General features: G+C 38.3%; 4 protein-coding genes across 8 annotated transcripts; 1 reads left to right on the forward strand and 3 right to left on the reverse strand.

The window, feature by feature from the left end:
- Positions 1 to 875: 875 nt before the first annotated feature.
- MYLK (myosin light chain kinase) lies at positions 876 to 190,888 on the reverse strand. Of its 5 annotated transcripts, XM_083377923.1 has the most exons (32): positions 190,713 to 190,888; positions 145,021 to 145,190; positions 130,680 to 130,884; positions 128,807 to 128,855; positions 125,602 to 125,767; positions 121,603 to 121,768; positions 119,921 to 119,957; positions 117,474 to 118,051; positions 115,652 to 115,855; positions 112,186 to 112,320; positions 100,719 to 100,871; positions 82,238 to 82,375; positions 81,020 to 81,217; positions 74,706 to 74,952; positions 70,994 to 71,074; positions 69,595 to 70,631; positions 60,817 to 60,933; positions 56,574 to 56,645; positions 41,847 to 41,897; positions 39,778 to 39,905; positions 36,794 to 36,947; positions 27,956 to 28,258; positions 23,271 to 23,309; positions 23,095 to 23,188; positions 22,044 to 22,247; positions 18,769 to 18,986; positions 17,915 to 18,038; positions 12,453 to 12,605; positions 9,847 to 9,970; positions 8,344 to 8,470; positions 6,830 to 6,961; positions 876 to 3,971 (listed from the first exon to the last, which is right to left on the reverse strand). In XM_083377923.1, exons 2-32 carry the CDS (start codon positions 145,180 to 145,182, stop codon positions 3,739 to 3,741), a joined length of 5,829 nt encoding a protein of 1,942 aa, XP_083234049.1. In that variant the 5' UTR covers positions 145,183 to 145,190; positions 190,713 to 190,888; the 3' UTR covers positions 876 to 3,738. The 5 variants fall into 5 exon arrangements, with proteins under 5 accessions (XP_083234049.1, XP_083234045.1, XP_083234046.1 ...); XM_083377919.1 differs by lacking the exons at positions 74,706 to 74,952; positions 81,020 to 81,217; positions 82,238 to 82,375; ... (9 more) ...; positions 145,021 to 145,190; positions 190,713 to 190,888 and adding an exon at positions 71,313 to 71,435; XM_083377920.1 differs by lacking the exons at positions 39,778 to 39,905; positions 41,847 to 41,897; positions 56,574 to 56,645; ... (15 more) ...; positions 145,021 to 145,190; positions 190,713 to 190,888 and adding an exon at positions 39,022 to 39,131.
- Positions 190,889 to 194,430: 3,542 nt separating this feature from the next.
- LOC310638645 (CD63 antigen-like) lies at positions 194,431 to 216,843 on the forward strand. The gene is made up of 7 exons (XM_083359877.1): positions 194,431 to 194,507; positions 212,570 to 212,758; positions 213,621 to 213,695; positions 214,763 to 214,858; positions 215,799 to 215,948; positions 216,398 to 216,481; positions 216,723 to 216,843. Exons 2-7 carry the CDS (start codon positions 212,747 to 212,749, stop codon positions 216,795 to 216,797), a joined length of 492 nt encoding a protein of 163 aa, XP_083216003.1. The 5' UTR covers positions 194,431 to 194,507; positions 212,570 to 212,746; the 3' UTR covers positions 216,798 to 216,843.
- A 4,031-nt stretch (positions 216,844 to 220,874) lies between these two features.
- On the reverse strand, positions 220,875 to 242,154 carry CCDC14 (coiled-coil domain containing 14). The gene is made up of 13 exons (XM_083368710.1): positions 242,058 to 242,154; positions 233,777 to 233,832; positions 232,409 to 232,484; positions 231,349 to 231,421; positions 231,118 to 231,258; positions 230,316 to 230,561; positions 230,122 to 230,216; positions 228,610 to 229,192; positions 226,703 to 226,841; positions 225,275 to 225,354; positions 223,792 to 224,010; positions 223,574 to 223,706; positions 220,875 to 222,107 (listed from the first exon to the last, which is right to left on the reverse strand). The coding sequence occupies exons 1-13, from the start codon at positions 242,088 to 242,090 to the stop codon at positions 221,126 to 221,128; spliced, it is 2,856 nt and encodes a 951-aa protein (XP_083224836.1). The 5' UTR covers positions 242,091 to 242,154; the 3' UTR covers positions 220,875 to 221,125.
- Positions 242,155 to 248,845: 6,691 nt separating this feature from the next.
- Positions 248,846 to 256,792, reverse strand: ROPN1 (rhophilin associated tail protein 1; the record flags this gene model as incomplete). The annotated part of the gene is made up of 5 exons (XM_083349267.1): positions 248,846 to 248,912; positions 251,576 to 251,751; positions 253,038 to 253,199; positions 254,587 to 254,704; positions 256,677 to 256,792. The coding sequence occupies 5 exons, from the start codon at positions 256,790 to 256,792 to the stop codon at positions 248,846 to 248,848; spliced, it is 639 nt and encodes a 212-aa protein (XP_083205393.1).
- Positions 256,793 to 288,358: the final 31,566 nt, after the last annotated feature.

Here is a 288,358-nt window from a genome sequence, read left to right on the forward strand (position 1 = left end):
GGCGGGTTAAAGTGTATTATGTATTTGGTTATTTATATAGTTGATTAATGTTAGTTAGATTATGATTACTATATATTTGTAACCCTGTAACCAGCTTTGGGAAGTGGGGGAGGGGGGTTTGGGGGGAGTTTGGGGATGGGATAATATTGTAACTTTTATAAAACTTTTCAATAAAAAAAGAAAGAAAAGAAAATATATTGATTTGCCCAGGAGAAATGACTTTTTAAAAGCAACATGTGCACACAGCATGGGGAGACAAAATTGCAAACTGAATTCTTCTTAAAAATGTTTTTCCCCCTCCTTGGCACTTATTCCTTCACAGTGCTGAATACCAGGAAATAGCAGCCATGGAAGAGGAAGTAGAAACTTACCCTGACACACTATCCAGAGGCTGGTAGACGGCTCTTGTCATACTCCAGAAGCTAGTAATAGCAATAGCACTTAGATACAGCTTTGCAGTGCTTTACAGCTCTAAGCGATTTACAGAGTCAGCATATTGCCCCCCAACAATCTGGCTCCTTCATTTTAGTGACCTGGGAAGGATGGAAAGCCGAGTCAACCTTGAGCCGGTCAGGACTGAACTCCTGGCAGTAAGCAGAATCAGCCTGTAATACTGCATTCTAACCACTGCACCATATATCACAATAATATAGGCTGTATGGGAAAGAAAAGGGGGAATGGAGGAAAAAAAAGATAAAAAGTCTAGGAGGTGGAGGGGAAAAAAAGAGGTGCTGAAATGAATTAGAAGACAATGGGCAAAAAAGGAAAAAGAACCAAGGCAAAAAGACCAAGGAGAGAAGGCCATCATTTTCAGGCTAGAATAGTTCTATTTCCTCCAGCAGGTTGTGTCAGATGCAAGAAATCAGGAACCAGAATAGAGTTCAAAAGTACTACAAGTTTATTTCATGCTACCTATACACAAAGAATCTGATCTAACAACAGTCAAGATGAACTGGTGCCAGATAAGTCAACAGAAGAGGGGGATGGAGCTAAGTACCTTATGGGGGGGTGTAGAGACTCCAAACTGATGGTGCATTTGACCACCACCACCCAGGCTCAGCCTGGTCATCTCCTAAAGTTTGTCCCCTTTTCCCCCGCCTCTGCCATTTCTTCCCATTTCACCTTCCATCCTTTTTGGGGACCTGCAAATAGCTCCACAGGGTGCAAGGAAAGCTGACTAGAATGGGTTTCAAGGCAGGAGGTTCATATGTTATTTTTCTCTCCTGATTTTTACGATTTTTTTTAAAATTAAACGTTGAAAAAAAATCTTATTCTTTTCTCCAAAAATGTTAAAACAAAGTAAGAGTGCTTTGTTTGCCTTCAAGCAAACATTTCAATGCTTATAGATTTTTTAAAAAAAGAACTGTTAGTAGAACCATTTTGCAAACAAACACAACCACTTGTTCGAGTTTAAAAGATTCATGGGCCAAGAGGAATAATTTTAGTTTTCAGATGAATTCACCAAATTTATACGCTTTTACAACTCAATATCTATTATCTGGATAGAAAGTTATATTACCCTGGGTCATGCAAGCAGTATAATTTAGACATTTATCAGGGAGCGGTAAACTAAAACAAATGAAGAAAAGAGCTTAAATTGAACAAATGAACTAGTGGTAACATGCTTTGTGATATGTATTTATTGAGAAACTGTGAGTAACTACAGCTGTAGTGTTCTCAAATATTCCCTCTTTGTTTAAGACACCAGAAAACATTAGCATATATTTTTAATTAAGATATACAAAAATACACCCTATTGTTTTCTTAACACATTGAAAACATGTGAAAAAAAAATGCCTTGTATGCACTAAATATTAAAATTGCCTTATAACAATGTGTGGCAAACTGGCAATGACTGTGCTTTATTATAACAAAAGTTTCTCATCCACTTAAAAAGAGGACATGCTGATAACCTCAACTAAGAGACAGCGAAAGCAGTAATAAAAAAAACCCCACAGCAAATGTGAGCAAATATTATAAATGGAATTCTGAATATCTGCATTCCAACAGGCAGACAAGCAAATACAGAACATGTAAGACCACAGTAATAAAATCAAACGTTCTAAAGATACTGTATGTATCTATATTGAAGTATACTTAATCTTCCTCTTCTGCCTTGAGAAGCTAATGCAAAATTTGTTCTCTGTGTTCTTTAATGAAGCCAATGGTTACGCTGAAAATATTTGCATCTTGCACAAAGAAGTGGAGAAAAGCCTCACAGTTGGAATGATGCATTAGGTGTAGACAGGTAATGTTAGGTGTTCTGAATGACAGCTAACTGAAAGGAAAGCAACATGGAAAAATCTGAATGTGTTAATCAGTTTGGAAGAAGGTACATATTTTTTAGCCGTCAGGTGTCTCTTTGTATCTGTTTGTGTGTGTTTACCAGGAAGTCATCAGCTTCATAAATATTGAGTTGGTGTTTGTTAGAACTGGTAGAGAACCTTGTAATCTAACTCTCCTTTCTGACTATCCAGTTTCTAGCAACTATTTCTAGTAAGAGCAAATTTCTAGTAAGAGTAATGATACAAATAAACCTGAGTTGCAGAACACAGGCACTGATGTTTCATAATATCAAAGTCTACATGTCAAAACCACAACCTTTTACTTTTTCTGATAAATAAAGTGACATATTTTCCTTTTGGCATTCAGATTAGTGCTGCAAATAGAAATATGCAATGATTTCTTTCTGTCCTTCAAAAAAAAAGCCATTCAGTACCAAATGAGCTTATGGTGAGGCAATCTCGCATGACAAAGGATTCATCTTTCACCACAGCAGGGTTAATGTAGGATTTTAGCCAACACACCAAGTGTGTTAACCAACTTGGTTGCAAATTGTACCTGCAGCTTTTTCTTATTCTTTCATTCTTGCTCTTCTGTTACCATAATGATCACAATAGCATACAACCCACTAAGAAAATCCACTGCTACAAAGAAAAATAGGGAAATTGTCTTTCATTTTCTAAACAGGATAATTACATTTATCTGCTGAATTGTCAAGCTGTTGTGCCCAGACTCAAAACTCTATTAGTTTTATTTCAGGGAAAACTGTAATAATTTACTCTAAAATTGAGGTTTTCTGATCCGAATTTACAAATAACACTCAAGGGGAAAGACACAAAATACTTTTAATGGGATACCACTGGTCTGGAAAAAAACAAAAATTGAACATGGTAACTTGTTGCAAAGATGCCTTTGAGATAATTATAATTATCTATATTTAGTGTCTGTTTGACAAGAGAAGCCAATTAGACTCCAAGGGTACATCCCATCAGGAAACTTTGTGTGTGTGACTCTTGTACTTCCAGTAGGCCCCTTGCAGGTAAATCTTTACTGCTCCAAATGTACTTCATTCATACCTATATCAAGGGTGTCACAGAACACCAAAGATGCACTTTTGCTAGCTATATCGCTTGATGAAACAATTAGTATACTTATCCAGTTCCCCTCTCCTGATCATACGTTTACAAAAGAAATGGTTGATTCTAAAAGATTAGCTTCATATGGTATGTTCACATTCGTTGTTGGGCTATGCAACTGATGCTTTAACTTAAACTAAATCCAAGCACAACAGCCAACTAAAGTGCTTGTTAATTCAAGTTAATGCCCATAAATAAAACAAACAGGTGACAGTCACACTGCTGATGAAACAAATCAAGAAACTATGACCTAATGTCACACTACATGAACATTAAAGAGTCTTCAACTGAGTGATTTTTCTCCTCTTCTGTTGATTCATTATTCTTCTTCCTCTTCCTCTTGCCCCATTGTTTCCACAATAAGTTCTGCTGTACAAGTTGATTCTCCCAAACAGTTAATTGCCTTGCAAGTGTATTTGGCATCGTCATCCCCACAAACTTCAGAAATAGTCAAAGAGCAGTTGCCATCTTCGTCATAATCAATCTGGAAGTGTCGGGATTCCTTGATAGATTGCTCATCTTTGTACCAAATCACTTCTGGGTCAGGGTAACCTGAAAAATACCAGATATCAAAGTGAAGATATTTTATTTGTAAAAATGTTTTAACTTACTTTTAAGCAATAAGTGTTGAATATATATATATATATATTCAAGTGATTGTCTATTTTATATATATATATATATATATATATATATATATATATATATATATATATATATATATATATATATATATATATATATATCTTTGGTTATTCGGGTTTTTCCCCGCGTAGAACTAAAGGTGTAGGGGCGACGTTTCGACGGAATCCCATCCGTCATCATCAGGCTGGAGGCTTCTGCTTCCTTCTTCTGGGAGAAGCATGTGGCTGTTATATAAATATAAATATAAATATAAATATAAATAGACAATCACTTGAATTTGCCATTAAAAAAACAGACTATGGTGGCCTGGGGATGTAGATGTGCATCTAGCAACTAAGTTATTTTTAACACTGAATAGTGTACAAAAAGTGCAGTTCAAACGGAGGTTTTAGAGTAAGTCCAATTCTAAGAAATTGCAGGCCACGTAAGAGGATCCTGTGCAATCTTCTTTTTTTTAATATAAATATTTTATTAATTTTCTAATTTTACAATCATGAGTACTTAATAAACGTGTTGTCTTCGTCCATTGGTAATTCAGTGGTACTTATTAACTTTCTCAGTCTAGTTCAAATACTACACCATCCAGTGCTTTCTTGGTCCTCTCTTCTTCTGGTGAAATGTATTTTTCCACACTGGGCAAATACAATTCTTGTTACTGTTAATACATATACAATTAAAGATAGACATTTTCATTACATTTTTCTGGTCTTATACATAATATCAATAGTGTCAGTTTGTAATATCTTTTCTAGCCAGAACATATCTCAGTTGTATTTTCACTTAAAATCCATTTGTTCATTCAATATCCTGTTTTTCCCACTTTTTAAAAATTTTAATTTCCCATCAGTGTTCAAAATAGCTCTATCGCTTATAATTTTCTCATAATAAATTATATTTGATTGAAGTATTTTTGGAAGAACACTCAGCCCATTTATATTCATTAAACAGCCTCCATCCTTCTCCTTCAGTTTTTCTTTTCATTTCTTGTTTGTCAATATTCAGCATTTCTCCTAACAGTTGTATCATCCATCCGATCAGCTCTTCTTCCTTATCCTCAAATGTGTTTTCTGGGTTACTAATTCCTTCTTTCTAGTCATTGTCTGCATTTGTAAGTTTAGGTTAGAAAATGGTTCTTTTATCTTATATACGTCATTTTTAGTCCCATCACGAAATAAAACAATTGTATTTCAGATTGATTTCAACATAGAAAAAATTTCTTTCTGAGATTCATTAACATTTTCTTGCTGGTATATGAAGCTGGGGGCTTCGGAGACAAGTGTTAAAGATGGTTTTTTACCATTTGTGGCTAAGTATGGAACACACATTTTGTTTTTGTATGTAGTCTTTATAGTCCAATAGGGTCTCCAACACAGATAAGCAGCCCAAGAGTTTTTTCCCCCCTGCAGTCTGTAAAGTGAAAGTTTCCAAGAACAACGAAGAGTCTTATCTAAGTCCGGGCTTCAAGCCAAGTTTCCTTTAAGCATAATAAATTGTAGTGCCTTGATTCACCATTAGATGTCATTGACACCATCTTCCAAGCCTATTTTACAGACTTTCAAATATCTTTTCTAAAAAAAAGTCTCAAAGGTACTTTTAGTCCCCAAATTTCAAAGCTATATATCTGTATTAATTCCAAATTGACCTTGTAGTTTTCTCTATTTTCCCCCAAAGCAATTAACTTGCCACTTTTCTTTTCCTGAGGAAGCGGGGCAAAAACTACTGTATCGAATGTGGAACACTGAGCCCCATCTTCCTGCATCCGTTACGCCACGATGCCTAACCGGAGGTTCTCAGGATCCTGTGGAATCTTCATAATCCAGATGCCACACTTTAAAACTCGGCTCCCTTCAAATGCTGCATAGTTTATTAACAGATATGGGCATAAACTCAGTAAAAACAAGATAACTACCATGTGAAATGTAAAGTGGATAGATGTATGGTGGCTTTAGAGTGACTATATATGGTTTTAAAATGCTAACACTGCAATTTTATACTCACTTACCTGTTACATGTGTACTCAAGATTTCAGCCAGAGTCCAACAGTGACTATTCCATGATATGTCTTAGTTGTACAATTATAGTTAGAGACTCTAATGTCAATCAATGTATACATTTGTGGGTCTCCACTTCCTGTTAGTACACAATTAATTTGAAACGGGCAGATAAACACACAACATCTTCTTTACATGGCAGCCCTCTCAAGGTATGTCAAGGTAAACCAATAACTAAAAACCAGATTTGGTCTTTGCTATATGCGGTGGCTCAATGGGTTAGGACGCTGAGCTTGTCGATCAGAAGATCAGCAGTTTGGCAAGTCGAATCCCAAGTGCCGTGTAGTTACTCGTCCCAGCTTCTGCCAACCTAGCAGTTTGAAAGCACGTAAAAATGCAAGTAGAAAAATAGGGACCACGACACTGGGAAGGTAACAGCCTTTTGCGTCTAGTCATGCCGGCCACATGACCACAGAGACGTCCTCGGACAAACGCTGGCTCTTCGTCTTTGAAATGGAGATGAGCACCGGCCCCTAGAGTTGGAAACGACTAGCACGCATGTGCGAGGGAACCTTTACCTTTACCTTATACTGAATAAAACTGTGTTTAAAATGGAATTCTATCTTGTAGCTCATCCAGAAAATGAGAATTAGAATTGGCAGATAAAATAACTCAAATTGCAAGAGGACAAAAAATACTAAAACACTAACACCAAAAGGAATGTGATAGCTGAAGATAGCTGAAGAAGAAGTCTTCTAAAATAATGAATAATACCTTCAATTTTACAGTCAAATCTAGCAGCACTGCCTTCCACAACTTCTATATCTTGAATTGTTTTAGAGAAATAGGGCTTCACATGAGACCTTTCTTCATCAACTGCTTCTAAGAGAGAGCTGGCTGTTTCATCTAGGAAAAAAAACAAGAGTTTTGCTTTATCACAGAACAATTGTCTGATAATAATTCTCACAGCCTAATAAATGACAAAGCTTGTCTTTCAGCCACAACATAGCATTTCACGGACATCTACTTTATATTATTTCCATGGTAATCATTAATGGCTGCTAATTTAGAATTCAAATAGGAATATTTTATTTCTTTTGGGAGAATACATGTGAGAAAGCACCATGGATACTGTGTACTACATACATCCATGCAGTTCAAACATCAGTTGTGGTAATAGGACAACAGCAATAGTAATAGCACTTATATACTGTTTCACAGTGCTTTACAGCCCTCTCTAAGTGAATTACAGAGTCAGCCTATTGCCCCCCAACAATCTGGGCCCTCATTTTATTGACTTCGGAAGGATGGAAGAATGAGCCAACCCTGAGTCGGTGAGGATCAAACCCCTGACAGTCAGCAGATTAGCCTGCAATACTGCATTCCAACCACTGCATCACAATGCACATATATCATAGACTTGGAAGGAGCCAAATGTTTATTGAAATTAACTTCCTGCTCAAACCAGCCCCTTGCTTAAGCAGAACTTAAATTTAAAGTATCCCAGACAGATGATTATCCATTTTTGTTTGAAAACACTCAGAGAAAGAGGATGTATCAATTATCTGTGTTCTATTGTCAAATTACTCTATACTATCATAATTAACAACAAACAAAAATCAGAATTAGAATCTCATTTCCTAAAACTTTAAACCATTATCATATCTTACACCTTAAAGCAATGAAGGACAAATTGAAGCCTTCTATATGACACTTCTTATCATGATACTTTTAAAGCACTTTCACAGTATCTTCTCGAGGCTAAACATTCCCAGTTCTTTCCACTTTTTTCATAGACCTTAATTTCTATCCCCAGATCCCCCTTGCTGCCCTTATTTAAACTTGTTCCAATGTGTGGTATGGTTGCTCAGAAAGGAACAAAATACTCAAGATTGGATCTGACAAAAAGTTATATAATGTTAATTTATTATTTCCTATTATTTGAAAGTTATATAACTGTTGATACAATCTGTTAAACTGTTAAACAACTTTTCAAAGGCATACTATAGAGATGGTTTATATTCAGTATATAATCAACTAGCATTTTGGTATCTTTTTTACAGGTGCTGCTACCAAGCTGACACTCCCCCATTCTACATTTGCATTTTTCTATTGCTTTTATGTGTGTCTCCGTTAAATTTCTTTTCCAATCTAGCACATTGGCCATTTCACCCAATTCTGTTGCTTTGGACTTCAGTTTTCATAATCTTCTGCCATTGTGCTGAAAGATGGAAAGACTATGGTATACCACTATATAGTACCTCCACTTCATATCAGAATTTCCATACCTCCAACTTCAATCTCTGCATTAACAGGGCTGGTTGGTGAACTTGAAGAGGACTTCCGTCCACTGAGGCCAGAAATCATTGCCATAGAAGACAGCCTTCCTATGGCACGAACAGCATTTCCTGTTTTCTGTAACATAACCAAGAAATGCTGATGAATTTATTCTTACTATACCTTATTTTTGACACATTTGTAAAATACGAAGCAAAAGATTGGAAAAAAAAATACAGTGGTTCTTTTTAGTGCACTGAAAGCAGACTCTAGAGATGGGGGTCCAATAAAAGTTGACCCAGCGAATAGAGGGTAACAAGTGTCCAGTAAAGATTTCAACCATAGAACTCTTGGGCAAATTGCATTATGGGCTGGCAAGGAAATCTGTGAAGCAGCTGGATTTTTAGGAATTTCTTCTCTCACAGGAACAGAGGAAGGAATGAAAATCAAAAAGGGCAGATCAATATTGAATACCTGCACAAATGAAGGAAAAAGTTACAAGCCAAGTTTCAGAATGGTGTAATCACTATGCCTCGCTTTCCCCTTTGCTACAGCCATAATAGAATATAGAAAAAAAATCTTATTAATTTGTTTAAAATAACAACAAAAAAAACCTCTGAAGTATCTCAGGAGAATTTCTTATAAGAATTGCGAAGTATAAATTTGATCAAAGCCAACATGATCATTAATCTGTTACAATTAAATTACATATATCACTAGAAGAGAATATAAGTTACATGTATTTACTTTAAGGACAGGGATTGGAATATGGCAATTTAAGAATGTCCCTCCTTTATCCTGTACAGGTAGTCCTCAACTTATGACCACCACTGAGCCCAAAATTTATGTTGCTAAGTGTGACATCTAAGTGAATTTTGCCCCATTTTATGACTTGCCACATTTGTTAAGTGAATCACTGCAGTTTTTAAAATAGTAACACGGTTATTAAGTGAATCTGGTTCCCTCATTGACTTTGCTTGTCAGAAGGTTGCAAAATGTATCACAGGACACTGCAACTGTCATAAATATGAACCAGCTGTCAATCATCTGAATGTAAATCACATGACCATGGGGATGCTGCAACGGTCATAAATGTGTAAACTGGTCATAAGTCACTTTTTTCAGTGCCGTTGTAACTTTGAACAGTCACTAAATGAACTGCTGTAAGTTGAGGACTACCTGCAAAAGATACATTGTTTTCTTAAACAAAGGGCCTTTTATTTTCATCTGTCTTCCAAATTCATGCACTTGAAGATAGAATGTACAAAGAATTCATTTCATATGTTCTTCATCGCTGTGTTTACCTGCCCCAACGATGCTGTTTCAAAAGGCAAGTGGACTTTCTTCGTTTTTTCTTGAAGACATTTCACTTCAGTTCTGAATTGAAGAAGCTTCTTGGATGAGAAGTGAAACGTTTTCAAGGAAAAACAAAGGAAGTCCAGTTGCCTTTTGAAACAGCACCCTTGGGACAGCCATGACCTGGATGACTGAGAATCTCCATAGACATATGTTACCTGCCATTTTCTTCTAGCCATGTATTTTTTCATCCTATCTTTGGAGAGTTTTTTGGCTTCCATGTGTTTGGTGTCTTTTTGCAGCCATGGATGCTGTAAGCACTGAGTACAATTCAAGCGGTCCCTATGAGTAATAGAGATAATAGCTATTATACTTACACAAATAAATCTTGGATTTTATTTAGCTTTGTATTTGACAATATGGCTCATTAGACTACAATTTTATTCAGTTGCAGTCTGTTATAGTTTGTTTCAATGTTGGGCATGGGCCTTTATTTAATAAGTACATAAAAAGTGAAAGAAATAGATATAGTATAGTTTAATTTCAATTTTTTGGTTAAATTTTTGTATGTTTACTTTACGTTTTAATTACATTTTTAATACTTGACTCATCTTTTGAAGTGTAAGATTAAAACTATTCTCAATGTCTCAGATGTTTTATTTCTAGCACTCTGTTAGACTAGAAAGTTCCTTGCTTGCTTGAGGGACAATCTTTTTACATTGGGATATGGCCACCCAGAGCCATAAGGGCCTCCAACGAGGGCTTTAAGTAAGCCATGGGATGGGTTCCAGTGATATGAATGATAGATCATTAAAAAATTAATTTTAATTCACAGAGGGATAAAAGATTTATGCCTTTGGAATAGTATGATAAAAAAATCTAAATTTAGCTCTTAAAAACCTGCTTCAAACTATTTCAATATTTCATTATTGTATTTCTTATTTCTTATTCAGATGTATTTTATTACTTTTTCATATCTTTGGAGCAATAAAAATGGCAACTACCATCTTTTTCTTGGAAACAGTCTACTTTTGTTACCTATTAACACATTATTTGTCGCTACATTTTCTCATAACTGCTGTGCAGAAGCAAAGAAATCATGTAATGAGAAAAATATCTATTATTCATTCTGGGGGGGAAATCTTATGTTATAGATTACATCATATTTTTAAATTCCTATATCATGAGTGGAAATGCAGCATTTAGCATCTCTATGCAGCTTCCAAACTTCTTTTTGTAGGCCACCCAGATTCTCTGGATTATGCTGCCAAAATTAAAGTAGGATTCATTTTGAAGCTATTTTGTAATTCCACAAATCAACAACAACAACAACATGCGGAAAAGGTGTGAGTTTCAAACATGCACACAATTGTCCCTAGAGGTTTGAAGTTTTTTTAAAAAAAAATTTTTTAGATCAGTCAATGCAAGGTCCACATATAATATCACATTCACTGAACCCTACAATTGTAAAAGTCCTTGGAGGTCTTCTAGTCCTCTTTTACCGGTCTACCATAGAGAGCGTCCTCTCGTATGGTATTGTGGTTTGGTATGCTGGTCTGACAGCCGCGGACAGGAAAGTATTACAGAGGGTAGTGAGTACAGCACAAGGCATTGTGGGCTGTTCCCTGACACCACTGGATGACATCGTCAGGGCTCGTTGCCTTGGAAGAGTGAGGAAGATTCTCAGGGATGACTCACACCCTGGACGGTATCTCTTTACTCTCCTACCATCCGATAGGAGATACAGGAGTATAGCCAGCCGTACCAACAGGCTGAAAAATAGCTTTTATCCGTGGGCTGTTAGGCTTTTAAATGGGACATAATCTTATGCACAATTGACTTGGGAGGCCGGTGTGTGGTGTAGTTGGTTCACATAGTGTGGTGGGATGGAGGGTTTGTTGTCACTGCGTGTTGTGGGGAGGGAGCACGGGGGGAGGCTCAGCTAATCTCAATGTACACATGTTGTACTTTGACAATAAAGGTTTATTTATTTATTTATTTATTTATTTATTTATTTATTTATTTAGTTCAAACCCCTGCCTAGGACTGGGATCTAAATTAAACACATTAAACTACATTTCATATGTAGTCACCCATATTAGGAATAAAATAATTAAACTACACATTGAAATAAGCATTTTTGTGGGGATGCATCTATCTGCATATTTCTATGATTGCTCTCGGTAAAACAAAAAAAAGTTTAGTTGTCCTAAATAGGTATGCTCATCGCTTGACTGCTTGTGTGGAACAATGCCAATAAATTACTAATCTGAGCAAACCTGAAATATCCAAGAAATTCTTTTCTAAATCAACTTCCCTTGATTTACAAACTATGTGGGCATCAGTGTTCAGATGGAAGGCTTATGAGGCTAGCAACTATTTAAAGCAGTAATTTAAAACTACTGGAACATAACTCTTTCCTTGACCTGCTCCTTTGCAATTCCCACACAAGCCACTGTTAGCCAAGTTGAATGCTGATACATCTGGAAAGCAATGGACTAGAATAGGAAGTGTTAAAAATATTCATACCTTATGAATCATTACAAATTTATAGGGGAGAGTTGACTTTATTGATTGCATTTATTTATTAGGGTTTACAGGCCATAGTTTGGGATTATTAGATCAGTTCCGGAAAGGCAAAGTGAACATAGGCATGGGTCTAAATTCATCATGTACATTAAATCATTGCAGAAGTACCACAATAAAGATACCTGTTACGCAATTATGCTTGGGAAAAACAGTATAAGAGGTTTCTCCAGGAGGTCCGTCATTATGCATTCATATTATTGTATGCAAACATTGTATGAATGTAATTTATATTTACTTCATATCTTTCTTTAGAAGGTTGTCTATGAAGTCTTTAGCATCATCTGATATCTCATCAAAAGCTTCGTCATCAAAGTCCCAGGTGCCTGAGGTAACATTGGCTAAAGTTTCATTGTCATTATCACCCATGAAAGGGGAAAGTCCACTGACCCTGAAATTTAAGATGAAAACAGTGAATGTTAACATTTACTTGAGAGTGTTGATACCCCCTGAAGGAATAAATTATTTTTAAAAGCATACATGGTTTGCAAATATGCAGATTCAACGATTACGTGCAAAAAGGCACAAACTTAGAAATACGTTCTCAAAAGAGTTGGGCAGCTTGATAAACCAAATATTTGCTACACTTGAAGCAGAACTGATGTCATTCTCAATAAGATCTCAATATAACTCAATACTTTAAACCGAAGAAAAGATAAGGTGGGAATGTTTTTGAAATCTATAGAAGCAGTAAACAAAATGAACAGTTCCATTATTTAGTCATTAGAGGGAGCCAGTAATCTAAAGGTCTTTTAAAAGATAATCAGCAATTTTTGTTTTGTTTTAAAGGGTACAGTATATTAGTGGAAGGGAGCTTCTGATCTAAATGCAAAATAAAAACATTAATTTAGAATGTAGAATAAATGCATGTCATTACAAGCAACCCTTGACTGAACAATGTCTATATAATAAAAGTTTGTTTTATTTGCAGAATAGTAGTCCTACTCTTACAGAATATGCAATGCAAATTTAGTTCAAAATATTGGTGAAAAAGTATGCGTGCTCTAGAATTATATGTGAAAATGTTGTTGCACGGTTTGAAAAAAAATCCAAGTTCAGTTCTACAGTATACAGTTATCACAAATGCTATTAAGCAAAAAGTACTATAGATTTCACTATTTTATTGTGTAATGTGCTTTAGGAAACTTATTGAAACAATTAGGCTGGCAAAGTAGAAAAATGACATAGTAACGAACTCTCTCTCCAACCTCAGAAACACAACTGATCAGGAAATTAATTGGAAAAGGTATCTTCTGTGAACATGTTCAAGTTTAAAAAATCCCATCCTCTCCTTCATTGATTTCTCTTTGACACTGAACAGACTTTTTCCCTGATAAGCACTGAATCTCCAACTTGCTAAGCTCACTTCATTTTAATTGAGCGCACTGCTATATTAGCTTATTAATGCATTTTCCCTAAGCCATTTTGAGTCATTTCAAGATAGAAAAGCTGGAAAACATAATAACTGCTAAACTTCATTTCAGAATATGAGTCAAAGAATGTCCCATCAATTCACTCTGGATCTATAAGACCATAGCATAAGTTACAAAGAATAAAGCTTTCAATTAATTGCTTTGAAAATAATGGTAAGAAAAACAGTATTCCTTATCTATTTTGGGAAGGAATAGAGAGTTCAAGAATGGAATCTGCTGGCATGCCTCATGGAGTATCTTCATTTTTTCCACAGATCTCTGTAACCTTGATTTTATTCAATAGTGAAACTGTATCTAATAGCAAAACAGAGCAGTATTTGTTTATGGAAACTATTTCCTTTCTGCAGTCTCATTGTCAAAATGAAAATGAACAGTAACCTTTAAGGAAAAAGTAATTTGGAGATGAAGGTATGCAGTTACTTAGAGCTAATATTGAGCTGTATATTGGAAAGGTTTTTTCAGCTACTTAGACTCAGCATCTTCTTGGTATGGTATGCATAAACTCAGGCATACCTTAAAAGTCTCTGACAATTCTACTTTTACCGGGCAATTACAAAATGATGTGTTGCCCTTTCAATAATGCCAGAATGAAATCAAGGTAGCCTCAGCTCTTCTTCCAAGATGGTATATGGAGAAACTCAAGACCTAAGAAGTAGACATATTCCTGAGCTTTCAGCTTGGTACTCTACAGAGTCCACAACAGTTGTATGAGAAGGGTCTCAGAGAGTGTGGGTACTTTTTCCCCTGGACATTCTACTCTCGTGTCAAAAGATCACTGTGCAAAATGTGCATTCTATAAAAACTCTTGATATGTATAAGTTTGTATTAGCTCAATGCAAATTGAAAAATTACACTACTCTTATTTACCAAAAAAATAGTGCTGTTTGGGGATCAGCCTGTTTTTTGCCCCCAAAGGAAAGTATTTATAATCCCTTACCCCATCTTTTCACTTATGTTTTTAGGAAATCATCCACCTTTCCTTGCACAACATAAAGGATGTGGAAAAATTAGTATGCATACTTAACTACACAAAAACTCTGGATTTTTCCCAACTGAAATAGAGTAATGCAGTTTTACTTCTTTAACCTCCCTTACTATTTGCTGACCGATAATATTTGTTTCATTATGTTTTATCCTTGAGCTCATAAGCTTAAAGTGTAAGCTTCATTATTGTTCATCCAAAAAAGCATATAATGGCTCATTACATGCTAATGTAACATCTAGATGTGATTTTCTGCTAGAAAACTGTAATCTAAAAGTTCCTCTGGAGGTAGAAAACTAATATTGGCTTCAATCATTTTAATTCGTGAATGGAAGGTCATTTCATTTTCCCTGACTAGGATCTACATTTTAGAAAAGTTTTTAGTAAGATTTCCTTTCATTCGCTGGCTCCAGGAAGGAAGTTACTTCTTCCTTTTCCATAACAAGGCCAGTCTCCCCAAAAGTTGAGAGGGTAAAGAAACATGTTTATAAATTTTATCAAGACCCTGAGGAAAAGAGATCTATCTCAGTTCAAGGGCATTGGGAATAAAGTGGATATGTCATTTAAGTGGAAACAAAATGTCTCAAGATTCAATTACTTTGCAAACTTATCAACTAGCTCTAAAACTGGGGTGTCAAACTGCTGGCTCGTGGGCCGGATGTGTCATGCCAAAACCACGCCCACCCCATTGCCGGCAATGGAAAAAAAGTCGAGATACGTCGCGACACATCACGTGACATTGCGAGTTTGACACCCCGGCTCTAAAAGAAGCATTAATGAATCTGGGCTGCAAAATTCCATTCAATCACTAGCTGGCAGAAGTAGATGTTTCTGTACTGTATACTGTCATCTAATGGACATCTATATTACTGCAGCCCAAACTTACTACCCTGCAAGACACCAAATGACACCTGATGGAAACATTCAATGCAGAGAAAATAGGAAAAAACCCTAAAGCACAGGTAATTATGAAGGAACCAGAAAAAAAATAATTATATATAAGTATAAAAAGTACTGAAAAGCACATCTGTAAAGTTGGAACGAAATATTTGCTAAATATTATTCTACAAGTATTATTTATAATCCCAACAGCACACTAATGCATATTAAGAGCTAAAATAAACTTGAGGAGAGGGCAAAACAAATGAAAGCAAAAGTCAGAAAAATAGTTTAAAATTAACAGAGACCAGAAAGAAGGGAAGCAACTAATTCAACATTGGAAAATGATGAAATATGCTATGGAATATAAATAAATCTATATCTAGATCCGTACCAATCGGGTTTCAGACCAGGGCACAGCACGGAGACGGCATTGGTCGCGCTGGTGAATGATCTCTGGCGGGCCCGAGATAGAGGTTATTCTTCTGTCCAGGTCCTATTAGATCTATCAGCGGCTTTTGATACCATCGACCATGGTATCTTACTGCGTCGTCTTGAGGGGCTGGGAGTGGGAGGCACCGTTCTGCGTTGGTTCTCCTCCTACCTCTCGGACCGTTCGCAGACGGTGTTGGCAGGAGGGCAGAGGTCAAGCCCTAGGCCTCTTAATTGTGGAGTGCCTCAGGGTTCGGTGCTCTCGCCCCTCCTGTTCAACATCTATATGAAGCCGCTGGGAGAGATCATCCGTAGCTTCGGGGTGAAATATCATCAATATGCTGATGATACCCAGCTATTCATCTCCACCCCGAACCAACCCAGTGATGCCCTTGATGTGATGTCCCGTTGTCTGGAAGCGGTACAGATTTGGATGGGAGAAAACAGGCTTCGACTCAACCCGGCCAAGACTGAGTGGCTGTACATACCGTCATCTCGTTTAGTCCAAGAGGTTCCATCTCTGACCATAGGAGGAGAGATGTTACCTCCGATTGATAAAGCACGCAATCTGGGCGTCCTCCTAGATTCACGACTCAGTTTTGAAGATCACATTGGAACCGTGGCTAGGGGGGCATTTGCCCAGATTCGTCTTATATACCAATTGCGCCCCTTTTTGGACCGAGATGCCCTACGTACAGTCACCCACGCACTCGTTACCTCCCGTATTGATTACCAACCCTATGGAATCAGCTCCCCCCTGAGCTTCGGATAGCCCAAAACCTCCAATCCTTTCGCCGCGGCCTCAAAACACACCTGTTCCACCAAGCTGACCTAGACTGACAGGCATTTTAATTAATTTATATTTAGTATTTTTAATTCATTTTTAAATTCTCTAATTTTTTATTGCACTGATGTTCTCAATTTCATTTTATCTTGATTTATGTACTTATTATATGTTTTATTGTGAGCCGCCCTGAGTCCTTCAGGAGATAGGGCGGGATATAAATCCCATCAATAAATAAATAAATAAATACTTCAGCCTATAGTAATATGAGAAAACAAAACATTAGCGTAAACTGGAAAAGGCAGACGATTTGGAAGATGTTTTTATCTAGGCCTAAGAGCCATGGTCTCCTGGTTTCAAGGTCAGTGCCTTCATCACTAAGTCAAACTTGCTCTTTAATAAATGCATTAATGAACAATAGCTGATGTCCTGCTGTGATTTAACAACAAAATACAAATTTCATACATTCAGCTTGAGGAACTGCTTTGCAGATAACAAAAGGAAAACTTTAAAGGAAAAATTAAATTTTTAAATATGAAATTGTGAATCAGGAAAGAGACATTCTCATATACATGATAATCAACACAATAATTTTGTGTATGGATGATTATTTCTAATGTCTATTGTATTATGTCTCAACAATTTCACAGAGGTTAAATGAAAATCGAACTTTTGTATCCTTGAAGTCAATAGGATTCAGACTCAGTTTATAGGTAGTTTTAGGCAACTGTAAAATTCAATTAAGACTAAATGGAATAATTTACATATTATTTATTTATTTAATTTATTTAATTTAATTTTTATACCGCCCTTCTCCCGAAGGACTCAGGGCGGTGTACAGGGAAATACAATAAAATACAATATATAAAAATTAAAAAATATTAAATACAACAGCCCAATTCAATAAATTAATACAATATTATGACTAGGATAACAACATATATCCTTCCATAAGTCTTAAAAGGACATTAACATACTACTTACAAAATGTGACCTAATTAAGTTTTTATATTCTGGGAAGTTTTTATGTTTAAAGAGCATGAATGTACATTTAAGGGGAAATAATCTCAAATAAAACAGTTCTGCTGTATATAGATATGCTTAGATTGATGTTTTCAGAAAGGTAAGGATCTAGAATGTAAGCAAACAGAATGAGATATTTTAAGTGTTTGAATCAATAAATTACTTACAAGATGTAGCAGATGACTCCTATGCTCCACATGTCCGTAGCATAGCCAATAGGTTCATAATTTATAACTTCTGGAGCCACAAATTCTGGTGTTCCAAAGAGGACCTTCAGAGAACCTGCATTTTCTAAGGTTACAGAGAAGGTTAAGCAAATTTGTAACCTGAAATCTAAGCAAATTCTCCCCAAGTTTCAGAATTAACGTAGAAAAATAATGTTAAGGCAGTCTAGGTGGAATACAGAGGCAATTAGGAAAGTGATCCTTGGCTGACTACCCAAATTTACAACATTAGTCTCTACACTCCTCTACAGTTTTATATGGAGAGTGGAATGTCAAGAAAAGATTCCTTCCGTTTTTCATGCCCCTTCCCTATACAAAATGCTTCTAATCCATTATATGTACTATTCCTGCAGAGTGTGTGAGTATGCATATGTAAATTTATCTACCCACTCACCAATACGGTAATATGAATTTGTACATATTACAGATAAAGAAGCTACAGATGTTCAGATGTTGTACAATTCCCATTGTCACTGGCATAGGCCACGTAGGCTGAATATGGAAATGGAAGTAGAAATTAAAAAAAAATACTGGAAAGTCACAGTTCCTCCATTCTCTTACATGGCTGACATTCCCAGACAAAGTTAAGAACTGCAGAAGTTGGGTTACAAAACTCTACTAGTTTAAATTATAGCAAAATATGAGAGGTTAGCTGCATTTGTTTTCTAATGGCTATAAATAAAGTTTTGTGGTTAATAAGAAAAAGTGGTTCCAAGTACCAAATAGTGGTTACAATTATTATACATTATAAAAATACACCGTACCTGACAGTTTTTAAGATAACTTAGAAATTTTACCTAATCTTCGTGCAAGTCCAAAATCAATCAGTTTGATTCTTGTACCGGTTTTGTTGACACACATAATATTTTCAGGTTTCAAGTCCAAATGGACAATGCCTTGTTTATGAATGAATTGTACACCTTCTGAAATCTGTTTCATGTATTTAATGCATTCCCTCTCAGTCAGTTCAAAGTCCTCATCAATGATTCTTTCGAAGAGCTCTCCTCCAGAAACACTAAAGCAATATAACAAAGAAAAAACAGACTTTATGGACATTTTTTACATGAAGGAAAGTCAGATCATCTAACTGATTATTCTGGAGGACTAAGATGGTGTGGGGAATAGGAACAATGTAATGTATTTAATAAATATGCTTTATTAAATGGAAATGTTTTATTGCAAAGCTATTCACATTCAGTATAGGAATTTTTAATTTTCATCACACTCTGAACCTTACTGATTTGATGTTTCACAATATTTTTTGAATTAAATATTGTTTTTACATTCTAGAACAAGTGCACAACCAAAAAACAGTTTTCTCAAAATTAAATAAACTGTCCATCAGTGCTGATAAAAAGGCTTCATTTTTAAATAATGATCTCAAAAAGTGTATAATCCAAATATATAAATTAATCATACTTCACTCAACATTCGGTACACTTACAGATAAGAATCTTAATGTAACAGCACAACCAACATATTCACTGAATTGCTGGGGTATAATTCTTGCCAAGGGCGTTTCATTCTGTAGGATCAGTTATAGAGATATCAAAATATCGTTTTACTGGTTCTCAGTAAAACGAATGATGTTAAACTTCTATTGAGGTGGGAAAAACATTTTTCCCACATATGGTATTGAACTTAAAAGAAAACAACAGCAGTGAAAACTTGGATCTGCAAATCACTTTTGCAAAAAGGAAGAGTTAATGAATCTGGCTAAGTACTGTTTACACACATTTATTTATTTATTTATTTTGTTTAATGTTTATCACTCCTCTCTGTTTATAAAATATTCAAAGACGCTGACAGCAATTGAACAAGGAATGTTAAGACTTTGTATTGGTGGTGTTTTAGGTAACAGAAGCAAAGACATTTTGGAGTCCTACTCTGAAATAGTTGTGGCATTTGTGCTCTTGCCCAAACACAACCCAGAATTGAATCGCATCAAATGGTGCCTGAACAAAAAGTATGAAGAAATTACTTTTGGACAATTTCAGTGGACAATTTCAGTTCATAAGAAAGGATGAAGACTCATTTGCTCAAACAAAGGATGTGCTACAAGGGATGACAGAGAAAGCAATTCTACTTAAGACAGTCAAACAGAGCAAATTAAGCAGATGAAAATGACTACTACAGATTATGGATAAAGAAGATACTCAGCATCACAAGAATTCAGATCCTCACAATAGAAATAGGCTCTGAGTTTGCAAAGATGAAAAAAAATCATACTGCTAAATAAGAGATGGGAAGACGGATCCTAGAAGATGCAGCTTTGTAAGAAGGTGAAGAAACAAGGTAATTGGTGTCTGATTCTCCAAGAAAACAAATTTATATTGGCTGGAACCATTAAGTACCTGATCATGAATATTACAAATAAATCTCAAAGAGTACTGATACTTATCCCTTTCTGCTAGTCCAAATAGGGACAAGTAATGCTGCCCAGAGCAGCTATAATTATAACATCATGGACTATAAAGATTGGAAGAGGTTCAGAACAATGGTACTCAAGTGATGTTCTCATCCATCCTCTCTCCCCAGAGAACAGAGCCTTAAACATCCAATTGAAAGATAAATGGAAGATTTTTGTTTTCTTGGCACATAGACTGAGTTTCTGGATGATGATTACAGGCATGAAGTGGTCTCTACAAGACAGGTACTGGACAAATACTATTTGACTGAAGTATGGCAGGTTTAATTAGAGAGACTTAAAACTGAATCCAGGAGGCTGAAAACTAAAACTCTGGTGAAAAATTATTAGGTACAGAACTGTGCAATACAGAAGGATATTAAAGGGTTGCTTTAATTACATCTATTAAATCCTCCAATTAAAAAAAAACAGAAGAAACATTGGCTCATAAAAATCATGTATTTATTTCCCACGGTCTTGAATCACTAAAGCATAAAGGCAAATATGACCTAATATTAATAACAGATCTAGTGGAATGATTCCTGCAATTACAATACACCCACTCCTTGTTTAGCAACTTCTTCATTTAGCAACCATTTGCAAATATGACAACAGTAAAGAATCCATTAGTTGATCAATGTGTGCCTGACAAAAATGCATTCTAGAATGAGAGTAACACTGGCATAGTCCTACAAGAATTTAATTTGAATGAGACTGTATAACCAATGATCTTTGCAGCATCTCTCTCTCTCTCTCATTCACTCTCTCAGTCACTTAGTGCTCAATGACTTGGTTGTTAGAAAAGAGCTCGGTCACTAAATGAGGGGTGGATACAAAGGAACTGAAGGATACTTTTCATTCAAAAGGGCTGCAAAAACATTTTTCCAGATTTCTGAACTCTTAAGATACTATGTCATTATCCCTTAGACCATAATGCTTTAAAAGTCAAAATAAAACCAGGGGATTTTCCGGCTTGATACAGCTGGAATGTGCACGGAATTATTAGCATTCTTTTGTCCCCCAAGTTCTAAAGCTAGAACATAATTCTTACATTAAAGGGGGGGAGGGAAACGCATTAAAAACTTGCTAGATTCATATAATCTCAGATGAACTCGAATTATGATGGGATAAACCAAGCTTGAAATGCTATTTTAAGAGCTTTCATTTGCAGGGCCATTCTTTTTATTTCTGGGAAATACCAGATTGAAGTAAAAGACAAAACAGGAATATACAATTTAATAAAATTCATCCTCCACAGAAGTTGCCCCATATGGTTCAGTGTGAGTTCATTCCCGAATAACCCTGCAAACCAGGGAAGTGCTCATGTTGGATAAACACCTTGGGATTGGACAGCAATCACCATTTATTGGTATATTTAAAGGTAAATAATATTTAATTATTTAAAAACAGTGTGTTTTGTAGAGCTGAATGAAGTATTGCAAGATGCCACTTAAAGCAGTTACTGTATTCAAAATTGAGAATACAGAAAGTGACTGTACTGTTCCAATGTAATTCAGCAGCTTTCTATTACAAGTACAATCCAAGTGAAATTTCCCCTATTTTAAAAATAATAATAAACAAGTTCAGGCTTCTTAGGTAAGAAAACAAAGTTTATAAAAACATTAACACTGATATTATTCCTATTACAGTCAACGTTATACTTACAGTTCCAATACCATGACAATGTTAGCTTTCTCTTCAAAAGCATCTACCAATTGGACAAGCTTTGGATGGTGCAGACAGTTCATTATGCTGATCTCTTGCCTTATGTTTTCTTTATCCTTAGCTGAATATGCTTTAAAAAATTTTCCTGCCCAAACTTTTCCAGTTTTTTTCTCAACAAGCCGGAAAACCTGTCCAAATTTCCCTCTGAAAAATATAGAAAATAAAAATAAAAATATGTAACACAGGAAAACATGCTTTCTGGATACCCTAGATCAGAGATAAGTAATCTTGGCTCTTTTATGACTTGTTGACTTCAATATCCAGAATTCCTGAACCAGCCATGCTGACTCAGGAATTCTGGGAGTTGAAGACCACAAGTCATAAAAGAGCCAAGGTTGCCTACCCCTGCCATAGATTCTAGAGTTTAAGATGATTAATGTGATTCTTATGCTCAGCTGACAGGTACTTAGTCAGAACCAGTGTACTTGCATTCACAGATACAGACATGAAAAGGCAAAAGTTATTAGAATGTGGAAACTGCCCTACAACAACTCTGATTTTTTAAATTTTTTTACTTGCCTATATAGCACAGCTTTTTCTACAGCTGATTAGCAACAGCTCTCCATGTCCTTGTAGTACTTGATATCAGATGTCTTAAAATTAGAACACCACGTACTGAACTTGGAGTCCTTAAGGTCCAATTTTATTGTTCCCAATTAACTGTAATGTTATCAGCATTTGATGACTGCAAATAGTAAGATGATAAACTCATTTGGTAGAAAATTATTTGAGTATGAATAAGAAATCTGATATACCTTAGAGCAGTGTCAAACCGCCGGCCCATGGGCAGGATGCATCATAGCGAAACCACACCCACCCTATTGGCGGCAATGGAAAAACAAGTTGCGATACGTCGTGACATGTCACATGACGTTGCGAGTTTGACACCCCTGCCTTAGAGGCTTACTTAATATGCATTTAAAAAGCTGATGATAGATTTTTGAGACAATGTACTTTTTAGTAGAAAGGGGAAACATATTTTTATACTTACGATCCCAATCTTTCTTCAACATGGTAGAATTCTGAAACTTTTTGTTCTGTATTGATAGACACTGTCCGACAATCCATTTCTGTTTCTTTCTCTTCTAGAATTTAGTACAAAATATTTAATTAAAAAAATCCCTTATATACTATAAATCCCATATTTTGCAGTAGTCAAGATCTTACCATCATCAGATCCTTCAGCTTCTTCCTCTTCTTTAGGGCCTAAAAAAAAAACACAAACACATACCTCTTAGGAGTCATGACCCAGCTTGTCTATATCCCCCTTAGGAGCCATGATCCAGCTTGTCTACTTCCCCGTTCTTTATTTCATATGCCTTGTTGTGACTCCTTTCTGGAATAAGGCACTTAGGCACAATGAACTTGTTCTAAAGTTTGAGGTAAACAATATTATTGAACTGCTTTCCTATGCACTGTGATCTGCCCAATGACCAATTCATGGACATTTTCATGGTTTATTTATTTTATTTTATTTTATTTTTTTATTGGATTTGTATACCGCCCTATTCCCGTAGGACTCAGGGCGGTTTACAGGGCAGTTAAAACCATGAATACAAAAAATTAAAAACAATTAAAACAATTAAATTAAATTCAAGCCCCAAGAGTAAATCTAAAACAATCCCACAGTCTGGACCAAAATGGTTGCCAAGATGCTGGAAATAACTGAAAGGAAAAGTTCTAGCTCTTGATCATTTAATGGCAACACCTAACTCCTGGCTATTGTAGGCAATATAATTTGAATTTTTATTTGGGTACATCAGATTTGTAAGCTTGATCTTTTTTCTCTCAATATATGCTTTGCAAACAGGTTCCCAAACTGAGTTTTTCTTCTCCCTCATCTTATAAATTTTTGTGGTTTTATCAAAATAAAAAAAAATATTAATGCAAGATATATTCTTGCCCATTTATTATTCCTCCACTCTTAAGCAGAAACATTTTATGGTGGCTTTACTAACAATATATTGTTTACTTTTTTTTAGAAGAAAGCTTTTGGATTGACTTTCTGTAAGCACATAGCGTTTGTTTTTAAAACTTTTTGCTTCATTATTGCAACTCTCATCCTATTTACATTTCTTAAGGTACCATTTATGGGAAAGAGCTACAGCACAGAGATAGAATAATGTCTGATTTGTCTACAGTGGTTTTCAGGTTAGCAGTCACCAGTTATGAGGATCAGATGGCTATTCATGTTTGGGACAGTCAGCGCAGACAGTAAATATCTATCTTAAGACAGTATCTTGTGGAACGGCAGACCAAAACAAGCTTTCCAAATGCTTTTATGAGGTTTATAAATTAATATTTGGTATTATTTTACTAAGTGTTATAAATATAAAATTGTCACTATCTTGTAGAGGATGCCTGAAGCCCCTCCACTGCTCCAAAATTTATCTTATTGCCAGGTGTGGTCCATCTTCATGCCATTTGCATATATCTGGCAGTTTACCTGGGGTGTTTCACTTTTGAATGCAGGAACTAGTAAATGCTATGTAATCAGTATCTTCTCAATGTTCAAATGTTCATGTAATAAATTCTACATAAAACTTGTATCTTCTAACCCAGGGGTAGGCAACGCTGGCTCTTTTATGACTCGTGGACTTCAACTCCCAGAATTCCTAAGCCAGCATAGGTTGCCTACCCCTGTTCTAACCGAACATTTATTTTATTTCCTTATTACAGATGGTTGTACTGAATCAGAGCTATAATAATGCATGGCCTCCCAAGAAGGCTGGATTCAGATTAAACACATGCCTCAGGCTTGCAAACAAAGTATAATCACATTTATTATATTTCCTTTTATAACTTAAAAAGTTCACAATTATTTTTTTCCCACTGACAGGGTTATGGGGAAATTGCAGCATAGCAGAATCTTTCCTCTATATGGACTGTTCTTTAAAAATGTTGTTGTCCAGTTTTCTATTGCTTGCTTTCTTGAAGAGAACACGTTGTTAACAGTGCAATTATGTAGTAAGTATTTCAGTGAGATACCCTTGGTGTGGTGTACCTTTTAAAAGTTTCTTAAAAAAAAAACAACTTGTTTTTTCAAGTGCTTAAAGCTGGCTTTCTGGAACTCTTCAGATATATTGGATTTCAACATTTAACCTCTAAATTGGGCTCTGCTAGTTGGGATTTTTAGAAATTGCTGTCCAAAACAGGCTGAGGAAAGTTAATCTAAGATACTATTTAAGAAAGAGGTAGTCCCGTTTTCTTTTGTTACTATACAGAGCTGATTTTGGAAGTTGGAACCAATGCTGGAAAAAATATACATGCAACCTTTAAAAAATCAAATATAGTAGTCTAGAGTAACACTGTGTTATAGGTTGCAGCTGATTATTTTCTACTTTTTGTGGGATCTTAAAAACCATTAGGTTTGTTGTTGCATTTTATTCCTGGAGCAGAGGGATTAGAAACAGCGTGAATATATTCTCCTCCCATTCTATTCAAAATGGACAGTGTTTAATATTCATATGTTATGTGTATGTAGGGGTATAGGTCTATACATATGTTGCACATAGTATGTATATGTTGTATATAGTATGTTTAGGTGTGTGTCATGTATGTGTTCACTTTGAAAGTGGGCAACTAAATTTCATTTTTGATGTGTGTCGTTGTGCCAACGGTAAAAAATGACAATAAAGGTTATCTTATCTATCTTATCTTATCTTAATATGTTTTGGCCTTACCAAACTTTATACTGCAACAAGTCCTTTAAAGTGACAGTGCTTCAAGAAGACTTTCAGTAAAACAATATAAAGCTAAAAAGAAATTCAGAAGCAGGCTAGTATTCATCCCATCCTATTGAAGTCTAGCTAAAAGCTTCTCCATTAAGAGTAGAGAATCCTTCACTCACTGTTTCATTCTTTCTAAAATAAATGTGCAAGCTCAAGCATTTCAAATTCAAAATATATTCTACTGTAATTTGGAGCAAACAGTTTTGGATTGTAACAATCAAAGATTCTAGAGCAATTCATAGATTGAATTGGGGATGACAAAAATCTAAATCATATATAACATTCAATACATGCTACTGACAGATGAATAATATCAAATAATCAAATGGCAAAATGACAATATCAAAAGAAGGAATCGTTTCTTTTTTTTCCATTTTTCTCCAAGGTCCATTCTATTCTATTCTATTCTATTCTATTCTATTCTATTCTATTCTATTCTATTCTATTCTATTCTATTCTATTCTATTCTATTCTATTCTATTCTTGCACTTTTTGCTTTCTCTTTGCTTCTATCTTCCTTTCTCTATATTAGTTTGTGTCAGTTTTTATCTTCTTTTTGTGATTATTTGTCTCCTATGCCCTGTGCTAGGTTGTTTTCTAAATTAATAGTCTTTTTAAAAAAATCTGTTTTCCAATTGATCTGGAGAGTCATTCTTCATATACAGAATTATATTTTCAACTAAACTGCAATACCTTGCTCTCAAAAACAGCTATTATCTGTCAATTCATTGTTGATGTACATATAAGGAAATGGCAGAGTCTGTACCACATCCTGGTTATGATAATCTAAAAATACTGTACTGCAATTCATAAGTCTCCCTCCATTCCAACATTACAAAATAGTCCTTTTTGATTGATATGTATGTAGCCCTTTCCCTTAACTTAAAATGTTTGATGCTTATTATTTCAGTTATCATATAACAGACCTACGAAGTAATTTAGAACAGCATTTTAGAGATGGCAACTCAAGTTGCAAGGAAGAGTGGTTTGCTATTATAACATTCCTTATGGGCAACTGCTCCATAAAACTTTGATTTGTCTGTGCCAAATAGTAAAGGGCAATCCATATAACCTACTACTTAAGAATGGTTTACTTATTCCAAGCTCATAGACAGACTAATGTTTAAATAATGAATTCCCCAGAAGAAAGTGATGAACTGAATTTTTGTACTCTAACAGCAAAGTTCTTTATTTAAAGTAGAAAGACAGCAACAAAGATAAGACTAAAGCAAACGTATCTTTCCCAAGAAAAATAGCACTCATTTTCAAGTATTCATTATCAAACCCAAAAGTTTGGAACTTGCAACTAACTGGATCATAAGGTAAAGGTAAAAGGTAAAGGTTCCCCCGCACATGCGTGCTAGTCATTTCCAACTCTAGGGGCCGGTGCTCATCTCCGTTTCAAAGCCGAAGAGCCAGCGTTTGTCCGAGGACGTCTCTGTGGTCATGTGGCCGGCATGACTAGACGCCAAAGGCGCACGGAACGCTGTTACCTTCCCAGCGTAGTGGTCCCTATTTTTCTACTTGCATTTTTACGTGCTTTCGAACTGCTAGGTTGGCAGAAGCTGGGACGAGTAACAGGCGCTCACTCTGTTACGCGGCACTCGGGATTCAACCCGCCAAACTGCCAACCATCTGATCGACAAGCTCAGCGTCCTAACCCACTGAGCCACCACATCATATTGAAATACAAATACATAAAACCTCCACTTTATAATTTTATTGGATATAGAAGCTACATGACTCCCAAATGACTCTGGGCAGCTCACATCTCAAAAGCTAGAAACAACAAAGCGAAGGAAAAAACTTCATACTTCTGGGGGGAAAAAACCTTACCTCATTAAAAAAAAAAACCAGCCAAAACCAAACAGAGCATCAACAACCACCCTAACCCCAAGCTGGAAACAGTCAGGTTTTCAAAAGACTTACAGATCAATTGCAGGGTGGGAGCCAAATGGACCTCATGTGTGGGGGATGCTCTTCCAGAGGGCTTTCATAGGTGTTCACATAACCCACCCTCACTTCCTCATTTTGGGTAAGGGGATTGGATGCATTTATAGCCACTAGTATTCCAGTGATATAGAAATATTCCAAAACATAATCCCTTTATGGTAGACTTACCTTCTTCTTTCTTTCCTACTTTTACTAGCTCAGATTCCTGACTTGGCTCACTGATCCCATACACATTAGCTGCTCGCACCCTGAATTTGTACTCCCGGTCAGCTAGAAGATTTTGGACACTGTATGAAGTGCTGCGGCAAGTGGTGAGATCTGTCCATTTCTTGTCCACTGTGTCCCATATTTCCACACTGTAGGACTGCACTGCACTCCCACCATCATACGAGGAGCCATACCATGAAAGGGTGAGGGAAGAATTCCGAATGTCAGATGCACAGGGGGTTCCTGCTGGAGGATCAGGCTTATCTGCAGGTAGGGAAATGCATATGCAATGTGTTGTTGTTGTTATTGTTGTTGTTATTCATTTTTTGTTAAGTTTATTTACTGCCTATCTCGCTGTGGGGGTACTCTAGGTGGCTTACAATAATAAAAAAAGAAAAAAATGAAAGGAGTGCGAACAGAAAACAATTAAAATAATAGAACCATAAAATACACAATGAAAAAAGGAACACAACAAGAATGCATCAGCATGATAACCAAAAACAATCATTACATCAGCAAATCCACTTTCTTATTTCTCACACCAAGGAATGCCTACGCTTGAGGTAAATTTGGGAAATTTTGTTTTTCTCAAGTCAGCTAGTCATACTTTAAGGCTTTATCTACATGGTGTGGGACACAAACCTATAGTTAGATTTGAAGAGTCCTGAAGTGTTTCTGTAATCCTGCACTCATGAATCAAGGATTCAGCAATATTATTTGATACTCAACACTCCTTACTTTTCATTTATCATCCTGATTTAGAAGGCAGTAAGAGACAGAAGTGACTTGTCAGCAGGAAAATCTTTGGTCATGCAATTATTATCCATCATAGTAATCTATGCTCTATGCCAGGATTAGGTGGTCATTTTTGGCCAAGATACTGAACTGATATAAATCAACGTATTAAGGTCTGTGTTTCATGTGGGGACGTGCAACCAACCCCTGATGTCTGCATAAAAAAGAATAATCTATACTACATTAAAACGGATTTACTAAAACACATTTACATTCACAGCACACACACATATAGTTCCCTGCCACACCCTAAAATGAGGCCAAACATTTTCTTGTCCAGAGATAAGACAATCTTTCCCTCTTTCTCTGATGGCTAAATAGATGTTAGCACAATTAATACTATTAAAACCAATTCAGTGTACTGAAAATGAATGATTTGGTTCTATAGCAGATCTTGTATATTTCAAATACCTTGAATTGGTTAAGGCTTTCATAGACTCTTCATATCCCTCTGAACAGCCCATTTATTTTCTAGAGTACAAGCTTAAAATGGTTTTAGGTAAGTATTAGATGCAGTAGCCACAAATGATAGATGACATTTTGCAGTCAATGCATTAATTGTATATAACTCCCTTCTTTCCAACTTCCCTCTTAAAAGCTGCAAGCATTTTAGGGTTAAGAATTTTCTGTACATACTATTTAAGGCCTGGATACATTATTAACCTAGCTGCTTGTGGCATGAAAATATATTCTTTTTTCACGTATTACAATAAAATTTAAAATCAAATAATTTAAAATAAAAATTCAATTTCCAAGAGGGAAGATTAATGTTTGGAACCCAGCACAATATACAGTATAACTGTAAACATAAATCAATTTAAAAGAAGCCTAAAACTCCTGTTACTTGTATAGGTGCACTAACAGAAAAAGAGCAAACCAGTTTCAACCCTGAAGAATTATGATGTTTTTTTTTCAAAGAACTGAATAAAATGCTTCCACACATACATAAAAGCTATTTTAGTAAACAGTACTATCCTAAACATATTTACTAAGCTATGTAGATTTGTTATATAATTTGATTGCCCATTGATTGAACCCATCACCAATTGTAATAATATGAGCTATAATTGCTGGATCAAGGCTCACTGATCCTTATGCTACATACTATAACAACAGACAACAAGTCCATCATTCCCTAATTTACGGTCCAAGTTGGACAAAGTCAATCAGGGTGTAGATATCATGGGGTAGGGTAAGCCAGAAGCCTAAAAATGGCTACCATCGAAGGCAGTCTCCAGATTTAGAAGTATCCTGCCTTGAAAGCACATGTTGAGAGAAACAAAGAGAAGGTTTTCCCTTCATAATGTGCTTGCCGGCTTCCCAGAAGAACTGGTTGGCAGCTCTGGGAAGCAAGATGCTGTGTTTAATGAATCATCAACTAGAACCACTGCAAAGCTCTATTTTTAATGAATGAACTTTAAATACCACTAACTTCAATGGAATCCCGTTTCCAAGCAGCTTTATGACAAATGCTATTAATTGATATCAAAATTAATGGATTGTGTTCATGTTTATTCAGTAAGGAAGAAAAAGATTGGATAAGTATAAGAAGTGATATTTATGAATGGACTCTGTGTGTCATTGTGTATAAAGGTTTCAAACTTTCTTAAGTCACGGAAGAAATAATTACAGCTGGAAACACTGCAGATGAATAGATGTAAGATGTTTGATACAATTGTGTCAGAATTCATAGTGTAGTGTTAGTAAAAATCCATTGCTGGGTCTCTCCCTTGTGTTTTAAAACAAGGATGTTTGGTTTCCTTCGGGGCAGGAACTGATTAGTTGCAGCAATAGCATTCACAAGTTACGTTTGGGTTTTTATTTAGGAAGTTTTTCAGTGTTTAATCCTCAAGTGTCAATATGCTATTACTTTTAATCTTTTGTGCAATATCAGCAGTATTAGAAAACATTAGGAAAAGAAAAAATGCAGAGTAAGTTTCTCTCTCCACAAATTTTATTCAGCATTATTAGGGCATAGAGTAGCCTGAAAAACCTTTGATAAAGTGACTAAATTAGTGGATCAAGGAAATGCTGGTGATATAATACATTTAGACGTCAGTAAGGCATTTGATACAGTAAACCACGGTCTACCTCTTGATAAGGTGGAACGATGTGGGATAGACAATACCATCAGCTGATGGATTTGCAGTTGGCTCACCAAACACAATCGGCATGTGGCTGCCAATGGAACTACATCTACATGGAGGGAAGCATGCAATGGGGTACCTCAAGATTCTATCTTAGGCCCAACATCTTTCAACATCTTCATAAATGACCTAGATAAGAGAAATGAAGGGGTGCTCATCAAATTTGCAAATGACTCCAAGCTGGGGGAGAACTGCTAACACTTTGGAAGATAGACTCAAGATTCAGAAGGCTTTTGACAGACTTAAGCATTGGGCCCTATCCAACAAGATGCAATTCAATGGTGAGAAAAGTGAGTTTCTGCACTTGGGTAGGAAAAAAAAACCAAGTGCACAGGTATGGAACACCTGGCCCAACAGTGGTGCTTGTGAGGGGGATTTAGGTGTCTTGGTGGACCACCACTTAAATCTGAATCAACAGTGTGCTGTAGCTGCCGAAAAAGCCAGTGCAGTCCTAGGCTGCATCAACAAAGGGATAGCATCAAGATAATAAAAGTGATAGTACCTATCTATACTGAATTAGTGTTATATTATTGGAATACTGCATCCAGTTCTGATCGCCATGACATGAAAAATATGCTTGGGCCCTAGAAAAAGTGCAGAGAAGAGCAACAAAAAATGACAAGGGTCTGATGGCTAAATCATATGATGAACAGCTAAGGGAAGTAGATATGTTTAACCTAACAAAGAGAAGGCTTGGGATGACATGGTGAACATCTACCAGTACTTGAAGGGCAGTCATAGGAAAGAGGGGGTTGATTTATTCGCCATAGCATTTGAGAGCAGGAAAAGAAGCAATGGGTGGAAGCTGGTCCAAGGGAGATCAAACCTGGAAATAAGGAGGCATTTTCTGACTGTGAGAATAATTAATCAATGGAACATTTTGCTTCCCAGAGTTGTGGGTGCTCCCCTGCTGGAGGTTTTCAAGAAAAGACTGGACAACCATTTGACCAGGATGATATAAGGACATTGGGCAAGGGGTTGAACTAGAAGATCTTTAAGAGCCTTCTAGCCCTATGATTCTATGATTCCTTGTGTACAGGCAGTTCTCGACATACGACCACAATTGAGCCCAAAATTTCTGTTGCAAAGTGAGACATTTGTTAAGTGAGTTTTACAACCTTTCTTGCTGCACTTGTTAAGTGAATCACTGCAGTTGTAAAGTTAGTAACATGGTTAAGTGAATGTGGCTTCCCCATTCACGTTGCTTGTCAGAAGGACAAAAAAAGTGATCATATGACCCTGGTACAGTGCAACCGTCATAATCATGAGTCAGTTACCAAGCTTCTGAATTTTGAACACATGACCATGGGGATGCTGCAACAGTCATAAGCGTGAAAAAGGGTCATAATTCACTTTTTCAATACCGTTGTGACTTCAAATGGTCACTGAATGAACTGTTGTAAGTCGAGGACTATCTATGTATTTATTATACATGTGCAAGCTTGTTCTGGGTCACATTGTTTCTAAAAATAGACGCAAAATATTTCTGTGCATGATGAAAATCTATATATGGAGCCATATATACCTGCACGTAATTTTTCTCAGAGTTTGACAGCACAAGTCAAGGGTAGAATGTAACAGTTTTAGTTCCCTGCAACCAGGTCACCAATTGCAGTGCTTTAATTTTTTTCTCATGAGCAAATAAGGACAAAATTAAAAGAACATACATGGACATAACTGAAATAGGAATGTCTAAGCCCTTCCTTCTAAGGATGTTAATAGCCTTATTCTGTCTATCCTACACTAGACTCAGTTGTTTCCAGAAGGATGCGGAGTGATGTCTACATGAATTCTACAGCTTTCCAACCTCTTATCTGGTTCATCTCCTTGGAAGTACAAGAGCTAGCTTTGCTATGACATTCCTCATTCTATGTAATTACAACCTGTGTATTTTTATTACCACTTATGCATTTTTTTCTATTTATATCCCATGTTTTTTGACCACAGGAACACAATGTCCCATTATAGAAGCAGGGAGCACCCGGGGGCACATGAGTGAAGCCCAGGTCCAGACAAAAACGCTGTATTAGTCTACTAAGTATTGGAAATATTTAGATTATTGCCAGTAATTTCAACAATTTAAAACAGACACCACAGCCTAGAAAGGTTAAGCAAACATTCACCCTGGACTTCACACTTAGGTGCTCACATAATGCCAATCTTATGCTTCTTCCATTTCATATTTCTAAATAAGTATTTCCATGCTTTCACAATCTGCCATAATTAATTTCCTATGGTGGTGTCCAAGACACAGCCACAGTATGAAACAGAAGGGACCAACAATTAAGCTTATCCAGAAGTTTTAAAGCTAGTCATGGTCCAATAGGTCCATACGTATATTCATAAAAGGTGCAGTATGCCCTAACAAACATGCAGGAGGACAATTATGGATGCATCTTATCACTGAAATCTTGAATTACATCAAGAAGAAGAAGAAGCTTCAAAGCTTCCTTTTTAATATGCTAGCTTTGCAAAAGTGGTGTATTTAAGTTTATTAAAACTGGTTCAGATAAATGCAAATGCTGTTTATCTGGCTTTTATAGGGGAGGCTGAGATCTTTGAGAGAGTCCTTCTGTCATAATTAAAATGTGCAAGGGTGTCCGCTTTCAGATTCTGAAGTGCTATGCGAAGGATGGTCACACAAGTCTCCTTTCTTTTACTTTTGAATCAGTATGAAAAACATTGTTATTAGGGCAAGTCTCTGTTATCTAAGATAATTTGCTGGGTGGTGCTGTCTGTGTTGTAATTGTTTTCAATAATGTTTTCATTATTCCTTGAAACAGGAAGGGCTTTTTTTTTAAAAAAAAAAAGATCTTAATTTTTATCAAAAGCTTGAACACCAATTGCTGGTGTAAAGGCAGGCATAAATAAAATAAAGATCAAATAATTCTGGGCAGACAACAGTAATATGGGATGTGGTTCTTCCTTCTGCACATTCTCAAAATCAGCTAGCAGAGGCTGTCTGGCATTAGCATTCAGACAGCCAAAATTCTAGCTTCGGAGTCCCAACAGTTACTCGCTGACTGTTCTCCATTCGGGATGGAAGCAGAATCTTCTCAAGAAAGTTCTCTTTAGATACCTTGGCTTCTTTTTAATTTGAATGATCATATTACCATACCACACTATTATTAGCTATTGAGAAACTTGCCAGCCAGATAGAGAGCAGGCATAAAGCAACAATTAATTCTTTTCCATGGGCTCGTCTTGTTTAGCCAGAGAAGGTATTTAATATACTGCTAAAGCTGGCTGGATGATGTCCATGCCGACATTGCTGGCAAAGGCTGCACTTGAGATTCATTTGTGGGAGAAAAATGAAACCATAAAAGGCCATAACTGAACTCTAAGATACTGCTCTCAGGGCTTGGGGTCACTGTAAACCTCTCTGCTTTCATTGGGGGGGAAAAACATTGTGTAGCTTATATTTCCAAGGGAGGAAAGAACTGTAATTTAAACGCATTATTCTGTATAGATGTTAATGAATTCTATTTTTAGCAAAGATTTGGATTTGGACAAGAAATGGGTAAGTTTTATAAAAAACAATCTCCATGTAGTAAGCAAGTTCCACAATAAACAGAACTTTCTTCTCATAAAACTGTATTTTTTTCAACACTGAAGCTACAGTGAATTTTAATGCTATATGAGAGCTACTTTGCTTCCTGAAAGGTGTCAGTTGAGTAGACAAATTATCTAATGTGGTATCTTTGTATTATGTTATTTTACAGCATTTTCTCTAATTAAATCTTATAGCTAAAATTAAGAATTAATGAATGACAATATTGAATCCCAATGATTTCTTATGCATTTGTGAAAATCTTGGAAAGTGTCTTTTCATCTTCATACATTACCATACAACTTGCTTTGATAATATTTAGAAAATTTTAAACACTGAATTATAAAATATTTCCAATTTCATATGCAAAGTTGAGAGACAGACAGCATTTCATCAAGGCTCATAAGGGTAAAAAGGGATAAGGAAGTTGAGAGACAGACAGCATTTCATCCAGGCTCATAAGGAAGGTTTCTAAACATTTTGCTTTTCCCTTAAATGATCTAAATCACTCAACATCTTAAGCTTTGCTTCTCTGCCCTTGTAGTTCCTTCATATGTAACCTGAAATATCCCAACCCTTCTATTCTACTTGCTGATTTTTCCGTTTATATGGTTTTTTGGATCTGGAATAGCTGAAATATCCTCAACTATAGGGAACAAAAAGAGGAAGCTATCCAAAACTGTTAGTCAATCAATCAAGTCATCTAGCCTAGTATGGCTGCCATTAACACACACTGTGTTTTTCAATTTCACATTTGAAAAAAATATGATTGTAACTGACACCAATCGTTATTATAAACTGGCATTTATAGCTTGTACTGGTTCCTGAAATTTAACTATTTTGATAGTTCACACTAATTTTCCCAGTACAATGACAAAAAACAAACCTTCCTGCAACAATCTGCCCTAAGAAAATACATTCTACCATAAATTATAGCCATGTTTAAAATGATAGTAGATGGTAATTGGAAATAACAGATACAAATTTACACACTCTTATTAAAGAGATACAGATATAACAGAAAATTGTGGCTAAGGGAAGAAATGGTATCTGTTGCTGTGCTTCTTGCTAACCTTCTACCCTTAATGCTTTAAATATCTTGGCATTCTCATGAAAGTTGTTCCTCAACATCTCATATCTTCTTGGGTACCCTGTGCAAAGTGAGAAAGGTGATTCCCCTTTCTTGTCTAGGCATTGTCAGCCAACAGCTTTGCACACCATTCTAGCTATAAATAAGGTCCTCCTGTCAATCAAGACAAAGAAGTTCAGAAATAAACAGTGAGGTAGTTGGGCTTCCACTAATCCTGTTCTGTGTCATGGCATTAGCTGCTCACAATATATTTATCACTATGGGAGAGCCAAATGCAGGAGATATACCAAGTTAAATTTTTCTATGGTGCACTTCTAGAGATGAATGAAAATATTAAGTGGGGTGGATGTCAAATAACATGTAGGTGGACTAGGACAAGACATGACATTTTTGGAATACAGTGAGGGTTATAAAATAGATGAGTTTGCCTGATAGTGACTTTGCACTGTGAGGGTTCAGGTTTTAGGTTTGGGGTTTTCCATTCTGATATGCCAGTTATAGCACTTCCACTTCCACTTTCATCTGCTTCTCATAACAAAATAGTGCAAAGTTTTGATCATAGAAGTCATGATCAGAATGAACCACAAGAGGCAAAAGGGACTCTGAGGTCATTATGGTCCTGAATCTACAAGTTGTTCATTTCTGTTCTTGAGATACCTCCTTGAATCAGTAATACTTCACTGAAGTTGATCTCATTCATGTTTACTCAGTACAGGAGGAAGCTATTCAATGTGAATTGAGGGAAGATTGCCCAGAACAGAAGCTACTGTTAAAGACAAAAGAAAGATGAAAATGAAGGTGCAAACCTAATGCTGCTGAAAAGTATCTAGGTGTTTCTGAGGATTGGATCAGTACTAAAAAATTATAATAGCAGCCTAGGTTCACCATTCATACTTAAAGCATGTTGGAAACAAACAGTTTAACAACCTTACAGAAGTTAAAGTTAGTTAATACCAGGACAATTTCATTCTACAATATCAATCTGTATATAGTCAACAGAGGACAGTATTCCAACTTCTTATTGAAATCATTCTTATTTGTTATATATTAACAATTTTCCTTTGAATCTGCATTGCTTTTTAAAGTTAATTTGTAACATCTAATTATATATCTAATTATCTATAATTAGATAATCAGCTCAAGTACTCCAAATGAAAACACAACCTGATTCCAGAAACATGAAAAACAAAAATAAAACCATACTTTTTTGTACTTACCTACAACTGTAAGGTTAACTTGGGCTTGCTTACTACCCAGCTTATTTTCCACTACTAAGGTGTAACATCCACAATGTTCCTGCTTTGTGGAGGAGATGGTTAGCTTACTGCTATTCTCAGCATTCTCAATTTTGATGTGTTCATTTTCTTGGAGCTGCCAAATGAAACAGGTAGATTAACATATATATTCTAAAAATATAGTAAACTAGGACTTCATAGATTAAATTTATTAATAGGCGATGATAAAGAAGAATGTTTGGCTGATTATAACATTCTGTCTTGTCTTGAGACACCTCAGTATATACTCTCATGTGATATTAATCTCATTTTTGGTCAAGAAAAGCCTGTCATGCTGGTAGGATTTCAACCCAATCTCATCTAAGGAACCTTAGGATGAATAAATTATGAACATCACACCCAATAAATTCAAATTTTAAAACTGCACTTTTGGTGTGAAAGAGAGAAAAAAATGAAATTTTGAATTTGGGTTTTACCAGTTAAGTGGGTTACTAATATAGAAATGATTAGCAGTTCCTATTTGGTATGACTAAAAGTTGATACTATAACTATTACGTATCTTACTGTCTCCCCCCCAAAATGTTGGAAGTTACGGCTTTTTGTTTTTTATTTCTTTTTCCCCTCTCCCCTCACTTTATTTCCTCTATTGCTTTCCTTCTCATTTTTTCCATTATCTTTACTTCTATTTGCATTTTATACTAAGGAAACACGTTTAATAAAAATATATTTTTTAAAAATTAAAGCTATGACAGAGGAGATTTGTTTTGCTGTCAAAGTAAGTCATATCCTTAAACAAAACTTGTTAATAGTCCCAATCATAAATTTTCTTGGAGACAAGCAAATAAACATTGTTTTCCTTTGGTAGTAGTTCTACTAATTGGTTCAGTATCACAGTGCTTTGAAACCAATTAACTACACACAGCAAAAGCAAGAGTGGCTGTAAGTTCAAATTAAGAAACTCTACAGTATTGTAAACAGTCATTATTGACAGCTTAAACTCAAATAGCATTTACTTCGCCCATTATCTCTCAGATAGTGTTTCCTAGATTTGAAAATAAGCCCTTGGGTTTTCTCAGTTGGAACTGTTCAGGCTTCCCAAATCTTATACTGGATTCCTTTATTTCAGATGGAGAAGCATCAGTGAGAACTTGGTATGCATAAATGGGAGTCAGTGAAAAAATGTTATTTAATTATAAGCATACAAAGGAAAGCACAGTTTATTCTGGAAATACTTGGGTCAATGACTTTTATGTTATTCCATCAATTCTCTGTTAGAGAATTCCAGTTCATCATGGAGTTTCATTAAACGCTTTTCTTTCCATAATGTTTGAGATTTTTTTAAAAAAATCATGGTAAAAATCATTGTAAAGTCTGTTTTGGTGAAACACCCAAGTTAGTCCTATAGGCCAGGCATGTCAAACTGCCGGCCTGCAGGCTGCATGTGTCATGCTGAAACTGCACCCACCCCATTGCCAGCAATGGGGAAAAAGTCCTGATACACTGCGCGACATCACGTGACATTGCGAGTTTGACATGCCTGCTATAGGTCAAGTAGTAAAATCATAATTATCCTTAGAGAAGACAGTAGCATTTTCAATTTTCAATTGGCATTTTGTCTTTTCTTCATGTCCCTTCATTTCTTTTATTAATACTCAGCAAACATTCCAGATAGGGAATTCTGATGTTCTGTGCAACTAAAAAATTAAATACATTTATTAGGCAGTATTTCATTTACACCTCTGTATAAATACCATTCTTGTATTAGGGAACTTCTGATCAATGAACTTATTATTAGTGATAATGGTGTGGCATAATTATACTACCAAATCCTGGAAATGCTTGAAAAAGATATTGATAAAAATATTCAACTCTGCAAGTTTGGCAATAGCCGTTCTGTGCTGGTGTATGTAATAGTTTGATGTTATTGATACCACGTGTGTCCCTGAATTGAATTTCATGATCATTATACTGTAGTGCATTTTCCACTTATGATATTTTGGGTTACCCGAATCTGCAAGACCTCTTGTGTTATTTCTGTCAAGTGCAGAAACTATTTTGTGGTATCAATATACAACTGCCAAGAGTTAAAGGCAGATTCTGGATGCTGTGAGTGGGTCTCTGCTGTCCTTGACTTTCCTGGATTTTTTTTAGTCCACCAAAATAATCCATATCAAGCACAAACTAAGAACCAATCAGAGATAAGCCCTTACCTGCATCAACTGAAAATCAGCTTGGCTAAAGACCAATCAGAAGTCAGGTCACCTGGCTATAAAGTTGGGAGGTTTTGCTCAGTTGCTGTGGTCTGAATTGGAGGCTAGCTTGTCTCTGAAGATGCCAGCCAGAGTTGCTGGTGAAACATCAGGAAATGGTTTTCTAAACTACAGTCAGTAAATCCCTGAAGTTCAATATTACCCAACAGATGTTGGTCATGAAAGTTTACATCAGTATAATGAAGAATATAGCTTTCTTCACCTGAAGGCAATTTTAGTTAAAATATCTATCTTTATTAATATAACTTTGGCCCTAGGGAGTGGAGCAGTGAATATAAATTAATGATGCATGAGCCTTGATGTTCAGCAAACATATATTTGAGTTTGGGACTTATAACCTGAGACAATAATCAAATATCAGTAGTCTATCTTCTACTGTTTCCATAGCAGGCTAAGTTCAGGCAAAGTAATATACACTGTGCTCTGTGGGAGATATCAGAAGAAGTTGAGACAGGATGCTCACTTGTTATATATGGGCTGGGCTACAGAGTTATTAATTCCAGAATTTCACAACTTTAAAGTGTTTTGCATTTCCCAGTGCATATTTGTTTACATACCAGCTTCTGGTTATTTACATACCACAAGCAAGAAATTATTTTCAGTCTTGATGAAAATTCCATACATGTAAACTTTTATAGATTCCCTTTTCTCTCATGCAATTTATGATTAAAAGAATAGCAGCAAGAATTATATTACCTGCTTCCGAAATTTCATCCAAGTACACGTTAAAGGTAGGGTTCCTGCTACTTTGCACAGCAGCTCTACCGATTCACCAGACCTTACTTTCTGGTCTTCTGTGAACTGAACAATCTGAGGAGGAACAGCTGATAGAAGAGAAAACACTTTTTTTTATCCAGTCCAAAAGCTATATCTAACAAAAATCCTTCAACCTCTGCTTAATGGCTCAAGGCCTGCTAGCAAAATATATATCCAAACTAAGGAGTTGGTAAACCATTTTTGGGTCCAATTCATAAATGATCATTAATCAAACCTCAAAAGACAGAGGGAGCTTTATAAATCTGTGCTGATTAATCAGTCCTGGAAAAGAAACCTGCCAGTTTCCTTGGCATATAATTAACCATCCAGATCCTTCTTGCCTAACCAAAGCTCACATTTGACAGGCAAGGTGAGAATGCATCCATTATGAAATGCACTGACAACTGTGCCAGACTGTTTAGATCTAGAGAGCCTCTAATATTCCCTGCTTCAGATTTTAGGAGAACAAGTCTGCTTTAAATTAACCCAGGACTTGGAGGAGTTCATTTATTCCTTTTCCAGTTGTTTTGGTAGAATAATAGGAACAACCTCCCTCCCTTTTGTGAGTGTGTGTGTTTCTTATAAAATAGGCTGGTCATACTGGACAAGATGAGTGAATGATTTGACATGGGAAGTCATGAATTGTTCAGGTGTTTAACTTAAGGACATATAAGCAATAATTAAAATAGAAAATTCACAGCATTTTTTAAATAAAAATTTAAGAACTTGAATAATGTTTTAGTTTGTTATCCATTTTTCTGATTTTGATTAATCTAAAAAATTCTAGTAAGAAGATGCTTCAGCATTCCTTTTGTAGAGAGCAAAGTTTCTTTAAATGGTACATCAAAGTATACTATATATTAATCTGATAACATTAATAATCCTCAGGCATTTTTATTCTTTCACAGATAAATTAATTAAGACATTACAACAGGATGTGGACAAGGGAAGGATGGAAAAAAGGGCCATCGCTGCACATGTTCTGCCAAGTGATTAGCTTTTGTCACTGGAAGATCTAGTCACTGGAAGAATTATGATTAAACGTAAGAACTTTGGTATTTAAATTCTGGTTAAATTGTTTTTCTTATACTTTTTTTCCTTTTACTGACCTGTATGTATGTATATATGTATGTGTGCATGTATCACAATTATACAATGGAAACTTCAATATCAATACTAAGTAACTAGCTTAAGATCAGAACCTTGATACTTTGATGTGATGTGTGGCAATGTCTTTAGTTCTAATGTTGTAATCAATTTGGTATACTGTCAACGCTGCTAAACATTGGATGTTCCTGCTCTGACAACTGATGAAAATGCAGTCATTTTCTCTATTCCTTTAACATGCTTTTTCTTGCTTTTAGAAATCAGGTGCAGCAGGGGGTGGGTGGGATGTAAGCTCAGCTAGCCATAATAATAACGCTGCTGTGGGAACTCAAGGATGAGCTGATAACATTTTGGCAGGCTGAGGAGCTGAGGAGAAAGCCCATGCTTGAAGCTAATTGGGGAATGTGTTTTATGACAGTTTATTGGGGGTGTAAATTATACTTTGTTACTTTGTATCTGGGGGAAGGGAATTTAGTTTTTGGGTTCAACTATGTAGTGCCAATATTTTGTTTCCCAAATAAATGTTCTTTAAGGAAAAGTGTTGCCTCAAAGTTCTTTTGATGAGTTTCATCTGTCGGAACCATGACATTTGCAAGAGTCAAATAATTTTATGCTAAATATTCTAAATTGCAGTATCTAAATACAAGATATTCTTAATTGTAATTAATACTTAGATAAAAAACAATTATGATTATACTTGAGAAATGATCCTTGAGTTTGTTTTTTAATCTTTTCTTTCCAATTCCTTTGTCCTTTTGTTATCCAGACTGTAAGCCTCTGGGATCACATGCAAACCTTTCAGCAGAATACAGGGTTTAAACATTTTCACTAAACACATATTTTCCTGAACTACCTACTCATGGCTCACAGTCTTCTCTATACCAATGCTGAGCAATTAATACCTGCTTTGGGTGGAGTCTTTGGAGCTGGTTTCTTCTTTACAGTTGCCTCACCTAGTAAGGAAAAGAAGTGCAGCTAGTTCAGATGTGAAGTTCACATGTATGTTGAAACTCTTACTTATCCAACAAATCTTCTCATATCTTATCTTAGGCAACATCTGCTTATACAGTATATCAAGCTTTAAGGATGAGGACACTGGTAATCTCTACCCAAGAAGAGATTCCTAGTGAGAAATAAATGTGTATACAGGTCACTGTATGAGATAACAAAGGCAAACTACATAACAAAGCTTACGATGAAGCTCCCAAAAGCTTTCACAGCTTTCTAAGTTCTTTATTTGGGTAGGGTTTGTGGGAGAAGTATGCTCTAACATATCTCTTCTTACTGAGGACCTTTAAATCCACACTTTTTAACAAAAGGGTGAAGCACATAAAATATTCGGCTGCAACACTTTCCTCACCACATCTACACAGAAACATAAATTTTGACCATGGCCTTGGGGAATTAATAGAAATATTTCAATCCTTTTCCCTGAGCCTTGGAGATATATTTATTTTTTTTGCAAAAGCAAACAAAAAACAAAATAGGAATTTCGGATATGGAAATTTTCAGCTTAAGATAACTGGGAAAGATAACATGAATTCATAGAAACTGGAGCCATGACAATAAATGGTTTTCTGTACATAGTGTAATAAGGAAATAGGAAAAAAGATAATGCCCCACACAAATCTTGCTCTTAAATGCTGAAGAGTATTTCTGCAACCATCAGATTCAGCAGGCTGAGCAAAATACTCTAATTAAAAACTGAAAATTACTGAAATTCATTTACTTTTCTATGTTTTAAACTAATGTCCAGTGTAGCTGGAAGTTTATGAAAGCACAGGAAGGATGTAAAAATTGTGGAAAGCTGGACCACAGTCCAAGGGTCACATTGAATGTATCTTAGGCTTATGCAGTAGATATTCAAGGGTTATCATTAATTTGGTAAATATATTTTTCTTCCTGTCTCAGATATACGCACAATTCCTCCATCTCTTAAACGATCTGGGACTAGACATTTCCATTGATGTTGGTCTTTAGTGATCAAATACTCATGGGATATTGGGACAAGATTGAAAAAAGCTTTCTTTCTTTATTTAGCATGTTATTATATGGCCTCCCATTTCACAAAATGTGATTCTGGGCAGCATACATCAATCAAGAAAACAGCAAATATATAAATATATCATATAAACATATAAAAAGTCATTATTAAAAATGAAGAAAAAATATGGCATGGAACTAATCTGAGTTTAGGTGTGGGGGAGAATGTCCCATCCAGCAGGCACCATGGCAAGGAAGGGCCACTTCCTGGGACCCACCAAATGTAGATTCCCTAGCAACATGCCTTCTTTTCCAGAACTAATGGGATGGGCTAATATAATATTATATAGTTGAAGCAGTTCCTCAGATAACCAATCCAATGTCGTGAAGGGCTCAGGGTCATCTGTGTGTGTTTTATAACTGGCTCCATCACTAAGACTCACGTATCCAAATTTAAATGGCTGATTCAGGGTAGGCATTTACTTCCTGTTAAGAGCAAGTTTGGTGAAAAAAAAGACAAATATTCCAACTCTAACTCATTTAATGAATCAATTATATAAAACTTCATTTTAAAACTTCACGTCGTTAAAAGACTGTAGCTTTAGCCTGAAGGAAAGTGCATACCATGTGGGAGAAAAATGTACCTCCTGGGCTTGCAGCTATGAAACTTTTGTCATGACATTTGTTACAGTCCCATAAGAAGAGATGTTCAGAAGGGCTGTGTTTGTTCCTGTCCCAGTCTCCTTCTCCTGTTTCCCTTTTCAGGCATTTTACTAAAAATAGAAATGCAGAACTCCCAACTGCTCTAACTTCTCAATAAATAGCTCTCTGTGCAGTTCCAGTCAGAGCAAATCCACAAAAATGGGAAAAAAATTGCATGCAGCTGCACAGAGACCATCTCCATCCACATATCCTTAATGCTCTGTTCCACTAAGATTGCTTCACACAGACACAGGTTCACCAAGTTTTTTTTCTTGAAAAAGTTGTTCTGGAAAATTTATTGCCTCGCAAGAAAATGTAGCATTTATAAGCCAGATTGAAGTGAACATATAAACAACCCTCTTTAAAAGAATAATCATGCTGCTGACGCTTGGCTATCTATCATATTTTGCCAGGGAGTAAGAGAAACTATTCCACGAAGTGTCTGATTGAAAATCATAAAATCCTAATAATTGTATAATTCCTAATTTTCTATCAAGGCAATTCTTCCTAATACACACAAACATGCATATTTCAATTTGAATGTCTCTGTTTTTTAGTATGCTGATACACTATTACTCCTCTTCCCATTACATAAAGTGGAAATAGTTAAAACAAAATGAGAGTGAATACACAAACACAAACACACACATATCACACACACACACACACATTTTAAAATGCCCAGAATAATTTAATATTGTATTAGAAACTCTACTACAAAATACCAGATAAAGATTCCATTGGGTTAAGCTTTATTCCATGTGACCACATGATCATGTGCATGTACTTTACCAAGCAAAAATAAGGAAGTGTTTTTCCTTATTTCCTGCCATTTTCCAGGAAGGTTTTTTCAATTCTTCAGTTTAACTCTAGCTCCAGAGTTTTGTGGTAGTCTCCAGTATAATTACATTCTTATTAATAATGTGTTGGTGGTCCCTTCTGTCACTTGATGATAGTCTTCTACAATGAGCTCCTATCTCTGACTATTCAGATCTAATTCCTATTGTGTTCAGTAAGACTTAATGCCAAACAAACACTGGCCAGTGTAAATCTACCTCTGCCATAGAAATAAATAATAAAAATCCAAAATACATCTGCAATCTGCCTTCCATACCTCTTACTTTTCTATGTGTTTCTTTTTGCATTCAGGCACTTTTTCAAACAAAACCCTGGGATAGAAATACCTACTATTTTTATTTTTTAAGGCAGCCCATAGAGCTGTAGAAGCTTTCTTATACACTAAAAATATTAGATAGCATTAATTGTTCTGCAGCATATTAACTTCATTAAAAATAATTAGTTTAAAACATTTTTAAAACCATTAAATGTGATTCAAGGAACCTGGTAGAGCCAAAGGAATTATATTGTCCATTGTTGATTTCTTCCTGTCATATCTACTATTGCACAGCGGTGTAGTTTGTGTTTATGCTATTTTAAAAACAACATAGAGCCACTGGAAATCATACCACAATGGATATGTGGGGCAGAGGCCATGCTTAACCAATCGGCTTCAAGCCTCCCCCATTTACCTGCATGCTATCAAGAATTTCATTGAAATCAAGTGGGACCCAGAGCTGCTCCTCCAAATGAGATGTCCAAGCTGCTTCACTTGGTGGAATGTTTATCAGATTCAAAATTTTCAAAAAGCTCCCAAAGAATTGAGAGCAGAAGGGAATGGAGGAGTAAAAATAAGGGAAAAGCTAATTTTAGCATGAAAAAACAACTGCATTCAAGAATTTGATTAAATATTTTGTACCTTTACCAAAAATTTACTGTAGAAAGCATGTAAGGAACTATTTACTTAAGGGTTCCTTCAGTTTTCAGATGAAATTACTGCTGTTGCGGGAAGCTATGTCTCTGATTGAACTCTGATTTTAATATCCTTAACTATGATTAGCCAAGATTTGTGGCTTCCTAAGTCATTTGTCTTCTCCCTATGAACTGCTCCCCACACTCACATACAGAATATTATAGTCTCCACCTCCTAGAATACATGAATGTATTGCTGTGTTACATAAGTAAAGGAAGGGCAAAGTCTTCTGGTTAAATTAGCAAAAGAATTTTCATGAATCCTGCTTTGACATTTTTTTTCTTTCTGATCCCAACATGACAGCACAAAGCATACTCGCTAACCTTTGACACACACACCCCAACCTACTTGACAACTTGCCTTTTTGGACTGCCCTGTGAGTCCTCCTATTTCAGTATTCCAAGTTGAATGTAACTTGCTTCCATTACCTTGTTTTGCCTTAACATTATATAGGATGTAAGGAGGTATTAAAGGCAGCTCTTCAATTTTGTATGGGAAATGAGTTCTGAATAATGATTATGAATCTCTTTGCAGGAAAAAAGTCAGTATCATAAAGGAGAAAAACAGCTTTAATTAAAAACCAAGTAAGGAGGGATGGACAGACATTAGCCAAGATCCAGATTCCACTTCCCAACCTTGCATAAAAAGATGAGTGTGAGCTGGCAGAGAGGTTAAAAAGGAAAGGGAATTGGCTTATGCAGGCTGCTACTTCTACCACTGAAGATAGGCGTGTAGAATACTGTAGTGAAAGAGGAAATGGCATAAAAGCGCCCCATGTCTTTACCTTTTCTATTGTCAACCATATGTAGATCACTTATCAAGGTTTATGGTGGCATGATTCCTTAATGAAAAACCTACCATTCCTTAATGAAAGATCTAAATTCCAAGTTTAAAGCACAGGCTGGGACAACTAAAAAAATGACAGAGAAGAAAAAAGAATCCCTGCCCTACTCAGTTATTGCTGTTCCAATCGCCATAGCAGAGGCAGGGAATATTTACCTCACTACATTAAGGAAACCCATTTGCTCAAGTCACTTCAGTAGAGATTACAGAGGCCTTCCCTAAATCGAATTCGGGAATCTTTTGCTATTTGAAATTTGCCATAACGACGATGTCAGATATTCTGAAACCAAAATTAAATCAGACTAAGATGTACTAAAATTGTTGAAGGAGTATTTTTCCAATGGAAGAATATCACAGTTCATTTTATAAGGGTATACAGAATTATGAATAATTTGAAGATGATTTTTAAAGTAGCTGTTGCATCGCAAATGAAAAAAGAATAACGCTTGTTAGAGCCACAGCAAAAAAAGCCTATGTGTTTTCTGTAAAGCACAGATAAGCTTTCATGATCTACTTCTGTAGTGGCAATCAATAACAATCACGCTTTCCTTCTGTCTGCCCCCAGATAGCAATGCAGAAAATAAACTGTAAATAAAACCTTCATGGAAAATTCTTCTCTTTGCCAGTATTAACTAAGTCACAGCTTGTGTCCGGATGGCATAAACTATAAAGCATAATAATCTGGCTGAATCTCAATAGCATACTTCGCAGAAGCTTTAACTGGATGCCAAGAAGGAATGGTTTGTTCAACTAGAACATTCTCCCCATTGCTCTACATATAACAACTGGATTTCCACTTGTACAGCACTAGTCTGAAGAAAGTGCCTAGCTATAAGGAAAATTCATAAGTATACATTTTCCAGAATATAAAAAAGAAGGTGATTTATCTGCCAAAATCAGCTTATTCTCCATCGCCATGAAATTATTACACTGTAATGGATATTAATCTTCCCAGGCTGAGGGTAGTGTTGAAGTCAGACCTTCTTAGAGCTTCCCCTAGGCTCTTTTCCTCAGTGTGTGTTTGTGTGTGCCTGAATTAATAGCATTTTCCCCAAATATGTAAGCTTTACTATATCAGGTTTCAGAATTGTACCAGTGCCACTTTTTTCCTCCAAAAAAAGAAATGAAAAATAAATTTAAACACTTAATGCCTTGGTTGCATACTATCTAACAGAGTTTGTAATGTAAATATTTTTTTATAAAATATAAAATATTTATAATCCAATAATAGATAAACAATTTCCCTTTCCCTTCTTTTCCCTACTATATCTTTTCTACTCTGGAGGAGAAAAAAGATATAAAACACTGGTCATATTTATTTTGATGACAATCTATTAAACTATTGCTATAATATTCTAGTGAAAATGCTAAGATTTAAATTGGGCACGAAACCTCTCATTCTTTACAAATCAGGGGATATTAAGTTTTGGGGAATGAGTACATTCAAAAACAAACACAAAAGCATTTGGATGGGGACAGGTTTATTTCTAAATACAGTAAGTTTGGCTGTCCTCAAAAAACCTGATATTGTTCCATTTGATATTTTGAATAGAATGCTATGCCATAATATAATTTTCTTAGAGGTAACTCTGATTTGGAAATTCAGACACTGTGCAGGTTTCCACCTTCTTCTTTTCTGATGAATGGAAGTCAACACACTGTATCAGGAATGATATTTATTAACCTCTTTCTCTGGAAAAGTAGAATAATCAAGGAACACATTTGTTTGGCATAAAATCAAGACAGATTTTATGCAAACGCAGGTATGAGGATCTATTTCCTCAAGGATTCAGACATCACCAAAACATTGTTTTTAAAGAAGATGTTGGAAGAAAGACAGAAAGAAAACCACACCATAAACTTTGAAGGAGCTGAATTCTTCACCGAGCACAGAAGGGACACATTTTCTCTGGAATTTAATATTTGTGGATTTATGAAATGCTATTTTGGTGAAATCTTAGCAAAAGATGAGTGGAAGTATAATAGAACAATAAACAGAATAATGGGCAGCAAAGGAAATGGTATAGGGTTTCCTGCCTGAGCAGGGGGTTGGACTAGATGACCTCCAAGGTTCCTTCCAACTTATTATTATTATTATAAGGCAGTTTAATAAGCAGAGTTAGGGAATAACAGAAATAAAAGACTCATGACCAACAATGTTGCTAAACAGAGAATGATTCAGGCTACATTCTACTGTTGGATAAAATGTCTTAAAGGTATGAAGTGATTGCTTTGGTTAGTATGTTCCACAAATAAATGTGAGGGTTCTTTTTAGCTAACTTGGTTGATTTGTGGTTAGCACCCCTTATGTGTTGGTGTTAAAGGCCAGAGCTATATCAGTAATAGAGAGTGATACTGCTTTCCATGAGTTAAAAGTCACAGCAGCAGTTGTTCTGAGGAAGAGTGGGCTAGGAGTTGCCTGGAATTGCCAAGCTGGGTAACATCCCTAATGTTTTCTAGGGTCCCTTAGAAGTCTAAAGAAAAAAGGACATATATTAGCAATTTTAACACTGTGTTTAAGATAACTGGTTCAGAAAACACAAAAAAATCAGTAAAGAATTATTTAAGTGGCTGGCAATGTTTGAAAAGAACGTCAGAAAAACAACTTGTTTTATATTTTAAAAAATGATCTTTGCAAATTATTTGCAAAAGTTAAGGGTAGCAGCAAAACCCTTTAATGGAACAGAACTGATTTGCAAAAAGAAAAGGTACAAAAAATATCAAGTAACTCTAGCAAAACTTGCATTTTCTTTCCACGCTAATTTTCATTCTAAATTCTAAACGTCACTATCCTGTCCATACTTTTGAAGCTATTTCAATACTTTTTTTCCCCAGGAGAATCATAGGAAAAGGGGGAACATAAGTGAACAAGGATAATATGCTGATTTTTTCCATAAAATGTGAAAGAGGAACTTTACCTAAAGTATTTGGAGACAAAATTGGTCCTTTCATTTTTGCTAATTCCTTATAATGTTCAGGAGGTTATAAAGCAAATAACAATTTCAAGGATGAACTTGTTGAAGACACTCAGAAAATTATTTTGAAAGCAGCAAGAACAAAACATTAAATTCTGACAGCACCACTGCTGAAAATTATGTGTGAATGAACTTGCAATGATTTCATCAGGCTTTGGCCTAAGCATTCTAAGAAATATTCCATACAACAACCTGAAGCGCGTTAACAATTTTATTGAGAAAGTGAGCTGGAAAATGAGGTTTTATGTTTATACAAACTCCCGAAGACATATCTTCAAGAATATTATTAGCAAGATAGCATAAACATTATTGTCAGCATCAAATTCTTCACTATTACCAAACTGAAGAATAACATTTAATAACACTTCATTTGAGTGCATACAGCCCTTTTTAATCAGTAAATCCAGAGGTCACCGGTTCATTTTATTCATTTTCAGAAAAAAACCACAAAGAATTTTCAGTCTTTTATAAAAGTAGTTATTGCACCTTCCCTAATCAGTCAAATTTAAATGAACTTTAATCAGAACTATCAGTGAGAAGTTGATCAAGGTATTAGATTGATGGCTGTATCTTATATTTTCTGGGTATATTTTCTGCATTTATTTGGAATAGTAACCTAAAAGTCAGTAATTAGCAGGAGTGTACCGTATTTTCTGGCGTATAAGACGACTGGGCGTATAAGACGACCTCCTACATTTCCTGTTAAATTATAGGGTTTGGGCTATACTCGCCGTATAATACTACCCCTCTTCCAACGCACACCAAATAAAAATTAAAAAAACATCAGATTTGATTTTAATATGGTAATTTTAATTCAAATGCTTATGACATGCAGGTACTTAGTAGGAAAACTGTCACTTATAAACATAAGGCTGTTTGTCATCAAACATGTAAACATAAAACAGTGCAAGTGGATTAAACTTTTCCTAATTCACTCTAAAGCTTTCCCTGCACAGACCAAATGGGAGATCCTCTCCAGGTTTTTCAGCCAGCCCGCCCAGTTCCTGAGTCAAATGTGTCCTTAGAGCTAAGCAGCTGCTCTGGCTGCTGTATTCCCCACCTGCCTTTCAAGTTGGGATAGACTGCAGCTGCTCTTCAACTTTAGAAGGAAAGACGCCCAGAGCCCAGCCTGTAAAAAATCACAGACTGCAGCTTCTTCTCTAACTGGTCCCGCTTTCCCTGCGCAGACCAAATGGGAGATCCGCTCCAGGTTTTCCAGCCAGCCCTGTCCCTAAAGTTTCAGCACCCGGCGTATAAGACGACCCCTGACTTTTGAGAAGATTTTCATGGGTTAAAAAGTCATCTTATACACCAGAAAATACGGTAATTTTTGTAAGTATTACACTCATGACTATGAGCTCATTCTGCTTACTATGGCCCAAAGATGTGACAATAAACATTTTTAAAGGACAAGTCGTCATGGTGTCAATCTTGTTTCCTCCCTAACCTTCTACAGAAAGATTTCATCTTTAGTTGCTCTGGTGTGAAAAAAAAAGGTTTTTCTTTCTCCTTACAACACAAAACCTGTTATAAAGACAATATAGGATACTAACCACAAGTAAATGGTTAGTCCACTAGCAAGAAACAATGGCAAGGAGACGGGCAGCAGGGAGAAGGCAGAACTGCTTAATTCCTTTCTTACATCTGTCTTTTGCATCTGGAAAGATATTCAAGGAGTGGGTTTATGAGCACCTAGAAATACAAGGTTTTTCCTAGAAGCCAGCATGGATTTGTTAAGAACAGGTCATGCCAAACAAACCTTATTGCTTTTTTAAATAAAGTGGCTGAATTATTGAACCAAGGAAATGCTGTGGATGTAATATACTTGTTAGATTTCAGTTAGACATTTGATAAAGCAGACCACAGCCTACAGTACATCTTGGTAAGATAGAACAATGTGGGATTGATGCTATCACTACCAGATGGATTTGTAGTTGGTTGGCTAAGTACACTCAGCGTGTGGTCCTCAATGGAACTATATCTATGTGGCGAGAAGTATGCAATGGGGTTAATCAAGGTTTTGTCCTGGACTCGATGCTCTTCCAATATCTTCATAAATGACCTAGATGAGGGGACTGAAGAGGCGCTCATCAAATTTGCAGGAATTGCTAAGACTTTGGAAGATAAATTCAAGATTCAGAAGGTTCTTGACAGAGCTTTGGGTCCTATCCAACAAGATGTAGTTCAGTGGTGAGAAAAGTAAGGTTCTGCATGTAGGTAGGAAAAAACAAATGCACAAAATGTGGGAAGGATATAGGTGTCCTGATGGAACACTACTTAAATATGAGTCAGTGTGCTGCAGCTTGCCAAAAAAGCCAAGGCAGTTCTGGGTTGCATTAGTAGAGAGATAGTAGCAAGATCAAGGGAAGTGATAGTACTGCTCTATAACACACTGATGAGGCCCCATTTGGAATACCGCATCCAGGTCTCATCACCACAATATAAAAAAAGATGCTGATGCCCTAGAACAGGATTTCCCAACCAGCACTGCTTGCACCTCCTGGGGGTGCGAAAACTTGGCTTTTCAAAATTATAGTGTATACACATAATTCATTGCCGTTATTTTGAACTTTTGTAAGGGGTGCGAGGCTATATAGTAGTGCCCAAAATTGTGGAAACCTATTGTGTATTTTTGAGGTTTGATGGCTAATAACACTTTTTGTAGTAGTACCATAACATTTTATATCAATGGAAAGATAATTTAATCAAGAATGTAATGCAACAAAGTTTGTTCAATTATCTTCTACTGTATTCTATGAAAACCTATAGCCAAATAACCAGAAAAAGAAAGCACAACTTGCTTAGGTTGATATCAGGTAGCTTTCCTTCATCTAATTGTAGCCAATGAGCATGACTGTTTAGAGAGCCAATCAGGTGTCATCTTGTTTTGGCAATGAGCCAATCAGATCACAGTAGGATTCAGTTACTGATGTCATGTGCTGAAGCTGAGAGGAGGACATTTGTCAGTGTGTTATGTGATCGCTATCAAATTGGTTGGGTTTTTTTGTGTGCTTTCATTTAGTGAGCCTGTAAAATGTAATAAAATTAAAGTAATGGTGCAAAGAGTTGACTGGTTGCCCAGAAAGCGATGTAAAATAGTATTATGGCTACAGTTATAAAGAAATTAGAAGAAAAAATGGTGGGAACTTAACCAAAGGTGGCATTTCTACTGTACACTTTTCCCAAAAGGTTTCCACAATTTTGGCCAGTACTGTATCAGAAGCATTCTAGGGGCGTGGGGTATAGAAAAGGGTGGGAACCACTGCCCTAGAAAGTGTGAAGAGAAGAATGATAAAGATGATAAGGGGTCTGGAGGCTAAATCCTATGAAGAATGGCTAACGATATATTTACCTTAACAAAGCTGTTTAGCTTAATAAAGAGAAAAGTGAGAGGAGATATGATAGCAATTTTCCAATACTTGAAGGACTGCCACAGGGAAGAGACTGTTGATTTATCCTCCTTAGCACCTGAAGGTAAAATAAGAAGCAACGGGTGGAAGCTTTGCAGAGGGAGATCTAAGAAGGAAATTCCTGCCTGTGAAAATCATTAATCAATGAAACAGCTTGCTTCCCAGAGTTGTGGGTGCTCCACTGCTGGAGGTTTTCAAGAAAAGATTGGACAATCATTTGTCCAGGATGGTTTATTAAACAGCAGAATAGCTTGTCTCCTGGAGTTGTGGGTGCTCCACTGCTGGAGGTTTTCAAGAAAAAATTGGACAACCATTTGTCTGAGATGGTATGAAGACTCCTGCTTTGAGCAGCGGGAAGGGGGCATTGGACAAAAGACCACCCTATGATTCCAGGTATAATGAAGTTAGGTGGCTTAATGTCACAGTGTTTTAGCTATGAGAGGCTGAGAAATTTGCCTTCTCTCTTTCTCTCTCTCTCTCTTTGATTTCTTGGAGGGTCAATGCTTTACTAAAGGGATCACAATACTTGTGAAACTCCTGATTAACAATTTTATGCCACTACTAAATTCCTCCCCATGCAATCTTTTCTCAATTCTTATTTTAGGAATAGAGCTAGATATTTAATCAGCAAATGAGAAGATTGGTTTTTCTCAGCCAACTCCCAAACCCCAAACAAGCATTTACATTTTTGTAAAGAAGAAAAATAATCAGTCTGTAACATAATTGGAAATTGGAAAGAGAAAAAAAGCCATCACAGAAGTTAATTTGTATACCCCTGATTATATTACAGCAGCAAATTTATGTGGAATGGTTCATAATCAATTGGATTGTCCTCAAAAACATATATATGCTGAAGCTTGTTTGCCTCATAAATATCATAGCTAGTCAATGTCCTCAATGAAAGTCAGAAGAAACTGACAACACTGAAGTTGTTCAGAAAAGCAAGGATAAACAAGAACTAGTGCTACACGTACAACAATTCTATCCGTAGAAAACAAGAAGCAATTTTCATTTCCTTAAAGGTAAAGGTAAAGGTTCCCCCGCACATGCGTGCTAGTCGTTTCCAACTCTAGGGGCCGGTGCTCATCTCCGTTTCAAAGCCGAAGAGCCAGCGCTTGTCCAAGGATGTCTCCGTGGTCATGTGGCCGGCATGACTAGACGCCAAAGGTGCATGGAACGCTGTTACCTTCCCAGCGTAGTGGTCCCTATTTTTCTACTTGCATTTTTATGTGCTTTCGAACTGCTAGGTTGGCAGAAGCTGGGACGAGTAACAGGTGCTCACTCTGTTACGCGGCACTCGGGATTCGACTTGCCAAACTGCCGACCTACTGATCAACAAGCTCAGCGTCCTAACCCACTGAGCCACCGTGTCCCTTTCATTTCCTTTTTCCCACGTAGAATTGGAGGTATCAGGGCAACATTTCGACGAAATCTCATCCGTCGTCCTCAGGCTTCAGCTGAACGAATGAAGCTGAAGCCTGAGGATGACAGATGAGATTTTGTCGAAACGTTGCCCTGATACCTCCAATTCTACGTGGGAAAAAACCCGAATGACCAAAGATCTACATACAAACACCTGCGAAAACCTCAGAAAACATATATATATATATATATATATATATATATATATATATATATATATATATATATATATATATATATGTATGTATGTTAAATGTTTGTTAAGCATTCAGAATACACTTGCTTAGTCCCAGACACGGGACAAATCTTATTTCCTGTTTCAGCCTAGCCCAAGGCCATCTACAGGCAGTAGCCACAGCAGTGGCAGCTCATATTTGTGTAAATTTGTGTTAGCAAGCCAAAAGATTTACATATATATATATATGTGTGTGTGTGTGTAGATCTTTGGTCATTCGGGGTTTTTTCCCACGCAGAATTGGAGGTATCAGGGCAACGTTTCGACGAAATCTCATCCGTCATCTTCAGGCTGGGGATGACGGATGAGATTTCGTTGAAACGTTGCCCTGATACCTCCAATTCTACGTGGGGAAAAAAACCAATGACCAAAGATCTACATACAAACACCCGCGAAACCCTCAGAAAACATATATATATATGAATTTCAGATTGGATTTATATACCAACAACAACAACAGCAGCAACAACAACAAAATAAACACTAGTAATCCCTTCTGCCTCTCTAAAAGAATCTATCACATAAACTCTCCTTGCCCACTGGTACAATGTCAGGATATCACTGTCACCCTCCTCAAAAAAGAAGAGAAGCTCAAGTTGTCAAAAGGTTGTAGGATTAAGGTAAGATTAAAGGTAGAAGTAGGATTAGGGGCTGGTTATGAAGCTGCAAGGGGAATCATTTGCTATAATTAGAAGGTGTCATTTTTTTAATAGAAAGGACCCTCTGGATTGGTTGTTGTTGTTAGCTGCGAAGTCATGTCTGACCCATCGAAACCCCATGGACAATATTCCTCCAGGCCTTCCTGTCCTCTACCATCTTCTGGAGTCCATTTAAGCTCACGCCTACTACTTCAGTGACTCCATCCAGTCACCTCATTCTCTGTCGTCCCCTTCTTCTATTGCCCTCAATCTTTCCCAGCATTAGGCTCTTCTCCAGTGAGTCCTTCCTTCTCATTAGATGGCCAAAGTATTTAAGTTTCAACTTCAGGATCTGGCCTTCTAAAGAGCAGTCAGGGTTGATCTCCTCTAGGACTGACCAGTTTGATCGCCTTGCAGTCCAAGGGACTCGCAGGAGTCTTCTCCAGCACCAGAGTTCAAAGGCCTCAATTCTTTGGCGCTCAGCCTTTCTTATGGTCCAGCTTTCACTGCCATACATTGCAGCTGGGAAGACCATAGCCTTGACTATATGCACTTTTGTTGACAAGGTGATGTCTCTGCTTTTTAGTATGCTGTCTAGGTTTGTCATGGCTTTCCTCCCCAGGAGCAAGCATCTTTTAATTTCTTGGCTGCAGTCCCCATCTGCAGTGATCTCGGAGCCCAGAAAAATAAAATCTGTCACTACCTCCATTTCTTCCCCATCTATTTGCCAGGAATTGCGAGGGCCGGATGCCATGATCTTGGTTTTCTTGGATTGGTTACACTATGGCTTACCTTTGGATATTTGACAGAATGGGGAGAGGTAATGGAAGAAAAGGCTTTCTGGCAGAATAAAGGAATGGAATTCATTCATCACAGTATCTGATTTACATCTGAGTATCTCCAGTATTTTTAAACATATTTCCAGGTTCAGTACAGAAAAGTTGATACTGAGGCAACTTAACTAGGTGCAAAGTATTCTGTGAGATTTTTCTCAAGCTACCTGTTTACATAGTGAAAATGATTACATTGGTTGTTCGTCTGTTGGGGAAACGGAGGAACAACCACACGGGAGAAATCTAAGGCATTGGGATCCATGCAGCAGTGCCAGCCAACTTTTTTTGTCTTATTATAATCGGATGTTCCAAACTGACCATCTCAACCAGTTTGGGAACTCCTCAAATCCCCAGTCAGGATTTTTTAAAAGATTTAATTGCTATATACCTGAAAGAGACCATTTAAATCACAGTTATGGAAAATGACTTCAAAGCACCTACATATTTTTTTTATTATTACATTTATATCCCGCCCTTCTCAGGGCGGCTTACAAGCTTAGCAGTAGCCTTCATTCTATGTATATGCCTGCTTATTAGGGCTTTCACACACACACACACCCCAAGCGGCATTATTACAAAGTCAGCTTATTGCCCCCAACAATCTGGGTCCTCATTTTACCTACCTCGGAAGGATGGAAGGCTGAGTCAACCTTGAACCTGGTGGGATGCGAACCTGCACTAATTGCAGGCAGCTGGTGTTACTTAAGGAGGCATTAGCCCACTGCTCCACCAAGGCTCTTAATTTTAGAAACAATGAAGAAAAAGCAAAGATACCTACTTTCTGTTCCATGCACAGAACCCAGCGAAGTCTTTGGCTTTTTGGTCTTCTTTTCCGTTGACTTTGAAGACTCTAAAATTGGAAACAGGTTGCAGGGAGTGGGGGAGAGGAGGAGGTTACAATAATTAAGAACCACATCACCATTTTGAGTTAAAGAGCAATAACTGCAATGAAAAGAGAACTCTGATTTGTCTGCCATTTGATTCTAACTGGGTTAGAAAGCAAATGGAGATTGTCGGCTGTTGTGATATTTAAATAACGATGACTTGGGACAGGCTAAAAGTTTGAAAAACAGAATGAAAATAGTTTTCTTTGCTCCCCAGGAAATGTCACGATTAGAACTCTTTAAATCTCTAAATTTTTAAACATCCATCTTATTACTTTACTCAAAGCATGCATACAGGTTATTTGGGTCATGTCCCATGCGGAAGGTTTTTTGCTATAGAAACATATGAATCTGCTGAAGAGGGCTTTAAATGAAGGGAGTTAGGAAAAATAAGTCTATTGAGCTAATGCTGAAAGAACTGATCAAGTTTCAGTTTTGGAGTAGAGCCACAAGGGCTGATATCAGGGTTTTACGCTAAAGACTTCAAGAAAATCAAGACTGTTTCCACGAAGATCACTCACATTGTGTATGTTCTACTCACACACAAAGAAGATGTTTGTATCTCTGTATCATTGCAAAAACGTATTTAACCAGAAGCAATAGTGAAACCAACAGAGTATGTACATATACTATTGGAAGATATATTCAAGCATTACAACATTCTTTTGGCATCAGCTATGTATTCTGTCTTTTGTAGTAATCTTACACCTTTGATTGCTGTAAATAGTCACTGGTGTGCTTACTTGTGGCAAATAAAAATCAGTTCCAAGCATTTAAAACAAAACAATGCAAAGCAAACAACATAACACAATACTCTACTGCATGGAAACAACTAATCTAATGCATAGGTCTGGTTAAGCAAGTTACTAACAAGGGCATATACTACAATAATTTTGATGAACACGAACTGATCTAGATCTGATCAGTGCTGAATGGAAACACTATGTCTCTTACTTGAAATTCCATGGGGGGAAAAAGATATAATGTGATTTTAAATTTTGGTGCATCTTTGCAAAACAATAGCTGCCTTTATTTCCAGTACCAATTTACAATCAAAATCAGTAACAAATATTGATATTTCTAGTATAAATTTAAAGCAAAAATGGTGATTGTTCTGGATATGAGCTACCTCTCAAGTTTCTGTTTCAATTATTAAGGAATGATTGGACATGGCAGAATTTAATATGGTAGCAAAAAAACTCCTATTATTTAGCAGCACTTTATTATACTGGCTGCAGTGGTTTCCTACATATACAAATCTTTGCTTCTTTGTATGATAAGTGACTACCTAATAACTTTATAATAATCTAATGGAAACTGGAGAGCGAAATGCTATGGTACTGTTCTAATTTCATTGTGAGTAAAGGTGAGTTAAAGTTCAAAACAAATTTGCCTTAAACAACTACAAGAACTAACTTGTTCTAATGATGCAACATAACCTTATAAAGACACTGAGGATCTTGCAAGATATCTTGCAAAAAGCTTTGATCTACTGGGCTTTGATCTAATGCCAAGATTTTAAATTATCCTCAGATGGCTTAAAGAATTACATGTGAACAAAAAGATGCATTGGGGACATTAAAGAAGGAACAATGGAGATGACAAATATATCTGTGACTAATAACTGGATACTGAGAACCGACATTCTACTAATGTCTTTAGAATTTAGCACATGGCTGTTCACTGTCCAATAGTGAAGAAGATGAGAAGGCCAGTACCTGAAATAAAGCAATTGTGCAAATGATGAATGGAACAATTGATATTTTTTAAAAAAATCAGGGATTCATATCTGTCTTGAGTGTCATCTGCACAATTCATTGCAAATTAGTCAGCATGACTGAGGAAGGTATACAGCCAGAGGACCTTGGTGATGGAAATTTCAGTTGTATTGTTCTACACACAGAATGACCTCTGCTGACATGACAATTTTCCCCTCACTTACCCCTCAAGATTCTGCAGAAACCTGCAATCTATAAGGAACTTATTTTCAGAGCAGGTTTAGGAAGCCTACAAGGGTTGCAGCTAGAACTGGAAAACTATATGAAATCCCACTACTGTATATGAGCAAAAATCTACAGAATAGTCCTCCTTTAGCGAATGCTTTGTAAAATGTCACTTTGTAGTTATGACCAAGATGAAACAGTAACTTTATGACCAATCCTCACATTCACAACCTTTATAGGTCTGTAAAGCAAAGGAAAGCTGAAAAGGGATTGCAATGCAGTTGCAGCTTCACTTGCCAACTGGTTCACTTAGGGATCAAGTTGCTGGTTCCAACTGTGGATGAGGAGTACTTGTGTAATGTTTTTCTTCTTCCCGTATTCTAAAACTAAAACATCCAGTGATGTGTAACTAATTTGCAGAGTCCAGTGCCACTGCACGTGAGTAGTATAAGTACTTACTTATACTACTGACGTAATGGGTTTAAAAACTAATTAGACAATTAATTAATGAAATGCCTATCAGGGACTATTAGCTATGATGATGGATTATATGGAACAATCAGATTTGGAAAGAAGGAGTTACTAAGAACTAATTTGGAGTAGGATGTGTTATTGGGATGTAATTGGTTTTACATTAACTTGTTTTATCTTTTACTTTATAAGTGTTATATAACTTAGGGTGATATCTGAATCCTGCCAACTTCTCCCATTTGACAAACAATATCCTAGGGTGATGAATCAATAGAGTCCAAATATTAGTTCCGAAACTGACAGAGTAGCCATGTCGAAACAACTCAGTCTAATAGACCCCAAAGAGAAGATAGGTGAAAACGTCAGCCTTTTGAGCCAGACCAGGTCAGGAAACAGACACCAACTCTTTTATTGTTTTAAAGGTAAAGGTAAAGGTTCCCCCGCACATATGTGCTAGTCATTTCCGACTCTAGGGGCCAGTGCTCATCTCCGTTTCAAAGCCGAAGAGCCAGCGCTTGTCCGAGGACGTCTCTGTGGTCATGTGGCCGGCATGACTGGATGCCAAAGGCGCATGGAACACTGTTACCTTCCCACCATAGTGGTCCCTATTTTTCTACTTGCATTTTTACGTGCTTTCGAACTGCTAGGTTGGCAGAAGCTGGGACGAGTAACAGGTGCTCACTCTGTTACGTGGCACTCGGGATTCGATCTGCCAAACTGCTGACCTTCTGATTGACAAGCTCAGCATCCTAACCCACTGAGCCACCGTGTCCCTTTATTGTTTTAGGTATTAATAAAAGAATCTCAAAAACTGACATAAATTCTCTCTCTTCCCATTTACACTAAAGGGAATCAAGGGAAGGCAATCTTAAGTGTTTTTTCCACCACCCCCTCCTCGCCACCCCTTTTGCTTATCTGGGCTGCTGAGGTTTATATGAATTCCTTCCCCAAGGTCATCTCCAAATTCCTTTATGGAAAACAATAAATTGCTAAAAGGCAGGTTTTAAGTAAAATAAAATTAATATACTGACTAAATAAAAAGTCTTAGGGATAATCTATGTAGCCATGAAAGCCACATGCACTTTGATTTAAGCTTGAGTTGGTTTTGTCTGCTTGCATTAAGGGTTGTGGATGAAAACTAGCTAAGAAACAGGCATGTCCAGAAGAACAGAATAGCACAGGCTCTCTTCATTATTATCCTGGTTGACAAATTTGTATCACAGTTCCAATTCAACAACAAAGCACTAAAACAAGAAACATTTCACTTTTTTTCTCTCTTTACTTCACCTGTGCTATTAGTTTGTTACAATTAAATTTTATCTTATGTGCAGTAACTCATCATTTGATTAAAATGCTCCAAAGATAGCTGTTTCTTTGATACAGAAATAGTCTTGATAATTATATTCCATAATTGTATTAATAATACTGACAGGGTTTTAAAGCAAATTCAGATTTAACAAAATTGACAGCGTGGAGGGTCTTTAATTGAGACACAATATAGACACATGATTAGCTGGTTTAATGTCCCATTCAAAAGCCAATTTAATATGGAAAGAGTATGGAGCAGAAAGAAACTAATAGGAGTCCCCCCCCTTTTTTTGGCATAGTTTTAGGAATGGGAACCAAGATAGGAAGGAATTGGAATGTTGACATAAACAGAATCTGAATAGTACCACCTAAGGACTCTTAAGAACAGTACTGAGACTTGGGTCCATGTACTTACCTTCCACCAGCACGCTGCAAATGCATTCTGATTTTCCTGCAGTATTCTCAGCTATGCATTTGTATTGGCCCTCATCCTCAGGAAAGGCCTTGTCAATGGTCAGTGAGCACAGTGAGCCTAATGGAAAGCAAGAGACAAGTCACATAAGTGCAGTGATCTAAACTGAAATGAACTCTACTCAATGAAGAACTGATAAGACCAAAACCATCATCTTTTCCAAATTTGCATGAAAAAAAAAGTTCCTAACGTAAGAGAAACTTTGTAGTCCTTTTCTGTAGGCCAAACGTTTGGTCTTACTTTTGATTCATGAAAACAGGTTTTCAGAAATTAAAGATGATGTTATGATTAAGACATCAAAATCCTTAATGCCTGCCTTTATCTCTTCTTTTCCAGTGCAATTTCAAGTCAACAATTTGGGCATATTCAGCCAGAACACAGAAAGATATAAACAATTCAAACAGTATCCTTTGTTCTGGTTCTCTTAAATATGCTGGAATTACAGCATCCAGAAATTTCCAGATAATATGACTGATGACCATGAAACTATTCCTATAGATTTTGCTTCTGTCAACTTTATTCAAGATGTTGATTCAAAGAGAAAACATGTTTCCAAATCCAACTGTGTTTATAAACCTAGTAGCCTTCAGATTTGTGGGAGCATCCCTCAACATCAACTGTTCCTGGGGTTGCTAAGAATTATAGGTTAAGAAAATCTGAGGAACCATGTTTTGCATCCCTATTCTAGAAAAAAGTCACTTGAACAATACAACATACTATACCACCATGACCACTCAATCTAGTTTAGAACTTAATACAGTCAAGTCAATTCTGATTGCTCATCACAGTACAAACGCCAATCTCTCTCTTTCTCCAAATGTCAGGGCAGAGGATGTTCACTTTAGAATTAAAAATATTTGATGTCCCAGGCTTTAATCATGCACAAGGGTTTTCCTTAAAGTACTTCAAGTAAATGTACAAACAAAAAGCAAAGCTAGCTATGTTTACTAAGGACACAACATTTTCCAAAATTTCTATGACCTAGGTAATTGCTTCATTGCCTGGGTTGGGAGACCATATGTCTCTCAATGAAACATTTGGTATTTCCTCCACAAAAGCCCTTGTTGACCTCCAGAGATGAGATTCTTTTCTCATAGTTCTGAGAAAACTTTGTCTGGTGACTCCAGTCTGGAATTCTGAATTTTTTGGCACCATACAAAATAAAATCCCAGGAGAGAGAACAACAGCAGTGCTGCAAAAGCTGATCTACCCCTTCTCTGATTTGTTTATATAGCTGTCAACCAACTAATAGTGTGTTATGAAATTTGTATGTCTGAAATGAACACTGCAATGTTTTGAAGCAGCAAATTCAGTGCATTAGGCACAACATGGTCAAAATGTTTATAGCTGGGATTATAAGAGAACATGTTTCCCAACGCTGTGGGAAGGATCCAATCTTTCATAGACTTTATAGCATAGAGCTATAGGCTCAAACACTCTTAAGACACTCTTGAGTTTTGGACTTATTTGAAGGTGGTGTTTGATTTAACTGAAATAGTGCAAACTTGGCAAAAGATTTCCAGTTCTTGCCAGCTTGATAGTCAGTTGTCTTCAAAACAAATATGCAAAGCATCAAAACAGGGTAGCTCTTGTGTTTTATTTTCCTATCTTGGCCAGCAAAACATGTTCCCTTTTCCAGCTGTAATAACTCCTGCTATGTACCCCAAGGAATCTAAAAAAAGTGATTGAGATGCTGAAATCTGAAAAACAAGGCTGAGGCATACAAGTAACCAAAGTTGGGAATTTAAGTTCAGCTGTCTTCTTCCTCTTACAGTCACATTATGCATTCCTGCTGAAGTATGCTACTTCATTTTAGCACCTACTTATGGTAAGTATCTGATGCACTTATAGCCTAGTTTTACAATACCCATTTTGTATCCTGCAAAAACACATTAATGCATTAAGGCCCCTACAGTACACTGTTCCATGAATTAATAAAGAGCAATAGTTTTCACAAGTAAGGTTCCAGATCTGGACCATAAATATAGATATGTTTTTTAAAAAATCAAATGCTCCTTCTGTCACTTTCTTGACTTTTTGATGGTGTGTGCAGTAGATAAAGCATCAGAGTTCTACTTGTTACAAGAGACTGGGAAAAATCATATATAACAAAGGAAAAAGAACAGCAAATGAGCAGTCTCATTTTTCACATTACTGACGCACCAAGAGACAGTTCCCTAGTCTCCAAATTATAATTTGGTAATCTTAGTAGAAGATGTATCTTATACTTCTTCTGTACACTGATTTGTGCTATAACATGGGAATCGGCTGGGATATCTGTTTTCCACAGGGACTATTCCCAGATCTACTCAACTCTAAAGAAACTCTTATGCTTTTTTTCCCCTAATTCTAAAATACTTCAGATAAAGGACAGAAACATCTGTTCAGTAAAACTACAAACATCAAAGAATTTAGAAAATTATGGTCCCAGCTGGTCAGGAACCAGAGCTACCCTAACTCCCACTAAGAAAGCATCTGGCAATGCAAGCAACATCCTGAGAATGAGCAATTCATCATTATATGTGGCATCCAATGTTTCTAAAATAATTGTGTGTTTCCAAATATGTAAAAAAAAAATCTTGCTATTGGTATTCATTTGCTCTTTTACAATAAACCCTGGGATAAAATTGATGCAGAAATGCAGAACAAAGACTCCATACGCTATTTTTAAGGCTACTGGCCATTTCTTGTATGTGGTTTTAGAAAAAATGGGTGTACAGAATATACAGAATACAAAGTTCGCACATAGAATAGAGGCTATCAGTGTTGGAAATACAGGTATTGTACTGGAACATACACATACTGGGATTATTTCCCCCCCTCCCCCATCAAAAAAGCAAAGCAATGCAGGAGTATTCCCAGATCATTTTTGAATAAGAAACATCTCTCAGATAATCTTTACATTTACTAAATGGCATAATTTGTTTTCATTTCTTTAAAAGACTTGTATGGCTACACATCTTAAAACACAACTTTGGGTGGCTCACGACAATAAAATTCTCAAGCTATAAAATTTTTAATATACAAATAAAACCATAATATACAACCAAAACCTCAGCCATTACCTTGAGATACCCCAACGGCCAATACTAAACACTGTCCCTGTACCCCAGCCTTTTACCTGGGTAAAAAGCTAAGTCTTGATGACCTTCTAGAAAAGGAGTGTCAAACTTGCCACGTCACATTAGACTTGGTGGAGCAGTGGGCTAATGCCTCCTTAACACCAGCTGCCTGCAATTAGTGCAGGTTTGAGTCCCACCAGGCTCAAGGTTGACTCAGCCTTCCATCCTTCTGAGGTAGGTAAAATGAGGACCCAGATTGTTGGGGGCAACAAGCTGACTTTGTAATAATGCCACTTGGGGGCCCCCCGAAAGCCCTAATAAGTAGGCATATACATAGAATGAAGGCTATTGCTAAGCACATTGATTTGTGCTTTAGAATGTAAGTCGCCCTGAGTCTTCGGAGAAGGGCGGGATATAAATGGGATTAAAAAAAATGACCTTCTAGAATAGGAGTGTCAAACTTGCCGCGTCACATGATGTGTCATGAAGTATCACAATTTTTTCCCCTTGCCAGATCTGGGGTGGGCACGGCTTCCATGTGACGCATTCAGCCCATGGGCTGGCAGTTTGACACCCCTGTTCTAGAAGGTTAAGAGGGTAGGGGCCTGCCAGATCACCAGAGGGAGGATTTTCCATAAGGTAGAAGCAGCCACACAAAAAAAAGGGCACACTTCTCGGGTCCCACTCAATGGGAACATTTTAAAAAAGGTACTGGAGAATGCCTACCCTATCAATCTGCTACGATGGGTAGACACTCTCAGAAAAATTGAATAATCATGGCAGAATAGAAAATATAATTCTAATTCATCAATTATTTATTTTACCCAGCAATCATTCTGCAGTCACTGATTACTAGAACAGTTATTTATAGAAGAAATCTTGCTAAGGAAGGGCTGGCATATAAAAATTGATAGCAGAACCTTCTACATATAATTTGTGTTAAAGAAATTGGCATTATTATATGAATTGGATCATGTGACCTCCCGTTTGGACTACTGTAACGCTCTCTACATGGGGCTGCCCTTGAAGACCACTCGGAGGCTTCAACTGGTGCAGAATGCGGCCGCGCGAGTTGTAATGGGGGTCTCCCGATACTCCCATGTAACACCTCTACTCCGTGAGCTGCATTGGCTTCCGGTTGCCCTCCGGGTGAAATTCAAGGTGCTGGTTATTACCTATAAAGCCCTACATGGCCTGGGTCCGGGCTATTTGAGGGAACACCTGCTGCCGGCATCAAACACCCTTCGCCCAGTGCGCTCCCACAGGGAGGGTCTGCTCAGGGTTCCGCCGGTAAGAGATTGCCAGCGGGTGACACCCAGGGATAGGGCCTTCTCAGTGGGGGCGCCTGCCCTCTGGAACCAGCTGCCGGTGGAGCTGAGAACTGCCCCCGACCTCCGATCATTCCGCCGGGGCCTGAAGACCTGGCTCTTTGAGCTCTCGGGCCCAGGCTGAGGAGAAATTTTTAATTGGGGTTTTAAGTGTACAGGGTCAATTTAATATTTTTTTAATTTGGTTTTTTAACTTTTGTATGGTGGATTTTTTAATTCCCTGTAAACCGCCCTGAGTCCTCAGGGAAAGGGCGGTATATAAATGTAACTAAATAAATAAAAATAAATAAATAATATGGGTATGAAATATGGGCTTTGCTATAAATTGAATATCTGATTTAGTTAATGGAATATTCTCTTTTAGAAAGGAAGATAAGCTCTCTTTTAAAATCCATTTTAGGCTTCTGAATAAATTGGCAAAGCAGAATCCATGGCATTTCCATAAAGTTTCCCCTGAACAGGGGAAATGGATAGGACTTCGTATTTTGTAGCCTATACTGTATTCCAGAAATATAGTCAAGACTACTGTACTGAAAAATATGTATTTCTTTGAATATTAGTCACTGAGAAGTAGTACTTGTCTGATAATTTTAACTCATTTTGTGACAATCTTACTCTTTTTTCTCTCCTTCCCTTTCCTATGTAGTTCATGCAATTGCCATCTAGTCCCTCCCTCACCATTTCATGTTATATTTTTAGATCAATAGCCTAAGTAAGATCCTGAAGTTGAAACTCAAATACTTTGGCCACCTAATGAGAAGGAAGGACTCACTGGAGAAGAGCCTAATGCTGGGAAAGGTTGAGGGCAAGAGAAGAAGGGGACGAGAGAGAATGAGGTGGCTGGATGGAGTCACTGAAGCAGTAGGCGTGAGCTTAAATGGACTCCAGAAGATGGTAGAGGACAGGAAGGCCTGGAGAAACATCGTCCATAGGGTTGCGATGGGTCGGACACGACTTCGCAGCTAACAACAACAAGCCTAAGTACAGGGTTATCTGATTAATAATTTTTATAAGCTACCTTTTTTGGCTAAAGAAATGGATAACAATTATATAATTATGCATACACTCATTGCATTTAAACAGGATTCCTATGATTGATGTCTTAAAGTTACTAAATTATATTCTTGCTTTGGGCATAGTACTTATTTAAACTTCAAATGTCATCTATACTTTTTCTACTCTAATCTGTAACAGAGCAAAAACTAGAATAGCAGAGCCAAATGAATAACTCTGAGACAAGAAAAAAATATATATAGTGAGAATGAGGATATAGGCTGAGGGCTTAATATAGTTATTAAAACAAACTCAGTTACTGCCTTTTAAGTATGCACACATGCATATAGTAAGTAAATGGATAAAACCAATGAAAGAATTATGACTTCCTAGCTTGGTCAAATGAATATTTTACTGCTTATTTTCTAGTGTACCTACTGCATGAAGTGAATCCCTATTCATCCTAAGCAAATTTATGGTTTCTAAGAATAACATAGCTCAAACAGTAGGCAATGGTGATACATAGATTGCATCAAATATATATATATATATATATATATATGTCAGGTGCAATTCACAAACTGATTGTCTAGGGGCAGTAGATTGGGTTTTAATCACTGAAGACATCAAGCTAAGGAATGGAGATACAAACCAGGAGAAAATTTCCTCCACCCTCTTTGACTAGACTCTTCTAGGTTCTGCTGTATTTGCATTTTGATTTTAGAAAAGTTGGGTATTTAAGATGTTGGGATCCATGATTTCTATCAACTTCTCTGCAATGATTTTTGTAATACATTCAAAATACATTGAACGGTAGCCTAGAAATATCGTAGCCAATGGCTTGCTAATTTGGTGGGCATACTAAATGAAGCAGTATACTGTAGGTACAGAGCTACCTAGAGACAGCCCAAGGCCAAGTCCTCTCTATAACTTTGGCCTCACTTATATGATAGAATAACCCAAGGGAGGGGCAGTTGTGCACAGTGCTTTTTTTTTATAAAAGAAAAAGGTGCTGGAACTCACACATGTCATACAACCCGCCTTGCCTACCCTACAAGGTGCCATCCAAAAAAGGTGCCGGAACTCCGTTCTGAGCGTTCTATGAGGAAAAAAGCCCTGGTTGTGCATATAGTATTGTTTAAAGGCAGCAGGATAGAAACCAGGAGACTATGAATTCTAGTTCTTTTCCATTGCTAGGAATCAAGATTGACCTGAAGACATGCTTGGGAGCACAAAAATAAGGGAGCTGAGGACAATGTCAGAAAAGTAATTAGGCCCATTTCTAACATCTACAAGGAAAAATGTTTTTTATAGAGCAGCATTCCATCTTATGATACACAACACTGCAGTCTGAAGTATCAAATCCTAGATTTCACATGTATGTGAAAACTAGGTCAAGTGAATGTACAGATTTAGTAAAATAAAAAAATTAAAATACTATTACAGTTAAGAACACCATTAACACCATAATTCTCCTGAGTTGACATTGAATTTTATTGGAAATTAATATTTTTAGAGACTTGTTATCCCCAGACTATGCATAAATGAATGAGAAATAGCTTACTGCTATATGCCCCTGCCTCCTGTTAACTGATGGAAATGTAAGTACAGTAATGAGAAAATTGTTTGCTATAATATCAACAATTGAGTTCATCATGTCAAACTCCGTATCTAATTCATACCCTGTTCTAACACATGCCTTATTTAATTGTGAATTGTTGAAGTCAACACAGTGGTCTAAGTAGTCTTGAAGATTCATACCCTCTAAAGGCCCCACCTCTGATATGGCTGTGGCTCCATTTCTTCTCCTCAAGGTTTCTGCCCTTGTTCACCTGTGCTGTTGGTACTAAGAGTGGCAGTCAGGAAGATGAATCCAAGCCAGCGCTGCCGATTTGACTACAACTTCTCTCTCTGACAACCAGCTAACTTTGATGGTATTGGAAGGACAGACACCAATGGAAAAAGGAACATGCACACCCTTGATCTTACTTTTCCCCAAAATTACCCTGATCATTAAGTTGGAACTGTGGCTAGTATGGGGAATCTCTGATCATTCAATGGTACTGAAGTATAATTCCCAGCAGCCAGCATATCCAATGATGAGGGATGACAAAAGTGTTACAGCTCAGTGGAGTGCAACAGGCTCTTGGGAAGAAAAAGGGCTTTATTTAACTTCAAAAGCATGTATTTACTTTTTATTTTTGCTAAAATAATAGCAAAGTGATTATTACAATTTATCTCTTATACCTTTATTTGCCGAAAGCTCACATATACCAGTGGTAAGTGACAATTTTAAATATGGATTGCAGAATTCAAGTAAGATATTAAGATAAATCTTATCAAAAAATATCTTGTCATTAGTTCAAGTATTTCAGTATATTAAATCTCTTCAGGGTGCTCCAATGCCTTTTGAGGCAATACACAATCATTTCTTCCATAATCATTTCTTTCTCTCTTTCTCCCTGGACGTATACAAAGTCTTTATACTACTTTCTTTCAGTTGATCATGTTATATAAAGTCCAGAAAAAGAGTAAGATATAGTTAAATAAAAAAGTTAAAGAGAGAAGTAAAAGAAATACAACTAGAATTATTTTACATCAAGAGCATTCACTTTCATCTTACTTTGTATGTAAAATGTATATGTAAAAGGAGGTCTTAATTCAGCCTTCTTCAGCCTGGGCCTTTCAAATGGTTGGGACTATAACTTCCAAACTTCCCAGCCACCATGGTCTTTAGCAATCCTGGGATTTCCAGGGGTTTCCAGATAAGTAAAAGTTGCTCTAATATTTGGCAAAGAATGTTCTAACGTCTGCAATTAGAACTTGGTTGGATGACTTTTACATTATAATTTAATCTATAGGTTTGAGGGAATTAGCATATACTCATTGTTTAAATAATAATGATATTCTAACATCCTTGTAGAGTAGTAAAAGCTAAATTATCAAATAATATCAGTGTGAAGTAATATTTAACTTGAGCAAATTGGGAATTAATTTTCCTATATTTTGTCTCAGATAACCTTGGACCAAAGAACATGTTTAAACAATATAAATCCCAAAGCTATTAGTTATTGCTGTTCCAATTTCAGCACAAAAGCAAATTTTTCATTTAATATGGTAATTAAGCCAGGATTTAGATACTGAAATTGAAAGGCTCTAATTGCTATGAAGGAATTCCTCATCTGAAGTTGCATTTTAATTGTTAAAAGATTTAATTAAAAACATAAAACCATGTTTACATAAAACATAAACCTGAATTTAAAGGTTTTTATATATATAGTAAAAAAATCACGATATCAGAGAAGTAGGTTGTTGCCTTGCTGTTTACATCAATTTACCTTCTCGGGAGAGAACAATAAACTTTGATGATTTGATGACTTTGCCATCCAGGGTCCAGATGATAGTAGCAGGTGGATCTGAGGAAACCTGACATTGCAAGACCAATTTTTCACCTTCTACTACTTTGGTATCCTGTAGCTTTTCGGTAAAGGAAGGTGCTATTCCCTCAGGATCTATTTTGTTATCTTTTTCTTTATCTTCAGTTGTCCCTCCATCTACTGCTGGTGGGCAATCCCCTTTGCAATTACTGTCATTCTCACTCTCTTTCTCCCTTGAGCTGGAATTAGTCACTTGGTTTTCATTCTTGGTGCTAGCATTCGGTATTTTATATCTAGAGTTGGTATCCTGGGACTCTGGAACGGTGCTGGTCTCTGGTAGTTTCGAAGTAGCATTGACGGCGTTCAACGTCTCGGATGTCACAGGATTTTTAGAGGTGATGCTGATGTCTGGCACTTTATTGCTGGCACTCGATTTCTGCACTTCAGAGTTGGCATTCACATTCTGGACTTGAGTCCCAGGGCCACCATTCTCTGTTGGTGTTTTTTTCTTTGCAGCAAGCACAGATCTAAAATCTGGGGTGCTTGGCTTTGGCTTTGAACCTGCTGCCTTGTCTGGTAAGGAAGGTTTGGGAGTGCCCTTTTTTGCCAGTACTCCACGAAAGTCTACCTGTTGTGGAGCATGGACCTTCCTTTCTTCTTCTGACAAGGTTTTCGGCTTGACCTGCCGTTGCAGGGTACCACGGAAGTCCATTTGTTTGGTTGGGATTTCCTTCAACTCCTCCTCAGAAAAACGTTTGGTGTTAACTTTCTTTGCCAGAATGTCCCGGAAGTCAATCTGCTCAGCCTCCTGTTGCCTTAGCTTCTCCTCTGTGCTCTCTCGGGTTTCTACTCGTCTTTTAAGCACTCCACGTACACTCTCCTGCTCTTCCTCAACTTGCTGGCCTTGCCCAGTATTCCTCCTGAAGGAGCCACTGATGTTTCTGAATGTCAGTGCATCCTCTCCACAATCAGCCTCTTGTCGTACTTTCTGCCTCCCACTGTAAGCAGAGAAGGGTTTGAGAGGGAGAGGAAGGGGCGGGAAAAGAGAAATAGGGGGAGCAAAGAGCTGGTTTAACGAATTCAGGAATCACCCCCTCAGAGAAAGGACAAAATATGTTTATAGAAGGGAAGGCTGATTAGCAGAATAGTTTATTGCATCAATGATGACTTCAGGAACCATATAAGGGAACTAAATTTTTTTAAAAAGTGCTCCACATTGTCAGCTGTATGATAAAAACAGCTTGTTGGGTCACATTTGGGGATTAGATTGAACAGCAGCCAGCTCAAGTCTACAAGGAAAGAGAATTAGCCGAGCAAAAAATAAAACCCGCCCACATAAGTTCCTGGGAACTGTACTCACTTTTTTTGCATTCCTTCTTTGGAAAATGAACTTTCTCTCAGCATCAAAGATACCTGACAGTTGCATTCTCCAACTGGGTTTCTGAAAAAGTACAACAAACTGAGACTCGGCAAAAAAAAGGTTGCTCTCTGTTAGTACACAGAAGAGATCAATCCTTCACTATGCTGATTTTTTTTGTGTTCCCCAGCCAAGCATCACAGTAGCAGTTAGCTACTTCATCATTGGCTAGAAAGAAACATTATTCTTCATCCCACTCACCCCCACCCCAAATGTTTCTCATCAAAATAAAGCTATAGGTGGAGATCAGAAGAGAATATACCTCTAAACAAGTAACCTGAAGAAAGGTAGCAGAAAAGTAGGGGGGGGAAGAGCCGCTTTTACATCATCTACACTCTTTCCAATCCTTGTCCGAGTCTTTGTTTATACAAGACCAAGGGTTTAACTTTCCAAGTTAAAAGATATTAAAACCAGGGTCTCCTTTCCCTGCTCCTTCTTTTTCCCTCCCCCATCAAACAGTATAATCAACCCTCATGGATTGTTTCAGCCTGTGCATGTTTATATTTAAAATAATAATAATAATAAAAGTGTCACCATATATGGTGCTGAGCCCTTATTCTTCCTTTTGCAGAGGAATGCCAGAAATGCCTGAAGAAATTGACTCCCATTAAAGTCATTAAAATACTTTCCCCTCTTCCCAACCGCCCCCAGGGCCATGTTACGCTTCATAGCAGATACATCTTCAAATGGTTCATCTCCCCAAGAGATGTTAAAAAAAAAGGGGGGGGACATCACTCAGATTGTGTAAACATTGCTACCACATCCTAAGCAGCTTGCCGTTTTATGAAAAAGCGCTTTGTTTGCCAACTGCTGGAGAAGAGGTAGACATTATATCAGATGAATTTTCAAGATTTTGCTATCCCAAAACTAGATCTAAAAGTGCTTTTTTTTTTTAAAAAAAAATTGTTTTTACGAGAAATGCCTGTTCTACTTTCAGGCTTGCTGTACTTCAACAATGTTCTCAGAATAAAACACAAGGCTAAAAATAATATCTTAAAATAACTGAATAAACTATAGTGTGCTTGATCCATACAACTAGAGCAGACATGTCAAACACAAGGCCCAGGGGCCAGATCCGGCCCGCGAAGTGGTTTCATGTGGCCCGCGAAGCCATCCTGGAAACAGTGAGGGAACGGCCCCCACTGCCTTGGCCCTGGGCCAGAGACCCTCCTTCTGCCAGAGACCCTCAGATCTGTCCCACTCCTGCCCAGGCCCCCAGAGGCACCCTTGATGCGAACAATGCAGAGTTGGCCATGCCCACCCAGTACGCCATACGCACTCTAGCCACGCCCTCCCAGTAGGTCACACCCACCCAGGCCACACCCACCCAGCCCCGAGGGCAACCGCAATGCTGATGCGGCCCTCAATGAAATTGAGTTTGACACCCCTGAACTAGAGCATAATTTCTAAACTAGGAGTAAGAAATTTACTTCTATGGAGGTTCATATTTCCAACTGAATGCTATCAGAATTTGCATCCTGGAAGACAGATGGGGCAAGCTTATATAAATGTGATTGTGAATAAAAACATTAAAACTAAAAATATAACTTTTAGATTAACCTTAGCTTAATTTGAGAATGAAATCATCAATAGGATGATGAGAGACAGAAAGCAAGGAAAAAAGTATATTTTGCCTATTTGGCATTTGGGACAAAATTAAACTCCATCCAACTACTTCATTGTCCAAGAGAATTTAGCCTTTAGCCCTAAAAAAAGGATCCAATCCTAACATTACACTCTTAATAAAAAGACTTTTCATCATTTTGAACCCATAGGTTTTTATTGCAATATTTGGAAAAAAGTTGTTGTGAAACAAGTATTGATTGGCACTAGTTATATTAATTACTTTATTCTGAGAGGATTTAGCACAGCTGACACACACAGCTCCAATTTTTATTTTAAAAAAGAATTGTTTCATGTTATGAAGTTTTGAAAACATGAGATTCCAGCAATAAGTAATTATCAAGTTTAGTAATCAACAATTATCCCACAATTATCCTGCACACTGAAATTAAATTTTGAAGCAATTGCTCTTAACTTTGATTCAAGCTTGTATTAGTGATCAGCTGCCATGAAGAGGCATAGTGAGTTTAATCATGGTTTGAATAAACCACAACCAGCTTTGTACACGCCAGCACTCCAAATCGCTAATGGTGTTTTTGATTTTGAAAGCAAAGTCAAACAGTAATTCTGGCTCTTGGGTTTTTTGTTGTTTTTTTAAGTTTGGTGTCAGTCTTTATTCCTTCTCTGCCCATTCAGCCCCCTACATTCTCTCATGCCCTTTCTGTTTATGGAGACTTCAAAGTGCACTTAAGAATATAAAAATACTCTCTTCTGGTTGGCTATTTAGCTTAAATATGTATAAACTCAGCTGTGGCATGCTGTTGATGAAATCCACAGTATGGCTTATAAAAGCCAGTTTTAACTAGTTGAATTGACATGTTTGTTACAGTTTTGGCCTTTAGCACTTTAAGCGTAAAAAACAAGAGAGGTTTTGCTGAGCAAGGATATATGCATGAATTATGACTCCTAGTTATTCTTTTGCTCTGAATGCTACTGAGAATGTCCATTTCAGATGCAAATGAGAGCAGCCAAGGAGCGCTCTCTTTCTCTCTGTATGTATGTCTTGGGGGAGAAATCCCTCTTGTTTTTCTTTCACCAATGCTTGTTCTATCAGATTAAAACGTTTTGTTTTAATGTATCAAATTAAAAAGTTTTGTGTTTGCAATCAAATAGGGGAGAGGATCCCTTAAATACTGGGGAAGAGGGAGATAGTCAACATTCCTGATTATCTGCAAAACTTGGTAAGGCACTTCTGGGTTCCCATTCCTTTCAGTTTGAACACCTGCCAGTTCTGGGTAAGTGAGAGGTAAGGTTATCTTGCAGATCTCCAGCCAGTAAGTGAGGGGGTAGCAAACAGATTACCCCTATTATTATTATATGATATCTGGGTGGTCCAGATATTTGCAGTTCAAAGGGCTATCTCTGAATTCCATTGTCTCCCGTGGTAGAAATACCCAAAACTGTTCTAGCAAAAATGTGGAATAACCTAAAAAAATCCAATTTTTTCCCCTGAAAAATCAAAGCAAGTTGATGATACTTCCACCATGCAAAGTTTTGTTCCAATATGATGTTTTGTGCATCACAACTGTCTCCAGCGGACAATGTTTGGAAGCATTCTCCTGAGTGAAGGATTTCTTGATTGTGGGACCTTCACTCTAGAATCCTCAAGGTGTGCCTGTTTGCTTCAAGATTTGAGTTTCATCTATCACTGAAGGTATGCATTTTAATGCAAGCCTTTGATTCTCCTGAGTGCTAATTGACTGTTTTATGAGAAAAGGAAGAATAATCACATAGGATCACATGTGAATTGCAGACTGAATATTAAAAAAATTAGAGGTAAGCAAATTAATAAAAAAAACTAAGAATAGGCCAGGAGAGCAACTGCTTGTAATGTGAATATTGACTGTTTCAATAGTTTAATATGAAATCCACATGGCAACTAACCTAGGCACTGATATCCTAGGAACCCATAGCCAAAATATATAATGAATGCACTTGCTTGAAAGCAAAGACCAATAGAAATAAAATGCCTAATCATTTATGTTTTAGGTGACTGAAAGAGTTACTCCTCTTATATAAATATATACTTCACCTGAGTTGTATTTCATACTGGCCAGCCTGACAAGGTTCAATATTCCTTATAATCAAGGTAAAGATGTCTTCATTTTGTAGGAATTCATAGCCTGCTTCTGTTGTTATTTCCTCTCCATCTTTGAACCAATGAACTGTGGGGAATGGATCTCCAGCAATGGCACAAGAAATAATGACATTCTGTCCCACTACTGCTCTCACTGATTGTGGTTTGCTAATAAACCATGGCTGAATACCATCCTGAGGTTCTGCAACACAAACAAGAAATGTTAAGTCAGGCAGAGAGAAAGCACTGTTGGAATCACTTGTGCTGAATTTCATTTGGGACAGCATGACAAACCATTTTCTGGATACTTTGCTTTGGATGCTTTGGATGCATATGCATACTCACAATATTCTGGCTAGTGCAGCAGCAGGAGTAATGACAATTCCCTATATAGCAGAAGTAGTCAACATATACCCCAGATACTTCCCTCAATAGCCATGCCATTCACAGCAGCTATTTGTGAAAGTGCAAACAAACTTGTAAAGTGCAGTGTTCTAGAATATGCAGTAAGGGATCATGTCAATTCATTTTAAGTTTTCTTTCACTTTTTTTCATCATGAGTTAGTAGGTCACTCTTCAGAATACCGGAAGTTTAAATTCAGCCTTTATTGTAAGTCACTTTGCACAACATGCAGAAAACTTGCATGTTATGTACATATCCCTCCATCCCTTTTCCTGGGGAAGGTAACAATACCTCAGATAATCTCCATCTGAATTACAGTGCTTGCTGTAACAAAAGTTTCCATAATAGTTACAGCAACAGCATGTCTAATGTGATTACAACTGGTTCAAAGAAAAGGAAAAAAACAAACAAGGTGATCTAAAAATACAGAAGGAAAGATTTTGGAAAAAAAAGACAAGTGAAAACATTGTTATCTCTAGGGTAAAGAGATGGTACCTCAGTCATTTCAAATGTGTTTGACTTTAAAAAAAAAGTTTCCTGGAGGATTTCCATGTTTCTTTTGTTTCCAAAAATCTGAAGTCTTTAAAATAAAAATCAACAACCCAGATGGTACTCTGTGTACTTCTTTTTTTAAAAAAAACCCACTGATCTGTGTGCTGGAGAGAATGTTTAAGTAAATAAACTGAAGAAAAACAAATATAGTCCATGGTTGTTTTAAATATCTAGACCAGTGATTGTGAACCTTTTAGAGACCGAGTGCCCAAACTGCAACCCAAACCACACTTATTTATCATCGGATGCCAGATGGGCGCGGCCACTGGGTGGGTGTGGCGTACTGGGTGGGTATGGCTGGCATGGGTGTGGCCTACTGGGTGGGCGTGGCCAGCTCAACATCACTCGCATCAGGGGGGTGGGTGGGACCAGGGTGAGTGCCGGGGCATGGTCCAATGGAGAAGCCTCACTGAGCCTCAGGCCACACAGGGGGCCCCTGGACGAAGGCACGGACTGTCTGGAGCCCTGGGCAGTGGAGGCCAAGCACCCAGCCCTTCCCTTGAGCTCTCATGGCACCGGGACCCCACAGCCCTGCCTACCCTAGCCGCACTTCCCTGAGGGGATGCCCAGCTATGTTTAAATCCTCAAGGCTACTGCTTCTATGCTCACTCTCCTTGGCCAGGTTGCTCATGGTGGGGCTATCGGTAAAACAAAAAAAGTTCAATCAGACTAACTTCTTGAGATCTTGCGAGAAGTTAGAAAGTCTCATGGAACTTTTTTTTTGTCCCACAAACACGTGGCAAAGGCTGAGAAACGAATGGAGAAACGGAAAGCAGCTGAAAGGCAGGTTAGTAAAAAAAATGCTTGGGGGAGGTGGGGGCATCTGAGCGGGGGCGGGGGCAGCAACCTACCCTGTGTGGCTTCGGCAGGTGTCTGGCAGGGGGAGGGAAGAAACTGGACTACCACCATGCTAGCGCCGCCATGTTGCTTCTCCACCCCATGCACAGTCCTGCCCCACCCCTTGCATGGAGCGCCATGCTGTCATCGCTCCCCCCACCCCCATGCGGCATCTTCTTTCCAGCTCTGACGCCTAACTTCCTCCGCTGCTGTGTGGGACTAAAAGTTCAATCAAGCAATTCCAACTTTTTTTTTTGCACAGGGCGGAGGCCTAGGACTGGGGCCACAGCGCGCGTGCCCACAGAGAGGGCTTTGCATGCACCTGTAGCACACGTGCCATAGGTTCGCCACCACGGATCTAGACAAATGAAGAATTGGAAAATGAAGCCTTGAAATGTCCCCCCAAAATCAGCACCTGACATCCTAAAATTCTGATGTGAAACTTACATCAATACATTATTAAACAAAATTGAGACTGCTTCATATACTCTAGAGCAGAGGTCACCAACCTTTCTCAGTTGGCGGACCGGAGGAAAAGGGAAGGGGAAGCATTTTACCCACATGTGTGTGCACACATGTGCACAGGGCCGCAAGCACACACATGCTGCAAACAGGGTAGGGCTAGCACCCGTGTGATACTCGCTAACCTTGCCCCATTCTTGCGTGGTGCAGCACCTCATTTCTGCACCTTGTGGTGCAGTGGTGGCCATTTTTGCATCACCTTGCAGCGTGGCAGTGACCCATTTTTGTGCCCCGTGCTGTGGTGGCACCCTGTTTATGTGCCTTATGGCACGGCCGCAGCCTATTTTTGTGCCGTACAGTGCATTAGTGCCCATTTTTGCACCTGGCAGCATGTCGTCATCTGTTTTTGCACCTTGCAGCATGGCAATGGTCCATTTTTGTGGCCTGTGGCATGGTGGTGCCTATTTTTGCATCCTGTGGCACAGCGGTGGCCCGCTTTTGTGCCCTGAGATGCGGCGGCAGCATCATCCCATTTTTGTGTCCTGAGGCATGGCGGCGGCCCCTTTTTGCACCCCACAGCATAGCGTCCTGTTTTCATGGCTTGTGGCCACGGCACAAGCGCAAGTATGGGGGTGTGCGCACACACTGGCCAGTAGGCCACAGCCCACTACAGGGCTGCGGCCTAAAGGTGAGGGATCCCTGCTCTAGAGTGAAGATAAGATCAGATCTTAAGATAAGATCTTAACTGAGATTTACTCCTTGTATAGAACAATCTCAGGAGGAGACATTTGTGTCTACAGTTATCTTTGTAGTTGCTCACTTGCTATTTTTATAGTCTTAGTAATAAATAAATCCAAATGAATGCCTGACTTCTGTACAAGTTGCCCAAAACCCCGAAGCAGCGTTCTTCAACTTAGTGCCCTCCAGATGCATGGATTAGATTTCTATACATGTATGGGCTGAAGACTAGGATTTGTCTATCATATCTGAGGATAATAGATGGGGGGGAAGTGTACAATCTCATTATCAAGTTCTGAACCTTTACACAACATATTTAATCGCCACCAGATTTTCTAATTGCCAAAATCTAACAGCCCTGATCAGCTCCACACCACAATACCTTTGTGCATATAAGGATGTTTATGCAAGAGTTTAATTATTAACCCCTTCTCATCTACTGTGGATCTTGGGGAATGTTCCATAAACTGTCTTCACTGTTTCATTATTATTTACTCCATCAATATTCTCTAAAAGCTGACTGGGCAGCCAGAAGTAGAGAAAAACTGAGAAAAGGGTTATGGAAGAAAAGGGGAGAGGGAGAGTGGGAAGATAGCAAAGGGAGTGGCTTCATTCACTTTGCTTTGGACCTCCACTCCCATGCATGTGACCCCTGGTACAATCTGGACCTTGATAAATTAATAAAACAGAAGATTTCCATCCTGCCCTGATACATAATATACATGAATGCATATGCTCGAGTAAAGCATTTGAGTACACTTTTATCCTTTCCATATTCCCACAAGCATATTCATGCAGCTGGGTGACTTATTCTGGCCAGTGGCGTAGCGTGGGTTGTCAGCACCCGGGGCAAGGCAAGTAATTTGCGCCCCCTAACCCGTGGATCGAGTCTCTTCCACTAGCTCAGGAATTCTGGGAGTTGAAGTCCATGAGTCATAAAAGAGCCAAGGTTGCCTACCCTTGAGTTAGGTTCAAGGCAAAAAAGGGTCTCTGGAGAAGAGGGAAAATGCTAGTTTAAAACTGAAACAAGGCAACTTTAAGGTGCCTCAGCTGTGATTTAGGATGAGACAAAGAGAGGACATGGCGTTGAAAATGGTTAATGGGGCATGTTTGTTCCACTCTTAGTGGATGTCAAGATAAACCCCACGAGAGAATGACCTTACAACAGATGTGAATAGGCTTGGACTACGTTTGTAGATTGAGTGCATACATCACATGGAGCGATGATGGGCTTCATCAAGATTTATGATCCCACAATTGGCTAGTTTTCTCCATCTTGTCCTAAACCCTGGATACCAACCACGGTTTATGGCTTAGCATGTGGTGTGGGGTGACCCAACATGTTAGGCAACAAACAATGACTTCCAACTTACAATGCCTCAGCTTCCCAAGGTTATTCCAAATTGTCCATATTCCAGATTGTTGCCTCCTGCAGACCCACAGTCCAGGCTACTCCCTTCCTCCCCCTTTCCCCTCCCAACCCGGGCTCGCTCGATGTCCTGGATTTCAAGTCCCAGTCATCACCAATTCGTCCAGGGTCAATCAAGGATGAGGGATGCTGTAGTCGAACGTACTGGGAAGTCTCTGCTTACCTGGGAATGAATCTCACGGAACTTGCTTCGGCTACTTCTCAGCACGGAGGGGATTGGACTATAAAGTGACCTTATTAAATTCAACACGGATTCGAGAGTGGGTCTTGTCAATTTCTCGGACCTACCCCCCAAAGGGAAAACTCTGAAGTCCCGTTGACTAGTCAATTTCAGGCAGATTCCTCTTCCCAACTAGGACTAGGACAAGCGCCGTTCTCTTCCTTCCTTTTCTGGCAGAGATTTCAGGAACTTGGCGCTACCTGAACTTCCGTCCCTCTCCAGTCACCTTCCTCCTCTCCTCAATACCTTCCGGACAAGGTACATTGCCCCCCTCCCCCTCCTTACCCCACAATAGAAACCCAGTGAAACCAATTGCCCAAAGATAGCGGCTGTCTCAAAAGTGAACTTCCACGGCCGAGGGGAAGCTCCTCCGAATTCTCAACCTGGGAGCTCCTGTTTGTCTTGGTTAAGAGGAAGTTCAAGATCAGGGGCAGCCGCCGAGTGATTTTGAGAACCGCCTATCCGTTCCTCTTGCTTAAATGGAGGGTGATGCTTTCATTGTACGTTTTGCCTTACTCTTTTCACAAAAAGTAATTGGCATCATTCACTATACTCAGAATGGCTGAGCTGCGCTTCCTTTAGCTTTAGTACCATAGGCTTAGCTACTGTAACCTTAAGGCTCTTTTTGAAAGTGCTACTCCATGAATAGGCCAGTGCATTACTTCAGATCTGAAGATTAAAAATGGTGCTTCAGGGTCACCTGTACACAGTGCTTTTTTTGTAAAAGAAAAAGGTGCCGGAACTCACACGTATCATACAACCCGCCTTGCCTATCCTACAAGGTTCCATCCAAAAAAGTTGCCGGAACTCCGTTCTGAGCGTTCTATGAGAAAAAAAGCCCTGCCTGTACAGCACCCTCTGGTAACCCTTTAAAGTGGCAGCACTAGCAACTTTTCCCAGAACGACTACATTGCAATTCTGGGAAAAGACACATTTGGTTTCTGGAATTGCTGACAGATGTTATGTATCCATGCATGCAACATATAGGCTTCCTCCCTCTTTGCTTACTTAGATTACTCAAAGCCATTGTTTTATGGCCTGTAGTTATCTAAACACATGGAATGTCCAAATTAGGTCATTAAGCGCATGGCAGTATATTATTGCAATTTTTCTAATTAATACACATATTTTCTATCTTTAAATATTCCATTCCATCAGGTGCTTGAGCAAATAAATGTAACTGCTTATAATTATACATACATGCAAACATACATACATATACACCCATAAATAAGAAAACAATAGATAGAAATATAGATAGAAATATACTAATTGTAACTTGAACTTAAAGTGTTGTATTCATAACCAAGTTTCTGAACTATTCAGTCACATTCATACACTTCTATCCTTTACAGAAACACATCACAACCTTTTAGAAATCTATGTATTCTCATTTAATATTTTCTTTTCTGGTTATAGAAATTAGAGTACATTCTTCCTAGTGAAGCAGAATGAACTATAAGGCCAAATATCCATTAAACTTGTATATAAAGGGAAACTATGGAGTTTCAGAGACAGGGAAGTTCTCAATTTTTTGAATACTTTCCTGTGTAGCTGTTACACAATGCAGAAAATGTGTGTGTTCACGCGCATGCATACCTGTTGGCATATAGACATAAACACTTTACCTTGTACAGTCAGGGTTGCTTCCGTATGAATTCCTCCCAAGTCATTCCAGGCCTCACAGGTGTATTCTCCTGTGTCTTCAGGAAATACCTCTTGGATACAGAGGCGATACACATTGCCCTTCTTCTCAAAGTGAAAATCCTCTGTTTCCTGGATTTCTTTACCATTGTGAAGCCAAATTATTTCAGGAGGTGGATTAGCTGAGCCACAAAACAAAACAGAAGTGTTTGAGATAAAACAAAAGCAGCAGGGGAAGTCTATGAACTATTCTATTAGGCCAGCTGCAACTATAAGATAAGGCAGAACAAGAAACTCACATGGACTTCCTGCTGCCATAGCAATGTTAAAAAGCTCTATTCTGAGTAAAATACAGGGATATAATATAGAACGTGTATATGTTAGTGAATTCTTATCTGCACATGCATGCATGCACACAGACCAATTCTTTGGCTTTAGTAACATTAATGCACCTGTGTCTGAACAACTATTATTTTATGGGTTCCTACCAAAAGCCAAACATGTGTTCAAACATACATAATTATGTACCAGAATTAGTGGAACTATCCCCCGCTAATCCTTTTTTCTATCTTCTGAAAATGTCTTTTGCAAAGATAGGAGTAATAGTTTCTTCATAAGTGCTCTACGCACTTTTCTCATTGTGTTTTGCATCCCATTTAATCCCACTATTCAATAGAAAAACTGAGTTTTCACAAATCATTTCTCACTCTTCCATAGATTTAGATAAAGGGTTCTATTTTTTGTTTGTACTAGTTTTTATAGCCTAACCAAACAGGGTCTGGCCAAGCTACAAAGAAATGCACAAAAACATATAATTAACCTATTAAAGTTAACATACGCATATTCCATAAAAAGAAGGCCACCATTTTAAAAGTGCATGAAAATACCCTAGCTTTTTAGCCATACCAATCATGGATTGCTTTTAACTTCCTTTCTTCAAATTTCAAGCACTTTTTTATTCTACAGTGGCAGTAGAGCCACCTTAGACTCTGTTTGTTTCCCTGTCTTCTCTAATGATAAAAAGTTTAAAAAAAGAAAAAAGGGATAAAGAGATAATATTAATCAAAGGCAAAAAAACCCCTGCTTGATTACAAAGCATAACACCCCTGTTAAAATTCTGAATACTTTATTATTTTTTATTTAGTTCTATTTCTATACTGCCTTTTCTCCCAGGTAGCCCACTAGAAAACAGAAATATTTACCTGAAACTTCTACTGTCATAATCACTTGGCTTCCATCCATTACCTTGAGATCACTTAGGCCTTTCAGGAGGACTGGAGGAAAGGTTTTATTGGCTGCAACAGGATGTACACTTTCTACTTTAATTCTGCTTCTCTTTTCTGCTTAAATAAAAGACATAGTGGTTTCCCATAAGGAAATCTTGTAAAAGGATACAATTACATATTTACAAGAAGGAATACAGCAAAAGGAATAACCTGACCTACAAATTCCAGAATAAAACGTCATACAAATAAAAGCATCCATATAGTTATTTTATGGAATATTGTTCTCATTTTACACTTAATTAGCTAGCATTTAAAACAGACAAACATTTTACATGTTAGGCTGACTGGTATGTCTTCCTAGAATTTCCTGGCTGCTTCAGTCAAGACGGCTTACCTGGGCTCTTGGCCCACACTCAGCCTTTATGGCATGTCTAGCTAAGAATTTTTACTTGCATACTACAAGAAGCCACTTAAACAATTCATTGTCCTTTGTCAAGATGAAGGTAGAATTCTGTTTTTACATACACTATAATTTAATTCCAGTAATTCTTTCTTGTAACCTTCCTATTGTTTAATGGATTTTTTTCGCCCTGTACTACTTAGCTTTGAAGCTATATATTACTGATTGTTGACATAACTGCCATCTTTACCTTAGAAACTACGACTCTCAATATCCACAAACTATTAATAGAACTAATTGGGTTACAATCTTCATGTGATGTTTGGGAAGAAAAATTATGAGTACTTTACATTTATTTCACGAGCACGTAAAGACACTTAAGAAATGCCATACATTTTTAAAAAAGCTTTAGATATTCTATGGACATATAAATGTGCTGTAAGTGAATTGGGTGGCAATATAATTATTTTTGTGCGTATAGTCAAGGCTATGGTCTTCCCAGTTGCAATGTATGGCAGTGAAAGCTGGACCATAAGAAAGGCTGAGCGCCAAAGAATTGAAGCCTTTGAACTATGGTGCTGGAGAAGACTCTTGCGAGTCCCTTGGACTGCAAGGCGATGAAACCGGTCAGTCCTAGAGGAGATCAATCCTGACTGCTCTTTAGAAGGCCAGATCCTGAAGCTAAAACTCAAATACTTTGGCCACCTAATGAGAAGGAAGGACTCACTGGAGAAGAGCCTAATACTGGGAAAGATCGAGGGCAATAGAAGAAAGGGACGACAGAGAATGAGGTGGCTGGATGGAGTCACTGAAGCAGTAGGCATGAGCTTAAATGGACTCCAGAAGATGGTAGAGGACAGGAAGGCCTGGAGGAATGTTGTCCATAGGGTCGCGATGGGTCGGACACGGCTTGGCAGCTAACAACAACATAATTATTTTTAATAAATAATAAATCCAATGGACCATTAATAAATATGTTTTAAGATATCAAAGACTTTAACTTCTATTGGTCTGGTTAATAACAGACACGACTTCTTTCATATTTATATTGAGGCAGATTTTAATTAATAATTTCTATTATTACTTAGCCCATCTAAGTATATTAACTAAATGTTTTCTTCTTCTTCTTTGTAGGAAATTCTTTTGTTATTAAATCTCCTCTTTTGGTCAGTAGTTATTCTATATATTCTTACCACATTGAAATATGGCAATTATAAATGTGGCATGACAATAACCCAATCTTTATTCCAAAACCCATTGCTCAAGAATCAGTTGAGTAATACTCACCACTGGTCACTAAGAACTGACACTAAAATCTATATATTTTGCTTTTGAACAAGAGAACAGGAAAGATTAAAGAGAACTTTAACAAGAGAACAGGAACAATTAATCCCAATTCTTTTTTTTCTTTCTAATTCTATCTGTCATCTTACAATGTCCCTTGGCCCATTTATATCTCTTTCTTCCTTTCAGTTTTAATACTTTGCACTCCAACCTCAGGAAGCTATAACAACACAGGATGCAGATTCCAATGAGAAAACAAGAAGCAGCTTCTCCAATTACTTATCTAAAAATGGCCATGCTTAGTTTCAATGGTCAGAAATGGAAACTTCAAAATTATTATTACATATAAAGTTCACAAACAACTTTCCCACAGCACTCCTTCTTACTTAATACAGCAGCTTGTTCATGAATGAAAAGGGCCATCTTTTATTAGCATCCCAACTGTGAGTGGCATACAAGGCTTCTTGAGTCAGCTCCCCAGAGATTTAGGTTCAAGTGCTTCTTCCAGAGAATACTTTTTTCAGAACCTAGAAAGTGCCCTCTGCTTCTGCTTTACTTTCTTCTGCCCATATGACAGTTTCCCATGATCACAGCCAAAACTATCAGGAAATTGAAAGGATATTAATTCATGTGCCAATTTCAAGATTCTACATTCCCCCTTTTGGGGATTGATGTACTAAAATGGGAACGCACTAACGTACCTTCCTAATGTTTCTTCACTTGGTTACTTCAAGAACTCCGATTAGTATCTGACTGGCTGGCAGTCTGCAAACACGGGAAGCCAGTAATCATTGCTGCTAGCATTTCTTAGCCAATCCATGGACTTCTACTGCTCTTAACATTGCACAAACATTGCATCTCGTTGAAGAGTTAAGATCCCAAAGACCCATGGTTTGATTCACATTTTCTTTTATTCCCTTTCAACTCTCAGCAATCTTACATGGGTAGTTCATAGAAGTAATCTCTCGTTTATTTCTCATATGGCCATGTTAAGTGCCTCCAAATGTAATCAAAATATAGGGGAGAGGGGCAAAGGAGAGGAGAAACTGCTATATATAATATGTAGATAGATCTCTTTCCCCACAGTATTTATGGATAAACATATAACATAGTGTAAATGTGGAATGATTTCTCAGAATAGACTGAGAAAATGTCTCCTTTTTTTTTAGATTTAAGGAATTCCTTGTTGTGCCCAAGAGTGGCCAAATTTCTATTCTTAGTCTTCGAAAATCTCCTATGAATATTGCTGTCACAAGTCCTTCTGTTCTCAAAACTTTAGCAGGTCCTGAAAGCCTGAGAAATTGGGCCACATTTTTGGACATTTTTGTGGCAACCTTCGCAGATATTAAAAATACAAAAGGGGGAATATGCATTCATTTCTTAACACTTGTTCACTACTTTCAACATATTTTTTCTTCTTATCTTGGTTCTGCTGTTGACTGTGCTGAGCTGACTGTGTTACCTATTTCCTGTCCATCAAATGATTGGTTATCATTTCAGAGAATGTCAATACCTTTTCTCCCTTTATAACAGAAAACTCGCAAATTAAAAACTAATCAAATAGTGGCTTTATTTTCTCATCAGTAAATTCTAATAAAAATAAACTAAATCCAAATTTAGTACAACGGGAAAACATAATCCCTAATGTTTAGTTTCAGGAAAAGAGATTTAAATCGGCCAAAGGAGTCTGTTTGCCAGAGCTTTACAATAAGGCAGCCAAATAACGCCTAGCCTGAATCCTTTGCAGACATACATGCTCAGCAATACTGACCATTTATGGTGATTAAAATATTGTGTTGGCTCCCAGTCTCATAAATCAACTGAGCTGCAGAAAAACACTTAACTCTCAAAGTGCTAGTTTGCTAAGCATGCAGAGAAGTAGATATACAAATATCCACGAAGCCAAATCACTCAGCCAGCATGTTTCAAATAAAATGTTCAGCAATACAGAGTTCACCTCCATCCTGGTCTACATCTGGATCTCTCTTGCTTTAACACTGTTAATTCAAGGGGAAGAAACAGGTTGCTTAACAGGAACCCAAAACGTGAAGTCATTTGGTTTCTGTTTCTTGCTACAAGAAGTGTTTTTAAAATTGCAATCCCACAAACACAGCTTAAAATTAAAATGGTGTTACAATATTACAATCCACATAATATCTGTGAATTTGTTTTTTTTTAAATTTCCTTTTTCTTCATAGCTCAGCCTGGATTTTCCCATCAGGGAAAGCATCTACTTTTGCTATGTCTGGAATTGGACAAAAGGATGAGATTGAAAGAAAGCAAACCTTCTCAGCAATTTTGTATATACACACAATGACCCCTAAACACAACCCAGTCACAGCCTAATGGCTGTGAGATAACTTTTCCAGTCTAGCAATAAATAGATACATTGTTTATCTAAATAATTGGGCAATACACTCGTCATCCCATTGGCTTAAATGAAGAGAAATGCAATTAATCCCAGATATGGTCATGTCAGTTGCAACAACTCTATTAGACATAAATAAAGCAGCTTTTCTTTTGGCTGAACTACTTTCAAGACTTTGTGATAATATTTAATGATACAAATCATGCTATCCAGCAACAATTCCATCTCTTTAAATGCAAACCAATATTCTCCAGTGTTTTTTTCTTAACTGTAATCTAAGATATTCCAAGGTTGATAATAATTGTTTCCTGCAATAAGAACAGCTTCCTTGAAAGGTCTTCATAGTCAAAATCATAATCAAATCTTAATTTGGACAATAGAGACTAGGTCAGGGAGGTAGTTTGGCCTTCCCAGTAGGACACTATATAGAACAATAAACCAGACATGGTACATGGAACGGACAGCACTGACACTGGAAACCCTCAAAATTAGTGCTGATTGACTTCAACATTAACTCTGATGTGGCTTGACTGGGGCAACTCAGGAGGCAACTATGGTAATCCAGATTTGTCACAGGGCCAATATATGATGCACTACACATGGTCAATGTGGCGTATATTCTGATGTACAGGGATGTTCTGACTGTCAAGGGATGTTACTATCTTGCACTTCTGGTGGGGAAAATGGCAGTTTAGATGCTCTTTTTTATTGAAAAGTTTTAAAATACATTTTTTGAATACATAAACTCCCTCCCCCCAACCCTCTCCCTTGCCCTCCCTAGCCCTTCCCCCCCACCCGACTTCCCAGAGCTGAATACAGGGTATTAACAAACTTAAGCTAAACTATGCTACTTAACTAAAAAGAGACATGTTAAATTCTACTCCACTTTAACTCCCCTTAAACATAACTAAATTACTAACCAGTAATAAATAACTGATAATACATCGTATAAAACTAATACTTATTCAAACGCTAAATGAAACTTTTTAGTCCCATATTTGTTCTGAATATATTCAATCCATCTTGTCCATTCCACAATATATCTCTGTTGCGATTGTTCTTTCAAATATGCTGAAATCTTTGCCATTTCTGCCAAATTTGAAACTTTCAAAGTCCACTCTTCTATAGTAGGCAGTTCCTCAAAGATATGGAACGCTTCACGAATTTGCGTGTCATCCTTGTGCAGGGGCCATGCTAATCTTCTCTGTATCATTCCAATTTTAGTATATGTGCTGCCGAAGCGAGCACAGATGCTCTTGAAGATGATATCACAGCTTATTTTTCTCCCTGTATAGCAGGAGGCCTTTCTTTCTCCAGCTCAAAGGAGGACACAATAAATTTATTAACATGGCCCACACGCTGTTGCTTCTCATGAGTAAGTTTAGGGATGGGAGGGAAGAGAGATTTTCATCACGTTTACAGCTGTGATGTAGCCAAATCTATGGAACTAGAACTGACCTTCCTCGTTTCTAAACCAATTTTTGGATTTATTTATCTTTGCAGCTAAAGAGAGACTCTTTGGGACAAATAAACTTAAATTTGGAGTTTTTCTTCATTGGCTACATTACAATTAAAATGTTGGAAAATTTTACTGGTATTTGTTTGACTCTCAAAATTTGGAAACAAGAAAGACTAAAAGTACTTAAACAGAATTATTATTTATTTTTGAAGGACTGAAAATTGAAAATTTATTTCTTAATGAATCTGCATTGTGAGATTATAGCCTGAACTTCAATCAGGCTTTGGTTTTTTTAAATCTGCTTTGCCACCAATTGGTTGAATTTATAAATGAAGGGCTTCCTTCTTTGAATTAAAGGCTGCTATTTTGAAGGCTTGGACTGCAAGGCGTTCAAACCGGTCAGTCATAGAAGAGATCAACCCTGACTGCTCTTTAGAAGGCCAGATCCTGAAGTTGAAACTCAAATACTTTGGCCACCTAATGAGAAGGAAGGACTCACTGGAGAAGAGCATAATGCTGGGAAAAATTAAGGGCAATAGAAGAAGGGGACGACAGAGAATGAGGGTGGCTGGATGGAGTCACTGAAGCAGTAGGCGTGAGCTTAAATGGACTCCAGAAGATAATAATGATGATGATGATGATGTTGGAAGGGACCTTGGAGGTCATCTATTCCAGCCTCCTGCTCAGGCAGGAAACCCTATACCATTTCAGACAAATGGTTGTCCAGTTTCTTCTTAAAAATTTCCAGTGTTGGAGCATTCACCGCTTCTGGAGGCAGGTTGTTCCACTGGTTAATTGTTCTAACTGTCAGGAAGTTTCTCCTTAGTTCTAGGTTGCTTCTCTCCTTGACTAGTTTCCATCCGTTGCTTCTTGTCCTGCTTTCAGGTGCTTTGGAGAACAGCCTGGCTCCCTCTTCTTTGTGGCGGCCCCTGAGATATTGGAAGACTGCTATCATGTCACCCCTCACCCTTCTCTTCATTAAACTACACATATCCAATTCCAGCAACCATTCCTTATATGTTTTAGTCTCCAGTCCCCCAATCATCTTTGTTGCTCTTCTCTGTACCCTTTCTAGAGTCTCAACATTTTTACCTTGTGGTGACCAAAACTGAATGCAGTATTCCAAGTGTGGCCGTACCAAGGCATTGTAAAGTGGTATTAATACTTTACATGATCTTGATTCTATCCCTGTTAATGCAGCCTAGCACTGTGTTGGCTTTTTTGGCAGCTGCAGCACACTGCTGGCTCATATTTAAGGATTGTCCACTAGGACTCCCAACATTCCTCTCACAGTCACTACTATTGAGCAAGGTACCACCTATACTATACCTGTGCATTCAGTTTTTCCTGCCTAAATGTAGAACCTTACTTTTTCCAATATTGGATTTCATTTTGTTAGATAGCACCCAGTGTTCAAGTCTGTCCATATCCTCCTGTATCTTAAACCTATGTTCTGGAGTATTGGCTATTCCTGCCAGCTTGGTGTCATCTGCAAATTTGATGAGTTCCCCATCTATCCCCTCATCCAAATCATTGATGAAGATGTTGAAGAACACTGGGCCCAGAACAGAGCCCTGGTGCACCCCACTACACACTTCCTTCCATGTAGATGCAGTTCCACTAAGGACCACACGCTGAGTATGGCCGGTCAGCCAGCTACAAATCCATCTGGTGGTGATGCTGTCTAACCCACATTTTTCTATCTTATCAAGTAGTAGGTTGTGATCTACTTTATCAAATGCCTTATTGAAGTCCAAGTAAATTATATCCACAGCATTCCTCTGGTCCACTAATTTTGTCACTTGGTCAAAGAATGTAATAAGATTTGTCTGGCACAATCTGTTTTTGACAAACCCATGTTGACTTTGTTTGCATCTAGGTGTTCGCTGATTCATTGCTTGATTATCTTTTCCAGAATCTTTCCAGGTATTGAGGTAGGCTGATAGGTCTGTAGTTTCCTAGATCTATTTTTTCCCCTTTTTTGAAAATGGGAACTACATCAGCTCTTTTGCAGTCCTCTGGTAGTTCCCCAGTGCTCCAGTATCAGTGGTTCTGAGATCACATCTGCCAGTTCCTTGAGAACCTTGGGGTGTAATCCATCTGGTCCTGGTGATTTGAACTCGTCTAGGCTGGACAGGTGCTCACTTACCATTTTCTTGCCTATCTTAAGTTGTGTTTCTATTCTGATTTTTATGGCACTGTTTTTGATAGGTTGGACTGTTTTTCCCCTTTGTGTAAAGACAGATGCAAAAAACGAGTTAAATAGTTCTGCTTCTTCCCTGTTGCTTGTCACCCTTTGCCACTTTCCCCCACTAATGGACCAATCATTTCCTTAACTTTTTTCTTGTTTTTTACATGTTGAAAGAAGCTTTTTTTTTTTATTTTTACTTTGGTCGCAAGCCTTAGTTCATTTTGAGCCTTAGCTTTCCTCACTTCATCTTTGCAGGCACGGGCTATTTGCTGATATTCTGCCTTAGTTATGTGCCCCTCTTTCCACTTTTTATACCTGTCCTTTTTATCTTTCAATTTATCAAAGAGCTCTTTATGCAGCCATGCTGGTTTCTTTTGAGAGCTGTTATTTTTCTTCTTTGTTGGTATTGTGCTAGACTGCGGTTTTATTATCTCACTTTTCAAAATTTCACAAGCTTCTTGAGTTGTTTTCCCCTTGAGGATTCTCATCCATGGAATCCTTCCCAAGCTCTCTCTAAGTTTATTGAAATTATCTTTTTTAAAGTCTAAGACACAGGTCTGCAACCCGCGGCTCCGGAGCAGCATGCGGCTCTTTCAGCCGTCTCCTGCGGCTCCCGGTCCTCTGCCGTGTGCAGTCCAAAAAAACAACAACAGTGGGACTAAAAAAGTTCAACCAATCAATTCAAATATGCAGGGTAGTTGCATATCTCGCCTTGGCTCCACTCTTCAGTCAAACCCTGTTCTGTGCATGCGCGCATGTACGCACATGCGCACACATTTTTTGCGGCTCCCAGTTTTTCCTTTTGTGAGGGAACCAGTTCTGAGTGGCTCTTTCACTGTTTTAGGTTGCTGACCCCTGGTCTAAGACTTTAGTTTGACTGTGTTCTAAGATGGTAGTGGACAGGAAGGCCTGGAGGAAAGTTGTCCATGGGGTTGCACTGGGTCGGACACGACTTTGCAACTAACAATAATAATAACAACAACATTTTGAAGGCAATTCCTATTAGAATTTTCCATGAAAGAAAAAATTGAACTGAACTCTTTGGTAGCAAGTTAGATAAAGGAATGGACTAAAAGACCATTTGGGATGCCAGTAAAGCTTTTATGACAGGTTATTTTAATTCAACATAATCAAGAGTAAAAAAAAAGAAGTCTCAAGAAAAAATGCAGACCATTTTGGATGAAATTAAAAAGAAAGAAAATGATTTGCAAAAGTCATTGACAGATGCAGCTATTATATACCAAATTAAACTTCTACAACAATAATTATTTATGCTAATAGACATAAAGACAAAATTAAAATATTTGAAACAGAAGAATTTTTAGTTTGCAAATAAATCTGGGAAATGAATGGCATATAAATTGAGAAAGGAAAAAGAAAAGAAAATGATATTGAAAATTCAAGAAGGAAATAAAGCATTAGTGGATAATATGAGTACAGTGAAAATGCACACTGTTGTAAATGGATGAAACATCCCACAAGTTAAAAATTCAAGACAATACCATAACTTTACAGAAAAGGATTATACCAATTGGCACATGACAGGAACATAATTCCTTTTTTTCCAGATATAAAAGACTTTCCTACTCTATTTTAATGATCAGAAAAAAATGTTCATGGCAAATACAAATGTGTAATACAGCTTTAAATATATATACTGATATGTTAGAAATATACTTTAGAAACATACGGAGTGAACATCAATCCTAAACAGTCATACACTTTAGGAGGGAAAACTCCTGAGGGCTCCATTTTGGGTTTTGCGGGGAGGGCCAAGACATCTCTTAATCACAGTGTCTTATGCATTCTATTGCTATTATACACAAGGCAACCTCATCACTCTTCCTTATCATGTGGATTGATTCCATGATGTAGCACCTGCTGCCAAGGATATTCAGTCATGGCTTAGAAATGCTGTAAATAATGTGCAAGAACCATGTGAAGAACACATTGCATTTTGAAGTGGAAAATTTCAATTTTAAGGAGTAATTAAAGAATAGTAATACGGAAAGGCTATAGTTTTTATTTATCTGTACCTATATTTATAGCTAGTCTGCCCTCCAAAAGTCTTGAAAACTTGTAGTTTGTAAATGGTGCTGAGCTTGTCCTAAAACTCCTAATAAATGTTGAGCGAGCAATTATATGAACCATAACATAATGGTATTGTAATTTTGTTCCCTAGTCTAGCATTCTAAAATTGCTGAGTTGCAAATTTGATTATGCTGCTTGATAATTCTAAGAGTTTCAGCTCCAACATATCTATAGGATGTCAAATTATAAATGCTTTCATACTGGATGTACAGTATGCCTCTATATTCCTTAGTCATACAAATCTAAAGATTTGTATGACTAAACACTTAATTTTTAAAGATCTAAACACTTAATTTTTTTCCTAAATTAAACCTTTCAGAATATCAGTAGTTTACATAGTTTCCAGAAATGGAGAAATATCTGCAAAAATAACTGGTGATTTGGTATAGCCACTTTCTAAATCATCAAAAGTATTATCTATCCTGTCTTTAGCATCCTAAAAGTTTAGATATAAATTGATTAAACAATGCAATAAAATGGGGCTGCTATGGTAACAGTTCTATATTTATAGATGTTACAGCCTTGTGTTACTGTTAATTTTGGTTCTATTAGAACAATTTGCATACTAATGGGCAGGACCCAACTTGATTTGTATAAAGCAGACCTACTAAAATCAATATGCCAAGTTATGAAATAATACATGACTGTTGAAATGTTATTATTTTTCTAAAATAAGTTAATAATTTAGATAAAACAACTCATCCATCTCCTGGAAGTTTATGTATCAAGCAGAGTTATGCTTAAAGTTACCAACCAATAATTACTGTGTTACTATCACCTTTGCTTTAGCATGATTACTATCTATAAAGAGATATGTTTATGATTTATAAATTTATAGCCACAACAAATAAAGCCACCCAGAGTTTTTGGATATAAGATGGGTGGCAAATAAAATTTATATATAAATAAATAAATAGCCACAACAAATAAACATATTCCCTTTTATACTAACTGGAAGAGAATCTTACCTGGGACCCCCAAATTGTATTTTGCAGCCAGCATCTCTGGGTTGAGATAACCTGTTCAGAGCAGCTGTTCTAAAAAGATTTTAGATGACTCTAATCTGGTAGCCTGCTGATCAATGAATGGCTGTTATAAGCAGATTATGAGGACTATAGCTATCTAACAAAAACATTTAATGCTAAGGAGGTTATATGAATTATCCATAGACAAAGATAAAGATATTAAATTTCTGTCACAAGGAAAATTTTCTATCTAAAATTTTAACTCTAACTTTTAATATTTATATATTGTTTTATATTTTTATGTTTTATTGTACACCTCCCTTCTCCCTCCTTCTTTGCGGGAGAAGGGAAGTCTAGATATATGCTATCAGCTGGTTGTCTTTTCACCAAATAATTAAATGAACAGATTAATCAAAGTACTCTAAGCAAAATATTGCAAATAATAGGATGTCACATTAGTAAAAACTGGTGAATTCCAAAATATCTTGGTGGAGATAGGGAAATCCCTATGACAAATCATCCAGTTATTTATAAGATGAAGATAAAACTTCTGCTTGATACTAATAAAGTTTCTCATCAAACACTTTTGAGTTAATTTAGGAGACATGAGGAAAGGGAAGTTGTCTTTTTATGGTCTACTAATTGACTAAAAAAGCAAAGCAAAAAGATATCAAAAATAGAAATAAGTGGGACATTTTCTGAACAGAGAGATGAAGTGGAAGACTTTGAGCATCGATGTTAGGGCTGGTGCTTTTTAAGTTGTTCATAAATGATCCCGACTTAGACTGAGTTCTCAAAGTTTGCAGATGATTGTGAACTATTCTGGATGGTAAAAAAAAGGGGATTGTGACAAGCTCCAGAAAAATATTTTTAAACTGGCTGATTAGAGAATGTGATTGAATGGCAAATGTGATTGAATTTAAGAAAGTGAAGAGAGATGCACCCTGGGAAACCTGTCTGAATAGCTGCCTGAATAGACTAAGTGTAAACTGTAAAGTGAAGCAAAATAAAATGGATAGAACACAATACAACACAACTTGGCTCAATAGTGGTAACTGCTAGAGGGAGCTTGGAGTCCTAGTGGACAATCACTTAAATATGCTGCAGCTACCAAAAAGCCAATGCAATCCTAGGCTGCATTAACAGAAGGATAGAATCAAGATCATGTGAAATTTTAATACCAATTTATAATGCCTTCGTAGGACCACATTTGGAAAATTGCATCCTGTTTTGGTCACCACAATATAAAAAAGAGGTTGAGACTCTAGAAAAAGTGCAGAGAAGAGCAACAAAGATGATCAAGGGATCAGAGGCTAAAAGATATGAAGAACGGTTGCAGGAACTGGACATAGCTAGTTTAATGAAAAGAAGGGCTAGGAGTGACATGATAGCAGTATTCCAATATTTGAATTCCAATCTATTCTCGAAAGCTCTGAAGGCAGAAGAAGCAGCAATGGATGGAAACTAATCAAGGAAAGAACCAATCTAGAAGCAATGAGACATTTCCTGACTGTGAGAACAATTAATCAGGGGAACGATTTGTGCCAGAAGTTGTAGGTGCTCCAACTTTTAAGAGATCAGACAACCACTAGTTTGAAATGGTATGGGGTTTCCTGCCTGAGCAGGAGGTTCAACTAAAACCTTCAAGGTCCTTTCCAACTCTGTTGTAGATAATGCTGGACTAACCTGGCTTTCAGCTGATCAAACAAGGCTATTCTTATATTAAAAAGAAGAAATCCTGGGCTCCAAGTCACTTTAAAATATACATATAGCAAATGTAGTATAGATCAGGGGTCCCCAACCCCCGATCCATAGACCGGTACTGGTCTGCGGCATGCCAGAAACTGGTCTGCGCAAACCAGTGAAGCCCCATATGCAGGATGCAAGCAGCATGCAAATCTACGCCCCCTCCGGTCCGTGAAAAAACCTCTCTCCATGGAACTGGTCCCTGGTGCCCAAAAGGTTGGGGACTTCTGGTATAGATGACATACACATGGTTTTGCATTTTTGTTCAGCAGATAAATTCTAGGGATATGCAAAATGTTCCATGCATAGAATAGCCAGCTTGGGGCATAGCTTCGAAATAAGCATGTTTAGAAGTGTTGTGCAATAAGGAAGGAGAAAAATGCAAGGCCATGAGAAAAAAAGGTTAAAGAGAGGTAGAGAGAGGAAGATGAGAGTAAAACAGGAGGAGGAGCAGGCAAATTGTTTACAATTGCCAAGTTTGAATTCAAAAACAGCAGGTCTGGGAGAAAGAAAGATCCTGGAAAGATCAGCTGGTGTACAAGTCATGCAGAAGAGAAAGGGAATGAAGAGCAAGGTGTATTCTCCATGTCCTACTCATCCTGCAAGGCTTCTCTGGAGCTTGTTTCTGTCAAAACTCAGAATAACCAAACTGTTTCAGGTTTGCGCTGTATTAGATTGCAATCTGCCTAGAACAATATGGCCAAATACTAAGCCTCAGTGTGTTTGTTTCAGGCACAGAGACCAACACATTTTTCCTTTTCATTCATACAGCTAGTAGGCTTTTGAAAAATGAGTATCTCCTATTCAGTTCAGATCTGTGAAAGGAACATTCCTTACCCTGTGTAAGGGTAGGGAGGTGTCAATTCTACAATGAACTTGGCTGCAGCCACCTTTGTCGTTCTAGGTTGCCACAAGAGGGAGAGGGGGAAGGAGGTATTTTTGCTAGTCTAAACATGAATATATCCCATGGGAACCAAGGTCATTCCCACACCATAGTGGAGAAGGAGGGACGTCCTGCCAGAAAGCCCACCAAGTAGTTCTATTGGTGAACGTGACTTATGGCTAAATAGCAGGGTGGGAACTATTACTTTGAGAGACTCTGAACCTTTGTTGGGATTTTAGATTTGGTTTTATTTTTAACCGTGCCGACATCATGTATCTAATAAACATGTTCTTAGAGGAAATCTTGTGCCTCGGAGTTCTGGTTTATTTGGTTCCATCTGTTGGAATCTTGACAGGAGGACAATTATCTAAACTTGTCTGAACTGCCCAATGTCACCAAATGAAGGCATCCATTAATTCAGAAAGGCAAAACAAAAGAGCCTACTCTCTATACTTTGGATTAAAGACATGTATAAAGACTCTGATTTCTTTACACCTGCAAAGGGCAAAAAATCTGTATGTATACGGCATAATTCTTGACCACAACAGAGAGTTTAATCTAGTTGCACTATACCTGAGTGTCTTCTACCAAGTATACCTATTCCTGAATAAGGTTTTAAATATCTGAAGATCTGAGATTTACTGCCAAGCTGATACTAACCTTGACAGCTGGGGAACCACACAGTAGAAAACTTGAGGGGAGGGGTCTTCAGAAGGGACTCCCCTGCTAATCTAAGTAATGGAAAGATTAGTGGAAGAGGCAATCCTTCTGATAATAAGGCCCTAAAACTATTTACAGTGTTAAAGGTCAATGCCATCATCTTAAATTGAGCCCAAGAGTCAATAATCAGCTAGTACAGGTCTTTTAGTATAAGTGTCACATGATCCCTGTACTTCAGTAAGCAGCCTGGCTGCTGCATTTTCCCCTAATGGCAATTTCCAGGCCTAACCCCACATAAATTGCACTGCAGTAATAAAGATGGTATGCAATCATTGCTAAATTTGACCAACACAGAAAGGATTGCAGCTGGTACTTAACAAATATGATGCACTGTACTGGTACCTCTGCAAATCCAATGGCAGTTGGAGGTCAGGTAACAATCTTCAACTACAAACCTATCTTGTAGGAGAACAGCCTCTTGATTCAAGAGAAGCTTCACTTCTCTTCCTGAGAACTATTTTTCTCCTTACCAACAGCCCCTTCTTCTCTAGAAGGCAAGCTTAACAGACATGTAATGTAGGGAGGACTTTATTCCCAGGAGTAGCAAATCAGCAGCAGAGTATGTTCTACATTCAAGATGCTTCTATATCCAGTTGACAGAACATCTCCTTTGGGTTGGTAATATGCTTTCAGTTTTCAAATCTGATCACATAATCCAGTGGAATGTATAAAGACACACTTGTCCCTCTTTTTTAAAATGTAATTTTCCATTTGCTTTACAAGCTGCTTATATACAGTAATCCTTTTACGAGACCGTTAATGTCAAAATCTCTCGGTTGGGTTCAATATTTCTTGTTTTCTTCAATAATATATTTTTAAGGGAAAAGCTCAAAAGGAATTCTGGACTTGTATGGGAGTCCACTTTAAAGCCATTTAGTGCCAGGTAACTTTCTTGAAATTATTTGCTTCATTATAATGCATTTGTTAGGAGAAGACAACCTAGTGTTCTCCAGAACTGTTGGATTTCAATTCCTGTCAGCCCCAGCCAGCATGGCTGATGAAAGGGTTTATGCAAGTTGAAATCAAAAAATTATCTAGAGGACATTGAATTGTTTATCCATCCTATTTTGTATCATTAACAAGTTAAATAGGTAGTTGGTAGACTGGAGGGTTGAAGGTATTTTTGTTCTTCTACAACTTTTAGTAGCATGGAGTAGCACACCAAAGAAATGAAAGTTTGTTTTCTCTATGGAGAAATAGCAAATGATTGCCTAATGACATTTCCTAACAATTTTCTGTATTTTGAGAATTGCAGATCAAGATTAATAACATAGAGAATTTGCAAAGATGCATGCAAATGTTTTTTAAACAAAATACTATAACTCTTTTATTATTTTGGTAAAATAAACTCATGGTCCACTGTTTTCTTCTGTTTCTTCCCTGGAGCTATGTAGGGAAAGTACATTCATTCAAAACAGCAATGGATACTTGGAATCACTATTAAAATAGTTTGAGAGTATGTTACTTTGCATTACTGTTGAAGCTAAGCAGATTTCTGCCTAGACTGAGTCTGGGTGAAAGGTTGCTTGAAAATTAAGATAAATGTGAAATAAAAAACTTACTGTGTCAACCCACAGAGTATAGGAATTTTAAGAGTAGAGTAATGAAGGGGCTCATTAATGCAGTCTTCTCATTTGGAGGCAATTCATGGTTCCTCAAATTATTTCTGTCTTTGCAATATACATATGTATATGTATTTGATATACATACTGTATATCAAAAAAATAAAGGGAACACTTAAACAACACAATGTACTGTATTTAATAGTAGGATGTCTTATCCTGTGTTCCCTTTATTTTTTTGATATATATATATATATATATATATATATATGTGTGTGTGTATGTATGTATGTATGTGTGTGTGTGTATATATATATATATATGTGTGTGTGTGTATACAGTCATGCTCGAAATTGTTGGCACCCCAGAAATTTTTCCAGAAAATCAAGTATTTCTCACAGAAAAGTATTGCAGAAACACATGTTTTGCTATACACAGGTTTATTCCCTTTGTGTGTATTGGAACACAACAAAAAAGGGAGGGAAAAAAAGCAAATTGGACATAATGTCAAACAAAACTCCAAAAATGGGCCGGACAAAATTATTGGCACCCTTTCAAAATTGTGGGTAAATAAAATTGTTTCAAGCATGTGATGCTCCTTTAAACTCACCTTGGGCAAGTAACAGGTGTGGACAATATAAAAATCACACCTGAAAGCAGATAAAAAGAAGTTCACTTAGTCTTTGCATTGTGTGTCGGTGTGTGGCACACTAAGCATGGACAACAGAAAGAGAAGAGAACTGTCTGAGGACTTGAGAACCAAAATTGTGGACAAATATCAACAATCTCAAAGTTACAAGTCCATCTCCAGAGATCTAGATTTGCCTTTGTCCACAGTGCACAACATTATCAAGAAGTTTGCAACCCATGGCACTGTAGCGAATCTCCCTGGTCGTGGACAGAAGAGAAAAATTGATGAAAGGTTGCAACGCAGGATAGTCCGGATGGTGGATAAGCAGCCCCAAACAAGTTCCAAAGGAATGCAAGCTGTCCTGCAGGCTCAGGGAGCATCAGTGTCAGCGCGAACTATCCGTCGACATTTAAATGAAATGAAACACTATGGCAGGAGACCCAGGAGGACCCCACTGCTGACACAGAGACATAAAAAAGCAAGATTAGAGTTTGTTAAAATGTACTTGAGTAAGCCAAAATCCTTCTGGGAAAACGTCTTGTGGACAGATGACACCAAGATAGAGCTTTTTGGTAAAGCACATCATTCTACTGTTTACCGAAAGTGAAATGAGGCCCACAAAGAAAAGAACACAGTACCTACAGTGAAATGTGGTGGAGGTTCAATGATGTTTTGGGGTTGTTTTGCTGCCTCTGGCACTGGGTGCCTTGAATGTGTGCAAGGGATCATGAAATCTGAGGATTACCAAAGGATTTTGGGTCACACTGTAGAGCCCAGTGTCAGAAAGCTGGGTTTGCGTCCGAGATCTTGGGTCTTCCAGCAGGACAATGACCCCAAACATACGTCAAAAAGCACCCAGAAATGGATGGCAAGAAAGTGCTGGAGAGTTCTGAAGTGGGCAGCAATGAGTCCAGATCTGAATCCCATTGAACACCTGTGGAGAGATCTTAAAATTGCTGTTGGGAAAAGGCGCCCTTCCAATAAGAGAGACCTGGAGCAGTTTGCAAAGGAAGAGTGGTCCAAAATTCCGGGTGAGAGGTGTAAGAAGCTTATTGATGGTTATAGGAAGCGACTGATTTCAGTTATTTTTTTCCAAAGGGTGTGCAACCAAATATTAAGTTAAGAGTGCCAATAATTTTGTCCGGCCCATTTTTGGAGTTTTGTTTGACATTATGTCCAATTTGCTTTTTTTCCTCCCTTTTTTGTTGTGTTCCAATACACACAAAGGGAATAAACCTGTGTATAGCAAAACATGTGTTCCTGCAATACTTTTCTGTGAGAAATACTTGATTTTCTGGAAAAATTTCTGGGGTGCCAACAATTTCGAGCATGACTGTATGTAGGTGGCTCAGTGGGTTAGGACGCTGGCTTGTCAATCAGATAGTCGGCAGTTTGGCGGGTCGAATCCCGAGTGCCGCGTAACAGAGTGAGCGCCTGTTACTCGTCCCAGCTTCTGCCAACCTAGCAGTTCGAAGCACATCAAAATGCAAGTAGAAAAATAGGGACTACTACGGTGGGAAGGTAACAGCGTTCCATGCACCTTTGGTGTCTAGTCATGCCGGCCACATGACCATGGAGACGTTCTCGGACAAGCTTTGAAACAGAGATGAGCACCGGCTTTGAAACAGAGATGAGCACCGGCCCCTAGAGTTGGAAATGACTAGCACTTATGTGTGGGGGAACCTTTACCTTTATATATATATATTTGGAAATTTACAGTTTCAAAATAACTGAAGGACATCAGACTGAGGAAGTTGGCTAAAGAATTAATCAGTACTGGAATCAAAATAGTAGTACAGAAGGAAACAATTCCAATTGGAGACAACTGTGTTTTACTATAATTTACTGAAACATAACTCATTAATGTTTTTCAAATCGATTGAAAGATATGCTACTAAGTAAAGGTCAAACACATGGGCAGCAGGATGCATAAAACTCCTCACAAACTCAAATATGCCTCTTAGTGGATAAGTAGATTAAGACATAAGAAGATATATCTGTCAAAGATACAAGATCAGTTCATCAATGACCACTGATTGTATTTTTACTGAATAAAAGGCACAATAAAATAATTCTCATCAACAAAGAGAAAATAATTAAAGTTTTCAGTTCAGTCCTCAAAGGACAGATCAACTGGGCATTTACCTTCCTACTTACCTTTAACAGTAACCTGAGCACAACAGGAAGCTCTTCCAGCAGGATTTTCTGCCAAACAAGTATATACTCCGTCATCCTCTGGTAACGCATCTTGAACAGTCAATTTTGCAATTCCATCTTCAAAGTCAGAACATGCATACTGAATTGGTTGATCTACAGAAAAGAGAAGGAAAAACAAAAAAAATTGCTGAAGTTCCCAGTTTGCACCCACAAGTGTAATGGAAGACTTTTTCCTCAATATGGACCGTTTTAAACTAAATCTGTATTATGAACAATTGTTCACCATTTGATAAAGCATTTACAACAGCTCCAGCAATAGATTATTATGGACACTTAATAACTAGATTTTAAAACACAAAAGCACAGTGTTTTTATACATAGATCAGACTCTTTGGCAACTGCCTAAAACTGAAAGTGATTCTGAGAATGATTCTTATTGTCTCTTCAACACAATTTATTGTGGGGAAAAAGGATGACATTACCAGAACTCTAGCAAATGGCTACCTCCCCTTTAGAACCAATGTGACAGAACAGAGAATTTAAACACTGTCTGCCATCTGTCACATACTATAATCTCCCAGACATACTGTCAATATTTGCAGCTGGTAACTTGAGGATGGAAAAAGAAATGGGAAAATCAGATAAGGCTCTGATACAGAACAAGGACAAAAAATTAAAAGGCTAATAAGACAAAAACAAGGCTAATAAGAAAAAATGGAAATATGTAATTTTAGACTGAAGACAAGCAATTTTCTGGATGATTCAGAATCACTGAAGATGAATCAATCAGCATGGATGCCTGTATGCAGAGAGAGAGAGAGAGAGAGAGAGACAGACAGACAGACAGACAGACAGACAGACAGAGACAGAGACATGGCATGATGGTGAAAGAGATATTCTACCCAGCATAGATGCCCAGAGAGGGAGAAAAGATTCTGAAGTCCAAGACAAAGTTCAAAATGCCAGCTATGAGTGATTGCCAGCTAAGGTTTATCTGAAGCCCTTGATTAAGTCTATGGGGAATTTAGTAATGGCTGTATTGATAGCAACAGCCTAAAATAGGCACGTATAGTAATTTTAGGAGAAGCAATGCTATTCCGGGGATGAAAGAACTAATATTGGAATGGAAAAGCAAATAAACCAAATATCAATTTGATACATTCTACACTTCTAAAGTAAAAAGCAGCAAAAATTGAGGAATAGGTTTTTGGCTTTAGTTGAATACCACTTGTCTAAGTTAATCTAGAGAAAGTAATTTTTTTTACCTTTAAAGTAATATGAATATAGACAAATTTTGAACAGGATTACAAGTCCCTTGTATGCTTTGTTTTGTATAGGTAAAGGTAAAGGTTCCCCCGCACATGGATCTTAAAAACCTTCTCATATCCAGTATATATTTGGAGAGACCTGATTTTCTAATAGGCTTTCTGTAATATGATGGGAGCCAAGTCTCTTGAGTGATGGATAATTTTATAGCTGGCTGTTTACATAATGATCTCATGAATTTTTATCACTCTGGAAATCATTTATTTCAGCAGATATAGATATGATATGCTAATACAATTAAAATGTAATTTAATTTGAAAATTGGGGGGGGAATCCCTTTCCTTCATGTAGGGAGCCATCTTTGCTTCACAGGAACTTTGAAAAGTCAATTCATTAGATAATGAGCATAATACGTCTGCCTATTTTCACAAGGAAGGAAGGAAGGAAGGAAGGAAGGAAGGAAGGAAGGAAGGAAGGAAGGAAGGAAGGAAGGATGGATTAAAAGGCAAAATTAGGAGCGTTGGAAAAGAATAACTTCAGACTTTCTTTGCTACAGATACAAATATAAAATACATTAACCTCTTACTTTAAGATTAACAACAGTACACAGTATTTCTATAATCATGAATAGTTCTAATTGTCAAATCCAAAAATTAGATTTTCCTTTCAGTTTCAAGCAAAAAGTCCAAAAATGGTCCCCAAGTAGGAAAAAATATATCTTTTCTTTGATCAAAGTTGTCAGTTTCACCATCTCAGCCAGTTCCATTAACTACTTTGATAGAATTTTCCTAAGGAATTTCTTGAGCTGAAAACACTAAGGGATGATTCTTTCTTTCCATAAACCCTCAACTTGGTTAACAAATTATTCTTGACATTGTTTATCATGAGCTGCATGCTGTTTTTATTATTTGAAAATGTATATGGAATTATAAGCATAACTAACGACATAATGTAAAAATCAGTTTAAGTACAATGTCAACATAACTTTGAAAGAGTTTGAACAAGGAAGGTGCTTCTACCACAAGTCATTTAACATTTACAAGTCAATCTGGGATGTAAAATTGTTTCTTGAGATGTCAAGTTGTTGGTGGGTGAGTGGGGATGTGTGGTATGTTGGAGTGCCAATAATTTTGGTGTGGAATTTTTTTTTTACTGTTGTTGTGAACCACCCAGGGTTGTTTCATAAGATGGGGGTAGGGTGGGGATGAGGACTATATAAATAATTTAAATAAGTAAATAAATAATCTAAAAATTCTTATATGTGACTGAATAAAATTGAATATATAGGATTACATTAGCAATCTCATATATTTCTTTGAGTTTGACTATCCTTTTTTTGGTTCCTTCAAGTCATTCTTGACCTCTGGCAACTGCCTAGTGGTTTTCTTGCCAGCATTTTTGGAAGTGGTTTGCCATTGCTTTCTTACTATGGCTGAGAGACAGTGAAAGGTCAAAAGTCATTGAGATGGCTTCGAGCTGTAAGGGAGGACTAGAACTCGGAATGTCCTGCCTGATGTCTTTAGCCACTTCGCCAAATTGGGTCTCTGATTATATACAGGCCTCTACTAAAGTCTATTCCTTCTGTGGTGCCATGAATCTTGTCTTTGTTTACAAAATTCAAAGCTGTACAGGTATTTAGCATACCATTACCTTATATACTTTTAATCTTGTCTCCTAAACTAGAACGTCTAACAGACACTGCCTGGCATAAGTTCAAAGAGATAGTTAAGTACTATCTGTGTACTATGGAATCTTCTTTAAAAGCAACTCAAGGTTATTTGAGGCTTGAAAACCACTGGATTCATGTTTGACCCAATATGGAAGTATTCTAAATTGTAAATTCCCAACATCAAGCTACAGCCTTCTGACTGAACAATATCATTTTAACACAGTATTGTCCTGAGTTGCCACTTAGGTAATGTACCATCAAGAATGTTGGCTATTAGCAATCAGGAATCAGAAATGCAATTCTCGCCTTTACTGGGTAATAGGCAACTATTCTTTCCTGCAATGTAATCATCAATTACTGAACGTTAATAGATTGTTTGAATTCACAAGGATAGTGTAATTACCCAACTTGATTCTTAAATAAAATTGTCCTTCGTGAGAAGCTGCATGAATTCTCAGCATTTGGCTATAGTTTATAAGCTAAACCAAGCCAGTACCAAATGATGTATAAACAGCTCTGCATCATGATTAGAAGTGAGAGAGATGAAAGTTATTTGTGAGTGCTTTAACTTGGGAATGAAAGTAACATGTTTATGCCTTGCAGATAAAACACTATGTCCCCTTTATAATTACAAATTCCTAACACTTTTATTAGGCAAAACCATCTTCTCTTAGGTTAGAACTGAAGTTCAGCATTTTAAGTTCCAAAACCCAATGGATTGAAAGTTAATTTTTTTTTAGAAAAAAATATCTTGACTTTTCCTCCAGATCTTTTGAATGAACACAATTCTGAATATGCCATTAAAAAGACACATTAACATTGCATGAAAAAAACCTGAGATGCAATGAAGCATATACAGGTTGTCCTTGATTTACGACCATAATTGAGCCCCAAATTCCCGTTGCTAAGCAAGGCAGATAATGAGTTTTGTCCCATTTTACGTTCTTTCTTGCCACAGTTAAGTGAATCATTGCAGCTGTTAAGTTAGTAACATGGTTGTAAAGTATCTGGCTTTCCCACTGACTTTGCATACTGTTGGACATTGCAGCCATCATAAATATGAGTTAGTTGCCAAGCATCTGAATTTTGATCATGTGATTATGGGAATGCTGTAATCGTCATAAGTGTGAAAAATTGTCATAGGTCACTTTTTTCAATGCTGTTGTACAGGTAATTCCCAAGGTACGAACATTCATTTTCTGAGTTTTCACAAAAATGAATTTATTCAGAAAGGGTACTTACATTAGAAATTCAAAATTGCAACCAAAAAGAGGCCTCTGTAGCCATGTGACTTGGATTCAATCACTGCTGCAAACGGCCACCATTTTAAGTCTGTGACTTGCCTGTGCTTTTCGGGTTATGAATGCAATTTCCTGAAGTCGGCAGGGTTGGGTGTTGTTGTTGTTTTGTCCCTGGTCACATGGCCAAACAAGAACTGATGATTTTTGCATCCTGCTGCAAGGGAGCAGAGTGCTAGAATTGCTTCTGTAAGTATTTTAAAATATATTTTTGCTACTCTATAGTTAGAAACTGCTCTTCTTTTTAGGTACCGTTCTTTCCAAATTATTATGTCTGCAAGTACAGTACTTTGCAAAGATAAAGTTTGCTTGTAGAAATGCTAGCCAGCATCTGCAGAAAGCATTCTATAATGTTGTTTCCTTGCTTTTATTTTGAAGATTAGCATATATTACCGTAGTCTGTAGGTTTTAAATTTAAATTGCCTCCAGGAGTTGTGGGTGCCCCATCGCTGAAAGCTTTTAAGAAGAGACTGGATAGGCATTTATCAGAAATACTCTCTTGTGAGAGCAGTGGGTTAGACCAGATGGCCTCAAGGTCCCTTCCATCTCTGTTACTGTTGCAAATGACAATTCTGTAAACTCTTCCCCCATCTCCCTCTGGGTGCCTAGCTGGAAACTCTTTAGCTAATAGTGGAAAGTGGGGTTTTTTAAAAAAAAGATTAGCAACAATTGGTTTTTTTAAAAAAAGCAGTTGCAAATGGGAGAGTTCTGCAGCCAGCTTGAAGGCAATTTAGTTCCAGAGCTGAAGGCTGCACCGAAAATAGCTGATGGACAGCCGGCGACAGCAGAGAAATTCTCTCAGTTCAGGCAGTGAGTTAGTTCCTCCTAACAAATAGGAGGAAATAGTAAGTCAGATCTGTGTTCATTTAACGATCCATTTGATTTGATTGATGAATTTGTTTTTAAAAATTTGCAAAATTGAGTCTGATTCATTTGACGAATTTTTTGACTTACAAGCCTAAAGGGCAGGCTCCATTAGGTTCGTACCTCAAGGACTACCCGTAATTTTGAATGTCACTCAACGAATAGTTTTAAATCTGTAGTTTTTATAGCCTTCTTCAGCAATACTATTAATATGTTGTTCACAGACAAAGAAATATATTGGGTTTAATTGCTTTAAATACAGGTAGTCCTTGACTTACAACAGTTCATTTAGTGACACATTATGACCAGTTTTCACACTTATGTCCGTTGCAGTATCCCCATGGTCATGTGATTAAAATTCAGACACTTGGCAATTGATTCATATTTATGATGGTCACAGTGTCCTGGGATCATGTGATCACCTTTTGCAACTTTCTGACAAGAAAGTCAATGGGGAAGCCAGATTCACTTAACAACCATGTTGCTAACTTAACGACTGCAGTGATTCACTTAACAACTGTGGCAAGAAAAGTCATAAAATGGGGCAAAATTCACTTAACAAATATCTCACTTAACAATAGAAATTTTGGGCTCAATTGTGGTTGTAAGTCAGGGGTGTCAAACTCAATTTCACTGAGGGCCACATCAGCGTTATGGTTGCCCTCAGGGGGCCGGATGGGCGTGGCCAGGTGGGCGTGACCAAGTGGGCGTGGCCAGCTCAATGCTGCTCACTCAGCGCAGCTTACTCGAAATGCCTGGGTCAGGAGAGAACAAGTTGCACCAGCTAATTTGATGTGGGGACATCTCATTGACCCACAAGCTGTTCACCTCCCCAAACATCTGCAGCCAAGCATGTGCAGAGGATGGAAAGGGCCTTCTTCCCAAGCCCAGGCATGATTGGTAGTTTGTTAGCTCAGATGTAGATAGCCTCCTAGTCTCTAAGCTTGGACAGTGTGTGTGTGTGTGTGTATGTGTGTGTGTGTGTGTGTGTACCTTCTTCTGCCTTGACAGATCTCTGGAGAGCAAGAGGAGGCAGGGAGCAGCACTTCCCAGTCCTGCATGAGGGAGGCTGGCCCTTCTTGAAAGGGAATCCCCATTTCCATTCATGCGTGCAAAGGATGCTGGCTTGTTCGAGCAGCCTTCCCTCATGCAGCTTCCCTGCCACCTTATGCTCCTCTCCAGAGATCTTCCCTCAGCAGCGGCCGGCAAAGTAGCTCGCACGCGAAACAAGCCCGGCAGAGGAGCCGGAGTGGCGAGCAAAGACGCCCGGCCTGGATCCTGCAAGGCCCGGCCGAGACGCGTCCCAGCAGCGGAGCTGCTCCAGCTCCTCTGCCGGGCTTGTTTTGCATGCGAGCTACTTTGCCTGACGCTGCTGGGGGCGCGTCTCGGCCGGGGCCTTGCAAGATCTGGGCCAGGCACCTCTGCTTGCCCTCAGAAGCACCTGGCCCAGAATTGCATGCGAAAGAAGACCGGCAGAGGAGCCGGAGCGGCTACGCTGCTGGGGGCGCGTCTCGGCCGGGGCCTTGCAGGATCCGGGCCGGGTGCCTCTGCTCGCCCTCAGCAGCGGCCGGCAAAGTAGCTCGCACGTGAAAGAAGCCCAGCAGAGGAGCCGGAGCAGCAAGCAGAGGCGCCCGGCCCGTATCCTGCAAGGCCTGGCTGAGATGCGCCCCCAGCAGCGGAGCCGCTCCAGCTCCTCTGCCGGGCTTCTTTCATGCACAGGCTCCTCTACCGGGCCTGTTTCGTGTGCGAGCTACTTTGCCTGACGCTGCTGGGGGCGCGTCTTGGCCGGGGCCTTACAGGATCCGGGCCGGGCGCCTCTGCTCGCCCTCAGCAGCGCCCAGCAAAGTAGCTCACACGCGAAACAAGCCAGGCAGAGGAGCTGGAGCAGCTCCGCTGCTGGGGGCGCGTCTCAGCCGGGCCTTGCAGGATCCGGGCCGGGCGCCTCTGCTCGCTGCTCTGGCTCCTCTGCTGGGCTTGTTTCATGTGCGAGCTACTTTGCCGGGAGCTGCTGAGGGCGAGCAGAGGTGCCTGGCCCGGATCCTGCAAGGCCCAGCCAAGATGCGCCCCCAGCAGTGGAGCCACTCCGGCTCCTCTGCCAGGCTTCTTTCACACACGGGCTCCTCTGCTGGGCTTGTTTCTCGTGCGAGCTACTTTGCTTGGTGCTGCTGGGGGCGCGTTTTGGCCGGGCCTTGCAGTATCCGGGCCGGGCGCCTCTGCTCGCTCTCAGCAGCGCCCGGCAAAGTAGCTCACACATGAAACAAGCCCGGCAGAGGAGCCGGAGCGGCAAGCAGAGGCACCCAGCCCAGATCCTGGAAAGCCCTAGCCGAGACGCGCTCCTGTTGGAAGAGCAGGCCGGTTCCTGTGGCTCGAAAGGTAAACGGGGCCCGACCCGGCCCCCCCCCACTTGGTCGACCGGCCTACGGCCTGCCACCATCTGCTTCCTTGGAGACCTCAGTAGTTTCTTTTGTCCTCCGCGACTTGGCAGGTGGATGGCGGGTAGCCAGAGTGGCGCTGAAAACAAGGCAGGCCAGCTAGGAATTTGCATCAGTGGGTAAACTCCCTTTCTTTCCCCTGCCCCAAATAAAAGATGTCCCAGACCCCTTTCCTCAGCTCCTTAGAGCCCTGATCGCCTCTGCTCTTGCTTGCACTCTAATCAGATTTTTTTTTTTTGGTCTCCTCATTTATAAAATTGCACAGATGGGTTTCAGAGCACTGGCAGAAAACGGCAGCCTTTGCTCCTTGGGAAAAGAAAGTGCAAGCCCAAACAGCAATTCTGTCCAGGCATTCCCTGGCTTCCCACCCTCCACCAAATCTCTTTTCATCCAGTGAAGGGATGCAGAATAAGCGTGAAGCCCTTGCTGAAACTCCCATGCAAGCTGTTTACCATGATCGGCCCCCCCACCCCCAAAAGCATGTCACTCAGACATCAGTTTGGACAGCCCATGCAGAGAAAAAGCCTTTGGTCTCTGCCTTCCAAAGATTGTCCAGTAAGCAGCATGCAAATCCAAAATTAAATAAATCTCAAGGGAACGGTCGTCTTCCATTGAACTTTTTACACCATTGATTTAAGGCTTCTGGTCCCATCGTTCCTTTGCCAGACATATTGTATGTGGAATTTACATATCCCTGCCAGTAAAAGGCATTTATTGTTTGGATCCGGGCCGGGCGCCTCTGTTCACCCTCAGCAGCCCCCGGCAAAGTAGCTCGCATGCGAAACAAGCCCGGCAGAGGAGCCGGAGTGGCGAGCAGAGGCACCCGGCTCGGATCCTGGAAGGCCCCAGCCGAGACGCGCCCCTAGCAGCGGAGCCGCTCCAGCTCCTCTGCCGGGCTTCTTTCGCGTGCGAGCTACTTTGCCGGGCGCTGCTGAGGGCGAGCAGAGGCGCCTGGCCCGGATCCTACAAGGCCCAGCCAAGATGCGCCCCCAGCAGTGGAGCCGCTCCGGCTCCTCTGCCGGGCTTCTTTCACACACGGGCTCCTCTGCTGGGCTTGTTTCTCGTGCGAGCTGCAAAGCCCGGCAGAGAAACCGGAGCGGCTCCACTGCTGGGGGCGCATCTCAGCCGGGCTTTGCAGGATCCGGGTCGGGCGCCTCTGCTCACTCTCAGCAGCGCCCGGCAAAGGAGCCCGTGTGCGAAAGAAGCCTGGCAGAGGAGCCATCTGTGGCTCTTTCTCCGGCTACCTCAAGTCTGCCTTCCTGCCTGGGCATCTCTCCCCCTCACCGGCTGGGTGTTGCTCGTCCTCCCCCCCGCATCCCACCTCACTCCCTCTTACCTCCTACCTCCTCCTCCTCCACTTTTTTTGGGGAGCCGCAGGAGACTAATGAGATGCAAATGGTGCTGGGTTCCACCAGCCGACGTGCACTTGCCTCCTACTGAGCAAGTGCTCAGCCGGGCCGGCGCCAAGGTGGTGGGGGCCGGACCTTTGTAATTTCTGGGAGAGTTGTGCGGGCCGGATTCAATCATGTGGCGGGCCGTTTGTGGCCCGCGGGCCTTGTGTTTTACATGTCTGTTGTAAGTCAATATAATACCTGCATTACTCCAATCATTCTAAACTCTGAATTCCATATATCCCTGCCATCTGTAAATCAGATTTTAAAAATGCATTTTGATGATAATAAATGTAAAGCAACAACATATAAAGTACAATAATTTATATTATCTATACTGTAGTCTAGAGTTTATATAGTAATCAATTCCCTTTGTTTTTATTATAAAATAGAGCAAGAACCAGAATTGACTATGTAGCAGCAAAAAAACTAAGCCATAGTCAATATGCATAAATTAGTAGACGCAGTTTGCCAGTGGCTTAAAAGACGCCAGAGAAGGCCTATACCAGGGGTAGGCAACCTTGGCTTTTTTATGGCTCGTGGACTTCAACTCCCAAAATTCCTGAGCCAGCATGGCTCAGCTTGGAAACCTCTCGCTTTCCCCTCAGCATGGCTGGCTCAGGAATTCTGGGAGTTGAAGTCCATGAGTCATAAAAGAGCCAAGGTTGCCTACCCCTGGCCTATACTATGGCAGTTCAAGACCTACCGCCACATGAGAGTGAACTCCCATCATTTGCCTCTGTTCCTGTTTGAAAAACATGTAAATGCAAGTAGATAAATAGGTGGGAAGGTAACAATATTCTGTGTTTCAACATATGCTTTGTGCTGCAGAATGATGTCATGCTGGCGACAAGTCTTCAGACAGCGGTGGCTCAATGGTTTAAAGAAATGGAGATGAGCACTACCTTCTAAAGTTGACTATAACTTTAGCACTGTCTCCTAAGGCCAACTATGACTAGTGGAGTAAAACCACAGGGACACCTTTACCTTTAGGTAAAGGTAAAGGTTCCCCCGCACATGCGTGCTAGTCGTTTCCGACTCTAGGGGCCGGTGCTCATCTCCGTTTCAAAGCCAAAGAGCCAGCGCTTGTCCGAGGACGTCTCCGTGGTCATGTGGCTGGCATGACTAGACGCCAGAGGCGCACGGAACACTGTTACCTTCCCACCGCAGTGGTCCCTATTTTTCTACTTGCATTTTTACGTGCTTTCGAACTGCTAGGTTGGCAGAAGCTGGGACGAGTAACAGGCGCTCACTCTGCTATGCGGCACTCGGGATTCGATCCGCCAAACTGCCGACCTTCTGATCGACAAGCTCAGCGTCCTAACCCACTGAGCCACCGCGTCCCTACCTTTACCTTTACCTATCTGCAAAAAAGCAATGTGTATGAAGAGTTACATGCAGGTAACCTCTAGCAGAAACTCCTGCTGAACAAATGGCTGTGGAAAAACAAGTACAAGTAGTTCCTAATTTTTCACTTTCATTCATAGAGATCCTGAAGATGAATCATACATGAAAGGGGATTCTGTTTCCCTAACTTCAACAGAATCCCACTCTCATGAATATTGAATGCTTAAAAATTACCATTTTTGACCTTCAGAAAAAAATGAGAAGAGTAGAAAAATGTAGCACAAACTTCATCCGGTTGGTAATTAATACATTGTTCAAAATGTAAGCTTATCACTTGGCAGTCTATATTCTACTGCAACAAAGCCTATTCTTTGTAACCAGGAATATGAAATGCAGCCTTGTCACTAATGCTCCCTGCTGGACAACTTTTAAAGACCAGCACAGCTGCTGTCTTTTCTCCCGTGTAGATCCGACTTCTCACAGAGGAAAAAATTAAGATACAGGTAGTCCTGGTTTAGCAACCAGAACTGGGACTAGCAACTCAATTGTTAAGCAAAGCGTTGCTCAGTGAAAACTCAGACTTTGCTTAGGAGCTTACTTCGACTTTCCTTTACAGTCCCGGGAGGATTGTAAATGTGAGAACTGATTGCAAAATTAGTTTTTCACCAGCTTTGTAATTGCAAATAAGAAAGTTGTTGAATGAGGACTCCTTGCAACTGAGAATGTTAAGGTAATGAAGGTAATTAATCTGTTCTGCTGAGTTCTTCAAAGCCGTTCTTAAGTTCATTGACAGGTTAAAGTGAGTCTCAGAACCTGAAAACCATAGAGGAGCATACAAAATCAATCGGTGGCCTGGGATGAAACCATTATGTGGTGAATTTTATTTTAGTTAAAATGTTGGTGAAACCAGACACTGTGGTTTCTAATAAATCATTTATGGCTTAGTAGGAAGTAAAAACTGCTCCGGTTGCAGTTTATTCAATAAACTGTGATTTAGCCAACCATGGGTTAGCATGATACATAAACCCACATTTTACATGTTCCTGTCAAAAGACGAAGGATTGCAAACCTCTCTGCTTGTCTGTTCCAGATCATACACTACATAAAAATGAAATCAATTGTCCATTTGTAAAATGTAAGGACAAATTTAGATAATTTGGAACCCATGTGCAGGGACAAATTTTCTGATTGTGACCTTACCGTTCAGGAGCCAGATGACCTGAGGAACAGGTATCCCCTCAACTGAGCACCGAAGGGTAAAATCTTGCCCTTCACTCACGTGGCAGGATTTCAAGACCCGGAGAAAATAGGGAGGTACCTCCTTCACTTTAGGCCCTACAGATCAAAGCAAAAAGAGGCAGTTAATGAAGCTCGGTGGTAACAGATGGTCTCAGAATAAGATATTTTGGACCAATGACAAAATTAATCCTTAAAGAAAAAAAACACGTTTTACTAATGTGGCAGGAATTTAGTGAGCAAAATTAATAAAGTTTAATTGCTCCTAGTCAAGAACTTCAGAAATAATTCCTATGAACTGAATTCATTCTAAAAACGAGAATGCAAATATCTTGGCTACAAGATCTTATTCACCATGATCAAGCAGGTTTTTTACCTGGTAGACATATGAAGGATAACATTAGGAATATAGTAGATATTTTGGAAAGGTTAGAGGCCAAAAAGAACTGTAAGGCTATATTAATGTTTATTGATGCGGAGAAGGCCTTTGACAACATTTCTTGGAGTTTTATGAAGAAGAATTTTGAAAATATGGAGGTTGGGCAGAGTTTTATGAATGGTTTAAACGCAATCTATTCTGAGCAAAAAGCAAAAATTATAGTTAATAATGTGGTGTCAGAGGAAATTAGAATTGAAAAGGGTACCAGGCAAGGGTGCCCACTCTCCCCTCTGTTGTTTATTACGGTTCTGGAAGTCTTGCTGAATATGATAAGGAAAGAGGAAGGTGTGAAAGGGATTGTAGTGGGTTCGAAACAATATAAGCTAAAAGCCTTTGCTGATGATTTGGTGTTAACATTACAAGATCCAGAGACCAATGCAATTAAAGCACTGGAAATAATACAAGAGTTCAGACATGTTGCAGGTTTTAAATTGAATAAGAGTAAAACCAAAGTTTTAGGGAAAAACCTGTCATTAGAGGAAAAAATAAGTTACAGGAAGCCACTGGTTTGATGTTTGTAAAAAAGGTGAAGAATCTGGGTGTAAATATGACGGCAAAAAATTTGAATTTGTATAAAGATAATCATGACAAAATGTGGAATGAAATTAAGAGAGATCTAGATATCTGGACAAATTTGAAATTGTCTTTGATGGGCCGAATCTCAGTTGTTAAGATGAATGTATTGCCAAAAATGTTGTTTCTATTTCAAGTACTTCCAATTATTGAAAAGTTGAATTGTTTTAAAGAATGGCAAAAGGTATTATCGAAATTTATCTGGCAGGGGAAAAAACCTAGAATTAAGTTCAAGCTATTAACAGATTCAAAAGATAGAGGGGGCTTCTCCCTGCCAGATTTGAAACTTTATTTTGAAGCTGCTGCTTTTTGCTGGTTGAGAGATTGGTTTGTGTTAGAGAATACCGATGTGTTAGATTTGGAAGGTTTTGACAATGTATTTGGATGGCATGCATATTTATGGTACGATAAGATAAAGGTCCACAAAGGCTTTAAAAATCATATAATTAGAAAGTCATTGATTAATGTGTGGATGAGATGTAAAGACCTGTTAGAAAGTAAAACACCCAGGTGGATTTCGCCACTAGAGGCTAAGACTCAGAAAAGGTCAAATATGGAAACCAAGTGGCTGAAATATTAGGATATATTGGTACAAGAAGGAGACCAATTTAAGATAAAAACATATGAGCAGTTGAAAGATAATGATGATTGGTTTCAATATTCCCAAATGAATGAAGTGTATAAAATGGATAAAAAAAGAGGTTTTCAAATAGAGAAATCCAAATTGGAAACGTTACTGATAGATACAAAATTAAAGAATCTTTCCAAGATGTATAATTTATTGCTGGAGTGGCACACAGAAGATGAACAAGTGAAATCAGTGATGATTGATTGGGCTAATGATGTGGGGCATAACATTATGATGGAGGACTGGGAGAGGATGTGGAAAAAGGGTATTAAGTTTACAGCATGTAATGTTTTGAAAGAAAATATGATGAAGATGATGTATAGGTGGTATTTAACACCGGTTAAACTTGCTAAAATTTATCATACATATGATAATAAATGCTGGAAATGTAAAGCTGTAGAAGGAACCTTTTACCACATGTGGTGGACTTGCCCCATAGTAAAAGACTTCTGGGAAAAGATTTATAATGAATTAAAGAAAGTTTTGAAAAATAAATTTATTAAGAAACCAGAAGCCTTCTTATTGGGTATAGTCGGAAAAGAAATTCCCCCAAAAAATGTTACTTTCTTTCTGTATGCCACAACAGCGGCGAGAATTTTGATAGCTAAGAATTGGAAGACACAAGAAATACCAACGGTGGAAGAATGGCAGATGAAAATGATGGACTGTATGGAACTCGCTGAACTGACAGGGAAAATCCGTGACCAAGGAGAAGAGTCGGTGGAAGAAGATTGGAAAAAATCCAAGGATTATTTGAAGAAATATTGCTATACCAACTAGTTTGAAATGGACTTGGAGGTGTTTATAGGTTGTAGTTTTAGAATTTAATGTTTAGTATTAAGGATAGTATGAAATAATGATTGTTAAATGATAAGAAATTAAATATAGGTAGATATTAAATATGATTTAAAATTATGAAATAGAAATTGCTAATGAAGATTAACGAAGAAACGCAGATAGGGGGGATTCGAGGAAGTCACCTGAAAATGATTAGAAAGATTAGGAATGATGGAAGTTAAGTATTCTTTTTGTATTTTTGTTGTTGATTGTATTGTTTATGTCATGTCTTGTTTTTTATATGTATTTTTTTGTTTAAATATATGTTTATATAAAAGCAATAAAAAATTTAAAAAATAAAAATAAAAATGAGAATGCAAATTGATATCTATAAATTATTTATCATTCATATTTCTAAATTGGCTTACTTCTTGGTGAATCTAGGCAGCACACAAATTGAAAACCAAAGAAGTAGCACAGAAACAGACAACAAAAAAGAAAGATAGTCATCCCAGTGAAACAGACATAAAACACATCACAAAGAAACCTCATATCCACCCTAGCCCAAAACTTGGGGAAGAGTCACATCTAAAAGAATGTAGTACTGGCATTATTTAGTGTGTTTTATACTACGAAAGACAATATCTTTTTTTCCTTTTTCCAGGTGAAGAAACTGTTATGTACCTGGACCTAAGCATACTTTGCAATTAAAAGATTGAAGTAGCTCGAGGGCAAGGACGTCTTTCTCCCGCCGGAAAGCTGGTCCAATCGGCAGCGGCTTGGTTTGACAGCTAGGAGTCTCGTGGCGGCTGCGCTTGCGCAGTAGGCGGCTGTGCTGACAGCTGAGTGCTGTCAGCTGCTGCGCATGCACAGTAGCCTGCGGCAGCTTTTGACAGCTGTCAAAAGCTGCCGCGTGTATTCCTGTCAACAGTATTTACCTCACAGATTTAAACGGTTTAACATGTATTCATAACTTAACAGTATAACATTAAATACATAACAAAGATGCTTACTTTTTACTGTTAATAGCCACCTGGTTGAAGCTTGGCCTCCAGGATTGAAAGCTTTGCAAGAGTAAAATCCGCTGTCTTCCGGCTGAGTTTTTTTCAGGCATAAACAATGGACCCCATCTTCTTCATATATCAGGATGCTGTCTCCTATTTCCAGAAGGGCTCCTTCTTTGAACCATTCAACAGTTGCCTTGGGTTTCCCTGAAACTAGTTCGTTACAGGCGGATTAAGCATGGGGATGGTGCTCTAAAATTTATAATTTCACAATGTCCCAGTATCTTTCTTAGCTACCACCAATTTCTAGCTTCGCCTTTTAATAAGTAACCATAATTTTGACACTGCTAAAAAGTTACTCAACTTTTCAACAAATCAAGATTAGATTTGTATTGTTCATTTTTTATTGGCCAGTGACCAAAATAAAATTCTTCTTGTCTAGATTAAATTTTACAATCATAATTTATAGTCACAATCTTACAGTAGTTGCAAAACTATAATATGACATGTTTGGAGAAAGTTGAATTTGAAAATTTTTACAATAAATAAGGCAGAATATTTTCTTGCCTCATCCCATTGATTTTAATCAGCAGACTTAAAAAAGATTTTATTTAACCAGATCCACAAGACAGTACTGCAGAATGAAATATTTTTTCCATATTTTCCTTCAGATTTTTTTAAAAAAATGAATGTAAACCAAAAAGCAATATCGCATTATTATTCAGTTTTTAATTTTGAAAGTTAAAACAAATTGTTATATAACATCAAAATCCATTAGACTGTGCTTGAATTTAATTAAGAGAGTTAATGATATAAAAACATTGAACTTATTGTTCTAAACAGTTGAAACATCTTCCTATTGTGAATTTGCCATCTCTGTCTAGCAAACATGTGGTAGCAGGATATTTTTGAATGTTCCTCCGTGTAAAAGAACAAGGACAACATAACATTTATTTTAAACCAACTCTCTGCTAAATCTCCTAGATTTCTATACAGGTAGTCCTTGGGTTATAATCACAATTGAGACATTTGTTAAGTGAGTTTTGCCCCATTTTATGACCTTTTGATCACATGATCATGGGGATGCTGCAAAGGATGTAACTGTGAAAAACAGTCATAAGCAGTGGTGGGATTCAGCCAGTTTGCACCAGTTCAGCTGAACTGGTAGCTAATTTTTTGTTGCTCAGGCGCAGAATGGACTTTCGGAAGCGGCATCCACACAGAGAACATGGAAAGGGTGTAATGCACGTGATTCTCCCTGTGAAGCATAAAGTAACACAATCCAGTCTATTCCATTCCCTCGTGCTTTTGCATACATACCCATGTGTTACTAATATGTCATTTGGATTTCATTATCAAATTCTAAAGCTGAAAGCGGGAGTGTCATCTAGCCACTTCGACCTGTGTGATCTGATTGTAACATATATTTTTTTCAGCTCTTCCAGAGGGTTTCCCCCAGAGGGGACAATATGCTGGGCATCAGAGCTGAACTTGCATACCATTCTAGGCAAATTGAGTACTATGCCTCTTGCACTTCATCTACTTTTTGCAGAAGACAAAGCCTCATGATGGGAGGTGGTAATGCTGTACAATAGAAACTAATCGCACTTACCTTATAGTTACAGTAAGTGTAGTTATTTGTCTATGCTTAAGGGAAGGAAGAGGCCAACCCATATTGCCCCTGTTATGTAAAAGCTCTGGCTGCAAACATCTCAAGCCTCGTCAATGATAAACAAAAAACAAAAAACCACCTTTGATATCCCCTCATGAGATGGCCATCCATTTTCTGTTTAAAAACATCCCAGAAAGGAATCAGCAAGTGCTTTCTTACCTCTGCATCTAAATGTAACCTCTTCTCCTTCTAATGCTTCCTGGCTTTGAGGACGACACTCAAATTGTGGAGGGATTCTCTGAATCTTTATTTCTGCTGCACTCTTCTTTAACGCAACATGATTTTCCAATTCTTCAAAGGTCAGATTATCTGACTTGGTAGCAAAAGCAGCCTGCCAATCTGCTGCCAGCAATCGCTTTGTTTTTTCTCCATTAGCTTCCTGTTCAGAGGAAACTGCCTTCAATTCTGCCTTTGGTCCAGGTTGTATTTTCACAGAGCGAAGAGTTATAGTGCTTGATGTTTTCTGCAGAACCTGTTGGCTTTTCCTGTCTTCTTTAGCTGGCTCTCTGTTGGGTTCCTTCATTTGTTGCAATTGATTCTCTCTGGCTTCTTTGGGTGGAGCAAGCTGAATTTCTCTCTTCACCAATGTCCGTTCTTTGGATTCTAGCGAAACCTCTGTGGTGGTAGATTTGAGGTCTTTAACTACCCCATTGCTAGTGGGTTTTCTGAACTCTGAGGTTTCAATAGCTTTGGTAATAATGGTGGATTTTGTAGAGGCACTGGGTTTTGTTGATGTGCTAAAGGGAAAACATTTTCTTAAGCCAAGAGAACAATTTGTAAAAGTAAATTTACTTCTTAAAAAACCACTTGTTTAATGTTTGAATGTAGAGTTTAGACAGATTATTTAATTTCTGTTCCATCAAAAGTGTACAATATTTTATGTAAAAGGAACAGATTTTTATTTTGACATGCTACTTCAGTATAAACAAGAAGATCAGGGAACGATGAGACAAGCCACCATTTATAAGGCCAATGTATATATTACGAGGCAAACCAAATAAAAATTCCACATTTATTCTTCAGCATCTTCAGTAAAAGGAATTTCAGAAAAAAGGCATGAAATGTTCAGTTCATTATAAGTTTAGTGGGTGATATTTTTTTAAGAAATAGGAGCAGAAAACCTCTACAGCAGTATACCACGCTTTTTTGCCTACTCAGGTAGAGCTGTTCTTGTATTATTATTTTCTTTACTGACCTGTGTTCCCTAAAGCTTCAGATAGGACGGCAAAGATATCACAGATATTTTAAGGTCATCCTGTGCCATTTATTCAATGGCAGAGTCACTTCAAATTTTAAAAGAGCCTTGGTGGAGCAGTGGGCTAATGCCTCCTTAAGTAACACCAGCTGCCTGCAATTAGTGCAGGTTCCAGTCCCACCAGGCTCAAGGTTGACTCAGCCTTCCATCCAACAATGAGGACCCAGATTGTTGGGGGCAATAAGCTGACTTTGTAATAATGCCGCTTGGGGGGGGGGCGAAAGCCCTAATAAGCAGGCATATACATAGAATGAAGGCTATTGCTAAGCACATTGATTTCTTTAGATTGTAAGCCGCCCTGAGTCTTCGGAGAAGGGCGGGATATAAATGGGATTTTTAAAAAAAGTAAGTGCTTCAAGATCATCTTGTCCAAGACCCCTTAGATAGCCACTCATCACTATTTCATCAGCCACAGTTGGGAGCTGCGTCTAGCCCTCTCAAAGAGTCACTGTTAACATTCCTTCCACTTCTCTAATACATACAGTCAGGGAATAGGACCTCAGGTATTCTACTCCAAGCAAGTAATGTCTTATACAATTCAGATCCATCATATCCAGACACATTTTACTCAATTTCACCTATTCATTCTGCTTTCAAATTTGAACTGTGCATATGTAAAAAATAACTAGGAACAAGCATTATAAACTTTGCTATTCATTAAAAATGTGTAGCTAGTAAACATCTGGATAAGCTTGAAAAATGCTGGTGCTTTCAAAGTCCTTTTTTTTTGCTGCTTTAATGATTTGTTAAAGCAGCTGCGGCTTTTTTTCAGGCTTCCAAGAAAGCTCTGAGGAGGATCAGAGAAGTGGTGTGCCTTTTTAGGTCTGAAGTACTACTTCTGAACCATGCATGTAGCTCTATTCCAAATGCATGGCCAGATGGTTCGCCATTGGCATCAGCTCCCTCACTGCAAAGTTTAAGAGATTTAAAAAAGAACCAAAATCTCAGAAGTCAACTAAATCATAAGATCTCAGTTTTTCCAGTAGAGATTTTAATAGATTGGCTCCTTTTCTATTTTTTGATTATTGCTAACTTTATTTTTTTTCCCTTGGGACTATGATATTGATGCTCACCATCTGAAAGTGATATAATCCTATACATGCCTTTTTAGCTCTACTAATTACATAGTCCCCACCCATGCAAAAGCTGAAATACTCTATTACAGGACCCCCTCTACAACCATATGTCATGTTTGGATATTAAATATTCAATGACATAAATAATTTATTTTCATACAGCAGGTAAGCTGAAGGCTTAAACAATAATAAGTAATAACATAGCATTGGTTATCTGTATTTGTTTTCAAAAGGTAAAAACCAAGATAAAAGAGGAAGGAATGGAGAATACATACCAAAGAGGTTGAGAATATGCATCCCTTTTTAGAGAACCTGAAACGACAAAAGATTAAAAATAAAATTTAACATTTCAAGCTGAAGTACAAGTTGCAGTTTGCTTTAAGATAGAAGAATGATACTTCCTGATGCTTGGCCTGCTGGTAATTTTTCCCTGAACATAGATATCTGCAGGGAAGGAGAAAACAGCTCAAATGACAGCGCTTGTGTGACAAGGTCATCATGCAAATGGCACAACTTTAACACAAGTACAAAATAGCAGCATTTGTACGATGCCAAAATCATATATACACAATCCTTTTGGTACCATCGCAATTTATAGCAGATGTAGTTTCTAGCCACAAAAAGAGAAGAAGGCAATGATATACTTAAGAACATGAAAGATAAAGGTATTTCTATAATAACTTCCTTCCTTCCTCCCTTCTTGTGAAATAATGAAAAAAAGAATATTGATTACTTTAAATATGGATTATATTTCAATAATGAATAATACCATTTGATCCTGAGTGAATTCAAGACGGATGGCATCTTTGAGGCATGATCAGAAAGCAGAAATTCATGTGATTTAGACATTTGATGTGAGCAAATCAAGGCTAGATGAAAGAATTATACTTGGCAAGGTTCAGGTGTACAGGAGAATGGGAAGATGATTGTTAAGGCGGATGACTGAGATCAGGGAACAGAACAAAATATTTTTGAAGTGTTACCATGATTAAAAATGGCAGGGATTTGCTGGAAACAACACAATAGCCACTAATTAAATTGTTGGCATATAACTAACTAGAGAAGGAAATCAAGTGTCTCTGTAGATATATGTTATTTTATTTGATGTGCCTTGACCTTCTGCAATGTTGGCTGCTGCCTTTCATCCTTAATCTCCTTGGTTAGGAATTACTTTCTTACGTTTTGATCAGATTTGAGAAGCTCAAACTCACATGAGATCGTGATTCAAACCTTTTATGATTACAAAATATATATTCTGGTGTTTTTTATTACTATCACAGATTGGTCCGCTCTTCCCTTTCGGCTCCCGCTTCTTTCTATTCCAATTTTAATAATCAATAATCAGTTAGTTTACAGTCTGTGAATGAAAAGATACATTAAAAGGTAGTGGGATTTGCTCTCATTTTATACCCTAGTGGCTTGCCCTGTCAGTGTTGGTCTTGGTAATTCCTTGATTAGTCTGTTGTTTACTGTTAGCTTGTTTGTCTGATTATGTAGCACCAGACCCAGGAATCAATTATGAAGTTAATAGGATTACATTGAGCCAGTCTTTTGTATAACCATTTTTATATAGTTAGGGTGAGGATTAATGGGAAAACCTTATTCTTTTATGAACCATAACCCCTTTAAGTAGTTTATGGGAGCAGAAGCAATTAAAAAGAATGACATCATCATCATCATCATCATCATCATCACCACCACCACCTATTTCACTCCCAAGATGTCTTCAATTTTTTAAATGTGACTAGGAAGAAGAGAGAGGAGCCTGGATAAAATAAAATGCAACTTTTTAAAAAAAAATAAACCTGTATGTTTGGACCATAATTTAGGAGTCACTCTGTAAAAACAGGAGGATGGAAAGAGTTTTGGAGAATAAAAGAAGAACTGGCCCAACTCTTGGAAAACATTTAGTTGGCATGTCTGCATTTTTTTCCCTTTTAGTCTGTTTTAATCATACCTTGAACCATGAGTTCTGCAGTCACAGAAGCCTTCCCAGCATTATTCATCAAGGTACAAGTGTAAAGTCCAGCATCAGCCAGCTGAACATTTTGGATTTCCAAAAACTGGATGCCTGCTTTCTCAAACATGTAAAAACGATCATTTTTCTGCACCTGAATTTCATCCTGCATGCATCAAGAAATAAAATGACATGTCTAGATGTATTCGTGAAAAGAGAGAAAATATCATTTATTTTCATGCTTTATTATTTTCTTTATTTCACAATGCAGTGCTTTCCTTGCATGTTGATATAATATTAAAATGCTCCTCAAAAATAAACCACTCCGCTGTATACCAGAAACAAAGTAATATTCAAAATCTGAGTATTATAGAGTTAGTTTCTGTAAGCAGGTCAGGATCTTCTAAATACTGGATCAAAAGATATTTTTATTTGAATAAAGACTCATCTGAGCACGACATCCTTGAAGTTAACTTCTAAGTGTTTACTTCTCCTAGATTTTTTTGTTGGGCTTCTCAACTTTAAAGCAGGCAATGAAAAAATATATGATAAAGTGGGCCAAAACTGGCTATAATATATAGATGGAACAATGGAAAATATGTGGTTGAAAGGACTGAAATTTACATTACATTATAACATTAAATATATTTTTTATAAAATGAGGTACCACTGGTTTATGTCACCAGAGAGATTGCTTAGAATATTTAAAGGCAATTCAAATTTATGTTGGAAATGTGAGCAACAAGAAGGGACATTTTATCATGTTTGGTGGATACATATATAAAAAAGCTAGAAAGTTTGATACACTAGTAGAGTATTACATACACTTTATGTAAAAAGCTAGAAAATACATACACTGGTTCTGAGGATTTTAAAGATTAATATATAATTGAAACCAGAGGTTTTTCTTTTGTGATTGATGGACAAACAGTTGAAAAAATGTCAAAGAACTTTGTTTTTATACAAGATAACTACAGTGAGATTATTGCATGCACAAAGATGAATAGAATCATTGAAGATAATGGAATTTGCAGAGGGGGCTCAATTGGCTTTGAAAAGATAAAAGACAATATATTTACTGCTGACTGAAAACCCCTTATGGACTTTGTGCATGAAACAGAATAAAATGAACTTATGATTTATAGTTTTGATTAGACATAATATAGAAAGAAGAGAACTATTACCCAGACTAAGAGGTAAAGGTTCAAGGTTTTGGTAATGGTTTTTAAGGCCCTACATGGCATGGGTCCAGAGTACCTCGGGGATCACCTGCTGCCGGCGTCAACTTCCCTCCGCCCTGTGTGTTCCCACAGAGAGGGCCTCCTCAGGGTGCCACCGGTCAGAGAATGTCGGCTGTTGGCCCCCAGGGGGAGGGCCTTCTCTGTGGGTGCCCCGGCTTTATGGAATCAGCTGCCAGTCGAGCTCCGGATGGCACCTGACCTCCGCTCCTTCCGGCGCGGTCTGAAGACCTACCTATTTGAGCAAGCTGGCCTGGCCTGATGGGGGATGTGCTGGGGGTTTTATTGGGGATTTTTATTATTCTACTGTTTTTAGCTCGGGCTCTTATTTAATTCTTTTTTAATTTTTGTATTCTGTATTTTTTATGTGCCCTGTTCACTGCCCTGAGTCCTTCGGGAGAAGGGCGGTATACAAATATAATAAATGAAATGAAATTTATAATTGTACTTAAAACTCCAGTAAAGATTAGAAACTATTTTTACCTTTCTTGGTTTGTTTTTTGTTCTTCTCACTTTATATTAGTTTTTATTAGTTTATATCTTTTAAAAAAATTATTCAATAAAATTATGTATTTTACAGACACACACACACAAGCCAGGACTGGAGGGCAATGAGTGTGTAGAGTAATCATGATCTATAACAATTCCATCTTGCTGACAAGATGTTCCATCCTAATTTCTGCCAATTTGGAGTGCATACTGCTATGCTACCTTTTCCTCTTCCTGAGCTTGATGGGTTACTCAGGGGCATCTCCACTGGACCAACCTAGGTTCCTTGACCGGGGGATATTAAAGACAATTATGATGTAATTAACCATATTCAACTAGAATCTTTTAAACATTTTGTATTAATCACAGACTTATCTTAATAAGTTTGTGGCCCGCGATTGCAGCATGACACATGTTGGATTTCACTTTCTGTTCAGTGGAACTAGTGATCTGAAGTTTGAGGAGCCTTGCCTGGTTTCATTATCATGGACAGATTACATACTCAAGAGTTTTATCCAGAGGTTTATCCATAAACCTCTGCTGGGTAAAGGTCCCATACTTGAATTCAGGTACCCGATGGATTTGAATGGTTTCTTGAATATGCTTATGGAAATTTCTGTATCATTATTCGCAATGCCATTAATGGAAGTTTTTTTAAAAAAATTCCATTTATATCCCGCCCTTCTCCGAAGACTCAGAGCGGCTTACAAGCTGACCCTACCCTACTGTTCTTAAGCATCCTGTTTCTTCTCACAGCCCCTTGGCATAACAGAGAATGAACAGTGATGAAGTGGATAAGATATCAGTTATAGCAGAGCACAGAAATTCTCAGGTATAGTCAAATTAAGTGAAGCTAGGCCTACCTGAAAAGTTCACTTCAATTGCAATGGATATAGAAATAGTACTTTCTTCTCTAAAGCATCTGTACTGAACTAGCCAGTACTGCTTTTCCTGACTGTATGACATTTCCCTACCAAGTTGTTGAAAGGAAGGCACTGGGATAATCGATATTGTGATCAATCTACAGTATTCTTTGTGGACAAGGTAATTAAATCTATTTACAATGTGACATTGGGGCAGATCCCAGAGATGAAACTTTGGCACATGCTTGTCTTATTATATATTATTTATTTATTGGCTTGTAGATCCCAGGAATGTGGACAGGGTATGTGGAGAGACCAGAACTAACCAATGCAGGATGGCCTCATTAAGGGAAGTTGATCAATGCCTCATCCTGGGAAGGATGTGTTCCCTTTTGCTTAAAGGATGCAATAAGATCTCATTTGAATCAGTGGAACTATAGGACTATTTCAAATGCTGGAAAAGGTAATCAAGAAAATGGTAACTTCACAGCTCCATGTATATTGGAATCACGCTCATTTTCCAAATGCATTTCAATGGAATTTTGGCCTGGTCCTCACTTGTATTGCTTCAAAACTATGACAAGCATTCTCAAGGGACTTGCGTTTGACTCCCAGGTCCCTCAGCATTCAAAAAATCTTTAGAGACAGATTTCTTTTACCAGTATTTTCACTTGCAAATGGTTCTGATAACTATTGTTAATTTTAATAAGTTTAATTTTAGCTTCCCATTGCATAGAGATAAGAAATTATCTGATAATTTTATATTATCAGAAGTAAAAAATATTACAGACCACTAAAATTAGAACACCTTGAAATGGCAACATTGACTTGCTGGATTAGAGGAAAAAAGTAACTTAGTTCTTCTTAGTAACTGTAGACTTTTTGTACTTTGTGCTGAAAATGGAAAAAATGAACTTATATTTTATGGTTTGATGCTTAAAAAGGGTAGAATATGGAAAGACGGGATCCATAATGGAACCTTAGACAGAAAGAGGATAAAATATAAATGCATTTATAACTTCTGTGAAGATCAGAAGCTACTCCTTTATATCTTTCATTTTTCCCTTTCCCTTTTATTTACTTATGACTTTTCTGTTAATTTATTTTTTCTTTAAATTGTTATCACTTTTATTTGCAAAAACCTTCTTAATTTAAATTAAAAATTGAGTAAAGTTAGAACACATTGTATGCAAGTCTGTCTTTCAATGTTTCTAAAAGAATACATTCTGATATGCCAAACCACAATTTTACTACTGATGCAAATGGAAAAAGTGAGGATTAAAGAATCTATTTTTTCCCCCTAGATACATAGGAAAAAGAAAAATGACCCATGATTTAAGATCCTCTCAATATACAAATATACTGTAAGCAACTCTTTAGAAAATCTGAATATTATATTACAATTATACCTTGAACCAGATGACCTGAGGCTGAGGTCGCCCTGTTATCTTACAGGAAAATTTACCAGTCTGTCCTTCTCGTACAATAACCCGATTGGGTTTTGTAGCAAATTTGGGTGGACATTCGCCCCAGATGCTTGGCCGTTGTTCTATAGGTAGAAGAGTAGACTGACCCCTTGAATGAAATAATATTATCAAGGATAAATAAAGTAATTGAATATTATTACTGAATCATGCTTCTTAATGAATTTCAGGATATTGCAGGCAATATGTAATATGGTGCTACTCTAGAAGTGAATTCCACATAGTATCCTGGAGTACAACATGTATCTTCAAGCATTAAAAAACAAAAGCTTGGTTTTCCCCCCCATCATTATGAGGAGGCACACATGCCCACATTTGAACAAATAGTAGATTTAGACCTTGTACAACAAGAATATATTTGGTCTCCATGAAAACTCCAAATAATTAAGAAGAAAGGAAACTCTGTACTGTATATAAAACCATGTGAGTGCATGCATCATGGAAGTGCAAGTTCAACAGTTGTACAAGAATGATCTTTATAATACAATTCTTGCATTGAGAATTCTGAATTTAAATAACATTTTACCTCCTGATTTCATCCAATATACAGAAATGCAAAAAAACCCCAACAAAATCCATGCTATTTGACAGATCTAACTGCAGCAAACCAAATAAGCTTTCTTCTTGGTCTTTTTTTTTCCTGAATTCTTGCCCATTTTCTTACCATCATCTGAGTCCATCTCAACTGTGAGAGCCTTTGAAAGATTTATGTAAATGTTGTACTAGCATAAATCAGGTAACTTTCTTAAAGCTACCATTAGATTAAGATGAAAAATATCAATTATCCCCCCACCCCCAAGATAAAATGTAGGAAACTTTTTCATTTGAAGGGCTTGGAAAAAATACCTAACCTAGAAGTGTCTTTCTACCTGCAAAAAAGAAGCCATCGTGATCAAAAGAGAAAGAAAAATATATCTGTTTTTGTAAGAACTGTAACTTGTTTACTGCAGATGATTTGTGGCAATTCATCTAAAAACATTAATTATGAAGTTTAAACAAGGGGCCTGGAAATAACACAACTCTACAGAAAAATCAGAATCTGTTTTGCAAAACTGTAAGACAACCACTCATTTCAAATAAATATTAAATAGGTTATACTTTTTTTTAAATCCCATTTATATCCCGCCCCTCTCCGAAGACTCAGGGCGGCTTACAATCTAAGAAGCACAAATCAATGTGCTTAGCAATAGCCTTCATTCTATGTATGTGCCTGCTTATTAGGGCTTTCGGGGGCCCCCAAGCAGCATTTTTACAAAGTCAGCTTATTGCCCCCAACAATCTGGGTCCTCATTTTACCTACCTCGGAAGGATGGAAGGCTGATACTAAGGTTCTATCAACTTTGACTGGTGATGAAAGGGTGTTGTAGGGGAGAGATAAATGGAATGTATTTTGTTCTAGGTACATGCTGTAAGCCTGCCACTATTTGGCTTGGTTAATTTTTGGAATAAGTCCATATTTGCAAAGTGGGGAGGGACTTCTTGTTCATGATGTTCCAGTCAACTGGTACATTTATTAACTTATGAACATTCCTTTTAAATTTTAAGAAACAAAAGTAATTTAAAAAGTAACACCAAGAAGCTTGTAAGAATCTTGTGATTTGGGAATGAGCAGCTGGGGAACATTAGTTTTTATATTTTCCTCCATTTTAAAAGATAATTATTAGCATATTGCCATAAATATTTCAGAAGAAGGCCTTTTTAAAGAAGATCAGAAAGTGGCCCATGCTACATGCTGCTATGTATAAGATGAATTAAATTAATTACAAATTTTTGTAATGTTAACCTAGCTATGCTTATATTTCAGAAATTCAAAGGTTAAATAACCAATACCAGTTCAGTGAGTTCATCATTTAAAACTGTGATAAAAGCCATGAAATAACAAACAGCAATAGAACATTGAATATACACTAAGCAATTCCTATTTGGTCTTGCTCATACTAGTTCTTCACCAGTTCTAGTGGACTTTGATTTTTATAAATTCCCAGCCCAAAATATTGTTGGCTAAATTCCACACAATGTCAAGAACAGGTTAGGATTAGGATTAAGGGAAGTCTAGCTCACTTTAATGGCAAATATCACAATCACACTTATTTAGTAGTGAATAATCAACAGTGATGAAAATGAAGCTGGGAATTTCAAGCAAATTTAAAGTCATGGTTATCTGCACTGTACAAAACACTTACCCATATGAAACAAGTTTCTCATCTTCTGCAATGTATTATACTACTAAAAGAAACTATGAGATCTCAGCCCAAAAAGCAAATACTATATTGTAAACAGTGTAATACAGGGAAACTTAATAATGTGGATTAAGGTATACTAAAAGGTAAAGAAATTATAAAAGCTGGGCCACGGATGACTTGTCTCTATTTCTTGCTGTTAAAAAAATAGGTTGATATTATAATCTGTACTTCCTAGTGAAATAATAGTTACAAATCATATTAGAAAATGTATGAAATTATTCTTCAAGGGGAAAAAATAAATAGCAATTCAGCTTCCTGAATATGAATCCGGATCAGACAGTAACCTGGAATGTGGGGTGTAACAACAGTGAATTATAAGTCCAGAAAGCAAGTTTCTATTGGCCACACCAGAGATGTCTAGACTAGATCTAAAAGCAAATTTAAAAAGAAATAAATTGGTGGAACAGATTGCTTACATTATAAATTTGGTTAAAAGTTTTGTCAGCTGAACAAAGTAAGCACAAAAGAGGCCAAATGGCTTACAATCCTTAACAATACTGAATACTGTAAAAAGCAAGGAAGATGAATTTGACAGAAATGTACATAAACCTAGGCAAATGAAGCCGAAACACTTTTTTTTAAGTCCAAAGAAACAAGATAATTTGAAAGTGGCTCAGGCAGAAGCCTTCCTGATTCACAAGAGTATAAGAAGGAGAAGAAATACAACACAATCAGATTTGCAACAGCGATACGAACTCCATTAGGTAGGCCAGACAGAAAAATATACTGACATTGTCATAAATATATGGTTCCATGAAATGTTTTGAATACAGCAGAATTATTATGACTAAAGCCAAACAGAAAACCTTGCCTTTTTAAGGTATTTCTGTGCAATGTTACAGAATAAATATCTGCTCTAAGTATATAAATGCCACCCAAACTCTTACCCAGAACTTTTGGAACTGGAAGGCAAGTTATATTTCTTCAAAACTTTTCCTAAAAGAAAACAGAAAAATTGTCAGATATAAAAATATTTTATTAGGACTGCAAGTCATTGGGACCCTTTATGGAATTTATGGGTTTTTCTATCTCTATATATTGCAACAACATATTTGCCCATTTTTTTTAAAAAAAATACATTATTTGCTTCTACATTTGCTCATTCTCCACCTGAAAAACACATTTAATCAAGTTTTCCTTACTTGTAGCTTACAACAGAGATTGAGTAATTGCAGGGCAGATGTTTGCTGTGAAGTGCTTTGAGTAGCAGTCCAAGCTACAGCCCTATGCACCCAAATAAGAAACATCTGCTGAAAATTTGGTTTTTATCTCATTTGACCACACATACAAATAGAACTGCTTAATTGTTTTTTGCTATTTCAAAAACTGCTCATAGACTTCAGTAAGAAGTTTTTATTTAATTCCAAGTGAGCAGCCTGAAGACATTTGGTTCACCTGCCTGATATTTCTATAACACATTCTTCTGCTGAAACATCACAACCAAAACTTTTAAGGAACTGTTTCAAGTCAGAAGTCAGGATGGAAGGTATTATGTTGTGAGTTTGGAGCACCATCTACTGGTTGTGAGCAAATGAACTTTATGAACTTTAATGAATGGTAAATACAGTTGGTTTCTGCAAAATATGGGAGACAGCATAAAAGATTGAAAAACATTAATAAAATTTAATGCAAATATCTGTAAATAATAATTTATGCTTATCTCAACAGAAATCATAGTGGTTAAGACTCACATTTGAACCAGAATGTCCTCAGATCAAATTTTCCCTATATTATGGGTTTCTTTTAGAGATGCTTAGGTAAGCATAAGAAGATAACAGTGTTCTTTCCTTAAAAGCAGGGGTATTCAAACGTGGCCCTTTTATGACTTGTGGCCCTCAATTCTCAGGATTCCTCAGCCAGGCGTGCTGGCTGAGGAATTCTGGGAGTTGAAGTCCACGAGTCATAAAAGGGCAAAATTTAAAGACCCCTGCTTAAAAGTAACTGTTATAAATTACCTAGGTTAACCTGCTTTGAAACACCAAAGTAGTCTTCCCACTTGATATCCTATAGATGAGAATTCTACATAAGAATAGCCCTGCTGGATCAGGTTAAGGCAGACCTTAGGCATACCTCAACTCAGCATTTTGCTCCCAGTCAAATGCCTCTGGATGCTCACAAGCAGGAGACACTGACATCTCAGGGGACAACTGGTCTTTGGAGGCATGTTTCTTCAAATCTTGGAGGGAAGATTGCGTATTTAGGATAGATGGTATTCAGTTGACTTGTCCTCCGTGAATTAATTCAGTTTCCTTTTAAAGCCTTCAAACTCTCATATGCAATAGGTTCAAAAGTGTTATCTCTAGATTAGGATAGTGTAACCTATAGCTTTCCAGATATTGAAAATCTACAGGTCCCAATAACCCAAGACACTACAGCCAATTGTGAGGGGTAGTAGTTTTCTGAAATCACAGATTTATTGTCCCTAATTTATATTGGTGAGGTCATTCATACTATAAGGTAGAAAAACAAATGGTAACAGGCACAGACTCATCCTCAGAGTGTTTTATGGCTGAAGGCCTTGTCTCTCAAACTCTCTGCAGCAAGTACACATTTCAGCTTAGGTATTTTCAATTGCTGTGCTCCTTTCTTCCACTGAGTTAGCCAGAGCATAAAAAATGGTAGCCAACTGGCATTCTGTCCTTTATTTTCCACACTTGCTTTTGCAATCAGGAAAAATAAATTTGGGATGGAACAAGGGGCATTGCACAGAAAAAAAGAGCTTCTGGAATGGAATTTGTGCTTGACTGCTAACATTCTTACCTTCCACTGTCAATTCCACAGTCACCTGGCGAATCCCACCAGCATTTCTGGCCTGACACATATACAGACCACCATCTTCCTCCTTTACCCCTTTAATCATCAAACTGAAAATTCCTCGAATGCTGCAATCTGTTACACAGCGCTCTCCTGTGACAAGGTGCTCATTTCTGTACCATGTGATCTGAGGTTCAGGATTGCCTCTCACCTAAAATAGTTCCATACAGAAATAACCAGAGAGAAGAAATGGGGGGTTGAGGAAGGGAAAAAAAAACAGAAAATGATTTTACCTGGAACAAATGCAGAACACTTTGCAAGCCAGTGGAAAAAAATATTTTCTGAAGTAATGTCTGCTAAACACATACAAATCACCAAGAGCCAAAAGGCAAAAATATGAACAGAAAGAAGAGAATCTACGGATGCATCATGCTGTTAAACTAGCAATGTTGATCCAAGAACTTCTTCTGCCTGTTGAGGTTTAAAAGCCAAAACTGAGAAATGTTGAGAAATAGTTTCAGATAATAAATCTATGACCCCATTTTTCAGTCTGGTATGGCAGACCTATAACAGTGTAAATTAAAACAACCATATGCAGGTTGAAAAATCACAGGTTATAATTTCCTTTATCAGATGAATTCTCCTTGAAAAGTATTCAAAAACAGCATTGCTCAGACAATTCCATATAAACCAGCTGCAAAATAAAAAGTAAGCGACAGTCAGTGTACAAAGTCTAGTCAACATTTTTTACGGATGAAAATCAGAATCCCCAGATAAATTGTGTAAATTTAACTATTCTTTTCCCTTTTGGATAGTAGTGAATACCATGGAAGGCCAAAACATATTGATTATCATCTGTGATCTGATTATCATTTAAGCATTCACATTAATCTGTGTTTGAGAAAAAATTATATTTGAATTGATTTTAAAACATTCATTCAAACGATATGTATTTTTAACAATGTAAACTGGGAAATAATTTATTTGATACACTGTGCATGTCAATATTAGAATATGATGAAAGAAATATTGGGAGGCACTCATATTTATATAACTTTAATACTCTTACTAGGAGTACAGTTTTATTATTTGATCAGTGGAGATTAAAATTAAGGGGAGATTTGAAGATATTTTGGCTTCTGCATTATATTTTTCTTTTTTTTTAATTGCCAGAATGCCTTAATAATGTGGAACTTAGTACAAAGCTATCCAATGACCAAACAACAATACATAATTCCACAGACTCAAAGAAGCAATATAGGCCTGTCATATGTATCCTATTACCCTGAACTGAGCAGTAAGTTAAACAGCTCAAACATACTGTTCACTATATTTATTCCCTTAGTAAATTACTTTGATAGCTTCAAGTCTCATGCCAATGCACATTGTTTTCACCTATATTCATGTTCACTTACTAGTCAATTGAGTGTATTAAAACACAAACAATATCAAGTAAAATGCAAAGATACAAAGATAGAAAATGAAGTGCCTTCAAATGCAATAATCAGCTTTGCATTCTACTCAATCTCTTTAACAAAATGAATTCTCAGTTTTAACTATAAACTTGGCAGATCTACTAGTAACACATAAGTTTACCCTCTGGAGGAAATAAGGTAATCTATTGCCAGTATCCCAGTAGGCTATCCAGTCAACTAGTAATTTTACTATTAATGAAGCACAGCATTTGCAGTGAAAGAGAATATGTACAATATTTTTGTCTGACACTCCAGTTATTATTTATTAAATATATATAGCTACCCATCTCACTTGCATGTGACTATGGGTATGCACACTTAATATACTTACACAATTTCTTTCTTTCTTTAATACTTTCCCATGTTTCACCAGAGTATCACATAACTCAAATCTCACTCTGGTAGAAACTGTTCTTTGGTACATAGTTTTTTTTCTTATTTGAAATTCCTTCTTATTCTTTGCCAAATATTTTAAGGGACTAATATCTGCAAGTGGCTTAATATTGATTTGGGCATTGCAGGCAGAATACTATGCTTATCATTTTCTTGTCCAGATATTTAACTGAAGTTAGGTATTACACTGATAAACCATACTGCAAGATAACTTTGATAAGTATTTTTACCCAAGCAATGCTATGTGTCATACTAAACTATTTCTTTCAGATAACATTTTGGGTATTCTGTTCAGGATCCATTAAAATAACCCTCCAAAAATAATTAGAAGCTTGATCATAGCTTCTAAGACAAAGAACCAGCTACCCCAAACTGCCAATTGACCCATTCCAAAACTGCAGATGTTCATATAAGCTTAAAATTAATTCTTGTAAATATTCTTGGCTCTGCAGAAACATCTGTCATTAATAATATATTCAATAATGGTTGGATGATGGATTTATTAACTATATAATATAGAGATTTAACCTTACCTATTTTTATATGTACTACACATTCAGAGATAATTCAAGAATTCAAAACAAAGTTTTTAATTGTATGGTATACAGTATGTTCAAGTTGAATTAAGTCCATGCCACTTGATTAATCATGGCTTCAATGAGGAAATTCTACTGATACTGAAAAAGAGCCCTTTTTATATAAACATATGCAAGTCAAGCACTGAGACATATTGAATTATCTTCCCTGAACGATCATGCTCCTTTCACACACAATCTCGTCCAAGAGAAGTACAATAGCTATGAATATATTTACGATTGTACTCTATGGACACATTCACACACTGAAAAGCATACTCAAGAAGCAACAGCTTTCAAACATAATTACAATCTATCTGGTAAACAACATTCAGGCTTTCTGTTTATGATGAAGAAAAAATCCAGATACATTTTAAATCCACAACTAAGACTATTTTTTTATCTAACTCTGAGACCAGCAGGTGATTTTTCAGGATCTATATAAAATACATAGACCATGAATTTCTGAAAGAAATTCAGTGCTATAGCTCATAAGCACATAATTAAGAATAGCAGGTATTGTTAGGCAGAAAGTCAGTCATATAAAGTCAAATCACTGCTGTTTTTTAAACACTACAAACCTTTTAAATATCATTCCCACAGATTAAAATTGTCCCAGCAAAAAAGTACTGTACTACATTAGACCTAAAATTGCAATAGATTCTTTATCATGCTTATTGTTTACTTTATAATCTAAATAACAAAACCTTTATTTCAGAACTCAGCAGTTCATAATTAAGAAGAAAATCTTTCAAAATTAATGTCTCATTCTCATGGAGAGTGAATAGCCCTAAAAAAATCTTGTCTAACTTGGTGCCCTTGAGAAAACTGTAATTTAGCAGATCTAGAGGCTACTACAGAGGGTTTAGTAGATTGTGATTTTCAGTTCTTAGGATTTCTGCCTCAAGAAAATTATTTTCAATAATTATTGAAAAATTATTCATTTAGGTATAGCAAAATTCTTAAATTTAACTGCAGACTTTACCTGGCAGCTTCAAGAAGGGAAATTTTCTTTAAAATAGGAATGGAATTAAATAAAGTATTCTAATCATGAAGTAAAATGTACATTCTGTAACTATAAATTCCAGATTTCAATCAAATTATATAAATTATATAAGAACAAGTTATATAAAATGACACACCATAGCTGCCGCATGTTTGCCAAGAATAGAAAATGCTGACAAGGCATAGAGAGATTGCCACCAATGTTTTGTCTAGAATCCCAGATGGCTTATTAACTAATAACAAAAAAAATGAAATCAAATTCATTCTAAACTACTCATGCATTTCAAATAATCAAATGCAAGTTTCAACTATAATACAAACCAATCACATTTTGAAATTCCACATCTGGTGATGTTTAGGTTCTTATCCCATATGCAAACAGTACTAATAAATAAATTATTTTGGAATGATCCCAATAATCTATTATGCAAAGACAATAGGCTTCATATTTAGAGCAACCCCCCACCCCCAATGATCCAAAACAGAAAAAAAGGCCAACCATCAAAAAAAGGTTTCCAATCAAATGATTTTGACAATTTAACTGAAAACCTTATCTTATATTTAGTTACTTGCAGGCCTTTTCAGAATAGATCAGCATGTAAATCCAATCAATCAATAAACAAATTTCATTGGGTAAAATACTTGTATCCTTATCAACAATGTAATGCAGTGCTAAGGTGCTGTACTGGGAACAAGGAGTTGCAAACTTGAGCAAAATGCTAAGTGAGTATATTTAGGTTAAACACACTTCTTATTTCCCTCTTGCTCTCCATCAATATGGTACTGAGAGCTTGTGAGGAAAATATGATATAATGCACCAAATAAGTAAATTTCATGACCCTTATCTTTAGGAGCATTGTGTTATCTATTTTTCATCCCACAATAAAAAGGGAAAAAAAACACTTCAAGCTACAGAGATTTATTAACCAATCCCCTCACCCTTTGATTTTAATCTTCCCAATAACAAGCAATGACAACTTTGCATTATTAAACAAGGCAATACCTGAGAGAAATGACAAGTGGATGTAGAGAATAATTATTCTTGTAAAAGACATTAGGGCGTACAATTAAAAGTAATTAAACAACATTATGGAAACTGGCTTTTCCAAAACAAAAACAAAACAAAACAAAACACAAAAACTGTTAGTAAGGTTAAGATGAGAAGCTCTAACCAGTTTATTAAATATACTTGCAACAGAAAACTGTTCATGACTGATCTGTAAAAGATAAGCTCTAGTAATAAAAAAGCAGGCAGCAGCTGCAAACCACACTCTTGACAAATATCTTGCTGCTTATAATGTATCTTTGCAAAACTCCAGGAGGACTATTGTACAGAAGTCAGTGCCATCATTTGTCGTAACAACATAGTAACTTGAATTATTTCAGGAATGTACCTTAGTATATACACTTTTAATTATTTCTGCCTAGATAAGCTAGAGCTTCAGCATTATTCTCCAAAAGTTTCGCCCCTTTTTTAATAATTGAAAAATTACTACAAGATTCAAACAAATTACAATAAACACCACAGGCACCATATTAGAATGAAGTGGGATACAGTGTCAAGTAATACAATCCAGAAATATCTCTCCATTGTGATGTCTGGCCCACTAAAAAGCACACCACACATTCCTCAGAACTTCCTGATACTGTTTCTACTTCTGTATATTGTATTAAAAATCCTCTAAAATGCCTTTATGACTGTTAAAAAATATACTGTGATGTATCTGTGACATTTTTTAATTATGAGCCACTACTGAAATATAATCATTGGTATAATAGGTAGGGTTTCACTCTTTTAGTACTACTTGGTGGCTAACTAAATGATAATGACTAAGTGGAGACTAACATTTTGCAGGTGGAATTGTATACAGCTGTATAAGTAGGTACTTGAGAGATACATGTGACTTCCACCTAGAATCATACATGCATTTAACCTCCATGTAAAAGTTTGAGTTTGGTGTTAAAATATAGCTGCTGTAGCTGAGAACAACTACAACTCATTGTATTCTGCTTCCACACCTGCAGTTTCCAAAAACTTCCCAACCCTCATTAGTGGGATTTCCCAAAGCAATGTTTGTTCTTTTATATGATGTGCATATATGTATCATGCATACATGCACTCAACAGCCATTTTTACTACATGCTAATGAAACAGACTGTTGTAATTCTGCAGGGATGCACTATGTGCAGCAATTTTTAAAAAATGGGGGGGAAATAGTTTGAATTGTTAGATATATTCATAGAATATTGCAGCATATGGGATAATTTAGTTATAGTTACTAAACAATTATAGCCCAACTCTTATAGCACCTCACCGTATTACAAAGACATTAGTTGTTTATCGATATTCTTATGCATTATAACTCTTTAAAAGTTTCCCTTTAATTGGCAAGATTCTATTCTTATTTCAAATACATTTTCCATTTAAAAAGAAGAGTTCATTTTTCACACTTCATGCAGGATCCTGGAACTGTTGTTTTACTTTGCATTTGGCATTCTGTCATATTAGACTGGTAAGCCTATTGAGAAAGGACTTGCAAAGAAGGTGCTTTACGGCAACCACCTAACTGTTGTCTCATGACATTTCTCCATATCATATTCATGACTTTTTTTTGGTTGTGCATCTTTGAGTCAGTTTTTTACTCCTGGTGATTGCCTGGGCAAATCCCTGCAGTTTTCTTGGCTAGGTTGTTTGGAATTGTTTTGCCACATGACTTGTGGAAAATATGCAGTGCCTCAGAATGAATATAAAAAGTGCAAAAAGTAAATACAACCTGTCTTCATGTTTTGCATCACGTGGCTGAGGTTGCATTCAGGCAAGACCAATCACCTTGACTTGTGGTAAAAAAAATGTCACCCTTGCACATGCACTACATATACTGTATACAGACTGTTTCCTATGAGGAAAGTGAATATGCACAGACACTCCACTTTGCATATAACCAGTATGAGATAAGAAGAGCAAATCTTGTCTTTTTCTTAAAGCACAGTATCTGGTCCTTGTTAAATCCCTATCATGCTGTAGCCTATCACCTTCCCTCCATTGCCATTTCCTTGACAGAATAAGCATCAGGTTAGATAGTCAGAGCTTTGCACAGAGACTTTTGCTCTTCAGGCAATAGTACCACTGAAATGCAAACACAGTGTATTCAAAAAGAACATTCAGACGTCATGCAGGACCCTGGAACTATTGTGTTATCTTGAATTTGGCATTCTGTGGTATCAGACTGGTATGCTTACTGAGACAGGACTTGCAAGGAAGGTGCTCTATGGCAACTACCTATCTGTTGTCTCATGATGTTTCCTCATATCATATTCATGACCTTTTTTGAGTGTGCACCTTTGAGTCAGTTTTTGACTTCTGGCAACCGCCTGGATAAGTCCCTACAATTTTCTTGCCAAGAAAGTGATTTGCCCTTATCTATTTTCTAAAACTGAGAGAGATTGATTGCCAGTTCACCCAGCTGGCTTTGTGCCTAAGGTAGAACTAGAAGTCACCGTTTCCCGGTTTCTAGCTAGGTGCCTTCACCATTACTCCAAGATGGCTCTTGTGAACTATACTTTAAGAAATGCAGAGGTAGCTTAAAACAGAAGTCTTTTGGTATTGCACCAACAGGGAGATGGAGAAGGGAAGTACAGGAAAGGAATGAAATACACACTTTTCTTAACACTTTCCAAGAGGGCGATGATATAGTATTAATAACCCAGACCAAGCTAAAAATGCTAGGGAATTCCTGGAAATTTTTGTTACAATATAAATTACCACCCAGTAACTTCTTGTGAGAAGACAGCTATTAAATTTGATAAATGAATAAAATATAAATAAATAAAGCTTGGCATTCAGACAAATCAGCCATCAACAGACCCAGAGATAACTCACATTTACACTTCATTCAAAAGAGACAAAAAAAGCTAAGAAAAAAAAACCCAGAACACATCCTCTCCTGCAGTCAATAATAGCCTGATAAGCAGGGGTTAACTCCAGGGAAACAATCAAATAGAAAATAATAATCAGGAAACTATAAGGAGAAAATCACATCCCTACCAACAGTGGTAGGGTACGTTACGTTACAGTGGCAGGGTACGAAGCTTTTGGCCTCGAGATCAGCTTTGCTCTGCCTTGCCTAAACCTCGCCTCCTCTCGCCTTGGCACCCCCTTCTACTTCAGCCACACGCGCTGGCTGTTTCGGCCAGGAGCGACAAGCATTGTGGCCCAACACTTCGGGAAGGCACCAGGTCTGAAAGAAGGCGTTTCTTTCCATAGGTTAGTTAATGAACAGGGCGGCGGAGGGTGGGGTGGTGGTGGTGAAAGAAACGGGCTCAGCCCTGCGCCACAAGTTTGAGATTCCCTCAAAGAAAGCCCCGAGTTTCCAAGTAACTAGAAACCAGAAGGAGCCCTGCGTGGCACTGAGATCGAGAAGCCCGTTTACCCTCCCCTGCATTTTGCTGTGCTTTTCTAAAGTTTTCCAAGAAAATGCAAACTCGGGGTTTTTCCTCCTTTCACTTGCATAAGTTATCGCTGGAGTATACAGAAAGGGGAAAAAGAAATAAAGGGGAAAAACCCCGAACATATTATAATATTTATTTTTCAAAAGGCCGCCTTCTACTTCAGGGTGGAGGGGCGACCCCGGGTTGCTGAAGCCCCAGCGCCAGCTTTCCGCTGCGGTCTGCCTGTCGCAATTCCCGAGCTGCGCCTTCCCAGGCGGTGTTGCTGTAGGTCTGGCCACGGCACCATGCCCTGAAGTCGAACTCCCAGGGTCAGGTGAAGCTCAGCTCCGCGCGAACATGTCAGGTCGGCCTCCGCCTGGCTTCCCGCGCTCCCTTGAGCTCTCGTGCTCGCCGAGCGCTGGCGGCTCAGCACGCGCTTAACTCCTTCTCCCTTCAAAAAAAGGGGGGGGGGGTCTGCTGCCCTAAGACACCAGTAAGCTGGAGCCTCAGCCTCGGTTGGGCTGGTCGGTATATTTATGAGGAGGCCGTCTTTCGCCATTCTCGAGCACTGGATTTGTCCGCTTCCATTAACGTCTCTGCTCCCGAGGATTTACTATTTTCCGGCGTATAAGGCGACTGGGCGTATAAGACGACCCCCAACTTTTGAGAAGATTTTCATGTGTTAAAAAGTCGTCTTATACGCCGGAAAATACGGTAATAAAATGTCTACAGGCAAAAACAACCAAGCTCAGAGAGCATCGAGGACTCAACAGTTCAATCCTGAGATAATATATTCTATTCTATTGGATAGTATTAAATAACATTGTATGTGTGCCTTCAAGTCAGTTTTTTGAGTCCTAGCCACTGCCTGGACCATTCCCTGTAATTTTCTTGGCAGCTTTTCATTAGTGGTTTGCATTGCCTCCTTCCTAGGGCTAAAAGTGATTGCAGGATCCATTCTGGGTCGGTCACCAGGACCAGAGGTTTAGTCTTCTGAGCTTTTAGACTCATGCTGAGCCCATCCTCAAAGAATTTCTCTCAGAAAGAGAAGTTCCCTGAGGATGGGCTCCAGTGCAAGAGTCCGAATGCTTGGAAAACAAAACCTCTTATCCCAGTGACTGACGCAGATTGGATCCTGCAACATTATTCTGGGACACGTATATTCACCTTCATTTCTGAAAGAGATTGATTGGCTCAAGATGGCTGGCTTCATGCCTAAGGACTAGAACTCATCATTTCCCATTTTCTAGCTAGATGCCTTAATCACCACATCAAGCTGGCTCACTAAAGAACCATCACCCCTCCCCCCAAAGTTGTAATTATATAGAATGACACTAGGAGTGAAAGGCAAGTCCTAATTCTAAAAACATAACCATCCCTGTACATGGAAAGTAAATTTTTAACATCATTGAGGACATTCCCTTAATCAAGATTCTTTATCCATTGGCACATCAGACCAGCCTCTTTAATTTCTTGGGAAATGGGGAACACGGACATCCTAGCAGTCCATCTCTCAACCTAGATTTTATGTGTAAGTTCCAAATCTGTTACACTGCTTTTTCTTAAAATTACTTTCCTTCATTTTCCAAAAATATAGAAACATCAATCTTAACTTCTGCTAACACACATTTTAGAAATGTTCAAAGAAGAATTCAGTTTCAATTCAAGATAAATCTGTCTTGAAATAGACAATTTAAACATAATATCTTTATTGGAATTTTGATGAGCCAACATGAAATTCTAACAAACACATATCCAACTAAAAACCAGAAATACCATTCTCACTATGCCAGACCAAGTTTATGCTTAGCTTTGCAAGGCTGAAATTATTACAATTTTATTTAAAAGGCAGAACGATTTTAAATGGAAATGGCAGCTGAACACATCTGAAGGATATATTGAGATGGTATATTAGAGATTTCCTTTTTTGACTGCAGCTTACCAGGGATACAGTTTGTGGTCTTTCTTAAAGTTGCCACTTGCAAAATAATCATAGCTGTTTGGCAAGCATGATTGCCATGAGTGTTCTGGAATTAGAAACAATGCGATTTACTGAGTCATTTATTTATAGTTACCCAGTATCAAAACTTTCAGGGTAACTCATAAAATATAAAACAAGGAACTGTGCCCCTGAAAAAGATAAGTTTATTTGGACAAAAGACAGTAATTGCCTATTACAGATTCTCATCTAAAAGTTGAAAAAGTCAAATCAGTACCTATTTAACCAATGGCACCTGAAGTGGAGAAAAGGTATGTATACGTATGTGTGTGGAGATAGCTATAGTTATAGCTATAGCTATAGCTGTGGATAGGGATAGGGATAGGGAAAGGGATAGAGGTAGAGGTAAAGGTAGAGACAGAGACAGAGAGATAGATAGTTTTTGATCCCCTCCTTGCAGATACTGTTAACTAAGAAATAGTGTACATGTCACATGTCACAGAGAGATGATCTCTAGCAAGTCTGCACAATATGCTGCCAAACAGTCTTGTTATGGCTTGCCATGGGTTGTGGGTTTTTTTTTAAATAAACCACTGACTATGAATGTCACCACCATGAGAAAGGATGTGCTTCCTCCAACTAGATTTTTGCAACCACATTGAACAAAGAAACATACTGTCAAGCAGCTCCAGCACATATGAGTCTTAAATACACTGTCAGCTAGACAGTGCTAACCAGGATTTCCCTGCTTTTCTGAAATAGAAGCAGAAAAAGTTCACAGCGAGCCTGATGCTACGCTGAGAAAAAAAACCCTATACTTCAATGTATGGAACAGAAAGGGGGAAAATCTACCATATAGGCATTATCTTATTACCTCATGCAAAGAGGCTACTGACAGTCTCTGGAAAAGTCAAATATAATATGCAGCCTCAATATAAGGTAAAATTCACAGCAAGTTAATGTTTTCCATTTCCTGTTAGACATGAAAATAATCCCTGTGTGTAAAGCTGGTTTTGTTCAGCCTGGCATCAAATTTATAGAATCAAGGCCATCATCTATGCCAGAAAGACAGAGATAAATGGTGAAAATGGACTGTTTCCAAGCAAAGTGCCTCAATGTAATGTAATGCATGATACTATTTCATACTTGCACTCTACATGATAAAAATTAAACTTCAGCTGATCTAAATATTTTCCCAAAGTGCTTTCGTTGGAGGAGAGTGATTTTATTTCTCAAATATCTGGAATATATTTATTTCATTTTCCATAGTGAGCATGAACAATACAGAGAAGAATGCAATAGGTCAGTTTTATGAGCAGGCCTCTTCATATTGATCCTTGTCAAAACAAAACTAAAGGACTCAATAAAATTCTAGTTAATAGGGAACCCATATGATACATGCTTAATTTTGCTCAAATGAAACACAGTATCAACAGAAGGAAGCACAAATCTATGAATTATGTTGTGTTGCTGTTAAAAGAATAATGGATAACCCTTGAGGTTTGGCATGTCAAGAATTCCGAAAATGCCTAACTTGACTCTGCTAGTGTGTTACCCCTCCTCTCCCAAACAAAAGAGAAACAATTCACTATCACACACACACACACACCCATCTAGGACACCTGAGCAGCAGCACTCAATGGCAGCCCTGAGGCTGGGCCTGAAGTAGAGGCTGGTCCTCAACTTCATTCCTAACATCACCGTTGTCACTCAAAAAGGTTGCCTTGCAGTCCCAAGGCTCTGCCACACGCTGTTTGTGTTCTGCTTATGTTCAGGTGCTGTTCTCTTTCTGTTGATAGACCTCTGCAGCCTAACCAATGTAGTTCCAGGTTGCATGAGGCCTTCATTCTTGAAGCGGCTTTGAAGAATGCGACTTCTGCAATCTCTGAAAAATACACAAAAGCATGCCCCATTCTTGCATTATTTTCAGAGGCTCCAGAAGCCCTGCAAAAGCACACCCCGTTCTTCTGCAACCTCCACACACACCCAAATCATGCAAGAACAGGGTGTGCTTTCGAGAATAGTTGCTGCTGGGTGTTGTGAATGCTGGTGTGTCGCGCCAAAATGTTGTGGTGTGTCACCTTTGATACATGTGTCATAAGTTTGCCATCACTGTCTTAGAATGACTAATCGCTGTTTTGTCATTTATGCTAACATCGGGAAATAATGAGGTAAAATTTAAATCCTACTGTTTATCTTGTGCAGACATCAGAACTAGTTCAGAATCAGAGAATATCATTGCTCTCTGAATTGCATAAACTATACAAGGTTTTGAAATAAAGTATTTAGGCTCCAAAATGGGTAATAGTATCCAAATAAAAAAAAAGAAAAATAGCTGAGAATAATTAGGTACACACTGGTTCCTGCATTTTCAGTATCAACAGATTCTACTCTCCTAAAAAACCCAGAACATCATGTATGGAAGCATTACTGTCGAGGGAGCCCTGCCACTTGCTTTTCCCCCCCAACAACATTGCTAAAGTATTTTAATTTGGAAGAAAGGAATAAATCAATATTTTTTTTAATATGCAGAAACAAAAGTGTCAAACAGTCAATCTCTACAGGGGCTGGACTTCTGAATACTATAAAATATCAGCAACTGGATTAAACTGCCTTTGATATCTTTCTTGAACCTTGCAATTTTAACTGATAACTATGGGTGGAGTCTTTTATTACTATTCTCTACAAGAATACTAAGGATAAATCATCAATTAATACTTTTTGCTGGTCTCTGCTGCACCCAGACATTACAGGAGTTTATAGGAAAAAGTAAAAAGGAAGGAAAATGCCAGTACCTTTCTGCTCTTTGAAAAACAAAAACCACCCTAAGTCTGACGTCTGGTGATCAGTCTGGAGAAGATTAAGCTTTCAAGACATGTACCAGTTTACAAACACAAAGATGCAAATTGGCCTCCCCAAATAACTGTTTAAAATAGCATTTAGAATGTTATTATGAAGATTCTCAATAGAGAAAGTGTGGACAAAGGAGGAATAAAAAAATACTTCTGCACTGTAAAATGGGAATTGGACCTCAGAGAAAGCTAAGTTTGGAAATCAGGCGAAGCTTGAGCATGTACAAATTAAAATGCCAGTTGAATTCCTACTCTACATAGGCACTGCACTCAAAAGTCTGGGTAGGTTAGATTCTTTCCTACATCCTGAAACATTGCACCCAGATTTTGTTTTTTCCTTCTTCACAGTTAGGTGCCATGTCCAGGAAAATTCAGAAAATCTCCTCTTGGTGTTTAATTTTAACCATGATGTTAATTTTTTAGAGACACAAAAGATTCATCTCAGGCCAATTGTGACACGTTCAGACTTAGTAGTATTTCTAGAAACTTGCATTTCAAGAAGTATGCTTTACACCCACCAATTTTACAATTTTTATACAAGAGGATATGTAGGGAAAGGCTACTACATCCTATTCCACATATATATATACCTTCAATTAATTTTTATGAATTCAGAGCACTTTTCTTTATAAACACCATGGTTCATTTTGCATTTTAGCACTCCCATAGCCAATTTTTATGTATAGCCTAGAAAGAAGCACTATATATTTTTGACTTAGTTTAAAACAAAAGTGAATTTGTTCAGAAAGATGAGGAGCTTTTCCCCAAATGTAATTATTTTTGTTCTACTTTACAGTCTTTGCTATGAATCTATGTCATTTTCTAAAGCTCCATCATTTTTTTCATCCAAAGTGCTTTACAAGCTTTTTATACATTTAGAAAAGAATAAAGCTTTACTTACTGAAGTATTCTTATTAGATACTTTTAAAACTGAAAATACAAGATCATCAATCTATCTTAACTTATCTATTTATGGCTCTCCAGATAATTGAGAAAAAAGTGAGAGAACCGTATACATCTTGTTAACATCTGATGATGCTTAAAAAAATCCAGAGAAGGTACCAAGTTTTTGTTTATTGAAATGTGAAATTTGCTACCAAAATCCTAACACTTTTGAAATAAGGCCTTCAAGTTACATGGCTGAGGCCAAAATAACTGAGTTGTCTTTCAATCCATTTTGCATAAATGAAAAAGGAAAAATAGATAACCTAAAACTAAACTAAACAAAACAGAAACCATGCCTTGCAAAAAAGTTAGAATCAGACATAAATCTACATTAACTGAACTAATAACGATTAATTCACAATAAAAGAATCAGTTTAGTGTAACGATTAAGGCACTGTGGTAGAAATATATGTCCTGCCCATAGGCAGAAAGCCAACTGGGTGATTTTGGGCCAGTCATTCTCTCAAATCCCTAAAAAGAAGGCAATGGCAAACCACTTTTCTTGCCAAGAAAACTTCAGGAACTAGTTCAGGAGTTTGCAAGGAGTCAACACTAAACCAAAAGCAAATAATGATAACAACAACATCACTTTTAATACCTATAAAAGTACATATAACATTCCTCTTGCACACACAGATGACTGTCATACATATAACACACAGGAACACACTTTCTCCACTGTATTCAGACTACCAGAGAACAGACTGTATTATTGCATAGTACAGCTCTGCTTACCTGTCCTTCAAACTTTGCAGTGCCTCCAACTGGCACCTGGATATTTCGTGGAGGTAGAATAAATGCTGGTGCTTCTGTTGAAGCTGGAGGTCTTAGAGAAGAGTGATTTAAAGTCAAGGTGGCTTTGGAGATCTGAGTCGATACCAGTTTGACATCCCCCATGTTAAGACCTTCAGAAACATTTTTTAAAAAAAGAAGAGGATGCAAATATGAGCTTAACAAGCACTATTAGAAGTCACTTTAAATCTGCAAACTATTATAGTTGTAGTTAAAAGTATACCTCACTAAATCTGATGGAACTTTCTTCAGAGAAGACACACATGAACATAAATATTTACAAATAAAGTTCCATTTATTTAAGTGAAACTGAAATCATTAAATTATGACTAGATAAAAGCCCAATAGTAAGATACAGGTAGTCTTTGAGATATGACCATAATGGAACCTGCCCATTACATTTTCATGTCGCGTGTGATGGGAGTTATTCAGACATAACAATATTGTAATAGTGTGTGAAAGCAGGGGCTTTTGAAATAAGAGATGATAAGAAATGGCGGGTTGGAGAACAGGAGGGGAAACCTGCATTTCAAACTAATTGGAGAATGTGATTTATGACTGTTAATTAGAGGAGGGAATTGTGTTTGATACTATGTGCTAAGGGGAGGAGAATTCAGATTTTGGCTTCGACCATGTACATGCCAATCTTATGCTAGCTGAATAAAGATTCTTTTAGGTAAACAATGCCTCAAGTTCTTTGAAGATTTTCATCTGTCAGAATTTAATTTTAATTTAATTTTAATTTAATTTATTAATATTTCTATACCGCCCTTCTCCCGAAGGACTCAGGGCGGTGAACAGGGCAAGAATAAAAAACACAGAATTACAAAAGTTAAAAAATGATTAAATACATGCCCACTAAAAAAACAATTAATACATAGTAAAACCCCAATAAAATACAATAAAAACCCCACCAATCCCCCATCAGGCCAGGCCGTGACATTGCGATGGTCATTAGGTGAAACATTTCATCTAATAAAGCTCGGGTTGTTAAGTGGGGAACAAGGTGCCTCAGGAGTGGGAGAGGCCCTTAGAGGCCTAATACAGACAAAGACCCACCTGCCATGGTCCTTCCAAAGGTGCCCCATGCCAATTCCTGCCCCTTGGCTCCCCACAGGAGTTTTTCCACTCCCACTGCATCTCTCCAGCCTTAGGCTCGATTCTCACCCAACCAGGCCAAACAACCTCCCCTCACTTACTTTTTGAAGGGCTACAAGGCCTTCCAGAATCCTGGAATGAATGGCTTTTCTGTGCAGCCACATGGCTCAGTTCCAGAAGTAGCTACCATTTTGTACTACCAACAAAATTGCCATTCCGTGGCCCTGGGGAGAAACTGTTTCATTTTGCTGTCTTAGCAGTCTGCCTTAGCAAGGTCTGCACAACATCACAGAAGATTTGCAGTATTGTACAGACCTCATTAAACCAGAAAAATGAAGCAATTTGTCCAGTGGGTGCTGTTTTGTCCCTGTCCATGAGTGAGTGGGAGAAAATGGCAGCCATGTTCATGCTGTCACCATGTGGCCAGGGGATAACTGGAATCTTCTTTTTCTCCCTTTTGCACACAAAATTAGCAGTGTCTAAAATCCCAACCACAACTGCACATGAACTAGCCTCACATTAACTGAATTTTTAGTTGCATTAAACACAACCTGCTATCAATTTACAATTTGCACTAAATTGAATATTGCATTATTTGAACTTGTATTAACTGTGGCCTAGCTGTATACTCTTTGGCAATTCATGCTCTGATATTTATTAAGAGTAAATGCCCAGTAACTCTTTAAATGTTTGAGAAAATGCTTCATTTACTGTAATGTAAGAAAGAAAATCAGTGAACTTTTGATGAGATTAGAAATGGTACAATTAACAGGAGGTTGAAGTTAGTTATCTATCTTCCTTCATCAGTACAAAAGTAAACAACAGAACATTCCCATCATGACTAACAGGTAATTCTAAGTAACTCTCAGTTGATTAACAGAAGGACAAATGTGTTCATTATAAGGAGTAAAATATTGTTTAATAGGGACATACTTTATTCAAGAAATTGTTCCTTTTTAATTCTCTGATAAATTAAACCTGGATTACATTAATTGGATCAAATGATGGGACTACCTTGTGAAACTGGGCAATCCATGTTCATTTTACTAAACTGGAGAGGGGCTTCCATTAGTCACCATGTATGAAACAAATTCCAGCCTGCCAAATCATGGGATCAGAAGACTAGCTTTTTGTGTGATTAATGTTACCTTCTGCGTCTACCCGAATTAATGATATCTTCATACAGTTACACTGTACATACAGTCTTCAGGCTTTTCTCCATGCTACTGGCATATAGGAATATTATGTTTCTGTAATTAAAGATATTTCATGCAAACTATTACATAGGAGATATTAGGAACAGGACAAACACAAAGTTGGAAGTTAAAAAAATGGAATAGAATATCTGCCTTAGAGCCTATTGGCAAAGATGAAAAAGACAACAGGATTCAATTTCCAGTTTTCCATGACACCATTACATTCTAATAAGAGATTGCTTCCTTCCACTCATCTTACCATTAATTAAAAACAACAGCACAAAAGCGATGTGCATGCCTGAACAGGATACATCATCTATGAACCTATATCCCAGTAATAAATGCATAATGTCTTAAGACCCTGAACGGACAAAATATCTTAAAAGATGAAATACCTGAAATCAGTAATGCATTGCTTTATGAAGGATGTAAAATACAAATCCTCAGTTTTACATGTAAGGGGATGAGAGTCAGATAGTGAAGAAAACATGTCACATTAAGTTTTCCTGAAGTTCTGCCAACCCTAACAAGTCTATTACACCATTTATTACTCACAACTCACAACAGTCACTAGTATTACAAGTGTAATTACTCATCAGTGAAACAAGAATTAATTAAGGATGACGAATGGATTCAAGTCATTTATTCCAAAGCAGGTTTTATTTCATTACTTCATAAGAGGCCCAAGTTTATACTTTTTTGTCAAGAACAAAACATACGAATAGATATATTTAGCATAGCTAAATTAGATGTTATGTTAGCAGCCCTCTGAATACTACTCCTGGGATTCCTCATCTTTTGGTTTAGAAAAAGCAGCTGTGAGTGACCCTACTGAGTTTGGAACTCCATCACTGGGGAAAGAATAGTCAACCCTCTCTCAGTCATTTTCCCTCCCTCTATAAATGAATTTCTCAAAACTATGTATGTTAGGTACCAAAATGGTTTAAACTGATATTCTTGGGGTTTCATCACTTCCTTCCTCTCCCAGTTCAGTCCTCTTTCTCTTCTGAGTCTGGCCTGAGCCATTCAGATAATTTACCTGTGGAGATTCAGTCTCTTTCCAAGACAGGGAAGGCACACTGTTTTAGCAATGGACAGACATAAGGTATTTAACTTCATGGTTTTCTAACATCAAGTTGTTTCCTAAATAAGGCTTGTCTTTATTCTACTGTCATACAAATACCAGCCTCAAAATTACTTTGTTAAAAAAAATTAATACTCCTGGCATCTGTGTTTCTCTCTTTCCCTTTATAAATCCTACCTGACATGCAAAAAATACTACTTTAGCACTCTGTAGCTAATCCCAAATTTCTTGATATTAAGTTTATTTAAATAAGATCTATGTGGGAGATGACTGACATTAATCTTGGAAACTTGGTGTTCCCCTTTACTAAAGAGGTTGCCTAATTTCATGCTCTAGTCTAGACTATGCCAATTGTCCAATGGGAAACTCCACTGACAGCTGAATAGGTTGCTGATATCTTATTTCAGCATTAGCAACAAGTGAATATTGTTACTAGCTTGCGTAATGTTGTTATTCAGATGTTACAGAAAATGGATCAAGTCCTCTGTTCCAGCTCCTCCAGCCTTCTTGTTTTATTCTCTAGGATTTCTATTAGAAAGTTTAGATTTTTTTCAAGGTTTTCATCCTCCAATATAAGCTATATAATGTCCAGCAGGCAGCTGGATTTTCCATGGGTATTTTTTGTCCATTTTTAAAATAGATTTTATTAAAGGCTTGCAAAGAATATAAAAACCAACACAAACTAATAAAGAAGGAAGGAAGGAAGGAAGTAAGGAAGGAAGGAAGGAAGGAAGGAAGGAAGGAAGGAGATGAAAAAGTGACAAAAGAATCAAAAGATAGAGGGAAAAAAAGCTTCGTTTTTTCTGCAGAAAGTACAAGTACAATATTGGCTTTCACTCTATGTTTACACAATTTCCATGGCTCGTATTGGAGTGGCTTTGTTTCTTGGATTTTTGACAAATGAAGTTGTCTAGCAGGCCATTCCAATAACAAGCAATAATGATCCCGTAGTGGACAACTGTGGCAATATTTGGAAATGTGTCTGGCTGCCTTGATGTTAGTAATGACACTTTTAGGAGCCTACACCTAAGTCACATTAAGTTTGCATCATGTTTGTTGTATCTTACAATACTGTCGGGAGAAGGGCGGTATACAAATTAAATAAAATAAATAAATAAATAAATTCATGATTGTGTAAAACCACATGCTATTCATAGCAGTTACTTCAATAAGTCACTGATGCCCTAGTCACATCACAGCTTAACTACTGCAGTATGATGCACGCGGAGGTACCTTTGAAATCTACTTGGATGGTTCAGAATGCAGCACTGCAGGCAATGATGAGCATACCTCAGTATGACCATGTGACATCTGTGCTTTGAGAACTAAACTGGTTGCTAGTATCTTCCAGGTAAGACTTGAGATGCTGGTTAGCACTTAAATAGCCCAACATGGCACAGGTCAAGGCTATGTAAAAGACCCTGATATCTGCCCAGTCACTATAAGCCAAGGTTGATGTGTTCCAAATTCCTTTGATTAAGCAGTGCTATTTGTTGGGATGCCAAAAGTATACCTTCTCTTTTGGGGCACCTGCCCTCTGGACTGAGATCACCTTGAAATTTTATATGCCTCCTGTTGAGTATTTGGTTCTTGCAGGCATTGAGCGAGACGGTGGGTTCAAACAGCAACAGGCTTTATTGAAAGTCAGAAGCAAGGTAATAGCTCCTGCACAGCTATTTATACGGTTGGCCTCTAGGCGGCGACCAATAGATTTAAAGCAACAGTTTCCCGCCCAAAACCTACTTAACTGGCTGGAGACAGCCAGTCTAGTCCAGCCCAGCAACCGTTACAAAACATGCAAGTGAATTTAGCCATTAGTAAACAGTTCAAACATAAGCAAGCAATTACAGCATGTAATGCCAATACATTACACCTCCCACCTATAAAGCTTGAAGACCTGATTGTTCTCCCACATCTTGGATTAAGAGTGCTTTGTCTGACATGATTTTGTCTGGTTTTGTACAATATCTGAATCCCACTTTTTCTTTTGTATCATATTTTCACTATTTAGTATATTATGAGCTATACACTGTTTATTGTAAATTGTGTTATTGTGGCTCAGTGGGTTAGGACGCTGAGCTTGTCGATCAGAAGGTCGGCAGTTTGGCGGGTCGAATCCTGAGTGCCGCGTAACAGAGTAAGCACCTGTTACTTGTCCCAGCTTCTGCCAACCTAGCAGTTCGAAAGCACGTAAAAATGCAAGTAGAAAAATAGGGACCACTACGGTGGGAAGGTAACAGCGTTCCGTGCGCCTTTGGCGTCTAGTCATGCCGGCCACATGACCACGGAGACGTCCTCGGACAAGCGCTGGCTCTTCAGCTTTGAAACGGAGATGAGCACCGGCCCCTAGAGTCGGAAACGACTAGCACACATGTGCAGGGGAACCTTTACCTTTACCTTTAATTAAAGAGGAAGATAGGGTGGTACTATAATGAAGAAAACCACATAAATAAATACATAAGCAATATATAAATTAATAGCAAATTTAAATATGCTGGGTAAGATACTGAGCTACTGATAAGAATAATCTGCACCATCTTTTAAATCTCTGTTTAAAAGGTAGTTTAATTTCCCTTCTTTACTGTTCTTCTTTACTATTCCTTGTTCATGGGATTTTCATCATCAATTTAACAGCTTTGGGTGAGCATATGCAAGAAAGGAACTCCCTAGTTACATACAGTATTCTTTTATTCTTAAAATATTGCTACAGAAAGATTTGGAAACACTCAAAAATAAGTTGCAAAGAATAGTGTATATTTGTAATAACCAATCTCAGTTCTAACAAACAATTTTTCTACAGGGGTCAGTAAAAATGGGAGCATCAATAAATATGGCTGCTGTTACTTTCAGTATCTGTTTTTAAATGGTTCATATGTACAGTATTTCCTTTCCAGGATTTTATCTTGAATATTTCTAACACCCTTTCATATAATCTGGAGATCTGCTTTATACGAAGCACAGCTCAACATAATGAAATCTATGTTTTATTTATTTGTTTGTTCATCTTTGTGCTTGTTTTATAATGGAGAAAAGTTGTTTGGTGTTATATAGCACCATGCATCAATGTAAGGGTGGTTGGTACAAAGAAATAGTCATCACGGACCCAGATACATGAAATATCAGTATGAAATGGGTTGTACATAGGTTCTGGATATAAATAGCTTGCCTTAATGGAGGAAAGTATTTAATCTAGGTTTTATTATTTTGGCTTCAGCAAAGAGCATCACCTTTTTCTGAGCCAAAATTCCAGAAATTAAACAAGATCACATTTGGTTAGTACAATATATGGACTGAGGATTTCCAGAGAATCCCAAGGCTGTTGCCTACCCCTGCCCTATACCATTTCAGAAACTCCTTTATCAGAGCAGACCTCCTGAAGATAATATTTTAGCAATTTTGGTGAAAGCAGCATTGCAGGCAAACTGAACTTGTGTGCTTTTCCCAACAGAAAAAAATCACAGCAGCGTGCCATTGAATTGGAAAGGCTGAGGGACTGTGTGGGAAGATGTTTTTAAGTGATGCATGAAACACCAAGCAGGAGCTGGAAGAAGAAGATAAAGCAAGCATTTCCTCTGGTGGGAAAACAAATCCCGATCGACACAACCTATTTGTTGTGAACTTATTTTATTCCTAAAGGGAGAGAAAAAAAATGCAAAACGGTTTTCTAAAAATGATGAACCCAAACTTCTGAAAATGCAGCACAGAACAATACTTTCATAAATACAGTGTTGTGTAATTGATAAGAATGCATTCAGAATAAATTTTAGGATTAAGCTAGCTGGTAGACCTCCATCAATTAATTTATTTTGTGTAGCAAAATGCCATTATGTATTTGCATTCATTGTCTCTACTTCAATAAATTAAGTTGTATAAGATGTTTACTTTTAAAAACTTTATGGAACTAATTATTACTCCTCCCTTTCCATCAACAAAATTTTTAAACTGTTTTATATTCATTTTCCTTCAGGCTGCTAAACATTATTTTCATGAATGGTCAGGATTCTAAGTAAAGCACAGCTTCCTAATGGGCTTTAAGCAACAAAACCTAATCCAGATGTTTCCACTAACACCATAGGATAGATGTGAGAGGCGGACTGTTGAGGAACAACATGAATAGGTTTCTTCTTTTGAGATTTGAATACTGGACAAGACTTAAGACTAGCTTTGTACTGATAAAACAACAGAGAACGACAGAGTTGGAAATAGAGACCTTGGAGGTTTTCTAGTCCAACCTGCTGCTTAGGCAGGAAACCCTATACCAGGGGTAGGCAACCTCGGCTCTTTTATGACTCATGGACTTCAACTCCCAGAATTCCTGAGCCAGCTGGCTCAGGAATTCTGGGAGTTGAAGTCCATGAGTCATAAAAGAGCCGAGGTTGCCTACCCCTGCCCTATACCATTTCAGAAAAATAATTGTCCAATCTATTCTTAAAAACCTCCAGTACTGACATACCCACAACTTCTGGACACAAGTTGTTCCATTAATTAATTATTTCAACAATTAGAACTAGTTGTTCTAATTTCTCCTTGATTCTAGATTGGATCTTTCCTTGATTGGTTTCCATCCATTGTTTCTTGCCCTGCTTTCGGGTTCTTTGGAGAATAGATTGACCCCTCTCTTCTTTGTGGCAGCCCTAAGAGATTTCAACACTGTTAGACAAAATATCATATATATATATAATTTGCAGCTATACTGGATTGCTGCTGAATGCAGTTTCCTTTTAAATCTCTGTAATGGACAAAATTCATCATTTGTGAAATAACTATAACTGCGGTTTTCCACATGCTGATGCTGTAAAATAAATAAATAAATAAAAAGACTACCTGGCTGATGACCACAATTGAGCCCAAAATTTCTGTTGCTAAGTAAGACATTTGTTAAGTGGGTTTTGTCCCATTTTATGATCTTTCTTGCCACAATTGTTAAGTGAATCACTGCAGTTGTTAAATTAGTACCACGGCTGTTAAGTGAATCTGGCTTCACCATTTGACTTTGCTTGTCACAAGGTCACAAAAGTGGATCACGTGACCCCAGGACACTGCAACCGTCATAAATATGAGTTAGTTGCCCAGTATCTGAATTTTGATCGTGGGGATGCTGCAATAGTCATAAGTGTAAATACTGGTCATAAGTCAGTTTTTCCAGTTGTTATAACTTCGAACTGTCAATAAACAAGCCATTTTAAGTCAAGGACAATCTGTAATGCCTAACTCTTGAGTTTTTGTGATTGCATGTCCAATTAAAATTGCCCAGAGATTATTTTCTTTCCAAATCAAAATTCTGTGTCTCAGAGACCCAATTATTCCCAAAGCAGTCTCCATCAAAGATTATAATAGCATACCTTCTGCATATTGAGTATGTTCATTAGCAGCAGACATTAGATTCCTCATATATTTCAAAAATGTTTTCTAACCAAAGAGGAATAGTGAGAATGGATGGGAATAAACAGAGGTAATGAGACGTAAAAACAGAATTAATCACTGGAGAATTCTTAGGTTCAGTCATTATTAGGCCTGGTTATGTCCTGATAATAACTGTCTGCTCCTGAGAGAATCTTGAAAGTATTCGGGTAAAGTTAACAGAATGTGAGTAACCGAAAGCAAGCAAGTCAACAAGGACTTTTATGGCTCTACCATTTCATTTCAGGTGCTGGAGAGAAGTTTAAAAAAATGGGATTTTCCTTTTCCTTTGAGGTTTTAAAACAAGCACTGTAAATTATGAATTACCTAAAGTAAAGGTAAAGGTTCCCCCGCACAAGCATGCTAGTCATTTCCGACTCTAGGGGCCGGTGCTCATCTCCGTTTCAAAGCCGAAGAGCCAGCGCTTGTCCGAGGACGTCTCCGTGGTCATGTGGCCGGCATGACTAGACGCCAAAGGCGCACGGAATGCTGTTACCTTCCCACCGTAGTGGTCCCTATTTTTCTACTTGCATTTTTACATGCTTTCGAACTGCTAGGTTGGCAGAAGCTGGGATGAGTAACAGGTGCTCACTCTGTTACGCGGCACTCGGGATTCGACCCGCCAAACTGCCAACCTTCTGATCGACAGGCTCAGCGTCCTAACCCACTGAGCCACCGCGTCCCTTACATGAATTACCTACCTAGTTCCAAAAAACAATCCTCAAAAATTATACAAATTGCTACAATATATGAAATGAATATTGGAGTGTTTACATTCTCATGTATAAAATACTAAAAGCTAGGCATATTTTAAAAATTATAAAAAGCATAAAACGTAGAATCAGACTAAGACTAATTGAACTGAGAGGTTTCCTCATGCAGAAATAAAAAAGGCAGAAAATGTTTTCTGTTCACTTCCGTAGTCACAAATGGAAATAATTCTGATTACAATGAAATACTTCTAATGCCAAGAAGGAATCCATCATATTACAGAATTTCCAGATCAGATATATAAAAAAAACCTTTTTCTTTAATAGGTATGTAAAGAGAAAAAAAGTTGGCAAATGCAGCTTCCTTCATCAAAATACCTTTTTATCAGACAGTTAAAAGGCCCAGAAGTACTGAAATCAGCCAAACCTGTCATTTCCAATCATATTCCATAATTGGAGATAGCCCTAATAAATAAATCCCAAATCTTTGGCTCTACCCACTTTCGCTCTAGGCGTGCCAACAAAGCCTTAACTGATTCGTCCAGCATGGCATATAACATTCCAAATTCCATCTTAGCTTTTTTCTTTGTTTCTGGAATCAAATGTGTCCCACTATGCAGAAAACCAAACTCTCGTTTAGTTAGGCATCAAACATGTTAATGTTTTAATCCCTTATTTCAAAGAATTTACGCACAGGGTAAATGTACACAAATCCCTTGTTCACAGGCCACCTGCAGATACAAAACATCTGGGTCTCATTTCGTTTGTTTAAAAATAATACTTCTTTCTGTATCTTCCAGTACATTAGATTCATTTGGAGAGACCCCCATGGCAAGACTGAGTATACTATATTACCGTATATACTTGAGTATAAGCCGAATTTTTCAGCCCACTTTTTGGGCTGAAAAATTCCACTTCGGCTTATACTCCAGTCAACAAAAAAAACTTACCGAGGACTTGTGCGCGGCCGAGGCTTTGGTGCTTCCGGGATCGCCCGCACCTCTCCCAAGCCACCGCCGTCCGAGACCTGCCGAAGTTTGGGGAGGTTTGGGGAGGTGCGCGCGCACCTCCCCAAACTCCGCGCCTTGCCTGCCTGCTTCTTTCCGCAGCGGAAAGAAGCAGGCAGGCAGGGCGCGGAGGAACGGAGACTTGCCGACGTTTGGGGAGGTTTGGGCGCCTCCCCAAACCTCGGCAGGTCTCCGTTCCTCCGCGCAGACCTGCCGACGTTTGGGGAGGTTTGGGCGCCTCCCCAAACCTCCCCAAACCTCGGCAGGTCTCCGTTCCTCCTGCCAACCTTTGGGGAGGTTTGGGCGCCTCCCCAAACCTCCCCAAACCTCGGCAGGTCTCCGTTCCTCCTGCCGACCTTTGGGGAGGTTTGGGCGCCTCCCCAAACCTCGGCAGGTCTCCGTTCCTCCGCGCAGACCTGCCGACGTTTGGGAAGGTTTGGGCGCCTCCCCAAACCTCCCCAGGTCTCCGTTCCTGTTTGGGGAGGTTTGGGCGCCTCCCCAAACCTCCCCAAACCTCGGCAGGTCTCCGTTCCTGTTTGGGGAGGTTTGGGCGCCTCCCCAAACCTCCCCAAACCTCGGCAGGTCTCCGTTCCTCCTGCCGACCTTTGGGGAGGTTTGGGCGCCTCCCCAAACCTCCCCAAACCTCGGCAGGTCTCCGTTCCTCCTGCCGACCTTTGGGGAGGTTTGGGCGCCTCCCCAAACCTCGGCAGGTCTCCGTCCCTCCGCGCAGACCTGCCGACGTTTGGGAAGGTTTGGGCGCCTCCCCAAACCTCCCCAGGTCTCCGTTCCTGTTTGGGGAGGTTTGGGCGCCCAAACCTCCCCAAACAGGAACGGAGACCTGCCGAGGTTTGGGGAGGTTTGGGGAGGCGCCCAAACCTCCCCAAACAGGAACGGAGACCTGCCGAGGTTTGGGGACGTTTGGGGAGGCGCCCAAACCTCCCCAAAGGTCGGCAGGTCTGCGCGGAGGAACGGAGACCTGCCGAGGTTTGGGGACGTTTGGGGAGGCGCCCAAACCTCCCCAAACAGGAACGGAGACCTGCCGAGGTTTGGGGACGTTTGGGGAGGCGCCCAAACCTCCCCAAAGGTCGGCAGGTCTGCGCGGAGGAACGGAGACCTGCCGAGGTTTGGGGACGTTTGGGGAGGCGCCCAAACCTCCCCAAACAGGAACGGAGACCTGCCGAGGTTTGGGGACGTTTGGGGAGGCGCCCAAACCTCCCCAAAGGTCGGCAGGTCTGCGCGGAGGAACGGAGACCTGCCGAGGTTTGGGGAGGTTTGGGGAGGCGCCCAAACCTCCCCAAACAGGAACGGAGACCTGCCGAGGTTTGGGGACGTTTGGGGAGGCGCCCAAACCTCCCCAAAGGTCGGCAGGTCTGCGCGGAGGAACGGAGACCTGCCGAGGTTTGTGGAGGTTTGGGGAGGCGCCCAAACCTCCCCAAAGGTCGGCAGGTCTGCGCGGAGGAACGGAGACCTGCCGAGGTTTGGGGAGGTTTGGGGAGGCGCCCAAAGCTCCCCAAACAGGAACGGAGACCTGCCGAGGTTTGGGGACGTTTGGGGAGGCGCCCAAACCTCCCCAAAGGTCGGCAGGTCTGCGCGGAGGAACGGAGACCTGCCGAGGTTTGGGGACGTTTGGGGAGGCGCCCAAACCTCCCCAAACGTCGGCAGGTCTGCGCGGAGGAACGGAGACCTGCCGAGGTTTGGGGAGGGTTGGGGAGGCGCCCAAACCTCCCCAAACAGGAACGGAGACCTGCCGAGGTTTGGGGACGTTTGGGGAGGCGCCCAAACCTCCCCAAAGGTCGGCAGGTCTGCGCGGAGGAACGGAGACCTGCCGAGGTTTGGGGAGGTTTGGGGAGGCGCCCAAACCTCCCCAAACAGGAACGGAGACCTGCCGAGGTTTGGGGAGGTTTGGGGAGGCGCCCAAACCTCCCCAAACAGGAACGGAGACCTGGGGAGGTTTGGGGAGGCGCCCAAACCTTCCCAAACGTCGGCAGGTCTGCGCGGAGGAACGGAGACCTGGGGAGGTTTGGGGAGGCGCCCAAACCTCCCCAAAGGTCGGCAGGAGGAACGGAGACCTGCCGAGGTTTGGGGAGGCGCCCAAACCTCCCCAAAGGTCGGCAGGAGGAACGGAGACCTGCCGACGAGCCGCGGCCACACAGGGTATTCCTGTGTATTCAGGCTTGCAAAATGGCGGATCGAGCCTCTGCTGGCGGCAGAGGCTTGCAGAACGGCGGATCGGCTTATACTCGAGTCAATAACTTTTTCCAGTTTTTGGGGGTGAAATTGGGGGTCTCGGCTTATACTCGAGTCGGCTTATACTCAAGTATATACGGTATACAAAAAAAAACACCAAAGTGTTTCTTCTGCCTTCTCTACTTCATAAAACTGGTTTTCTTTAAATATTTTATGAAGATTTGGCATTGCTGAATTTAACCAATTTTAATTCTTTGTTGGTCTTCCAAGATATTGATGAAAACTATCAAAAAGGCAGACTTTATAATGCTGTGAATTATGATTTATAGCTTACTATATTGTTTGGTTTCTCTAATAAACCATGATAATGCAGATTACACCTTTCAATGACCTGCAAACCCATTAAATGAATCATTAGGAAACAATAAAGTATACCTTCTTTGGCTCCCAGCCTAAAATCCATTTCAAATAGTGGAGTCATACCAACATCTTCTTTCTTGGATTAATCTTATTTATTTCTAACTTCTGAAAAATATTCACATATATGAAAATACAGAAAAATCAAAGTCATTTCCACAAAAAATATAAGAGATTTCCGGAAAAACTAATTCTTTCCAGCTTTATACCACCACAACCCTGCAAAAAAAAGCAATCAATCAATCCATGTTCTGTGAAAAATGAAGATCCAAACTGCCGCTCAGGCATCTTGGCTAGGTTGCTTCCAACTCCTCAAAAAGATTCCACTCCCCTAAGCTAAGAAGTTCTTAAATAGCTGAGCTCTTCTTATCAACAGGATATGTTTAATATGTAACTTAAGCATAACCATGTGTACTTGAAAGCTCATTGCTGCTGTCTTTTCCACAATGGAAAACAGAAGCAATTTTTTTCCTTTTGTTCTAACAAACTTTTAAATAAACGAAATATCAACAGATTTCCTCAAGTTTTAAATTTTTGTAATTAAATAAAATAAACTACTTCTTCCTGGTCACCCTCGAGTTTTTATTTGTGTCTCAGTTTTCAATCCAACATTTTTCTATTTATCACCATCTTTCTAGAATTGGATTAGAAGGAAGAAAGACTGGATTACCATTCCTCAGTGTTTGTAAAACAATTTATCATTCACTTAGTCGTGGCCTGTTCAAACTCATTTTCTGGGTTTAGATAATAGACTGGGGGGAAACACACACACACACACACACACACACACACACACACACACAAATATACGTACTTGACTAAAGTGTGATTGGATAGTTGGTAGTTCATTACATGCTGTGTGAACTTAGCGAGGGAAATTTGGTTTCTTGCCTGTCATTATTCTACTCACTCTAAGTTTGCATAGTTTGCAATAAAATCTTCCTTCCTATTCTGCAATAGAACAGAATATATGTCACTCAGGGCTGACTCTGAGCTTGATTGTTTGAAGACGATTCATTATCTGACTAAGTAACATCAACAGTGAAAATGGCTGTGAGGTATATTCTTTCTCTTGCCAGTATTGGTGGGGTGAGGTATTGGCTGCTGGAGAGGATGTGTTGTGGTCATTTTGTTTTCCTTCTTTACCATTTTTATTATCTACATGTCTGTTGATGGCTGATTTGTCTGAATGCCAAGCTTCCAGGAATTCTCTAGTGTTTTTACGTTTAGTTTTTCCCATAACTCTCACAATTTTTCAGTTCAAACTATGTTTGTCTATGTGTTGTGAAATTACCTTTCCACCATATTTTGGATTACTAGTTGGTGTTCATGGGTGCACTTTTACATTATATGTTGTAAATTGCTCCTGTTTTTCTTCTTGGGCTACTGGGTCTTTTGAGTGGCTTAAAATGTTTTGGAGAGTTTTATTTGGTTTGTGTGCCATGGTGATGCTGTATGCAATAATCTATTGAACATTTTTGAGATTTTATGTATATAGTGTTGCTCTTTACATAGCTTACATCTTGGTTGTGCTGTAGTGGGTTGAGTTGTAAGGCACTTTTTAAATAAAGCTGTGTAGGTATCAATTTTGTGGGAAGATATTGTACTTCATAGGTGGTCTCTTTCCTTTTTCTCATGTTCTGAGTTATTGCAGAGCATTTGTACTTGTCTGAATAATGTTCTCAAACACTTCCTCCTGAGGAGGTTGGTTGATACTTTGATAATGGAGCACTCGGTTTTCAACACACTTGCATTTCTAATTTACTGCCATTTCCTCTATTAATTAGGAGCTCCAGGAAGATTAATGTGTGGTTGTTTTCTTCTCCCCTTGTGAATATTATTGCTCTGACATTATTGTTCACTGTTTCATGTATCTTCTCTAACTGCTCCCTTTTTATTATGATAAGGGTATTGTCTACATACCAGATCCATGCTTTTGGTTGCATGTGTGGGAGTGCTGTTGTTTGTAGAAGCTGCATTATGGTCTCTGCTTTGAGTTCTCAGAATGTTGATTCCCATGATTTATTGATTCTTAAATTTTTTGAGGGCTGCTCTGTCATCTGCTTTGATTTGACTCTGATTCTGCATTCTTCTAATCCAGGGGTGTCAAACTCAATTTCATTGAGGGCCGCATCAGCATTGCGGTTGCCCTCAGGGGGCCAGGCGGGTATGGCCAGGGTAGGCATGGCCTACTGGGTGGGCGTGGCTAGACTGTGTATGGCCTACTGGGTGGGTGTGGCCAGCTCTACATTGTTCGCATCAAGGGTGCCTATGGGGGCCTGGGCAGGAGTGGGATAGATCTGAGGGTCTCTGGCAGAAGGAGGGTCTCTGGGCCAGGGCCAAGGCAGTGGGGGCCGTTCCCTCACTGTTTCCAGGATGGCTTTGCGGGCCACATAAAACCACTTCGCAGGCCGGATCCGGCCCCTGGGCCTTGTGTTTGACATGTCTGTTCTAATCTGTGGTATGAGTACCTGCCTTATCTTTTCCTGAACCTCTGTGACAAGTCCTGTAATTTTAAATGCTGCTTCTAAGACAGATTAGAATTGTCTATATTCAGGATGAGATGTTTCTGAAGGATATTGTGTTTTGTGGTAGATAGTGGGGGTTTGGACATATTGACCACCTATTTGCAGCCTACACCCAGATAGCAAGGATTAACACTAGACAAACAATTAAGCAGAAAACAGTACCCTAATCAAGGAACTATCAGGAGAAAGCCACACCTACACAAATACTGGCAGGGCAAGTTTCTGTATATAAACAGGGAGCAAAGCCCACATTCATTTACACTGATGATGTTATCTAGTTGAGTAATGAAACATCTGCAAACAACCAATCTCAGAGAATACCAAGGACTCCCAATATTCTTATTGCTCATCAAAGTATTGTAAAAATTCAATGTTAACATATATTAGGTACATGGAAAAAGGCATACAGGTAATCCTCATTTAGCCAGTACAATTGGAATTGGAAATTTGGTCATTAAGAGAAGTGGTGATTAAGTGAAACCGTGACTGATCTTACTTCAACTTTCCTTTGCTTTACAGACCTGTGAAGATCATAAATACAAGGACTGATCACAAAGTTACTTTTTCATCACTGCAAATAGTCATTGGATAATGCAATTGCTATATAGCAATTGAATAACATATAGTAAGTGGTGCACTACTTGCATTCATGTGAACTCCAAACTACTTATGATTTAGAAAATTTGAAGTGTGCAAGAATGTGGAAGATAAGAAGAAATAGATACTCTGGCCCATCCCAACTTTGAACAGAAGCCACTAAGTGCTGGGGTGGGGAATTTATGGTGCTCAAGAAATTCCAAATCTACTAATACAAAAATAACAATAACAAAAATAGTAATATGGGAAGTACTCAATTGGTGGATAAAAATGCCAAATCCAGTCTGAACATCTGATCGACTGTTGACGAACCATAATAATCTCCATAATGTTGGCTGTGACTGCTGAAAATCTCCATAGAATCTCGATTAAAAGTTCCTCAGGCTTGACCTCTGGTGAGCAGGAGAAGATATATCAATTCTTGTTGCTCTGCTTTTCCTCTTACACCAAGATAAATCAAAAGACTTTAAGCCTTTTACTATTCTAGTGTTCAGTACTTCTAAAAAAATTACTATACATCATACCCATTTTAGTTAGCTATTAATAATTTGTTTACTGACCTAGCACATTGCAATTTGTAAGCCTTATTTTAGGGTTTAGCATGACGATTAAGGTTACCAGATCTGGGCTGGAAAATTCTGGATGACCACTAGGTGGCAGCAGTAGAATACAGAAAAATTGTACTCTTTACTGCCATCTATTAGTCATCCAGAATTCAGCAGCCAAAATCCAATAATTCTAAACACAAGGTATGAACACAGTGACCGCTTCCTGAGCCATGTGCAAATAGAGATAAATGGCTGATCTTCTAATATTATTACTCAATGATACTGATTTTAAATCAGTGTTAAATGATCTTTTCTACTATCTACAGAATATTTGCTCTAAAATAATTATAATTAGATGAATGACATACAAGAAATAAAGCCCTCTCTCAGCAACTATTGACATGCAACTTAAATACCTTCAGTGAGGTCATGTGCGCAGTAATTCATGAAGGAACACTAGAAAGCATGTTTGTCCAAAAGCAGCTAATTCTTAGTTTCTTTAAAATTAAGTCCTTTGAGATTGCAATGGGCCTACTTAAAGAACTGCCTTGATAAGAGTTTTTTTACAATATCCAACCCCAAAACAATTAAGCAGCTCATTCAGAAAGGATCAAAACCCAGAAAGAATGCCAGCAGAGTTCTGCATGATATACTTCAGATGGAACATGTCATTCGCTAGACAAGCCACTTTTATTACAATGGTCAAATGAGACAAGCAAGAAATATCCCTGACAGCACCACATATGTTAAATTCCCATACAAAGAATATATATATATATATATATAATATACATATTGTTCAAGTTACCTCTCCCTTTGCACCCAACATTTTAAAACTGCGTGCAGATAATTAAATGAAACCTTTCTTAAAATCACAACAACAATATAACGTTGACCACGTTAGCCAAAGAGGCTAAGTACTCCCAAAGTTGTACTTCAAATTACAAAAACTTTCATAACCTAAGGTAATATTAACTGTAAGAGGCATCTCCATTTATAAGGATATCAGTGATGAAATAAAATATTTTAAAATGACAAAGATTTACAGTAGACTGTTCCTTTCATTAAACTGGGGAGTGTGTGTGTGTGTGTGTGTGTGTGTGTGTGTGTGTGTAGGGGGGGGAATCATCCATTTTTCTACTATGCTGCTTTTCTTCCAGGCTAACTTTAAAAAGCAGAGAATACAGTACTCTGTCATATCTATGGACATAAAGAAGGAATTACAAAGTCCTCTCTTAATGTAATAGTACGCATACAGGAATAATGAAGGCTCTTCAGCAGATAGCATGTTGCCTCTGTCTAGTCCAATCAGAAATGTCAATGATACATTAACTTCATAAAATACATATGTTAGAAGGTATAGATCAATTGCCTTAATTTATTCCTGACAGTACACTGAAAAAGCAAAAAATCATATTTTAATGTTGATTTTAAAGAATGTATTTTAGTTTTAATAAAATGGTCTCAATAAAAATTGTTTAGTTCTCAGTTATAAAAAAACAGGGCTTCCAGTTCAGCAAAAACCATATATCTACACTTTTTTTCTGGAGAAAATCTAATCTCCTAATAGCTTTTATAGTTGTCTGTCATCTGCCTATGAATTTTCCATAGTATGAAGAAACATTTTAATGTACAGAAGAACTGTTTGTCTTTCTTTTCTTTATCCATATTCCAATTCATCCTCTGTTCTAAAGAATTTAAATTAACTGACTCCATTGGGATATATGTTATAAAGTCAGTTGTTTCTAATACTAAAAGCCTGTTCTAAAAGTGAAAAATAGCAAGTAAAGCAGACAACGTGTTCTCAATTATATTTTCAGGGCTGTATATTAAAACAGATCATTCCTTATCTATGACTTTATGCCCATAACATGCTTAACTGAGTCAGCAAGGAAAAGTATTAGTGTAGGAATTAAAAAAAGGTTAATTGACCCAGTTAATTAAACCCAAGCAGATTAGATTTAGCCTTTGGTACAATCTTGCATAGAGTTAAATTCACTCCCCATTAGATGACAGTAAGCTTAGCAAACTCTTAAATCCTCCTGAATTGATAGAAAGTCCTAGAGAGGCCCTGTGAAAATGAGCCCACTCTAGCCACTCCTTCTCTATGGCAGCCACAAGCAAAAGTAGATGAGAGATGTATCACCCCATGTTCTCAACTTATATCCCTATTGTACAGTATTGCAGTTCTCTTCCAATCAGACATTCCACTACAAAGAATATTCCACTATAAACACTTTTCTTGCTTCTTTTTTTCATTTTGGCTTGCAGAAAAAGGCCCTATGCTAGAATGGGAGTTAACCCACTTCAACTGATTGTTGGCTGCTTGGTTTTTGAGGCTGTCTTTTTTTCTTTCTTCTAATTGCCTCTGAAGGCCACGTAGTGGGAAATATATGCAATTGGTTGGCCACTGTGAGAGTAGACTAAATGGACCAGGATCCAATCTAGAAGAACAATGCTTATGTTGCAGTCCCATAAGCAAACCATGTCTGTGAAGTCACTGCAAAAATTTGCAGCCACACTAATACTTAGCTCTGTGGAAATTTGAAAATTACCAGAGTCTTATGGGAAACTTCTTCATCCAAAGACATACTGTGCCATCGTAGACTGAACCAGTGACACTGTGACCTAAGCTGTTAGCCCGATGGCAGGTTGACTGCCTGGGTCATTCAGGTCTCAGAAAGAAAGTATCACGGGAATAGGATGATTTTGATGATGATTTTGATCCTTTCCATTTTAACATACTGCAGAGTGCACCACAAAGGCCTGTTTCAGGAGCATTTTTAAAGCAGGCTCCAGATGTAACAGCACTGCTGATATGAATATTTTTAAGGAACAGACAGACTCTTACAGCTTGCCATTATTTGGTAATATGGCTAACTTCCCATGATCTTCAAGCTATCCATTTACAAATAGTTCACTAGAGTGGCAATGATTTTGAATACTGGAAAAATACATTAAGTTCTTGGAACTAAGCAACGTGTTCAGAGATTTTTCTGCTCCTTGGAATCCTTCACTTCTCCAGGACTTTTAGTATTTAACAGCAGCCGACAATTGCATCATCCTTTTTCAGTGGAGAAACAAAATTCACTTCTGGGTTTTGACAATACTGGAGATATAAGCATTTAATCATCGAAGTCAAATTAAAAGCATTGTATTTTTAGCATGTCCCACAGGTTTAAATGTTGAGAGGAAACCAAATGCAACTTCTGGAACTCTACAATTATATAAAAATACTTGTTTTTGAAGATGGACAAATCAGATCAGGAAAGAGATTAGATTCCTATTGTTATGTATTGTGATAAGTTGCTTGTAAACTGTGTGTACAACGGTTAACAGCCGTTACGGTTAAATTCCAGACAGCTTGTTTCTGGAGTTGTTACTTTGCATTTTAAGGCGGGAAGTTATTGTTTACTCCGCTGACTAGCGGCAGCCTGGATAAATAGAAGCTGAGCAGCATTTGGGGCTGCTTCTTTTGTACTCACTGAACTTATCACCTATCATTACAAAATATATTCAATGCATCTCAAGACATTTTTTAACAGAAAGTACCGTCGTATTTCATTCCAATTATATCTCAAACAGTCTTGTCTTGATTTTATTGTATTGTTCTACAATTTGTTTTTTTCTAGCTTCAAATATCATGCTAATCGGAGTGGGCTCAAGTTTTTTTTTAGTCTGATGAACAATTTAGAAGTTTCAGAATGTGACTCTCACAAATGACTGTCACTATTGGCACAGTTCTTCACAAAATATCCAATGACAGGAGGCAAGCTAGCAAGATTATTTCTTAAAACCTCATACTGGCACTTCCTCCAAGGTACTCTCTAGCTATCAAGACCATACATTATGTCTTTTATTATAAATGACTTTATTCCAGAAAGCTGTCCTTTAGATTTATTTTTCAAAAACTCACTTTTGTCTTTTATTTTGGTCGTTTAATTTTTATCATTTAAGGCACAGGATTCTACATTCATATAAAAAAATATGGAAATTAAATTGTCTATGTAACATGAATTTACATATGTTGTTTGATTTTGGATATTTTTTTATCTGAATATGTCTTTTTTCTAAAGTTTTTACTAGTTTTTCTCTTGAATTTTCCTTTGCAAAGCAAAATTATAAACAATAATATATTTTTATCCTTATGAAACTCTTTTAGATTTGCCACTTTTTCAGGTTTGTTTTTTTATTTTTTCCAAGAAAATATGGACACTGTATCTATACTTCCATTTATCACTCCCCTTTTAAATGGGCAAATCCATAAAGCACTTTTTATTTCCAAAGAATACCTATGGAATCTATGTATGTAGAAGAACAGAAATAAAAATGTTGGTTAAGGCTAGTATTTCAGATGGTAAAAGGATCTAATGTTTTACTAAAACAATTTAAAAATAACACAAAGTGAGGTAGAACATGAAGTGGCCAATGTCAAAAGGGACACAAGGGGAGCCATAGTAGCCCCACAGTCTGCGGCCACAGTAATAGTGAGTGTGTCATGGTTTAAGCCATACTGTAATGTAGTTTGAATTTGGCTTAGAATGTTATGTTACACCTGTCACTGTAGTTTGTAAATTATGGATGATATTATTGCATTCATCTAGCTGATTGTAGTTTATTTAAGCAATGATTGCTTAACCAATGGATTCACAAACCATACTATGTTTTAACCTGATTTATAAGACAATAATTCAAGATATCTGGGTTCGTGTAGTATTGTTAAAATAAACTATGATTTATAAATTATAATGGCCTGTTCTCCTGATAATTAGAATTAATTGAAGTTCACAGTTTTGGAATCAGACTGAGAGCTACACTAAATGTGGTTCAAATTCATGTAGGATAGATGCTCAATTGGGTTCCTGTTTTAGGAGCTTGGTGGATTGGGTTACTTATACTAAGTCAAAGACTTATAAATAGTCCAACTTGACTGAACCTTTTCCATATTATTCTTATTTCTGAAAAATAATGCTGAAATTACATTAATAATTTGAAAGTGGCCAGCTTTAGATTACACTGAAACAGCTTCCTGACATTTAGCTTATGAAGAATGATGAGTACTGCTTATGATACTGACACATCATTTTGAGCAAAGTTCAGTGGAACAAAACACTTTCACCTGCCATCTTCTCCCTTGTAACCCAGAGCCATAAAACTTATAAAACATCAGCTACAAATTGTGTTCAGAAATTCCACACAGGCCACACCACAGTCCTGTTCCCTCAGTCCTTGATTCTCAAGTTACGTCTCCTGGCAATATCACAGGTCATTACATGAAAAAGACTAATCGACCTTCTTTTAAAAAAACACACAATCCAGACAAAAGGAAACATATCTCACAATGAAACAATATGCAGAGTCAAAAATTATCTTTGCTCCGATAGGAATCTTTCGACACAGTAAGATCAAACAGTTTGCAAAACCCTTTGATGGCAATTTAATTCCTTTAAATATGCACAAGGTAATTGGGAACACATTTTAAAATACTTGAGATTATAAAATGGTAGCTCTGCAGCTGGGCAGAATAAATAATATTGAACTATTTTTCTTATGGGTTTATAATCCAACAGTGTCCTGCCAGTGGAACGGACAGACTCCATTGGCAAAAAAATTTTTCCTTCTTCTCTACAATTCATCTTCAAGTCTCTAGATCTTGAGAGTGTTCGGGAACACTGTGAAGTATACTTGGAGACATGGATAGAAGAAGTGAAATGAGCTTCCTTTGCATGAGAAGTTCATGTGCATAATGTTGCATTTAGCCAGGAACAATTCTCCATTACAAATTAAAATCTCACTACTCTTTACAGGTAGTCCTCAATTTATGACCGCAATTGAGCCCAAAATCTATGTTCCTAATTGAGAAAATTGTTGTGAATTTTGCCCCATTTTACGACCTTTCTTGCTACATTTGTTAAGTGAATGACTGCAGTTGTTAAGTTAATAAAACGGTTGTTAAGTGAATCAGGCTTCTCCATTCACTTTGCTTGTCAGGTCACAAAAGGTGATCACATGATCCTGGGACACTGCAATCGTCATAAATATGAATCAATTGTCAAGCATCCAAATGCAAATTGCATGACCATAGGGATTGCTGCAAGGGTCACACAGTAAGTTTGAAAAATGATCATAAGTCACTTTTTTCAGTACTGTTGTAACTTTGAATGGTTACTAAAAGAACTGTTGTAAGTCGAGGACTATCTGTATTTTATTTATTTATTTGTATCTTGCCTTTGTTTGCTTTACAAATGACTCAAGGCAGTAAACATATCTAATCACCTTTCCTTCTATTTTCCAAACAAAAATCCTGTGAAGTAAGTTGGGCTGAGAATGAATGACTGGCTGTCATTCTTAGCTGTCTGGCTTTCATGGATAAAGCGGAATTTGAACTCAAGATCTCCCACTTTCTAGTCTGGTGCCTTAACCACTAGACTAAACTAGCTCCCTTTCCATGCTAAGCACGCTCCAAATATGTGGGTTTCAGTTTCCAGAACTATTAGCAATGGCCACAGTAGCTGGGAAACTTAGGAGTTAAGATAAGATCCGTATTGTCATTTTTTACTGTGGGCACAACGGCACACATCAAAAATGAAATTTAGTTGCCCACTCTCAAAGTGAATATGTACATGACACACACCTAAACATACTATATACAACATATGTATAGACCCACACCCCCACATATACATAACATATAAATAATTAAATACTGTCCATCTTGAATATATAATGGAAGGAGGAAGCTTGAGAGTTCACAAGGTTAATGCTGTATGGAATGAAACTATGGTTGAATCTGGATGTTCTGCTGCGGATACCACGAAGCCTCCTCCCAGAAGGTAACAAGGAAAACAGGTCGTGAAGGGGATGTGTAGTGTCCCAGATAATCTTACGGACCCTGTTCAAACAACGCTTCTGTGCTATGTCCTGGATGGGAGGGAGGGAACTGCCAATGAACTTTTCAGCCATCCTCACCACTCTTTGCACCGCCTTCCTGTCTGAAGCAGTGATGCTTCCAAACCAGACTGTGATGCTGTATGACAGGATGGTCTCAATCGTCCCCCTGTAGAAAGTGGTCAGGACAGGGGAAGTAAGATGAGCTTTTCTCATGCGACGCAGACAGTGCAGGCGCTGCTGTGCCCGCTTCACCAGCTTCGCACTGTTGAGCGACCAAGCCAGCCTACTCATTAGCTGCACACCCAGGAATTTGATGCTGGTAACCATCTCCACAGGTGAATCATTAATGCACAGAGAAGTGTGGTTGTGCATGCCTTTTCTGAAATCGACAATGATATCTTTGGTTTTTCCAGTATTTAAAACTAGGCTGTTTTCCTTATACCAGTTCACCAACTCCTCAACCTTCTGGCGGTAAGCTTCCACACTGTCATCATGAATAACGCCCACTACTGTTGTATCATCTGCGAAATTCACAATATGGTTGATGGAAAACCTAGCACAACAGTCATGAGTCAACAGGGTGAACAGCAGCCCTGAGGAGAACCTGTGCTCAGGGAAACGGTATTATAGGTATTTGTTCCAGCTCGCACATATTGGGGCCTGTTGGTAAGAAAATCAAGAATCCAGTTACACAAAGGGGTGTTTAAGCCTAAAAGGCCCAGTTTATCTACTAGATGCTGGGGAATGATTGTGTTAAATGCCGAACTGAAGTCAACAAACAACAAACGCATATGAGTATTTCTTTCCTCTAAGTGCTTCAAGCTCAGATGGTGAATGGAAGAGATAGCATCCTCCGTAGAGCGATTTGGTCGGCAGGCAAACTGAAGCGGGTCAAATGCTGGTGGGAGGCTAGATACAATAAAGTCCTTTATCAGCCTCTCAAAGCATTTCATAATGGTGGATGTCAGTGCAACTGGACAGTAATCATTGAGGCCTGTAATTGTGGACTTTTTTTGGCACTGGCAAGATGATGGCCATCTTAAAATATGATGGGACCATTGCCTGCTGCAATGAGAGATTGAAAATATCTGTGAGTACACAAGCCAGTTCATCTGCACAATCTCTGAGGACACATCCAGGGATGTTATCTGGGCCTGCTGCTTTCCGAATGTTAACTTTCTTCAGTGTTTTCCAGGCAGAGGTGACATCAAAGCTTAGCACTTGCTCATCAGGATGGGGCAGTTGAAGGTCTTAGACTGCTTCCAGGTTGGGAAAGTCCAAAACATTAACATTTCTATTTACTTTAACCCTGTTTTATTCATTCTGAGATCATGGTGTAATGTTCTTCCTTCATAAGAAATTATCAATTGGAATTTCCATTGCGATAGTTTCCATTGCGATAGTTGAATTTTCCAGCATGACGATTGCAAAACCTGTTCTCAAAAAGGTCCGTTGCTATTTAAAACTAATATGGACATTAATTCAAATTAATATGTTAACTAATTAATGGAGGTGACTACCATTACCTACTTTACCTGGCTTTATGGTGAGCATAACCCTTCATGTCACAGAGACTTTGATGTACCCAGAGCTTGTATTTTTTCAAGCATGATCTCTGGCGTGTAAGCAAAATACAGACTGACCTCAACTCCTCCTGCTGCAGAAGGAGTGGCTTTGTTCTTTTGGAAGAGGGCAGGCAATTCTCTAGGGAAAAGGAGAAAAGCAAGAAGCAGGATGCTGGGTCAGAGAGAAGCAGAAAGCTAAGGTCATGCTCCTGTAGTTCCGGGTTAAAGGCAGGAATTCCAGAAAAACAGAGTCTCCAGGTAAAATGGACCAGAGGAAGAATTCAAGGGTCTGGGGTTTTTTCCACCAAAATTTAAATAGATAACTATCTAGTTGGAATTGATATAAATTTTATGTTTGTTTTTATCTTATCATTTTATGCGTCTGCATAATTTAAGAGTGTTATGTTTTCTGTCAATTTGAATCCAATACTTAGGGAATCAGTGGTATTGATCTCATAAAAACTAATTTTCCTTTGCAGAGAACAGATCAACACCTTTTCGACTTCTGCTGGAATGCTTATGTTTATGTTTCTATAGTCCTTTGGATCTGTTTTTGGTTTTCTTCTGTTCATTTCTACTCATTGGCTATGAAGCTCAGAACAACACTTACTTTATATTTTCCAATACTGATTATCTACTGTCTAACATTTAAAATTACAATGATTTTTTCTAGAATTAAATGTTTTTTAAGAGTCAGGGCAACGACACTGGAATATAAACTGAGAACAAACCCCACAATCAGCCCTGATGATGTTACCTAGTTTGGGCAACAAAATGTCTGCAAAAAAACAAAGGAAGGAAGGAAGGAAGGAAGGAAGGAAGGAAGGAAGGAAGGAAGGAAGGAAGGAAGGAAGGAAGGAAGGAAGGAAGGAAGGAAGGAAGGAAATCAGTCATTTATATTTAAATGAAAATATCTGATGTTTAAAAGTCAGGAAGAAAACCACTCCCTGTAAAATTAGCAGTCATGTGGAAGGCACAAATTAAAGGTCAGGGACAGATAACCACCTTTCTTTAGGTCTAATTCTGCATCAATCATGATGATGTGACATAGGGACACGGATTATGTTACACTAAGCCTTAGTGTAATTCAATTTGTTTTGGTTTCATGTACTCTCTGAATCCATCACAGTTTATCAATTTATGGGTTAGAGTTATGAATGAATCCAGATAGTTGTGGCTTTTCAATAAATTACAGTAAAGCAAATCTCTAAAAATATATCAGTGTACCCAAGATTTTTAGTGTTCATTTACAATGACTGTATTTATAATACTCTTTTGGCTACATCTGGATAATGCAGGAGAAATTCTACCCAAAGGAAAAGTGATGGAAATAGATACAAATAATATCTTTGCTGACAATACAGACAAGCCTTACTGTTTCACATGTAAGAGAAAATCCAAATATGATGGACTTGACACTGTGTAGAATTAACCTGTTGTTTCCAGGTGCAATCATCAAAGGATTTCAAGTTAGTTATATAGGAAGCAACTTAGAAGGCTGAAGTAATTTGTTATATCACATTCCCCAGAGACATTGGGGAACCAAATACTCCCATTATGGAAGAAATCAGGGTATGAAGGCACATCCCTGATGGACGAAGATGCCAGGTTACCTCAGAATGGTACACCAGATGGAAAAGCTAAAGCAACAAGGTAAACTACAACTGCCACGAGAATGCAGATAATTAAACTCTTATTGATCTTTGCCAAGATTCTGGTCAGGAGGGGAACAGCCAAAATGTGTGAGGCATTGCCAAAAGATGAAGAGACAGAGTGGTGCAGAGATGGCCCTGAAGACAAGGGCCATCCCTTTTACCCTGTCAGGTAAACATGAACTTAGCAAGAGAGACAAGGAAGATATGAGAAATACAGTCAATGTTGCCTTGCTTTGACTCTCTTTTGTACACAAAGGAGGGAAGGGGAAACATTATCAGGCTTCCAATGGTCTATTAATACAGCCTATATCAGGGATGTCAAACTTGCAACATCACGTGATGTGTTGCGACGTATCGTGACTTTTTTGCCATTGCCGGCAATGGGGTGGGTGCAGTTTCACTATGATGTATTTGGCCTGCAGGTCGGCAGTTCGACACCCCTGGCCTATATCAATAAAATAGAGTTCTTCTAATTCTTGTGGTATCTGTTTCTCAACATGGTCTACCTCAAATGACTGACGAAAGTTTATCTCATGGCTACTGTAAGAAGTTAAGCACTGCTTGTTGTTCCATTAAGAACACATATCAGTACTGAAGCTGCCCCAATGCCATTTGTTGGGTGTTATCAGTTATAAGATTCAGCTTTCATTTGTGAGTAACCATTCAGGTATCTAAACTGGCCAGTTACGATGTTGTCACTTTCAGATATACAGATTGCCAAGATGAAGTTAAAATGACAGACACATCAATATTAAGTCTGTAAAATGTGGTACAAAAGGGGGACAGTTTTTGTGCTATATTGTGTATGTATCACACAGTCATGGTATTGGGCTACCTAACGTATATACTTTTCAAACTCTGAGAAGATGAAGTTTGTTGATGTTCCACAATGTTTTGCACCTGAGCTAAGATCCTTAGACGAGAGGGCTTAGAGCAGCTCCTCATCCAGGTATAGACTGGTCACTGGTGAGAGACATGCAGTGGCAATGAAGGGGAGAAAGAATCATCTCCAGTGGCTACAAAATCAGTCATCAGTGGGTGAATTCCTTAAATGAGGACAGAAATGAGAGGAACAGCCCACGCTTAGGGAACAGGTGGTGCTTGTAGAAGGAGCCCTTAAAACAAAACAAAGAACTGACATCTAAGTTCACAAGATCTAAAGAAATGTTTTGAGTTGGCAGCTAGAAGAAAGGCAGGAGAAAATATTTATAAATACAGAATTGCAATGAAGATGGACTTCTCTCTTCAAGAGTTTCTCCCCATCCAATACAATCCAGGTTGGACATGCCGCAGATCCTGTCAGCCAAAAAATATTGTCTGGCAGGAAGTAGAAATGGGGCCTTCTCTGCTGTGGCCCCTGCCTTGTAGAATATTCTCCCCTTGGAGATTAGATTTGCCTCAACCCTGTTAGCCTTTTGCAAGGCTTTAAAAATTTGGCTATGTACCCAGGCCTGGGGCTCAGAATGTATTAAGGGCCTGGTTATTTGGCTTTACTATTAGTTGATTACTCATTCTTGACTAGCTGTTTATATTTTCTGAATGTTTTTACTGTTTTATTGTTTTTTAATTGTTTTACCTGTTTTATAATTTTAGAATTGTAAGCTGATTTGATTTCACCTATTTGCCTTTGGACAATCTTAGCTTCTTCTGGTTAGAACATCACCAAGTTATACAACTGTTACAAGACCAGGCACAATGTTCATTTTCTGGTACTTGTCTGTTTTGGATTACAGTGACAGAAATGCAGCCTAATCATTGAACCTATGAAAAAAAGAAGTTGCAAATACACGACCTTTTAAGTACATGAACAAGTAATAGACCCTTACATTTCTACTACTCTGTAGTTTTGTTATATTCATCAGGATGCTTGTTTGACGTCATGGTGGTCAATAACAAGAAACAAAATCAGAAAATTACAAAGATACATGAAAACAGATGCTTTTACTTTTATCATTATGACAGGCTGATACAATAAAAATGATAATAAAAACTATTTGTAATCTGCATATTTCCCAGCTCCTTGACCCATTAGACTTGTAACAATCAAGAATAAGTCTGTTGCAGAGAAAAAAAATCACTGAAATTCAATAATTTTTTATGCCACCCATCTCACTAGTATAGCGACTTTGGGCAGCTATGAGCTTTAGTTATAAGAATGCTTCTAGATACCAGATCACACTTAAGCTGGTTCACAAATTACATTAAAACATCACCATTCCAATTAAAACGTGCATCCAGAGCAGTGTTTAATAACCCTTTTGCTCTCTGGATCCGTTCCCACTTAAAAAAATTATGAAGGGCCACAAAAGAGTTTTTATTTGTATGGATTACATTTATCATATTTACTGTGTTAAAAAAAACTGATCCACAAAGCAAGAATGTATGATAAAAGTGATGTATTTGGCAGAGATGGTAAAACTCACTGTCTTAACTACAGAGAAGAATTTATCTACTTTTGTTTCCACCAGGAAATTGATTGTGGATTTTGAGCTTGAAATGGAGAAAAAAAATCAAAAATTTGATTTTAGGTTTTGACAACTAAATTGACTTGGTGGTTTGAAATAATCAGGAATGTAAAGCAAAAGGATGAGGTTGTAACTTTTCTTGTACTGTACTGCACTAAAAAAGTTGGAAGTCACTACCTATTTATCTTGTCTTTTGCACTCTTCTATTTCCTCTCTATTTTTCTTGACTTTTGTTTATATTTGTATTGTATCTTAAACTTTAATAAAGCTTCAAGTAAAAAACCCTGATGCATTGAATCATGTAAAAATAACAATATCAAACCACTTATATATTAACATAGCTAAATATTTTTTATGAAAGAAATTACTTTTTTTTAAATGAAGAGTGGAATTCTTTTACATTTTTGCAAGTATCTTTAATATCAGGAATATAATTTTGATTTCATTGACTCAGAAAGGGCCTTAGGGGACCTCTAGGTGTCCTCAGACCACACTTCAAAAGAAAATGTACTTTCAGACTATTTCTCAGGTGCTGAATAGAATCTAAAGATGCTGTTCCATTCATAGAATGGCAAATGATCAGACAGAAGAGTTTTTTATGACTCCTTCCCAGTTCAATACATTATAGTTCATAAAAGTCAAGACTTTGTTAAATCTCTGGAACTGTAGCATGGGGGCAAAGAGGACATGGGAAACCAAGATAAATCATTTTTGTCTTTTTACCTTAGCAGAGAGATTTTCTAATAAAATCTATTGAACCAGAGGAGTAGCAGCATTGTATTCCATCCATTAAATGGAATAAAGTGCAAAGGCTAAAAGAACTAACCATACTGCATCTTACATGAGAAGCAGGAGGGATGCATGAAAAACTCAATCGGTGTCACCCATGATTCACAGACCATATATTTTTCCACCTCTGTACAACAGAAATGCATAACAAGTTTATAAAATAATTCACAAATAGCAACTTGCATTGGTTTTCAGAAAAGTATGAGTGGCAAGATGAACTGTTTACTTATCTACATACTTACATATAGCCACTAGAAGATACCTAACAAGCAAATAACAACAAACTCAGCTTTCTATTTTCTCTCTCACACATATGCACACACTGTTTAAGATTGGAGGTTGTTATAGAGGATGTATTCAATGCTCTGTTAAGCCTCTGTTTGAACAAAGTTGCTATGGAAGCAAATCACTGATGCCCTGCAGTTTTATCAACACTTCTCTATTTAAATCATCTTCTTCTTGAATTTTCAACAAAGCTATTCACTGAACCTTACCTAATCTAAGATTCTGTTCAGATTCTCTCTTCTTTCCTAAATAGTCAAAAGGCATTTTCCCACCATTAGTTCTACAGTTGTGACACACATTCATGTAAAATTTGTTCCTTGTCTTTTCAGATCTTAAGAGCATTAGAACTTATATTCTTATTTCACATTAAAAATGGCAGTATTCTGAATGTAAATTCATTCTTCAACAGCTGGCCTTTCAATTTCTATTCTCCAAAGGACTAGAAACACATTTATTTCATAAGTATATGTTTACACTGTTTAAAAACTTCTAGCTGATGTGTTTTCTTCCTCCAATTCAGTCAAACGTTTCCTTGTCCAAAATAAATTCAATCCTGAGATGGTAAAATGTAAAACACTACTTGGTTTCATGGATATGTTGGCCTGAAATGCTCACTCATCCAGGGAGCAAAACAATTTGAATTGCAATTGGTAGAAGGGAAGGAAAAGCTATCACTTGGGTTGGCACTGAACCTCAGGAAGGACCAGGAAAAGAACTAGAAACAGATCCTGGCATATGGAGAAATTAAAGGCAAAGGAACAGAATAAAGTATGTATTGTACAGTACCATTACATGAGCTAAGAAGACAAGAACTGAAAGACAGGTGAGTGACTTGATAACAGAGGAATTAAATACCTGAGGCAAGAAGCTAATCACATGCTTTGCAGGGAAAGACTTTTACTCTTTGTAGGTGACACAGAAGACAGGTATGTTTATCAGCGAGTTGAAAGAATTTAGGGTCTGCCACTAGTGCAACATTACGACCTATCAAGTGAAAATGAGCAAGATGATTTCATTTGAATCTACTCATTAATTCAGCTCAGTTCTTCAATTACTGTTCAGGTTTCAATTTTTGTGAAGATCATGGTTCCTTACACAAGAAAGAGTTTATGCAGCTCATAACTGGCTGACCAAATGCACTCAATGTGTAGTCCTCAATGGAACTACATCTACATGGAGGGAAGTATGCAGTGGGGTACCCCAAGACTCTGTTCTAGGCTAACATAGTGCTAGGTTGCATTAACAGAGAGATAGACTCAAGATCCCGTGAAGTGTTAATACCACTTTATAATGCCTTGGTAAGGCCACACTTGGAGTACTGCATCCAGTTTTGGTCACCACGGTGTAAAAAAGATGTTGAGACTCTAGAAAGAGCGCAGAGAAGAGCAACAAAGATGCTTAGGGGACTGGAGGCTAAAACATATAAGGAACGGTTGCTGAAATTGCATTTAATGAAGAGAAGGACAAGGGGGGAACATGATAGCAGTGTTCCAATATTTAAGGGGCTCCCACAAAGAAGAGGGAGTCAAGCTATTCTCCAAAGCACCTCAGGGCAGGACAAGAAGCAATGGATGGAAACTAATCAAGGAGAGAAGGAACTGTTTCATGTGCAATAAGTAAATATAACACAAGCCTTTATTGTGCAAAGCCATGTTGAGAGAGAGTGAGAGAGAGAGATGCATATAAGGTAAACATAACACCTGTAACAGCAGCCTAGTACTAAGAAATTTCCTGACAGTTAGAACAATTAATCAGTGGAACAAGTTGCCTCCAGAAGTTGTGAATGCTTCAACACTGGATGTTTTTAAGAAGAGATTGGACAACCATTTGTCTGAAATGGTATAGGGTTTCCTGCCTAAGCAGGGGGTTGGACTAGAAGACCTCCAAGGTCCCTTCCAACTCCGTTATTCTAATTATAATTATAATTACAGAATTATCACTATAGTATCACTAGAATGGTATATTACCAATCTAACTTAGATTTGGGATTCTTTCATGTTATTAGTCTAATAGCTATTCTATATTTTCACAATATAAGCAGATTCCTTGTGTTTTTTAATAATTTATTTCAACAATAAAGTAAATATGTAATTATTTAAATCATTATTACCCAATTATACAAAATACAGTATATTTTTGTCAGAAGATAAAAGTAACAAAAATTGGGTAATAAAATGGCTGCAAGAAAACAATCAGGTTCCAAGAGCATCGAGGACTCCACTGTTCAATCTTGAGCTACATAAAAACCCCTTATAAATTTCTATGCTTCAAAAGAGATTTTGAGGGGAAAAGAGATTTGCAAGAGGAAAAGATTGGCCATTCAAATTTCCAGCTCCCTTTTTCGCAAGAGAGAATTCTAAAATTATATCATATAACAATACATTCTAAAGGCTTAGGAAACACAAAGGAAACACTGGATACTTAGACATTTAAATAAAGCATTGATGAAATCCCTCATTTAAGAGAATGTCAGAATAAATTTTGTAGGATTTTCATTTGATCATACTATTATTAAACGCCCTTATTTTGTTTCATGGGGTAGACCCAAGGTCCTTTTACATTCAGAGATAGCAAAGCAATCCATTAATATAAAATGAGCTTTTGTTAGTCATTACCAAATGAAATCATGTTGACTTTTATCAATCTTTTCCAAAGAGAAATAACAGGGGAAGCAAATATACATTTCAAACTAAGCTTAAAATAAGCTTTACTAAATAAGAATGACTAGCCAATCATGTGGTTTGGCTTAGCTGCCATTACTACACTGCTAAGCATGTTAGCTAAGTGGATTCTGCATAATTTCCATTGCCATCCCTCTACCACATGTTTGGTGTTCATTCCATCTTCAACACAATGTATTCCCCCATTTCAACCCACAGACACTCAAGTTTCGCATGGTTTTCTTTTATATACATACACACACACACACTAGAATCCTTCCCTATATATTTAAAATGAAAATTGAGATTTTCACATTTTCATTATAAACCTGGCAGCTTCGGGCCTAAAAAGAAAGAAACCAACCCTATAATCATTTTTGATTCTTGCTGTTAAAATAAATCTTAGAAGAGTTGGCTTCTCTGCAGTCCACCAGTACGTGCCATACTACGGGATGAAGCTAAATATTCACTAAGCTTGCTGAAAAATAAAGAGGTATTACGTCTCTGTAAGAATTATGGCAGCTTTCATCTGTGTTATGAAATTATGTGACTGCAAGGATTTCCAATATATGTTAGCCATCTATAGAAGTTAAAAGTTACTACAAAGCTACTCATTTTTAGCATGGCGACTTCCACAATTTTAATTGGTTTGGTGGAGTTACCTTTTAATAAGCCACTATATTAATTCTTCACTGTTTCTACATTCCACAGACAAGTAGTCTTAGGTGTTATAACTCTATCATAGCAGATGGATATTGAAGCCTAGTTCAGCACATCAATCAAGCTGTCAGTATAGTTTGAAGGGCTGAAGACAATTTCAAGAAAGGGAAAGAAAAGGATAAGGTAATCACAGTCAGTTCCTAAAGTCTACTTTGGCTTTAAATGAGAAAAATCTATCTCACAGAAAGAGAAACCAATTATCTATCAAAGTGGTAGGCTTTTCTTTATTGGATCTCTTCTGCCTATGATCCTTCAATTTAGATTACTATTTTATATTTAAAATTAAATCTGATGTAGATTTCAATTTAAACTGGAAGCCATTCCTCATAACCCTAAATTCCTACATCTTAATACCTGGATTTGTACCATATCCAAAATTTGGGTTTTCCAATGCATAGAGTCCATATTCAATTTTACAGGGTATCTAGATTAAAACAGTCCGTTAATAATATGGGCTCAATATATGGCAGCATATAATCAGTTAGTGATTTATACTGCATTGACCATGGATCTTGACAACTATGTTTAAGCTTAAAGCTTAAAAGTGATTTTTAGATTTTTGAAGCATAACATATTCAGTTATTCATAATTAATGACATACTGGGGAAATGTAATCTCTATGATATTTTAAATCCCTTGTTTATTCATTCTCTTTTATTCCTTTACTTTTTTCTTTTTTTAGATCTGTTTATATCTTTTTAAAAAAATGTCCAGCAATAAAAGGCAAAAAGTCACTAATAATTTGGATTCCCATGTTCAGCAGGGCATTGAACTGAATACCTGAATAGAGTCCTCCAACTTCTTAAAGTATTTCGGCTTGATTCATCGTTTAAAAGCAATACAACTGGTCCTTGACTTAGAACACAACTGGGACTGGAACTTCCAAGCAATGTGGTCATTTAGTGAGTTATGCCTGATTTTACAACCTTTTGGCCACGATTGTTAAATGAATCATGCCATCATCATTAAGTGCAATCTGGCTTCCCCTATTGTTTGCAAATGACAATCACATGACTCTGGGACATTGCCACCTTTGTAAATAAACATTGACTGCTAAATGCCTGAATTTCAATCACATGACTGCTGGGGACACTGCATTGGTGACAAATATGAGGACTGGCTGTAAGTCACTTTTTTCAGCACTGTGTAACTTTGAGCAGTTATTAAACCAATGGCTTAATTCAAGGTGTGTGTATAATTTACAGCTCTAAATCCTTGCTTGTTCATTGTTTCTTGTATTACTATGTTAGTTTCTGTAAAATAAGGTTTCCAACATAATTTTTCCAGTGACACAGATATTTGTGATGCTATAAAAACAGGCCATTAAAAAACAGAACTTAGCAAAGTATGATGTAAAACAGTTATGAAAGACTGCTGGTTGCAAAGGGAAGAACCTTGACCTGGTTTGTGTTACTGACAGTGCTGATGATCAGTAAATGAACAACTTTGTTCATATCTTTGCATGTTCCTATAGGACAGCTGCTATTTCACAGTTTTGAAATCCTTGATTAAAAAGATCCAGATTAGAACTTGAGCAAACTGTCAGCAAACTCCTTGCTCTAATCGAAGTTGTCTTCCAGTAAGGTTGTGCCTCTGGTGCCACTAAATAAGTGGCTTCTGTGGAAGCAGGAACTTTTAAAAGTTTTGGTAAAGTGCTGAGTATCATTATTTATAACTGTCAGATCATGAAAGGATTTGTTTCCCTACAAAGCAGAGCTGCTAGCAAGAATAAGTTACCTGACAAGTGTCAATAATTCACCAAAATTAGCAAATAATGACTGGAGATACAGGAAAATGTGAGGTCTTACCTCCTCACTATTTGGCTGAATTATGCCAAATTACTCAATTATATATTTTGAAGCTGTTGTCTTATGTACCCACAAACCCAATCATCATTTTTCCCTAATGAAATTCCACTATGACCAACTGCTCATCCTATCCTATTTTCCTGCATATTCAGAATGCCAATTTAAATTAGTGAGCAAATACATAAATAAACAAGTAATTAAAAATCCTGTATAGCATGACTATTCTATATTGGTCTTAAAATCATTTGAAGTATTACTTTCCATCACTAAGTACATATCCTAATTTTTTATCCTGTTTCTACTGTTCAAACAGGTGCTGGAGACTATGCAAGACACTGCAAAACCTCAAAGCAAAAGTGAACAATATGAACAATAATCTCTCTCCCAACCCTCCTTTAGCTCTCTCTTTAAAAAAAATAGAGATCCAGGGCAGGATTTCAAATTACTGATGCTTCTTATAATGCCAATTATGAATGTGTCCTTCCAGATGAGCCTCTTCCCACCAGCAAGCAGCATCTCCCTATTTTAATCAGTCCTGGAAGGAGGGTGATTTTTAGTAGGAAATTATTCATATTAATAGCACTGTATATTCTAGACAGGGACTCCTCAATTATTGCAAATAAATTTGGCCCTTTTAAACACGTATTGTATTTTAGCATTTAACAGTCTTTCCCATACCTCTTGAAAGTTGTATCGAGTGAGATAACGGTAACGTAGAATCTGCTCTAATGCTTCTAAACAAGCATGCTGTCACCTCAACTCTTCAAATGCATAATGAATGAACCCTTAGGTTAAAAATATTCAAGACTCCACTTCATATCAGAAAGCATTTTATGAAGAAACACAGAGAAACCAAATGCATACTTTATGTGGCTATTTTATTCTTGCAACTCAGTTGGGTAAGGTATAATCCCAAACACATTTAGCTGATAATCCAACCAGAAATCAAATTACCCATATATTTAGACATTGGCACATATTTCAAATGATATGTCAAGTTCTCTAGCAACACAGTTATAGAGTGTGGACTAAATGACCATAGCCGAAGAGTCCACTTCCACATAGAACTGGTGATGTTCAACATTTCCATCAATGATTTTGATGAGTAAATTGAAGGGATGCTTAGCAAGTTTTCACATGGCACAAAACTGAGAGGAGTGGCTAACTCTATGTAAAGGAATGTAGAGGGCAGAGGAAATGGCCTTGAGGGACAAGAATAAAAGCTACTGCCATGATAATGGTTAGATGAAGAAACTAGACAAGAGTCTGGGACAGAACTGTAACCTGAGACAGTATCTCAGACAAAACCTTTATAATTCTTACAAACATAAAGGGAGGAAAGAGGAGGCACATTCAAACTTGCAAGATTCTTTGTAGCTCAGGGTTGAAATGTGGGGTCCTTGGTGCCCCCTGAGTTTGGTTGTTTTCTTGTAGACATTTCATTACCCAAACTAGGTAACATGCTGAGCTAGCATGATGGTATCAAGTTTGGGGAATGGAACATCTTAAAAGAAAACAACCAAGCTCAGGGCGCCTCATCACAAGATTCTGTCATTATACTTTGCAGTAATAGTAGTATTGGCCATCTCAGGGGCTGCCACAAAGAAGAGGGAGTCAAGCTATTCTTTAAAGTACCTGAAAGCAGGACAAGAAGCAACGGATGGAAACTAATCAAGGAGAGAAGCAACCTAGAACTAAGGAGAAACTTCCTGACAGTTAGAACAATTAACCAGTGGAACAACCTGCCTCCAGAGGTGGTGAATGCTCCAACACTGGAAGTTTTTAAGAAGAGACTGGACAGCCATTTGCCTGAAATGGTATAGGGTTTCCTGCCTGAGCAGGGGGTTGGACTAGATGACCTCCAAGGTCCCTTCCAACCACTTCTTCTTCTTCTTCTTCTTCTTCTTCTTCTTCTTCTTCTTCTTCTTCTTCTTCTTCTTCTTATTATTATTATTATTATTATTATTATTATTATTATTATTATTACTATTGTTACTATTGTTACTATTATTATTATTTTGTTGTTGTTGTTGTTGTTGTTAGCTGCGAAGTCGTGTCCGACCCATCGCGACCCTATGGACAACATTCCTCCAGGCCTTCCTGTCCTCTACCATCTTCTGGAGTCCATTTAAGCTCACGCCTCCTGCTTCAGTGACTCCATCCAGCCACCTCATTCTCTGTCGTCCCTTTCTTCTATTGCCCTCGATCTTTCCCAGCATTAGGCTCTTCTCCAGTGAGTCCTTCCTTCTCATTAGGTGGCCAAAGTATTTGAGTTTTAGCTTCAGGATCTGGCCTTCTAAAGAGCAATCAGGATTGATCTCCTCTAGGACTGACCAGTTTGATCGCCTTGCAGTCCAAGGGACTCGCAGGAGTCTTCTCCAGCACCATAGTTCAAAGGCCTCAATTCTTTGGCGCTCAGCCTTTCTTATGGTCCAGCTTTCACTGCCATACATTGCAACTGGGAAGACCATAGCCTTGACTATACGCACTTTTGTTGACAGGGTGATGTCTCTGCTTTTTAGTGTGCTGTCTAGATTTGCCATGGCTTTCCTCCCGAGGAGCAAGCGTCTTTTAATTTCTTGGCTACAGTCCTCATCTGCAGTGATCTTGGAGCCCAGGAAAATAAAATCTGTCACTACCTCCATTTCTTCCCCATCTATTTTCCAGGAATTGAGAGGGCCAGATGCCATGATCTTGGTTTTCTTAATGTTAAGTTTCAACCCAACTTTTGCAGTCTCCTTCTTCACCCGCAACAAGAGGCTCTTTAGTTCTTCTTCACTTTCTGCCATTAGAGTGGTATCATCTGCGTATCTTAGGTTGTTGATATTTCTTCCGGCAATCTTAATTCCAACTTTTGATTAATGTAGCCCTGCCTTTCTCATGATGTGCTCTGCATGTAAGTTAAATAGGCAGGGCGACAGTATACAGCCTTGCCAGACTCCTTTCCCAATTTTGAACCAATCAGTGGTTCCGTGTCCAGTTCTCACTGTTGCTTCCTGACCCGCATATAGGTTTCTCAAGAGACAAATAAGATGGTCTGGTACTCCCATCTCTTTAAGAACTTGCCACAGTTTGTTATGATCCACCCAATCAAAGGCTTTAGCATAGTCAATGAAGAAGTAGATGTTTTTCTGGAACTCCCTAGTTTTCTCCATGATCCAGCATATGTTGGCAATTTGATCTCTAGTTCCTCTGCCTCTTCGAAATCCTGCCTGTACTTCTGGTAGTTCTCGATCCACATACTGCTGAAGTCTAGCTTGAAGGATTTTAAGCATGACTTTACTAGCATGAGAAATGAGTGCAATGGTGCGATAGTTTGAACATTCTTTGGCACTGCCTTTCTTTGGAATTGGAATGTAAACTGATCTTTTCCAATCCTGTGGCCACTGTTGAGTTTTCCAAATTTGCTGGCAAATTGAGTGTAGCACTTTTACTACATTGTCTTTTAAGATTTTGAATAGCTCAGCTGGAATACTGTCACTTCCACTAGCTTTGTTGTTGCTCAGCTTTTCTAAAGCCCACTTCACTTCACATTCTAGGATGTCTGGCTCGAGCTCAGTGACCACCTCATTGTGATTATCAGGGACGTTAAGCTCATTCTTGTATAGTTCTTCTGTGTAATTTTGCCACCTCTTCTTAATCTCTTCTGCCTCTGTTAGGTCCCTGCCATTTTGGTCCTTTATCATGCCCATTTTTGCATTAAACGTTCCCTTCATCTCTCCAATTTTCTTGAAAAGACCTCTGGTCCGCCCTATTCTATTGTTTTCTTCTATTTCTTTGCATTGTTCATTTAAGAAGGCATTCTTATCTCTTCTAGCTATTCTTTGGAATTCTGCATTCAATTGGGCGTATCTTTTTCTCCCTTGCCTTTCGCTTCCCTCCTTTCCTCAGCTATTTGCAAAGCTTCCTCAGGCAGCCATTTTGCTTTCTTGCATTTCTTTTTCTTTGGGATGGTTTTGGTTGCTACCTCTTGTACAATGTTGCGAACCTCTGTCCATAGTTCTTCAGGCACTCTATCAGATGTAATTCCTTAAATCTATTTGTCACCTCTACTGTATATTCAACAGGGATATGATTTAATTCATACCTGAGTGGTCTGACATGGGAAGACAGAAGATTTGAAAAGACTGGCTTGAGCAATGGGCTGAAATGAATAGGGAGATAAGTAAAATTCTGCTTCTTGGAAGGAAATCTGAAAGGTTAAAAAAACAGGAAGAGGAAGACTTGATTTGGCTGCATCATGTGTGAAAAGCGTCTGAGGGACCACAAGATACATATGAGATAGTAATATGATGCAGCTCCTGGCTACAGAAATTAATTATTCTACTTTATTTCTGCTTTAGTAAGATCCCATTTATTTTAATGAATCATTTTTTAAAAAAAAATAGAGACAAATTGGACCAAGTTCAGAAGAGAGTGAAAACTCCATTTTTTCTTATAGAAACTGCTAGAAAATATCCTTTGATCCCTTACGCTGATCTCACTGATTAATCCAGAATTAGATAAAATCCAAGCACTTACAAATACTGCACAATGTTAATTCTCCTCTGCCCATCCCAATACCTGAGGGAAGGATGGAGAAAAACCTTCGCAGTTATAGTGTTGTGAAATAGCCTCACCATGAAACTATTGCTATTCTTTGTTGAAGTTTTCCTCGATTTTAAGTACTGTATTTTCTGGCGTATAAGATGACTGGGCGTATAAGACGACCCCCCAACTTTTGAGATGATTTTCAAGATTTTCAAGCTCCGCCAATGCTGCCTCAAGAGGGAAGAGCGTGAGGCGCCTGCCATGGCTCCCCGAGGACTCCTTAGGAGCCGGGGAGCATGCGCGTGCACAGGACTGCCCTGCTGGCTCCTGCCAGATGCCAGCCTGCCCTGCTTCCTCCACAGTGAGAGGGGAGGGCGTGCCTTCTCGGGCTCACTGACTTGCAGCCCAGCCGGAGCCGAAAGGGGCTTTTCCTTCCACCCACCCTTTGGAATAGACGCAAGAGCTCCCGGGGTCTGGCGTTTGCAAGGGGGAGGGGAAGGGGCTGAGAGGCTCTTGGGGGTGGGAAGGGAGAGTCACGTTGGAGGGGGCACTGGACTAAGGAGGCTTGAAGTTGCTTTGCAAGAACGGGGGAGCTCGATTGATTTATGTACTATTTTCCAGCATATAAGACGACTGGGCGTATAAGACGACCCCCCCCCCAACTTTTGAGATGATTTTCACGGGTTAAAAAGTCGTCTTATACGCCGGAAAATACGGTATAGTCACCCTTGTGATTTTTTTAGAAAAAATACTTTTCGATTGGCTTTTAATTATATTTTCCCCAGACAAGCTTCTAGTTTCTAATGTAGACAGAATTTCTTCTTAAGAAAAATAAGGCTGCTTCATACCTCCTGCTATTCCAGCCTAATTTTATTTATTCATTTATTTATTTAGAAACTTATATAGCCACCTCTTTTGTATCATAAGTCTAGGCAACTCACAGTATTAAATACAAACAGAATAAATAAAACAGACTTAACTCCAAGACAACACCATATATTCCAACCAGAGGGTTGCAACATTCAATAAATTCTATATTGATATTTGCATTTACTGGAGTAATGCACTGGGGTTAGCAAAAATAATAAAGGCATTTTCAGTTATTTTTCAAAATCTATTCAGTTGTGACCCACAATTTGCTTGTCAGGCAGCCATACCTCAATACAATCTCCTTATTGGTAGTTTGAACATCACAGAATCACACCAACTGCAGCAAAAATCACAATTTTAGAAACCCAAAGTTCCCATCTGGCTTCTGCAAGAACTACTTTATATTACACCAGAAGAGATCTACAAGGTTTCATGATATCACAAACTTCCCCACTGACCTTGTCAGCTGTAGTAGGCATGTAGTAGAAGGCCATTTGGTCTAGTGGTTAAAGCACAAGAATAGAAAGCAGAAAACATGAGTTCAAGTCTCCCACTTTAGGCATCAAAGCCAGCTGGGGAACCTTGGGCCAATCGCGTTCTCTCTCAGCCCTACTCACCTCACAGGGTTATTGTTGTGGGGAAAATATGAGGAGGAAGGTATGTTGGATATGTTCTCTGACTTATTTGTAAAAATAATAAAGAAGGGATACAAATAATAAATAAATACGTTAATAAAAATAATAAACTGTTGCAGCCTATTAATGCTTGAGAGATGTGGTCTGTGCATGAGCCATGGTTTATTTCTTATTTCTGAATTTATTAGTCCTGTTAATGGAGAGGTTTGCTATTACAGTTTTCCTTTGTTCGGCATCTTTTCTCAGAGGACTAGACAAAACAAGCTTGTTAACTGGGTTTAGGTTTTACCACAACATGACTCATTGGGTGAAGTTAGCTAAACTTTCAGCATGATGACCTGTTTGGATTTAATTTAACCTCCATTTTCATGTTTTCCTAGCATATTACTTCGCAGGCTAACTCACTTAAGTGTGATTTGGGAACCAGGCCATGGAAGTGGTGGGCAAGTGCATGCACGCGTGCTCCATTTGTATGAGTGGCAGGTGGGTGTGCCTGCTGCACACATGTGTGTATTTACCCCCCCTCCCCTGCCGGTCCACAAAATTTGGAGAACTCTGAGCTCAGGCCAAGTAAACACAATTCCTGAATCTTTCAAGAACCTTTGCCTCTGCTGCATCCTACAGCATTGCTGCAAAAGAATGCAATGTTTCACAAAGCGACAAATAGCAAGTTGGATGAGTTCTTGAGCAACTAACCACTGTTTGATCATTCCCAGATGGCCATTTACATTTTATCACATGCCAAAATCAAACAGGTTGCAAAACAGTGACAGTTTTGTCAGCTTTATCACTGGTGTAACAATATTAGAGACATCAGCAGCCCCATTACCATTTCTTTCTGTTCAGAATAACACTATATGTATTTGCTTATAAATATAATGGCCCCCAAAACTAACAATAATTATAAATAGGAGCTTGCACACAGTTAAACGAGACCTTTAAAATACAGGAAAAAATAGAAATAACAACAGCATAGCTACACTACTCAGTCACATGGTGCAGAAAGTGGTAATATCCTAGCTATGCTTTTATTTTCGTGTATATTTCTTAGCCTTTAAAATTGTTTGTATTCCACCTTTATGTTGATTTAACAACCTATGTTAAAAAGATGTCAGGGCAACAATAGTTGGAAAGTGCCACAATTAGAACATCACTTCAGTTAGTCATCGGCTTACAACAGTTTATTTAGTGACAATTCAAAGTTACAATGACACTAAAAAAGGGACTTATGACCTTTTTCACACATACAACCATTGCAGCATCCCCTTTTGCAACCATCTGACAAACAAAGTCAATTGGAAAGCCAGATTCATTTAACAACCACGTTACTAACTTAACAGCTGCAGTGATTCACTTAAGAACTGTGACAAGGACTACCTGTATAACAAAGGACCTATCCTTTGCTCTACTAAAACAAGATGCAACAGCCAATCCAACTGTTGCAAGTCAAGAGTCAAGCTAAATTGAAAGGTAGGGATATATATATATATTTATGTAAAGTTAAAAAAAAACATCTTGGGCTACTTTTGTATGGGACTTTTAAAAAAAAATCTACTGCCAGATGTTTAACATAGTCTTCCTAAGTTTGTTGTCCTCACAGTCACCAGACTTCCACTCCTTTTATCTCCCAGACAGCCCCAACCATAGGTCAATCTTTTTCAAATCTTTGCATTTGTTTTCAGAATTCTTAGTAATTGCCACGCAGCTAAGGAAATTCTGGAGCTGAAGTTCATATATCTGGAAGTTGTTCAATTTGAGGAAGGCTGACACAAATCATACTGATTCAATCTAGTTCAATGCATCTGGGAACACCCGGTTGTGAAGACTGTGTTGTGATGTTTCTCTGCCCCCTTTTGCATAACTCCCTAATGAAAACTATCTTTGTAACAATAATGGGTAGTGCATCCTTCTAAGCATTGCACAGTTTCACATTAAAAGGCTCCATGAACGGATGGCTACTTAACCAGACACTTTGACTTAGGTGCCTTGCTGACTCATTGATAAGCCACACACACACACACACACACACACAGTATATTGGTTCTTCTCCGTGTATTGAGATAAACCAGCAGATGCGGTTAGTTTGCCCTGTGCAATCCCAGCACTTAAGCAATAGTTAAGTAAACTATGGCTCAATTAATCGTCTGAGAAAATCTGAAGCTTGGATAAAACGGAAAGGGGAAGGGTGAGAAATGGCATTGCACGCACATATTCCCAAAGGTGTTTTGCATTTGTGAGAATAAGGTCTGTGCTTGGGCGGGGGTAGGGGCACAAGAGCGTGAGGAAGAATTGTGTGCATGGAGCTGGTGTTCATTAAAAATGACTGGAGGAGGAGGGGGGGATGACATTTCTTATCAAAAACAAATGCTTCTGGCATCTGCTGGGTGGGGAAATCCGGCTACCGAGGCTCCACGCGCTCTGCTGTTTAGCATCACCCTCGGCGCTGCCCTTCAAACAAGAAGTAGCAGTTGGTTGATGTGATATTTATATTGCTTGTAGTCATCCTACATCAGTTAAAGTGCGATAGACTTAATAACTCATTGTTGTTAGCATATGGTAGATTATGATTGTTTTTACTTTTATACCTTGTATTTAGCTCTGGGAAGTCGGGGAGGGGGGAGGGTTGGGCTGGGTTGGGAAGGGGTGGGTGGGTGGGTTGAGAGGGGTTGTTTTGTTAAAGATAAAATGTATTGAAAAACTTTTCAATTAAACAAAAAAAGAAGTAGCAGTTGGAGAAGCCCGTTCGGAGAGGATTCTCACACACCGAGGCAGAACTCGGCGATCCTTTCAGAAAGGGAGGGAAATCTGGTAACCGCAACATAAGTTGCATTTCGCGAGGGGGGGGGGGGAAAGGAGGAGGCGGAACACTGACCTGCGATCCGGAGATTTCTGACCACAAAGCCAAAAGCTCCCAGGAAGTGTGTGTGTGTGTGTGTGTGTGTGTGTGTGGGGAGAGAGCTCTCCCTTCGCCCGGGGGTTAACCCGGGTTTCAAACCCCTGGCTGCCTTATTAAGCGCAAACCACCTTTCCAAGGTAATTCGCAGGTGGCACTCTCGGATCTGTTGCATCACCAAGCCGGTAACCAAGTCAAAGCAAACGCGAAAGGGGGCGGAGGCATTGGAGAATCCGGCTGCCTGCTTGGCCCGAGCCAATTCAGCACCCATCTTCCTCTTGCCTGGCTTGGCAGACCGTCTCCTAATCAAGATTGCGGGGAAATATATATATTTTGGGACGAGCAGCCGTTGTAGGTAGGATTCGAGCTGCCGGAAGTTAAAAGGCCGCCTGGGAAAGCGATTCTCGGGCCCATTTACCTCCGAGAAAGTCCCACTCCAAATGGGACTTCAGGCGCCCTCGCAAGACCGCAGCCCGAAGCGCAAACCCCGCGCTTCTTTATTCACTCCCGCAGGGCTGAATGGGACTTACTCTTAAGTAGGTCTGCACCGGAATCCCCCTCGGGGATATGAAGCAGACCTCCCGAGGAGAGGCGCGTACGTACACACAAACGCGGTGTTGCAACGCGCCGCTTTTAGCAACCTGCTGCTCCTGCGTGTTTAATCTTTTTTTCCCCCAAATCCCGCTTGTCTCTTTCCCCGAGGCGCCGAGGACAAATTAGCCGCAGGAGCTAAATCGAGAAAAGAAAGCCCGATGCCTTAAGCTGAGAGAAAGGAAAGAAGGAAGGAAGGGAGGGAGGGAGGGAGGAAGGAAGGAAGGAAGGGAGGAAGGAAGGAAGGAAGGAAGGAAGGAAGGGGGGAGGGAAGGAAGGAAGGAAGGAAAGAAGGAAGGAAGGAAGGAGGAAGGAAGGAAGGAAGGGAGGGAGGAAGGAAGGAAGGAGGGAGGGAGGGAGGGAGGGAAGGAAGGAAGGAAGGAAGGAAGGAAGGAAGGAAGGAAGGGGGGAGGGAGGGAAGGAAGGAGGAAGGAAGGGAGGAAGGAAGGAAGGGAGGGAGGAAGGGAGGAAGGAAGGAAGGAAGGAAGGGAGAGAGAGATACTCACCGCGATCAATCAGGCGCTGCTAAGCAAGTTAGAAACTCCCGCCGGATTTCAAGCTCTCTTTGCTCGCGAAGTTTCTCAGCGGCGCTTTCCAAACCGCCCCCTCACCACCACCCCCACCAGCCCGGTCCCTTTTAATCCCCCCCTCCCCGGGTTGCCGCTTAGAAAACGCGGGCTGCGGCCGATACCTGCGAAACCGTATTAGGAGAGGTTTGTCGGAGTTTTGAGCCCAGGCGGGAAACCGGGTTTTGAGCGAGGGCATGTGCGGCGGTAACGACGACGACGACGGCGGCGGCGGCGGAAAAAGCAAGCAGCTGCCTCCGGCGCGGACCGCTTGCAGTTTTGACAACAAACGCTGGTGACCTGCAGCCAGCGAGAGGGGAAGAGTCAGCCTCGAGGCGGGAAGGGATGGGCTGGCTGTGTCGAGAGGGGAGGGAGACCAGTGTGATGGCTTTGTGTGTGGGGGGGGGGGGTTTAGAGAAAACAGCTACGGTCTCTACGGAAAACTACCCTCCGCAGTTGTGCAACTGTCGGGGAGGGGGGGGGTGTCGCTTCAGACATTGATGACTCCGGAGTCAATTGGGTCACGGCTTCCCTGGTCTAACCAGCTTATGCTTTATTCCCTTAACCCTCTGTTCTTGGCTCACGCGGCAACTTTGAACCGTGAGGTGGGGGAGCAGACCTCCTCTCTGAGGTGGTGGCATCATCCCAAATGAGCTGTCTTCTTCTCTCCCTCCCACCCCCCCCCCCCCGCCCACCAGGTGTGATTTCTGGCTGCCAAAATCTTGTCCATTCCTGTTTTGATGTATTTTTTTTCCCACTTGGGTGGGTGGTTGTGTCTTCGCATCAGGACAGGCAGGTTTTATTTATTTAGATTTGGAAGGCGGGCTTATAGAGCTAGTTAGTAGGACAAACACCTCACCAAAATTATCCATTGTGTTGCAAAAGAACATGGGGGCTCAACAAATGTCAGCCCTTTGAGGCAGTCCAGACAAGAAAGAGCAACCATGAGTACTAACACTGTCTTCTTTGGAAGGCTGCAGTTTTCATGTCTGAAAATACCTCCTCCCCTCCCTTACTTTTGTTCTCCTGAAAAGTAGGGGAGATCCCTTATGAAATGCTCTCTCTACCCTCTGCCTTCCCCTCTGACTCCTTTGTTTATTGGACTGTTGTCTAGGCTGCAGCTCTTCCTCCTGTCTCTCAAAATCATTCCCACATACAATTCAAGCAACAAGCAACCTAATCCAAACTTGCAGGCAAAGCTACATTTTCAAAGCCTTTTGGAACCTTTGTAGGGTGGGAACTGTGCATATCCCCCTGGGGTGGGGTGGAGACAGCATCCAGAGGTCAGACACTTTGATAGAGAAGACATGCTTCTGGGGTCCCACTAGATCAGGGCTTTTCAACCTTTTCACCCATTGTACCGCTTTTAGGATATGGCAACATCCGAGTACCACGTCGCCCAGCAAGGTGTCAGAAACTTGACCAAAAAAAGGGAAAAAAGTGATGAAGTACAGGTAGTCCTCGACTTACAACAGTTCGCTTAGTGACTGTTCAATGTTACAATGGCACTGAAAAAAGTGCCCCCCAAGCCACAGCCAAGCAAGACACCTGCCTGCCCGCCTGGTGGCACTCTTTCTCCTGTCCGAGGTTTTCATTGTTGTGAACATTTCTGTTGAGGATTGGCAGGTGGGGTGGGGGGGTGGGTGTTTGGTTTTTATTCCCCCCATCTGCTGGGTGGTTGCAGCATGTTTTGGTCACTTCACATGACCCTGGGACGCTGTGACAGTCATAAATATGAATCAGTTGCCAAGCATCTGAATGTAAATCACAAGACCTTGGAGATACTGCAACATTCCAGCTGATCGGCACTTCTTCTGGGCTCAGCAGAAGCGCCAGGATCAGTGCCAAGCTCCAGCTGGAGCCTAGCACTGATCTTGGCACTTCCACTAAGCCCTGACAGCCCTGCAGCTCCAGCCATCTCTTCCTCAGGCTTGTGTGGTGCTGCCATTCCCTTTCCCTGCTATTACTTTTCTAGGATGGTCGCGTACCACCTGCCAGGTGCCAATGTACCACAGGTGGTACCCATACCACTGGTTGAAAAGCCCTGCACTAAATGACATTGTTTAATTGACCCAGGAGCATCTGTATTTTACTTGATCTTGTGGAGACCACTGGAGACAGGTGATCTCCCTCATCGTGAGTTTGACATGCCTGCTGTAGTTGTTCCAGAAGGTTGACAATATCAGAAACCAATGAGAGGTGAAGTAGCACAAGAGTGGACACTCTATCCCCCCACCCCAGCTTTGCCAAAAGCCATCAACAAAGGTTATGATTACAAAGGAAGCTATTTCATTTCTGGAGTGAACATTGTGGATGTAGTTCTATATTTCAGAATAAAATTGGATAAGAAAAGGAACGGGTCACCATGTGTTTCTCACATTCCATCAAAAGCATCTTCCTACAAAACTGTTGAAGTGTGGGCTATCTCTTCCTAATCTTTCCTCCATTTTTACTCATATTGCAAGTGAATAACATCAGTAGACAATAGCTAAGGACAAATACTGAAATCTTAAACACGAGACATTGTAGATTGTACTCCAAACATCTTTAATGTAAGCTCATGCAAACAGTCAACTCAGGAGAGGATAATTTTTCCTTTGATAAAGTAATGTTTATGTTCACATGGCTACATTAAACATAATCTATTATCTTAGGTTGTACAACACATTCTGAACCATAAACTAACCACATGGGCTGGATTTCCTCAGCGTGCTAGGCTAAAATATGATTGGTTGATTTGTGTAGTCTATGAATTCAGAAAATGACAGTCTTGTTTGTTACAGATATCTTGTACATGATGGCCTTGATACTTTTATGCAATCTGAGACAGAATCTTGAATCTGTCCTAGACCTGTTTCAAAAGGCTGATTACAAACCTTTGAAGTGATTGAGACCTCAGGAAAGAAAAGACAAATATATTTGTTATAAAAATACATTTAAGTTTTAAAATACATGTGTTGTGTCTCCTGTCTGCTTTCTCTTGTCTATTAACACTTGCAAAAATAGTGTGTAGTATTATACGTAACATCAGCCTTTCTATTGGCCTTCAAGAGGATGTGTGAATGGAACATTCCCTGGTTGTGTTATCAAAATACATTAAGTCATCTACAAGCCACAGTTTAAGTCTAATATGTTTTCAGATTAGAAGGCTTTCTTGGAGGGGAGGGGCTTAAGTCTAAACAAAATATTACATTCTCTTTGTTTGCCTGTTAAAAAAAGGCAAATGGGTATCCCAAAAAGGGCATTAACCTTAGTGAACTGCAACGTGCTTCCTACAGCGGTTTTAGAAGGCCGATACAAAAAACAAAACAAAAAAACCATATGAATTGAGACTCTACCCGAGAGGACAAGGGGCCATTCAAATTGAAGCTCACATGTCACGCATCATCTCTATAAGGACTCACGGACTCAATTTCTAACACCTTATCTAATAAAATATCTGGGGAACACAGATCTCTTCTATGTACAACTACTGTTATGGGACCATTAAGAAGTAGTTTCTCTGTGGCCAGATTCTGTTATGGTGTGTGCAAAATTAGACTCTTAACTGCCCAGTGATAATCCACCACCAATTGTAATGTTATTTTGTCTGCCTTTTTTTGCAGTCATCTGGCTAACTGTGTGATGTTCTTCACCACCACCACCACAAAAAAAGTCATGAAATCGGATGTAGTCGCATGATCTGCTTAACGACTGGCATATGTTACAACTGTAATTTCAAGCTCAGTTATCGTTGTAAGTTGATGTATGATGTATGCTAATGTCACATATTTGAGGCAGGTCAACCTTTATGCTAAATTGTAGTCATAACTCCAAATTATGCTAGGGTAGGGGGGATGTCTTTAATGGCACTTGAGCAACAGCTGGCACTCATCCTGTCCTCTGGATCATCATAGTTCTCTATTTTCCTGGTTTGTTACTGTTGTGAGTTGTATATTTGGCATTTTATTTCAATGCTGTGACACCCCACACACACCCATATATATATATATATATACACACATACAGCACTCAGTTCTCTTAGAACTGTATCTCCTTCCATATTCTATTTCTTTCCCAAAATACATTTATATTGGCTTTGTTGAGGATTGGCAGTGACCGCATGTTACTAAAATGGTATTCCATTGTAGGAACATTCTAACTTACAGTATCTTACAGTTTATGTATTTATTTTTTCTCCATTACTTAGCCTCAGTTCTAGCCAAGTGTAAGTGACAGCCCATCTTTGTGACAAATATTGAAATAGTATAAGGAAATAACATGAACAATTCTGATGCACCAGAAAGCACTCTGGCAAATCAAGCAAACACCACCTGCGCTTCACTTCCCAAAGACTTCGTTTTAAAGTTGAAGAATCTTTATTCATCTTCTCCTTTGATTTTAGACAAAGAAAAATGTAGGAAATTCACGGTTCTTTTGTCCTTCCTTCCTTCCTTCCTTCCTTCCTTCCTTCCTTCCTGCCTTCCTGCCTTACTGCCTTCCTGCCTTCCTCCCTCCCTCCCTCCCTGCCAGGATTGTACCACCAAAATTTTTGCTATATTTTTAAGGCTGCATTCTTCTCCCGAATTGCCTTGCTATTGAGAAAACTAAAGTTTTGGACTTATTAGATCTACCAGAGAGAGAGAGAGAGAGAGAGAGAGAGAGAAATACACTGAGATCTATTATGAGTTGCTTTTCTGCATGGTTTTGGAGTTAACAGATGATTTTTTAAAAGCAATTTCTACTTAATGATAAATGATAAGCACAAATGATAAAAATACATGAAAGGTTTTCAATTTCACTTTCCTGCAATTAAAGCATTAAACAGTAATGTCCTAGATCACTTGGTAAACGCAGTGGATACTGTATTCTTTAATGATTCCATGTAAAGCAGTCTCATTTGAAAAACATAAACAGAAGCAAAAGTGCAAATTCCCAAGAAAAGGAGGGAATCCTAGTGGAAGACAGAGTCCTTAATGGTGCATTAGTGTAATGCTGAATCGTGGCTTTATATTATGCCTGAAAAGCCTAATGTTTCAGAAAGAAATCAGTCCAAGCACCTTGAAAAAGTAGCAAATTCTATTACAGATAAGTATGTTGCATGACCTTGTACAATTTTCTGCCTGTGTCAGACTTAAAAGCAATTTGCAACTGATTCGGTAAAGGACAAAATCAGCTTGTCCCATTTTGGCAGTGCTTGTATGAAAATGTGTGGGCTCTTTGGGAAAGAAAAGTATCTTTCACTCAGCTGGGATACTCACTCTATAGAATTCCCTTTTCAGCCTCTTAAACATTACGAAGAGGCCTCCCTGTGAAGTGTTTTGTTCCACAGCCGAAGCCTGCATCTCATTCTGACCGGGTGCATCAGTTTCTTCTCTTCCTTTGAAAAACAACGTGCAGAACTGTGCAGCCAATAGGATGATATCACTTTGTCACTTTTTTGAAACAAGCATACATACACTCCATGCATGCACACTCATCCCAGTACTATTCCATTTTGCAATAAGTACAGAAATGAAACTAATAAATAATAAGCCAAAGAAATGGAAATACATACTTTAATATATCAAAGTTTATACCAAAACCATTTGCTATACTTCTCCATATGTTCTTGCAAACCATCCTTACTCCTGTAACATCTGTCCACTGAACTTATACATGGCCTTTTGTTCTTTAAACTTCTCACTTCTCTCTTTCTGAAGATTTCATCAACTGCATTCATTCAAATGTTCTTGGTTTTTCCTCTCCGTTCACTCACTCTTTCTTTACAGATGCCTTGTGATTTGATCCTCATTCAGTTTTGTGCTTCTTTTATACTGATCAGTCATTTTTGTATTCAGTCATACTTATCCTATTCTTCGCTCAGTGTTGACTAACTTTTCCATTTATTCCCACATGATTTACTTATTTACTTCCGTCATAAAGTACTCTTATTACTCTTATTGAGCAACAAAACGTCAACTCCAAATATTTGCAAAACATGGCTTTAGTCAAGCCTGTTCTTTCTTTCTCTTTCTTTCTTTCTTTCTTTCTTTCTTTCTTTCTTTCTTTCTTTCTTTCTTTCTCTCTTTCTCTCTTCTTTCTTTCTTTCTTCCTTTCTCTCTCTCTCTCTCTCTATCTTTCTTTCTCTCTCTCTCTCTTTCTTTCTTCCTCTCTTTCTTTCTCTCTCTCTTTCTTTCCCTTTCGTTTCTCTACATTTAATCTCCTTTTAGGTACAATTTAGGTACAAATTTCCTTTAGATACAAAAAGCCAGGGAAAAATAAAAACAACAAAAAGTAGAAAGAAATTATAAATGAGCATAAACTTTTCAGTACTACTTTCAGCAAAAAGTCTATAAAGGGTTACCTGATCTTTACAGAAATATGTCTTATTTGACTTTGGTCAAACAAACCAACTTTATATTCTTTCCTTTTACTTGTAACAATCCTGATCTTTAATTCACTCAGAAATTGTGATAGGATTGATTCTCTCTTCAGTTTTCTTTTTCCCATCCCAAAGGCTCCTTTGAGGATTCTTGTTCTTCTCCAGCTTATACTATTTAGCAGGAAAAAAGCAGGAGAAATTGCGATATATTGTCTACTTTTCTATAACACATTTGTTGAGAAGTTAAGGAACTCACACACTCCTCTTGGCAAGTCTTTAACAGAGGCTTGTGGCACACTTGTCATTTAGACCCAGAACAGATATCTGCTGATTCGTGGATTATAAGCCATCAAGTTGTTGTGAAGGCATACTGACCATGTAGATAAATTTTGTCTGTGATGATCTATCCCTAATCTGCTCTTTCAGTCTTCCAACAGGAGCAGGGAAGACCAGAATCCAGTCTTTAGCTCCAGTTTTCAAACCCACAAAATGACTCCTCTCAGGTCTAGAAATGGCCAACTAGAAATCTGAATGAAAAGATGAGCATGATAGAATGCGTTGTCATTAACTGAACTTTTCAACTGAGCAGTTTATGAGAATGCCCCTCTGTTTACTTACCTCTTATCATGTGATTACTTTTCTCCCAAAGGAAAAGGGCAGAATGAAGTACCCCTTTTCAAATTAATGTTAACTTTCAAGTGTTGCTGGACCTTAACTCTTTTTTTGCTTAACTAGAGCTTGTGTGGGTTTTTTTGTTTTTTTCCAGGTGGCAGACTCCTAGCATTACAGTCAGCAATCACAATGCAGCTATTCTTTGTCTCTTTAATTGATTTTTTCTGAAAAGAGACAGGAAGGGAACAAACAGAGGACAAAGTAGACTGAACTCCTTGTAACATTCTTTGAATAAGAGGGGCATTATGCAATAACAGCCTCATTTGGAAAATCCATTGTCTGACTCAAAATTGAGAGAGAGAATGCAAAAGTTCCCATTTTGGCACACACAAAAAAATGCTCTTTAGAACCTCAGGCCCAAAGAATGTTGGGGGCTAAAGGACCTGTTACTTGCCAGGACTATGTATAACTTGTCAGCCACAAAAATTTGCATTTCGACACTTTTGCATATGGGTTGAGCTTAGCAAGCTTCAGTCATGACAATGATAATAATAGTAGCTTTGTACATTTGCTCCTGCCAAGAGCATGACCACCAGGTTTTGAATATACCGGTAGCTAATATTGGTTTGATTCACATACCTAAAAAGTTAGAGCCATGGATTGGGACACAGTGATAAAATATTGGGAGCTGGTCCATACTTGAAAGCAGAGGAAAACAGATTGCAATAGTTGGCACTGGAGAGCCAGTATAATTTTTTCATGCAGGTGCTTTTTTATAATAAGTTTGATGTTATTCCAGGCTGATCTATAGTTTATTGAGGATGTAGAACTGCTAAATAAAGAACCTTTGGGATCTGCTTTTTTAAAAACAACAGCAACAAACAAAACACCCATTATTTCTACCGCCTGAATTAAATTGGAATTTAACCTTTAAAAATGTTTCAATTGAGGCAAGATTATTCTTCTCAGGATTATACTGTTTCATATAGTAAGCCATTAAACCATTATCTTTCAACAGCCACTACTACTCAGTTTATACTTAAAACAAAGCAACAGAAAATATGGGGACTTGTGGCTTTAATAATCTTTAGTTTAGCCAGGAAGCAAAGGGAACTGAGACATGTGTAGGCTTCAGATACTTGGGGGGGGGATGTTTTCTTGCAATATAATTCAGGGTTGGTCAATGGAATATCAGATGGGGCAGCTGTCTCAGTCATTTTTAAAGCTATACACAAATGAGCATCACCAAATTCAGCCGAATTGTGAACATCTGTTTGAAACAGAGTTTTGCAACTTTAACAACTTTAGGATCTGTTGTGCTCAGGCTGGCTGAGAAATTTTGGAAGTTGAAGTCCACACATTTTAAAGTTGCCAAGTTTGAAAAACACTGATCTAAAGGCTCTGTTCCAACCCATAATTAGTTCTCAGAACCAAGTGACAAATTGAACAAGAAACATTTAATTTCTGGGGTAACAGTTTTGTTTTTTTGGGGGAAGACAAGCCCTTTAGGAGGCTTCACATACTGAGTTTGGGCAAAGAAAAAAAAACCTTACCTTACTCCATTAACTCCATTCTGAAAATATCAGCCCTATAACCCATTCCCTTTCTAGCTTGAAATGAATCCTGCTTTTGGCTGGATTGCTTATATTTAGTTTGGAATATACAGGAAAACCAGTAGCTCTGCAACCAGTTGCCCAAAGAGGAAAGGGTGACCATTTTAATAACCAGATCGATCGGGATATTGTTCATGGGTCTGGAGAGTGTTTAGGCTTTTCATTAAAAAAAGAAACCATCTCAGTGATGAACAAGCAAAGAAAGATCTAGAATGCTGCAAATCTGTTTTGAAAGAAGATGGTTTTGTTAATTTAAAACTTGTTTGTGATAATTTATAGAAATTACAGCTTGTAGTAATACCACTATGGCTTCTGCAAGAAACCATAATTTAAAATGGCTTTGTTCAGGTTTCAGAGATTGAGGAAAAATGAAAAGAGAAGGGCCTCTGATAGCAAAAAGTTCCCCATTTCTGGACAATGAATTCAGAACTTGGAAACGTGTATTTGTTAGAAGTGAAATAGTCTCCATAGATCCAAAGCCCAGTTAACAGTGTCCTTAAGACCCACAGAAGCCTGAATATTATACTGTATTAATACAAAATGCTAAACCCTTTCTAGGTAAAGGTAAAGGTTCCCCCGCACATGCGTGCTAGTCGTTTCCGACTCTAGGGGGCGGTGCTCATCTCCGTTTCAAAGCCAAAGAGCCAGTGCTTGTTTCAGGATGTCTCCGTGGTCATGTGGCCATCATGACTAGACGCCAAAGGCGCACGGAAAAACGCTGTTACCTTCCCACCGGAGTGGTCCCTATTTTTCTACTTGCATTTTTACGTGCTTTCGAACTGCTAGGTTGGCAGAAGCTGGGACGAGTAACAGACGCTCACTCTGTTACGCGGCACTCGGGATTCGACCTGCCAAACTGCCGACCTTCTGATTGACAAGCTCAGCGTCCTAACCCACTGAGCCACCGCGTCCCTTTCTAGGCTTTGTTTAATACGTATAAAAATAAAATGCAGTCTGAGCAACTTGTTACTATGTATTCAAGCTTAAAGGAGAATTTAATTCTGTTATGTCAGTAGCTTTGTTGCAAATATGTCAGTAGCTTGTTGCAAAGAAGGTTCCCTTGAAGCGGGAGATTCTGGTGCAATTATTGGTTAATGTTGTAAAGGCGGGAAAACCCGGGCTTGTGATTGGATACAGTTTAAACAGCTCGAGTATAAAAGCCAGAGTTATTTGACAGTTGTCAGTTGACATATGTATATTGAATAAACCTTTTGCTGTTAACCCTCACTGAGTCATTCGTCTGTCTGAACCAAACAACTGGCGACGAAGGTGGGATAGACGGCGGACTAGTGAAGGATCGGCGACAAGCAGCTGCGCGTAAAGCGGCAAATTTTAAAAAAATTCACAGTCAACCGCAAGCGGCCGCGGCGGAATCCTCAAACCTCCGAATGGCGCAAATTGGTTCTTTAAAAGAATTCGATCCAAACTTCCCAGAGGACTGGGAAGAATATGTGGGACAGGTCGAAGGATTTTTGCTAGTGAACGGCATAACCGACGACCGGAAAAAGGCGGCTGCCTTACTGACTATCTGTGGCACACCTGTGTACTGGGTTGCCGTGGGACTTTGTCAACCATTGCCAGTATCAAGCGTTTCGTACGCCGACTTACTGGCCAAATTAAAGGTACATTTTACAGCAAGAAGATCAGAACTCTTTTGGCGACGCATCTTTGAAAAACGAAATCAGAGACCGGGCGAGTCAATAACAAAATTCGTTGCGGCAGTCAGAGAAGCAGCGGTACGTTGTAAATATGATAACTTAGAAATAAGAATCCGGGACAGAGTGGTGCTCGGGTTACGAGATGAGCAGTTACAAAATAGAATTATCGCTAAGCCTACCGGCGACTTGCAAGAAGTCCTTGATGAACTTTTGACTTATGAATCCACTGGATATCGCGACCCCCCCCCCCGCAATAGCATGGCTGCTTCTGCCGAAATAAACCAAGAAAGCCCTGTGGACTGCGGGGAGGTGGACCCACAATGGGAAGCCGACAAAGCCGAAGTCACCAGGCGGTTTGGAAAAATGGCGGCAAAACCATTCCGCAGTGAAGGACCAGAACCGAGTCGCCGATTCCAAACAACAACACCACAACGACAACCAACACCACCGCAACGACAACCGAGAGAAGTTCCAGCTAGACAGCGCAACAACGACAACTGATGTGGAAGCTGTGGGGGAAATCATGCCCGAGCAACATGCAGATTCCGCTCTGCCAGATGCAGATTGTGCGGAAAGACCAGCCACATTCAAGCCATTTGCAGGGGTCGTGCACGCGACAATCGTCTACACGAAATCGATGTTTGGCCTGAAGGTATGGTAACCCCTCACTATAGTGGCAAGGAGACCCCTAGACCTTGGGCACAATACCCCAACCACGGGGAGGTGGCGCGAGTTAATCACATAGGGAAGAGAAAAATAAATCACATTTTGGGATCAAAATTAAAAATTGTAGTCCAGTTGCAAGGAATTCCTTGCAAAATGGAAATTGATTCTGGGGCCTCAGTGTCCATAATTTCAAGCGAGACCCTTAAAAAGATTGAACTTAAAAGTGGTCGCAAAATTCCACTTAGTTCAACCAAAATTCAATTGGCTGACTTCCAAAAAACCCCTATAAAAATTAAGGGAAAAGTTACCCTTAGAGTTAAATATAAGAGGTTTAATGGAATACTAGACTTAATAGTTACAGAAGGCCATAGAACTAGCTTAATAGGCCTTAACTGGTTCCCTGCCCTGGGAATTTGGGTCGGGGGAATAAACTCCGTTATTAATAATAAGACCCTCAAATCTGTCTGCGATGAATTCGCAGACATATTTGACGGGTCTTTGGGTAAATATAAAGGACCTCCAATTAATTTTAATTTAGACCCATCGGTTAAACCCATCCGGCTTAAGGCCCGACGGGTGCCTTTCGCCCTTAAGCAAAAAATCGAGGCCGAGCTCGATAAGCTTGTAGGCCAAGGCGTTCTAGAACCTGTCGAGGGTGGTTTGTGGGAGACGCCGATCGTCACACCCCTTAAACCTAATGGGGATGTGAGGATCTGCGCTGATTACAAAGCCACCCTGAACCTAGGAATGAAAAAACATGCTTACCCGGTCCCGACGGTGAAGCAGGTCCTCGCCACGATACAGGACGGCGCCATTTTTGCCAAGTTAGACTTGGCGCAGGCGTATTTGCAACTTACTGTTTCCAGGGAGGCTGCTGAAGCTCAAACTATTGTTACCCACAAGGGGGCGTTCCGAGTCCACAGACTGCAATTTGGTATTGCAGCAGCTCCAGGCATCTTCCAGGAGGTGATGGAGAGGACCTTAAAGGGCATACCTGGTGTATGCCCTTACTTTGATGATGTTCTAATAGCTGGAAGAAATGAAGAAATATTAGCTGAGCGTCTGGAACAGGTACTGGGAAGATTTAGGGGGGCTGGACTTAAATTAAAAAAGGAAAAGTGCTGTATTGGAGTTAAATCCACAGAATTTTTAGGATTTAGGATAGATAAAAACGGAATTCACCCTACACCTGATAAAATTAAGGCAATCAAATTGGCACCAGAACCAAAAAACAAGGCGGAATTACAAGCCTTTTTAGGATTAGTCAATTTTTATCACACATTCTTGCCACATAAAGCTGCTATCGCGGAACCACTACATAGACTATTAGATAGAAAAACCCCATGGCAGTGGCAAGAAAAACATAGAGTCAGTTTTCAAACATTAAAAGATATTCTTTCAAGCCAATCCACAGTTACTCATTTTATTGAGAATAAACCAATTTATTTAGCTTGTGATGCTTCACCTTATGGTGTGGGGGCTGTTATCAGTCACATGGATAGTCAGGGCATGCAAAAGCCAATTGCATACTATTCCAGGACGCTTACCAAAGCTGAACGGAATTATGCACAGATTGATAGAGAAGCATTAGCAATCGTGGCAGGAGTAAAAAAGTTCCATGATTACCTTTATGGTAGGAACTTTACCATATTCACTGATCACAAACCATTATTGGGACTGTTTACCACTGATAAACAGACACCCCAAATAATGTCTCCCAGAATGCTGAGGTGGTCAATTTTCCTCTCAGCATATTCATTCTCACTGCAACATAGACCTGGTAAGGAAATGGGCCATGCAGATGCCCTTAGTAGACTGCCTTTAACCAATACAGAGGAGGACCCTGCCCCAGTAGGACAAATTATGTCATTACAGGAAATTCCTGAATGCCCCTTAACTGCTAAAGAAATAGCTGAGGCTACTAAAAAAGACCATATTCTCAAAAGGATTATGACCTGGGTTCTTGGTGGTTGGCCTAGTAATAACCCTGATGCCAAGTACATCCCATATTTTAGGAGGAAGAATGAACTATCATCCCATTTGGGATGTATATTGTGGGGCAACCGTGTTGTTATTCCTGAACTTCACAGAACTACAGTTTTAACGGAATTACATGAGGGTCACCCTGGAATTGTGCGAATGAAGGCATTAGCTAGAAGTCATTTGTGGTGGCCAGGGCTTGATAAAGATATTGAAGAATGCGTTTCAGGATGTTATTTGTGTCAGCGATCAAGACCAGAGCTGCCACACACACACACACACAAGTGGGAATTGGCCAGGAATCCTTGGTCTAGGATTCACATTGATTTTGCTGGGCCATTTCAAGGCTTAACCTTCCTAGTTGTGGTGGACAGCTTCTCTCGGTGGCTGGAGGTAGTGCCTGTTAATTCAATGACATCTAGTAGAACAATACAGGTTCTAAGGGGCCTCTTTGCCACTCACGGGTTACCTGATGTGATTGTATCGGATAATGGGCCCCAATTCACCTCTGTTGAATTTCAGGATTTCCTCAGGGCCAACTCGATTAGACATGCAACATCAGCACCCTTCCACCCGTCCACCAATGGCTTGGCTGAACGCAACGTGAGAACCACCAAAGACGCCTTGAAGCGAATCATCCGTGGCGACTGGCACCAAAGACTTGCAGACTTTTTGCTGACCCAACACACAACCCCTTGCACGGCTACCGGGAAAAGCCCTGCAGAAATGAGGTGGGGCAAACGGCTAACCACCAAACTGGACAGGTTACATCCTGACAAACTTCCCTCAAGTGCTGAACCTGACATCCCAAACAGGTCCTTCAAAATTGGAGACTTAGTCTGGGCCAGAAACTATGGACAGGGGGACAAATGGGTTCCTGGGGTAGTCACTGACATAATGGGGCCATTGTCTTACACCATTGAGGGGGAAGGGAATAGAATAAGTAAAAGACATATTGATCAATTAAGGAAGAGAGTTGTCGGAAGTATGCCAGTCGATGGGGGTCAAAATGTACACGGGGGTGATACTGCATCTTGGCTTAATCAAAACAACTTGCCAGTTAGCGGTGAAGAGGAAATTCAAACCAGTGTGACTACAGCTAACCCACAACATTGTCAAATTGACTGGGAGCTGTCCCCTATGAACAGGCCAGCAGTACCTGAGCAACAACAACAAACACAACTGCAATCACAATCGGTTAGTAGGGAATCTTCAGAGCCTGTAATTCAAAATTCCAGACCCATAAATATAAGCCAGCCAATCAGACAGTCAGTTAACAATGACTTAAGTAACCAAACCAATAGATACCCATCTAGGGTCCATAGGCCACCCAAATACTTGAGAGATTACGTCAACAAATAACATCAACTGGGGGGGAAGGGGTGTTATGTCAGTAGCTTTGTTGCAAATATGTCAGTAGCTTGTTGCAAAGAAGGTTCCCTTGAAGCGGGAGATTCTGGTGCAATTATTGGTTAATGTTGTAAAGGCGGGAAAACCCGGGCTTGTGATTGGATACAGTTTAAACAGCTCGAGTATAAAAGCCAGAGTTATTTGACAGTTGTCAGTTGACATATGTGTATTGAATAAACCTTTTGCTGTTAACCCTCACTGAGTCATTCGTCTGTCTGAACCAAACAAATTCAATCTCCTCTTTGGTGTGATCCACGCCTTACTTATTTTAAGCCTTACTACCTGCACACATTAAAGTGCTTGAGTGCATAATTAAAATGAAAAAAAAAAATCTTCCTCTACATCTGTCATTCAGATTGCAGGTTTTGCTTTTCAGCTTTTGGTTACTGCTTTTGTGCAAGTTCTTATTCTGATATTAGCACTTCTGGGCAAAAAGGTCACTTAACAGTTGTGTTCCCACAGTTTATTTAAGTACGGTTAACTGAATCACACTTGGCAAAATAACCCAATTCCCTATGTCTGTATGACACACTGACCCATAAACTTGCTCCACAGGATAAGTTAATCACAGAACTAGAAGACATTTAAATGCCATTGGGTCCAGCCACCTGTTTAATACAGGAATCTGGTCTGTGAATCATTAGATCCTCTTTTTCCCCATTTTTTTGAAATATGGGCAACATTTACTCACCATCAGTTGTATGTACCAGGATTTCTCAAAACTTCAGAATTTCAATTAAATAATCAAAGTTCCTTTCTTTAAAGCTACACTTCATGTGCTTTTACAGATTTAAACTCATTCAGAATAAACTTCCATTATCATGTTTTAAATGGATAGAACTGAAAGTTAGCAAGTTTCAATTCTATCCATTTATCCTGCTCTTAACAATTGCTTGTAGAACACATATTTTTGTTGGAGAGGCCTACAACAAAATAGTAGTATAGCTCTGTCTTTTCTTTGTTACTGATTTGGATTTTGCCAACTTTGCTGAGTAGTGGGTACACAGGTAGTCCTCGACTTACAACCACAATTTAGCCCAAAATTTCTGTTGCTAAGTGAGACATTTGTTAAGCGAGTTTTCTCCCATTTTTCAACTTTTCTTGCCACAATTATTAAGTGAATCACAGTAGTTATTAAATTAATAATGTGGTTAAGTGAATCTGGCTCCCCCCCCTTGATTTTGCATGTCAGAAGGTCACAAAAGTGGATCACATGAACCTGGAACACCACAATCTTCATAAATATGAGACAGTTGCCAAATGTCTGAATTTTGATCACATGACCAGGGGATGCTGCAATAGTCATAAGTGTGGGGAAAAATGGTCACAAGTCACTTTTTCAGTGCTGTTGTAACTTTGAATCATGAACTGTTGTAAGACAAGGATTACCTGTACCGTTTATTGTCTACTTCTTTTATTCTGAACAATATTTGAAAAAGGTCATTTTGTCAAAGCCAACCACTGATTCCAGAGCTTCTGTAGAATGACAAAGTTTATGTTGCGACCTCATCCAAGCAATAGCCATCATGCAACAGTGGCACATACAAAGGGCCTCGGCCTACATTCATTTCATCATTTGTCCCCTTGCTCTTGTTCTGCTTTTGTTCTTCAACCTCAGCTCATTCTGAACATTGTTTTTCTGTGCTTCCTCTACAGCAGGCATGTCAAACTGCCGGCCCACGGGCTGGATGCATCACTCCAAAATTGCGCCCACCCCATTCCCGGCAATGGGGAAAAAGTCACGATACGTCACGAGTTTGACATGCCTGCTCCACAGTTCCAGATAACTTTTTTGTATTTGTTATGTACTGGGCTTTTGGAATATCGCCACGTGCATTGCTGGAGAACTAACGGTTCTCCAGCAACTCAGACAGGATGTCTCTGGTCCTGCAATTTGTCAACTTTGGGCAGCAAACATGGGTTCAATCCGATTGGTTGCTACCAGAGGGTCTGGCTATATGTATTGAGGCAGGGTGACTCCAAATGCTCAGTACAGTTTCTGCTTAAATAAAGAATGAGTTTCTCTGTACTCAACTGCGTGTCTTCATTCCTGCTCATCCAAGCCCACGACATAATAGTATTCATCCTTTCTCTTCGTTCAAATGGCTTCTTCTGCTGTCTTATATTCCTTTTCTTACTGGAATTGTTTGCGATGGTGCCTTTAATGTTTGCTGTTTTTTCATCTTATTTTCCCATCAGGTATTCTGCCATGAAGTCATGTTATTGTTCTAACTTCATTAAAATGTACTTTTTGAAATCCAAGCTAATGCACACAATCACTTCCTCTTAATGTTCTTGCTAATCTTCTTCAACTAAGTCTTCCTCACTGATTGTTACTAATCAACCTTTCTCAACTGGAATACCAGGGAACTTAGGGTTCCATGAGGGTCAGGTTTGAAAAAAATGTCAACAGTTTACAAATAGCTCATGTTGTAAGCTGTAAATATAATAACTTTTATGCAGGAGTTCCTGAAATACTATTTCTTCTACAGTTAAAAAAAACAAAGTTGAAAAAGGCTCATATAGCACCAAAAATAGTTAATTCTTTTAGGTCTTCATCACCTGAAGAAGGAAGCTATCTGCAAGACAAACCTAGAATTTCCTGTAAAGGCCATGCTTCTTTATTCTCAACAGTAATTTGAGTCCTTAGTACTATAATCATTAATACTATAAACTTTTTGAAAGGCTTGCAATTTGCTTTTGGAAACCACCTTCTGAATTTTCACCTTGATTGGCTGGGGAAAAACAGCAACAATGGTGATTAATTAATTCATCCACTTAACCCAGATACTTCCTGCAATATCTTAAAGTTAATTCACTGAGTTTTAGCAGCTGTGGATTTAATATACAGTGTAACTTGTTCTACTGCTTCTGTTCCTTTCAAATAATTATTTTCTTTGACTTTTACATCCCAAACATTAGAATCTTCCACTAGGTCTCCATTATATTAATTACTTTATATTTGGCTTCCTGTACTAAGAACTCCAGCTCTCTTGTTTAATTTCTGAAACACTAAACATTAGCATGTGGAGAACAGAAATCTTGTTGAGTCAATATACATTTTAACTTTTTTAAAAATGAGTGGATTAATTGTCTCCATTATTGCCAACATTACTATTACCTACTACAATACAGGTAGTCCTTGACTTACAACAGTTCATTTAGTGACCATTCAAAGTTACAACAGCAGTGAAAAATGTCACTTATGACCAGTGCTTTTTTTGTAACAGAAAAAGGTGCCGGAACTCACACATCATACAACCAGCCTTGCCTACCCTACAAGGTTCCATCCCAAAAAGGTGCCGGAACTCCGTTCTGAGCGTTCTATGACAAAAAAAGCCCTGCTTATGACTGTTTTTCATAGTTACTACCTTTTTAGCATCCCCATGATCATGTGATCAAAATTCAGATGGTTGGCAAAATGGTTCATATTCATGACCTTTGCTGTGTCCCAAGGTCATTTGATCACCTTTTTCGACCATCTGACAAAGTCAATGGGGAAGCCAGATTCACTTAACCAGGTAACTAACTTAACAACTGCAGTGATTCACTTAACAACTGTGGCAAGAAAAGTCATAAAGTGGGGCAAAAACTCACTTAATGTCTCACTTAAGAACATAAATTTTGGGGTCAATAGTGGCTGTATGTCAAGATTTACCTGTGCCCAAGCTTTATCTTAACTTTTCAGTTAAGGACTTTCATCTTAGTTAAAGATTCACTGAAAGGCCTCCCGATAAAGCTCTCCATATTTCAGCTGAGCCATTTTTCACCAGTCTTCATGGGGTGTTTATTCTGAACCAGAAGTCCGTAATAATTCAATGAATCCAAATCCCAAATCCTGTCAACATGATTTGCATAACCAACCCTCCACTCTTCTTCTTTCCCTTGTCTTCCCTTATAAATGAAGATCATCCTTCAAGTTTCTTGAGTTTCCTTCTTGGCTCTGCAAAATCTATGGTGACCTAGTTGGGGTTTACCATATTTTTTTTGTCCTTCTGTGGATTATCAGAAAGGAATAAATGTGTATGGACTTGATCATCCTTGGCTGTCATATCCCGATCCATGCTCCAGGCAGACATCACGCTTCATAAGCACATGGGCAAGCCTGATCAGCACTCATTATATCAGTTCTCATATAGTACTCACATAAAGCAGTGAGTCACTACCTTTTGGTTGCCTATTTGCAGGGCACAGCTGTTTTTCCTGAATAATAATAATAATAATAATAATAATAATAATAATAATAAGAAGAAGAAGAAGAAGAAGAAGAAGAAGAAGAAGAAGAAGAAGAAGAAGAAGAAGAAGAAGAAGAAGAAGTTGTTGGAAGGGACCTTGGAGGTCATCTAGTCCAACCCCCTGCTCAGGCAGGAAACCTTATACCATTTCAGGCAAATGGCTGTCCAGTCTCTTCTTAAAAACCTCCAGTGTTGGAGCATTCATCACATCTGGAGGCAGGTTGTTCCACTGGTTAATTGTTCTAACTGTCAGGAAGTTTCTCCTTATTTCTAGGTTGCTTCTCTCCTTGACTAATTTCCATCCATTGCTTCTTGTCCTGCTTTTAGGTGCTTTGGAGAATAGCTTGACTCCCTCTTCTTTGTGGCAGCCCCTTAGATATTGGAACACTGCTATCATGTCACCCCTCACCCTTCTCTTCATTAAACTACACATACCCAATTCCAGCAACCGTTCCCTATATGTTTTAGCCTCCAGCCCCCTAATCATCTTTGTTGCTCTTCTTTGTACCCTTTCTAGAGTCTCGACATCTTTTTTACATCGTGGTGACCAGAACTGGATGCAGTATTCCAGGTGTGGCCTTACCAAAGCATTGTAAAGTGGTATTAGTACTTCACTTGATCTTGATTCTATCCCTCTGTTAATGCAGCCTAGCACTGTGTTGGCTTTTTTGGCAGCTGCAGCACACTGCTGGCTCATATTGAAGTGATTGTCTACTAGGACTCCGAGATCCCTCTCAGAGTCTATTGAGCAAGGTACCACCTGTACTATAACTGTGCATTTGATTTTTCCTGCCTAAATGTAGAACCTTACTTTTTTCACCATTGAATTTCATTTTGTTAGATAGTGCCCAGTGTTTGAGTCTGTCCAGACCCTTCTGTATCTTAAGCCTATCTTCTGGAGTATTGGCTATTTCTGCCAGCTTGGTGTCGTATGCAAATTTGATGAGTTCCCCATCTATCCCCTCATCCAAATCGTTAATGAAGATATTGAAGAGCACTGGGCCCACTACACACTTCTTTTCATGTAGATGCAGTTCCATTGAGGACCACACGCTGAGTACGGCCTGTCAGCCAGCTACGAATCCATCTGGTGGTGATGCTATCTAACCCATATTTTTCTATCTTATCAAGTAGTAGGTTGTGATCTACTTTATCAAATGTCTTACTGAAGTCCAAGTAAATTATATCTACAGCATTCCTCTGGTCCACTAGTTTTGTCACTTGGTCAAATAATGTAATAAGATTTGTCTGGCATGATCTGTTTTTGACAGTTATATAGGAATCAATTGTCTTCTGTCCTATATTGTATCTTTTTGTTCCACCCAAGGCTCAGAGCCAGTCTCTTCTACAGAACACACGAACCGCAAATTAACCCAACTACATTTTAACTTAGAACATCCTGCAAACTCATCTACTGATTCCAGGCAACTGCTCATGATGCATGCATAGATCTGCTCTTCCTAATAAGACTGTTCAGCATCTGCTGCCTGGGATGCTTATGCTTCACTTTGCATAAGAATAAGAACACTAGATAGGAAGAAAACTAATTGTATATGCATGTATATAATATATGCACATACCTTGTATAAACACACACACACACACAGGCTGCTATGGTAAAACAGCACAGTGCTCCTAAAATAACTTGCTGTATATGAGTGTTATTTCAGGAGCAGTTGGCTACAATAACCTAACAGCCTGATTGTGGTTTAGTGAGACTGCTGAAAGAAAAATGGTTTGAGAACATTAGTAAATGTATTCCTTTTTAAGGTGATGTCACAAGCTGTAAATGGAGTTTTTGGTTGAAATTGGGGACAGCTGTAACAACTGCAAATATTTATTAGCATAGGGCTATTGATCCTCACCATTAGTCTCAAGCTTTGTAGAGGTAGCAGGCAAAATGAAAGGAGACAGAAGAATTACATGGGAGAAGGGCATTAAAATTGCTTTATGGCTGACTGTTTTACTTTATTGGGTAAGGTATTGGTTTGTGTGTGTTTTGTAAGTTTGTAAATATATCTCACTTTGTGTCAAGAGTATAAAATCTTACTTTTATTTTTTTGGGACCAATTTCTCAAATCTGTTATGTGTTATAATAGTACAGTTATTAGCTATAATAGAATAACTGGAAATATACTATTTTGGAAAATAAACTTAAGATTGTGATTGTGCTTGCACAACATGCTAAATCATAAAGCAGTGTTTCTAAACCTTTTAATTAATTTATATTTAGTATTTTAATTCATTTTTTAAATTCTCTAATTTTTTATTGCACTGATGTTCTCAATTTCATTTTATCTTGATTTATGTACTTATTATATGTTTTGTTGTTAGCCGCCCTGAGTCCTTCGGGAGATAGGGCGGGATATAAATCCCATCAATAAATAAATAAATAAATAAATAAATAAACTACAATGGCAAAACTGAGTTTTCAATTTGCATAATTTAGCAATTAAAACTTTTTGTGAGGCCACAAGTTTTCCAAGGTGTAAGTTAATTAAATATTTTAAAGGAAATTACATTTTTCACTAAACATAATTGAATTTTAATTTAAAATGCTTTGATTTAAATGTTTGCTTCTTTTTCCTGTAACTCTACACTGTTTAACCATACTTTTTTATCCCTAGATTAAGTAATACATAATGGCTTGGTTTACTTTGCACTAAACATGTGGTTTGTTTCTTCTTTCTGAATTTGTATGTTGTACATACACAGCTGTGTTTTTTTAAATAAACCCTGTTTAAATTGGTATAGTGTAATGCTTAAGATCACTCTTACAAACAGTTGGTGGCTTTGCTATGATCCTCATAGAATATTTTCTTAGAAAGTTCCATAAATATCTTGTTTTTACAGCTATTTTTCAGAATTATATTTTTCTTTAAGAATATAGTAGCTTGTTTTCTTCTATACTATTGATTTATGTGTAAAATTCTAAATATCTCTCCTGAAACTTTAAAAAAGAGCCTGAAATTTGTTATATCATAGATTGTTTAATGTGTACTGAATAAGCCAAGAACCACATTATGGATTAGAAACCAAACAAGCCACATAATGACCTAGTTTGATGTTTTAAACCTAGCCTTGGTCAGAAAGGGTTAACTTTGCTATGGGCAAATGTGCAAGTAACAATGAAGATTTTTATCTATACTTTTCCCTTGCATGACTTTGAACATCCATGTTACAAATAGTTTGAAATTAATTTGACTAAAATATATTTGCCTTCATGAAGAATAACCTTGAGCTATTTTTCATAATTGTGCTTTAACCTCCCAAACTCTAGGTTGCTGGAGTTGTGTTAATAACCACAGGTGTGTGTGTTCAAGTGAAACTCCATTATGCTTTTGTGGTACTGAATGAAGCTGCTTCAGGAGTAGCTGTAACCGTAACAGTCATCGGTGTGCTTATCATCATTCTGTCTGGCTTTGGAGCAATTGCTTTATTCAAATCGAACAAAGCCATGATCAAATTGGTAAGTGCTATTTGAGTATTAAATTAAATTCAATATAGAACATGTGCAGTGTTAATCATGATTTGTTTAAGGCATCTCAATGTGGTTAAGATTGAACCTCGATCTTCTTTGGAGTTGCTAAATGCCATAAGCAATATCTCCTTAAGTTCTGATTCTTTCACAGATCAGCTCTTAAGGTGGGACCGGACTAAACCTACTGCAGTCCTGAGCTTATATACATGGAAACATGAAACTGTATCCTTGTGTCAAGAAATTAAGCTAGAAATTCTGTATATGTAATTTGTCCATTACTGAGTAGTGGTAGTAAACCAACGTTAATATATTTTCATTTGAATTGACTGTAAAAATTGCTCTATTTTGTAAGAAGCTACAGTTTTGTTAGATGGTTATATGCCATTTAAATTCCAGTTCTGTTAATGCGTTGGGGGGAAAACTCTCTGAGTATGGTGCTTGTTGATTTTAGTGCTAATATGTCCCAAAATATCTTGGCTTGGAAATGTATGCATATAAAGCAGCCACCATATAACCAGAGCCAAGATTTTACCATGTATGGTGCTGTGGTGGCTTGACTTGGACACCATCAGCCTCTTGGTTTCAACTCACTCTAATGGTGACTTCATCACTCTGACCTATCTGAGAAGATAAGTGACAGCAGTAATGGATGAATGTTGAGTTTGGCTTTGTAGTTGTCCCAAAGTGAGGTTGACATATCGGGCGGGCTAAGAATTGGATCTCTGAATAAGAGAGTCAAGGATGGATATACAAGGGAAAAAAATAACAGTGCTGTGTTCTAAAAAGCAATTTGATAAGTCTCTGGCTTTTAAACTAAACATCTCTCTCTCCCTCTCCTTCCTCTCACTAGTTCACAGGTTTACTCGTGTTGCTCTTGATCACCGAAATTCTGGTTGTTGCCACTGCCTATGCATGCAGAGTAAAGGTGAGGTTTGGGAAAGGAGGTTTCCGGTTCAAAGCACAAGTCTTGAAACTGAAAAGGAGGCAAAACCTTTTGCTTCTTGAGGTGTGCATTCCCAAGAAGAATGGAGAATTGCCATAATGGGAACAAATTCTTGATTTCTGCTAGCTTATGTCCAGTACAGATTCAGGACTTTGCCATTTCCTTAACAAGGGGTGCTTTTTTTATCTTCTCTTTCACTCTAAAATTTCTAGAAATGGAAAGAGAGGAAGTGGGAAACGAGATTTATGCAAACGATGGTTACCTGGTAGCTTAATATTGTATGATGCAGCTACTTCCCAAATCACTCTGCCAGAGTGGAGCAGTGCAACGGAGCAGCCCTTGACCCGATATGTAATATTCAATTGATAATAGTTCAATGCTCAAAAATGCAAAATGGAATCTGGGTGGGTGGGGCAGTGTAAAAGTTGGCTGCTTTTTCCTAAACAATTAAGTAGCCCAATTTGAAAAACAATCGAGTAGAACAAGCTACCTTACAAGGAACACCACTGCCAGTCATGTCAGTATGGTGTTCATAACCAAACAGAATCGGCAGATAAAAGGCAGATATCTTTATTTGATTTCAGAGGAAGCAATAACCTTCTCTTCAAAATAATTAGTAAGAATTTGTTAACCTAAAATATAAAAGGCTTTTCATTGCTATTAGCAGTACAATTCAGTAAACTATAATATCTCAGTTGGATTCACAGTAAACTCTAAACAACTTATTTTATTTATTTATTTTATTAGGGTAGATTATAAGCATACAAAATATTTTGAAAAGGCCATGTTCTGAATGTTCTAGAATCCCCCCTTTTCTTTCCTACCCAGCAACTGAGAAAAGGGAGGGGGGGGGTTTAAAGTGATATTTAATATTCAATTTTAAGAATATGTTTAATTCAGGCTTCCCCAATACTAGAGTATTAAAATCACAAATGTCTGGGGAGGCAGAACAGGAGAATAATAATTCTCTATTATCTATTAAATCGCCTCAGCTTAAACTTCCAATACAACCTACGGATTAGTAATTTGTTTATCCTATATCGCCACAGCTACACCAGACCGTATCCAAAGATTTCATGAAGGTTCTGAACAAGTATAGTAAGAAACTGCAGATCACCAAGGGGGTGGATACTCTCCAGGCAGAGGTAAGGAATCTTTTTTTTCCCCTAGGAACAATTGAACCCTAGTTTAAGACAAAAAATGATGATAGTGAATTTGCATGAGAGGGACAGCTATAGAAATTAACTACTGATAGTAAAGGCTCAGTATTTTAAAGGCTCAAACCTTTAAAATCGGGGCTGCTGCTGCTTCAGTTTTGTTGTTTTACAATTTAAAAGTCTGAACTACAGGCTTTGATTAGAGTGCCGATATGTATTCAAGGGCAGGGTTTATAGAATCCACTGGGCTGAACTGGGGCTAACTAGTATATGGCTCACCGCCCTTGGTCTCAAAGCATGCTTTCCAACTCGGTTAAAGGTTCGATATATTCTGCAGTCAGGTGATTACTGGGTAATGTTCAAATAAAATTGCTCCAGGTAAATCACCTCTGGAATTTTTTTTCATACCTGTAGAAATGTGGGGAAAATGACATGGGCATCCCTAGTTTGAATCTGACCTCTACTGTCTCTAAGAAAATGTATTTTCACCATTTTTTTTTTAAAAAAAAGGAAATGACAGTTTTTCAGAACTGCAAAACCTTCTGGAATTCTGTCCAAGATGACTGTTCCCCATTTATCTACTATGGATGTCTTAGATTATTTATTTATCTGTTGTTGAGGCAATGTAAACCAATACTTTAATGATTCTAGAAGACATTGTAATCGTTTAGTGAAGATGACACCTTTCTTATAGGAAAAACTTGGAATGGTTTACAGTTCCAAAATTTAACATTAGTAGGGAAACAAAAGGAAACTACCTTCTGTGATCTGCGTTGATTCCATCATGTCTTCATCTTACCACTGTGAAGAACTTTGAGAATGATGTATGGCTAGACTGCGAGCAGAAAATCTGTAGATTCAGTTAAGAAAGTCTCACGAGACCCTGTATTCTCTGTTACCAACTCTCACGCTTTCCTCCCTATTGTAGTTTCAGTGCTGTGGCGCGGAGAACTATACAGACTGGCAGAACACCACCTTTGGACTGCTCTACTCATCTGTCCCCAAAAGCTGCTGCAAAATACCTGTGGAAAGCTGTGTTACTGATCTAAATGAAGATACAGTTGGCATTAATCAGGAGGTAAAACTCCATATTGTCATCATCCCTTTTGTTAAGGGAAGGATGCATTTGAATCTAGGTTACAGTTCTTACTGGGAATAGATTGGTAAATGGATTAAGGAACCTTGGCATTCAGGATGATTCCTTCCTAGTCACTACATCTATATAGTAATGATAGAATCTAACTCATGACATATCTTAGTGTTAAGGGGATTCCTTTGCTAACTCTCCCACACTCTGATTAGAACCAGTCATTGAGGAAGGAGTACAATCACTGTAAAACCGTTCCCTCAATCCCAAGGTAAGCATAACTTCTAACATTTATAGTCTATGCCTGTAGGTTCTCCCTCATTCTCTGTCTAAGCTCTCTACTGGTTTATCGTTTTAATTGTTGGCCGAATTTAGTTTGATTAGCTTTTAAGAAACATCCATTGGAATTATTAGAATGCATTTCCCCACTTCTTTCTCAGGGATGTCTTCTAAAACTGAAGACCTGGACTGAAAGAAACATTTCTGCATTTGGAGGACTTGCAGTTCTTATAGTATTTGGTCAGGTACGCATAAAAGGCTTAAATAAAGGATTACAGTAATAGCATTTGGTGCTTGGTTGGAGAGACAAATCAGAATGCCCAGATTTTCAAAGTAAAAAAAAAAAGGGGGGGCTGATCAGTTACATTTGGGAGCTTAGAGCTAAATGGAGCTAATGCCATCTAACTGGAATGATCTATTTCATTCTCTTACTCTCCATGTGTCAGAATTAAATCACTTTCTGCATGTTCTGTACTTTCTCATCAGGTAACTGGGATCCTGCTTTGCTATATTCTGCTGAAAATAATGAACGAAGACTATGACAACATTGAACAAGCTTAAGAATACAGTATTCTTTGAACAAGCTTAAGCCAGTATTCATTTTGCGGCTACAAAATTGAACTGAAATTGAAATACAATTTTTTTTTCTTTTTGTCTTGCTAAATATGAAGTGCACAAATAAAACGTTCTATAAAGTACAATTGTTGCATTGCTATTATTCTTTACTCCTATTATCATGGCCCCTCTGCATTCTGCCTTGTTAAGAAAGGCAATCTGTAAATATTTACATTGCTAAAATGTTGAGATCCTACTTCACCTAGTACAATCCCACTCAAATTTTCATGTAGATACATAACTCTACTGGATGACATCGCCAGGGCTCGCTGCCTTGGAAGAGTGAGGAAAATTCTCAGGGATGACTCACACCCTGGACAGTATCTCTTTACTCTCCTACCATCGGATAGGAGATATAGGAGTATAGCCAGCCGTACCAAAAGGCTGAAGAACAGCTTTTATCCATGGGCTATTAGGCTTTTGAACAGGAAATAATTTTATAAACTTTATGCATGATTGACTTGTGAGGCTGGTGCGTTGTGCAATTAGCTCACCTGGTGTAATAAGATGGAGGGTTTGTGTCACTGTAAGTTGGGGGTTGGGGCACGAAGGGAGGCTCAGCCAATCTCAATGTATACATGGTTGTACTTTGACAATAAAGGTTCATTCATTCAGTAGGGTATTTATAAGATGACATTTTTTAAAAAGAATTGTGGGTTCAATACACTCGGACAACTCGATGTGCATAATAATTAGCAAGACAAGGCCTAGTTGGTTAGGTAAATGAACGTATTCCTTAGTATGGCACTTACAAGGAACTGTGCTAATCATATAAATAGTTTGAGAAAATGGTAGATAGCAACATACTAAGAAGTAAAGTCAAACTCACTTCGTGGAAATGTACACAAACATAGCCGTGCAATTTTCTTGGAATAAAATAAAAGTTTATCTCCTCAAAAATTTCAGCAATAGCAATCTAGCCTACAGCACTTGTCTTTTAGGCTTGTGTCTGCTTAGCTATCTAGAAGTTTATCAAACGTTGCCTAAAATGCTTCACTAATGTAAAGACAGTTAATAAGCAAAATAATATTGATACATAATTTATACAGTTTTTAGATAGCACCAACCTAAAGTGATATTTTTAAAGACAATCTACACATTCAAGTACTGGAATAAATTAATAAACAACCCCCTCCAACGCCAAAAGCCAAGTACAGTGCAATATGTAAATAGCATAAAAAGGATATCTAAACCCATTCTTGTAATATAGTGCAGATGCTTAAATTTAGAATAAATATAAACTAGAGACATTCCTTCTCCTTTGCAGAAACAAGGTCAGCTATCTCCCAGATCAATCTCTGTGAAATTAAGCCAGGCTCCTTAAAATGACTTGGCTCATAAATTCCACCTCTAACCTTCAAAAGGAACTATTTCAAATCACTTACTCATTTCGCTCTTGTTTTCTCTCCTCTGCTATTATTATTTTTTGGTAGAAATTCCAACCCAGACTATTAGAAAATACCTCTACTATTGTCCCTAAAAAGAATTCCACCAGCTATAGAACTTCCTTTATGGGACTAAAATATTGCATTAGCATTTCTCCTTCTTGGCTTCTCGGAATATATTCATTATAAGTATTTGAAGGAATCTGCTCAGAATCTGCAAATCTATCTGCTAATCAACCAGAAAGCAAAAAAACCCCAAACTATTGTTTTGTTATAGCAACTTAATTTGAAAATACCTGACAGGAGGAATACTAAGTAAAGCATCTGATGTATGAGAGGGAAGACTAAGCAGACTGAAGAGATTGGCTGTAACCCTTGGACACTGAACTGCAAACAGAAGTTAATGAAGGTGTGCTAAATTCTGAATCTTTATATTTAGCACCAAAAATCCAGGTGAAATTGTCTGACATTTTAGTTTTCAGAGGAAGAGCCCACTGTGACCGTTTCTAAGAAGGTGATAGAATTATGGTTGAGGCTAGCGAAATATTTTGGAAGGTGATTTTTGTAATTTTTCCAGTATGCATAGAAGAGCGGGTTGGTACTTCTGGGAATCAATGCAGTTTAGGCATCCATGAGTAAAGCTGGAAGTAATTACACTCCAAGCTGTCAAGCTGAAGGATAGTTTTTCTCTATTAAGAATTAGTGGATTACTACAATTGCTTGAATCACGAGGCAGGAGTATCTGGGAAATTACAAACCTGACGGTATAATGGCCATACTTGGTAAGACGTCTAAACAGATTAGCAAGTAGCACATTTGTCAGTGTTTGGATGCTAAAATTAACAGGAGTCAGCATAGTTTGTTGCAAATTGTGCCCGAGTAATCTCAGCCCTCTCTCTCTCAATCTCTATTTCTATCCCCTTTATTATTTTTATAAATAACTGAAAGTGGCTAACACTGCACAATACTTCCTCCTCCTATTTTCCCCACAATCCTGAGGGGAGTTGGGCTGAGAGAGCTTTCATTGCTTAAGGTGGGAGTAGAATTCAGTCTCCTGACTTCTAGCCTGGTGCCTTAACTACTAGATCAAGCTGGCTCTCAAAACGATCCCTTTTTTAAGGGATTTAAAACATCAGTAGGCGTGGGCATTCACTTCCTGGACTTCAGCAAAGCCTTTGACAGGGTGCCTTCTAATGCTCTTTCATAAAATATACCATAGATGATATTATTGGGAGATGGACTCATTATCGGCTGAACATCTACACTCTAAATGGGCTCATTAGAGGTTCTATTTTAGCTGCAGTATCATTGCCGAATGGAGTGCCATAGGGTTGTCCTGTCCTCAGCTATTCAACATTTCTATCAATCACTTGGAGTTATAAAGTCTGCAGATGACACAAAATTAGAAACAGTAGTTGAAATTTTAAAACATCGGAACAGATTTGAACAATGGGCTTGGTAGTAGTACATACGAAGGGGATCTGGGGGTTCCTTGTTGATCAGAAATTAAAATTAGCCAGCAGTTTGATGCAGATGCTAAAATGACAAATGCTATATTGTGCTTTTGTTTCAGCCTCTAGAAATATTGTGTCGGATCCTGAGCACCAGGGTTCACAACAGGATGAAAAATTAGAGAAAAGTCAGAGTCGCAAAGATGGAGAAAGGCCTGAAACCAAGCAATAGGAAAGGCAAAGGATTGGGACATTTTTTAACCTACAGAAAAATGACCAAGGATAGATATGATCCTCGTCCAGTTTGTGTCGGAGGCATTGTTAAGGTGCTTCCAGGTTGAAAGGTTAGCCAGTGACAAGGCAAATATGATTGCAATTTCAAATATTTTAAAGGCTGTCACACAGATTGCCCTAGAGCAGGGGTAGGCAACCTCGGCTCTTTTATGACTCGTGGACTTCAACTCCCAGAATTCCTAAGCCAGCCATGCTGATTGGAAAGGGAGAGGTTTTCAAGCTGAGACATGCTGGCTCAGGAATTCTGGGAGTTGAAGTCCACGAGTCATAAAAGAGCTGAGGTTGCCTACCCCTGGCCTAGGCCTAGGCCGCTTTATGTCTTGTGGACTTCAACTTCCAGAATTCCTGAGCCAGCCATGCTGAGGGAAAAGGGAGAGGTTTCCAAGCTGAGCCATGCTGGCTCAGGAATTCTGGGAGTTGAAGTCCACGAGTCATAAAAGAGCTGAGGTTGCCTACCCCTGCCCTAGAGGGAGAACTGAAACCAAAAAATTAAAAATACAAGAACAGATGTTCATGGTTGGATATCAGGAGGAACATCCTGGTAATACAAGCTATCAGCCAGTGGAATAGGCTGCTACATGACATAGTGAGTCCTCTTTTATTAGAAGTCTTCAGACAGATACATGTGTATGCAAACATTTGTGGACTAGATGAAATAATTGGTCTCTCCCATCTCTGATTCTAAATATATAAACATGCAAGAGGACAATAAGTATTTGCAAGACTGTATTTAAGCTATTGACCAAAATCTTAGTAGCCAAATCAATAGTAGTAAGATTAAAACTTCTCTATTATGACATCAAAGGCAACATTTTTCCTAAATGCACATCCTAGAAAAATATTACACTTTCGTTTGACCCTTTATCAGTCAATCATTCATAAAAGCCAAAAGACAGATTCTATTCCTTTATTAATACATTTCAAAGCAATTATTTATCTTTAAATATTAAAATTTGCAGATCCATTTGAGATTCACCCTTGATTATTTTATCGGTAAGTTTTCAGTGATGAAACAGCCTGTTAATTAACAGCCTGTTAATTTATCAGTAACATGTTCACTGTCAAAGTTTTAAAAGATAACTTGCTTATACAAAGAATAAAAAAATGTTACGAATCCCTAGGCTTTTTAAAAAGTCCGCTTTCCTTAGTTATTCTGAACTACCGAAGTATTTTCAAAGCCTTCTTGTTTTTTCAAGCTGTTCTGCAACGTCTTTTGCAGTCTTGCTATGTTGGCATCCAAGGCTGCTAATCCATTTTTGAAGTCTTCTTCATCTCTGGAGGTGAACGTTGAAAAGGAAGATATAGTCCACTCAGATTTTCCTGACATCCAGTCAAGAGTGGAAAAACTGGAGTCAGAAGCAGAAATTCCAGGGTTCTTCTGTCCATTTCCTTTTTGAGCACAACGGTGCTTATCAGGCGCAAGTCTGTCTGGATTGTTCAAAATCACTTTAGCAGACCCATTAGTTCTTTCCTTTGGCTGCGTCTGAAGTCTCTCGCCTTCCAGCTTCTCTATCCACCCCAGAGTTTCAGATTTACTTTCAACAGTCATTTTCCGACCAAAGATACCACTGAATTTGTCACAGGTCTTGGTGTCGCTCAGCATCCCGAGCTTGCTTGGCTGCTTAGAATCACACTCCGGTTTGTGGGGAATCAGGTTCTGTTGCGTGACTGTGTTCCTTTCAGTTGCTGTGACCGGTTTCTGAGATGGACTGCTACTCAGTGGAATGTAAACAGTCTCATCCAGCTCATGACCTCCTAAAGTGCTTAGACAGCTGGCTGCTTCTGCATCAAGCTTTGGGAAGACAGAAAGATTTCTTGAAGCCAGAGTTTTGTCGGCCACCACCTGATTCTCTTGGGCAGGATGCTCACCTGCCCTCGCGTCCAATGCTCCTTTGGGCTCCTTCATCTCACCCTCACTTAAGAGGGGCTCCAAGTTGGTCGGAACAGGGTCCAGCTCTAATTTTTTTAGATAGTTTATTATGGAATCACTTAGAGGGTATGCATCAGGCTGCAACTGTTTCTGGTGAATTTCCAAGAGAGCTTTCGACAGACTGCTGACTTGTTTGGGCTTCGCCATATCCCCAGTGAGGTCTGACAGTAGCTTGGACATACTCCCTTGAAGAGCCCTGTAAAGCACAGATGTCAACACACATGATGTCAAAATGAGACAAAAGCGTAAAGGCTTGTACATATATGAAAATCCAGGGCATAATCTTATCATCACTAATTGGACTCATTTCTGAATAGATATGTGTTCCAGTCAGGGTGCAATCTAACTGGCACTTGAAGCATCAGGGAATCTTAACTCTTAAATACATTTCCACTGAGGAGGATGGAAAACTGTTTTACAGTCCGAGCTGTCTTTTTCTTTCTAATTTTTACTCATCTCTAAGGGTTGGAGAAAATGTGTTCGGGGATGTCCAGGTGGTGGTGGTGCTGGTCCTCCAGCACTGTTTTGCTGTGTCATGGTATTGTAGTGCAATAAATAGAATCTTAACAAAAATATTTTGCACGTTTTTTTGAGCTATGGGAGAATTTTCAGCCAATAATTTGTGGTTTTTCTCTTGAATGTTGACCAGGCATTCTAGGGGCAAAAAACAGCAAGTAAAGGATTTCTACTACCCACAATTCCGAATCTTTCTCATAGAACAGTAAATCGTATATATTAGTCTATTTGCTAATTGATTTATTTATAAAATTTATTTTTTTTATTTTGCCTCTCTTGTAGTAGCTCATCTAACATCTTAAGCACCACACCACCCTGAGAGAATTACCTATGCTGATCTTCAAGAGAACAAAATAAGACTGAAATTTAAGATGGACCATGACTAGAAACAAGTTCATAAATTAGTTTATAAACTATAATTATGAAGATATGAAATGCTTCTATTTTATAAAAAAAAACTAAATGCAAGATAATCTGGACTTTTAATCATGTTTGATTATGCATCTCACTATCAGACATAAATTAAAGTCGTCTTCTGTTTAATGCACATGCTTCCTTCAGCCTTTCTACTATCCTCTAGAATTGCTAATATTTTAACCTTTGGAATAGGCTTCATTAATATATCCCCAATGTTTGAAAGCTTTATGCAGGATCACTTCCAGACAGGATTTTCCATCTAACTGGGGCTACAACGTGCACTGTGCGAGCCATGGAGTACTACAACATCATTTGACAGCATTAAGTAATATCCCTCTATGGGAAATAAAATAGAGACTAAAATCCACAATGTAATAATATTAATCTATACTATTATTACAAAACTTTTCTCTTTTTCTCAATAAATCAGGTTTCAATTTTCTACATGAATCACTGCCACCACCTTGTGGCCGACTATTATATCCAGAATTCATTTATTAGTAAAATAAGTAGTCTTTCCCATTCTCCACCAATAATACTGACATATTGTCCAACTGTTTAGAATGTGAAATTAAGACATCAAATATGATTCCATATCTAAATTTATTGAGGTTTTCAATTTTTTTCATAGATGCATCTCTCAATTTATCGTTCCAAAAGTCTGGGGCAGTGTACAATTTTGCTATGTGGATTTGAAACACTAAGGGAAATAAACAAGGTTAACAGTACCAGGTCAATTCACGCAGTCTATTCACTTCTGCATCTCGCTGACGCAATGTTATGCCCAAAATCTGGTTTTCTTTCTCAGTGGCTTCTAACTTGTACTGGTAAGTCTTCACATTGGTAAACATTTCATCTGCTTCTAAAATATATTAACAACCAATGAAATTTAATTTCCATGATAAATGCACAAAGATTGTACCCTCAAAGTTTGCCAACTTACACACCAATTTTGAGTTTAGTTGAGTCAATATCGTGCTGTTGTTTCTTTTCAAGCAACTCTTGTTCTTTCTCGTGGATTTGTCTAATTAGCCTTTTATTTTCCTCTTTTTGGCTTTCTAGGATTTTAATGAATTCTTCATTTTTTTCCTGCAACAACTCAATGCTTCTTATGGATTCATTCAACTGACTCTGCAATGTCATATTCAAAGACTGGAGGGACACAACTATGGGAGAAAAACATACAGTTCTCTCAGAAATATGGTCCATGGACAAATATTTCACTGGTTTGACTGAAAAAAGGCACTTTCTTCTAATCTCTGAGATGTGTTACTGCAGGGCTCTTAAGTCTGCATGAAATACATTACTCCAGCAATACACCTGACCCCTAGACTTCTGGCATTTCAGAAGGCACTGGTAATAATGGATATTTATTGCCTAGTTTGGGGGGGGGGACTTTTAGCAGTATGTGTCATGAATAATGAATTGCAGGCTCTTGAAGATTTATGGTTGTATTTTATTGTTATTATATTTATTGGTACATCACCTTGCAGTTTATGAGAGGGAGGTATAAAAACAGTATAGAATACTATGTAGCCAATATTTCATGCCTAATCCCTGGAATGACATAATTTGCCAATGACATTCAACAGAAGGCAGTATGACAAGTGACAATCAAATACCCTTTTTGTTATTTTCAGTGCATCTGGCAAATACCGTATTCTGTATTACATTAGCAAGGTTTCTAGTCAAAGACCGTAGCTACTCTGAAGGTAATTTATAAAAAGCTGTTAGTAGATATTATTGCTTTGTTTGTATCCAAACACAAAGAGGACTTTAAACTGGGTGAAGAATAAGGTCATGCCTGCAGTCTCTTTCTATTTTCTCTAATCATCATCCATCCATCCATCCAAAACTCTGAAGAGTACTTGCATTTACTTGAACTTCAGTATCTCTCTCTATACAACCCGTAACTAGAATACAATCCAATCTCAGTATATTTGGCCAGCTGCACTCACAGTTAAGACATATATAAATTCATAATTCTTTGAGATCTCTGACTTGAATTCATGTAAACTAGAAAAAACAGGTGGGGGCAGAGTGTTAACTCCATTCTCTTTCCAGTTTGAAGCACTTCCCAGAAGAATGCCTGGAGATCTAGCCTTTGCTGGCCCCTTAATAAGATTTTCCTCATCTTTGCAGAGAAAATACAATTATCACATTTGGAATCAAAATGCCAGTTGGCCTTAAAATATGCCATCACTGCTACTGTAGGCCACAAATACGATATGTGGATAAAAGTAGGAAAGAGAGAAGAGGGGAACTGTGTATGATGTGTGGCTTTAATATAACAAATATAATAACTAAGTACAGAGAATTAGTCCATATTTCAGAAAAGAAAAACCTTTTCTGGAAATATGTCAAAATATTTCCAGTTCTCAAGACGCTATTGAATTTTACATGTTTAAACATTTATACCTTGCTACTTACCTTCCAAATTGCTATCCAGGCTACATTCCTTTTCAGATCTGTTTTGTTCCTTCAGCTGTTGGTTCAAAATTCTCAGTCGTCTACAATAAGAGGCAGGGATTTTTAAACAAATACTTTCCTTGATAGATTTCTTACTTGAATGCATCTTTAAAAGTGCCCCCACCCCAGCGCTTTTTCCTCACTTTGAAGAAGAAGAAAAAAAGTTAGCCCATCCTGAGAGAAAAGTTTCTTTCTCCGCTAATCACCATCTTTTGGCAGAAAGCTTCCATTGGAGAATTGGCATGTTCATATTAAAATCCTGCTTCCCATTTTCTAGTGTGGTTGTATAAAACTCTCCCAACCCACTTAAAGGTCTGGATCCAATTGAAATGGCCCACTTCCTGAGTCTGGAAGCTAACCATTTCCTAACTTCTTAAGAAAAATCAAGCCCTGTTCTTGGTGGATGGAATCTCCTTGTGGCTTAAATTCCCCCTATCAGGTATGTGTGTGGGTGTGTAACTGAGAAAAGAGGTTAAAGTCCAGCCACTGTAACAAATTTTCCTCCCCACCAGCCTACATTTCAAATCAAAGGCTTGAAAAGGTGCTCCTACTCCATTACCATGTAGGATCTATTTCAAGTCTCTTGAGAAACATAGAATATAGGCTATCCACTTGCAGATGGAGGATATTAATTCTCCCAAATCCTGTTACTCATTCTGCTGTCATCTTCAAATAGCAGTGGCGCTGGTGTCTCCCAAGCCTGATTGCAATTCCCTCTAAATCTGACTTGACTGGTGCTTGATTGCTCATTCACTTCCACAATGTTCCCCAAAGTTGGAAATGTGATGTTGGAAATAATCTCTTTGAAAGCAGTTTGATTGGCATTCACCCCCACCTGCTCTCCTTCCATCTTCCTGAGCAGTTGTTAGACTAACCAATTGGGTTAGCTGTTAGAGTGGTTAGCTGTTAGACTAACCACTCTATCTCCGTGTTCTTGTTACTTGTCCGGAAAGTTGCAATGGAGCAACTTGGGTGGTTGACTACAAGGGTGACTCTGAACTGAGGACAGACCTCAGTCGCTGAATGCAGTGTTGCCGCTTTTCTCCTCACCAGCGTAATATATATAGTCAAACACCACAAGCCTCCCTCCCCTTTAATCGTGTATCTGCCATTGTCAGAATGTGCCCTGGATTCAGCTTTATTCTGAGAAGAGGGAACTCTGGGCGTAGATTTGTTGCTACACTCAAGAAGATACGGATTCAGTCCAGACGTGATATTTGATTTTATTTTTTTTTGAAGAGCTTGACATCAAGCCAAAATAGCAAAATATCTACGTATTCAGAATCCCAACACAAAGCTCACTGCATTATAATTAGATTGAATTTGCAATCTGGCGAACCGCCATGGTCTCCCTTAAGTACAATGTTTTTCTCTTACTGGTTTACTGACCTGCGCAATTGTGCGTTTTCGCTTCTGAGAGGTTGAAGGGCAAGTGCTATTTCAGCTTGGAGATTTGTATTCTCAAAAGCTGTGGGCAAGAGTGACGTGGTTTCATCTATTTCATCTAGCACCCCTAATGTTTCTGAATCTTCAGGGACAGGAAAACAAGGCAAAATGTTACTTTCACAGATAGCCAAACAGCCATTCTTCAGAACGTAGTATTATTGTGGGCAATCAAGTTTATCCTCCTAATATGAAGGGACTGAGCAGGTTTCCAAGTGCATGATACTTGGCATCTATGTTAGGTTTCTCCATCAACTGCCATATAAAATATGAAAAACAGGACCCGCTCTTCAAATAGGTTGCTTTAAGAAGAGGACCAAGAAATGTGACAGGTTTCATTTGTAACATTGTCAGTTCTTATTTGAGGCTTCAACACTCGCTCACTGCCTCATACTTTTTATTTCAGAATGGTAAAAATATCACAGAACTGTGGCTTCTTGAACAAAATGTAAGATTAGAAACATGACCCAACAACGTAGACTAAAATCTCAACACTTTTTAATTCTATAATGATTCATTTTTGCAGACCATGCAAGACCAATGGGAAAGTTAAGGTGCTTGCCCACAAAATCTTTGTTTTGTCAATATAAAATCCTCATGGTAGATTTTGTCATTCATTTGTTTGTCCAGAGCAGGGTAAGACAGGAGCAGAGTTAAGGTTGGTAATTGCCTATTTCCAATCCTCATCAAGTTTTTTAAAATGCTGTAATTGTCATATTGACTAGAAGATGATTTATGATGGATGGATATAAACAAGATTATTAAATCAACAAATAACCCAAAATTATTTTGATAAGATTACAAGTAAATAATCTCAAAATAAGGAAATCAAGTTAGGAAAGTTAAACAGAATCTTATTTTGCATTAACAGATTTCTATTTCTTGATGCAACAATAAGGGGTAAGTTGTCACAACTTTAGACAACTGGCCTAAAGACACCCATAGTGTTTCCATTTTGAGGATGGATTTTAATTTAGATCTCCTTGATTTTAGTTTAACATTTAGTTTAGCTTAACATTACATTGGCTATTTTGTTACAAAACAAGATAAAAATGATCAAAGAATACGTTTAATCTAGCATGCTAACTTATCAAAACATTCTGCTGCTTGATCAATTTGTTTTGAGGTTATTGTGTTTGGCAGTGTTTTTGACTCACATTTGAGCACTTTTTTGTGGAAGGTAAGTTGCTCCCATATAATGATGATGATTATATCATTATCATCATTTTATCTCACCTTTTATATAAGCAGTGAACCTCCCTAATACAGGTAGTCCTTAACTTATGACCACAACTGAGCCTAACATTTCTGTTTTTAAATGGAACATATGTTAAGTGAGTTTTGCCCCATTTTATGACCTTTCTTGCCACAATTGTTGTGAATCATTTCAATTGAGGTAGTTGTTAAGTGAATCTGGCTTCCCCACTGACTCTGCTCGTCAGGTCGCAAAAGGTGATCACATGACCCCAAGAGGGATATTGTAACCATCATAAATATGAACCAGATGCCAAGCATCTGAATTTTGATCACATGTTCATGGGGATGCTGCAAAATTTGTAACTGTGAAAAACAGTCATAAGTCACATTTTTCAGTGCCTCTGTAACTCTGAACGGTCACTAAACGATCTGTTGTAAGTCAAGGACTACCTGTACTACTGCTTATGCTAGAATTCAGTCTCTCCTGGTTTCTAGGCCAGCACCTTAGTCACTACCCCAAACCACATGATATGAGCACCTTAAAACCATCTCTAGCCAAGTCAGCAAGTGACATTAGTAGGCCACCTGAAGACTGATCGTATTCACAGGTCACAAAGTGTCCCTCCTGGCAATCATAATAAGAACAGTCATATTACCTTGGTCAGTTAGCAAGGCCTTGAGCTCTGCCAAAAGATACTTCACAGTTTTCACTTTTTGGACTCTTCTCTGCAAGCTGTTTTTTTTAGGCTTTAAGACTTCTGTGCTGAAACTAGTTTGGCAGCTTGTATCTCTCACTGGTGCCATATCAATACCTTCTAAGGTATCCTCTTCACTTAGAGGGTCCTCATGGTATTCTTGGCTTATCTCTGGTTCTTTGGTAATGGGTGGCTTGGACAGCACCGGGTCAACGTCTGGGCAATTTCTGATAGCCTCCTTCTGCTCACGCTCCCTTTCCCGTGCCTGCAACAGAGCCAGCTGTGCCTGAATGCATCTGATCAACTCTGCTTCATTAAACTGCTCTTCGTGGGTGCCTTCACACATGGCCTCTCTTCCAGCAGATGGAGAGAGGATGGCTGAGGATGGGAGGTTGCTAGGAGCAGAGGGAGCCCCGTGGGGTGGAGCAGAGCACAAAGCTGAGGGTTGTGTCTGAGCCGCAGAAGAAGAGGTCCCAAAGTCTCCAGGTACAAGGACTGGTCCCATTCGTGAGGTGCACTGGCTGCAGGTGTCCACAGGAAGACCCTGTGACAAGCATAGACAAGCAATGAAGTCTGATTGAACTTACACTCTTGTATTTAAAGTATATTAAATTACAATTAATTACCACTTTCAAAAGGCAATGGACTGCAGTGTAAGGTTTTCAACATTTTAAGCACCTATTGCACAAGCAGTTGGTATTAAACAATGTAACAACTGTCCAATACCCAGAAAATAATGCATGCTAGGAGACAGTCTTCTTTAGCAACTAATTAAAACTTGATAATATTCAACAGTAGAAATACCAAATATACAGTATATGGGAATTTCATTTATTGCAAATTAAAGAGAACTTTGGGAAAAAAAGCTGGTTCTTCTACAATAGCACATCATTATTTTTTACTCTTGCGTACAACAAAGAAAATAATGATGACTTGATTTTTGTCTTCAGGGAAAAAAACAGAAGACATGGAATAGAGAAGGCAGCAACATGCAAGTGTTTGGATTTTAAAAACAGTTTTGCTACCTCTCCCCCATTTCCTTCAATTTTAGTAATCAGAAGTGATTTGTTGTAATTCTTCTTGCCCAAAAAGGCAAGAGAAATTTTAGAAGAGGTAACCAGCAAATTCTATTTGCACATATTTCAGAAGCTGCATAATTTACACAAACTTGGGGGGGGGGAATTTCTGCTTAAAACTACATGTTGAATCTAAAATAAAGTTTATCCCTGTTACCTCTCATCTGAAGGGTCTGAAGATACAGTATCTGTTCAACTTGCAGATGAAAGCCCAGAGGAACTGAAGTTCAAGGGCCTTTTTCTTTATCCACCCCAAATTCAATCACAAGTTCAGTGATGCCTTGTGTGCATTGCTTTACAATAGTTCTATTTTAAAATTTTACTCTTAGCAAAGTTTAGGATAAAACAGGGAGATACAAATTTGACAGTTCACTTCCAGCAGATGGAGGGTACTTACAGGGTGAACAACAAAAGGATTAACTGCCTGCTGTGGGGATAGTGCTGGTGTGGAGGTAGGTAAATGACCGTTGAACGCTGTAACGGGTTGATATGCTGCTAAGAGGACAAAGCGCCAAATAGTTAACAACACTAAGATTAATCTGAACAAATGAACACAGTGTATAACAACAGTCAAACTGCTTCCCCACCTACCCTCTTCAGGAATGATGGAAAGTGGTACATCAGGAATATCACTGGATTTCACTGGAGGCTGGATTTTTAACAGAGGCATTTGGGATTGTGCATGCTCATACAATTTCTGGTGCATTACAGGAGAATGCTGAGTGCAAGGTCCATGAATCGATTTAACAACAAAGGCTTGTTTGGTGCTTAGAGGAGTTACATCTTTTTCAGCAGCAGTTTCATTACCTGAAACTACCTTTCTATTTAACTCAGATGCTGCAAAAAAAAAGAAAAAGAAAAAAAAAGAATGGAAAATATTTAGTTTGTTAATACCTTTAATGTTATCTAGATGCAGAACTAATTGTTTGGGTTTGAGAATCCTGTTGTTGCGTTTTTTTATATAAATATAGCTATGGATTTATAGCTGGCAAAAAAGCTTGAACTAACATATTTATACTCATATAACATAATTAGCTATATTCTTAAGCAGAAACCATCATTATTTTTGATAAGACATAAACTGAGAATTATGATTGTTATACAGTGATTGACATCTAGCTTAACACTCTGGCTTAATCCATTCCTATAAATACAAAACATATTCAGTTGGTGGCTGAAGGCACACATTCATGAAACTAATTATATAAAAAAAATCTATTCAATATTTTCAATGGTATGTTATCTATAGATAAAATCAGATGTTTAGGTTTTGGAGGCAAAAATTACATCCTATAACTATTATGTAATTGAAGCAGAATGATGAATGAATGAATGAATGAGATAAATGCATGGTTAAAAAAAATTAAACTTGAAGAAAAAGTACATACTGTACCTGTTTCTTTTTGCACATTTGCTGAAAGAGTTTTTTTCTTTCCACCTCTCTTTTTAGCACCACCCATTTTACTCAGCAAAGGTTTGGAAGCTGCTCTGAAAGTAGTTGTTTTCATTGCTTTTTGAGAGCTGCCCGTCATTCCTAGTATCATTTGAAACAATACCATTTAAGCCACAAGGAAAGCTGTCAAGGATATGAACTTTATATTCAAGTAAAGAAAAGGATTGTTACCTTGGGACTCATTCTGAAGAATGTCCCTTAACAAAGATGCACAGCGATCAAGGCCATGATGAATATTTGCAACCTAGAAAAGATATTAAGATTACAAAGAGCAGCTTCTAGCATAGGAAGAAAGCTCATTAATTTATTCTTTATTCTCGAAGCTAGTGAATATTCTAGCAATAAAAACATTCTTCCATAAAATTATTTGAGTTCCAGGATCTGACCTTTATGAAACTTCAAATTGTTTATAGTATTCAGTAAGGGAAAGTGGCAGGAAAAAAAGAGCTAGACAAAGAATGTTCATTTCTGGATTACTGTAATTCCTGTTTGTATGGTTCTTTTATTGAGGGAGAGAATCCAATTGTATGGTTCAAATCAAATGTTTAAGAGTATTGCAATCTAGAAAAGGGACACATGACTATTGTATATTAAAAATGTTCTTTAATATACATGTACTAAACAAAAAAAATTCCTTTTAACGCATGCATGGCTATTGTATACAAACAAATCTTAGTTATCCATGGTATTCTCAAAGGTTTTTGCCAAATTCCAAATTCAAAAGCATTAATACTCTTTCTATCTTACTTCTAATTTTCATTTTCCATAAGCACATGTACTGCAGAGACAAAAAGAGTGTATGCAGCCATAATCTCATTCTTTTGCTGACCTGTTTCACCCTGCTGGCTCTAGACTATGGCTCCCTGTCCTGTGTGTAGACTTCGTGAGGAAATAAGATGTTCTGAGATTCTTATTTTCTTAAGGACTTTCTAAAGTCATTGAAGCACATGTTAACTTCTTTTTGATATTCTTTGGCTACCCAATTATCTATTGTGGATCAGCAATATCTCATGTTCCTTGGCCTTTTCTAAAACCAGCTCGAACATCTGTCGTTGCCCTTTCTATGTAAAGCTCTAATCTGCATTAGATAAATATAAATATTACTTTTAATTAAACAATTTTAATTAATGTATATCTACAATACCCTGTATGAGTTATAAAATAAAACACAGATGAAAAGATTGCAAACAAAATTCTCAGGATAGATTTTTGCATCAGATCCTCTTTTTACCTGATCCTCTGAATCTGTGGAATATAGGGAATAGCCAGCATCAGATTCTGTATATGCCACTTTTTTTGGAGCAATCCTGGAATACAGAAATGATATCCTGATGAACTGTTCAACAGGGAACCAAAGAATAACTTGTAATTATTATAGAGAACCAGTTTGGTCTAGTGGTTAAGACACTAGGCTAGAAAGTGGGAGACTGTGAGTTCAAGGTCCCACTCAGCCATGAAGGCCGGTGGGGTGATTTTGGGTCAGTCATTCACTCTCAGCCCAACACACCTCACAGTGCTATTGTGGTAGGGAAAATAGGAGGAAAGTGCAATTGACATGTTTGCCACCTCATGTTATTTGTAAATTTATTATTAGAAAATTAGACATGCTAACATTCAATTGCAGAAGAAGCTCTATAAACAATTATATTAGAACAACAGTCTGAAGGTACTGTGATATTTTTTCAAGTATTCTACATTGTGTACCATATAAACACACTTATCAAGAAGAGCACTACCCATAGCAGACAGTATTGTGTATCTATCAAGATTTTCTGGATAGTTTAGAATCTTGAAAGGTACAGGTGTTATGGACACAGGAGACTCTTTAAAGCCTTTTCCAGTTTGATGCCCTGCTCTCAACATATATTATGACTGCATCTTTGCCAGTACTTTGCTAATGCCAGAGAGACTAATAAAGTTGAACAAGACTGCTACAGTTCATCCCTTGTATCACTTGGAAGAGCAACAAAGAAATGATGGTGCGAAACATATTTTGTTAACAAATCTTAAGCATCTTAAATGCCTTTATGTTATCTACAAAAACTGGGATTTTGCTAGATAATAGGAATGATATCAGTAGCAAGCCTGGGGAAATAACAGTCCTGGAAATATTGTTGAATTTCATCCTAGCATGTCAATGATCAAGACATGTAAGTCTAGCTTCATTTCTGACCTAGGAGAATACTAACAATTAGCTGCTTTACATGCCAATGATAATATCAATATATACTAATGAAGATTGTTGGGAAAGACTCCTGTGCATTCCTTGGACAGCAAGGGTGATAAACAAGCAAGCACTGGAACACACAAAACCAGACATATTCCTGGATAGCAGCATACAAAATTTCACCTTACTTATTTTGGCCATGTCATGCCATCAAACTCACTAGAAAGGGCAGTTAGGCTTGGAATGGTCAGCGAGGTCACCAAAAACATGGTGACTAGATGCCGTCAAAGCCGACATCAGCCAGAGCATTAAAAAATTGAAAGAGCCATACAGGATCGGAAAATGTGGAGACAGCTGATCCACAGAATCACCAAGAATTGGACATGATTGAACAAATATCATCATCATCATCATTACTGAAGATGTTCTTACTGTTTTTTCCTGTTTGTCAGTTTAGTTGAACCCGTCAACCTTCCTGAAGTCAATGCCTGTTGATTGCATGAGAAATGACTTATTTTCACATAAATTTTCCAACAAGACCATCACATCTGGTTTACAAACAATGACATCTTTGTTTACAATGGCACAGTTATTTAAAATAAATATTTTATGAAGAAAAAATTCCATGCCAGCATAGTAAATAATTAAATGCATGGGTCTAAAGTGAAACATATGACAGTAATGCAAAGTAACTCCTAAACACAACAATCTGTAGCAATTTAGCATCTCTGAATATCTATAAATATGGGCTAACTTAATTCACTTCTCAAGAGGGGATGAATTTAAAACAAGTTTCTATTTTAAATTACCATTTTCATAAACCATATGAATAATAATAATAATAGTTTGTATAACAGGTAATACATATGAATTGGCAACCAAATCCCACTAAATATTCTATGCTTCAAGAAGAAATGTGAAGGCCTCGGGTGGGAGGAGAGGAAATATGAGGTAAAACAAAACAAAACAAAGCAAGGAATGTAGTAAGTTTTTCTTGAAACTTTCTGGGCCTTCACATTTTTAGTCTCAGATAAAAACAGCTTTGCAATTTCTGATCGTTTAACTAACAAGTGATAGAGCCTGCAGTATCTCAAAATGTGTGGTTGTGCCTACAGAGTGATATTCACATTAGATAAATATGAAATTACCTAGCAAGGGCACAGTAAGCCTGATATACAGATGGTACTAATGCCAGAACGTCACCCTGCAATTATTCTGCAGGTGTAGAAGGTATGGATGAAAGGGAGCTGGAAAGGATTATACTGGGTTTTTTATGTTGGCAGCTCATGATCTGAATGTAGATAAACAATACTTATTTTAGGTATCTGAAATCATAAGTAGCATAAGCAGTGCTGTTTAGTGTTTCAACAACTGGGGAGAATAATGGACTGGAAATACCATACAACCCTTTAAGAAACTGTTCGTTTCTATCTTTAGTATTGATAGACTTAAGGATCTTGGATGAAATATATTTCATGTCGTCCAAATGGTTCTCAGAGCTGGCCCTTTATGAATACATTAATAAATGTGATACAAATGTGGTAAGATTATTTTTCATATGAACAGCAGTTTTCGAGACGACTAAAGCAAACCTGTAGAGCTTTTAAAAATTGTAATTGTTTTGATATATATTTTTTTCCTTTTTGTAAGCCGACCAGAGTCACCTTATCAATGAGAGGGGCGGCATATAAATTTTAACGAATAAATAAAATAAAGTCAAGCTTAAAGAAATGATGTGCTTCTGCAAGAGCTGGCTTCTTTTGTCAGGATGACAAAAATTGCTTGGTAATGTCATGCCACAAATACTGCCCTTTTTGTAAAAAAGTATCATGTCACGGACAAAAAGGGCGGAGTCACAATATTGTCCTGTTTTTGTTATCTTGCCTCCTTTATCCTAATATAGGATGTGTTAAATGTAATGGTTAAAGGGTCAAGAGTCCACCCTCCACCAGGCAAATTACTAGGGACTTGGGACCACTCTGTCTCTTTCTGATCTCGCAGGGTTGTTGGGGGATCCCTGTATAAAGTGGCTTAAACTACTGGTACCACTTCTAGAGGTTTGTCTGAATGGCCTTTCTCTGCTCCCTTCATTGCAGACACTAGAGTTACTATGCCACTCAGAGATCAACGCAGTTGTAGATTTTATTTTCTTTCTTGCCAGAATCTTCAGATCCAACCAAAGGAAAGTGCCATATACTTAAAAGAATTTTGACTTCCGCTGGCGGCGTGGCGCCGAAGACAGCCTCCCCTGGCTGCCCGCGGCTCAGCTGTTTGTTTTTTCGCCCGAAACAGCGCCGATCAGCTGTTCGGGCGAAATTGAAGCCCCCTCCTCGGGAGAAGAGGAGGGGGTGAGTCCCCAGGTAGGGGTAGAGTTCTCCGAGGCCGCCTGAGCTTCGAGCTTGGGCGGCTGAAGGATCGAACTCCCCCGAAGCCTGGGTTGCTCCCAGCTGGCCGTCGTCTCTGCTCCGAACTTCCTGGAGCAGAGCCAGGCGTCTGCGAACCATCCCTGCCTGAAGAAAGGACTATGATTTAAAGGAGCAGGCAGAGCGGTACAAGAGGAAAAGGTGAAGAGGACTATTTTACTGTACTCTCTAACTTGTTGGACTTTTTAAACTTTAATTGAAAGTGCGTCATAATTGAGGATTAAAAGATGGCGGCTAAACCTCCCTCTAAAACTCTTCGGAGTGGAGGATCCTCGCCGGTGCAACAATCATTACTACAGGCATTGCACCCTCCTGAAGTGCTGACATCGAAGGATTTGCGAGATGCCTTGGATAAACATGCCCAGGTACTTTTGGAATCAATTAATCAATCAATTGCTGATAAATTTGCACAGATGGAGGAGAAATTGGAGAAATTTGAGGAAAGAATGGAAGAGAGGATGGAACAGAAGTACAGCGTGATGAAGGTAGACATTTTGACTTCAGTGCATAAAGTGGCGGAATGTGTGGAAGATTTAGATGAAAAAGTGGATGATTTGGCTCAAAGGAATGCTATACTAGAAGTAAAAGCACGGGAGAATGAAATTGAAAGAGGCAAGTTGGAAAGGGAGTTAAGCCATGCCCAATATTACCAGATGCAGTTTGCTGTCAGAATTAGAGGCTTAAAAGAGAATGTTAAAGAAGATTTAAAGCAGCTGATCTCTGAGGCTCTCGAAGGGGTATTGAACCAGCCAGCATCTGAAATAAGAGCAGCTATGGATAAAGTGTTTCGGGTGAATTCATGGATTGCCAGACAGAGAAAGTTGCCTAGAGATGTGGTGGTTTATTTTGCAAAAAGAGAAATTAGAGATCAAGTTATACAAGCTGCCTATGATGCTAAGGTTGTGATTGCTGAACAAGAAGTCTTGGTTTTAAAAGAAATTCCTCCAAGGATTTTAAGGGGAAGAAAGGACTATACATTTCTTGTGCAAGAGCTCAAGCAAAGAGATATAAGGTTTAGATGGGAGATTCCAGAGGGGCTGATGGTGATGTATGAAGGTAAAAGGTATAGGCTGATTACTGTGAAACAAGCACGTGATTTCTACAATAATGTCTTAAAAGCAACCCCATTAACGCTCCTGGAAGCTGGAAAGGGATCTGGAGAAGAAGAACAACAAGAGGAGGAAACAGAGGAAAATGGTGCTGGAGGAGATCAAGCTACAATCTCTTTGGATGATCCTAGAGAGCAAAGAGTGACGCGTGCTGCTTTAAAACGAGCAAAGAAAATAAAAGAACATGATCAGCAAAAGTCTTCAGATTCTTCACAACGCATTCATAGCCAAGCTGTGGGAGGAGCACGGCCTAAAGTAACCAGTCCTATCAAAGCTGTGGTCCAAGAGCTTTTCGGGGATATACATGGCAACTAAATTTTTAACCTGGAATGTTAATGGACTAAACTCACCGCAGAAGAGGAAGAAAGTTTTTCAATATTTAAAACAATTTAAGATAGATGTTATATGCCTGCAAGAAACGCATATTAGAGTTTTGGATCAAAAGTATTTATTGAACTCGAGGCTGGGTACGCAATTTGTTGCTTCTGCAGAGAATAAGAAAAATGGAGTGGTTGTTTATGTTAAAAGTGCCTTAACAGCGGACCTAATTGAAGTAGATAAGCATGGAAGATATGTTATGATCGAGCTGTTGTTTGAAGGTAAAAAGACGCTTTTAGTTGGATTATATGCTCCAAATCAACAACAAGCTGACTTTTTTAGTTTACTTCATACAAAGCTTACCCAGTTGGATTATAAATCCTTTATTTTTATGGGGGACTGGAATGGAGTTATGGATGTACAGTTGGATAAGGCTGGAGCCTTTAAACGCATTCCAAGTCACGCTAGATTGCCTAAATCTTTTTTTGAAATGAAGGATGACCTGGAATTGCGAGATATTTGGCGTGAGAGACATTTGCGGGAGAAGGATTATACATTTTATTCTGATAGACACCAATCTTTTTCGAGGATTGATTTTATTTTGTTGACTAATGATCTTCTTTTGAGAACTAAAAAGGTGAAAATCTGCGCAAGAATTATCTCTGATCACAGTCCAGTGTGGTTGGAGATTGATAAGGAAAGAGGAGATAGACGCTCATGGCGCGTAAATGAGAATTTGTTTAGAAATCAGAGAAATGTGGAAGAATGCAAACAGCGGATGAAGGATTTTTTTGAGATGAATATGAATAAGGGTACCTCTATGGATATGGTTTGGGATGCTAGCAAGGCCTATATGAGAGGAGTGTTGATATATATGAATAATAGACATAGACGTGCAGTGGAAACTAGAAGGAAAGAACTGGAGAATGAAATAAAGGAAAAACAAAAGGCTTTGATTTTGAACCCAGAGGAGGTGAAGATCAAGGAGGCTATTAGACTGTTACGAGGACAATTTGATAAATTAATGGCTGATCAAGTGGCGACCAATCTGCGGTTTGCTAGGCATAATACTTTTTGCAATGCTAATAAGCCAGGCAGATGGTTGGCTTATAGACTGAGGAAAAAACAAAGGGCATCTAATATAGATAAGATTGAGTATAAAGGAAGGGTTGTGTATCAACAGAATCTTATTAAGGATGCCTTTGTGGATTTTTATTCGAAATTATATACTAAAGAGGACATTAATGCAAAAGATATTGATACGTATTTGGAGAAGGCTAGCATCCCGGTTCTTACGCAAGTACAAAAAGAGGGGATTAACCAGCTGATTACAGAAGAAGAAATTTTTACAGCTATTAAGGAACTGAAGGTGGATAAAGCACCAGGCACTGATGGCTTGACTGCGGCCTATTATAAAAACTTACAATTAGAGATGATAAAACCGTTAAAGGAACTGTTCCAGACAATCCAGAGGGGGGGGAAGGTGCCCCCATCTTGGAGAACAGCTTTTATCTCTTTGATTCCGAAGGAAGACCAGGATGCTACTTTAGTTAAAAATTACAGACCGATATCGCTTTTAAATACAGATTATAAGATATTTGCTAAGGTTTTGGCTAATAGACTGATGAGGGTTCTGCAACAGGTGATTCATGGGGACCAAACGGGGTTTATTAGTGGAAGACAAATGAAAACTAATGTGAGACATATAGTTGATGTGTTAGAGTTTTTGGAAAGGCACAACCAGATCTCTGCTGCGCTAATCTTTTTACATGCTGAAAAGGCTTTTGATCAATTGAACTGGCAATTTTTGTTGAAAGTTTTAGACAAAATGGATTTTGGGGAAAATTTTTTACAACCGATTAGGGCATTATACCAAAAACAAACTGCCCGAATTATAGTTAACAATAGTTTGACAACAGTATGTAATATTGAGAAGGGCACAAGGCAAGGGTGTCCGCTATCGCCCTTGTTATTTATATTAACATTAGAGATATTATTGGTTAAGATTCGGAATTCGGAAAAAATTAAGGGGATACAAGTTGGAGATCAGGATTACAGATTGAGAGCATTTGCAGATGATCTGGTTGTTACAGTGACCCAGCCAGAGAACTCTGTTGTGGACCTGATGGAGATAATAACACAATATGGGAAGGTTTCTGGATTTAAAGTAAATATACAGAAAACTAAAATTTTGGCTAGAAATATGACAGTTTCGCAGAAGGCTCTCCTAGAAGGATTAACTGGATTTGAGATTGTTAAAAGGGTTAAATATTTGGGGGTGATTTTGTCGCCCTCTAATACAAAGCTATATAAAAATAATTATGAAAAGTTATGGGGGAAAATTCAAAAAGAACTGGAGAGTTGGGAAAAATTGCAATTGTCTTTGTTGGGACGGATTGCAGCAGTGAAAATGAATGTCCTGCCCAAATTTTTATTCTTATTTCAAATGATACCGATTCTTAAGAAAGACTCTAACTTGGAGGAATGGCAGCGTGGTATCAATAAATTTGTGTGGGCAGGGAAAAAGCCACGAGTTAAACTTAAGATTATGCAGGATACTCGTGAGAGAGGTGGCCTTAAAATGCCTAATTTTAAATTATATTATGAAGCTGCTGCACTAGTAGGAATAAGTGATTGGATTAATTTGACACAATCGAGGTTATTAAATCTTGAGGGCCATGATCTGTTGTTTGGCTGGCATGCATATTTGTTGTATGATAAGAAGGTAGATACTGTGTTTAGGATGCATATTTTAAGACAGGCATTGCTGAGAGTTTGGAAGAAGTATAGACATAAGTTAAGCAGCAAGATACCATTGTGGGCAATCCCAAAACACGCAATAGAAAATATACATGCTGGTTTCAAACATGATGAGACTACTTACAAGGAAATTTTAAGTTTGGAAAGGAATATTTGGTGCTTGAAATCATATAGTTTCTTGCGAGAAGAGAAGGTTGTTCAGACTTGGTTTCAATATATTCAGTTACAGGCCAGGTGGAAAGAAGACCAAAAAAATGGATTTGCAACGACTGATGAAAATTTGATAAAGCAAATTAGAAATCAAGGACCAGCACATATTAAACGGATATATCTTGCATTGATAGAGATCGATTCAGAAACAGAGCTTGTTAAGGATTGTATGATAAAATGGGCCCAAAACATTCAGGAAGTTATTACAATGGACACGTGGGAAAAGATCTGGGTGAGGAATGTAAAATTCACTCAAGCTCAAAGTCTAAGAGAGAACTTTTACAAAATGTTTTATAGATGGCATCTAGAACCTAAAAAGCTTGCAAGTATGTATCCGAATTATCAGCCTAAATGTTGGAGGTGTGGTGATGAAGAGGCAACATATTTTCACATATGGTGGACATGTAAAAAGGTTAAGGCTTTTTGGATAAAAGTCTGGTGGAACATGCAGAAGATTTTTAAACAGAGGATAAAGTTTTGTCCGCAATTTTTTTTGTTGGGAATAATTGTTGACGCTACAGTTGTGGACTCTAAGTTGATGTTGAATTTAGTTACGGCAGCAAGACTTTTGATAGGTCAATATTGGAAGAAAGAGGAACTGCCGACTATACAAGAGTGGATTTTAAAGGTTTCCGACTTGGCAGAGATGGCGAAGATTTCGGCCTATTTGAAAGATTACTCGCAAGAACATTATATTATGGAATGGAGAAAATGGATTGAGTTTATCCAGAATAAGTATAGGGTCAAGAAGTTTTATCTAGCATTTGAATAAGTCTTCTTTCGTTTTCTTTTTTCTTTTTTTATTTTGTCTTCTATATATATTTAATAATGCTAAGTTTTGTTTGATCCTATATAAGTTAGAGAGTGATGGATTTTAGAATTTATAGTTGTTAGTATATGGTTGTTTATGATTGCTTTTTTATATATATATACCTTGTATTTAGCTCTGGGAAGTCCGGGGGGGGAGGGGGGTTGGGGGGAGGTGGGGGGGGAGGAGGGAGGGGGGGAGGAGGGAGGGGGGGAGGGGGGGGAAAGGGGGGAGGTAGGGAGGGGAGGAGGGAGGGGGAAGGGGGTTTTTTAAAGGAAAATTGTATTTTTAAAACTTTTCAATAAAAAAAAAAGAATTTTGAGTCCAACAATTTCCTGCAAACTGGTGAAATTTCAAAATCCTGTCCAAAAGGCCACTCCTGGTTCTTGCAAATGGTCTTCAGTTCAGCAACACAATGTGGTGGAACTTTCAGATGCTTAAACTTAATTCCTCACTCCAGATCTGCACGCTAGTCAATTCATTTATTTATTAATGTTCTATGCTGCACATCAAACTATTGAAGCGACTCTGGGTGGCTTACCAAATGAATTAGCCTTATTTTACCATTATTATTATTATTATTATTATTATTATTATTATTATTATTATTATTATTATTATTATTATTATTAAAAAAGTGTTGAATGCAGGCTTCCTCCCCCTGAAAAGAGACACTGCCTGCTGGAGGAAATCCAAGTCTGCATCTCACCCTAAAACCGTTGCAGTTTTGTGTCATTTAAGAACTTGCATTTTGTTTCTTTCAATTCTGTTCTAAATTCCATTATCAAAAGCGAACTGCACACCCTATTCAGAGAGTTAACTGTTGCTGTTTCGGCGATGACCTTTCTTTCTCCGGAAACCCCCGCCACCTCTTCTGCTGCAACCAAAGGAGGGGGAAAAAAAACAACCCCAAAGCAAAATATGTCTTGCAAAAGGTTTCCTTCCACTCTTTGGAGATCTTAACACTTGACGGCAACGAACAGGGACTTTGTAAGGGTTCCTTCGGGTTGTTTTTGTTTTTTCCTCCCCCAAATGGGTTTATTCTTCCCTGCAATTTCTGGCGCTCCTCGAGTATGCAGCTTTACCTTGTGGTGCTTCAAGCAGCCGGGCCTCGCCATCCTCGGTCTGGTTGAGAAGCCCGCCAGGTCACCCCGCGTCCCTAGACAGGATTGGCAGCCCACAAACGGCTCTTCACGGGGGAAGGGCCTAAGGTAGGCCCCGCCCGTTTTCTATCGTCATTCCTAGGCGGCGGTCGTCAGAGCGGGAATGGGGCGAGTGGGCGGGGAAATGGGATTACGCGCGCCGCTTATTGGTGAGAACCGCGGTGACGTTGACCAATCGGGGCGGCGGCATATGCAAACTCGGCGTGGCTTGGTTGATTTTCTTAGACTTAGCGCAGGGGGTCTTCAAACTTCGCCCTTTTATGACTTGTGGACTTCAACTCCCAGAATTCCTCAGCCAGGCATGCTGGCTGAGGAATTCTGGGAATTGAAGTCCACAAGTCATAAAAGGGCCAAGGCTGAAGATCCCTGACTTAGCGGCTTCTGTGCAATTCTGATTGCAGTTTTAGAGGGGGTGGGTTGGCTGTCCTATATATGAGTGGGTAGGAATTGTCCGGCTGTATGTGGAATTCTGTCATATAGCAGAATTCAACAGCAGAATAATGCTGTTGAAGGAATTCTGTTACATAGCGCCAGAGCTGACTCGTATGCGTCCAATGAAAAACTATAGAAGTTCATGTCGTAATGGTTGAGCGGCAGCTATGGAGGTGCGAAGTTGTAGGAATGATTTCTGTCGAGCTTCTGCAGAGGGAAATGCCGTTCAGCGTACACACGCGCTGTTTCCCTTTGAGGTGCCAGGACGTTGTTATCGTTTGCCAAAAGATAACATTAGTTTCAGTGAAGAAGAATATTTGTAGCTCGGTTGAAATCGGCGGGTCCTTAGTGCTCTCTGAGCTTGCCTGTTTTCTTGCAGTCGTTTCATTACCCTGACTAGGTTTAAGGTTTGTTAAATTTATATGCCGTCCTTCTCCCTGAGGACTCGGGGCGGCTCACAACAATAAAAAGTTAAAAGATATAAATACAAAAGGTAACATCACCGGTGCTAGTCTTGATTATGTTTCCCGATTAGGATAATGAAACGTCTGCAAGAAAACAAGCAAGCTCAGAGAGCACCAACATAACGTTAGTTTGTTACCCAAAGCCAGATTCCTACGTTTCGGAGTGCTTCCCTCGATTAATCCGGAAAACGATTCTTTTCGGTAAAATAGAGTGATTTTGCTAATACTGAAATATACCATAAGAACGTTTGGTTTACCTTTTTAAAAAAAAAATAAATGAACAGAAAATATTTTTCTTCATGTTTCTTTGGGACGCCAACCTGAGATTTTGGGGGCACGTTTGGAACAAAATGGTGTGTTCAAAAGTTAAAGAGCCTTGGTGGAGCAGTGGGCTAATGCCTCCTTAAGTAACACCAGCTGCCTGCAATTAGTGCAGGTTCGCATCCCACCAGGCTCAAGGTTGACTCAGCCTTCCATCCTTCCGAGGTAGGTAAAATGAGGACCCAGATTGTTGGGGGCAATAAGCTGACTTTGTAATAATGCCGCTTGGGGTGTGTGTGAAAGCCCTAATAAGCAGGCATATACATAGAATGAAGGCTACTGCTAAGCTTGTAAGCCGCCCTGAGTCTTCGGAGAAGGGCGGGATATAAATGGAATTAAAATAAATAAAAATAAAATAAATAAATGTGCCCTCATATCAAGCTTGATGCTTAGTGACCATATCCAGGGCTTTTTTTGTCATAGAACACTCAGAACGGAGGTCCAGAACCTTTTTTGGATGGAACCTTGTAGGGTAGGCAAGGCGGGTTGTATGACGTATGAGTTCCGACACCTTTTTCTTTTACAAAAAAAGCACTGACCATATCCATGTGGATTCCTTGACAGTATTAGGAAATTAGTTTGCCACTGCCATTTTGGGGAATATTTTTTCAAATTCCCAACAACACTGGAATTCCCCATCTAAATACAACCAATTTTTACTAATGTTTTAACTTCTGAGATAAACAACAGGCAGAGTGTTAACATAAATGGTCTGTAGGTAGATGGGAGCAGCAGCAGTTCTTGAAAGATTACGCAGGTTAGTTCTGGTTAGCCTCTGGATGGGCAAATACCTGGCAATGGAGCTGTAACAGGCTGGAAAGTTGAAGAAACATTCTGGAACAATGTGATAAAGCACGTCTGAACTGCGGGGATGTGTCCATGTGGTCACTAGGAATTAAGTTTGACTTAAGCAATTTTGATTTTTTGCAAACAGATGAATCTTTCATTACTGACTGCCCCTGTTACTAGCAGACCATGGAATCTGATCAGGTATAGGCAGGAGCACAAATGTGTGTGATTTAGCAACTCAGACTCACCATTTAGGGAGGACCTAATGTGAATGAAATATCCCAAGGAAAGGAATGAAGTATCAGTAGGGGTGACATTTCAACACAAAAAACTTAAAACAGTACCAGTAGATATTTGCTGACACTGTTCCCTTTCTTCAGCAATTGACTTTGAAGAGAAGCAAATGCAGGCTGGTGCCATAAGTAGAAATAATGGGGGGGGGCAGCAGACACCCATCAGGTTGTATCTGGCCAAGATCCACTCCCCCCAAACAAGAAGATTGTGTATAGTGCCATTAAGCTCTTTATTAATTAGTCCTTCACTGCATATTACAGCATTATCCAGTAATTGTTGTCCAAAATAGCATGAAGGACAGGCTTTATATCCTCTCAATGGTTGGTGAATAGTGAAAGATGTTAGCATTAGTGTGAGCATTAGTTTTGAAAGAACATCCCTGCATCAGTGGCGTAGCATGGGGGGTGCAGGGGGGGCCGGCCGCACCGGGCGCAACATCTGGGGGGGCGCATTAGATGCATTCTACTTTAATTACATCAGTATTTTCATAACAAACAATACATGTGCTTAGGGGGTAAGGGTTTCTTTAACTAATCTAGTGGAAGAGACTCAAGTGCTAAAATCCACGAGTTAGGGGGCGCAAATTACTTGCCTTGCCCCGGGTGCTGACAACCCACGCTACGCCACTGCCCTGCATACAGCATCATTGCCCTCCAAGATTTTGTGCTCAATGGAACAGAGGCAGCTTTCTGGGAGTAAAGATAGGAATATAAGTCCCTGAGTATAGTCTGAAATACTGAGACCAAAAGGTGAAAGAACAGTTGGAGATTATTACAATAGATACCTATTGTCCACTATTTCCAGTTTAAGATCTAAGGTGGCACCATTCTCAGCTGTAGAAACATTACCATTGTTATTGTCACTTTATAATGAAGCAAAACACTTGTTTAAAATAGCATGAAAGTGACACACCAAATGATATACCTAATATGGCCAGATATTATTAGGCTACATCAAATTTCAGTGCCATTTTTATAAGCATGTCTCAGGTACCAGTCTTCATAGGGTAAGGTCTAAAATTCATGTGTTCACCATAAAGGTGGAATATCTTATACAGGTGAAACTTGAAAACTCGTGCAAAAGTTCATTTATTTCAGTAATGGAACTTAAAAGGAAAACTAATATATGAGATAGACTCATTACATGCAAAGCAAGATAGTTCAAGCCGTGATTTGTCATAATTGTGATGATTATGGCTTACAGCTCATGAAAACCCCAAATCCACAATCTCAGAAAATTAGAATATTGTGAAAAGGTGCAATATTCTAGGCTCAAAGTGTCCCACTCTAATCAGCTAATTAAGCCATAGCACCTGCAAAGGGTTCCTGAGCCTTTAAATGATCTCTCAGTCTGGTTCAGTAGGAATCACAATCATCGGGAAGACTGCTGACCTGACAGTTGTGCAGAAAACCATCACTGACACCCTCCATTAGGAGGGAAAGCCTCAAAAGGTAATTGCAAAAGAAGTTGGATGTTGTATCAAAGCACATTAATAGAAAGTTATGTGGAAGGGAAAAGTGTGGAAGAAAAAGGTGCACAAGCAGCAGGGATGACCGCAGCCTGGAGAGGATTGTCAGGAAAAGGCCATTCAAAAGTGTTGGGGACTTTCACAAGGAGTGGACTGAGGCTGGAGTCAGTGCATCAAGAGCTGCATCAAGAGCCACCACACACAGACGGATCCTGGACATGGGCTTTAAATGTCGTATTCCTCTTATCAAGCCACTCCTGAACAACAAACAACGTCAGAAGCGTCTTACCTGGGCTAAAGAAAAACAGACCTTGTCTGTTGCTCAGTGATCCAAAGTCCTCTTTTCTGATGAGAGCAACTTTTGCATCTCATTTGGAAACCAAGGACCCAGAGTCTGGAGGAAGAATGGAGAGGCACACACTGCAAGATGCTTGAAGTCCAGTGTGAAGTTTCCGCAGTCTGTGTTGATTTGGGGAGCCATGTCATCTGCTGGTGTTGGTCCACTGTGCTTCATTAAGTCCAGGGTCAACGCTGTCATCTACCAGGAGATTTTGGAGCACTTCATGCTTCCTTCCACAGATGAGCTTTATGGGGATGCTGACTTCATTTTCCAGCAGGACTTGGCACCTGCCCACACTGCCAAAAGTACCAAAACCTGGTTCAATGACCGTGGGATTACTGTGCTTGATTGGCCAGCAAACTCGCCTGACCTGAACCCCATAGAGAATCTATGGGGCATTGCCAAGAGAAGATGAGAGACATGAGACCAAACAATGCAGAAGAGCTGAAGGCCGCTATTGAAGCATCCTGGTCTTCCATAACACCTCAGCAGTGCCACAGACTGATAGCTTCCATGCCACACCACATTGAGGCAGTAATTGCTGCAAAAGGGGCCCAAACCAAGTACTGAGTACATATGCATGCTTATACTTTTCAGAGGTCCGATATTGTTCTATGTACACTCCTTGTTTTATTGATTGCATGTAATATTCTAATTTTCTGAGATTGTGGATTTGGGGTTTTCATGAGCTGTACGCCATAATCATCACAATTATGACAAATCACGGCTTGAACTATCTTGCTTTGCATGTAATGAGTCTATCTCATATATTAGTTTCCCCTTTTAAGGTGCATTACTGAAATAAATGAACTTTTGCACGATATTCTAATTTTTCGAGTTTCACCTGCCATATTCCGTGGAAACATAGTCCCTGTCAGTAAAGCAGGAGATACATCTTTCTGTACCAAATCCAAAAGATTTTGATTTCTAGAAAAAAAAAACTTTGCTGATCCCCAAGATTGCATAAAAAGATTAATTTATGCATAAAGCACAATTACTATAGCTGTTTTAACATCACATCTCTTATTGAAGATAAAAGGCAAAAACCCAACAGACCTATAATTCTGGTTTCCTAAAATCTAGGGGAAAACTGTTCAATCTTTTCATTTTCAGCTGATTGCAGGTAGTCCTCAACTTACAATATTTATTTATTTATTTATTTATTTATTTATTTATTTATTTATTTATTTTTATTACATTTATATCCCGCCCTTCTCCAAAGACTCAGGGCGGCTTACAAGCTTACAATGGCACTGATTTATGACTGTTTTTCATACTTATGACTGTTGCATCAGCCCCATGGTCACATGATAAAATGCTTGGCAACTGACTCATGTTTATGATGGTTGCAGTGCCCCAGGGTCATGTGATCCCCTTTTGCGAACTTCTGTCAAGCAAAGCCAATGGGGAAGCCAATTCACCTAACAACTGCAGTGATTCACTTAACAACTATGGTAAGAAAGGTCATGAAATGGGACAAAACTCATTTAACAAATGTCTCACTTAAATTTTGGGTGCAATTGTGATCATAGCTCAAGGACCACCTGTATTCATAGCCCCTTATATCGCCAATTTGTAAAAGATATACTGTAGGGAAAAAAAGCTGTGAGAATGGAATATTCAACCTATTTTTTGTTTGCTTAAACCATAATTCAGCTGTGACTTAACTTAAGAAATATTGTTTGTTAAGCCAAAAATTACTGGATTCATATGATATATTAATCTATAGATATGGTTACAAACTCAGTAGGTGGATGAACACAATACAGTATCTCAAATCCATTCCAATGTTGTGAATTTGTGAATCAAGCCAGAGCATTTAGAAGGTTTTTTTTCCTTCTCTAGTTTGTTTTGGCATGAAATCATCAGAAGTTGTTTTACCTGTTAAAAGGATTTACTGTGGAAAACAACTATAGCACTATTTAATGCTATTGTTTCACAGTACATAAAAATACTTGGGGAAAACCAATACAATTGTTGCTATAAAACTCTGCCCAGAGTTGACTATAAGAGGGGCAGCCATATAAATGTTTTAAATAAAATAATATCCTCTCAAAATGCTGATATATGGAGAGAACCCATAAAAGAGGTTTTAGATATGAGGAACTTTTAAACCACTATACTTGGATAAATGTTACTAGTCACTTAGAAGTATTAGAAAAGCAAGCTTACAGCCCGATCCCAACTTTACTCTTTTCTTTCTGTAACTGTAGATACCGTGGGAAAAATCCTAATATTCTTCTGTAGATAAAACTTCTGAAATTCACAACATCTTTGCCAGATAATTTGAAATGCAAAAAAAGGGGAGAAGGATGGACCTCAAATATATTCAATAGGTTTGTATTCTTTGGTAGTCTGTGATATTTATTTGGGTGGACGTGTGTATATCAAAACACTATAAAATTAACAATAGACTGTACTGTACTTTACGGGCACCTTCTCAATCTATGTTTTCATCTTTCTTAGTGGTTGCTTTACCAAACTGTTTATTAACAGACACAAAGGGAAAAAGTGACTGAGAGGTTGGCCTATTTGTTTTAAGTCATTCTATTCTCTGTTTCTTCTTCCATCTAACACTGACAGTGTATGATGTACTGAGAATCTATTCCAGCCTGACTCGAGGATTCTGGGTAAAATCAGTCACCTTGATCAAGCCGTCTGGCCCGATGCTGTATGGAAAACATGGGAAAAAATGACTTTAGTAGTTCTCTTGCTTGTGAAACACATAGTCTAAATATTTCTGACATAAAGTTATAGCAACATTCTTGTTCTTTCTGTACTGTTTTGATTCCAGTTTTTCCCCCCAAAAATCAGGAACTATAGTCAAGGCAAGTTTTCCCCTAATCAATATTTGGCATCCTCTAAGTCTTCTCTTCTGCTATTTATCTTTAAATTATAATGATATAAACTTCAGGATATCAGCATGGAAACCATCTCCTCTCTATTCCTCTCTCTTAGTTTCTGATTATGAGATCTTAAATACCCATAAATTTTGTAAATTACCCTAGGAACTAGCAAAATAATTTACAGGGAGTGCAGAATTATTAGGCAAATGAGTATTTTGACCACATCATCCTCTTTATGCATGTTGTCTTACTCCAAGTTGTATAGGCTCGAAAGCCTACTACCAATTAAGCATATTAGGTGATGTGCATCTCTGTAATGAGAAGGGGTGTGGTCTAATGACATCAACACCCTGTATCAGGTGTGCATAATTATTAGGCAACTTCCTTTCCTTTGGCAAAATGGGTCAAAAGAAGGACTTGACAGGCTCAGAAAAGTCAAAAATAGTGAGATATCTTGCAGAGGGATGCAGCACTCTTAAAATTGCAAAGCTTCTGAAGCGTGATCATCGAACAATCAAGCGTTTCATTCAAAATAGTCAACAGGGTCGCAAGAAGCGTGTGGAGAAACCAAGGCGCAAAATAACTGCCCATGAACTGAGAAAAGTCAAGCGTGCAGCTGCCAAGATGCCACTTGCCACCAGTTTGGCCATATTTCAGAGCTGCAACATCACTGGAGTGCCCAAAAGCACAAGGTGTGCAATACTCAGAGACATGGCCAAGGTAAGAAAGGCTGAAAGACGACCACCACTGAACAAGACACACAAGCTGAAACGTCAAGACTGGGCCAAGAAATATCTCAAGACTGATTTTTCTAAGGTTTTATGGACTGATGAAATGAGAGTGAGTCTTGATGGGCCAGATGGATGGGCCCGTGGCTGGATTGGTAAAGGGCAGAGAGCTCCAGTCCGACTCAGACGCCAGCAAGGTGGAGGTGGAGTACTGGTTTGGGCTGGTATCATCAAAGATGAGCTTGTGGGGCCTTTTCGGGTTGAGGATGGAGTCAAGCTCAACTCCCAGTCCTACTGCCAGTTTCTGGAAGACACCTTCTTCAAGCAGTGGTACAGGAAGAAGTCTGCATCCTTCAAGAAAAACATGATTTTCATGCAGGACAATGCTCCATCACACGCGTCCAAGTACTCCACAGCGTGGCTAGCAAGAAAGGGTATAAAAGAAGGAAATCTAATGACATGGCCTCCTTGTTCACCTGATCTGAACCCCATTGAGAACCTGTGGTCCATCATCAAATGTGAGATTTACAAGGAGGGAAAACAGTACACCTCTCTGAACAGTGTCTGGGAGGCTGTGGTTGCTGCTGCACGCAATGTTCATGGTGAACAGATCAAAACACTGACAGAATCCATGGATGGCAGGCTTTTGAGTGTCCTTGCAAAGAAAGGTGGCTATATTGGTCACTGATTTGTTTTTGTTATGTTTTTGAATGTCAGAAATGTATATTTGTGAATGTTGAGATGTTATATTGGTTTCACTGGTAAAAATAAATAATTGAAATGGGTATATATTTGTTTTTTGTTAAGTTGCCTAATAATTATGCACAGTAATAGTCACCTGCACACACAGATATCCCCCTAAAATAGCTATAACTAAAAACAAACTAAAAACTACTTCCACAAATATTCAGCTTTGATATTAATGAGTTTTTTGGGTTCATTGAGAACATGGTTGTTGTTCAATAATAAAATTAATCCTCAAAAATACAACTTGCCTAATAATTCTGCACTCCCTGTAGTGTCAAGGACACTGATTTTGCAACTACATTAAGCATAGACCATATAAGAATATTTGACTCTTTAGCTGTAGGTAAGCAGTGGCGAATTCTGTATCTATCATCTCCTAAACTGAGACATGTCTACATAACATCATTGTTTTGTATCAAGCCAGATTAAAAAAGTTACAATTCAAAAATAGTTTTGGAAAGTGTAATGATAGAATTCTTGTTTGCATAGCAGATGGCTATTCTGACTCTTGCTTGCAAAATATGGGCTCTCTTTCCTGGATCCTTTATTTCCTCTCTCCTTCCATGCCCTCCTCTTATTTTGGGGAAGTCCTCCAAACCTCTGGAGGAAATTTGAAAGTTAATTGCATTGGCCCTAGGTGACAAACATAGCTGAAAACAACCACTGAGTACTAATGCATTAAATGTGGGTTAAGAGATTAGCTCAGAGTTCCCAAGTTATTGAGTAGCATTCAAAAACGGATCTGCACGTCAGTCAGAAGAAGCAGTCTATACAGTTATTTCCTATTTAAATAAATGGAATAGGATTTCAGGAAGAATTTGTGAGCCTACTTAATATTAGTCAAATTGATATGTGAAGTTTCTATGTACAATCCTGTAAGTGAATTTGTCGTATAACTTAGCTATATGCATTCCCCTGAAACCGTCTACTGCACACTTACGTTGGTTGGCTGCTATTGCTAATATAAGCTACATCTCTTTGACATTTACCTTATATATTAGTTTTACTTACATCTCTTGTTCAATATAATTCAACATTCGACTGACATGAGATGCGGAGATTTCTCCATCCACTTCTGCAATGTAGGTATAGAGAAACTGGAAAGTACTGAAAGGGATACGAGCTGGACCACTTTCATTCTCGTTAGATAAAACTTCACATATTATCTTCAGAGTTTTTGCAATTGTCTGTTTTCAGAAAGGGAAAGGATATGACATTTATTAGAATTAGTAACTGAGCAAGTAGTTGTCATATGTGTAACTCAGCTATCCTTTAAAAGTAAACCTGGGAATTCAAAATGCTGTGATGGGTTAGGCAGGGCTAGAATGGAGTTTAATTATGAAGGCCTTTGGCATTAGATATTTCCTTGGTGCTTTTCATTTGTTTGTTTTCTGGTTAGCTACATCCACCATAGTGAAATGGCAAGTACTTCCCCCTGCCTGCCCATCTCCCCCAATACCTCCAAGGGAATCCAGCAGCAGCATGATCCAAACATGCTAGTGAAACAAGTTAGGGATTCTGTAGTGGTCATCTGGTACACAGCATTATTGTGAAAATAAAGGACGGTGTTGTGTAAACAAGATACAGGTACAAAAAAGATTGGGAGAAACTAATAGATACCACGATAGAAACTTAGGGATGCAATTTAATTTTAAATACCTTTATATTAATGCGCACAACCCCCCCCCCACAATTCTCATTTTACAACCACAATTCACTATAAATGAGGTTTGGAAATTCATATACTGTAGTTTCCAGGATTTTGTATATTTACAACAGACAAGCATCTTCAGTATAACCCATTGAAGACCAAATTCCCTGTTAAAACTGATGTTCTTGATAGAAGCAGCTCTGGGCAACCTAACTAACCACCAAGTGAGGCCTGATTTCTGATCAGGAGGAGTCTTGAAGCATCTTTTCAGATTAACAAATGTCATTAAAAAGCATAACCTTTCTTGACTAAAGTTTACTTCATTAGATTCATGGAATGACAAAAAGTAGAATTTAAATCAGGATGAAGTGGTGGTGGGGAGATATTTGCAAACTGTCTCACTTGTCACATACATCTGCATAAACAGCCTGTCTTCCACGCCCTCCCCTCATCTTAATTTAAATCGTACATCTGTTTAGCCATTCCATACATTTGATGCAGTGAGCTGTAGTAAATGTTGGTTAAATGCTGCAGTAAATGTTGGTTAATAAGATGTGCTAATCAGAAAAGGTGCTACCTGGTTCATTCTGATTTTTGGTTTCTACAGATTAGCATGGCTCTCCTCCTAGAGTGTCTTGAATGTTGAGTAAAACTAAAATGCTAACAAATATTGGACAAGCAGTGTCAAGGGTGTTTAAAAGTCTTTATGATGTACAATTCATTACATTATAAAAAACAGAGAAATCGCCTACAGAGAATTTAAATACTACAAACATGCTGTAAACCAAAAGAAAAGGAAACAACTAAAAAAAACAAGCTTACAACTCCAAGAGAGCTACAGGCCAAAGCTAAAAACTTGAGCCATTCAATTTCTTCAGTAAAACGTCCAACGTTCATGATACTTTCAAATAAATCTGTAGGGAGATTCAGCACCTTCCACATCTGGGCTAGTTCATCAACATGGATAATTAGCCTCCCACCCACCTGAAAAGAAATAATAGCCATTTTAAGTGAAGAAATTAATATAGGTTTATAGTTGTAAGCATTTCTTAAGGTTTTAAAAATGGATTGTAAGGATAGCAGAACTGAGGTATTATTAAGGAACTAGGATGTATGTGTAACTGTTGATCACTTTTGCAATTATGTTACTACTGTTTTGAAGCAAAGAATGGGACAAAAATACCATAATGAGCAAAATGAGAGTGGTCTCCACATAATGTACTAAGTCATAATGTATCTTATTTGTTTGTCTAGGCTTAGCATCATTGACACCCATGCCTGGAGGAGAGTCCATTCAGAATATGGCCCGGAGATGAAAATAGAGGGATCATCAGTACTTTCACCCAAGCAAATGAAACTAATCAATTCAGGTGTGATCTCAAAAATTATTTCAGCATTTGGGATTTCCCCTAGACCCTCTCTTTTGCTGGGGCATAGATTTCAATGTACCAAAAACAAGATGGGAAGAATGAAATATGGTGCTGAGAGAAGATCGATTGCAGATGTCCCTGTTCTGAATGGTGCCACCTTCTCTTCTAAGGAGTATGTATGCAGTATGGAAAGACTTTTGAATTTGCATATTGGTTTCTCACATACAGTAGAGACAACAGCCCAGAGATTTCTGATCAGCTGTGGTTGATATAACAACCACAAATTGGAATTGATACTACTATCAAGTTGAACTTTGGAAGAATACCAAGATGGCATTACATCAATGCTAAAAGTATTACAGCAGATTTTGTGGGAGGGGCAAAATATGTGCTGTTTATTATCTTTAAAGCTTATAAGTTTCGGACTTGGGAGAACATCTGTTTTTAGGAGGATCCTCCCTTATTCAAAGAAATCATCCTAGGGAGAATTTTCCTACAGTGGCTCTGAGTTCAGTTCATGACAACTTGGAAAATCCCAGTTCTTTCGGAGACACATTTTTTTTTAGTTTTAACAGGCTTTGAAATCTTGCTTTTTAAAACAGGCTTTTACTTTTTAATTATACGTGTACGAAGTTGTATATACTTTTGGTGAGTTGTCATATGTGTTTCCTTTTTCAAAATTGGAACTTGCAAAAAGAATTTCTTTACTGTACATTAAAAGCTACACAAGACGATATTAAACAAATGTTAATGAACTCTAGGAATCTTTTAAAGTAATATTTAAAATTTGAACTATTGTTTAATCCTTTAGCAGTGCTCTTAGAATTTCTTGTATATCATGTATACAGGAAAGGCAATGCACCTAAAATTAATTCTAAAGCAGGTGAATCAAATTTATTTAAAAAAAAACCCAAAGGACACAAAGTAATTGGACGCATGAACACACAAACACTCAAATCTCTTATGTTCTTGCCCCAAAATGGAAAGTAGATGTTTCTTACTCTCTGGTGTAAGACCTTCAAGAGCTCTGGAGTAAGCTCTGCATAATTTGATAAAGGCACTCTATCTGTTCGTTCTCTTACAGGAGGAGCCTCTCCACGGGCCATCGCATTAAAATAGCTGGACACAAAGACAAAATAGGTGTTTTCCCTTCATCAACAGATTTTAGCATAAATATATGTGAGACATTGGCTGATTAGTTGCTTAAACACTCAAAAGCTTCCACTTGTTGGTAATTAAGTTGACTTATTAAAATTATTGTTCTTATTTCAAATCTTTTGCATCAGGTTCAACACGCTAATATTTTTGTGTTTTTGTTTTGTTTTGAAGACTGTTTATTTTCAGACTTATAAGCAGCTAACTGAAGATCAGGATGAGCTATAATAAAAAAAAATCTCAGTGAAGTATGATTGGTGGCTTACAAATTGTGAATATAAATAGTATGTATTTTAACAAAAGAATATGGTCTGAAAGTATTGATGCTGCTATGGATCTAAATGTGTTAAAAAAATGAAGGAAACTTTGGACATTCTAAATGCACCCAATAATGTAGAAGAGATCAAATACTTCAAGAAAATTGAATTATACAAAGAAAACCCCCACACATTAGAATTACTGGAGATAAAACACTACAAAATAAAGGTCACTGAAAGTAGGGGACCCCACCCCCAAAATATGGTGTGTGCTGTAAAATTTCCTGGGCTTTTATTTTCTTCCAAAGTTACATCATGTAGAAATGTGAACAATTTGGATTGGAATTATGGCATTGGGAGACAGAAGCATGAATTCTGTCTTGTTTTATCTTTTCCAATCAAGATTGTCTCTTCAAAGATACTTTTTACATGATGCAGGAATCAAGGAGGGAAGTTAACAAATAGATCTGAAAATACGGAAAGGCACTTCTTCCAAAAATGCAAATGGAAATATTCGAAGCAGGGGGAGGAAAATATATTTTATCCAGTAGCAACCCCTTGTACCACATAGGTGCTTCTCTACCACAATCTTGTGAGGACCTTTTTGAAGAGACACTCAGGCTGCCCATGAGATTTTCAGCACAATGAAATAATTTTAAGAAGAAAAGTCTGGAATTTAAATGGCTTGTATCAGAATTTTTGTTGCCTTATAAAGCCCTAATCCCCAGCATTGTACTCTACTGAAATAAACTGACATGAATATAACTGATACTCAAATGAATGTATTCATAACTGATTTTTATAAGTTCCAAATAACATGTGCTATTTTTGTTTTTGCTTTTTGAGATAAGTAATACAACTCAGCTTCCTTTTAAATTCCATAGAGAAATTCAGCACACATTTTAAAATTTAACAATAAAAAAGGAATGAATAGGTTAATAGCCTTAATCATACTCATGCAACAGTCAGCATTCCCTGCTAATAGTATAAACAAAATATTGGTCTGTTTTGGCATATTTTGCCTAGTGTACTACAAGCACACCAAAGCCCAGTTTTATCATAAGCACATTCAAAGTACTATTCTGTTGCTGAATGAATTAAAAAGCAATGTAAAAGGAACTAAAGCATGTTTGAGAATAAATAGATGGATAGCAAATTAAAATAACTCTTTAGTTTGTTAACGAGTAAAAATGTAAAGGTTATCTGTGATGCTTTTATAGGTGTGCCCTTTGGGATGTGAATGTCTGAATTGTATATTTACAATTATGTTGTTGACTAAAAGACCTAATGATGCATAACAAATGTTAGACTGTATGATGCAGTAGGGAGTGTATATCTGAAAATTACAGTATAGTATATATTAAGTACATATCTAGAATCATACAATATGTGATAGTGTGTGTTTTGTGTGTGTAAAATTGTACAATATGTGATAGTGTGTGGTCTGTGTGTGTGTGTGTGTGTGTGTGTATGAGAGAGAGAGAGAGAGAGAGAGAGAGAGAGAGAGAGAGAGAGAGAGAGAGAGAGAGAGAGAGAGAATAATTTCTAATTTAAAATGCAGGACAAATAAGAATTGACATGTAAAATACTATAAATGATACAATTTAGGCTTGAGTAACTTTTAAATAAGCATGATACTGATGTTAAGCAAATATATTTGGCAAAAATATTCAACTTACTCAGAAGACCATTGAATCAAGTCTGGAGGCTGAGTTCGTATAGCAGCTTTTGTAAACTGCTTCAGCAAATCTGGAAGCTCTGGAGGAATACATACTTGTTTATCTGTCTGCGGCATAATTATTGTGCCTGTTAGGAAAAGCAGCAATTTTGAAAAGAATACTCAGCTATCAAGAATCCTGATTGTGAAAGACATTGCAGAGACCATATGTCTGATCTGCACAGGCCAAACTTATATCTTCAGTGTCCTTATGGAGATTTAGGTACAGCAGAGATCATTTCCATGTTTGGTATATACTTTCATGGAATATTGCTATAATGCAGAATTACTGAGGAACCCAAAATATGCTTTTAAGGGCCCCCTCGATTTTTGCTTTTAAAGCTATAGATTATATTTTACCAATCTTGATTTAATTCATCAGAATAAATTCTGGATCAAACTGCATATTACACCCAAACAGAACTATAACTGAAAAAGCCATGTTGGCAAAACATGTACTACTACAACTAGGTATAAAGGAGGATAGACCTCTTCTACCTTTTAAAGCTATTAATGGAACTCTATACTTGCTGAAGTTCCTTCTTGCAATAAATATTACAAGTGAAGGAACTCTATGTACGTCTATTGGGGAAGAAGCACTCTTAAACCCAAACTATTGCATCATCATGGTTTACCTAATTAAATTTTCTAGTTTTGCATGGGATACTAAACTGATCCCATAGTTTGGGTTTGACAACATGCTAAGTAAACTGCAGTTGACTAACCTGTAAGTTCAGTGTTATGATGAGAATCTAGCCAATCTGGCTTACTGAGGAATATGGCCACCATTACAATGTTTTTGTTTTCCATTTTATTAACTGATCACTAGAATAAAGTATGTCTAACAGAATGTTAGTAAACTTATAATGCAGAAAGTCTCGTTGTCTGTGTTCTCACAGCATACTGAGTCACAAACTAGTGAACCACATACATGTTACTGTAGGCAATTGTTCCCTTGAGGATTTGTTGAACAAGGAGCACAAGTTCACATATGTTAGACTTGTGAAGTAAGGAGGAGGAGTAGTTGGTAAACTTGGCAACATTATTAGAAGCAGAAAAGATGACTAAAGTGGACGGACAGGCTCAAAGAACTTACAGGGTTATCATTAGAAAAGCTACAATTTATTTATTAAAGGCAGGCTGAGATGGCAAGCATCTGTCCATATAATCACCAGAAGTTTCACTCAAGTTGCTGGCATCTAACTAATTACTGAAAATAAACCAAATCAATAAAAGAGAAATATTCACATAAAGTGATCTGATAATTCTTACTCATTTGTTTTCCTGCTTGGTTTTAATTTTAGGTTTGATTGTTTTCTGCTCTCGTAATCGTTCAGATTTGAAACTTTGCATAATCTTTCAAATGATCTGTTTCTGAAATATCTCCTTTTTGTCAAATCCCTCTCAAAATATATTAGATTAATCAGTATGTAAAGGGCTATTAAAATTCCTGCAGTTGTCAAAAAGAAATGTGGGGTTTTTCTTAAGCTATACAGGTGGAATTGCAACAAGATCTAGAATAAACAGGAGGAAATTTTTCTGAGATTTGCTGCAACTGCCTGGATAGAATAGCTTTATGGAAAGGAATGTAGATCATAAAGAGGTATACAGAAATGATTATATGAATATATGAGACAGTGCTTTCAGGTTTACTAAAAAGGAAAGGTATATAGTTATTTCCATGACTAGCTACTTTCCTGTTGAAGAAATATTCTTTCCTCAGACAAATGTTCCTCTAAACCAGAAGATGTAAAGCTTCTTGAATGACTCTTGTATTCTCCAGATGCTTAAATGTTGAGCATTAAATTATCCCAATACTTGCTACAAGGAAGGATACTAATAATTGGGTTTAAGCGGGGGGGGGAGAGAGAACATGTTCTGCTTTTATGCACAATGCAAAAGCCAGCTGCTACTTCCTTTCTATAGAAAATCTTGCTTACTTCCAGATACATGCTATGGTTTGGTTTATGATTGAGCAAATGGGAATCCACTAAATTTGAATGATGAATTTGGCTGGCTGCATGCATCAATTACCCAACCCTACAGCTATCCTAAAGATAGCTAAAGGAAAGATGGAACTCAAGAAATTGAAGAATATGTGCAATCTGGCTGAAGAATATGGTGCAATCTGGCTGAAGAATGTGGTGCAATATGGCTGAAGTGATTTTTGCAGAAATATATATTTTTTCCCAGTGCCTACTTAGCACGACCCATTTACACTTGCCCATTTGCACATGTATATTTTGTGCTTGCTCTATCCCGTTCTCGTCCATCTGTCTTCCTTAATCCTATCCAGACCCTGCAGCTGTTCCATCACCTTGGCATATTTCCCCCCAATGATAAATCCCTCCTTAATGCCTGCCATAGGCTTTGCATTCAACAGGTTCTTTTACTTTCAAGGAGAAGCAAAGCAGGTTAAGAAGTATGGTCCAGATGGCCCGTTCCTTCCTTTTCCTCAATTACCGGAGGCTGAGACGTCTCAGCCTCTCTGCGAAGAGTGCCCAGCTGCTGTTTTGGGACAGTCACACCAAGCTCAATCGGGATCTTCACGCAGCTCCCACTCACGAAGGGCCCTTGCATTAAATCAGTACTGGGGCATTTGTTTAACTGCAGCTCTAAGTATCCTAGCAACTGAGACTCTGCCTCACAAAGGCCCTGATTCTGTCAGCTGCTCTTGCAACCAGTCAGGAGAAAGACTTATGGAATGCTCAGCAAGCAGAGCAGGGCAGAACATTCCAGGGCTTTGAATATGGCAAAGACATCTATCTGCCCCAGACTTTGAGTTGTGACCAGTCTCCCCCTCCCCCCTTTAGCCTTACTAAGGAAAATAGTTGTGTGCATTCTGAGCGCCATCTAATGTGCATCTAGCATTTTTGGATCCTGACAGAGAATGACTCGGGGAAAGGCAAGGATCTAGCAAAGAGGACAAGGAAGAAGAATTGTGATGCAAAGGCAAACAAGGTCACTTGGAGGGAGAAGAGGAGATGGCAACGTTATCATGGGCCATAATATTCCTGTGGCTGCTATGGCCAGTCTGGGATTTGCCTCAGAAAAGGTTGCAAAATTAGGCCAGGGTGAGAATTGTGGCTTTTGAAGGAGAAAGGACAGTTTGGCTGAAGGATTTTGCTGGTCAAGCTCATAGTCTTGATGAAACATGAAAAAGCTGGCAGATTGTTAAACTCAGTGTTTCATAGCATTTGGGACGAAACAAAGAACAACTGGCAAATATTTGCATAGCTGGTTGAAAATGATCCTAAAATGCCTGGTTGCTATAGCAGGTGTGTGCAATGTCCATTGGTTGAAGGATTGCAATGGGACTTGGCTAAAGTTAGGACTTCAAGTATTGATGGGATTACAAAGCTCAGGGATGAAAGGGGTGACTCTTTGAATGGACAGCGTATAAATCTAATAAATAAATAAAATGCCTGCAAAACTCAAGCCTTAATTTTTCATCTTAAACTCTACAAAAGCATCCCACATATGAAAAAAGTGGATCAATTTTAAGTTCCTCTAAGGGCCCAGAGAAAAGATGCTGGCATGCTGAACTTTCTGCACTTTGAACTATAAGGAAATATGCTGGAGTGAATCTCTGCAGCAAAATACTTCAGGGAATTAAAGAAGTCCACCACTGGTTCACAAAGAAATTTGTTGAGCAATAATATATTTATTAAGCCTGTGGTAAACAGCAGAGGCTTAATAAATGCATGTATACACAATAGAAAATAAGTTTCAAATACCCATCCAATTACATTCAAGTCACAAAGGGCAGCCCTACCAATTTGGAAAAAGGGACGCGGTGGCTCAGTGGGTTAGGATGCTGAGCTTGTCGATCAGAAGGTCGGCAGTTTGGCGGGTCGAATCCCGAGTGCCACGTAACAGAGTGAGTGCCTGTTACTCGTCCCAGCTTCTGCCAACCTAGCAGTTTGAAAGCACGTAAAAATGCAAGTAGAAAAATACGGACCACTACGGTGGGAAGGTAACAGCATTCCTTGCACCTTTGGCATCTAGTCATGCTGGCCACATGACCACGGAGACGTCCTTGGACAAGCGCTGGCTCTTCGGCTTTGAAACGGAGATGAGCACCGGCCCCTAGAGTTGGAAACGACTAGCATGAATGTGCGGGGGAACCTTTACCTTTACCAATTTGGAAAATAAAAACAGCCTGCAGCCTACAGCAAAACATATCAGTAAACTACCATACAAGTTTATCTAAATTAAAAGGCAGGCTCTAGATACCTTAGATAAATAACCACAACACCACACGGTCTACTGATCTATATTGTTGGAAATATAGAACACAGCTGGGGGTAGGGTAGTGCTAATTTTATTTTAATATTGGAAAGAAGTGATTAGGTTCCTTCATTTAGTTTGGCAACAAAGATAAGTTTTTTTTAATCATCCTATTAGTTTATGTACAGGTGTATTTTTTTAAAAAAAGCTTTTTAATGTTCCCAATTTTGTTTATGGATCAGCTCAAAGTCTTAGCCGCTGGGACAACACAATGTATTCTGTTGGAAAAGAAGGTGGGATAACCTTCTTTTGTACACTATAAGATGTGCAGAGTTGCCTTGTGGTGAGATGGGCAGCAAATCAATCTAATAAATAAATACATAAATGGATTTTAAGAAAAATAATTATCTATTCACAGTATACTGGCATAGATAGCTTGCTTCATAGTTCTGTATGAAAGGAAGTAGATTTTTTTTCCAGGGCAAGAAGTAGTGCTACACACATAAAGCAGACAACTTTAAAATGAGCCGAGATCCTTTTAAAGGGCAAAGAATGAATATGAAACAGATCACAACACTTAGGCTTACATTGCAAATCTGTTTGACAAAAGGAATGTGAGCAAAAGTGCTAACAGAAATAAATACACTGTAACTTGAAGAGAAATGGCTTGGCAAGGAACACTGAAATCATCCACTGTGTTGAACAGGTGAAATAATATTTTTCATTTATTATGGGAAAAAGATTGGAATGTTGTCTCAGTGTTCACTCTCTTTTGCAGAAGCTGCAAAAGCTTTAAACTCTTATGCCCTTAACAGTCCACTACTAAATAAAGATGTTGTGATTCAGGGTAAGCCTGTGGGTTCGGCAGTTGGGTCGGACGACTCAGAGGAGGAAGAGGGGGGTGTTGAAGACCTTGCTGAGGGGGTTGAAGATCTTGCTGAGAGCCCTCAGCCAGGCCCCTCCCACTTGGTCACCACGGAGACCCAGCTGTGTGAGCCTGACAGTGTGGATGAAGATGACCCACAGCTGGCCCTGTTCAAGGACGCCCGACGCAGGAGGCAGTCAATTAGGAGTAAACAGAGGAAGGCAATGGGGCTCCTCCGAAGGAGGCAGAGAGAAGCCACGCCCTGAACTCTATATAAGGGGAATGTGTGGGAGGGCTGGTTTGCTGAAGGCAACCGCTTGGATAGTTCATGTTTCTTAAAGCTCCTGTTTCTTGGTTTGTCTTGTTCCGTTTGTTTTTGTGGTAATAAATTTGGCAGGTGTAATTCCAGCCTCTTGCCTTCTTGTAAAAGGGGTTGTCCCTGCCTTTTCTGCAGGGCCGGTAGCAGACTGGTACAGAACAAAAGATTATTGCATGTAAAATGGTTTTTTTGACCTTCATTCTCCAGATCCATTTGATTTAATCTCTGCAAGTATTAAATTTAGATGCTAGTGATATAAGGGCAAGATAGACATTTAGAAAAAATGGGATTGGGGGACAAATTTAAAAGGCATTTTTGACATTGTACCCCAGCAGTTTATAATGAACCCACAGGTGGAAATTCAATATGTAGTTTGTTTTATTTTAATTTATCTTTAACCTGCCTTTATTATTTTTATAAATAACTCAAGGTGGCAAATATAATTAATGCTCTTTTCCTCCTCTAGTTTTTCCCCACCACAACCACCCTGTGAGGTTTGTTGGGGTTAGAGAGAATGACTGGCATAAAGTCACCCAGCTGGCTTTCGTACTTAAGGCAGAACTGGGACTCAGTCTTCTGGTTTCTTGCATGGTGCCTTAACACTAATTTTTATGCCAAGAAAAAAGCACTCTCTGTGAGTGCGGGGGCTGAGGGGAGCTGGAAGGAAGAGAAAGCAGTTACTGAGAACTTGGAAAATAATTACAGTGTTATTTTGTTCTGTACAATGCACAGAAAAAGAGGGAAAGCAGAAGGGCAAGAGAAGGATACTGATACAAAGAATACTTTGCTAATCATCATGACTTAGTAATTAAAGCTTTCACATAATATCGTGTTAAATGCAGAGTTCCCTGTTAACGGTGCTGAAACAGTGCTAGCAGTTTAGACCTATTTCGGCCAACACATACAACCAATCCCAGGCCTGCTTGCCGTAGTCTAACCAAGCTAAGATCTCCAATCTGCAGGTTAACTAACAAGCCACTGTGCTATTACCTATATCTTACCAACTAGAACACAGGTCTCCAAACTTGGCAACTTTAAGACTTGTGGACTTCAACTCCCAGAATTCCCCAGCCAGCCACGCTGCCAAGTTACAGTACAAGACAGCAGTACAAGACAGTACAAGACAGCATGCACTATAAAGGTAACGGTGCTAGTCGTTTCCAACTCTAGGGGCCGGTGCTCATCTCCGTTTCAAAGCCAAAGAGCCAGCGCTTGTCCGAGGACGTCTCCGTGGTCATGTGGCCGGCATGACTAGACGCCAAAGTCGCACAGAACGCTGTTACCTTCCCACCGTAGTGGTCCCTATTTTTCTACTTGCATTTTTACGTGCTTTCGAACTGCTAGGTTGGCAGAAGCTGGGACAAGTAACAGGCGCTCACTCTGTTACGCGGCACTCAGGATTTGACCCACCAAACTGCCGACCTTCCGATCGACAAGCTCAGCGTCCTAACCCACTGAGCCACCGCGTCCCTTATGCATGCACTATACAGTACTGATATTCTGTGTTTTATGGTTTCACACTTGGAAATATAGAGCGGAAATATTTATTATGAAAAAGGTTAAATGCAAAATAACTGAGGATCACATATAACTACCAATTATTTTATAGACCCAGTGTTGTTCTAGTTCCTGATAGACAAACAAAGCCATTTGTGAAATCCAGATCATCTTATATTTTGATCCTTAGACACTTCCTTTTTAAAAAGACACAGCAGAACAATAGATGCAGCTACTATCTATCCACTTTATTCGAGATCAAATACAAAGAAAGTGCTAATAAATTGATGTTAAGGAATCATGCTGGTAAAAAAAACCAGTCAGCTTTCTTCATCCGAGAACCTGTCAGATGCTAGGTTTTGCCTTCTATAATCTCTACTAAACTTCAATAGGTATTACAGGAGCTGAAGTGAAGCATAGCTGGAGGGCACAAGAATGCAGTGGGTCTACAGTTGGTACTTGTGACAAATAATAATGTATTGTAATGTGACAGTTATCATTAAATGAATGGGTAAATCTAGTGATTTTTCTTACCCATATTGTCAGAACCATTTTGTACAAGCTACAACAGGACTTCAGAAACTTTTTAGGATTAAAAGAATTTACCAGAAATATACCCTTGAAGTTTAGCTTTATGCATTAAAACTTAAAATGGCACTCTTACAAACAGATAATTGAAAAAAATCCAAGCAAAATGCTGAAGAATTATGACTTTTTTATATAGCTGTGGAAACCAATACTTACAAGGTCGCAAGCAAACAGTCTGATACAAAATTAATCTGTTACCAAAAGAAAAGAGATGAAAATCTCATCAAAAAGAGGGTGAGCTTAGGACTGTAACAACAACACAGGCCACAAAGTACAAGAATTTGAAGTTTGATTTCACTATAAATAGGACTTGCATTTGATACACAACAATCATTAGAATTCTTTATTTAATGGTTTCATGAGCTTTTCTACAATAATTTATCAAAACATTTTGGAAATTTGGAAATTTAATCTTGTAGTAAGGAGAAGCCTAACAACAAATCTCATTCTTCTTCACTAAAGCCTCCCAGGAAAGGACTCTATTTCCCCCAATTTCTTATTTATTCACACAAATGCACCCTAGTTAGTTTTGGTTCAGTTTTTCAGCTTAATTCTTTGACTCTTACACATAGCTTTCCCTGTCTTTAAATTTCAGATCTCTAAGACTGTAGGATTCCTTACCCAGACTCACTAAAGTAATTGGTCACTTCCTACTTGCAACTCCTACTCCCAAAATTGTTAATTGTGGACTGATTACCAAAATGCTTCTCAGCTCTGCAATAATCCTTAAATCTTGATATATTAACCAATCACCATAATATACACAGCATATTAAGCCATAGAGAAGCATGCTATATTTACTTTAGTGTGTCTTACTTTACTTATTCAAAATGCAAACTGCTCATCCAATCCTGGGAGATTTCTAGCATGCACTTGCTGAACAGAATCCTAGATTTTTTTCCTAAAACCCTGCTATGAGATTACTAATATGTTTTTAAAAAAATATATTTTATTGGTTTTTTTACAATAGCACTCTTTAGTGCTTAGTAAACAGTGTGTTGTCTGGGCTCATTTATTTGAAAACAATCAATAATTATTTTATATAATTCCATAATCAATATATTAGTAATATATTAATTAATGATATATTTCCTTGATCTTCTCTTCTTCCAATAGTATTCTCCTTTCAACATTAAACAAATATAATGTATAATACTTTCAATACATACAAGGTTGGATATAAACATTTTTCTTATGTTTGTACAAATAAAAATAACATCAACATATAACATCTTTTCTGATCGACTTATGTTTCAATTGTATTTGTAAAAGTCATCTTTAAATCACTATGTGTCCTGTTTTCAAGATTCTTATATAAGCTTGTTTTCCCCTCAGTATTCATACCATTCTTATCAGTCATAATTTTCTCAAAATTAATTACCTTTAAATATCCAAACTTTTCATTCACATACACCATCCCAATCTTTTTACATTTCATATATTATACAGTAAACAGTTGTATACTACTTATATATCTTATCCCTCTTACTGTAAAGGTAAAGGTAAAGGTTCCCCCGCACATGCGTGCTAGTCGTTTCCGACTCTAGGGGCCAGTGCTCATCTCCGTTTCAAAGCCGAAGAGCCAGCGCTTGTCCGAGGACGTCTCTGTGGTCATGTGGCCGGCATGACTAGACGCCAAAGGCGCATGGAACGCTGTTACCTTCCCACCGCAGTGGTCCCTATTTTTCTACTTGCATTTTTACGTGCTTTCGAACTTACTGTAGGGCCCCTTTTATATCCAAAATGTATCTATACTTTTAACCATATTCAAACAAGTGTTTAATCATATAGTACTCCATCTGGTAAGTTGAGTCAAATCTCTTGAATATAACTTTAGCCTTCTTCCTTTGCCAGATAGCTTTCTGAGTCAGAATGTTCCACTTGCCAGGGAGTTCTTCCTGTATTTTTGTGAATGTTGTTGGGAGTGAGAAAGACAAGTTAAGTAGGATGTACATTTTTTGTCTCCCAAACTCTAATGTTTTTCCTGGAAGTTCTGTAATCCATTTTGTTAGATCTTCTTCCTTATCCTCAGGTTTGTTCTGAATCTTTTTCATTTTCATTCTTGTGGCAAAATCTGGCAAATTTTCTTTTGTTTGTATTAAGCTGTAGTTCTCTTCATTTGTAGCTTCCCTATTTGGGTCACTTTCCTCTTATTTATGTTCTGTTATTTGATTTGTTTGTTCATTCTTTGTCGTCATTTTCTGAGAGTTTTTTAATTGTAAGTTTAAGATGAAGATGTGCTCATTTATATCATCAAAGTTTTTTTTAATCTCATTGTGGTTTGAAACAATTGTCATTTGAATCTGTTGCAGCATTGCATACATTTCCTCCTGGAAAGTATTTGCCTTGTCTTGGAGTGTTGCTCCTGCAGATCTTCGATGTTCCAGGCTGGGGCCTTCAGGAGGGAATATTAGGTGTGGTTTCCTGTTACTTTTAGATAGGTATGCAACATCCATTTTGTCTCCCCCTCCAGATAGTCTTTCACCGGTACCATAGTATCTATGATTAGCAAACCAGCCAATCTAAAAATCCAAACAACGAAATCTTATATAGTTCTTATTCTTGGTTTTTGTAATCCAAAGTGTTTCCAATTTGTCAATACAGCATTGAAAGCAGTGTTTTATAACAGTTCTTCTATTCAGGGGTCCAATTATCAACCAGGCAAAATTGCAGTCCAAAATGTTTAGCCATCTAAGTGTTTTCCAGTAACTCCCCCCCTGTAGAAGATTAGCCAAAAGCCAAGGTTTTTCTTTCTCTGCAACAATTCTTGATCTTAGAAATCACAGCTCAGTAAGTATTCATAATCCCAGAAACTCAGCAGTTTTTAAAACAAATGTGATTCTCATTCTGTAGTAGATAGCCCAGTATATTTTCTTTCCTCTGTCAGCTGTTCTTTATTTGTTTAGATGTCAGTAGCTATTCATTTTCCAACTTTTAAGACAACGAATTATGTTCTTATAATTTCTTATAATTTCATCAATACTCTTTCAAATGTGGAATCTTAGCAGTTTTCATAATTTTCAGATTTATCCAGACTGTAGTATTATTAACTTCATTTCAATATATTTCTGTCCCCCCATAAACATTAATTCACCGCTTCTGTCTATGGAAGGGTAGGGGTAGTCCCCTCCCTTCTCACTTTCGGAGGATTTTTTGCTTCTTGGGGATCTTTTCCAGGAAATCAGTTACAAAATAGGAGAGAGAAGATTGATAGTCTCGCCCAGTTTCAAGCACGCTGTTCTTAGTTGTTCTGGTTAGTGCTTTTGGACTTCAGCTGCCGGTAGCTTGGACTAGTCAGCAAGGTATGTTTAGCCTTTCTCCTGTCAGATTGGAGAGCTTTCCCCAGATCAAACTGATTGACTGCTGTCATTCTACGATCAGCAGGTGGGGGCCCTATCCTTCTTCGTTGCCTCTCCGGGGCAACTTTCAACCCATTTAGGGTCCCCTGGCAGGGCAAAACCAGCCATGGGATGCGGAACCCTGCAATCCCTTGGCTGTGTCACTACAATGCAAGAGTGATGAGATTACTAATATGTATAGTGAATGCAATCCTCAGCAAAATGGAATGGGATTGGCAAGTGTCACATTTGCTATACAGCAAGCTAGTATTTTCCTCCTGTCTTGTATGAGCCCTACTATGATGAGATTGAAACGTTCTGAAAATATTGCATTGTTTTTAATTTCCTCTATTTCTATTAGAGAAGGGTTGAAAGAAAAGAAAAAAAATACTCAAACTGTTTCAAGGGCACAGATACATCCTTTAAGTACAATCACTGTATCCTCTTCCATGCAAAATGCTATCAAAGAATGCAATAGAATGTCAGCTGAATCCGACTTTTCCGGAGTTGTACATGCTTCAAAAATGCTTGAAAAGAACCACAATATATAAAAAAGATGTTGAGACTTTGGAAAGAGTGCAGAGAAGAGCAACAAGAATGATTAGGGAGCTGGAAGCTAAAACATACAAAGAATGGCTACAGGGTATATCTAGTTCTAGTCTAATGAAAAGAAGGACTAGGGGAGACATGATACCAATGTTGTGATACTATATTTGAAGGGCTCCTACAAAGATGAGGGGGGTCAAACGATTTCCCAAAGCATCAAAAGGCAAGACAAAAAACAATGGATGGAAACTAACCAAGCAGAGAAGCAACCTAGAACTAAAGAGACATTTCCTGACAGTTAGAACAATCCACCGGTGGAACGCTTGCCTTCAGAAGTTGTGAGTCATAATCATAATCATAACAGTAAAGTTGGAAGGTACCTTGCAGGTCATCTAGTCCAACCCCCTGCTCAGGCAGGAAACCCTATACTATTTCAGACAAATGGCTGTCCAGTCTCTTCTTAAAAACTTCCAGTTTTGGAGCATTCACAGCTTCGGGAGGCAGGTTGTTCCACTCGTTAATTGTTCTAACTGTCAGGAAGTTTCTCCTTAGCTCTATGTTGCTTCTCTCCTTGATCTGTTGCTTCTTGTCCTGCCTTCAGGTGCTTTGGAGAATAGCTTGACTCCCTCTTCTTTGTGGCAGCCCCTGAGATATTGGAATACTGTTATCATGTCCCCCCTCGCCCTTCTCTTCATTAAACTAGACATACCCAATTCCAGCAGCCATTCCTAATATGTTTTAGCCTCCAGTCCCCTGATCATCTTTGTTGCTCTTCTCTATACTCTTTCCAGAGTCTCAACTTCTTTTTTTACACCGTGTCACTGGAGGCTTTCAAAAAGAGACTGGACAGCTATTTGTCTGAAATGGTATAGGTCTTCTGCTTGAGTGGGGGGGTTGGACTAGAAGACCTTCCAACTCTATTATTCTGTGTTCTGTGTTCTAAATGCTTCAGGTTGCAAACAAGCATAGTCCTTTCCTGCTATTCATTAAAACAACCTCTCTTTTTTCAGATTTTTGCATGAGCATGAAAAAAGAAGCTACTGGTTTAAGTTGGATCTACGTATTCAATTAATGCAACTCTTAAGCCTTTTTTACAGACTCATGCTGAAGCCTAAAAAGAAGCTCAATTTTTTAAAATGTAATTCTACAAAGGGGCTGTGCTTGTATGAGGTTTGAAACACTTCTGAATCATTCTGAAGTACACAACCCTAATATTTGCAACTGTGTCTGGCTATATGAATGATTGTGCTATATCTCACCTATCTTTTCAAATAAACAGATTGGGCAATGGAGCCACACATAAATAAAACTAATTTGCATGCAATGGCATATATGTCTAAATATCATTTATTATTTTAAAATGTTTCTAATGGGACCAATTTAAAACAACTGCACCGAGAAGAGTCTCAATAGAATTCTCAATAAGACCGTGTCAGTAAGCTCTGAAATGAAATGATACAATCCTTGCCTGTGTTAAATTACAAATGACATTTTTTTTAGTTCCTGAATTTTTCCTCGGTGGCCAGAGAAATCCTGTATATCTTGATGTGAAGGAAAAGAACCCAGGAGCTAGAGAACAAAAGAAGGAAAAGCTGAAGGGAACATCAAGAGAAGAGGAAATGGGAGTGTGAGAAAGCACAAAAGAGTCAGGTGGCTTATGAGGACAGGCAAAGGGAAAGATCAAAGGATTAAAAGGGAGGGGGGAAGAGAGAAAAAGAATTATTTTCAGCAGCTGGAGAGGAGATGGGGAAAAAGAAAAGTAATAGGTTGCCCAGCTGGGAAGACAGATGGAAAGAACCTCAATAAAAGTAAAACAAAATTGCTTGCAAAACGCTGGTGTTAGAGAGAGTAGTAGAAAACTATAGCCTGAGCTGATAACAAATAGGAGGCAGGAGCATCTGCTGGAGCTAAGAGGATGGATTGGAGTTGTTTGGCAAAACATTTTCAGGAGGCTGTGATTTACTCTCTCTGCAGAGTCATAGAAACCACAGTGATGAAGCTGTAGGGCTAAATCCCTGCTGGAATAATTATTTATTTTATTTATTTATTTTATTTAATTGATTTTATATACCGCCCTATTCCCGAAGGACTCAGGGTGGTTTACAGGGCGAATTAAAACAATACAAATAAATACAATTAAAATAGAATTAAATTAAAACTAGCCCACAATTAAAACAAATTAAAATTTAAAGTTTAAAATTAAATTAAAACCCCCTCAGTCCAGACCAGAAAGATCAAATAACCAAGTTTTCAGGTCCCGGCAAAACAAGCGAAGGTCCGGGGCAGTCCGAAGTTTTACCGGCAGTTTATTCCATAGGGCAGGCGCGCCCACAGAGAATTACAGATCCAGGTAGAGAGCATTCCTGTTGCATTCCTAGGGTTAGTAAGGCTTCCTGGCCTTTTTTCAGCATTAAGAGGAAGGATACTATGACTAGGTACATTAATTCAGTTTGTGCATTTTTACTAATGCTTCACAAACAAGGTATTCTTTTTTTCCCCAAGGTACCTCCTCAAGACTTTCTCAGTTAAACCTTCATATAAAATACAGCATTCTATGATTATGTTCCCATAATATGCTATGCATTACAAGTTACAGGCGGGGGAGGGGGGGAATCAAATTGCCTAGTTTGAGGTACAAACTAGCTAGTTACATTTTAGCAAGTCATGCTTTGTCACTTAAAGAAACACTATTCTGATTATAAAAAAGTAAACCTATGAAAAGTTCGCATTTTGCAGCTCCTAATGCAATTTTCCTTTTGTAAAACACAGTTGTATGTTTATGGCTCAGACACTTGTGTTTGTAGAGTTGAAAAAAATGTGTTATATCTTTCTAAAGTATTTGGCCATCCTAGTTCTTTTTACTATCTTCACTGTTGAAGTGACATAAAGCTTCTTGTCTTTACTCTTTTGGTCACAGTAATGGCTAACTTTAGATGATTCTTCAAACCACTAGTGGGGAATTATCTTTGTGGAGTTCCTTTTCTTTCACTAATACTTCATTAAATAACAATAACAATTTATTAGATGCATATGCCTCCCAATTTCTAGCATCTCTGGACAGTTTTTCCACTGATGCTGTTGTTGTGGTTTTTGTAGCATGAAGGGCCAACTTCCTTGCTAGATAAGAAGTCAGCAAAAAACTGAGGATTGGTTCCAATCAGTGGTATAGGAAGTGTTGTTCTTTTTCAATATATTTTGGGAAATACAAGCTTGCATGCCAGAACTGGCAATCTACAAACAACAGCCAGTGATCTCAAGATTGCATGCATATCTAGAGGCTTTCCAAAATTTGCCACTAAATTATCTTCCAGCGTGAAAGAAGAATGTTATCAAAATAATGCCAAACAAACAGAACCAATTCTAATTTACATTAATCACATTCAAATTAAATCAAGTTTGAAAAGAAGCAAATCCTGAACTAAATAGCAAGTAGTTATTTAACAGACAGATACAAGATATGAATAGATGAAATTTGGCAAAGCCAGAAATGTTGGAAACATATGCTGAGCTTCCAGTCCTGCTAACAATGCCAAAACTCTAACTAAGCAAGGTTCTGAGCTATACAACTCAAAATGTAGCACAGGAATAATAAAGAGAACAATGTAAGCCTTACGGTGATCTTTAAAGCTGGAATGTAACATTTGATAATACTATGGGATGACCTTACTATGGCTATCCCAGCACTTCTACGTTTTTTCACCATTAATGGGACCCTAATGACCCTGATTACAGATGTTTAATCCCATGTATGATCAATAATGCCATTTATTGTGCCCATATACTGCCTTCCTTCATACCAAAGGAAAGACAGGGGTTTCTTTTTTGTCTGTCTGTCTCTGGGGTCATCAAGTGTCTTTGGTTTGCTTGCTTCTTTGCATTTCTGTGCCTTTTTCACTGATTATGCTGTGTACAAGCCACACATCTTCCACACATATACCATGTACACATTTAGCATATAACATATACACAGCAAACCCAAACTTGATTTTATTCATATGCCTACTAGCAAGTGGAAATCATTCCTGTAGTTAATAAAAGCAAAAGATTGGATATAATCTCATTAACTGCTGAATGGCAATTGTATTTATTTATTTATAAAATGTATAGGCTGCCCATCTTACCTCAAAGTAATTGTTACAGTGTAATATTCTGCGTCTACAACAAGCTTGTTGTAAGTTGGGCAAAAATGTCCTCCATTGGCAACAGGAATAAATAATTTTTTTAAGGATGGTCTTGAACACACTGACTTTTTAGACAGTATGTTGTGAATTCTTTCAAAAAACACTGCATGGGAGACTTTCCTATTTAAACAGGGTTGTTGTTGTGGGGAACATGGGAGGAAGAAAGGATATGATATATGTTCACTGCCTTTAGTTGTTTGTAAAAGAATAAAATCCCCACCTGACCATTAATTTTACTAGAATTGTTTACAATTTGATGAAGCGGAATGTGTTTTCAAAATTTCATTGAACCATCACCTCCCAGCCACTTTTCTTGTTCCTCATGTGTTAATTAAACCTCAAGGGAAGACATCATGATCTCTACCTTCAAGTTTCCTGAACTTAATAATCTGCTGGTCTTAAACTTGGATGCATGCCAACTACACATACACACACACACCACCTTATCTCATGAGGCTTTTTCAGTCATTTTACTATCACTGCTTAAGGGTAATCTGGAGGAAATATTGGAGAGTTTTCCCTTCTCTTGGAGAAATTGAAAGACATTGTTCAGCTAATTATGCTGTCCACAAATTTTGTGAAGAATTTCCAGGGTCCGTTTGTGCCTGGCTCTGGCCAGTCTCTGTTAAAAGTTAAAAGAAAAAGAGTACTTACTATCAGAGATAATGCAGCAACCAAAAGAAATCAGTGATTAAGTCAATAGTGCCAGATTTTGAGCCAAGAAATATAACCCAAGAGATGCAAGGATTCAGGACCAGAAATCAAATGCTGAACAACCAGAGTGGAAGCACAGAACATTCAAGCTAATAATAGAGTTTGTTCCAGCACATTTCTTCCTTAGTGTTATGCTAGAACAAGGCCACCATAGCCAGCATTACTTGGTGACAAAGAAAAGCTTTTATCTTCCTATATATGGAGACATATCCATCTTCACTTGTGGAACAATCTGAGCTTAACTGAAAAAAAAGATGATCTTTTAGTTCTCTGCTTCCTTAAAAAGCCACAGCATTCTGACGTTGAACCACTCAGGCATAGGCACGGCTATTAGTATCAATGAAACCTCATCTTCATGGTTGGAGATCAGAGCAAAATTACCAGACCTGGACTGGAAAATCTGGACAACCACTAGATAGCAGCAAACATCTAGTGACCATCTGGGTTTTAGCAGATGATTGGGATCTGGTAGTCCTAATCAGATGTCAAACTCAATTCCATCTTTCATGCTGGTGAAAATAATCTCGCATTACTTCTCCTGATATACCTGGGTTCACAAAACTGTCTTGCTTTCCAATAATTACTTCAACATCTATAGAATCAGATGGAATTGAGATATTCTGAAAGTAATGACTCTAACAATTGTCAAAAGAAACTGTTCCAAAATGCATCTTTCTTGTCCTATTTTAAAGAAACACAGAAAGCTTGAAAAGGTAACTATGTAGTTACATTACTTACTTTATAGTAAGTATAGAGATAACATACCATAAGAGTAATAGAGAGTGAAATATACACATACAGTGTATGTCAGAATATAATTCTTTCACCTGGTTTATACATTATAACAAGCTATAATTTACTGGATAAACCACAACTGGCTATTTATGGAATATTTAAACCACCCATGCTTTATAAGGTACAATGAATGGAAATATGCAAATGTAGTGTCCTTTCAAAGACTCTGATTACAGTTTAAGCAAGATGGCTACTTTCTCATCTCCCAGTGCTCCACACCTGCTGGGGACCGCCATCTTGCAGTCCCCTTAAAAGGAGAAGCTGACTGGAGTACTTCTGCAATCTCAAATCCTTTCCTTGTCTGGAGAGCAACTGTTACAAACAGACTAAGAGTCCAGCTAAATTTGAAATAAGATTTTAGAATTATTTATAAAAAAAATCATTTCAATGGGGAAAAACTTTTGTTTTGATTTTTTTAAAAAACATAGTAAGATAATTGTATGAATTGGACACTAGACGGAACTAGATTATAATTAAAGGAAACCAGTCAAACTTGACTGGCCATTACAGAGTGAAGCAAAATATTTTAACATTTAACATTTTGATGGATAATTTTGAACAATGGATCCAGAAACAAATTTTAATAAGGTCTGATTCTATAAATGGACTGTGTTTAAAAGTATGGAAGAGGAACACATTCTATCTGACAAGAACAAGATTGATTTGAAAGTGGATTGAAAAGGGACAAGTCACAGGAATGACATGGAAAAAGATGTTACCCTGGGCATATAAAAGAAATTGATGTCATAATAATTAAAAGAATATAAAAATAACAAACTTAGGGAGTGACCTGAATAATTTTCCTATATTGGTTTTATGAAATAGGCTTATTAAAGTCTTGAAGAATTTTGTGAGAAGGGAGAAAGAAAAACTGAAAAGAAATAAAGTTTTATGATGTTATTTGACGAGACTAAAGATCTAGATTGTTAGAAGTAAAAGGAAGGAATATAAAGTTGGTTTATTTAGTCAAGCTTAAAATAGATATATTGTTATCTCTGATAACCCTTAATGGACTGACATCAGCTGACATCAGGACTGAAGGATGAGGCTTTATGGATTTGTTTCTAGATAAGAGATGGGTTATGGGAAGAAGAGATAATTTGTTGTATTTTAAGAGAAAGTGATGTTACTAAAATTGTTTATACTTTTTTACGATGAAGGGGGAAGTCATTTGTTTATATATTTTTTCTTTATTCTTATTTTTCTTTTCTATTTCTGTTTCTCTTCTTATTCTCTGCACCTTTTACTTATTATTTTTTAATTTGTATTAGATGTATTGTTGTAATATTTAATAAAATTACTATTAAAAAAGGGAAGATAATTCCATCATGATGTGTACACTTAAGCATCCTGAACTTACTCATTAAGCTGGCAGTCTTAATCTTAGATGCATGTAAATCTCACAAAAGATGAACACAATTTGCATTTTCTTTTGTTTCTTCTAAGCTAAGAATAAATTTAAAGACCTGCTTCTAGGAACATCTTATTAGCAACAAAAGTACTGCCACAGCTTGCTGCCAAGTTCGTAGTAATTTATGTTCACCAGGCTATACATTTCTTATGTTTAACTGCACCAAGATATACTTATCTCTTTTGTTTATTGCGTTTTCTACACCCTGGTGACTCCATTTTCTTTCTTCACTTAGAATTCAAAACCTGGGTGGGAAAGCCATAGTACAATCACATGTACTTATTAATCCTTCTTATACTAATTATACCCAGGCCAAGATCATTTCATTTTCTGTTCAAAACTGACTTTTATAGTGTTTTTGATTTTTTTAATAAGATGCTTGTAACAAATAACTTTAATTAGGTTCAAGAAGTAGTTCTGTTGTTTGGGGGTTTAATCTGTGCAACCTATTTGTCCACAGGGCTTGGGATGGGAAGGAGAACCCTAAGCTCAAATTTGCCATTTCTCTCAAAAGAGCTTGTTGTACAGTGATAAGGAAGCCGCCAAAATTCCAACAATGACGTGTTCTGAATAGGTATTCCTGGTGTTTTGATAGTCAAAGCCAGAATGGCATTCAATTCAGAAAAACAGAGAAAGATCCTGACCTTGCGCATCTTTTGGCTTTATCAAAAAGCTCAGGGTGCACCATTTATATTCAGCTATTTTAAACTGATGCATATTTATAGACTTCAGCACAATGGGCCAGATGCTTCTGCATGTAGCACAGAATAGAATGGAAAAGGTGGGTGGCACATGAGTCAAGTGCTTCTATATTAAAGAACAGGCTTCAATACTCAAGGAGATTGCAGCAAATCTATCAAAAGAGGTGGATTTTCCAACAGCATGAATCTAAAAGTGGGCTGGGGGAAAAGTCATACTGAAGGCATGCAAATGAGTATGGAGCCCCCTACAAGAAAAATACACTGAAAAGCAAAAAAACAAAAACAAAACCCTCCATGATTTTTTTAAAAAAATATGCTTTCAGAACGAGAAAAAATGTAGTTTATTTCATTTACTTTAACATATGATAATATACATCATTTAAAAATAGAACAGTCTAGGATAAAATTACCTAAATATGCAAATATTTTTTGTAGTTCAATTCTAGGTGTCACACTTAGACATGCAAAAGGTGAAGACAATAAAAAGAGTTGTGGCAATACAGGAGTTAGAGAGAGCTGCCTAGAACTGGGAAGATCCTAGGTTCAAATCCTTGTTCACTTTGCTAAAAATCCTAAGCAGAGTTTCTGTATTTCATTATAGTCTTTAGTTATAAGATTAGAGTGGGAGAAAGAAAGAAACTACTTTGCTCTTAAGTTCTGTGGAGAAAATAATAAATAAATAAAATGAAATAAACTTTTCTATACAGAATTGTTCTCCAGTGCACTAGTATCTGTTTTTGATTGAACCTTCTACCTTAACATTGTTCTGCCTTTTCTTTTCATGTTTAATTTTCTTCACATCCATACTTATCAATGTCTTGCCTTCTTATACCTACTCTCTATCACACACATACAAAATCTCCCTACAGCACAGAGGATCCAATTCATTTCATCGATTTTTGGCCACTTTAAGAAAGGTAAAGGTTTCCCTTGTCCAGTCGTGTCTGACTCTAGGGCAGGGTTGTCAGATTCATAATGTCACATGACGTGTTGCGAGATATTGCGACTTTTTCCCCATTGCCGGAGCTGGGGTGGGCGTGGTTTTGGCATGATGCATCCGGCCCATGGGCCGGCAGTTTGACACCCCTGATCTAGGGGGTGGTGCTAATCTCTATATCCTAGCCAAGGGAGCCATCTTTGTCCAAAGACATTGGCCAACATGACTATATGCTAAAGGGACACAAACACTCTTACCTTCCCACCAAAGTGGTACCTATTTATCTACATGCTGTCATGCCTCCATCGGAGCCTGAATCTGCTGAGGAAAATGAGCTGGAACTGGACATTATGGAGGTTGAGGGAGAGGTGTCTGTGGGTTCAGAGGAATGTGGGGAAAAGCAGGCCGAGGCAGGCCAGGGCCTTTCAGGATTGGGACAGGATGAACATAAGAGACAGAGCTCAGGCGATGAGCAAGGGCCACCCCCTCCTGATTCTAGGGCATGGAGAGTGGAGAGAAGGAGGGAACAACGCAGGCAGGCTCAACTACTCGGGAGTAGAGTGCCCCGCCCCTCTCCACAAGGCACACCTGGAGACTGAGACTTAAGGAAATGCTGTGGGGAGAGGCATTTGTTGGGAACAAAAGCTGATTTCTTTTTGTGTGCTGTTGCTGATCTTGGAAACAACTCTCTGATCTCTTGTTCTGTGCTGTGAGTTCTGCTTGGAAACCCTGAAATTCTGACCATTGGACTGGCTGACAAACTTGATTTGGTGTTCAAAGACCTTGAATTGTATTTTGGCTTCTCTTCTGAAACTGCTCAGGCAAGCTTGTATTTCCACAGACTCGTTAGCTTTTGGATGTATGTTTCATTCCTTGTTATCTATGTGGCCTTGAGTAAATTACTCTTCTAATCTAAATGTATGTGAAATTACTTGCAGCCAGAGGCTGTTGAAGGTGTGTGTGTCTTACTTTGTTCTGGGGCTTGCCAGAAACCTGGGAGCAATGGAGCAAATAAAGGGCAGTTTGAAGTGCCAGTTGACTGTTTTGCCTCTGTGCTATGCCCTGGGTCATTTGGTTGCTTTCAAACTGTTGGCAGGAGCTGATGTTCATCCCATCATACTTGGATCTTGAACTGCCAACCTTCCAGTCAACAAGCCCTGCATTTTGCTCAAGCCTTAAGACATCATTTTCACCATTTAATATTGTCCTCTCATGCATCTCTCCTCCTTACGTTTTGGACTTCAGCCATTGATATGCTTGAGTTGAGGATCGTTGTACACCTCTGGTTTATGTAATCACCTGAAGCCAAGAAATAATTCATTGAGAGAGAGAAAAAAAATCAAACCTGATCCATCTGTGCATCGTCTTATAAAGTCTCTACTATATGGCTCAATTCAACATTTCTAAGCTAATTAATTTTAAGGCAGGCCATGTTCCCTATCATCTCATTTATGTCTTAAGTCCGTTAGGAGAGTCTTGTTTCTTAATTCCATGGTAGCTTGGTTGGATTTTTGGTTTAATGTTCTAGTATGTCTAAGTTGCTTCTCCTGCTGTTATACTTGTTATTTTGTGGACGTTTTTATTGTTTTAATATCTAGGATATTAATATGTTATAGGATTTTAGAATTCTAAGCTGCCCAACTCACATGGTTGAGTTGGGCAGCTATAGAAAATGAATAAATAAACACGGTATTTCATAATAGTAATATTTCATATTCTATATTGCCACACCCTAAATAAAGTAAATTCATATTGGCTAAATCCACTAGCAGTTAATTCAGTACATCTGTTAAGGAAGGTTTTTCTGGCTTACTTTGTAGAGTATACTTCAAATTCATCAAAAAAGTAAAAGAAATAGTCTAGTGTCCTGCAAATGTTTTTAACTGAAATGTCATTAAGGTGACAAATTACAAGAAATTATAGGAGTTGTCAGAAACATCCAATAGACAGAAGATAGTATCTGTATCTCAAAAATATCCTACAATATTACAAAATCATACATTTTTTTCTGGGCCACAAAACCTTTTGAACTATGTACCTATACCCTACATATTATAATTCTACATCTGAGGCAAACCTGCAACAGTTTTTTTTTTACAGATCCTAGATTCCTAAAGAGTTATTTTAGTGATTTCAAATTATTCCATTTCCATTACCAATCTTAATTTTAAAAAATGTTCTTTTGCTTCTGACTTTTGATGAGATGGTATAAACATACTGTACTGGGAATCACCCAGGGCTTAGGGGGCACAGGTTGCATGGTCTTGACTTAGAACAATGTGTGAACTAGGCCATATATGGTTTGCTTGATTTTGTCTTGGCATGTTCTATAAACCTTGTTAACATGGCTTATTCAAAAACTAATGGTTAGTATCACGTGTGGTCTCACTTGCATAATCTAAAATCATACCAATACTAACTCGGCTCTCATTGCAGTATGTTTATGTATGCATGCATGTGTGTGTCTGTGTGTGTCTGTGTCTGTGTGTGTCTCTCTGTGTGTGTACATGAAGGGATGCGGTGGCTCAGTGGGTTAGGACGCTGAGCTTGTCGATCAGAAGGTCGGCAGTTTGGCAGGTCGAATCCCGAGTGCCGCATAACAGAGTGAGCGCCTGTTACTTGTCCCAGCTTCTGCCAACCTAGCAGTTTGAAAGCACGTAAAAATGCAAGTAGAAAAATAGGGACCACTACAGTGGGAAGGTAACAGCATTCCGTGCACCTTTGGCGTCTAGTCATGCCGACCACATGACCATGGAGATGTCCTCGGACAAGCGCTGGCTCTTCGGCTTTGAAACAGAGATGAGCACCGGCCCCTAGAGTCAGAAACGACTAGCACGCATGTGCGGGGGAACCTTTACCTTTTATACATACATACATACATACATACTTACATATATACATACATATAGATATAGATATAGATATAGATATAGATATAGATATAGATATAGATACAGATACAGATATAGATATAGATATAGATATAGATATAGATATAGATATAGATATAGATATAGATATATAGATAGGGACGCAGTGGCTCAGTGGGTTAGGACGCTGAGCTTGTGGATCAGAAGATCGGCAGTTTGGTGGGTTGAATCCCGAGTGCTGTGTAACAGAGTTTTATATATATATAAATATAGGACTAAAAGTTTCATGTAGCATTTGAATAAGTCTTCCTTTTCTTTTTCTTTTTTCCCTTTTTTATATATATTTAATATTAATAGTGTTTGTATTATCCTATATGAGCCAGAGAGTGATAGATTTTAGAGTTTATGGTTGTTAGCATATGGATGTTTATGATTGTTTTTTTTTTTGTTTTTATACCTTGTACTTAGCTCTGGGAAGTCGGGGGGGGGGAGGGGGGGAGGGGTAGGGAGGGAGGGAGAAGGGAGGGGGAGGGGGGACTGTTAAAGATAAAATGTATATTAAAACTTTTCAATAAAAAAAAGGTAAAGGTTCCCCTGCTCAGCATCCTAACCCACTGAGCCACCACTTCCATATATATATACTGCTCAAAGAAATAAAGGGAACACTTAAACAACACAATGTACTGTATTTAATAGTAGGATGTCTTATTTTCTGTTCCCTTTATTTTTTGAGCAATATATATATTGCTCCCAATATATATATATATATATGATTGGGTGGGGGTGTGTTTTGAGTGGATGGGCTGGTCTCAGCTGCCAGCCTTAGACCTGAGCTGGTGAGTTGTGCTGCTTTTGTTCGGCTTCGTGTTTGTGGTGGTGCTATGTTTTTATAGTGGGTGTCAGTTTGCTTATTGTGTGGTTTGGAGGGGTTTAAAGTGGCTGATGTTGCAGCTGTAGTTAGGTTTCTGTTTTGTGGTTGTGCGTCGTTATCATTGTTATCAATATATATATATATATATATATATATATATATATATATATATATATATATATATATATATATATATATATATATGGATCCTTGGTTTTTCGGGTTTTTCCCCGCGTAGAACTAAAGGTGTGGGCGCAACGTTTCGACGGAGTCTCATCCGTCATCATCAGGCTTTAGCTTCCTTCTTCTGGGAGAAGCATGTGGCTGTTAGTTCCTCTTTTTTAAACTGCCAGAGGGGGTGTGTTCTGTGGAGGTGTGCTCTGATTGGGTAGGGGACCAAGTGTGTTCTGATTGGGTGGGAGTGTGTTTTGAATGGTGGGTGTGTTCTGATTGGGTGGGGGGGGTGTTCTGAGTGGATGGGCTGGTCTCAGCTGCCAGCTCCAGAACTGAGCTGGTGAGTTGTGCTGCTTTTGTTCGGCTTCGTGTTTGTGGTGGTGCCATGTTTTTATAGTGGGTGTCAGTTTGCTTATTGTGTGGTTTGGAGGGGTTTAAAGTGGCTGATGTTGCAGCTGTAGTTAGGTTTCTGTTTTGTGGTTGTGTGTCTTTATCGTTGTGGGTTCGGATTTGCTTTTTGAATGGTTGTGTGGTGGTGATGTCATGTGATGTTACCATGAGTTTGGGTCTGGTATCATTCTTGGTGGTTGGGCCTCGTCTGTCAATCAAGGTGGGTTTCCAAATGGCTGGTAGACGAGAGGTATCATCTCGTGTATTCATGCTGTGGGGGCGTTTTTCTATCTCAATGGCTTCTCTGATTATTCTGTTGTTAAAATGTTCAATTTTGGCGATAGTTTTGGTTTTTTTTAAATCAATTTCATGTCCCGTGGCTTCAAAGTGTTGGACCAGGGATGAAGTTTGTTCTCCCTTTCTGAGTGAGTTTTTGTGCTCTTCAATGCGTGCACTTATTCTTCTGTTGGTCTGTCCGATGTATGTGGTGGGGCAGGTGGTGCATGGGATTTCGTATACTCCTTGGTTTTCTAACCCAATTATGTCCTTGGGGTTTCTTAGGATGGTGGATATTTTTCTGTCTGTGTAGAATGCTGTTTTGATGTTGTGTTTTTGGAGACTCGAAGTTACCAACATCCTCTGCACCAGCAAACCACCCAAAAGCAACTTACCCAAAGAGGAACAGACAGCACTACTTAACCTAAAAAATGACACCAGCATAATCATTCTGCCAGCAGACAAAGGCAACGCCACGGTGGTAATGAACTCATCTGACTACCATACCAAATTATCCAACCTACTCCGAGACTCCACATACAAACTCCTCAAGACAGATCCCACCACCTACCTGGAAAAAACCACAAAATCAAAAATAAAAGCCACCCCCATCAGTGAAGAGATCCAGAAAACAATCATTCCCAGAGAAAAATCATCCAGATGTCCTAAGCTCTATGGTCTGCCCAAGATACACAAAGAAGGAACCCCACTCAGACCCATAGTCAGCTCCATAGGCTCACCTCTACAAAATCTAGCCAAATTTCTTGCCAAACAACTACAGCCTTATGCAAATTCCATCACCTCGCACGTACAAAACTCATTCCAATTCATAGAGATCATAAGTAAACTAAACTTACAGCCCTGTGACCTACTTGTGAGCTTCGATGTTGTATCCCTCTTCACCCAAGTGCCAATCAAAGAAGCCTTGACAGCTATCCAAAATAAATACAACCCCCCAAAACACATCCTAGATCTGACCAACCACTGCCTATCTAACACATACTTCATCTACAATGGACAAAGATACAAACAAATGGAAGGAGCACCCATGGGATCACCCCTCTCACCTGTCATCGCAAACCTCTACATGGAACACTTTGAAACCCTCGCTCTAGAAAAATCCAACCACAAACCCAAACTCTGGCTCAGATACGTAGATGACACCTTCGTAATCTGGCCACACGGCAAAGAAAAACTGGATGACTTCCTCATACACCTCAATAGCCTACACCCCAAAATACAATTCACCATGGAAACAGAAGCTAACAATCAACTTCCCTTCCTTGATGTCTTAGTCTACAAGAAATCCAACGGCTCCCTAGGACACACTATCTACCATAAAAAAAACACACACAAACCGCTATCTGAACGCACTCTCACACCACCACCCAGCACAGATCAACTCCGTAGCCAAGACACTCAGCTCCAGAACAAAACACCTAGCTGACGAACAACACCTAAAAACCGAACTACACACTCTCACTAATGTACTAACAGCCAATGGATTCCAAAGAAACACGATTACCAACTTAATCCGAAGAGAGACACCCACAAAAACCCAACACAGAGAACAAGAAAATGGCAAAGCCCTCCTCCCATACTTAAAAGGGACCACAGACAGAATCAGCAAGGTCCTCCAAAAACACAACATCAAAACAGCATTCTACACAGACAGAAAAATATCCACCATCCTAAGAAACCCCAAGGACATAATTGGGTTAGAAAACCAAGAAGTATACGAAATCCCATGCACCACCTGCCCCACCACATACATCGGACAGACCAACAGAAGAATAAGTGCACGCATTGAAAAGCACAAAAACTCACTCAGAAAGGGAGAACAAACTTCATCCCTGGTCCAACACTTTGAAGCCACGGGACATGAAATTGATTTAAAAAAAACCAAAACTATCGCCAAAATTGAACATTTTAACAACAGAATAATCAGAGAAGCCATTGAGATAGAAAAACGCCCCCACAGCATGAATACACGAGATGATACCTCTCGTCTACCAGCCATTTGGAAACCCGCCTTGATTGACAGACGAGGCCCAACCACCAAGAATGATACCAGACCCAAACTCATGATAACATCACATGACATCACCACCACACAACCATTCAAAAAGCAAATCCGAACCCACAACGATAAAGACACACAACCACAAAACAGAAACCTAACTACAGCTGCAACATCAGCCACTTTAAACCCCTCCAAACCACACAATAAGCAAACTGACACCCACTATAAAAACATGGCACCACCACAAACACGAAGCCGAACAAAAGCAGCACAACTCACCAGCTCAGTTCTGGAGCTGGCAGCTGAGACCAGCCCATCCACTCAGAACACCCCCCCACCCAATCAGAACACACCCACCATTCAAAACACACTCCCACCCAATCAGAACACACTTGGTCCCCTACCCAATCAGAGCACACCTCCACAGAACACACCCCCTCTGGCAGTTTAAAAAAGAGGAACTAACAGCCACATGCTTCTCCCAGAAGAAGGAAGCTAAAGCCTGATGATGACGGATGAGACTCCGTCGAAACGTTGCGCCCACACCTTTAGTTCTACGCGGGGGAAAACCCGAAAAACCAAGGATCCACATACAGGCACCCGTGAAAACCTCAGAAAACATATATATATATATATATATACATATATATATATACACATACATATATATACATATGTATATATATATATATATATATATATATATATATATATATATATATATATATATATATATATATATATATATATATATATTGCAGAAATGTAAATCTATAGCAAAGTCAGAAAACATGTGAATAGGGTTAGGATGTTGGATAGTCCCCAAGGTTTAAGGCACTGTGCTATTCTAATATCTAGAAGATATTTCTCTATAGGAAGTGCACCAAGACTTGGCTTCTTGAATGCCAGCTGGTAAGCAAAGCTTAAATATGTCTCTCAGGAGCACTGAGGGAAAAGCATTACAAAGTAGTTGGAGAAGCAGATGGTCCACAAGACCACTTGTTAAGTATGCACACAGACACGTAATGAGCTATTTAGCAGATTGCGTGATTAAAATGCCACCCACTACCTCTATCTAGAAAAAGGTGGGAAAGTCCATGTATCTTCTTACTCAACTATACAGCAAAAGAAACAAATCATTGAAAAGATGTCTAAGACAAAAAAAAATAAGCACGCCCAGTTGAAAAAGTATAGTCAGAGAGTCAGGCAAATAAAGTTAAATAGATATGTGCTGCTATCTCTTAAGATGTAATTTACCTGAGGCTGAGAAGAACAACGGACAACTAAATTATGCATTATTTTTCAGTGCTGCCATTAACAACGTAAGATCCATCACTATTGCCTATCAACAAATCCATGATAATTTATATAAGACCCATTGGAGTAAACCAAGCTATCCTTGCTCAATGTTTCCTTATAAAGTTTAAAAATAGCAGAGGCTTCCAGTTCCAGTTAATAATGAAAAGGCAACCACATCAATTCCCCAAATTGTAGTAGTTGTGGCAACAGCCAAAAGGACAGATTGCTCATGGAGAAAAGAAAACAATTCCATTCCAACTAAAACTGGAACAAGAAGGCAACATATTTTATTGATTATAGCTTACAGAAGATTTGGCATGAACTGGCAGCCTTCCCCAACCTAAATGTCCTCCAGATATGTAGAATTTCCAGAATTCTCAGCAACGGCCATGACAAATGGGAACTCTGGAAGCACATGCATTGTTTGTCAGTTCATTATTATGTTCATTATTATTTTTCCAGCCAGCATGCTAGGCCCACTTTGATGTCTGGACTACTGGGATGAGCTCTTCCATCATCTTAATGAGGCTACTAGTTGGCCTAGGACTAAACTCAAAGTTCCTTATGCCCTTTGTGGAATGAGAGTGTCCAAAATCCTACCTCGCCATAAAATGGCGTTGCCTCAATACTTTATTGCAGTTGGACTAATTATCATATAGTAAACAATTATTTCTATTTACTGACATCGGGAATGCAAAATGTTGAATGAGAAAAGTCAGTAATGCATTTGTTTCAAAGTTATCCCCAGCTTGGGTAAGTATAACCATCAGATGCCCATAGCAATATAGGCTGAACAAGTATGGAAAAGAAATCATGCTTTCTGGAGAAACAAGCAGAGATTGAAACAATCAGAGTGAACCAGAGGTCCAGAAAGTGTTATTCCTCCAGGGCAAGAGTTATGCTTTATGTAATCAGAAGCAAACAACACAATAAAAGACAAAGCTAATACCTAAATAAAGAACAGAAGGAAACTGTATCTCTCACCCAAACAGAATTGTTTATAGCCCCTTAGTGGGTAGTAAAATAAGAGGTAAACATTGATTATAGAATCTGTGTTTAATACAGAAACATCACTGGAATTAAATAATGGCTTCCTAGCTTTTTTGTAGTAAAACCATCTCATCAGAAACTCCTGGATTCTTATGTGCCTGTCAAATTTCAGTCTATCTTATCTGGGAAAGCCTGACTACTGGTCCCCCTCCCAACTACTTGTTTTGAATAGTTCCTAATATTCAGGCTAATGAACCCCTCCAGGTAACCACTCCACGCAGGGGACCAAAAGTTACCTGTGCATTCTGTTCTTGTGTCAGTGCATCAAGCGATAATTAGTGCTGTGCGTGTCGTTGGGGGGGGGGGGAGAAGCCCTGTTTTTTCTTCGTATTTGCTGTGATGAGGAATTAGGGGCTCCGACTTTATCAATTTTATAAGCAAGGTATATTTACACTAGAGGGAGCAATAGCACCATCCCTTCTTTATTGCTGCTTAGCTACCCATCAGTTGCATGGCAACATTGCAAAGCGGGGAATATATAAAAGAACAATTCAGATTAAATGCTGTGGTCTTTTCTATAGTAAAGTTGCCCTAATGATTTATGCTAACTATTAGTATATTATTCAACTCAAAGCTGAACATGCTGTGAGCCTTGAGCAAGCTTGGCAACGCTACTGGATTGGCTGCAGGAAAGATTCTCCCCCGCTCCTCATCTCTCTTTAAATAATTTTATAAGGATGTTTGGTGTTGTTGGGTTTTGTGGAATCGATTGCAAAGTGGATATGGTTCAAAGAATCTAATGGCAAGCATCTGAAGAAAATATGGGTAAGTGGACTCAATCTTTATTTTAAAAATTTTAGGAGAGTGGGAGGTATCGCACGTACCAAATTCCTATAGATAGCTATGCCCTAAAAATAATTTAATTCTTATGTTTGACCTATCTATTCCATTCAAGGGGTTCCTTTATATATAAAACAGCTCTCTTTAGCCTGTGTCTAGCAGAACTGGAGGGTACTTGGTTAATCTAAGTTATCAGGTACTACCTACAGCTTTAATACTTAAATAGAAGAGGGGGGGGGAAATTGGCAAGTGAAGTGTGAGATTAGCTGCAACTGCTAGTACTCTTTTTTTGTCCAGCTTTCAAGATATATGAGCCATTTCATCTTCTCCATCTGGCCAGCCTTCTTATCAACTCATTGACCGAAACCTCATTTGGAATGCTAATACTTCATATAGCTAATGAAGTGTCCAGCCTTCATAGAGATTAAATAATTTATTTTGAAGGATGAAATTTTAAAATATCCAGAAAGTGAAGCTTAGAAATTTAAAATCCAAAATGAGTCTCTAGGATAGATTTTAAATTCCTCTTACTTAGAAATAAAAGCACTCCCTGTTAATCTAGCAAGACCAGTTTATGAAGAACCTCTGCTCCTCAAAGTATTGCTTAATGGCAGCATCTCAGTATCCCTCATTATTAGACAAGCTTGCTAAGACTTATTGGGGTGGGGAAATGAATAGCTCTCCACCTCTGATCTAGCCAGTTTTTAGAGAGAAGATAGTTATCTATTTAAGGGATAAAATAAAAAATAACTTTTTTGGGGGGTCAATTCCCAAAATATTAGAATCTAAAATCATCTATATAGAGCTGTCAAGAAATAATCAAACCACCTACATGATGGAATTTATTACTAGATATGATAAAACCACACATTTAGGACTTGTTAAATGGCATTAGACAATTTTGTGGATAGGGAGACTGCTGCTATTAATTTTGATGGTACCGGACTAACCCCAGAATCAAAGATTTAAAAAATCAGTTGCTTGAGAGCAACATTGTAAAAGGGCTATCGTTCCAGTCTATGTTTGTGAGCTTCCTGATATATGTATAAGTGTGGCCACTATAGGACCACAAAATCTGGGCCAAGTAATCCTTTGGCCTAATGCCTTAGGACTCTTATATTCTTTGATTAGTCTAGATTCATCGGTTCTGACTGGTAACTTTTTCCAGGCTCTGAAACAGAATTATTTCTCCTTATCTGCTACTTGATCATTATAAATGGAGATGCAAAGGACTGATTTTAAAATATTCAGTGTGAAAATCTTTTGCTTCATTCTTGAGCAATGGCTATTCCATTAAACCACTGGGCAGTAAGCTACTATGAAAACGAGGAGGCCAGATTATCTTTTAAGCCTCAACACATAATCTTATCTGCATGTTACTGAGAGAAGTACATTCACTGGACTTAGTGGCATTTACTTCCATCTATTTATAAGAATCCACCATAAATAAATCTCTCCCTCAAATTATTTGTAAAAAAAACAACTAATAATTTAAAATCCCTAATTATTTTTAGTGGGTAGATAATTGTCCACAATAGTTTTGACTTGGCAAATGTTTAAGAAGCAAATCTTGCAATGCTAAATTCCGTGATCTGAGCACATTACCTATTAAAGTTACAGTATATTTTTCCTTTTCAACTCAGTATTTTCAGGAGTTTTTTGTTCATGTTCAATTACCATAGCGGATAACCTTTTTTTCATTTTTAAACTTTATTTGTATATAAAAATAAAAAAAGCAAAAGAGCAAATAATTCTCCTTATAACATTCATACATACACAGTATGTGCAG

The sequence above is a fragment of the Vipera ursinii genome (assembly GCF_947247035.1).
Source record: "Vipera ursinii genome assembly, chromosome: 1".
Lineage (NCBI taxonomy): Eukaryota > Metazoa > Chordata > Lepidosauria > Squamata > Viperidae > Vipera > Vipera ursinii.

What these genes read in the sequence shown, in the direction of transcription:
- MYLK (XM_083377923.1), bottom strand. Translation starts at nt 145,182, where the DNA reads ATGGGGGATGTCAAACTGGTATCGACTCAGATCTCCAAAGCCACCTTG. An exon ending in TGCTCAGGTTACTGTTAAAG is followed by an intron (nt 82,376 to 100,718) that starts GTAAGTAGGAAG and finishes TTATTTAAGCAG; the next exon opens with AAAAGAGAAGCAGAATTAAA. An exon ending in AGCAACCCTGACTGTACAAG is followed by an intron (nt 74,953 to 81,019) that starts GTAAAGTGTTTA and finishes TTTGTGTTGCAG; the next exon opens with AACCTCAGGATGGTATTCAG.
- LOC310638645 (XM_083359877.1), top strand. An exon ending in CAGTTGGCATTAATCAGGAG is followed by an intron (nt 215,949 to 216,397) that starts GTAAAACTCCAT and finishes CTTCTTTCTCAG; the next exon opens with GGATGTCTTCTAAAACTGAA. An exon ending in TTCTTATAGTATTTGGTCAG is followed by an intron (nt 216,482 to 216,722) that starts GTACGCATAAAA and finishes CTTTCTCATCAG; the next exon opens with GTAACTGGGATCCTGCTTTG.
- CCDC14 (XM_083368710.1), bottom strand. Translation starts at nt 242,090, where the DNA reads ATGGCGAGGCCCGGCTGCTTGAAGCACCACAAG. An exon ending in GAAAACGCACAATTGCGCAG is followed by an intron (nt 225,355 to 226,702) that starts GTCAGTAAACCA and finishes CTCTTATTGTAG; the next exon opens with ACGACTGAGAATTTTGAACC. An exon ending in AGACTGCGTGAATTGACCTG is followed by an intron (nt 222,108 to 223,573) that starts GTACTGTTAACC and finishes TGTGCTTTACAG; the next exon opens with GGCTCTTCAAGGGAGTATGT.